At 40.0% G+C, this 288,358-nt stretch overlaps 1 protein-coding gene across 7 annotated transcripts; it reads left to right on the forward strand.

The window, feature by feature from the left end:
- Positions 1–18,235: 18,235 nt before the first annotated feature.
- On the forward strand, positions 18,236–218,274 carry ctbp1 (C-terminal binding protein 1). 7 transcript variants are annotated; one of them, XM_059965601.1, is made up of 10 exons: positions 18,236–18,408; positions 94,230–94,288; positions 186,254–186,408; positions 201,032–201,176; positions 201,836–202,042; positions 202,358–202,572; positions 203,663–203,793; positions 211,787–211,914; positions 214,829–214,946; positions 217,235–218,274. In XM_059965601.1, exons 1-10 carry the CDS (start codon positions 18,251–18,253, stop codon positions 217,416–217,418), a joined length of 1,500 nt encoding a protein of 499 aa, XP_059821584.1. In that variant the 5' UTR covers positions 18,236–18,250; the 3' UTR covers positions 217,419–218,274. The 7 variants fall into 7 exon arrangements, with proteins under 7 accessions (XP_059821584.1, XP_059821590.1, XP_059821586.1 ...); XM_059965603.1 differs by having other exon boundaries at positions 18,373–18,394; XM_059965605.1 differs by lacking the exon at positions 94,230–94,288 and adding an exon at positions 164,219–164,300 and having other exon boundaries at positions 18,389–18,408.
- Positions 218,275–288,358: the final 70,084 nt, after the last annotated feature.

Consider the following 288,358-nt stretch of genomic DNA (forward strand, 5'->3'; position numbering starts at 1 on the left):
GCTTCTCTCCATAACTCAGTCCCTCGAGTCCTGGCAACATTCTCATAAAAGGTATCTTATCAGCTATTGATGACAGTAAAAGTACTGTAAGTGAGTATTCTCTCAAAAGTCAGAGAACTAGGACAGATTTCATCCCTCAGGTTTTTACTATGGGGTTGTTAATAGAATCCTGTTCAGCTGGTATGCTGGTTCCAATGAATATCAGTAGATTTGCAGCAAAAAAAATACTTCTGGGGAGGGAAAAACAAGTATTTAAAAAATGGACATTAGATGTAGAGATTAACCCTACAAAAGTTGCTAAACAATCTTCAGAGCTAAAAATATGAATTGCATTATGTGCATTCATTTTAAGACCTAAGATGGGCTTTCATCAGAATCAAACAGCAGTTCAAATCAAGGTACTCATTAGAATTAGAAACAGATTGAAAACTGTATCAAAGTTAGTCCCATGCTTCTACCCATTTTGTTCTGCCCCATAGCATCATTTTCCTTGTGCTGTATTTGAACGGAAACATACAGTGCCTTTTAGGAATGACTGCTAGCCAGAGCTATCACAGGGAATTTATAAAAATTTAGATATTGCAAGCTGATAGATATGTTCTAGATATTGATGTATCTGATCAGTCAAAACTCTTAGGGGAAAAGATAGCATAAAATGCTGGTATGAGAACAGAAAATGGCAACATCCAGAAAGAGACACTGGTGAGAAGGGGGGAGGGGGGAAGGGGAGGGATAGGGGAGAGGAATCTTCAACATTGGTCATGTGTTTCTTCAATTCATTGGCTGATTCAGTCATTCTCATTGCGTAGGACAAGGGATGAGGTCATAAGCAGCTTTGTCAATTATAAATATAGGACATAATCGCCTGAATCTTGTTTTAAAGGAATTAGGGCTTTGTAAGAGTATGTTCCCAGTAAATCTTAAGTTTTGGTGTAAGTAAACTATGATCATGAATTGGCAAGAGGTACATAGTAAGTATATTTTTCCGAAGTTACCTTGCTAGTACAGCTTTCCAGAATTTCCAGATGTCTGTCATGGAGGTGTTAGTTGACGATAAGCAGGAGAGTCTGGATTGCCCAGTGCCCCTGGAGGAGTTGAACTGGCCCCATCCATTTCCTAAGCACGAACAAAAGTACTGGAAAGGATGGCTGACCAAGAGTTGTACTGGATGGACCCCGGCCTGCCACTCGTGTCCAAGACCATGCTTCTGGTTGGCGGGATGTCAGAGTCCATGAGGATGGAGATCATTACCCTCATCGATAGATATCTAAGACCCACCTCAAAAGAACAGATATCTGAGGATCAAAAGCTCTTCTTGCAATCATTCAAATGAATGAACAAAGAGCATCTGAGTTGAAAGGTGCAGCAACTTAATAAAATGACATACCATTTGATGCCTTCACCAGAAGACTGCAGCTTATAAATAATAAACAAAAAATGGTTGCAGAAATCATAGGTTCATGTTTCCTGAACCTACTGTGGCGGGGATTTGGTCCATGATGACAGACAAGAGAAGCTTGGATAGCTCAGCTGCTGGTTTTATTATGACAGGCACAATAACAGACTGAGCACTGTGACCGGGGAGAGATCCCACTCAGTCACATACAGATGAGGGAGGTGATTATTCCACAGCCCGGTTACAGTCAGGGTGACCTACTAATAGACAAGCGAATAATTGCATAACCCAAGCTAAATTGCAGCAATAAATAAACTTGAACATCCCAGCATAATCCCATGAAAGCATTTTAAAACAGCGTTATTAAATAGCCTTAGTCACTGGGAATGCTGGGGTAGGCTGTCGACCACCACCTCCGAAAGCTACTTTGCCCCCACCTGAGGGGTCAGTCATTCCTGGCAATTCCTTCCTTCAACCTCATTGAGTTGGTGGTGACCGAGGGCCAATACAGTGCTGGCCAGTCTCGATGCAAATGTGACTACTTGGCAACCACACCCGAATACCACATTAGAGTTGCAGTCAAGCACCTCTCTTGATGCCTTACAAAAGCTTCCAAGCTTGAGGGGTAGTCCCTTCTTGTGGATGGGGCAGTAGACCCATACTGGAGCCCCCACCAGGTACTGCTGCATTGGTGCATTAGACTGGTGACCTGGCCTCTTCTAGGACGTGCGAACATTACAACAGTACTGTACACGAACAGTTCCACATCTTGCCTGTACTCAGGCCAATAGAAGCATTCACACAGCTTGCCCAATGTCTTTGCGACTCTGAAATGGCCAGTCCACACCAGCCTTTGCACCGACTGCAGCATTGTGGCACGGAGCCCCTGGGGGATCACCAGCTGCAGATGTCTGTCACAGTTAGAAAAATGCCATCACTGGAACAGCAGCCTTTCACACGTCTTCAGCATGCCCCACTGAGAGTATAGAGCTTTGGTTTCTGGATCCAGGGTGGAGACCTCTGCCCACTTTGACCACTGTCCCACGCTCAGCCCTCCCTTCACCCAGACCTGCACGGGATCACTCATCCACTTGCTGTTGGTCAATAGTGGGGAGGTCAGCTACTGGAAATGCTGCTACCGCTGCTTGCCCCGCTCTGCTGTGTTGTGTTTGTGCCGCTGTGGTTTGTGCTGCATTGTCACGGGCCACTGTAAGATTGGTGGAGGTTGTTGCTGCCTCTGCTGGAACCTCCTTCTGGAGCTGCCTTGATGGAAAGCCATGACTTCAGTCCTGAGGTAGAGTGTTGCTCCTAGCACATCTACACAGCTGCCCAGTTCTTCCCTCATTGCTTCTTCCAATGGCCTCTACCTGAAATGCCACTCCAGCGGCATTAGGTTGAGGAGGGCTCTCAGGGCATTCCCCTGCCAACATCAGGGCAAGTTTGAATTGCACTAGGTAAGGCTCCAGGTGACTAGTACCACTGTATCTGGGGAGCTTCTGGCAAATCTTGAGCTGTTAATTGCTGAGACCAGTTGGTCTTCCTCCTGATCCAGTAGCGTCAGCGGTGCCTACCATGTGGCCTGTCTTCCCTTGCCTGCAGAGTCTGGTGATCCTTTGGTGCAGGCCAGGAAGGAGGTGGATGATGCGCTTCGCAATGTCCCCTGGGTTGGGGGGCCTGGATATTCTCGCCCCATCATTGTTCTCTGGGGAGGCACAATGCTCAGTTCCCAAGGTTCTCCTTCTGGGTCGGTATCCGATCTTCGGGAGCCCAGCCCGAAGGTGCGGGGGAGGCATACTGCTCGGTTCCTTGACTTCTTCCCCAGCTTTTAAGGCACTCCATCCAATGTCATAGCTCTTCAATCTCGCTGTCAATTTCTATTTCACTTCAACGTGGTGAGCATTTAGTTCATGATGACAGATGAGAGAAGCTCGTTCAGCTTAACTGTTCATTTTATTGTGACAAACAAATAACAGATTGGGTACCACTCAGTCACATACAGATGGGGGAGTAGGGGAGGTGGTGATCACACTCCCCGGTTCCAGTCAGGGTGACCAGAAACACACGTAAATAACTGTATAGCACAATCTAAAATGTAACAATACATGAATTTGAACATTGAAGGCATTTTCAAACAAGAGCAATAAATAGTGCTGGCTACTAGGAATGCTGGGGTGGACTGACCATCCTGCCCCCCCACCCCTACCACCTGCCTCTTGGAGTGCCATGCTACCTTCTAATTTGATGAGGTGGTGAATATGGTCCTGCAAGCAATGACAAGACCTAACGCAGTAATAAGCCCTCATGATGGAATTGGATAATGTGGATCAGCCCAGAGTAAGTTTTTGCCACAATGATCCTCTCTAAACCTTTAAAAGTTAGCAAACCCCGTTACCAGATTTGCTGTCTGTACAAGTTGTGAGGGTTTGCCAGTTTTTCTGAATGGCTCTGGACATTCAGACACATTGAGCAATTGTTAAAATCCAACAAAATAAAAAAGTGAACTCAACTAAAATTGCAGATAAATCAAAACATTGAACCAAAAAGATTTTATCTTAACTTTTAATCTTTCTTATTTGTAGTATCACTTAAATCAATGGGCTCTTTGATACAGCACAAATTCCAAACCTGGCACAGCATCCCAGAGCAGAACCTTCAATCCAGCAAATTCAGTGTCCACCGCTGTGGAGTTTAGTGGTGGAACACACCAAGGAAATCTCTGGTGGAGTGGGGGAAATTCACATCTTCTGCATTCATAAGGGATTCCTGAAACTTACTGGCATTTAGATCAAGAAATGCCAGCAGTTGTATGAGACACTGCAAGTAAAAAAAAACCTGGTAAAATCTGGGTTGTTGTGATGAAAGGAAAGCCAAAAGCTTGATTGCTCTGAGTTTGAAAGTGCACAGTTAAATGGTCTTATTTGATATTGCTAGCTGTTTTGGTATATTCAAGTTTTCTAAATGATTCTATATTTTCAGTTCTTAGTTTGGGCATTTCTGGATGCAATCTTTGACATTTGGTTAATTAGAATTAATAAAAAAATAAACAGTGAGACTAATTTATGTAGCTGAGTAGCTGAAATCACTGTGCCTCTCGATGGAATAAGTGAAGCAAAGCAATATCTTTTCTCAGGCCTGTAATCTAAGCTTTTAAGTCCCTAATTAGCTCTGTTCACATGTCCAACATGAGACTCTTGAAACAGACACTCTGTTCCAAGATTTATCATGAGAAGAGATCACCAAGATTATTGAAGAAGATTCAAGGGTGTGCTCCATGTCCATTTGTTAAAAAAAAAGCACCATCCTCGCTGACTGCTAAGAATCCCTGACAGATGATTGCTCAAAGCAGAGAAAAAGAACTTAGGATGGTATTGAGAACCTAAGTGCATGCATTGAGAGCACAAACAATCCTCATGTTAACAGTGAAAGGATCTACATTGTCAGGCACTTTTTGTCCCATCTATGGAAGAATTTGCAATTCCCACATGAACCTCATCAGCTACTTCTACATCCACAGAAATGGAATGGAAGTAGGTGTCCCACAGTTCTGAGGGATTGAGAAGATTCTGTAATGAGCATCTCCATTCCTGATTCTCCAAAACATATAAACCACCTAAATGACATAAGTTAAGAGTGTGATGGAACCTCTTCCATCTGTCTGGAGGATTTGCATATCACTCACATCATTAAGCTCTCTATCAACAAAATAAGAACAACTTGATTGCAATGCCAACATCAGTAAATACTGTATTAAATACCTTCACTTCAGGTGGATTGTTACTACAGAATATCACACACAAATTAGACCACCACTGTTTAGCAAAGCTTCTTCCACTGGATTTCTCAAATCAATGAACAGTTCCTTCTAGTCAAGATGGTGCCTATGTACAACACTTCTATGGTCAGCATCTTCTGGATGGATCATGAAACCATATATTTCACTTTTATGTCTTTCACCTTTGTTTTTCATCTTGAATGTGTTCTGGAACTGTTGGAGCCTGTGATTTGCAGTTTGAAGATTGTTTGTGAGTTTCAGAGCTCTGCAGGCTCTGAGGGGATTCCAGGAGACACAGGCAGCGTGTGTGAACCTTGTGGCGAGAAGGCTGCGGTACAGGGTGCGAGCCGATGTTTGACTCCATTTCGTCAATTAAAGCAATGAGGGAGATTGAAACATCAGACCGTTGTACTTTTCTTTCTTGGTTTTGTGGCTATCTGGAGAAGAAGAGTTGTTTACTTTGATAATAAATGAACCTTTGATCCTTTAATAAATGTACTTTTGAACCACCAACCAGGAAAAAAAAGGGCAGCAGAGCATCACCTATAAGGTCCTCTTCAGGCCATAATGAGAGTTTAAAATGAATTACTACTCCTTCATCATTACTGGATTAAAACCTTATAACATACATCCAACACCTCTGTGGAAATATATTGGTCTTAAAGAAAGACATTTGCTGCCATCACTTTCTCAAGAGCAGTTAGCAATACACACATCCCATGAATGAATGCAAAGTCATTTTATGTTCCTGTCGTTTGACTGGGAGTCAGTAATTTACAAACACCTGCTAATCTTTTTTCAGCAAAGGCAATTAAACTGTGATCGTGCAGGCAATCTGTTATTTATTTCAATTATTCTGAGTGGCCTTTAATGGACTACTATGATTTAATATCGATGCACCTCAGCAACAGAATAAAGTTCTGACATCCTCCGATTACAAACAGTAGTGCCACAGGAAATCAAAATAAATATGTTGCATTCAGTACTGCTTCAGAGAAGAATATATTGATCATCAAGCAGTGCAATACAGATTCATCACCAGCTGCCAATGCCTTATTTGAGCCAATGGTATATAGATAACAAAAGCATTATTATGTAAATTAGTAAACAGCACAATAAAAAAACAGCTAAAGTCGCAAAATTGAGATTAAGGGCTGGTTGCAAATGATTGAAAAATGAAACGGGTTCAAGGGATTAAACAGTTTCATCTAATGTTCTTACTCCATTGTGTAGACCAGTAGAACTCCAGATTTCCTAGCCCACAGGGTATTTTAATTAATAGCATAGCATATTTTTAATTCACTGTTTTAGATAATATTTAGAGGTGTAATAGATGTTAAGGAGAGCACAGGAAGCAGGGAGATTGGCCAGTTTAGAGAGTCTTGCAGTTTGTCAGCAATGTAGTTTAAATATTGTAGTTTAACCCTAGATGAACTCTTAATATACACTCCAATTTGATGCAGTGTCTTGTCCAAAATGTCAACCATCCTTTTGTTTCCACAGGTGCTGTTTATCTCACCAAGTTCTTCCCGCTCCATTTGCTTCATGTTCTATCATCTTGATCATCTATATCCACCAATTTCCCTGTCTAACTCAGAGAAGTACACAATTCCCTATCACAACCTACACTCAGTGGCCACTTTATTAAGTATACCTGAACAGCTGCTCATTAATGCAAATATCTAATCAGCCAATCATGTAAATCAGCAAATCAATGTAAAAAAGCATGCAGACTTGGTCAAAGGTTCAGTTATTAATATGCATGATACTGGCATTTTGTAGGGTGTGCACTTATCAAGAATTGGTGCAACATTCTGTATATTGTTAGAGTGCAGTTCCTATGAAGTGCAAAGGAAACATCTAATTACTAAATTGAGATCTTTGGGATGGACAGAATTTAATATGGAAAGAAAGCTTGTTAGGCTGTCACTGCCATCTTAGTATATATATGTAAGTGTATATTTGACTTCTGATATTATTTGAGTATATTTTGGGAGGGGGGATTTACTGGGTCTACTTCCTTTCTCTTTGTTCCACACTCCAACTCAGTAGGTGGCGGTAATGCACCTTATGTTGGCCTGCCAACTGTTATTACACTACAAGACAAGAGGTTCAGTTGTTGTTCAGACCAAACATCAGAATGGGGAAGAAGAAATGTGATCTAAGTGACTTTGATTGTGGGATGATTGTTGGTGAAAGATGGGTTGGTCTAATTATCTCAGAAACTGCTGATCTCCTGGGATTTTCACAAACAACTGTCTTTAGAGTTTGTAGAGAATGGTGTGAAAAACAAAAAAGCATCTGTTGAGTGGCAGTTCTATGGGCAAAAACGCTTTGTTAATGAGAGAGGTCAGAGAATGGGGCAGACTGGTTCAAGCTGACAGGAAGGTGATAGTAACTCAAATAACCACACATTACAACAGCAGTTGGCAGAAGAGCATCTCTAACCACACATGTCGAACCTTGAAGTGGATGGGCTACAGCAGCTGTAGACCTCAAATATACACTCAGTGGCCACTGAGTACAATCTGAATGGTTGAAGTGAGATTTTAAAACTCTGTATAATTCTGGATTGCTGCATAAAACAGTCCTTATTACTTGGACAAGGACTAATATTATCTGATATGCTACAACCTGTAATGATGTCCTTTGCAAACGGAATACTAGCTATTACTCCTTTCTTTTACTCTCTCTAGGCTGTCACAAAGCTATAAGTCAAAGGAGATACCACTCACTTAAATTTTCTGTCGAAGTTTTAAAGAGAATTTCTGTATTCTGAAGTCAAATTGTCACATTAGTTCAATAGTAGGCATTACTTTGCAGTGTCAGTGATGGAGCTGCATTTCTTTGGACAGTAGCAAAAATGTATGTAAGAATATCAATAGGTAATTGTGCTCACTGACCTTAAACATTAACTCAGTTTCTCTATCCAAAATGCTGCCTGATATAAAGTCTGATGTCAGACTTTAATTATTTGTTGTATCATTATATCTGCTTTATATCAGAAGCGGGTTTGTTATCACTGATATATGTCCTGATATTTGTTGTTGTCAACAGTGTTCCATGGGTGACTTTGAAAGACTGGAAAACCATTCTGCATTTTACATTCTTCACCTTGATCTACAGTAAAGTGTTTGAAAAACAGTCCAGCAAATCAGTCTCCTGTGCCTATCCAGTTTCCACCTTTTCCATTCTGTTTAACTTCAATTAAATGTTACGATGATCTCCATTCCACAAAAGTAGAATCTGGACATTACAGTGACAGTAATATTCTTTGCAGGGATTCTCTATTGCAAATAAAAGCAAGATATTATACAATCTGGAAAAGTGTAATTTAAAACAATGCATTTTGCTAAGTGGATCTTAGCTGATTAGGTATTATTATGAGGAGAGGAAGATAACATAGGCATTCTAAGATGCTGTGTCCATTCATCCCATGAACTGGTTTGGGTGAGCACTCACAGGACCTTGTATGTGAGCTTTATCACAGACACGATATTATTTATTCTTCCAAAATTTATACTTTTGATTCTTCACGAGTTATTCCTAATGCTGAACATTAAAATCCACCTGATGACAGATATAATTTTTGTTAAGATGTTTAGATAAATCAAACTGAACATTAAATGAATATAACTTGGCTGGAAAAAGGTGTCAATATTTAGTAAATCCAAGGACTGAAAGTGTCTGTTACAGTTCATTTCCATTTTTTCTATCACTTAAGCTAGTAAAATAAAAATGTCAACCAATTAATGTAAAATCTATGTTCTCTCTGCTTTTTCTGAGCATTATTAATATTTTTCCCTTTTTCATTCAGAACAAATTTAAATAATCTAAAAACAACATTTACATTTATGAATGGAATGGTAGTACAGCAGTTAGTGTTGCTGCCTTGCTCCGACTTCACAGATTCAATCCAAATCTTGAATTCTACCTTCGTGAGGTTTAGATGTTATCTGCTCCAGCTGCCTCTCACATAACAAAGATGTCTTGGTGAGTTACTTTTCTTCTATGAATTACCCTTCGTAGATGACAAACAAATCAAAAATGGAGTTGGTGGGTAGGTGAGAGGGAATAAGGTTACAGGGAAATAAATATGTGGAATGGAAGTGAAGGGATTGTTTTGCTTAGTAATGGACCAAATGGTCTCATTCTGTGTCATGATACATAAGTGATTTATTTTAGCAGCGACTGCTCTTCATTGGCTATATAAAGCCAGGGATAGCCCAAAAAGTAGGGCTTTTTTTGTCAAGACGAACCACAGAGAGAAAAAAAAATTAGAATTCTGTCTTCAATTGGCATGGACAAGAAGTCAATCGGCATTTTGAAGTCTGAAGTTGACAGATTTTTACATAGGCAGGTAATCAAGAACAGGTTACTGCAATTGGGGCACACATAATGCAGTAAAATTATAAAATCCACTCAAATGACTGAATGGTTACTACTGTTAATAAACTCCAGGGTAAGATTTCAAGTTGTAATTCAATGTTAAAAATGACAAGGAAATGTGGTTTCTGATGTCTTCTGAGTCGCAGAATCTACCAAGCAATCAATCCAAGTGTTCAATATTCACTGTGTTCAATGGATGACAGGACTGACGCAGAAGTAGAGGTTCAAATTGGAAATCTTAGTGAACAGAGTAATTTAGATTAAATAGAAGGCAATTCCATTCAGTGGGCTGAAATACTCCTCATAATACATACATAAAGCATTAATGATGATGACTGTCAAATTTTCAAATGTACAATTCATACAGTGTTTCTTCATATTTGCTTCAAGCAACAAAAATGCTAAGATACTGAGTGAAATTACATTCCCTAAGAGGACATAAGGAATCCTGACATACTCCTCCACATCAGGGGTACAGAAATTCTTGCCAGATGACTTTTGAGCTACTGTTTCGACCTCTTTTTCACAAAATAATATCACCTGTACTTCAGAATGGAAGCTGCTGTGGAAAGTTGATGGGGTGAGGTGTGGGTGGGTGGCGGTTGGTTAAGGTAGTTTCAACCAGGGGTGGGAATTCCCCTTCTTACCCCTGTTGTATATAGGATCTTGCAGTGCTTACATGTATTATGGATTTTTTATTTCAAAGATAGACTTCATTCATGGTTAAAGATCTTTACAAAGGAAAGAACAGTGAAAAGGTCTTGCACATTCATGGCTGATACGTTCAGTAATGTATTTTTTTAAATAATAAGAAAAAACACAAACATAGCACCATGCCACTTGTGTAGCCCCTGAGGTGACACACCCTTGTATTGTTCAACTCCACCCCTCCATGTGCAGTAGCATAAGAAGCCTAGACTGTGGTCCTTTCCCACAGAGCCTTGGCATTGGCTGCACTGAACGAGAGTGCATCCCTCAGCACATCTTCCTACAGCCTGAACTTTGCCTTGCAGATGTTTTGCAGTCCTGAGAAACACCAGGTTTTGGACAGACCAAAGGGTGTCTTTCATCTCAGTTGATAACCATCCAGCAGTATTTGTTGTTTGTCTCCATGTGTGTCTCTATTAACGACCTGTTGATCAGAGAGTCCTATTGTGCTGCTGCTGGAGATGAACTAGGACATAGACCCTTGCATCCATCCCCTCTCAGCAAATCCACAGTCCGCAATGAGATGGATAACCATCTTTTATCTCGTGGGCAGTGTACATCGCAAGTAATATGTCATCTGTATAGAGCATCACACACAAAATGCTGGAGGAACTCTGTAGACCAGGTGGCATTAATATTCCCTCTGAGCTGCAAGGGTGTGTGGCCACGCAGTAACTGAAATGCTTCCACACACATAGCCTTTGTTGCCGTGCAGCTGGAAATTTCTTTTATATAATGTTAACATAATTGTGAAATATCCTGTATTTAATTGTGTTAATGAATATAATTCATAAATTTTCTAAGTAAACATACCACAACCTTTACTTTGAAGCATTTTAGAGCTTCATTGTATTTACATTGTCAGTATTTCAATTAACAATACTGTTGCAAATAGTAACAATAAACAGAATGAAAGTCGGTAGGTCATTTTTAATAAACCGCCAGCCTGCTGAACGTCGATGCAGTCTAGTCAAAACTTTTCCATTGTGCCTTTCAGTTGTTTGACCGCCTCGTATTGTTTACCTGTGTTGTGAGTTGTGGTTTGTGTTTGACGTGCATATTACAAAAGCAAACATTGAAAGTGCCAAGCTATGTGAAGACTTTCTGCTCAGAGCAATGGTTGGTCTGTGCCACTATAAAAAATGTTGGAAATAAATAAACAGTCAACATTTTAGGCCAAGATCCTTCAACTGGACTGGAAAAGAAGGGGTGAGACACTAGAATAAAAAGATGAGGGGAGGGGAAAGGAGTACAAGGTGATAGTTGAAGCCAGGTGTGTGGTATAGGTAACGGGTTGGAGAAGAAGGAATCTGATAGGGGAAGAGAGTGGCCATGGGAGAAATGTATGGGCACCAGGTGACGATGATCGGCAGGTGAGAAGAGGGAAGAGGCCAAAGGGCAGAATAGAAGAAGAGGGAAGGAGGAGCTGTCATTTGTACAGGAAGGCTCTGACTAGAGGGTCCCTCTCACCACCAGCCAAATGAAGCCTTATCACTTGATGTTCAGATCTGGTAATAGCGCATTCTTTGAGATGCTTTAAACCATTTGCTCAGCGAACACACACACACTAAATCCATAGTGCTGCTGTCCCACAGTGTTTGCACTATTTTCCACACTGACCACTACCTGATGGACTTGGGGTCAAAGGTGTTTACAAAGGACAGCTAGTGTACTAACATCCATTTCATTGGGACGTTGTGCAATAAAGGGACTAGGCCTATCTTCTGCAACCTCAGTATGTAATGACACTTGGGGCCTTTTTACAGTAAGCACATGAAGGTATAGCTACACGAAGGTGGTCATTAGGATGAGGGTAAAGTTTGGTATACTTTTGCCCCACTCTCTGGGGGCAGGACTTGTGCTTCATAACCCATCAGATACTCTCCATGTTGGACCCTCAGATAAACTAGAAGATGTCCTGAGTAATTATTGAGACAGATGGGCAGGGGTTAGGCTAGAAGTACAGCAGCCCTGGCAGCTTATTGTACCTGATGACCAAGTTCTTCCTGGTTATTGATGGACAGTGTTGTTTCATGGACCCATTTTTTTTTACCTTCCCAATCTTCTCCAGCCAATCCTTGTTGTGCCTCAGCTCTTCTAAACCTTCAGGTAGCCAAACCTGGCAATGAAGGGAACATTGGAATGGTTGGGCTAATTACTGATGAGAATGGCCTCACTCTCTACGGTTAAGAATGGCAAGTTGACAAAGGCTCTGAGGAGAAGATAGAGACATCGTCCATGTACAGGGAAGTTTTGACTTGTGTGCCTGATAATGTCACCCCTCATATGCTACCATCTTCCTGATAGATTCAACAAAGGGTTCCATTCAACAGACAGCCAAGACAGGAGAGAGTCGATAATGCAGGGGAAGCTATCTATTTCCCACCCATTCATTTGGAATGCACTACAGGAAGTTGTGTGGAGCAGTTGGCTCCAATTGATTCCCTTCCCAAAAATTTGGAGGGTGCACCTATCATCTACATGTGTGATGTCTTGTCGAAGGCCTGCTGTTGATCCAATCTGACCAGGCAGGCTTCCATCACTCTGTACTGTACTTAGGCAATGGTATCCCTGAGAAGCACAAGGATGTCAAAAGATTGTCTAGCCAGGCACAGCACAGGTTTGGTCTGGGTGGATGACCTTTTGCAAAGCAGACTTGACCCAGTTGGCAATGGCCTTGGACAAGATCCTATAATCCACATCCAAAAGTGAAATGGGTCTGCCTCCCTCTTCTACTTACTAATGAGGATACTAGATCTACGACAGTTGACCACAATAAATTTCTGTTTGTGGCCTCCAAACAAAGTTTATGTATTAAATCCATCAATGACAATGTTCAGATGATTTTGTTGGTTAAGGAGCACTTCAGATGTAGAGCACTTTGTAACAACAGGACATTTCTTTGATCTGGACTAAGTATTATTAGGAAGATGACAATTATGAGGGTTTACAAGAGAATTCACATACATTTGAGAGGCCATTTGGCCTGTTTTAGTTCATGAATGTTTGCAGCATCCTTGTAGTGTATTTAATATTTCCATAATATTTCAGTAATATTGTTGGAGGAGGGGCATTAACGGAAGTTATTGAAATCAGTGTTCATGCCATCAGGTTGGAGGCTACCCAGACAGAATATAAGGTGTTGTTCCTCCAACCTGAGTATGGCTTCATCTTGACTGTAGAGGAGGCCATGGATAGACATATCAGAATTGGAATGGGACGTGGAATTAAAATGTGTGGCCAATGGGAGATCCTGTTTTTCCTGGCGGACAGAGCGTAGGTGTTCAGCAAAACAATATACTACGTCCGATGCTCCCGGAGTGGCCTTTTATATATTGGTGAGACCCGACGCAGACTGGGAGACCGTTTCACTGAACACCTCCACAGACAGTCCTTCCAGGTGAGGTGATGCTTCACCCGTGAGTCGGCTGGTGTGGTATACTGCGTCTGGTGCTCCTGGTACGGCCTTTTATATGTTGGCGAGACCCGACGCAGACTGGGAGACCGTCTTGCTGAACACCTACTCTCTGTCCGCCAGAGAAAGCAGGATCTCCCAGTGGCCACACATTTTAATTCCACGTCCCATTCCCATTTTGATATGTCTATCCATGGCCTCCTCTACGGTCAAGATGAAGCCACGCTCAGGTTGGAGGAACAACACCTTATATATCGGCTGGGTAGCTTCCAACCTGATGGCATGAAGATTGATTTCCGTTAATGCCCCTCCTCCCCTTCTTACTCCATCCCTGATATATTTAGCTTTTTTCCCCACTCCTTTTTGTTTCTCTTTCTGCCCATCACTCTGCCTGTTCTCCATCTCCCTCTGGTGCTCCCCTCCCCCTTCCTTTCTCCCCAGGCCTCCCGTCCCATGATCCTTTCACTTCTCTAGCTCTGTATCCCTTTTGCCAATCACCTTTCTGGCTCTCAGCTTCACCCCACCCCCTCTGGTCTTCTCCTATCATTTCACATTTTCCCCTCCTACTTTCAAATCTCTTACTATCTTTCCTTTCAGTTAGTCCTGACGAAGGATCTCGGCCCAAAACGTTGACAGCATTTCTCCCTATAGATGCTGCCTGGCCTGCTGTGTTCCACCAGCATTTTGCATGAAAATGCAACAACGTAGGACACATACAAGGTGCATGTCGGACAGACAAAAATAAACGGACTGCACAGGGAAATGAAAAACATAACAAGTCAAGTTGCAGTTTCAGAAAGAGCACTAATCTGCATGTTGCTGAAGAAAAATCTGATGATGAGTGACACAGGACAGAGTAGCCTAATATTTACTATGTGAAAACTAATAGGAGACAAGCAAAAACAAGAGAAAACCTGCACATGCTGGAAATCCAAGCAACACACACAAAATGCTGATGCCAGGCAGCATCTATGGAAAAAAAGTACAGTCGACGTTTTAGGGCGAGACCATTCAGCAGGACAAGCAATATGCTTACACCAGAAGTGAACAGCAAATTAATTATAATGGAATTGGACATTAGTTCAGCTGTTTCAGTCATTCCACAAAATAAGTTTGAACAGCATTTCAAAGACACTCAACTGAAGCCTGCACATGGCCAACTGAGAACATATATCGTGGGAATGGCATTCGTAACTCTAAAATAAAACCAAGAGGCCACATTGGGCTTGTATGTGAAAAAACATGAGACCCAACATTGTGGGGCCATGAGTGGCTGAGACAACTACTACTTGATTGGAGATCCATCCACCATTTGTATGCCACATCCGTGCAATCATCAACTGAAAGCAAATTATGAAAGGTACTAGATGTTGCCACAGTAGTGTAAAATGATAGTGTTGGAAAACATATTAAGTGTAAAATAATGTTAAATAAAAATTCCACACCCAAATTTTTGAAAGCCCATCCGGTTCCTTATACCGTTCGTGTTAAAACAGTCAGTGAGCTAGATCATGTGGAGGCTGAAGGAATCCTTTCTATGGTTGAGTGGAGCCCATGGGTAACGTTAGTGGTCCCAGTAGCTAAGAAGGATGGGTCTGTCAGGATCTGTGGTGATTTTAAGTCACCATTAACCCAGTACTGAAAGTAGATCAATACTCTCTTCCCAGGATAGATGATATCTTTGCAAAACTTTCTGGAGATAAAGACTTAAGCAAAGTGAACCACTGAGATCTACCTAGAGATGGAGGTGGATGAAGAGTCCAAAGTGTTTCTCCCATAAACACTCAGAAAGGGCTTCATCGCTATAATAGGCTTATTTTTGGAATAGTGTCTGCACCTGCAGAAAGATATGGACCAGGTGCTGAAAGACTGTCCAGGCATTTACCTGCATAACATCAGTATTACCTGCACGACATCATTGTTACTAGTGAAGATGACAAGGAACATCTCCAAAATCTCAAGACAGTGTTAAAAAGATTTTTAGATTATGGGCTCAGAGCACAACGCAACAAGTGTGACTTCTTTAAACCAAGCCTCACTTATTGTGGTCATAACATTTATGCACATTGTGCTGTGCAAATGGTTGATGTTCTAAGCCCAAAGGATGTGTCAGAGTTGTGGTCCTTTTTAGGATTTGTCAACTGCTATAACAGGTTCCTGCCAAACCTAGCTAATGTGCTCCACCTCTTGAATTCATTACTACAGATCAAGGAAGGAAAAAACAGAGTGAAGTGGGTTACTGAAAGGCAAAATAAATGGTGCTTTCAGACACTGTACTCGCACATTATAATTCATATTGTCCAATGAAGCTTTTAGTGATTTCTCGCCTTATGGTATAGGTGTGGTCATGTCTCCTGTTATGAGTGACGTAAGTGTATGCCCCACAGCCTTTGCATCACATTCCCTGTCCACTGCAGAGAAAAATTATGCAGAGATTCACAGAGAGGTCTTGAGTCTGGTTTTCAACCGGTACTTGTATAGGAGAGAGTTTATCTTCATTACTGATCATCAACCAGTGGTGTTCATTTTCAACCCACAGGAGGTTGTCCCATAACTGCAGCAGCATGAATGGCTTCGTTTCTTGGAGGACACAATTACAAGATCAAAAACAAGTGGACTACTAATCATGGAAATGCTGATGGAATGCCCCATTTACTCTTGGAAAAGGAAAAAATTACAAAAGAGGACAATCCTCTTGACGTATTCTCCCTAATGCAAATCAAAAGTCAGAGATGATCCAAAGGGAAAAACCCCACTCTGTCTCAGGTCTACATGGCAACCCAAAATGGCTGGAATGTGCAAGAAAAATTCCAGTTCCCCCATTTTTACCAGCACTGGGATGAACTTGCCCTTGACGGGGATTGAGAGTTGTTGTATCATCCAAGCTGAGAGCTGAAGCGTTGGAGGAGATACTTGCTGGACATCTAGGCACGGTCAAAATGAAAGTGTTGCCTTGAAGCCTTGTCTGGTGGCCCGGGATAAATCAGCAGATTATGCAGCTTGCCATGCACTGCTTGGGATGCCAACACATCCAGAAGATGCCAAGAGCAATGCCACTCTATCCCTGGGAATGGCCTGCATTTCCCTGGTAGAGTCAATTGTTAGAAAAGGAAGGTATCCAGAGCTGTCAGAACCACCTTCTACAGTCTCAAAGTCAACTCCTACAATCACCCCAGAGGAGGCCCTGGAACCTGAAATAGTTTCACAGCCGCGGTTCTCACCTGCCAAACAGATTGACCTCCCCTTGTCAGGAAGGACATTATCCCGCAAGAGTAAGAAATCCTTCATAGAGATTAAATCTTTAGTTCTGTTACATATTTGTGTTGAAATGCATTCTATATTGATCGGAGTTTGTAGCTACACAGGGAGGAATAGAAATGTAATGTGTTTGCTATTTTTGTAATAAATATTGTTTATTGTAATAAATATATTGTTTGATTAAGCATTCTTTGTTTACATAACTCATTATATAATAAGTATGTGAATGGCATATGGCATTACGCCACCATGTCATATGTGAGCACCTTACTAAAGAAAAGTTGTAGACCCGTATCCCAGCTTCTGTGTTTTTCTTACGAAATGTTTCGAAGTTACAAAACTTAATGATCCCTGTGCATGATCCAATACTTTCTGAAAAAGAAAGAAATACAGAAAATATTGAGGACCTTGAATAATGTGATGATTACTTATTTGTCCCACCACTCTTATATTCAAGTTTATTCTACACATGGGCTATAATTATTTTTGGAAGTATGGAAGAAATGCATGGTAGAATATTTCACATCATTTTTTGGGAAAAAGACTATCTGATTTATATTAATACCAATACTAGTGAGTTTCAATGTATTTAGTCATCTCATTATTTGAAAGTTTTACAAAAAGGTGCCTAAAAGACCTTACAGCCTTCCAAATTACATTGTCAATACTGTGAAACAATAATTTTTAAAAATTCCAGATAATTTTGTTATCAACACTTAAAAAGTCAGCTTTGATAATTATCCAGAATCAAGTGGAGTTTGATTGATATATTTGAGTGTAAATGCTGATAACTAATATTTCAGTCATGTTTGTTTTCTGATATACTGTAATTCAGAATGATTAAATAGAAAATAAATTCGACGTTTGGGTAAAATTTTCTTGTTATAAATACAGAGTCGTGAATATTAAAAGAGTTGCCAAACGCTTGTAAACATGAAATGAAATTTACAGGTGTAAAACTTAACGAGTCTTATGTTGATATAAAACAACGTAAACATGACACTTTGATGGGAGCCTGGAGTACCTGACTGCAATTTCACGGAGCTGTGTATTTTGATCGGCGCTGCGGCACAGACACATTTTGCACTGCAAGGGTTAATATTTTCTTTGCAGCTGTTTCTGATCTGCTGCATTGATAAGTAGCCCTTCGGCGTTATTTGGACGGCCGGTTTTCCCTGGCTTGCGGGCACCCGTTGCTGGGTCCGATTTCGAGCCCTGCAGCCGGCTCTGGAGGCGTTATCTCCGTGTATTTTGTCCTTCCCCTCCCCCAGCCTCTCCCTGAGCCGGCAGTTGTCTGACTGAGTAATGAGCTATGATATGGTTGGCCGGTCTCCAACCACAGCTCCTCCTGATTGGTCCCTCTCAAGCTATCGTATACATTGATTGGGTTCGGGGCCTGTTTTTTTTCGCAGCATATTTTTTTACAAGCTCAAGCAAATTCTGGTACAAAGTGAAGGTGGGGGATGCAAGGTTTGGCTCTTCATTTCATTTCTTTTATCCTCGGGTCAAGGTAGTCGCCAAGGACCGGCAGCTTTTGAGGGGGCTGGGTGGGTGGGGTGGGGGGTGAGGTTATTGCGGGGTGGAGAATGGAGCTGTTTGCGCACTGATTTGCAGATGGGTGGATTTATTTAATTCTTTGGCAAGGTTTGGGTGGGGTTGCTCCTGATCGCTTAGTGTGTGGTTCTGCAGTGTATCAAATAAGAGGGTGAAGGGGCTGGGTTGTATTTTTAATAAACACATGCCAGGAAACTTGTGTATTTCTGGAGGGGTGTGGGGGTAGGGAATCTGTAAGTTCAAGCACATAAGCGTATTGTAATCAGACTGCCTGACTTTTATTTCCTCGTGGATGAATACTGCCCCTTCTCGTAGTTTCATCTGTTGAGATGTATTTTGTGCCTGGAGGTCTGGGGATGCTGTAACTGAGTGCTTCCCTGTGTATAACTTGGCTGACTTCGATGCAGTACAAAGTCTTGTTCAGTACAAGTTTATTACAGATTTTTTTTACGTCAGACAGCCTCTTGCTGAAATACGTCAATTCCAACCTTTTGGGGGATATTTTAACATTGAAAAATCAAAGCTTTATTTCTATGCAATCTGCTGGATTTTTGATGTGTATTTCCAGTTTTTCAAATACTGAAGACGACCTTCAAGATATTTTTTCAAATTAAGTTAAACTATTGTAGTTTCTATATTTTGGTTAACTGCCTATAAAGCATTTTAATCCTTTCTGAGATTTCCTTGAATGAAAATTTGCCTGATGTCTGTTAAATAAACGATCCTCCATGACGAGCAGAAGCAGAGCAACTAAAGGGTTTCAAAATAAATATTTACTTATCTTGAGCAATATATGGAACGCTGTTATGGTTCTGTGTACACATTTAGATTAATTCATCGTGCATTTATGTTAATTCGTGGTGGATTTGGATTTTTTTTTTGATACTTTGATTAGGCTTTTCCGTGGGGTTGCAGGGTAGAATTTATGTGTACATTTATATTTCTGATTAGATTTGTGTATGTGATTTTCCAGATACAATCGAAATCATAGCCTGCTTGTGCATCATTCTTTCATGCATCTAACTTAACACTTTGTAATAAAGGTTTAGTTATTGTTCAACACCAGTTCTTCTGTTTCTGTCCATTGTCCATCAGCTTAGTCTCAAGTTTCCTCTGATCTATGCAAAACCATTTTAAAAAAAATCCTCTGTAAAAAAAAAAATTATTGTCAGATCATGTCAGTGATGTGTAGTCTTTTGATAGTTGTAACAAGATTGTTGGTCTTTCTGACAACAGAACTTGTTCTGGTTTTTGTTTTACATGGTAGAAAGGGAATAGTTGAAATATTGTTGCTAAGCACCTTAGTAGTTGGTGTAATAAACTGAGTATTTCGTTCCAACTTTGAACTTGCATATTCTTGAACTTGCTAGACATGTTTTTATGTGACTGACTAGGAAATTGGTGTACCTTAGAATATCGTAACATCCTTCAAGAGGCTTCTGAATTAAATACTTATGAATATATCTGAGTCAAACTTGATATATTGCAGAATGTGGGGCAGAGTGGGGAAATGGAAGGATTGCCTTACATGTTTTTGAAACTGAAGGTGGTTTTTACTTGAGAGTGAAATCTTGTGTTTTTTTTCCAGTTTGGTTGTGGTGACCATTGATAATGTATGTGTGTAAAAAATTTTTTTTTATATAGGAATCATTATCTCATGAGATTTGTGTACAGTGTTTGTTACTTGATATACTGTAAATTGAAAAGAAACATACTGGAAGTGGATCAGGCAACATTTGAACAATGAAACATTTAAAGTTTTGTGATGAAATTTATCCAGAACTGGGAAAAGTTAGAAAGAAGCCACATCGAGTGGAAAACAAAGTGGGAGGGGAGATGAAACAAAAGAGGAGATCTTTTATTTCAGAGGATGAGTGGTAGTAATTGATTAAAAAAATGTGGTGAAGTCTGCTGTAAAAGTGTAGTAGATCTATTTGATGAATAACAAGATCAGTTTGGAAGAGGTCTTAAATTGCCACCAGTAAGTACAAGAGGATGACTGGTTTTATTTTGAATCATCTGCTGGGAGTGTGCAGTGTATGGCTGCAAATTTTTAATTACTATAAGTTGTTAGCAGAACATAAGAAGTAGTAGGTGTCAAGCCTGCTCCACCATTCAATAAAATCATGGCTGATCTGGCCATGGACTGTTATCCACCTACCTGCCTTTTACTACGGTAGCTTCTGCTGTTTCATTTGGCAGAGAATTCTATACATGCACCACCCTCTGCGAAAAGCAGTTCCTTCTCATCGCTGTCCCAAATCTACTCCCCTGAATGCTCCTCGGCATCTGTGGAGAAGAATAAAGAGTTGACATTTGGGGTTGAGACTTTTCATCAGAACTGGAAAGGAAGATGAGTTGGGGGGGGGGGAGAGTAAGTTGGTGGATGGGAGGTTGAAGTCATAGACATTGTTTTTATGAAAAAGTGGTGTTTGAGCTTCTACAGATGAGGAAATAATAGGATTGGTACAACATCTGTCAATATCTGGACAGGACCCACACTGGGTAAATTAGTTGCAGAATAAAAATTGAGTGATAAATTGCAAAATATTTCTGAACAAGGCACCAGTGTTAAGAGAAGCATTTTGGTTTACCAGTTTATCTGAGCTGAAGAACTTTTTGTGGTTGTAGTTATTAAGAAAAGTGCAGTTTTGAAAATTTATTTTTGAATAACAGTGGAGAATTGGAAGGCTATTGTAATTGCTAACATCAAATGCTTAGAATTTGATTTGTTTGTGTCTTTATTTTTAAAAGAATAAAATGCAGAAATTCACTTCAGTGCAATTTCAAAATTGAGGTTGACATTGGAACAAAGTCTCTGTTTTAATTTTGATTATGGAAAGACAACATTTATGCTACTTCTGATAATAGTAACAGAATTGGGTATTCCTTAATGTGCAATTTTCCTATAATTTTGCAAAGGCAAAGTATAAAATTTAAGGACTATCTGAAGTCTTATTAAATGAGAAATTAATTTTTACAATCAATGCAGAACACAATTAAAGCAACCAATATAACATTAATACATTGCTGAAATAATTGAATATTGTTTGGTAAACAATATGACATGAGATAATATTGCAGCTCTACAAAACTTGAGTTGAACCTTGGTTAGACCATACTTGGAATATTGTGCTCAGTTCCGGTTGTCTCATTATAGGAAAGATGTGGAAGCTTTAGAGAGGGTACATAAGAAATTTACCAGGATTCTATTTGAATTAGCATGTCTTGTGAGGACGGGTAGAGTGAATTGGGTCTTTCTCTTTGGACCAAAGGAAGATGAGAACTAACTTGAAAGATGTGTATAAGAGGCATAGCCAGTGACTTCACTCCCAGTGATGGAAATGGCTAATATGAGGGGTTATAATTTTATAGTGATTGGATGTAAGAATAGGATGTCAGGAATGTTTTTTTTGTGTTGCGTATGTTGGAATGCTCTACCAGGGTGTTGTTGGAGGTAGATATATTGGGAACATTCAAGAAAATGGAATAGCATTCCATTTTTCTATCAATCATGTACCTATGTAGGAGGGAAGGGTTAGTTTGATCTTGGAGTAGGTTAAAAGGTGAGCACAACATCGTAGGTAGAAGGGTCTGACCTATTCTATGTACAAGTCAGGAGCAGCTGCATCACTGCCTGGTTTGGAAATTGCGCCATCTCGGATCGCAAGACCCTGCAGTGGATAAGTGAGGTCAGCTGAGTAGATCATTGGGGTCTCTCTTCCTGCCATTACAGACATTTATACCTCATGCTGCATCTGCAAAGTAAACAGCATTATGAAGGACCCTACACACCCCTAATACAAACTCTTCTCCCTCCCGCCATTTGGGAAAAGGCACTGAAGCATTCGGGCTCTTGCAACCAGACGATGTAACAGTTTTTTCCCCTAAGCCATCAGAATCTTCAATACCCAGAGCCTGGACTGACACCAACTTACTGCCCTCTACTGTACCTATTGTTTATTATTTATTGTAATGCCTGCATGTACACTTCATGCAATCCTGGGTGGATCTGTAGTCTGGTGTAGTTTGTGTTGTTTTACATAGTTTAGTGTAGTTTTTGTATTGTTTCATGTAGCACCATGGTCCTGAAAAAAGTTGTTTGGTTTTTACTGTGTACTATACCAGCAATTGTGGTTGAAATGACAATGAAAAGTGACTTGACTTCAAGTCGTCATGCTGAGACTTGACTTCATGTTTAGTTATCAGACCATAATAAATTTTTAACTTGGAGGATCAGCAAGTCTTATCTTGGACTGAAATGTGGGAGTAATTGAGGTATCAAGCAAAGTGGGAATAAGAGGCCAACCGGGTATGTGGATAGGAAGAGTCACACTGAAATGTCTTTGTCTTAATTAAATTGATTTGGAATTGGATACAGAGGTGACCATTGATTTCCAGAAAGATTTGGGATCACATTGAACAGTGATAAATGTGATGTTGAGATTTGCCTACAAGGCTGTCTGTCAGCATTTTGCACTTATCACCACAGTATAAACTGCAGTTGATCTAGCGATAGGTCTGATTGAATGCTGATAAGATGAGGTAGTATGACATGATTATTCACTGGAATTAAGGTGGTTCCTCTGTAGATGATTCAAAAGTAAAAGGGATAGAGATTGTTCTGGGAAGTAGCATGACCCCAATGTGCCGAACAGGTCAGAAGCAGCTTGGAGGAAGAAACAAGAAGTCCATGAGCCAGTCCTCCTCAGAGATGGAGAGAGGCAGTAGCTTTAAACTTACCAGTGTTATTATTTTGGAGGACCTGCCCTAAGCCCAGCATGCTAGTGTAATTACGCAGAAAGCACAGCAATGCCTCTACTTCTTTAGGAGATGGCTAAGATTCGACATGACATCTAAAACTTTGACAAGCAGCCTGGTATGGAAACACCAAAGGAAAATCAGACAAAAAGACCAACATGGGTAAAGCCCTCCCCACCATTGGGCACATCCACATGGAGTATCGTCACAGGAAAGTAGCATCCATCATTGGGGACCCGCGCCACCCAGGACATGCTCTCTTGCTGCTGTCATCAGGAAGGTGGTACAAGAGCATCAGGATTCACCATCAGCTTCAGGAACAGTTATTACTTCTGCACTATCTGACTCTTGGACCAAAGAGGATGACTTCACTCAACTTCACTTGCCCCATCATTGAAATGTCCCCACAAGCTATGGGATCACTTCAAGTACTCTTCATCTCATGTTCTCAATATTTATTGCTTATTTTTTGTATTCGTAGTTTGTTATTTGTACACTGATTGAACACCCAAGTTAGTGTGCTTCATTGATTGTTATAGATTTATTAAGTACATCTGCAAGAAAATGAATGTCAAGGTTGTATATGCTGACATATATTTACTTTGAACTTTGTTTTGATGTTTCTAGCATTCAGTGCCCATTTACTCAATAATACATCTTTTATTTACTGCACTGTTTCTGCTTGGCTTCCAGCTGAAATTTCTTCCTGGTACAAGATTGTTCTGGAAAGCTATTTCTGTAATCTGGTCGGCTTAATGAAGTTTTGCATTCTGATAACTTCATGAATTGCAATCAGAATGGTTGTCTTTATCCCAAAAAAAAATTGGATTTGTTAATTTGTAAAAGTGCTTTTGGAAATGCAACGGCTTGTCAAGCCACTTTGTACTACTATTCTGTCTGAAGTTATCCTTTGCCTAAGTACTGTGGGATTTGGTTCCTTTTATTTTTGTTAGCTGTGCAGAGTTTAAGCTGGTTGCATTTGCACTGCACGTGATTGCCTGCCTGTGATGACGCTCCTGGCAAAGATCATATTCTTTCACGTCAAGTCCCTCTAGCAAGCACTTCGAAGTAAGTCAATTTTTGGCTTGTTTGCACTTATCAGTCCATTCATTTGGGCTGCTTAAAAAATGTTCCTGTTTCTTTATGCTTGAAGAAAGTGCTCATTTTCACAGTCCTGTCATTGGCATGTCTTCATCTGAACTATTTCAACATTGCCTTGCCTAAATCCTCGTGTTGGCTTCTATTAGACCATTTTGAAGAAAATGGCACCACTTAGTTTAAGTAACAAATTGTTTGTTAATTTCATATTGTACTTGTTTTTATAGAGAGGCATTTTCTAGCCTTGCAAATGCTCCAACTATTTCTTCAGAGGCTTGCGTTGTGACTCTCAAGGTCAACATCAAAGTTGAATTCCTTGTTAGACACACATGTACACATATGCACAGGTGCCATAGGGAAAACTTGCAGCAGCATCACAGACACATAGCATTGAAAGTAGCAAGAATTAGCAACAGAAACCTAAATTAAAATTGCACGTTCAATTTTTATAAGAAGCATAATCAGAGTACCCTTTTTAGTGCAAGCTGGTCAAGGTATTGCTTAGCTGTACTAAATTTGTACTAACGTGTTTTAGGTATTAGGAGGCATTTAAGTCTATTCAAAACTTAGTTTAAAAAAAACACCTGCCATGAAAGATTTTAAAAATAATTCTCAAAAATTTTCTAATCTGGAGGCCAGCAACCAGCCCCTTTTGAGTATATTTTTATTCTCCCAATTTTCCATTGTGTCTTGCCTCCATTTCTCTATTCTTCCCCCCCCCCCCCACCATACAGGAAATCCCAGCAAGACTGGACATTGCCATTAGATCCCATATGAAACTGTATGACAGATGTGGCACCATCTGTCACTCACTAAGTCTTGGACTTGTAGTGAGTTGGTGTTAAATCTATGGTTTGTTATTTTTTGAGTGTTTGCTGGTGGTTTGCTCCAATTCTCAGTCATGCAACTAGCAGTTTTAATTGGGAATACTTTGGTTGCAGATGTATATTTTAAAAAATGTTCATACTGAAAAACTACATTTTGCTCTTTATGTATGCAGGAAAAAAATTGGAGGGAGATCAGAGTCTACAGATTTGTTATCAAGAAATACAAATGATTATGTTTAACACCAGATCATCCTGAAGAAGTTGCGTAAATCAGTTGGCTCTTTTCACAGGCTATGTAGTGTACCCTATGAATTTTGCTTTTAGGATATTGCTCATTTATTTCAGTCTGCTTTTTTGTGCTTTTTTGGCACTGCTGGAAATATTTTTTACACTCCACACTTCTGTTTGCTTTAATTTTAATTTGGTCTGTTTATTGGGCAGATACTGGCTGTACCCTGAATTGCATCAAGCATGGGTCATGAAATAGGAATTCTGAAACATCTATTATTATCAATGCAACTCAATTTCAGAAGAGAGAAAAAAGCCCTTAACTCTGGATGGAGTCATCAGGATGCCGTTGTGACGGCATTTTTTTTAAGCAGGCTTTCTTATTTTTATGAGATCGAATTGCTAGCTCGACGCTCAACCCTGCACAGGTGGAAAGCGTGCAAGGGAGCCAGCTGGATTTGAACCAGGGAGCCTTTGCTGAAGTCTGGTGCTGATGCCATTACGCTGGCACAATTTCAGACACTGTGCATTGCTGCAACTGTGTTGCATTGTAGTTTTGGGGACAAATTTCTACCACCTTAAATATTTCACATGGAAAAGAATGAGAGTGAGAACATCATTAAGACCAAGGAATTGATTGTAAACTTCAGGAAAGGGAAGTTGAGGAAATGCAAACCGGTCCTCGCTGAGGGATCAAAAGTAGAAAAGGTGAGCAGTTTCAAATTCCTGGTTATCAGCATCTCTGAGGCACTATCCTGGGTTTATTGACTTTAATTTGCTCAATAGTTCCATTTAATAGTTCAGTTTAGTATCAGAGAATCTATACAATAGACAACTTGAAATTCTTTTCCTTCACAGACAATCACAAAAACAGTGCCCCAAAGAATGAGTGACAGTAAAGACATTAAAACCCCAAAGCCCCCTTCTCCCTCATGCTGCAAGTAGCAGCAGAGCAGCGACCTGACCGTCACCTCACATTTCACCAAAAAAGCATGAGCACCCTCTACCCACCAAGCAAACAGTTGCAAAGTTCCCACGAAAGACCATGATCTGAAATACAAGAACTAATCATTCAGCTGATAATTTGACGCACCACAGGTGCTGTTTCTCTTTGTCTCTAATAAAGAGACAGAGGTATCACTCAGCAAGAGGAGAGACATAAAAAACATATTCCTCATAGATGTAGACTGCCCCTTCTCATAGCTTCATCTGTTGAGGAGACATGACAGCAGCTATATTTCTTAGGAGTTTGAGGAGAATTGGTATGTCACCAAAGACAACCACAAATTTCTACAGATGTACTGTGGAAAGCATTCAAATTGGTCGCATCATGTCTGGTATGGAGCGGTCATTGCACAAGGTCGGAGCCAGCTCTATCATGGTCACCAGCCTTCCCCAGCATCCAGGATGCCTTCAAAGGTGATGCTTCAAAAAGGAGGCATTCATCATTAAGTGGCTTAATCACCCATCACCTGTTGCCCTCCTATTTGCTGCTATCAAAGAGGAGGTTACATTTATTGTTTCAGAAACAGCTTTTTATTCCTGCTGCATTACCACAGTAGTGTAGCAATCCGCGCAACTCCAATACAGCCCAGGTGTTCTGGAGTTCAGAGTTCAATTCTGGCACCATTCTGTAAGGAATCCTTCCCCATGGAATGTGTGGATTTTCTCCATTTGCTTTGGTGTCCTCCCGCAGTCCGATTTAATATTTTCCCATGATTAGGCTGGGGTTAATCAGGTTTGTCAGGGGTTGTGTGGTGTGGCTTGAAGGGATGCTGTATGGAATAGGCCCTAAATTAAATAAACTTTCCCTCCATCAGATTTCTGAACCCATGTACAATTCCTCAGTACTTTTCCATCACTTTTTGCACTCCTTATTTAAATTTTTTAATATATAATTGTTGTAATTTATAGTTTTATTTATGGTGCTGCTGCAAAACAAAGAATTCATAATTTCTGCTGGTGATAATAACCTGATTCTGAAGTAGTTGAATAATTTAACATTCAGATTTTATTTATTACAAATACAAGAAAACATACAGTGAAATGCCTTGTTTTAACACTTGATGATGTACTGGGGCAGTCGATAAGTGTCCCCATACATTGCAGTCCCAACATCGGCCCGCTATGTCAAGTAGAACAACACAGACTACAATAAAACAAACTTTTTACCTGCGTGCAAACATTCACACACCTCCAACTTCAGGACCGGCCCCCAGTCATTTAACCCTAGACTCTCAGACCTGCAATCTTTTCATTTTTAGAATCTTTTTATTAATACATGTTCTTCTACAACTATAGAATAATACAAAACTTCAACAAATTAATATGTATACAATTCATAGAGCTGAAGAAGAAAAACTAATCGTAATATGTAAAAAAATTTATATGTAGAAAAAAGAAGGGGGGAATAAAAAGCAAACACGAAGAAATCTGCAGATGCTGGAAATTCAAACAACAACACACACAAAATGCTGGTGGAACGCAGCAGGCCAGGCAGCATCTATAGGGAGAAGCGCTGTCGACATTTCAGGCCGAGACCTTCGTCAACGCTTCTCTCTATAGATGCTGCCTGGCCTGCTGTGTTCTACCAGCATTTTGTGTGTGTTGTTTAGAAAAAAAAAGAACCCCATCTAACTAAGGAAAAAAAAACATTAACTAGACCCGCAGTTATCAGGCCTCCAACTTTGTAGATTGTCCCGCGATGTGCTAATAATGGCTTTGACTTTTGGCCTAAACACTTTGACTTGATCACGAGCTTGACTTTTGGGCTTTGACTTGTGGGTTTGCACAAACCACTGACCCCTGTGACCTGAAGGCCCTCATGACTCCCTGCTACACCTGAGACTTGCCCATTAGTATGAATTGATATAAATGGGCATCCCTCAGCTATAATACATGTTTAGTTTTTCCAATTGAGGCCAAATATAATTTCCCTACTAAAATAGCCATAAGAGCCAAGGAATAACATTAAGAGACAAAAAAGTAATTAGCAACAGGAAAAATTTGCAGATGCTGGAAATTCAAGTCAACACACAAAATGCTGGAGGAACTCAGCAGGCCAGGTAGCATCTATGGAAAAGAGTGCAGTTGATGTTTTGGGCTGAGGATGTTGATGGAGGATCTCGGCTCGAATGCCGACAACATTCTTTTCCACAGATGCTGCCTGGCCTGCTGAGTTTGTCCAGCATTTTGTGTATAGTGATTAGAATTTTCTCTTGTATTCAGAAAGGCAAAATAAACTGGAGGAGCAAGTTCTTAAATCAGTGACAGTTTGAGTGCTGAGTTGTTGTTGCATAAATGTAAACTTTGATCTGTGGCTGTCTTCAAAATCACTTAAATAATATCTTGCCCAAAAAGTTGGGCCCCCACTGCAATTCTGGGAGGAAGTCCATGGTGCTTGCATTGCCTTGTCAACTACATCAGAACTCTCAAAACTCAAATAGAAGCAAGTTGTCCTCAATCATGAGAGATTCTTTACGAAATGGAAGAAGTCTTGTGGGTCCATGATGGCTGCTGTGAACCTTCCCACAGAAATTATATAACTCTGAAGATCATAGAAGGCATTAAACAAGATAATGCATAAATATTTTCTAAGTTAGACTACAGACGTGTGTGTATGGTGGGGGTAAAATACTTCAGGTATCAGAGAAGCTGCAGTTTATTTTTTTTTAATGAAACTCAGTGGCACATCTGTCATGATCAAGATAATTTGGATTTGAAGCTGCTTGAGGCTGGATTTAAAATTGATATTTTGTGGACAGCTTCTTAAAAGCCAGAATGCTTAGCAGTGATACATTCCATGTAACATTTAAATAGAAGGTGCAGCATTAATTTGAGTAAACTGATCGTATGCATGGTGTAGTTGTCATTTGTATTCTGGGGCATATTAACATACGGTATATTGGTGCTAGTTAGGAAAGCTAATTTCTTTTTAAATAACAGAATCCTAAAGAAAAATGGTTTGTGTGGGAATATTGCAGTAGCTAACAATGGGCCAGATCAAGTACAGTCTAACCCAATAAAATAGATTAAGTGTGTTTGATACCAAGCACCTTTAAGTTGAAAGTTGATTGCCATGCCTTTTATTCTTTGCAGTTAGTTGAGTGCATGTCTTAGCTTGGTATATTGCATTCCTTTAGATGTCAAAATTGTAATGTCAGTTGTATTTTTAGTAAGGGGCAAATTGTAAATTAGGTAGATACAAGTTGTATTATATACTGTACAAGTTAAACAAAATGTTATTTTGGTCTGTTTTACCTTTCACCTCGACTCTTCAGTGGGAGTTCTGAGCTTTCATTTATATAATAATTTCCCAGATTTCAGAATATTCCAGAGCCGTTCAAAAAAAATTATAACAATTTTTAAGGTATGGTCATTGCTGTAATTTTAGGTATACGAGAATGGCAAAAGTCAGCCAAATGTTATGACTTGCTCAAATCATGTCAGTTAAAGTTTGATATAAAAGTGATTACAAATGCTGGAAATAGTCATAGGACACTACAGAACAGAAATGGGCTATAGACCCATATAGTCCATGTTGATTTGTTCCGCCTAGTCCCAGCGACCCACAAACAGACTATCGCCCTCCATGCCCATCCCATATACTTATCAAAAACGTCTCTGAAATGCTGTGATCAAACCCACATCCACCGTTTCTGCTGCAGCTTATTTCATACTCTCACCAGTCTGAGTGAAGAAGTTCCCCTGAATATTTCACCTTACACCCTTAACCTATGACCTCTAGTTCTGGTCTCACCCAACCAGTGGAGGAAAAGCCTGCTTGCATTTGCCCTGTCTATACCCTTTATAATTTTGTATACTTTTGTCAAATCTACCCTCATTCACCTACATTCCAGGGAATAAAATCCTAACCTATTTGTCTTTTGCCATAACTCGGGTCCTCAAGTTGTGGCACATCCTTGTAAATTTTCTCCGCACTCTATAGGTGAGCGAAACTGCAGACGGTACTCTAAATTAGGGCTTACCAACATTTTTGACATTTTCAGCATAACATCCCAAATGTTGGACTCAATACTTTAATCTATGAAGCTCAAGGCACCAAAAGCTCTCTTTATCACTATCTGCATATGATACCACTTTCAAGTAATTATAGCTCAGTGTTCCCAGGTTCCTCTGTTCTACTGCACTCCTCAGTGCCCTATCAATCACTAAGTCTAACCTGGTTTATTCTCCCAAAGTACAATGCCTCACACTTGTCTGCATTAAATTCCATCTGCCATTTTTTCAGCCCATTTTTTCCAGCTCGTCCAAATCTCTTCCTCACTGTCCACTTTGCCTCCAATCATGATGTCATCTGCTAATTTGATGATCCAGTTTATCACATTATCATCTAAGTCATTAATATATATGAGAAACAATTGGAGTCAGTACCAATCACTGAGGCACATCACTTGTCACAGGCCTCCAGTCAGAGGCAACTATCTACTACTGCCCTCAGGCTTCTCCTGTGAAACAACGTTGAATCCAATTTACTACTTCATCCTGAATGCCAAGCAACTTCATCTTTTGGACCAGCCTCCCAAGTGGACCTTGTCAAAAGCTTGCTGAAGTCCATGCAAACAACTTCCTCTGCCTTTCCTTCATCAACTTTCCTGGTAATCTCTTTCTGACATGACCTACCATGCATCAAACCATGTTTACTATCCTTAATTAGGCTCAACTATCCAAATGCTTGTATATCCTGACCCTTTTGAATACGATCCAATAATTTACTCGCTACTGAGATCAGGGTAACTGGCCTATAATTTCTGTACTTATTCTTAGAACCTTTTCTTGAACAACATTAGCTATCCTTCAGTCCTGCAGTGCCTCACCCAGAGTAAAGAATGTTTTTTTTTAATGCATCTGCCAGGGCACCTGCACTTTCTGCACTAGCCTTCCAAAATGTCTGAGATCCTGGGGTCTGACCACTCTAATTTTCCTCAAGACGGCAAACACCTCCTCTGTAATTTGTAGGTGGGCCACAATTGTTTTGCCTCAGATCTATAGATCTCTCGATCTGAGTCTGTCTTCTGAGTAAGTGCAAATGAACAAATCTATTTACGATCTCTACCCCCCCACCATCTCTTTTTGGCTAAATGTATAGATGACCACGCCGATCTTCAAGTAGACCAATTTTGTCCCTTTGCTCTTAATATATCTGCAGAAACCCTTGGGATTCTCCTTAACCTTGACTGTCAGAGCAACCTTATGCCTTCTGATTTTCCTCTTGTATTCCCTTACTTTTTTTTATACTTCCCTAGTACCTCATTTATTCCTTGCACCTCTTTCTTCTTAACCAGGACTTTAGTACCTCTCAAGCTAAGGTTCCCTAAACCTGTTAACTCTCCCAACATTTTACTTTCGAATGACTTCCACTTGAAGCATTCCTTTGCCAGAAAACACCTTATCTCAATCCACATATGCCAGATCCTTCTGATATCATCAAAATACCTTTTCTGAAGCAGCATAGAAATTGATAGGGAACTTGATGGGTTAGGCGGTCCATGGTGAGAACTAGACTGTCAATATAGATAACAACACACACAAAATCCTGGTGGAACATAGCAGGCCAGGCAGCATCTATAAGGAGAAGCACATTTGCCGTTTTGGGCTGAGACCCTTTGTCAGTGTAGATAGTCTCCATTGATGCTGCTTAACTCAGTGAGTTCCTCCAGCATCTTGGGTTGTTCATTTAGGCTTCAATAGCTTTAGATTGTGTCAGCCCAAGTCTTCTTGTCATCACTTTACTTGTAAAAACTGGGTGTAGTCCAAGTGTCTGTTAGGAGAAAAGTTTGGAGAGAATTGGCTGTGAAGCAGTCTGTTGATTCTCAACTGTTGAGATGTGCCTTGAGGGAGGAAATGTTAACCACCATTTTGGAAGAAAACTACTAATATTCACCAAGCGATACAGGGTATTTTAGATTCATCTGGGAAGGAATGATATCATGTCTTAGTCTAAGGCAATCTTTCTCCCGCCAGAGTTGAGGGGTAGGGGGGCAGGGTGTATACCCCTCAACAAGTGTATGTAAATATGAAGTAACATAGTGCCACCTGGGGGGCAGAAGTGTGGAAATGTAAAGACCGTAATGGAAACACCTGTAAAGGACTGAGAGTCATTGAATGGTTTATTGTATATAATTTTATTTTTGAATAAAGTATATTTTGTTTTTAAAAAAAAATGTTTGTGCTGACAGGAAAAGGGGCAAAGGCGGGTTATTAAAACTTTTAAAGCCTTAAAACTGGTCGCTTTGGGCTGATGTGACTCATTAGCAGTGGTTAGCAGCTCCTCTATGAAAAGAAAAACTCTGATCGCAAACCTTTGCTGCCTTGGGGCTATACCAATTCATAGGGAAGTCTTATGGAGTAAACCCAGTAGAAAAATCCAGAGCCGGAGTCACGAAGGCAGGCCTATGTTGAATTCAGCGCTGACTAGGACCTTCTGCAATGCTGCTGGTGCTACAACTGTATCAGTCTCTTGTCTTCATCAACTGCTTGAAGAGGGTGAGCCTGCTGCATGGGTTACTGTTTCCTTTTCATATTGTACTGCGCTAGCTTCCAAAGGTAGTTAGGACACGACATCCATGGTTGACCTCCAATCAACAGAGCCGATTCTAAGGATGTAGATTATTTGGTTGGATGTCTCTCTGCAATTCTTTATTGACAGTATTTTGCGTGTGTGTGTGTGCGTTCGCGCGTGCTTTTTTTCTATTTAAATTTACTATTTCTCCCCTTTGTGCCTTCTTTGACCTTGTGTTCTCCATAGGACTGATCTCTTGTACGGCAATATTATTCTGATTAAACTACCTGTTTCTCAAATGGTTCCAAGTTGACTGAGCGTAGACTTTTCTCTCTAAGAATCTTCAGTCAAGTTCCCCTGTTCTTCTCACTCCCCCTCCCCACCCCTTCACCTAGGTTTTCTAAATTTACTTTCATTATCACTGCTCATAAAAAGAAAAAAAGCACAACTTTCACTTTGCCAGCTGTCCCTTCTCCTACCTCTTGGATCTCAGGTCCTTGAATTAGTTGACCAACCTACTCCCAATCTTGGTCATCATTTGAATCCTTCCCAATATATGTTAACCAATTTCCATTGTACAAAAACAGTTATTTTCAGAATTGCACAGTAAGATTGTAAGCAATCCCTCTGTCCTCAGCAATAGCCAGGATATGGTCTACAAATTATAGTGGGAGATAGAAAAAGCATGTCAAAAATGCAATGTTATGTTAGTCATGGGGGATTTCAGCGTGCAGGTTAGGGAAAATCCAGCTGATGCTGGATCCCAAGAGAATTTGTGGAATGTCTTGGAGACAGCTTTTTGGAGCATCATGTGGCCAAGCCCACGAGGGATCAGCAATGCTGGATTGGATGATGTGTAATGAACCAGATATGATTAAGAAGCTTAAGGTAATGATACCCTTAGGAAACAGTGATAATATGATAAAATACACCCTGCAATTTGACAGGGAGGAGATGAAATCAGGTATATCTGTATTATAGTGGTGCAAAGGGAACTGGAGGCATGAGAGAGGGGATAGCAAAAGTTTAATAGAAAAGCACACTAACACAGATGATGGCTGAGCAGCAATGGCTGGAGTTTCTGGGAGCAATTCAGAAGGCACAAGGTAGATGCGTCGCAAAGAAGTAATATTCTAAAGGCAGGATGATGCAACTGTGGAAGTCAAAGGCAGTGTAAAAGCAAAAGAATGGGCATATAATAGAAGATAAGTTAGTGGGAAGTTAGAGGATTGGGAATTTAAAAAAAACAAGGCAACAAAAAGGGGGGGGGGGAGATGAAATATGAAAGTAAGTTAGCCAATAATGATGCCAAAATATGTTTTCAGATATATATAAAAAAAGAGTTGAGAATAGATATTGAATAGCTAGAAAATAATGCTGGAGAGATAGTAATGAAGGACAAGGAAATGGTAGATGAACTGAACAAGTATTTTGCATCAGTCTTCACTATGGAAGCCAGTACCAGTGTGCTGGAAGTTCGAGTGTGTTGGGAGCAGATGTGAGTATGGTTGCTTGTAGTTGCTTTTACTAGGGAGATGGTGCTTCTGAACCTGAGAGGTTGTTAAGTCACCTGGACCTGTTGGACCACACCTAGAGTTCTGAAAGAGGTTTCTAAAGAGATTGTGGAGGAATTAAGAATGATCTTTCAAAATTCACTTGATTCTGGCTTGGTCCCAGAGAAATGGAAAATTGCAAATGTCACCACTCTTCACGAAGGGAGGCAAAAGAAAGGAAATTATAGGCCAGCTAGCCTGACCTCAGTGGTTGGGAAGATGTTGCAGTTCATGATTAAGGATGAGTTTTCAGGGTACTTGGAGGCACATAATAAAATAGACCAAAGTCAGCATGGTTTTTAAGGGAAAAATTATTGCCGAACAAATTTGTTGGAATTCCTTGAGGGAATGACAAGTATGATAGACAAAGGAGAATCAGTGGATGTTGTGTACTTGGATTTTCAGAAGGCCTTTGACAAGGTGCCACACGTGAAGCTACTAAACAAGATAAGAGCTTGAACAGGAAAGATATTAACATGGCTAGATGATTTGCTGATTGGCAGGAGGAAGAGTGGAAATGGAGACCTTTTATGATTGGCTGCTGGTTACTAGTAGTGTTCCATAGGGGTCAGTGATGGAACCACTTTTTATGTTTGCAGACAATACGAAGATAGGTGAAGATTCAAAAGGACAGATTAAAAAAATGAGCAGAGAGGTGATTAATGGAATATGGTGCTGGGAAGTGTATGGTCATGCAGTTTGGCAGAAGGAATAAAAGTGAGCTATTTACTAAATGACGAGAAAATTTTAATATCTGAGACGCAGAAGGATTTGGGAATCCTTGTGCAGGATTTCCTGAAGGTTAATTTGTAGGTTGAATTGGTGGTGAGAAGGTGAATACAATATAAGCATTCATTTTAAGAGGACTAGAATATAAAAGTAAGAATGTATTGCTAAGGCTGTATAAGGCACTGATGTATGGTGCCCTGTTTTAGGCTCCTTATTTAAGAAAGGATGTGCTAACATTAGAGAGCTTTCAGAGGAGGCTTGCGAGAATGATTCCAGAAATGAGTGTTACCATATGAGCAGAGATTGAAGGCGCTGGGTCTGTGCTCACTAGCATTTAGAAGAATGAAGGGGGAACCTCATTAAAATATATTGAAAGGTGTGGATAGAGTGGATGTGAAGAGGATGTTCCCTTTGGTGGTAGACTCTAGGAGCAGAGGGTACAGTCTCAAAATGTAGGGATATCCATTTAGAACAGAGATATGGAATTTCTTTAACCAGAAGCAAGATAATCTGCAAAATTCTTTGGCACTAGTGGCTGTGAAGCCTGGTCACTGGGTGCATTTAAGGCAGAGGTTGGTGGGTCAAGGTGTGAAAGGATATGGGGTGAAGGCAAGAGATTGGGGTTGAGTGGGAAATGGATCAGCCATGATGAAATGGTGGAGCAGACTCAGTGGGTTAAATACATAATTCTGCTCCTATGTCTAATGGTCTAATTTGGTAACCATAGAAAAGGCCCTAGGTTGTCATCCTGAACCACGTCCTCTACACTCTTGTCCACGAGGCTTGGTCTGCACTTGTCTGGTTCCATGGCTTATCCAAATCACAAAACCATCAGCACTTGCTTTGTAGAGAATCTATCCTTTGCACCTACCAGTTTCTCATATTAATACTTTTTCTAGGCAGCAAAACAAAATATCAGTTTCCCTATGCATGCTGATGATATCCATCAATACTTTATCCTAATCTCTGTTGATTCCTTTTCCTAATGATGAAGTTCATCCCCATCAGTGGCATCTTTCTAAAACTGAAGCAGACTGATTGCAGGCTTGGTTTTGTTTGTATCTTGCATTAAGGTTTGGGCAAAATATGTATGCCACCGTTAGAATGGTTATGATTCATTCCACTTCTGTCTCAGCTTATTGCCTGTTACACATCTCAACTATGTTTTAAGTTTTAGACCCCCAAGGACCCTTAACTGGCCTTGCTGCTTCTGTTCTTCAAAAACAAAATCACCTCACCCAAAACTGTTATATCTTGGACCAAACTGTAATCAACTGTTGTGTGAGTTTGCTGACTTTGGTCTGTAGTTAAACATCTAAATTTCTTATTCTTTCAAATCACCAGCATCTTGTAGTTTCCCAGTAGAGTCATCTTAAACTCAATCTGAAAGACCTGATCTAAAGAGTATATGGGTCATGCCCAGCTATTACTGTTCAGCTATTGGTAATTGTGTAGTTACCAAGTCCTAACACTGTGGCTTCCTCTCAGAATTTCCGGTTTCATTACCTCGGTTTTCTTTCAAGTTGCTATTTTAAGTTTTCTTCAGCCAAGCCTTTGCTTAACTGCCCTAATATTTCCTTTGTACAATGTTAACAGTTAATCTTTAGACTTGGGTTTTTAATGGTCAGATGTTGAATAACTGGCCTGGAAAATTGTTTTTATTCATGTAGATTTGCATAAAGTTTCTGTATTTCTTCAGAAGCAAAGTTTTTAAGATCTATGGATTTTATTTGTCAGTTTTTTCCTCAAATTTGTGGCAGCCTTTATTTGATTTTTCAAATGTTGCTTCCTGGTTTGCTGTCTGAGGGTGTTCTTCATTGTCATTGGCTTCTTAGGCAGGTTTATGACATTACTGTGGTTAAACCCTACAGATTTTGTGCAGAACATAATTTGCTTCAGGGGAAATCCATGAAACTCTTCTGATATGTCATCGGGTTTCTTTTTAGCTTAGTGGTAACTGGCGGACAGAATTGTTGGAAGTAATTAGACTATTAAGTTGTAGGAGAAACTTCTGGTTCTTGATTCCAACAATCACTTGGAACAGTGTGGTCTGATGCACTGTAGAGAGTTTGTATCCAGAGTAAAGGTCTTTCAAAGATCCTTTTCAAAATCAATTCGGTTGTTCTGAATCCTTGTCCTTCTTAGTACACGTTATTCCTCGCATTGATGCATTCCATTGAATTGCATGAAATGGTAGGCAAGGCCTTTCACTAATTAAAACTGGGTGCAAATGTGAATTTGTATTCCATATAGGGTACTAGGTGACCTTGGATGTACCTAAGCTGCAATAAATTGGAAATGGTGCTTGTTGGACTTGCTGAATGCTGGTTTCTAGCTGCAGAGACCGTATTTCAGGCTCACGTCCAGCTGCTAAAGCTGATAAAACTGTCCAGGCTTTGAAAACAAATAATGGAGCCAATATTGGAGTAATGAATCCTGTCACTGCCATTATTCCTGAGTGTAAATGGCAATAGCATGAAAACTAGCATTTAATCTTGGACCACTGCGCTTGTCTTTGATTTTATTTAACAGGGGTAGAGCTGCTTTTGTTTAGTGAAGGAATGTTCCGGAAGTCCCTAGTAAATGTGGCATTTACTAAGTTGTTTGCTCAGTAGCAAATAGAATTGTAACATGTGCTGCTTTCTGGACAGAGGAGATTTGTTGTTTGACTACCTTTTCAAAGAAAAAAGATGAACATTCTATGTTAAAATTCAACAAATGTACCCAAACATTTTGAGATTATATGCTTCAATGTTGAAATCAACCAGTTGTGCTGTAAGATACGGCACTAACTTTAAAAACAAAAGCATGTTTGATCATTATTGCAGCTGTCAGTTTCAATAAGTGGTTTGCATACTTAAATACAATCCAAACAGATCCAAATCTTTGTAAGGTGGGAGTTACTATTTGATATCAATTTGTGATATTCCACCTTTAAGTAATGTTAGCAGTTATGATAGTGCTATGTCACAAAGTTAGAGTAACAGTGGATTTCTTGCTGTGATAATGTATTTACTGATTGCTTAAAATGTTCAGCTTGATATTTTTCGTTGGAGCAGCAGAAACATGAGAGGTTATTCTTCAAGTTGGGTGTTAATAATGGTAATACTTCATTGCTGCAGTATTGTGGAATGAAAACCATAGTTTCTGAGATGTTAAGTACAGCTTGATATTAAGTATTAAAGCTGCTACATAATCACAACTTGAAGGGACTTCTGTGTAATTAGCATTTGTTGCTTTGTAGTCTTAGCTGTTCTCTTTAGTACTAATTAATCTGCATATTTGTGTAGTGAGATAGTTCAATATGAGGACTGCGGTATAATTTGAACATTAAAATGATAAGCAGCTTGATTAGTTCTTGCAGTCATCATGGGTTCAGGATACTCAATCAGCCTTTAAAAATATTGTGGGCTCACTATGCTTGTCTGTTTATTCTTCTCCATAAATGCTGCTTGACCTGTTGAATTCCGTGTGTGTGTGGTCTTTTTGTTGTGTGCAGCTGTGAAAATTGGGAACAAACTTAGTTGTGCATTGCAACCAGTTGGACCTTTCCAAAGGTTTCAAAGATACATTTAATGTCAGAGGAATGTACAGAATATACATCCTGAAATGCTTTTTCTTTGCAACCACCCACAAAAACAGAAGAGTGCCCCAAAGAATGGACAGTTAAATGTTAGACCCCAAAGTCCCCCCCCCCCCAGTCTCCCTTCCCTCGAGTAAGTGGCAGTAAGCAACCATCCCCCTCCAGCAAAAAAAAACATTGGCACCTGCCACTGAACACTAAATGTGAGCAAAGCAACAGCAAAGACACAGACTTGCAGTTACCCGAAAGACTTTGCATTTCACCTGGTATTCGACATGCCACAGGCTCTCTCTCCCTGGTAAGGGAGAAAGAGGTGCCTCTGTTTTCACAGTGAGTGGGGAGACATAACACACAACTGGCTGGTTTATGATGTTAAAAAGTCTGATTACTTTGCTTTTTTTCAAGCTCTGTGCCCTCTGACTCTCAATACAAGAGCCCCTCAGGGCTGTATACAGAGTCTCCTCCTTTACTCCCGGTACACCCATGATTGTGTCACCACCCACAGGTCCAATCTGCTAATTAAATTTGCCGACAGCACTACATTGATTGGCCTTATCTCAAACAATAACGAGGTGGCCTACCGGAAAGAAGTCATCTCTCTTACACAGTGGTGTCAAGAAAACAACCTCTCTCTATGTTGCAAAAACAAAGGAGCTGGTTGTGGATTACAGGAGGAATGGAGACAGGCTAACCCTTATTAACATCAATAGATCTGAGGTTGAGAAGGTAAACAGTTTCTTGGCATCCATATCATTTGAGGACCTCACATGGTCTGTACACATCAGCTGTGTGGTGAAAAAGGCACAACAGTGCCTCTTTAACCTCAGACATTTCAGGAAGTTTGGTATGGGCCCCCAAATACTAAGAACTTTTTACAGGGGCACAACTGAGAGCATCCTGACTGGCTGCATCATTGCCTGGTTTGGGAACTGTACCTCCCTTAATCGCAGCACTCTGCGGAGAGTAATGCGGACAGCCCAGTGCCTCTGTAGTTGTGAACTTCCCATGATTCGGGATACTTACAAGGACAGGTGTGTAAAAAGGGCCCGTAGAATCATTGGGGACTCAAGCCATCCCAACCACAATCTATTTCTAGCTGCTACCATCAGGTAAATGGTACCACAGTGTAAAAGCCAGGACCAACAGGCTCTGGGACAGCTTCTTCCACCAGGCCATCAGACCGATTAACTCAGGCTGGTTTGAGTGTATTTCTATGTTACATTGACTGTTCTATTTATTGTAAATTACTATGATTGCACATTTAGATGAAGACATAATGTAAAGATTTTTACACCTCATGTATGTGAAGGATGTAAGAAATAAAGTCAATTCAATTCAAATATCTAGGCACACAGCCGCAGATATTCTGACACCCACCGACGACACATGGGTCTCCTGCTATGAGACCAACCTTCGATCCACCTGTCTCAGGGCCCCAAGGTCCAATGCCTTCAAAGCCAAGCCGGACTCTCAGGCTGAGCCCTTGGCATGCTGAACAACAGCGGCCAGTTCTGAAACCCCGAGAGTAGGTTCCATTCCCGCAAAGAACCATGGTCTACAGAGGTCTAGCCGGTGAGGTTTTAACTAAGGCCAATGAGTATCAATGTGGCCATTACTGAGAAGATGAGCATTCTGTCATAGAAACCTAATTTGGAATTGCACAGTTTTAAAATGACCTACTTTTCAAATAACAACAAGTGTTGTAGTTTAGTTTTTATATAACTAAGCTGGCTGTGACTCGAAGCTGAAATAAGGTGATGGAATGTGGTTGTATGGTGTTTGAGCTCCTGGTCTGGTATAAACCTAATTTGGAATAGAGCTTTGGTCCATTCATTCTGAGTCGTGAGTTGGAATCCTCCTGTAACAGCTGTGGAATTGAAATTTACATAATTAGTTCTGTAATGTAAAATGAATGGTATTCCTCAGTGGCTGTGGCTAGTAGTTCACTACTGATATGGGGAAGGAAACCTATCTTTGCAACTCTGGCTGATGCGCAACTCCAATCCACTTAGATTGGCGGGGGAGGGTGGGGACAAGTAAGGATCATCAATAAATTCTGGAATCACTACAGTAAGCAGATATACAAGACTAATGAATCAGAATATTGATTTGGGAAAATGGCAGCAGTGACCTCTAGTAGCTTGAAACTTATCAGGCAAGGAAGTAGGAAATAGCTGGTTAGAATATTAAGCATTAAAATATGTATAATGGTGACCAGGATCGATCCATTTCCATGTTTCTCCTCTGTGGAAGCATTTCTGATTGTATTATTCACACTTTCATTATTTTCCTTCCAACCTAATTTCTATTTGGGGAAACTGCTGTGAATACTTAGTTGACCAGGAAGCATCGTGAAGTCAGGATTTTGGGTCAATAACTATTTGCTAGAACTGCAAATGTACTGAGGAAGATGCGTAGCTTAAAATGCAGAGAGAGGGTTATGGGGTGGGGAAGGGGAACAAAAATATACAATAGTACAGAACAGGATCTTCAGCCCATGATGTGGTGCCAGCCTTTTAACTTGATCAGTCTGACACTTCCCTCCCTCATAACTTCTGGATAAGAAGAGAAAGCAAATGAAGTTATGAACCAATGGGATGAGAAGTAAAAAGCTTCACTGAAGGCAGTGAAAATAAAAGCACCATTCTTATCAAAACAATTAGTTTTGATCATTATAAATTTTCTGTTTCTTAAAACTTGTGTTGAATCTTCTTGGAATAACAGTACGCAGAAGGCTGAGGGGGCATTGGGTGTAGGGTTTCAGTGAATAATGATTAGAAGCTTGATGGTTTTGAAGTCTGAGTAGAGGTGCTAAAGAATGTTGCCTTCTACCTGATAGAAGTAAAACTGAGGGGCATCAACACTGGATAGTTGGTCTCATTCCTCTAGTGGGCAGGCCAAATAGGAGAAGGTATTTGTGCTGAGAGTGGGAAGTTCAAACAAGAGTCGAGACAGTTTTGTTTTACATGGTGATTGGTGTCTTGGACATGCTGCCAGCTATTGGAGGTGGTGGAAGCAGAGATATTTAGACAGACAGAGGAGTAGTTTGAATTGGCATCATTGTTTGAACAGTCACTGGGTTGAAGGGGCCTGTTCCAGTTCCAGATTGTGTTTGATCACATTTAATGCATTAAATGAAGCACATCAAGTTGAAAAATGTGTAATTAATTTGCTGATTAACACAGGGAAAGATCTAGATACTAAAAAGGCCAAAGTTGCAGTGCAGATTTTTGCACAGCTCTTACCAGTTATGACACCTAAATTTCATCTTAGTTTTCACAACTTTAGCCTTGGATGCTGCCTTTATGATTTGTAAATCAGTTGCTTGTCATTCACATTAATGAAAGTTGGACAGAATTACTGAAAAATAAAGTCTAGAATTTGAATTTAACTATATAGTCAGCCCTCCTTATCCGCGAGTTCCTCATGCGCGAATTCAACCAACTGTGAATCAAGGAAACCCGGAAGTGCTCTTCCAGCACTTGTTGTTTGAGCATGTACAGACTTTTTTTTCTTGTCATTATTCCCTAAACAATGCAGTATAACAACTATTTTATATAGCATTTACATTGTATTAGGTGTTATAAGTAATCTAGAGATGATTTAAAGTATACAGGAGGATGTACGTAGGTTACTGTGGATCGGGATTGAAAAAAAATCGGAAGTTCTCTTACTAAGTAAGTCGGGACAGGTACATCCGGTATTATTTAGCGTCAGTCAAATGTTTGTCTTAGTATATAGTATATATTTTACCTTTCTATGCATATAAAACACTTAAGAACATATGTTTCAGTGCTGGGCTCGGGAACGGAAGTTTCCGAATTTGATCCAGTGACAGACCACTTCTGAGCGTGCTCTCCATCCGTGCCTGGTTGATGTGGAGGATCAAAAACCCAAAACCCAATAATTAAACCACTGCATTGCTTAGTAATAATTGCAGCTTTCATTGGGGCAGGGCCTTTCTCACTTTATCCTTTAAAATTGTTCCAATTGTTGACCGACTGTAGCCTAATGTTTTTCCAATGACCGATGGCATTTCACCTCTTTCTGATCGCTTTATTATTTCCACTTTCAATCATGATTATTTTTGTGAACAGAAACACTGCAGATTCAGAGCTCGGCTGCCAGGTTCTAATGTCCACCGCAATGAGATGGGTTAAATAAGATCTGGATTTCCACTGGGTCCTAAGGTCCACAGTTTTGAGATAGGTTGAATAAGGGACTTGAGCATCTGCGTTTTTTGGTATCTGTGAGGGGTCCAGGAACCAATCCCTCGCAGATAAGGAGGGCCCACTGTATAGAGAACATGAAATAGGCAAAGAAACACTATTAGTTTCTCAATGAAAAAGATCAGAGTCCAGCTTTCTTCTCCAGGAATGCAAGAATTGCTTCAAGACCTCTCAAAGATAGGTTACATTATTCTCTAATGTAGGGAGTTGCTTAAGGAAAGAATAATTTATCTTTGGTCCAAAACTATTTGACAAAATGTAGCTCATGAAAATCTTAGGAAAAGAGCTCTTGTATGTAATTCAGGTAGTTTGTTTAATTCCAACCATTCACTTTGCCTCCTATTGAAGGGAAGTTTGGTAACATGAAGAATTTGCAAAAAAATATAGTAGTCCTTCTTTTAAATTACAGCAGTTTTCTGTACACTACTGGCCAGATTGACTTTGGCTGGAATACAGGAGCGAGCTATGTAATGGGGCTGGGAAGATCTGGAGTCTACATGTATGATTTTTGAGTAGCTGGTACATACCCTGCATAGTAAACTGGTGCTTAGTCAGAGTAATACAGCATGGAAGTTCAAACAGAAATTTTGCTCTTGTTATGAACCCCGTAAATGGGTTACTTACCAGCAAAGATAGAGGTTCCGTTGGAGTCTGGTGATACTATTTTTAACAGTATTTATTAGCAAAAATACACAAAAATAATGTCAATGCACATATACAGATAATATATGTCATCAATACTAAACCTAAAAGTGTGGGTATAATAATAATCAATAAGAAATAAGCTCTATCGTTGTCTAGGGGATAATGAATTGTCCGATGGAAATATAAAGTTTGTTTCAGTTCACACAGGCTGCCGTAGTGTGTTGCTGTGTTGCAATTGTTGGAGAGAGAGAGAGAGAGAGATAGGAGAATGGGAACAGTTACTGCTAAGTGTTTTGCCAACCTTCCTTTATGATTTCGATCTGTCGGTGTCTCGTTGTTGTGGCCGTTCAAGTATGACCTCTCCTTTAGCTAAACCGTTCTTCCATGATGAGCCCACCACCCAGGCAAGGGAGGACACACACGAGCTCCCACCAGCTTTCGCTATAAAACGCTGTCACTGGATTTCTAGCGTTTCTCCTGATGTGTTTAAGGGGTGTTCCCCAGACCTGTCTTTTATCCTCACTCACAGGGTCTCAGATGTCATTCAGGTTGGGATGATGCAATCCCTCAACCAGACCACTCTGGTTGTCCCCGAGGGGTTTCAATGAATAGTACAGTACTCAATACACATTTCCTTCTCCAAGAGACAATAGTAGTAATCAGTGGTTCAGTTCCGCTTCTGTCAGGAGACATGCCACCTGGTATTCTCATTCTCATTCTCATTCCCTCGCCCTCGCCCATATTTCCTGACATGCTGTGTATCTCTCTCATCGCCTGGGTCTCGTACCCAAAATACTAGCGATCTTGCGATTCTCAAAAAGGAGGGGGCGACTTTCACCCTTTGGCCCCTCAGAGTTGCTCCACATTCGTAACACTCTATAGAACAGTCATCCCTCCTACATTACTGTATAGATCTGAATTGTGGACCACCTGCAGTAACCAACTGAAAACCCTGGAACAATACCAGCAAATATCCTTGAAAGAATATGAGGGTCCGATAGAAGGACACACTTTACAGATGTGCTGGAGGACACCAGCATGAACCACATCTCCACCACAAAACAACACCAACTTGGAAAGATTGGTCATGTTATCTGGATGACTAACTCTAATCTTTCCAAACAGATGCTTTATTCCCCATTGATAGCTCGCCCCTGGTAAGCAACGGAAACTCTTCAGAGATCACAAAATCAACCTGAAGAAATTCACCATCATATCTAAATGTTGGAAAGACTCAATAGCTACACATGGAGGAAATCTACGCAAGAGGGCACTGCTCTACATTTGAGCAACCTCCGCCGTGTAGCAGAGAACAGGCAGCAGCTGTGGAAGGAAATGCTGAACAGGCAAAAGACCCAACCACTAACCATAGTCAAGACTTGCTCTTGTCCACATTGCACCAGAATATGTGGATGGACCCTTGATCCACCTGTGCACTAACCAATAGATAACTCCTCAGGAGAACATTATACGATTCAAGTGATTGTACTACTACTGCTACAACAACAGTGCAGCTTATCCATAGCAGCCAAGGTGCCCACCCAAGTTCATCCTATTTTGATAATGTTTGATGGACATTTCCTATCCACATAACTGTTGTGTAATTTTCCATTTAGTTGTACTGTTGCATTACCTTTTCTTGTCAAAGCCATTTGGCAAAATGAGTTCAGAAACAAGCACCAAGACCTTGTTTGGGTTGATGGTGAGAGGGGAACAAATGTTTCACATACTTCCTGAGATAGCTGCAAGAAACTTTTTGGCCTTCGTACAAGGAGAAGCCTGGAAGTGGGTGCTGTGGAATGTCACTTGTTGCAGGAGTACATACTGAGAGATGCACTGAAGCTCATCTATGGTGTGAAGGACAACAGTCTAGTCTCCTGCCAGCATTGGACACCAAATTGCTGGGACTTCTATACGAACCTCTCAAATGGACTTATTTGCATAGGTTTGATCTTCATGCACTTGTTTCCTGAATTTGGAAAATACTCTGAGTATATGCAGGTGTTGAGCAGTTAATAGTACAGCATGGTCAGTGAAATCCTGAGGTAAAGCTTTCCTGAAGCACTCTTCTGAAATTTACAGAGGAACTGAAATTCATGGTGTTTGAGGACATTAAAGGTTGGGAATGTATGGTTCTGCTGCATTTGAGGACGGAACTTAATTTCTCTGGATTCTCTTTCCTGCCTAGTGATCTGTTAAATTAACAGGTGAAACTGACTTTCTCTGGCAGCTGGCAGTGTTGGTGGCAATAGATGGCAGTTAGGGAAGATCTCTGGCAATCAAATTTTCACACTGTCATATTGATGAGCACATCAATTAAAAAGTAAGTGACCAGGAGAGGATGCATACTTGTGGCAAGTTGAGCAGTGGTGATAATGGGAGTGGGGAGGGAAGAGAAATGTCTGTTGGATCTTGCTGTTCTTCGTATTGAATTGCCAGGTTTCTGGAGTTGTGAACACAGCCTTGTATATCATTGACTCTTGCTACACTTTCTGTTGCCTTGGGAAAGCAGCCAATATAATCAGACTTCCACCTCCTCTCCCCTTCCATTGTTCAGAAGATACAAAGCCTGAACACCTATCAGCAGATTCGAGGACAGCTTCTGTCTCACTGTTGGAATTCACTGGAATGAACCTCTTGTATGATAAAGATGAACTCTTGATCTCTAAGCCCAACTCTTCATGGCTTTGTATCTTTTATTGTTTACCTGCACTAATTTTTTTTCTAACAGTAGTAATATAGTCTACATTGCCTTTTGAAAAAGGATCTAATGTTTTCCCGGTATATTTGACAAACTCTTCACTGGCTTCCAGCTGGGTACAAGTATGGATTTTAACAGATTTGTTGACTATCTGTGCTATCTTGGTCAAGGATCCCAGATGAAGATGGCAGTTTGTCAGCAAAATGTCAGTTAAAATCGATACCTGTACCCAGCGGGAAGCTGGAGAATAGTTTATTCATGCATTGTGGTGCTGTACCTTAATGTATTTTGTATGATCTAGATGGCATGGCTTTTCACTGTATCTCAGTACATGTGAGAATACCAGTTATCTTAAGCTTCCCTGCTAGTTAGTGATTAGGTCAAAATATTGTAATAATCTGAGGGGAGGAATGGCACCTCTTCAACTGGTTCACAGGATGCAAGGTTGTATTAACATCACCTAATGCTGACTCCATCTTTTTTTTTTGTCCTCTGGTCCTGATGAAGGATCTCAGTCTGAAGCGTTGACTATACTCTTCCATAGATGCTGCCTGGCCTTGCTGAGTTCCTCCAGCATTTTGCAGGTGTTGATTGAAATGCCCTCCTTTGTTTCTGTTAACTCGTGGTACAAATGCAATGATATGTTAGAAATTATTTTTAAGTTAATTTGTTGAATTAAAAATATTCAGAATTGGGTTTATTATCACTAAATGGGCTGTGAAATTTGTTGTTCTGTGGCAGCAGTACAGGCAAGGCAAGTTGAAATCAAAAATGAATAACATGTTAGTGTTCATGAGTTCATGGACTGTTCAGAAATCCGCTGGCAGAAGGGAAGAAACTGTTCCTGAAAGGTCAAGTGTGGGTCTTGCGGTTCCTGTACTCCATTTTGATCTTTGAGTGCAGTAATTTAATGGAGAATAAGATGCATTTTGTGACCAATTCATGGCTTTAAATTAGGATATTTTTATTAAGTATTTGTATTTCCAGAAAAGTGAACAATTTGAATTTTCAGGCAAGTTATGGGTGCTTTATTTCCCCATTGCTTCATAACCATTTGTAGTGACAGAAAATTTAAAACAAACCATATTTGAGGTCCCACAGGGTCTCAGGCTGAAATGTCAACTGTACTCTTTTTTTTTCCCATTGATGCTGCTCGGTTTGCTGAGTTTCTCCAGCATTTTGAGTGTTGCTTGGATTTCCAGCATCTGCAGATTTTCTCTTGTTTGTGTTTAGTATTTGAGCTTTTTGTGCCATTTCCTTTATCTACTTCACCCAAAATGAGGTGGTAATGGGTTAGAGTTTATTTATTATATCAGCTCCTTGTTGAGGCCTTGATGATGAGCTTGAAGAAGGGAAAGGAAAGTAGAAAATTGAAAACGAGCCTGGTTTTGATGAGCTCATCAGCTAAGTAATTGATCAATGGAGCAGATAAACAAGCACTTTGCTGGAAGATTGCTGAAGTGATTTTTTTTTTGCTGCAATTGTTAGATGAAGTGTCTTAACTACTGTTGGCATCTGGAGAAATTGGGCCATTCCATCATATCTGATTTATTATCCCTCTCAGCCCCATTTTTTTTCCCCCCTAACATTTGATGCCCTTACTTATCAACCTTTGCTTTAAATATACTCAGTGATTTGGCCTCCACAGCTGTCTATGGCAATGAATTTCACAGATTCACCAGCCTTTGCCTAAAGAACATTCATTTGTTCTAAAGAGATGTCCTTGTATTGAGGCTCAGCCTGCGCCCTTTGGTCCTAGACCGCACCAGCACCACCCCCCCCCACTATAGGAAACATCCATTCTAGGCCTTTTAAAATTCAGTGGGTTCCAATGAGATCCTCCTCCATTCTTCTAAACTCCACCAAGTACAGGCCCAAAGAAATCATACTTCTCGTACATTAATCCTTTCATTATCAGAATCATTCTCATGAACCTCCTGAGGATTGTCTCCAATGCCAGCACCTCTATTCTTAGATAAGTGGCCCAGAACTGCTCTCGCTTATAAAGCTTCAGCATCACATCCTTATTTTTGTATTCTAGTCCTGTCAATGAAAGCTAACATTGCATTTGCTTTCCTTATTACTGACTGAAAGTTGACCTGCATGAAGACTCCAAAGTCTCTCTGCACCTCTGATTATTGAATTTTCTCCATTTAGAAAATAGTTTACACATTTTATTCCTTCTACCCAAGTACGTGACCATGCACTTCCCAACACTATATTCCATCTGCCATACCCTGTTCTCCCAATCCAAGTCCTTCTGCAAAATTACTTACTGCTCCACCTATCTTGGTAACATCCACAAACTAGGCCATCCATTCTGTTAACTAAATCATAGACCTATATAATGTGAAAATAAGTCATCTCAATACCAATCCCTGTGGAACCCCACTAGTCACCAGCAGCCAACCAGAAGGGTCCCCCTTTATTTCAGCTCTTTGCCTCCTGCCACTCAGCCAATCTTCTATCCATGCTGGTATCATTCCTGCAATACCATGTGGTCTCATGTGTGGCACTTTGTCGAAGACCTTCTGAAAATCCAAGTAAGCCATGCCCACTGATTCTCCTTTGTCTATCCTGTTTGCTATTTCTTCAAAGAATTCCAATAGATTTGTTGGGTGTGATTTTCCTGTTAAGGGGACCATGTTGACTTTGACCTATTTTATCATGTGTCTCCAAGTACCTTGAAACTTCATCCTTAACATCCTTAACATCTTTCCAACCACTAAGGTCAGACTAACTAGATTATAACCATCCTGATGAAGGGTCTCGGCCTAAAACGTCAACTGTACTCTTTTTTTTCTATTGATGCTGCCTGACACGCTGAGTTCCTCAAGCATTTTGAGTCTTATGCTTGCATTTCCAACATCTGCAGATTTTCTCTTCTTTGTGATTAGCTGTAATTTCCTTTCTTTCACCCTCCCTTGAAGGGTGGAGTGACAATTGCAATTTCTCCATCCTCTGGAACTATGCTGAAATCTAGTGATTCTTGAAAGATCACTTTCACAATCTCTTCAGCTACCTCTTTCAGCACCCTATGGTGTAGTTCATCTGGTCCAGGTGACTGAACTACTTTCGGATGCTTCAGCTTCCCAAGCATCTTGTTAATAGCAACTACACTCTCACTTCTGCCCTCCGACACAAACACGTTTCTGGTTTGCTTCTTGTCTTCCACAATGAAGACTGACACAAAATACTTACTCAGTTTGTCTGCCTTTTTCTTTGTCTTCCATTAGCATCCCTCCAGTGTCATTTTCCAGTTCACTCTCAACCCTCTTTTACTCAGTAGGTATCTGATTTATAGGCAAATTCCATCTCCTGGGATCCAGCACCAACCTAGTTTGCCCAGTCTAACTGCATATTAAAATCACCATGTCTATCATAACATTGTACTTATTACATGCCTTTTCTATCTCGCATTGTAATTTGTATCCCACATCCTGGCTACTGTTTAGAAGTCTATGTATAAGGCCCATCAGGATTTTTTTTATCTTTTGCAGCTGCTTAACTCTACCCACAAAGGTTCAACATCTTCAGATCCTATTTCTCCTCTTCTCAGGATTTGATTTATTTTACCAGTAGAGCCACGTCACCCCTTTTGCCCACCTGCCTGCAATATGTATCCTTGGATATTAAACTCCCAACTATGATCTTCTTTCAGCCATGATTCAGTGATGCCTACAATGTCATACTTGCCAATCTCTAACTACAGTACAAGACCATTTATCTTACTCCATATACTGCATGGATTCAAATATAATACACTCATTCCTGTATTCATCACCCTTTTTTTGATTGCAGATGTCACGGTAGTATAGCGGTTAGCATGATGCTATTACAGCTTGGGGTGTCAGAGTTCAATGAATGGAATGCTCGAGGTTACTTAAGTTTCTTCCTACAGTCCAAAGACATACAAATTAGTAGCTTAATTGGTCATTGTAAATTGTCCTGTGATTAGGCTAGTTTTAAATCAGGGGTTGCTGGGCAGTGGGGCTCGAAGGGCCAGAGAGGCCTTTTCTGGGCTGTATCTCTTTTGTAATTCAAATTTTTATTATTATTATTTTACAAAGCAGCACAGTATATCATAGAGCAAATACAGTACAGCATATTTATCTCTAAATAAATTTTGCCTTCTCATCTGCCTGTCCTTCCTCAGTTTCAAGACTCACTTAAATCAATATAAAAAGCCAAAGGTAATCAAATGCCAATGCAAGTTCCAGTAAGATATATTGATCAATAATGCATATACTTTTAAAACTTAATTACAATTTCTAAATTCAGAAATGCAGCTGGATGGCAAACTTAAGTGATATTAACTTATCCGTTAATAAAAGTTAGCTTCTAAATTTCTAGCTGTATCATCTAATGTGAATCTTTGCCATGTTTTAGTTTTGCAGAACAAGATTATTGTGCTGTTACTCAGGTGATGGTTGGTAGATTAGAAAGCTGCAATATGAAGATTGTACTCAACTGGCCAAGTTTCTCAAAGTAATAAATTGGTGGAATTATCATTTCAATTTAATGGCATTAAAACAAATGTATATCAATTTCCTGATTTTAAAAAAACAACCAGCAGTAGCTTTGCATTTCTTGTAACTCCCAGTATTGACCACTATCTATTGCACAGTATTTGCTTTTAGTGAATTCACTTGAATTGTTGAATACTGAAAATAGAGAAGAGCGAAATAACATTTCTACTAAACAGAAATAGATTATGGCAAAAATAGAAAGGTTGAAAGATTTCCAATTCAGTGAATTCTTTACTTGTGGAACTTGGCAAAGAGTGGAGATTTGACCATCTGGCTCTTCGGCTGTGAAGCAGTTCCTGACTTGGAGCAGTGGTGCTTAATAGGGCAGAAGATATTAAAATGATGTGGGAGAGAGAAGGAATTAGCATGAGAAGAGATGAAACAGACTGCAGAGATTTGGCCTTCCAGCTTGAGAGTTGAAAGATCAAGCCCTGATCATACACAATGAGAAGGTTTGTCAGACTTTGATCATCCATAACACATAAAGCAAACAAGGCTTCTGCTGCCCCGGATTCAACCTTTTGTAGATGATAAAAGATAACAAAAATTGCCTGGGGGCAGGCAGATTTTGAGGAAGGAAAAATTATAGAACCACACCTGGAAAAAATGAGAAAGAAATCTCTGGACCGTCCAAAATACTTATCAAATGAAATTCTTCAGGCATCTTGATTTTGTGCAAAATGCAGCTGCCAATTGGCATATCCCTAAAAGCAGTTAAGTAGTTAAAGGTCATTCATGGACAATGAATGAGTTTCAGTTTTACAGATGCTCATGTGCGCTTTATCCATAAGTTAAAAAATAAACAAAATCACATGAAATGACTATCACACTATACACTTCGAGTGTTGTAGTGAATAGTATCAAAATTACAAGATGGGTATTAATAAAAATAGAGAGAGAAAACTAGTTTTGCTGTTAAGAGCAAAAATGTGTATGTATTTAGATGGAACATTTGGATTTAATGATGTAATAGGAGGTGTTCAAATGCATGTGTGTCCATAAGTTTGTAACCCATAGGCACCTTGTATTCTGTTCTAGTTTTGATTTAGAAGCAGTGAATGTAGGTCAAAACACTAGGAGCAATTTCCAGTTTGAAATCCTGACGAGTGAGGGAGCAGTTGTGTTTTAGTTTAAGGTGTAGGATTTCCTTTATCTTGGTTCCCATCTGTATGCAAAGCACTTCATAACCAAAGTCAGCTCTTTATATTTTGAACTGTTTTGGTCTTGTACATAAAATGCCACTCCGAAGCAGAGATAGAAGAAAAATGTAAAAAAAACACTAAAATTTTAGTCCTTAACATGAAAAACTGTAATTAACATTAAAGTGAGATAATTACCTCCATGTGAAAAGAGGGTTTGGCATCCAAGTTTGACATTGCTTGCATGGAAGTCCAAGATCAAATGCTGAAAGCTGTGTGTTCCATTCAGAACATCAACATTTGTCCTCAAGTCCCTTGGTGCCTCCTACAGAGTTTTGTTACTGAACTGGAGTGTAATCCTGATGATGTGCTTGGGTCTCTTGAAGCAAGTCCCACAGCATTCTGAAATTTAAAAATAATTGAGAATACTGGACATCTACAGAAAGTTGAGCAGCATCTGTAGAAAGTATTACAATTTACAGCATGTGTAACAAAAGTTTATAAACCTGAAAGGTTAATTGTTTTTCTCTATGGATGTTGCCTGAGCTCCTATGCATTACAGTATCTTGTATAAGTTTAATTAAAATTTCCAGTATCCAGTTTTTTAAACTTTATCTCAGCTTGTTGAGTTGATAATGCTACCTATAAAGCAGCAATATGTGCAAATATACAGTTCTGTATAGCTCAGAGCTGCACAGTCCCCAAGTGTTGTAAAATATTGCTTGTTCTTTGAATTCCTGGGTGGACCATCTTACTTGGTGCTTCTTGAGGATATTTGTGGGACAGATAACGAGTTTATTTGGAGAATTTAGCATGAAGGTTCTGGCTTCATTACATATAGAGGAAAACTAATTTTGCGGAGTTTCATGGAAGACTTGTTCTCAACGTGACATTTAAAGAAGCACAAGAAAATCTGCAGATGCTGGAAATCCACAGCAACACACAAAATGCTGGAGGAGCTCAGCAGGCCAGGCTGTAATGGGTCTCTGTGAAGAGTAAGCAGATGACATTTCAGGCCGAGACCCATCCTCATGAATGGAAAGGAAGGAGTAAGGAGTCAGACCAGGACCTTCTCAGTCTGACTCCGTACCCCTTCCTTTTCTGTGTTGAAGGGTCTCGGCCCAAAATGTCAACTGCTTATTCCTTCTCTATAGAGCTGCTGGGCATGCTGAGTTTCTCCAGCATTTTGTGTGTGATGATTTAAAGGAACACTTTCATATCTGTAGATGTTACTTGGAGAAGGTGCTGCAAGTTTTTTAAATAATTTTTTAACACATTCTCTCACAATTGATTAATTGTGCAATGGCCTATCTGCTGTCAATAACCACGTGTGGGGTTTTTAGTTTAGTCTTACTTGGCACCAATCATGGTGGGTTCTTGCCAGCTCATAAAGACCTCCAAAAAATTAGAACTAGACAATAAGCAAGGGTACCATCTTTTTATGAAAGGGCTGAAAACTTTGCTTTTATTTGGACTGTAATCTTTCTTTGGTGCTACAGTTGGGAGCTCTCAACAATGTACTTCTGTTTCTTTCTCAAGAATGCCACACCTTTGCAAAACACTTGATTGTCTGACACATCTGGTTTTGAGAAAATTTGGAGTGTTTCAAAGTCCTTTGGTGCATACCATTGGGTTGTGATAGAATAATAACAGGAAGGAAGGGTAACTTTTGGACCACTGATCATCTGAGTGAAATGGTAATCAAGGATTGCTGTTGTAAGTGAAGCTTAATTGTTTCATAGGATTTGACTGTCTTTTAACAGAGTGGGCAGATGGTGATGTTTGGTTTTATTCCAATTCTTAATTAATGGTCTGGTTTAATGTTTGTATTACAGTTGCTGTTCTGCAGATTCCTCATATTTTAGAACATACGAAAGTTGCACATGTAATAATGAAGGATTATTAATTGTTCACTTAAGACATTCACACCTTTATAAAAATTGATTGGGTACATTAAATCAGCCGGTGCAGTTTCGTATTTCACTTTACAAATTTGATTGTTCAGCTGGTACTTTCTAGGATTGCCTTAAAAACAACTGCAAATACTGTACTTTAGTTTTTGTTTGCTTTTAGTTAACTGACCTTCAATTTATTATGTAACGTGAAGAACTGTTTCATTCTGTAGAAATAAGTGTTATTTCATTAAATGACACACTTAGAGCAATTTAGTTACTTCTGATAAATTGCACTTGGATGATTTTGTAGATTCGGCCATCAGTAGATTACAAAATTGTTAGAGAAATAAGCTGACGTTGCTCAAATTTTGATCTTAAATTCCACTCATCAAATGGTCATGAAGTGATAGATGCTGCTTGACTTGCTGAGTTCCTCCAGCAGATTGTTGCTCTAGATTCCCCAGTCTCTTAATGAAACGACTGTTTGTCACTTGCTTCTGTTAATAACTTGGACGTCAATCTAAAAGACTCACAAAAACACTATTGAGCAGTATGAGTTCTGATTAAAAGAGCATGCTTTTGGAGAATGTTTTTTTTTGCAAAGCAGAAATGAAGCCAATTGATAATCTTTGAACTAGAGAATTTAAGTTGAATATTTTAATTCAGGGTTCCTGTTGATAGAGACTGTGTTACCTAGCAACTATCAGCAGGAAATTTGTAACGTTAGTGATAGACCATGCCATTTATCTTTGATAAATGTGGCTGCTTTGGACATCTTGCTGCAACTTGTAGGGCTTTGTTGAGACAGTATCTGGAGTATTGTGCACCTTTTTAGTTTCCTTGCCAAATAAGGGATGATGTATTTGTTACAGAAAGATGCAGAGAGGGTTTGTGTCACAACCTCCACAAATGTTGGGTCTGCCATATGAGCAGTTAAGAAGCATGAGAAGAGTAATCGATGCCTGAACAGACTGGTCACGGAGGCTATTTCTCCAGGTTGAAGAGTCGCGAGCCAGTGTTTACAGATTTGGACTAAAGTGTGGGCATTTTAAGACCAAAACAAAGATAAATTTCATAATCTTTTATCCTGGAAAGGTTTGAAGACATCAATTCTACCCTGAATCTCTTGCCACTCAGCAACTAGGAGTTATTTACAGTGATTAACTTGCCATTCAGCATATCTTTGGGTACAGGAGGAAGCCAATAGTTTATGCCTATGCAAACACCAGGAGAATGGGCAGACTTGACACCTACCAGTGGAGTTGGGATGAAACCTTGGAACAATATGGCTCGTTGAGTTATGTTGAAAATCTGAGCACTATCTATATTTGCTGCAACATGCTGGAAGTCTAATTAAGACTTGGAAAATTCTCACGTAGCTTTTGAGGTGAAATGCACAGAGGATGTCTCCTTACGTTGGAGTTGTGAACTGGAGATCAGTGTCAGATTAAGGGACTAGGATTCAGAGAAAGTGAAACTTCATGAAGTTTGACCATCCTTTGGAATTGTCTATGCTAGGCCATTGAATTCATTCAGAAGTGAGCAAAAGATTTCTGGACATTTAAGGATATACATGTAAGGCAGGATGATGATGCAGATCAGCCAAGCTCAGTCAAAATTTCTTCTGCTCCTGTGTCTTGTGTTCTTAGTAACTCATCCCACTTATTTCAAGCACCATGAGGTTTGCAGAAGCTAATTCTTCTGCTTTGCTTTCAGATAATGGCCCTTTTAGGATTATACCTGTGCCAAAGATGCTACAGGTTCATGTGGTTTTAGGTATACATTGAGACATTGAAAGATGTTGTGTACTTGGGATACTTTGCACCTACCCTGCATCAGCTGATCAGACTGAGGTCCACATAAATTGAAACTACCAAACTACCAGGATTGAGTGATGGAAAAACATAGATTTGAATTGTTAAGTTTCATCTCACTTGCAGATCGGACCAGTACATGTGGTAAAGTATTTAGTAGTGTGCAACTTAATCTTGAAAGACAGAATCTTTCTATGAGGCAGATGGATGAACTTGGTGGTCAGGGAGCATCTATGGTGGAAAATGGACAGTTTACGTTTTAGGTTGAGACCCTCCATTGGGACTTTGCGTGTGTTTCACAATTCGTCATTATCATGCCTGGCCTTTCTCCCAGTGCCATTTTTCCTACATTCCCCATATCCCTCAGGACAGCAGAGTCATGATGAAGGTCTCGATCTTGATGTTGGCTTACCACCTGAGCCCCTCCCAGTTCCTTTGTATGTTGCTCCAGATTTCCAGTATGTGCAGTCTCGTGTGTTTCTTCCTTTGCACAAAGGTATGTTTCTTCCCTGAATTCCAAGCCTGCATGAAAACACAATTCTTAAATCAATGAATGCATAATCCTTTAGTAAAATTCTGCTTCAAAGCTTCAGCTTGATAACCATTCACATTCATTACAATCAAATCTGCAGCTTGATTTTAATAAAGGGCCATCAAGGTCAAACTTTAGTTCTCCCTCTATATGACTGACTTGCTGAGTATTTCTATAGTTTTCTGCTTTATTGGGAATCTGCATTATTGGTTGGATTACAGCAAATTTCAAGTTACTGTAATTCATTAGATGTGGAATTGCTGAGTGATGCTTAGATCATTATAGGTTTGAGCTATGATCTGATGCCAAACAGCTAATTTTAAAGACCAGATGTGCGCCAGATTCAGTGGGTGTTCCTATGGAATTTGGGAGGTGGGAAAGTAAAAAAAAACACTTAATAGGATGTGGTAGACCATCAATCAGAATCAAAATATACTGGGCATTCCAAGGTGAAAGAATATTGACTTTCACATGAGAAATTAATATCAACGCTGGTTTGGTTTTTTAAATAATGGGATAAGAATTTTGAAAAACAAATCATGGACATGTCTTATAATAGCATCAAAGTATCCTTTAGAGTGTTCGGAAGTACAGAACAGCATGGTTATGAGTCTCTTTAAACTGTTTAGCAATAAGTTTTTTTCAGTGATACTGTAATGCTGAAAATACTGCAATAGCTAAATGTAAAGGATGTCAGCAGAGAAAGGACTAGCAATGTGCTACACACAGCGCTGAAATAACGACACGCAGTCAGTAAGTCGTTTCGAGACTAGTTTATTCAAACTTCGTGGCACTGGCATTTAATCCCTAGCGCCCACCCTCTCCGGGTGGAAATGACATCAGAGGTGCATTACCAAAGTCTCCCCCCCCACGCGCTGGTTATTTGTGAGCCGGTTTGCCTGCGCAGAAAGTGGGTCACCACAGGACCATATTATTAACTAATTTTTTGTGCAACTTTAATACACACTCAGTGCCCACTTCATTAGTATATTATATAAAGTTGTACAAAGAATAGTTAATACATCTTGTTTCAGCCAATCGTTGCAGCAACTCAGTGCATAAAAGCATGCAGGTGTAGTCAAGAGGTTCAATTGTTCAGACCAAACATCAAAATGGGGAAGGAATGTAATCCAAGTGACTTTGTGGAATGATTATTGGTGCCAGACTGGGTATCTTGAACATATCAGAATCTGCTCATTTTCTGGGACTTCCACACAGTGTACAGAGAATGGTGCAAAAGCATTAAAAAAAAATCAGTTTCTGTGATTGGAAATGCCTTCTGAATGAGAGAAGGCAGGAGAATGGTCAGACTGATTCACGCTGACAGGCAACTGTAACTTAAATAGCTTACAGCAGTAGTGTGCAGAAAAGCCTTTCAGAGTGCACAACATATCAAACCTTTAAGTGGATGGGCAAAAGCAGAAGACCACGCTGAGTTGTACTCCTATACCTAATAAAGTGGCCACAGTGTATGGGTTAACCATTTACTGTGAGTTGAAGTTTCCATGACCTCATTTTCAGTTATTATATCATGCATCTGTTCCTTCTTTACATTTCTATGGTGGTGTGCCTGGCATGAAGTACAGTAAAGCTTCAGTGAAGTGTGCTTGGGATTTTGCTATTGGTGGATTTTCTGGACTATACGGTGATATTTCTGTGAATGTCCTTAGAGTCTCTTTATTTAGATGTTTACTCAAAGTTCAAAGTAAATTTATTATCAAAGTAAATGTCACCACGTACAACCCTAAAATTCATTTTTTTTTTTTCGGGCAGCTACAATAAAGAACCACAATCGAATCAGTTAAATACCATAACCTGAAATTTTGTAGATGTTGAAAATCAAAGCAACAAATGATATACTGAAGGAACTCAGCAGGTTAGGCAGCACCATTGAAGCAAGCGAACAGTTGATGTTTTGGGTCGAGACTTCAGGACAGGAAAGGAAACATTTTAATTCGACTCCCATTCCAGTTCCAACTTGTTGGTTCTTGTGCTACAATGAAGCCACCCTTGGGTTGGAGGAGCAACACCTTGTATTCCGTCTGGGTAGCCTCCAACCTGATGGCATGAATATCGATTTCTTCTTCCAGCTTAAGAGTAACATCTTCTCCTCCCTCCTTTCTATTCCCCACTCTGGCCTTTTATATCAACTCACTTACCTATCAGCTCACCTTGGGTCCCCCTTCCTTCCTTTTCTCCTATGATCCTGGGATTTTTTTTTATTTTTAAAAGCAGTATATTTTATGCTCCTAGGATGCCAGTTAATTTACCCTCTGCCTGTATAAGAGATATAAAAACACACGACAGTACTGAGAAAGATTAACTGTGATTTAAAAATTCTATCTGTTCTGGAATATTTGTACATTGTGAAGCCTCTTGCTAGTTTTAAAGTGAAGATTGACTAAGATGCCTGTGAAATTAAGAATATATGTGAGAAATTAATTGTGAATTTTTGCTGTTGTGGGCAAATCTAAATGGAATACCCCTAAGTTAGATCATTAATGAGTATCTTCATACAGAATAAAGTAATATATGGAAATAACTACCAGAACAAATGAGGTATATTTCATGGGAGCTTACAAGTAGATATTAGGTCAGAACATGAGGAAATAGTGTGGAGATGTCCGGGAAGTTAAAATGAGAAAAGTAGAATACATAGAGAAATAGAAATATCATTCAGACTAAATTTTGTGCTTATCTACTATACATAAAATTCTGTGAAATATAATAAGATGTTTTGCTATATGGATAAATTGGTCCATATGTAATGTGTAAAGAAAAACAAATGAGTTCATTGTGGTAGTTTGTTCCTTTTGAGAAAAGTGAGCTGCTCTGAGTGGTGTTCGACTATTATCTGATGCAATAGTGATATTGCAGTGACAAAGTACATGCCCCCCTTTTCCCTGAGTTGTGTATTTTATTCAATTGGTGATAATTACAAATTGTGTCCTGAACTTGACCATCTGCATAATGGTTGTAAAATGCACGATTGAACTTTCTCCAGTTTGACTTTAAACAGTTGCTGGGTCATCAGCACTTTAAAATATGTTCTATGAAAAGTCTTGGAAGACAGATAAATTCTCTGGAGGTCGGGGTGGAAGAAAGCTTGTTTTCCTTTTTCTGGTAAATCTAAATTCTGAGAGAGAAGATGCATCCTTAGACTTTATGAACAGGATGTGTTGCTGATGGATGCAAAAGGTGCTCCTAATAGCACATGTATTAAAGTTTCTTATTTAAGATGTTAAGTTTGAATGTTCTAGCAACATATAATCTACCAGTAGCTTTCTAATTGATGACGCAGTAGAATTTCAGGTTGCTGACTATTTAGTTCTGAGGCTAGAAAATGATTTGACTTGAATTAGTGAAGATAGGCTTTTCAGTTGTATCAAAATGGGAACAAAAAAGCAGTGAGATCATCCATCCTTTGTCTCTGGATATAATTTGGGTGATGTAGTTCCTAATCTTTAGCGCTAGGGTGCCTAAGACTTTTGCATAGTATTGTACTAATACTGCAAAAAAAATTCATGCCATGTGAGTGATAAATCTGATTCTGATATGGATCTCTAGTCTGGACTGAGTGGGAAGGGGACAAAGAGAGAGAGAGGGGGAATCATGGTTGGAAAAGAGAAAGGGAGAGGGAGTGGGAAAGCATCAGAGACATTCTGTAATGTTCAATAAACCAAATGTTTGGAGTCAAATGACCTTGCCTAGTGTCTGCACCCATGCCACCCCCTGCCCTAGCACTACCTCTGCCACCTGTCCAACACCCCTCCTGGGGTGCTTCACCCTCACTATTCCCAACATTCTTTGCTCCTACCAGATTTACAAACTTGCTCTCCGTTACACGTAGAAGAAAACAGTACTATGTAAAAGTCTGAAGCGTGTGTGTGTACGTGTACATACGCCTAAGACTTAAACAGTACTGTTGAGAACAGGGGTTTCCCACTCTAGTTTCTAAGGGAAAGAATGTGTTTCTGAAAGTCATCTGGCATGTGTCCTCCTGGTAATGAACAATGGACAAGGAAACATTTTGAACTCTGACCTATTGTTATGAATTGCATTTATTTCATATTGAACAATACGTAAGAAAAGCACTGAGGTTAATAAGGGTACCAAATGGGTTTTTTTTCGGGGCTTCATTGCCCATCAGTCGTCAAGAGCAGCTTGGTAGCCACTTCTGACCAATCTGGTTGAATTCTGAAGGACCAAAAGGAGATGGCTGTTAAACTGTCTTGAGGCCAACTGGCAAGATGGATAATCCTTCATCTCTTATTTTTGACTAGTTTCATTTGTATCTATCCATTTAAACCTCAGAAGATCATTATAAAGCTCTTAAGAAGTCGAAGTTGTGTATTTACAATGAAATCATAAGGGTTTGTTTTGTGGCTCGAGCATTGCATGAGGTTCGATCAAACTTGAAGATCTGTCAGATAATCAAAGGGAAGGGGCTGTAGGGGTGGCTGTGATGTTGTAGAGATTTTTATAAACTTATAGTAGTCAAATTGCACAAATTTAGCCAAATGGTCTGTGTTAAAATCATTCTGTGATTGTACAATTAACATGGATTAGTCAGTCATGCAGCACTGAATGGACCTTTTGGTGGTATTGATTGTATTGCCTACCTGAACTAATCCCATTTACTTTGCCTGCATTAGGCCCATGTTCCTTTCAAGCCATTCCTATTGATCTACCTGTCTAAATGTCTTCCAAACATTTGTAATTTATACCCTTCTCTAACACTAGCAGGTCTCTCCATACACCCAAATTGTAGTTCTGATTCACTTGACTTTCTTCAAGTTATGTCCATCATTTCCATCTGAATGAAAAATATTCAAGTCATGGCTACAGCACTAGTATTCACTCTGTATTCTTTGCTTTGTCTGCTTACTCCTTTGGAATAAGACTTTAAATAAACCTTTTTGGCCTTTCTCAGTTGTAAGGGCAATAGCTTCTGTTTTAGCAACTGCTAAGCAATTCTTATTTTTCATGCAATTTTTTTTTAACAGAAATAAGCATGCATGAATTTCAGCCGCCACCGTGATTATCCTCAACACCAGTGCTTTGCAAGACTGTGTCCTTAGCCCCTTACTATTTTTCCCTATACCCTCATGACTGTGGGGCCAGATTCTGCTCTAACATCATTGACAAGTTTGCAGATGATACCGCCCTAGTGGACAGGGTCTGAAAACAAACATGAGGGAGTATAGTAAGGAGCTAGAGCCTAGTGATAATGGTGTCAAAGCACCAACCCTCCACACTGTCCACAACACTCACAATCTTTGTCATCAGCAAATTTACTAACCCATCCCTCCACTTCCTCATCCAGGTCATTTATAAAAATCAGAAAGAGTAGGGATCCCAGAACAGATCCTTGAGGCACATCACTGGTCACTGGCCTCCATGCAGAAAGTGACCCATCTACAACCACTCTTTGTCTTCTGTGTGCAAGCCAATTCTGGATGCACAAAGCAAGGTCCCCTTGGTTCCCATGCCTCCTTACTTTCTTAATAAACCTTGCATGGGATACCTTGTCAAATGCCTTGTTGAAATCCATGTGCACTGCATCTACTGCTCTACCTTCATCAATGTGTTTAGTCATGTCCTCAAAAAATTCAGTCAGGCTGATAAGGCATGACATGAAGAAATCTGCAGATGCTGGAAATTCAAACACCACACACACAAAATGCTGGTGGATCACAGCAGGTCAGGCAGCATCTATAAGGAGAAGCACCGTTGACATTTCAGGCCGAGACTAGTCCTGATGAAGGGTCTCGGCCCGAAACGTCGACAGCGCTTCTCCCTCTAGATGCTGCCTGGCATGCTGCATTCCACCAGCATTTTGTGTGTGTCATAAGGCATGACCTGCCTTTGACAAAGCCATGCTGGCTATTCTTAATTGTATTATGCCTCTACATATGTTCATAAATCCTGCCTGTCACGATCTTCTCCATCAACTTTCCAACCACTGAAGTAAAACTCACTGGTCTATAATTTCCTGGGCTATCTCTACTCCCTTTCTTGAATAATGGAACAACATCCACAACCCATCCACATGATGGAACACATCCACAATCCTCCAGAACCTTTCCCGTCCCCATTGATGATGCAAAGATCATTGCCCAAGGCTCAGCAGTCTCCTCCCTCACCTCCCACAGTAGCCAGTTATTTAAATGATCAGCTCAACATTGTGAACTGAAAGCCTTGTACCGTGTTTTAATATTCTGTACTCTTAACTTTAGATAGTGGGGCAAAGTACACTCCTTTTCTGTGTCAGTGGTGCAGAGAGGGAGATGGTTGAAAGCCAAGTTCCAGGCCATAAATGTCACTAATGACTTGTCTGGGTCCTGCTACTTGAATATTGTGACCAAGGAAGCACACCACTTAAAAAAAAACGCCCTTTTTATCCCTCAGACAAAATGAAATTTGGCATGTACTGATGATTCTTAACAATGCTATTTTTTAAAATGCACGATAGAAAGTATCCTGTTCAGATATATCACAATTTGGTATGGGGAAATACTCTACCCAATACTGCAAGAAATTGCAGAGTTGTGAATATAGCCCAGCCTTTCCTCCATTGAGTCTTCCTGCTACCTCAGCAGCCAATGCAATCAAGGACCCCTCCCACCCATTCTGTTCTAGAAATTTGTTATTTTTCTTTTTTCCCTATAGATCTCTTCTATTCCCTCCCATTGGGCAGAAGATTAAAAACGATCTTGATCTCCTGTCACTAGGTTCAAGGATGGCTCATGTCCTGCTGCTCTGACTCTTGAATGGTCCTCTTAAACAGTGAATGCTTGATTTCTTGTTAGCCTAAAGAGACTTCTGCTCTATTGTTATTTTATTTTGAGATATAGTGTGGAACAGGGTTTCCTGCCAAAAAAGCTGCACTGACGATTTAACCCACGCCTAATCGGAAGACTATTTACAATGACCAATTCACATATTAACCTGTATGTGTACCTTTGGACTGGGGGAGGAAGCCCACATGTTCACAGGAAGAATGTACACATTTCTTATGGACAGCATCAGAATTGTACTCCACCTTGCTGTAATAATGATGCACTAACCGCCATGCTACCAATGCACTCTTTGTCCACTTGCTCTGCATCTTCTATGTAATTGTAACACCATATTCTGCATTCTATTTTTTTTAACTATCTCAATGTTTACATGATTAGTCTGGATGACATGCAAACTAAAGCTTTTCGTTATATCTCAGTAAATGTGACAACAGTATTCCAATTCTGTGTTCACTTGGAAATCTTCCATCTGCAAGTGTTGCTACAGATCCTTTGTCACACAGAATGTTGCCCATGTATTCATGAATATAGGTTAGTAATAAATATTGGATTCAGTAGCTGATTAGATAAAATATTCATTTTAAGGGTAGCTGTACTCACTTGCACTCGTTTGTTGATTTGTGCTTTCATGAAATCTCCTACAGCGTTAGAGCAGAACCCTATTATTGGGGAGGGGTGCTATATGAATTCGTATGTTTAAAAAAAAACCCTATGGCACTACTTCTGTGCTATCTGCTATATTACTTGGCCACCCACCTGCCCATCTGTTTCCCAGAACTGATTTCATTTAGAAGATCTGTTTTGCTTTCAGAAATTTGATTTACTTTTTCCCCTTTTTGAATTCAAGCAGTTGGTTTCTGAATCATACTGTTGGAGGAACGCAGCAGGTCAAGTGACATCTGTGGAGGTAAAGAAATTGTTAGCTTTTCAGATGCAGGGTCTCAACCTGAAATATGCTGACTTCCTTTCCATCACAAAAGCTATTTGACCTACTTTGTTCCTTTCTTCTGGACCTTGTTGTTTTTCTCCCTCCAGAATCCAATGTGTTCTTTATGAATCCGGCTTTCAAACAAGGCAAGGAAATAACCAAACTTTGGGGCTTCATCTTCCATTTTCAAACTCTATTGGCATTGGGAGCCAACCTTTGTGAAGCCTTAAGGAGCTATGTCTGACTTTTTCTTTCCCCTCTGTTTTTGGTGTAATTGGATAAGGAGAAATACGATGTTATTTGAAAATTGCATATTGTAGGATATGGGTGCTACTCTTCAACTATTTTCCAACTGGCAGCGACGGTTCATGACTAGATGAACTGGAACTACTAGGAAACAGATCCTGGAAAGGTGTAATAATATGTTGTCGTGATGGGAGATTTTAATTTCTCAAATAGTGATTGGCATCTCCCGAGAGCAAGGGGTTTAGATAGGGTGGGGTTTGTTAGATGTGTTCAAGAAGGTTTCTTGACACAATATGCAGATAAGCCGATAAGAGGAGAGACTGTACTTGATTTGGTATTGGGAAATAAACCTGGTCGGTTTCAGATCTCTCAGTGGTAGAGCATTTTGGAGATAGTGATCATAATTCTACCTCCTTTACAATAGCATTGGAGAAGGATAGGAACAGACAAGTTAGAAAAGCATTTAATTGGAGTAAGGGGAATTATGAGGCTATCAGGCAGGAATTTGGAAGCATAAATTGGGAGGTGTTCTCAGGGGAAAGTACAGAAGAAATGTGGCAAATATTTGTGTGGAGCTCTGCATAGGTACATTCCAGTGAGACAGGGAAGTTATGGTAGGGTACAGGAACCCTGGTGTACAAAGGCTGTAATCTAGTCAAGAAAAGAAAAGCTTACAAAAGGTTCAGAGAGCTAGATAATGTTAGAGATCTAGAAGATTATAAGGCTAACAGGAAGGAGCTTAAAAAGGAAATTAGGAGGGCCAGAAGGGGCCATGAGAAGGCCTTGTCGAGCAGGATTAAGGAAATCCCCAAAGCATTCTACAAGTATGTGAAGAGCAAGAGGATAAGACATGAAAGAATAGGACCAATCAAGTGTGACAGTGGGAAAATGTCTATGGAACCAGAGGAAATGGCAGAAGTACTTAATGAATACTTCAGTATTCACTATGGAAAAGGATCTTGGTGATTGTAGTGTTGACTTGCAGCAGACTGAAAAGCTTGAGCATGTAGATATTAAGAAAGAGGGATGTGCTAGAGCTTTTGGAAAGCATCAAGTTGTATAAGTCGCCAGGACCGGATGAGATGTACCCTAAGCTACTGTGGGAGGCGAAGGGGGAGATTGCTGAGCCTCTGGCATTGATCTTTGCATCATCAATGGGGACGGGAGGGGTTCCAGAGGATTGGAGGGTTGCAGATATTGTTCCTTTACTCAAGAAAGGGATTAGAGATAGCCCAGGAAATTAGACCAGTGTGTCTTACTTCAGTGGTTGGTAAGTTGATGGAGAGGCAGGAGTTATGAACATTTGGAGAGGTACAATATGATTAGGAGTAGTCATCATGCCTTTGTCAAGGGCAGGTGTGACTGAAGACATTAATGAAGAAAGAACAGTCGATGTGTATATGGATTTCAGCAAGGTATTTGATAAGGTACTCCATACAACGCTTATTGAGAAAGTAAGGAGGCATGGGATCCAAGGGGACATTGCTTTGTGGATCGAGAACTGGCTTGCCCACAGAGGGCAAAGAGTGGGTGCAGATGGGTCATATTCTGCGTGGAGGTGGGTGACCAGTGGAGTGCCTCAGGGATCTGTTCTGGGACCCTTACTCTTCATGATTTTTATAAATGACCTGAATGAGGAAGTGGTTGGATGGGTTAGTAAATTTGCTGATGACACAAAGATTGGAGGTGTTGTGAATAGTGTGGAGGGCTGTCAGAGGTTACAGTGGGGCATTGATAGGATGCAAAACTGGGCTGAGAATTGGCAGTTGGAGCTCAACCCTGATAAGTGTGAACTGGTACATTTTGGTAGGTCAAATATGATGGTAGAATATAGTATTAATGGTAAGACTCTTGGCAGTGTGGAGGATCAGAGGGATCTTGGGGTCCGAGTCCTTAGGACACTCAAAGCAGCTGCACAGGTTGACTCTGTGGTTAATTAGACATATGGTGGTATTGGGCTTCATTACTCGTGGAATTGAATTTAGGAGCTGAGAAGTAATGTTGCAGCTATTTAGGACCCTGGTCAGACCCCACTTGGAGTACTGTGCTCAGTTCTGGTCACCTCACTACAGGAAAGATGTGGAAACCATAGAGAAGGTGCAGAGGAGATTTACAAGGATGTTGCTTGGATTGGGGAGCATACCTTATGAGAATAGGCTGAGTAAACTCGGCCTTTTCTCCTTGGAGCGACAAGAGGATGAGAGGTGACCTGATGGAGGTGTATAAGATGATGAGAAGCATTGATTGTGTGGATGGTCTGAGGCTTTTTCCCAGGACTGAGATGGTTGCTACAAGAGGGCACATTTTAAGGTGCTGGGGAGTAGGTACAGAGGAGATGTCAGGGGTAAGTTTTTTTTTTAAACTCGGTGGTGAGTGCTTGGAATGGGATGCTGGCAATGGTGGTGGAGCTGGATATGATAGGGTGTTTTAAGAGACTTTTGAATAGGTACATGGAGCTTAGAAAAATAGAGGGCTATAGGTAAACCTAGTAATTTCTAAGGTAGGGACATGTTTGGCAAACTGTGGGCCGAAGGGCCTGTATTGTGCTGTAGGTTTTCTATGTTTCTATGAACTCAATGCCTTCTATTGTTACACCTGTGTCCCCTTCCTTTTTTGAGAATCGCAAGATCGCTATTAAGTTAGGGCAGGAGACCCAGGAAATGAGAGAGAGACGTTTGGAATGTCCTGGCCCTCAGTGATACAAAGCCCCGGAAAAGGTCATGGTCTCTTGGAGACGGAATTGTGTATTGAGTACCTATGCTGCGTGGAAGCCCTCAGGCAAAGTGGGCTGGTTGAGAGATGGCATCATTCCACCCTGAGTGACATCTGAGACCCCGTGAGTGGGGATAAAAGAGGGTCTGGGGAACAGCCCCTTTAGGCGCACCAGAAGAAATGCTACAACTCCTGTAACAGCGTAAAAGCGACAGTCGGTGGAGGGCCCACATGTGTCCTTTCCCGTTGCCCGGGGATTGAGGCCCTACCATGGAAGGCGGCTTAGCCAAGGAAAAGATCACCACCGACGCCATTTCAAAGGATCGACATCATAAAACGGAAACGGGCAAGTGCTAAAAACATCGTCGCTCTCTCCAACCAAAAGCTGCAGCTTGAATGAACTAAAGTGACTTTCATATTTCCATCGGACAATATGATATCCCCTAGACAACGATAGAGCTATTTCTTATTGATTATTATTATACCCGTGCTTTTAGATTTAGTATTGACGACGTATATTATCTGTATGTTTGCACTGATATTATTTTTGTGTATTTTTATCAATAAATACTGTTAAAAATAGTACCATCAGACTTCAACGGACCTCTCTAAACCTGATTCTGATTCTAATTATTTATTTAAAAAAACACAGTATAATCACAGCACCAGAAGGAAGCTGTTAGGCCTCTGAACCTCTGCCAACTCTTTCAAGAACAATCCAATCAGTTTTATACCCGTTGTCTTTCTAACTAGTTCAGTGTGTATTTTACTTTATGAATACTTGGACAATTTCCTTTTTTTTTGTTAAAAAGCCACAGTTGAATTTGGATCTACCACATTTTAAGGCATAACTTCTGGTTCATAGCAACTTCTTTGACTTTTTTCTTCTATCTACCTTGGATATTGTGACAATTACTTGTACATCTGTTTCCTCTGGTTCTTGATCTTGTTATCCTGGGTATTTGCTAAATGTTGTCTCCACTTTCATCGAAGTGGTTCTTATAAAAGCGCAAAAACATTTTACTCTGTCATGATGACTTTTCCTTTGTCACAGTCTCCCCCTTCTGCCCTGTCCCCCTCCCCCCATAAAAAGGTAGAGAGGTGTCACATTGCTGGAGGGGAGACCAACAAAAACAAACGACTTGCTTATTTATGGTGTTAAAGTCTGCCATATCATATTTTTTCTGAGTTCTCAGACTCAAGAATTAGCAGCACACTCAAGTGAGAGAGTAATATTTACAGAGACCTCCGACATCTGTTCTCAATATTCCATTTTCTCTCATGACACTTCAATCAGTGGCACCAGCTTGGAATCGGCTCTCCACAGGGCCGCAAAGCCATGGAATCCCTGGGGCACACTCGTCTTCTAGGTTGCGACCTTGGCATATTGAAAAATGGCTGCTCAGTGAAAACCAAGAGCAGGTCCCGTTGCTGCAAAGAACCACAGTTTGAGTGTAGCTGTAGGTCAAGGGCACTGATAGAACTGGTCCACCTTGACATTAAAGGTAGAAAATAAGCTGCTTCTTTAGATAAGCTGAAAGAAGCTGTTCTCTAGTACCATTGTAGCACTGTTCTCGCTAAATTAGAAATACTAAATTAGAATTAGTAACTGTAATGATTGTTACTTCATGACTACATTCCACTTCAGTGCTCTCTGACTATGGTTTTCTTGCCCGGCATTGTTAAGAGGGTGAAAAAGAGTAGCCTAGGTATTGCAAAAAGATGCCACCGTAGGTGGTGGAGTCTTAAGAGATGACCAAGAGATCAGAGAGAGCGAACACTTCAATATGCTGAATGTGTAAGGAGCGGGGGGGGGGGGGGGGTGTGCAGGAGGAGGGTTGAATAAGTGATGGTGGAACTTGAGGGGCAAGGGTACTCTGTTTTTCAATCCAGAATGAGCAGAGGTGAGAGAAAACGTGGGGGAAGTAGAATCAAGGTGGACTGTATTACTGATGGACAGAAGTCCCAAGATTTGAGAAGGAAAACATTCCCACTATCTGTTCAGAAATGTGTTATTATTATCAGAACAAATGCAACAGAAATAGTGGAACCTAGAGAATGGTGTGACCCTGGTGGAAAATGTTTGGGAGGAGGGAATAATCAAGGTAACTGTTGGATTGTAATGAACACTGGAAGTTCATGTTTCCCTTGAAATCAAGACAAAAATTCAGAAGAGGAAGAACAGCACACGTGGGCCATCTCGGAGGGTAAAAAGAGGGTGGGAATTGGCAACAGAAAAAAATTCAAACTCTGGGTGCAGGAAATGGCAGCATTATGGTTATTCATGTACTGATCAAGAACTGAGGAACGAAAGCAAAGCTTGTTCAATGTATAATGCAAAAAGTAGAGCAGTAGTTTGATCCTATGCAAATACTTCTAGCTTGGGTCTAGAGAAGTTGAAGGAAAAGTTCAATGTGAAGATGAGTTCGTGGAAAATGAATGTCGTTGAGGGAAAACTGATTTAACAGAGGATTCTTCGGCCCTTGTAATGTGGGATAGGAAGTTTAGAGTGAGATTATATGTCCATGATAAAAAAAATCAAGCATCTGGGGCTTGAGGCATGGAAACTATCGAAGTGAATGTGTCCCACTGTTTCTATTAATGTTTAACAACAATTGGAACAAAGAAGCATAATGTTGCTTTCTCTCTCATCCTTTTCTTATTTTCTGTTTCTGAAAACTAACTTGCTTTCTCTTTATCCTAGTTCTGATGACTTGATTTTAAATCTGAAATGTTGACTATTTTTTCCCAGAGAAGTTGTCAAACCTGCTTGAGTGTTTTCAGAATTTAGTTTATTTTTTAAAACCAGATGTGTTGCCCTCAGTTTTATGTATTTTTAAGATAAACTGGGAAATTAAGATTTCTTTTGCAGCAAATTCTATTTGGAGTTGTCTTTGTATTCCGATTTCTATTTGGAGATCTTTCCAACAAAACTTATGGTTAACTCAGCTAATACTTCATTTGATGTTCAAAAGGCAGACCAGAATTGAGAATCAGTCATTCATTAATGCGTGGCTCCCTTTTCATTGTTACATGCTTCCCCTAAGTAACTGTCTGTGAAAAGGTAATAGTAATGGGGCTTCTATGAGGGATTCAGTCTGGTCTTGGTTTTTTAAAAATACAATATAATGTGATTAATATTGGAAGCAGCCAGAAATTGTATTTTTTGCTTTGTCTTACTATTTGCCTAGTCCCACAAGTATCAATTGAATTCTGTAATTTTCGATACCCGTTGTCTCTCAAGCTTCCCCAGGGAGTCATCTATGTATCAGTTATGTTCCCACTAGGAAGTAATAAAATCTTAATGTTCTGTATACTTTTTTTTTAAAGCACCAATTCAGTGCTTGTATAGCTTGTAGGTACAAATTAGATGCAATATATTATTTAAGATTCTCCCTTGAGCCTTTGGTAGAAAATTATTTCCTAAGTTCCTTCATTGTCACCTTGCAGTTCAGATGCCTGAGTAGTTGAAATTTGTTGCTTTTGGATATAGCCAGAAACTTTGTCCAGCTATCGCTATGATTGTTTGTGGAGACTCAGAGTGATCTGGAACTTGTGCTCTGACTGTTCCTGTTGGTAATCTGACTAATTTGCTACTTAAATACCTCCTTGGGGATTGTGATACATTCCTCATAAATGATCGATTTTCTCCACTTTATTTTCCTTGGTTCTAAAGAACCTCCTCATAGGTCTTTCATCAAGAGACCCTTTTATGGCAAATTTGTTTCTTAAACTGTAACAATTGTAGTGTAATTTGATTCTTGAAGCTGTTTACTAAAGTTCTATCATCTCAGGATAGGGTAGCAAAGTCTTTACTAGTCATGCAGTCAGTTTCCTGTTGGATCCAAAGACATGAGTTTGAATCCACCAAGTCAGCTGGGGAAGTTGTAATTAAGTAACTACAGCTGGAATTAATATGCATCTTAGTGACCATGAAATTTGGATTGTTGCCAAAAATCTGTTGGTTTTACTAATATCCTTGATGAAAATTGTCATCCTTTTCTGGTCTTTGAGACTCTGATAGCACCTATGATGCTATCATCTATCATTTGTTGATTTTAATAACTCCCCCTCAATTCTGGGTGAATTAATTGTGGACAAAAATTCTGGTATTTTCTTGTGATAGCCACACCTCATGAGTAGCTTTTAAAAAGATGCTTTAATTACTTGACATCTCTTTAGGGTTATCTTTTCAACTCTGGTCTCCAAAATAAAAATTTGCCAATCTCTCTATTTTTCACAATGACTTTGACAAGTAAATTTAGATATCAGCATCTGGTATTTGAACATCTTTTAGTAACCAGAACTAAATATCCTATGCTATGGTCTGTACGAATTTGCTTGTTATCTTTTTACTTGAATTATTCAGTTTTGTAGTTCAACATCCTCTTCCCACGGTATCAATAAAGTATGTCTGTCTGTCTTTGTTACTTTTCTGCTCCACAACATCCATCAAATCCGTTATTGTATTCTACTTCATCCTCAGCTACTTACTAACTGTTGTCTTTCTGAGGTTTAAGTGGGGAGGTTATTTTGAACATGTGTAAAGATACTTGTTGGTATCCTTGGAAGAAAATCACAACTTGAGTGTACCAGGAAGGGAATGTTTCCAGGGTCAAATGATTTCAACAGAATTGGTGGTCTTATCATTGGAAATGCTAGAAATCAAATTTCAAGAACTTACAGGATTGTCTAACTACGGAGAAGCTGTTTCCAATTCTGTTTTTTGAGGACAAAGGCTTGCATGTTTGAAATGACTAGTAAAACTTGCAGAAGGCAATGGTAAAAGAGTGATATGGAACTTGCTACTGCTAGGGATGACGGAAATGGTATCATCCAGGGTTTTCATGGGATGTAATCTGCAGAGCAATTGGGTAAGCAACATGGAAATAAAACCGATGAAGTTGCTTGACGAATGTGGGATCATTGATTGGCTTCAAAGGAAAATTTTATTGAGGATGTTGCCATGATTAAACACATCACTGTCAGGATAAACCAGAAACCATGGTTCGCTGCTAAGGTTCGTGCACAGCTTAGGGATCAGCACACTGCCTTCAGATCAGGGTACAGAACAACTCTTCAGTCAACAAATGCTGTGCTTTCTTGTGTCATCAGATTGGTAAAGCGCGAGTAAATGCAGAAAATTCACATACACTTGTGACATCAGGGACATGTGGCACATGTAGTGAATTAGACAAACCAGAACAGATTTCCAGCTCACCCTGCTTGTCAATGACAGTGACATCTCCCTGAATGTCTTGGAAACATAGAAAAACATACAGCACAATACAAGCCCTTTGGCCCACAAAGCTATGCCAAACATGTCCTTACCTTAGAACTACCTAGGCTTTACCCATAGCCCTTATCTTTCTAAGCTCCATGTAGCCATCCAGGAGTCTTTTAAAAGACCCTATCATTTTCAACTCCACCACTGTCATGGCAGCCCGTTCCACACACGTTTTAAAAAAAACAAACACTTACCCCTGACATGTCCTCTGTACCTACTTCCAAGCACCTTAAAACTATGTCTTCTCATGCCAGCCATTTCAGCCCTGGGGAAAAGCCTCTGACTATCCTCATATCAATGCCTCTCATTATCTTGTACACCTCTATCAAGTCACCTCTCATCCTCCGTTGCCCCAAGGAGAAAAGGCAGAGTTCACTCAACCTATTCTCATAAGGTATGCTCGCCAATCCCAGCAACATCCTTGTAAATCTCCTCTGTACCCTTTCCAATGCTTCCACATCCTTCCTGTGGTGAGGTGACCTGAACTGAGCACAGTACTCCAAGTAGGGTCTGACCAGGGTCCTTTATAGCTGCAACATTACTTCTCGGCTCCTGAATTCAATTCCACAATTGATGAAAGCCACTGCACCATATGCCTTAACCACAGAGTCAACCTGCGCAGCAGCTTTGAGTGTCCTATGGACTCGGACCCCAAGATCCCTCTGATCCTCCACACTGGCCAGGAGTCTTATTCTGCCATCATATTTGACCTACCAAAATGAACCACCTCACACTTCTCTGGGTTGAACTCCATCTGCCACTTCTCAGCCCAGTTTTGCATCCTATCAATGTCCTGCTGTAACCTCTGACAGCCCTCCACACTATCCATAACACCCACAACCTTTGTCTCATCAGCAAATTTACTAACACACCCCTCCACTTCCTCATCCAGGTCATTTATAAAAATCACAAGGAGCAGGGTCTCATTACAGATCCCTGAGGCACACCACTGGTCACTGACCTCCATGCAGGACATTACTGCCAACCAGTCTTCTATGTATGATTTGACCTATTAGATGTGACATTTAAAAAAAAAGGTATTGCCTTTTCATATGGAGAACAGACACCATCTCTAGCCTCAACTGAGGTGAGGAGGTTCCAAGCCAGGGTAAACTTGCGTAAACCTGCAGGGCCAGCCAACATACCTGGTCAGGTGCTGAGGAATTATGCAGCCCAGCTTTCAGCTTTCTTAATGGATATCTTTAATATCTCCATGAAATAGTCCATTATCCCCATCAGCTTTAAGGCAGCCGTCATCATTACGATGCCAAGCAGTGAGTAAATGACCTAAATGATTACTGCTGAGTACCACTGACCTAAATAATGGTCGTGTTCTGAGCAGCTAGTAATGGATTATATAAAATCACACCTTCCAGCTACATTGGACTCTTTCCAGTTTGCCTACTACTCAAATTGGCCCACAGCTGATGCCATAGTCTCAACCCTCCAATCTGTCATGTCCCACCTAGAAAACAGTGCTTCATGCACTAGTATGTTGTTCATCCATTTCAGCTCTGCGTTTCTACAGATGAAGCATGGAGAGCATTCCATCTGGTTGCATCACTGTCACCAGGCCAACAGAGGCTCACTGTACAGGATTGTAGAAAGCTGCAGAACTTAGCCAGCTCCTTCATGGGCAGTAATCTCCCCAATATCTGACCCATCAGAATTTTGGAATGGACCGTGAGCCCATAAACACGACTACTTATCCCTGTCTCTTTTTTTGCACTATGAGAAAGGGCAGATGACAAAACTTTTAGTAGGGGAATACTTTACATCCAGCGACCACAATGCCATTAATTTCAAAGTAAATATGCAAAGAAGTGGGTCTGGTCCGTGGGTTGAGATTCTAAATTGGAGAAAAGCCAGTTCTGATGGTATCAGAAATGATCTGGCAAGTATGGATTGGGACAGGCTGTTTTCTGGCAAAGTTGTACTTGGAAAGTGGGAGGCCTTCAAGAATATAATTTTGACTTACAAAGCTTGTATGTGCCTGTTGGAGTAAAAGGTAAAGATAACAGGTATAGGGAATCTTTGCTTTTCAAGAGCCATTGAGGCCCTGGTTAAGAGAAAGGAGGAGGTGCATAGCAGGTATAGGCAAGTAGGAACAAAGGAGGTACTTGTAGAGAACAAAAAATGTAAGAGAACTCTTGAGAAAGAAGTCAGGAAGGCTAAAAGAAGACATGAAGCTGCCCTAGCAGACAAGGTAAAGGAGAATCCTAAGGGATTCTACAGGTATATTAAGAGCAAAAGGATTGCAAGGGACAAAATAGATCATTTGGAAGACCAGAATAGTAATCCACGTGTGAAGCCAAAACAGATGGGGGAGATCTTAAATGCATTCTTTGCATCTGTATTTATTTGGGAGGTGGATACAGAGTCTATTGAAGTGAGACAAAGTGACATCAACTTCATGAATCCTGTACAGATTAGAGGAGGTGTTTGCTACCCCGAGGCAAATCAAGATTGATAGATCCCAAGGGGCTGACAAGGTTGAAAGAGTGCAGGGAAAAAAAATACAAGGATGTTGCTGAGTCTGGAGATCTTGAGTTATAAGGAAAGATTTTGAATAAGTAAGGACTGTATTCTTTACAACGTAGAAGATTGAGAGGAGATTTGATAGAGGCATACAAAACTAAGAGGTATAAATAGCATAATTGCAAGCAGACTCTTTCCCCAGTGAGCTTGGGTGGGACTACAACCAGAGGTCATGGGATAAGGGTGAAAGGTGAGAAGTTTAAGGCGAACATGAGGGGAAACGTCTTCACTTAGAGGGTTGTGAGAAGTGGAATGAGCTGCTAGCACAAATGGTGCATTCAAACTCAATTTCAGTGTTTTCAGGGAAACTTGGATAGTAGGGCTATGGTATCGGTGCAGGTTCATTAAGAGTAGGCAGTTTAAATGGTTTTGGCATGGACCAGATGTGCCGAAGGGCTTGCTTCTGTGCTGTACTTCTCTATGACTAATTTAATATTTTTAAAATATATCGTGGATTCTAGTTAATTGGGACCAGTACATTTTGGTACAGTTAAATGGCTGCCTCAATTGGCCAAACTTTCATTGGAATATTTGAAAAAGTATTTTTGAGGAAAAAAGGCAAATTACCACTTAATTGAGTAACAATTTATGCGTTTAAATGAAATGCAGAACAAGTTAGAACACCAATTCCTCTACAGTGCGATTTTTAAATTGTGTTAGTTCCTAATGGTTATTGACGGAGGAATTCATCTGCCATGTTCTTTTCATTAACTCTCAAGGAGCAAAATCAGCACAGACAGTGTAGATAATGGACTGCCTTCGTACAATGCTTAAGGCAACTGCATCCTCCAAATCTTCATTTTCATTATGACATTCAAGTAGATTGTTGATAGCTTTGACATTGTCTTATCTTTGCTCTCAGCCATTTCTAGCAACTCTAAGCCTGAATGCTTGAAACTGCAGTGAACAAAACAGTTCTGAATTGTTTTACTACTTATTTCTTGCCAACTATCAATGACAGAAACACTGCTTTTGAACACAAACACATGTGACTGGAGCTATTTAAAAACTGATCGCTCAAAGCACAGCGTAAAGTGATATAATGTTGAATCAAGAGCATGCAACTGACATGAGTTAGAAATTTCAGCAGCAGACTCGTATCCCAATTAAGTGCACACTGTCCCAAATAAAAGGGAATCCCTGCAATGTTTATGATGTGCTTTTATTTATTAAGACTTGTCTCAAATAAACAGCTGTCCTGATTAACCAATGGCCTAATTAACTGGAACCCACTGTACTTATTGAGTTTATTAGTTTTATCATTATATATTGTATGTACTGCTGCCACAACAACAAATTTCACAACATATGCCAACGATACTAAACGATTCTGTGAACATGCTGTTTTAACTACTGACAGGAATATTTATTATTTGTTAGTTCTTGGTTTCAACCAATTTGAACACTTTTTCCAATTTTTATTTCCCTGACTAAGTTTTGTCATGGAAATGTCGAGAATACTGTTCAGGCTTGCAAATCGTTCTGGTTTTCTGTGTTCCAGCATGCTTCCTTTTAAAACTAGTCAGGAAAATTCACTTGCTGTGCTTCCTCTTTTGTGCCTACTGGACATTTTTTAAAGTTTTTTTTAAATTGGTCAACCCATTTAGAATCTTGGTTACTTGCTTTGATTATTTTCATATTTTGTAATGCTTTTATACTGTTGGCTCAATATTAGTGTTCCACCTGACTTCCAGCTACAGTTAAACCAACTTAAATGGATAGCGTTCTCTTCTTTTTAAAGATGTATTCCTATGAAAGTGATATTAGTTCCTTTGGTTAAACATTTCTGACTCCTAAATCATGAGGTGTCTTTAACTATTGATATTGATTCCAAAGATACTGCAACTGCTCTTAGTGCACGTTTTCTGAGTCATTAACAAATACCTGATCATGATGTACATTTCCTCCTGTGGCTTCCTTGACATTTTGGGTTAGGAAGCATTCATGCACAACATATGTCAACTCTCTGCTTAAAACCAAATTAGTTTTCCATTTAAAAAAATATTTTCCTATTTGTGCACATCCTTGTCACTTCCAGAATCTGTGTTTTGTTTTTCCCCTTGGAAACCACATGTTAACTTGGATATACTTTTAATTGATTATAATACATATTGAATTTGGATAAGTTGTAACATTTTCAGTGTGTTGTATTTCAAATGTGGTTCTTTTCTGCTGTTAGGTATTTATTAAGTACAGTGGATTCCGGTTAATTGGGCCATCGGTTGACTGTGGTAGCCACTTATTTGGAACAAATCTTAAAGGACAAAAGCTAATTGAGGAAATAGCCAGGATATCCTTCGCTTATTTGGCACACAATGCTGTTTAAATTTAATTGAGATGAAACTTGTTGAGCAGTTTCTAACTTGCATTGGTGGAGTGCACTTGTGTGACTGTTAGGCAGTACACCATGCTCAGAGTGAACAGTTTTTAGATGACATCATATAATAAATAGTTTCTAAATAATTGTGTGTGTTCAAAAAGCAATGATTTTTGTCTCCGGCAATAACAAATAAGCAACAAAACCATTCAGAACGGTGTTTATCACTGCGTTTTCCAGCATTCGGGCTTGGATATGTGAGAAATGGCTAGTAGAGAAAATGAAATGATTTCACTACTTTAGCAAATTAGAAACTACGAAGAATTTGAAGATACTGACAAATGTCTTGATTGTCATAATGAAAATGAAGATTTGGAAGATGTAACAATTTTTTAATTAGTATCAGTCATGTGCACTTGTCGTGTGCCTTTTGGACGCCGCATCATCCTTGGAGTGAACAGTTTTTAAATAGCATCAATTGCATATGCTTGTGTTATTTATTTGGGGAGAATTTTAAAAGCTGTGATATTTTGACACTACTTCTTGCAAGAAGGCCATGAAGGCAGTCCATTATCTGCACATGGTGTCTGCCCTAGTGTTCATTTGCAGTTAATCAAAAGAACATGGCAGTATACACCATATGTTTTCCTCCATCGATAACTATTAGCTTTTGTAGTAATGCAGTAATGTTGGTAGTGTTCTAATTGGTTTTGCATTTCATTCAAATACGTAATTTGTTACTCAGTTAAATGTAGTTAATTTATTTTAAACCATTTCCATGAAACTTTGGCTAACTGGAATAGCCACTTAATTGGGCCGTAATGTATTGGCCCCGAGATGTCACAATTGATTGGAATCCACTGTATATGCAGAGTTATTTCATTTCCAAATAATACTTCAGATTAAATATTTTATCTGTTTGCATGATTTGTTTTATTCTTTTCTCCTTCTGTGAGCACTGGAGGTTGGTCTTTTTTTAATTGGGTTCTTTTGGGTTCCTTTGTGACTGCCTGATAAGCAAACAAATATCAATGTTGTACAATTTAGATTTGTTGATAATAAATGCACTTTGAATCTTTAAAATATTTTAGATGATGCCATTCAGTCTAAAGTAGTCATTCTTTTCATGTTTTCACCCCACCCCCAATTTTTACATTTTTTTCCCCAATCATTCCAGCCCTCAGGCACCAGCACTGATTGTGTACCTTTCAGCATTTTGTTATCTTTGAATCAAGCTGAAGCAGAGAGGAGTTGGTTTAATGCCTGTGATACTGGAGACAGTGGTGGGAATTGACAGTCTCTTTCCTTTGGGAAGAGGTCTTCATGTTTCTGTTAATGAAACAGCTAAGAACAAAAGCATCCTGCTTTGTAAATTGAAAAAGCCTATTTTTTTCAACTTAATATTTATTTTTTGGATTTTTTTGCGATATAACATTGATTCAAATTAATGTTTTTTTTCTGGGCACATGACTTTGAGTTTCAAGGTGTTCTATTTGCCGGAGTGCTTCAACTAACAAGTCACCTTACCCCAACATTACTGACTTCGAGTTTAACATACATGAGCTACACTTAAAATCAGCTGGAAATACCAATTATCATTGTTACTTTTTTTTTTGCAAAGAAAAATTAAATAGTTTTGCCTGAAACCATTAACGTGTAATATGTATTTTTAAAATTTCTCAGTATGTTATAAAATAGAATAAAAAAGATATTCTCAGTAGTAAGGAGAGCAAATGCGAAGTCAGCATCCATTTCAAAAGGATTAGAATATAAAAGCAAGGGTGTCATGCTGACACTTTACAGGACCACACTTGGAGCATTGTGAGCTGTTTTGGGCCAGTTGTCTAAGAAAAGATGTGGAGATGTTGGAGAGGGTCCAGAGAAGATTCTGGAGATTGATTACGGGAATGGAAGATTCGTGTATAGGGAGAGTTAGATGATTCTAGGCCAATGCTTTCAGGAAGAATGAGGCAGATCCCACTGAAACTTAAGTGCTCCTTAAGAGACATTATCTTGCCTGGCAAATCTGTTGGAATTCTTTGAGAAATAACTGGAGAGTCAATGGATGTTATATACTTGGATTTTCAGAAGCCCTTTGAGAAGGTGCATTACATAAGACTGCTTAACCAGGTCAGAGCCCATGGTATTACAAGAAAGGTACTAGCATGGGTAAAGCATTGGATAACTGGCAGGAGGTAGAGTGGGAATAAAAGGGGACTATTCTAGTTGGCTGTCAATGACTAGTGATGTTTCACAGTGGTTGGTATTGGAGGCCACTTTTTTCACATTGTATATCAACAGTTTAGATGATTGAATTGATGGCTTTGTAGCCAAGTTTGCAGATGATACAAAGATGTATGTAGGGGGCTGGTAATGGTGAGGATGTAGAGAAAATGCAGAAGGTCTTAGATTAGGCAAATGGTCAAGGTGTAGCAAATGGAATACAGTGTCAGGATGTATATGGTCATGCACTTTGGTAGAAAGAATAAAGACATAGAATATATTGTAACTGGAGAGGGAATTCAGAAATCTGAGGTGCGAAGGGAATGCTTGTGCAGGATTCCTTAAAGGTTAACTTGCAGGTTGAGTCAGTGGTGAGGAAGACAAAAATGAAGTTAGCCTTCATTTTAAGAGGTCTAGAGTATAAGAGTAAGGATTTAATGCTGAGGCTTTATAAGATATGGTCAGCCTGCAGTTGGAGTATGTAAGCAGTTTTGGGCCCCTTATCTAAGAAAAGATGTGCTGGCCTTGGACAAGGTTCAGAGGAGGTTCATGAGAACTATTCTGGGAATGAAACAGCATATGAGGAGCTTTTGGCTCTGGGCCTGTACTTGCTGGAGTTTAGAAGAAAGTGGGGGGTGCATTTCATTGAAACCTATTGAATATTAAAAGGTCTAGTTAGAGTGGACGTGAAGAGGATGTTTCCAATAGTGAGTTGCCAAGGATCAGAGGGCACACTCTCAGAATAGAAAGACAATCCTTCAGAACAGAGATGAAGAATTTCTATAGCTAGAGGGTGAATCTATGGAATTCACCGTCACAGATGACTGGAGGTCAAGTCATTCGGTATATTTGAAGCTGAGGTTGATATGTTCTTGATTGGTCATGGCATCAAGAAGGCAGGAGAATGGGGTTGAGGGGCTAATAAATCAGCTATGACTGAATAGTAAATCAGACTTGATGGCTGAAAGGCTTAATTCTGTTCCTATCTCTTATGGTGTAGGTTAGGTATTGTTAGCGCTGCATTAACATTGCCGTGAAATGACAGAGTAAGCTGGTTTTTGCCTCTGTTTTAGGAGGCCATTGCCCTTTCTCTAACCTCTTTATTCTGCAGTATGTTCAGGTCGACCTATCCAAGTTTGAGTCCAATCATGAAACAAGGGTAAGGGAATGCAGCTGCTGAAAGTCTGAAAGAGCAGAAACTGCTGAGGTAACTGTGGGGAGAGAAATACAGTGAATACTTTTCATGAATACTGGAAAAGCTTACTTTAAATTGTAGACAGGAAAGATTGAAAAGAGCTGGGGGGTGTTTGTAATTTGGCAAAGACCCAGGATGTCAGCTAACGTAATATTTGAAACATGGTAGTTAATGTGGTCTGGAGAAATACAAATAGAGAAATCAGTAAGGTCTTTTAAACAGCTAAAGATCAAAAACAACATGCTGAATTGAAATGCCAAGTACACTTGCTGGAAATGTGAAATTAAAGATAATGGTAGTAATACTTAACCACCTGGATGACATCAGTGGTGAGAGAAAGTAGTTGTATTGGAACCGGCAATTCTGGCAAATGATATTTAAGTTCGATTAGTTGAAAGCGTTGCATTCAATATCAGGTTAAGAGGTATGATACAATGAGCTAGAAGGTGAAAATCAAAAACTGAACTGCAAATGCTGGTGTTATGAAGATACCACAGCTCTGAGGGGCCGAAGGAGCGGGAGCAGCCCCCTCCTTCTGGAGAATCGCAAGATCGCTATTAATTCGGGATTCGGAAGTGAGAGACAATGCAACGGTTTTGACCATTTGTTCTTAGAGGCACCTGTGTCACGTGCAAGTCCCGGCTACGTGACAACTACCATGAACCTGAACACCCTCGGGCCATGTGGGGGTGGAGATTGCATCCCCCTACTTTGATGGACAGCTACAACTCTGCAAGTAAAGATAAAAGCGGACTGCAGGAGGCAGTACCCTAGCGATGCACCAGAGGAACTTGCTCGCTCAACGCTCCCGTGAGAGCTGGAAGCCACTCAACACCACATGTGCTCCTAACTCCTTTGCCTGGGGAGCGGGTGGCTGATAATACCGAGAAGGACTTTGAACTAACAACGGGGAAACAACGCTCCCCTGATTTTAACGGAGTGGTCAAAAAGATACGGGCAAGTCTTCTTTTCGTCCTCACCGATCCCTCTAAGACACGTGAAACCCAACAATTCCTCGAAAGACTTCTGAATGACTCTTTAGATTTCCAATGGACAAAAAAATATTATCCCCTAGACAACAGCCGAGATTAATGATGATTATGACTATATCCGGGCTTTAGATTGCGTATTGGTGATGTGCATTATATGAATGTTTGCATTAACCTTACTTTTGTGCCCCTTTATAAATAAAAACGTTTGAAAATAGTGGCATCAGACTTCAACAGACCTCTCTATCTTTGCTGGTAAGTTATCCAGTTACGGGATACGTAACACTGGAAATCTGAAATGTATACTGAAAGTGATGTAAACATTTAGTACAGCAAGCAGCATCTGAAAGAGATGCTTTCAGTTTGGGTATCCTTCATCAGAACCAGTGGCAAAAACAAAGGGAGTACCTCTGGTCAAGCAAGGCCAAATCGATCAATGTGGCATTTCAAGCCTATTTTCACTCCTTTGTCTGTAATAGGCAAGTCCTGTGGCTAATATCAAGGCTATGGGACTTGTCTAGTAGGCCAGACTATGCCAATAGAGAAAGGGGAAATAAAAGTCAAAATAATGACAGTTCAGCTTGTTTTATACTATCAGAATGAATGATTTGCCTAAAGTAGAGGAATTTAATATTGAGTGTGGAATGTGCCAAGACAAATGTAGTTTGTTCTTCAAACCTGCATTAATTGTCATTGTAATAGTGCACAATACCACAGCTACAAAGGTCAGTTAGATTTGGGTGGTGAATTCAACTAGTAGGCCACCAGAAGCTTGTGATTACTCCTCTGAACTCATCATGTGTGCTCTAAAAATCAGTTGTGCAATCTGCATTTGGTTTCTTCAATGTTAACTTTGCAAATACCAAATGCAGTACATGAGAATGGAAGATATGCAAATGAATTACTACTTTGTGTGGAAAGATTGGCTTTCTGGATGGAAGCTGTAATCCTATATTTCAAGAAATAAAGAAAATATCTAAAAATTAAATTTAAAAAAGGGAAAACTTAAAGAAATTGTGTAATATTCTTGGACACCTTTACCAACTACATGAGATTTTCAGGCACGTAAATACCATGTAAATTTAATTTGCTGTAATGCCAAAATAAGCACTTGAGGTGCACATGAAAACTCCAGTCCAGCATTGAACCTCACTGTTATATTATTTTGAACCATCTATGGCTGCTTTTAAAGTTAAGTTCAATTCATTGTTTATGTTAATGAGGAATGTAAGTCCACCTTTGGAATAATTTTGGAAAATTGCACTGTCCTTGGAATAAGCATTGGCCAACTTCCCTGTTAAGTAAATATTTTTTAAAAAGTTTAAACAAAAGATTTCCACTTGGAAGAGCAAGAGGCTTCTTCCTGGTTTTGCAGCATGCCTGCTAGTCATAAATTCATTGTGCTGTCAGGTTCTATCCAGTGTGCCCCTGCTTCAGGGAGAGGTAATGTGGAGCTGTTTCTTTGAGTCAAACATGAGGGAAAAAACTACAGCTCCTGCAAGCAATATTGTGGGAAATCTGTGTACAATTTTTCACTCGGGTTGTAGTCACATTCAAAAAAATTGATACAGAATTGTTTTCACAATGGTTGGAACTGGCAAGGAAATGAGTATATAGTTTATTTTGCTCATGCACCAAATTTCCTTTAAAATTGTTCTTGACAGTGAAAGATGATGTTCAGCTTGGGAGTTCAGGAAGTACAAGTGTTCCTGAAGCATTAGGTACTCTGAGGAATCCTTGGTGAGCCCATGGGGAATTTTTTTTTATTTCAGATGACTGAATAAGGTAGTTGTTTCTTCCAGTCAAAATTACTTTCACATATTAATGCTTTTGGACGTATTTTTTCAAAATTGGGCATCTTTTGTACCTTTTAAGTTAGAATTTAAATGTTCATGCAGGTAGTGACTTGTTCTTTTTCACATTAAATTAAAAAAAACTTTGTTGCAGACTGTAATAATACCAATTGTATTTTCTACATTGGGGCTTCAGACAGTAAACGTTGGATCACAATTAAGATAATTCAGCCCATTGAGTCTGCTCCACCATTTCATCATGGTTGATTTATTATCCCTCAACCCCATTCTCTGTTTTGAACTTTGACGTGTCAAGGAAGTTTTTAACATTGTTTTCAGTTAATTGGGACAGTCAGGATCAGGAACAGAAAATTTTGGTCCAATTAAGCAACTGCTCCAATGAGCCGAATTTTCATGGAAATAGTTAATGTACTTAAAAAAAAAAGATACAACTGTCATTTAATTGAATAATAATGCGTATCCAGACAAATTAGAACACTACCAATACAACTAAGGCACTATAAAACTGTAGTTCCTAATAGTTATCAAGAGGAATTCATCCATACTGTACACGGATGGCCTTTGTTGTTTAACTTTGAACACGTCAATGTGGACACCTTGTGCACATAATAAACTGATTTCATACAATGAGTTTGATTGCATCCTCTAATCTTCATTTTCATTGTAACATTGGAGAATAATTGTCATAGTTTAACATTCTTCATAATTCCCAATTTGCTGGTTATGAAATGGTTTCATTTTCACTCCCAGCCATTTCTCGCATCTCCAATCCTGAATGCTTGAAACCACAGTGAGCAAAACAATTCTAAATTGCTGTTTATTTCTCGCCAACTATCAGTAACAAAAAACACTTTTTTGAACACTAACACATGCAACTGACGCTATTTTTAAAACTGTTCGCTTGAAGCATGATATTGTGTCCAATGGTCGCAAGTGTACACAACTGATGCTAGTTAGAAGTAGTTTGCAATGGTCTCCTATCCCAATTAAGTGGCATGGTGTCTCAAATAAATTAAGGGAATCCTGGCTATTTTCTTGATTAGTTTTGGTTCTTTAAGAATTGTCCCAAATATGTGGCTGCCCCAATTAACCAATAACCTAGTTAAATGGAATCCAGTGTATTTAGAGATCTTTCTTACAAAGCAGAATTCTGAAGGATGCTTAAATGAAAGCTGTAATAAATTTTTCTAATTTTAAAAATAATATACACCATTAATAATAAAAAATACATGTCATTGTTTCTGCAGATTCTCTGTCAGAGCAAGAAATGTTTTCTACTAGCAAATTAAATACTTCCTCATTTCAAGCATTTGATGTCAGCACAGAGTGCTTATGTCAAATACAGTGCAGCCAGCTGCAGAATAGGTACCTCTACATTGGCCCCATGTCTCCAGCTGAAAAGGTTTTGGGTTTTTCTTCCCACACTAGCGGGCCTTGCTAATTGAAGTCAGTCTTTCTCCAAACTGTGTGTAATAAATAAATAGATAGATAGATAGGGAAAGAAAGAAAGAAAGAAAAATGCCCAAGATTACTTTGCATCGTATTTTTTTTAAGACCCTGAAAAATCTTCAGTAGGGTTTGGTATTGTCATTGGGGAAAATTTTCTTGGGATGTGTTAAGTAGAAACAGATCTTTTGTTGGACGAATGTGAATCTAGGCTCCAAAGATGCAAGGAAAGTTTTTTTCAATTCTGCCGTTCAATTGATAGGTGATAATTCCCCATTTATCAAGTCTTTGTCCTTATATTTAAATGTAGTTGGGGCACTGTTTTTATAAACATACAGGGCAATTTCCTGCATGGTTTGTTTATTGTTTTTAACCTTCATTTTTACATTTTCTGGATTATTAAAAATGGCGTAGCAATGTTTCACTAAAGGAACAGATGCTTCAGCAATTAGATCTGTATGAATTTTGGTTTGTGCCTTAAAAATAGTCTAATCAATAAGATGTAGAGTTTTATGACTGGAGAACTGTATATGTGTGCTGCTTAAAAGTATTGATTTGTTTATCTTAGTTTAATTTTCTACTTCATGATCATTATTCAAAAGTAGCTTCCAACTAAGGCTGCATATCATGAGCCAGAGGAAAAAAGATGTGGGTAGCTCTTGTTTATTTTTTTCAAAAAGAGAGCTTAATTTCATAGCAAAAGTTAATCATTAGCATTCTATCCATCAGATGCACTGCCTAGCTGTTCTTGGAAAATTTCCTGATAATTTTTTTTCCTATTCCTGGGCAGGACTATAGAGAAAGATCTTTGTTTCAAACAGATTTGAATCCTTGACAAGATTTTCTGTATGTTCTCCTAATACTGTATTGTGTTTAATAATTTATTATCCTGTACTGAAATTTAATACACTGCCAATTCATGCAAGAGAAAAATTGTACAATTTTATAATTGTATATGCTTTCCCTTTTGGAGAGTAAGGAAAGTTATTCCCAACCACTACAGTCCATTTCCTCAGCTGTTCTTTTGACTTTTTGGAAGTTTCCAACAGAATAAGTTTCTGATCAGTTAATTTTGAATTATTAATATATTTGAAGTATGCTGTCAGTCGTTTTCCCCTCCATCTGCTTTTCCGTCCTTCCTCCCAAAATGCATCACTTTACATTTATCCACCCTATTACTGAATCAGCCAATTTGTTTTGCTTACTTGCTTCACCAATCCACATCCCTCAGCAGACTATTTTGTAACCAACCTCCTGAGGATTAGTTATCCCACTTATCTTTTGTGCTCTTATCAAATTTGGCTGCATTTTCTTGGACCTTTTATCTAATACAGTAATGGAAATTAATAAATAATAGATAAATATAAATGTAAATAGTTGAATAGATACCAATGACACTCCTCTAATAACAACATGTCAATAAGTGCATTTTTAAATCTGCCCAGTTTTCTGGCCAGTTTTCCTTCCATAGTAATATATTGTCCTCAGTGTCACGAGCTACTGCCCTGTGCGTATTCATTTTGCATTGAATGCTTTCTGGTATTCAAAATCCACAACATATGTTAGTTGGGTGAAAGGACAAGTCCACTTTCCATTGTAAAAGAATTACTTAAATTATTTCCCTTCCATAAAATCATACAGGCTTGGGTTGATTACGTTATGGTTTTCTAAATGTAGTACTAGAGCTTTCTTAACAAAAGATTACAGCATTTTTTGTATTTGGTAATGTCAGCTGTCACTCTGAAGACTATACTTTCCTGTAATCTGTTTCCCTACTTGATTAGGAAGTATTTTTTTCATTTGTGGTATTCCAATTTTGTCATCTTGGGAATTGGGGGGAAAAAATGACAATATATCCACTCCATTTACAGCTATTTCCTTTTAAGACAGGGGACCAACAGCCTTTCATCCCATTGTATTTTCAAGTGATTATGGTTGTTTTAGATTGTGTTCTTGTATTTCTTTTTCATGTTTTTGGTGAATTGTATAGTGAAAACAGTCAAAAATTGGTTTAAAGTACTGTCATTTCTCGTTGCTCATTGTTAGTTGCCAATATCATAAACTTAGCAGCTAACCTTACCTACCCTTCTATATTTGGGGAATCGTATACAATTTATTAGTTCTTGATAACACTATCATCAACTTTTCTTAAAGATTCTCTTTATTGGGGTTTTGAATACACTGATCTTCACAACATTGCATTTCTTCTTAATATCTGTTTTTTTCCCCTCCACTCATAACATTAATATTGCAGTTATATTACAGTTCAAATGTTTGTCTATGTCCGCCTTGTATATATTATGGATCTTTGCTTTTGTTAAACTGATTACGTAGAAGAGCAATTGATTATTATTTTAAGTTGCCAGCACAGACATTTTGAACAGAATAGCATTATTCAAATATTTGAGGGTTAGTTCAATAACCAAGGTACTGATCGGTTTGATTAGGGGTCCCCAGTCTTTTTTTTAAATGTCCTGGACCAATACCAGGGCATTAAGTGAAGATTCTGTGTTCCCCAGGTTGGGAACCCTTGATGTAGATAAAGGAATCTGTACATTTTTGTGGCATAATTGCCAAATCCATGCTCTTCCTTGGATCTTTTTGGTGTGTTTTTTTTTTGCAAGGAATGGAAATTCAATCAATATCTCACTTGTTTTGATGATTTCTCCACATTCTCAGGATATAAATAAAGACAATGAAGTTTGTAATGTCTTGTCCCATTTCTTCCCCCTCCTAATTTTCCCACTACTATTCATCTCCAGGTTGCAGGAAGTGTTCCGTTCCTGTGAACTGTTTGTAACCCAGACAGTTCACTTCAGAAATATAGTCATAAATACAGTACATGGGTGGCAGAAGATACCTGCAGCCCCCCAAAAAAACAGCAAATGCATACTGCTGATCTCTTAAACGATCCTATAAGTTGGGAGTTCGTAAGATGGGGAAGACATGTAACCTATACTTCCCACATTCTAATCTATTTCACCACCCACTTATAAAATAGAAATTTGTGCTAACCATTGAGCCTTCCAACCTGCGTATAGTTAGGATCAGGAACGATATCCACATGGTCAGCCAAGTTGTGCAAATTCTAAGCAGATAGCACCCAGAGACAGGATTGAATCTGGGTAGCTGGAATTGAGGCATTGACTCTATTAACTGCGTCACCAATTGCCCTAATCTGTTATCCTAGGTAAAAAATACTGTTTGAATTTTTGACTTGCCCAAACTTCACTGATGCTTGCTTACGCTGTTCATAAAAGTTGATGTAAATGTACTGTTTAGTGTGAGAGTTTAGGAGACTGAATCTCTGATAAACAGTGAACTGCCTCATGAGTCATTCTCTTTGGAAAAACTCCCAGTAGAAAGCAAGTTTCTATTAAATAGAGTTTCTATTCAGCTCCTCTTTTTTTTATACAAAAAGATGGTACATTATGATAAAAAGTAGTTACTGTTCTGTTGAATATTTAATTAGATGTATGCTTATTTATTAAAAACTCCTTGCATTTTACATTTTATTTGTAACACAAAGATTTCACTCTGTTGTCCCTTGTGGTATAAAAGCAATCATTTTAGCTTCCTTTTGAATATTGAAGAAGTTTTTTTATCTTTATGATAAAAAAAATGCAGAAAGTAATAGGTTTTTCCACTGCTGTTTGTTGGGGAGTAATAGACATTCATGATATTTTGAGCGCTGGTGTGTTGCAAAACTTTGGTCGAACTGTTTCCGGCTATTGTAAGCAACTGTTCTGTACTAAGTATACCTCTCTGAAAAAGAACTTATTTTAAAATTGCCTTGTTAACCACAGACTATTGAAAGGGTTCCAACAAAGAATTGTGCTTTCATAACTAGCATATTTTAGGAGGTATAAAATTGTGATACATTAACCAAGGAAGCTCTCATTCCAGCACAAAGTTGTGAATTCTTCGTGTCTGAGAGAGGTGGTAGCTTAGACATTGTACATTTGCTTCTTTCACAAAATAGTGGGGCAATCTAAATACGACTAAAACTCTCATTCTCTGTTTGTGACCTCCAGTTAGCCCAAATGGTGCATTACAGCGGCACTTTTTTTTGACTAAATCGACTTAAAATGCGCTGACTTACAAGAATGCATGCAAAGTTCAAGCTTATATATTCGTATAAATTGCTCACTCGTCGATCAACAGGCCCCACTTTCCACAACCTGAACTGATTCCACCGTAAATGGAAATCGCGACGTGACACCACAACGCATGCGAGCGGCCAGCCTCAGCAGCGCCTCACGATGCTCACAGCAGCAACATCAAGCGGAGCAAAAGGGCAGGGCAGCTCTATTTTGAGTGATACTATTCTGCTAATCACCATCAGCATGTGCAGGATTGAGATAGATCAAACTGCCACCCATCAATTGGAGATAATTAAATGTAATTGTAATGGCATACTTCCATACAACCATCAAACCCTTTGCTGCAGTCAAAGGACAGTGGTGACTATATCACATCCATTTAGGAGAGCGCCAACCATATCATCAAGAAGAATCAGCATCCTGAAGGCTTTGGTGTTACTGGTTCATATCTTCTATACAGCATTAAGGTAAAAAGCTATGGTCAGTCTAATTATGCCACGTAGAAAGAGAAAGGGGACATTATGGTCAAGGGATGACGCCAAACATTGTTGGGAAGCGGCAAGGAGAGGGAGAGAACAAGAATCGGATGAGGCCAGGGCTGCATGACTCCAGGATCGGAGACAAAGAACAAACAGCAGAAGAGATGAAGAGATGGCGAATGAAAGGACTGCACGTCTCCAGAATGACAATGAAAGGCACAAGGGTGGCAGATCAACCAGAAATGTTGCCATCAAAAGTGTCCTTCGTTAAATGAGGAGGATCTATATTTGCCTTGCTATGCTTCTTTCTTTTTTAATGAACTGAGTTTTTCCTCTTTAATTTCCAAAGCATATCACATCAGACTGCACTACCTTTCTCTTAAAGGGTGCCCCAACGGGTCACCCGCTTGTCTAGTAAAATTTATTCTTGTGGCTATTTTCAATTGTACTCTGACCTCTCACAATTGGATCAAGTATGATTCTTAGTACAGCTGAGTTTTGCCTGCAGTACTTGGGTGTTTTATAACATCATGCTGCGTGGTGCTTGTCCTAACAGTTTTTTCCATCAAATTCAGTATTTTTACAGGAATATATAAATTTGGACTGTGGTACCACAGGGGTTTATTTCAGATAGCTGCATAACACAAGTCCTTCATTGTGTTATGTCCTCCTCTCAGGAATGCAGTGAGGCTGTTATCAACAGCTGCTTGAAGATCGTACGTCGATCGACACGAAAACTTGGCCTTTCAGTTCCAGGACCTGTTCACAACCAAATGTTGCTGACTGATGTATTACAAGGTGCATCATTGCATACTTGAGAGATGCATGGAAATGTGCAACTGCTGCGAAGATTCTATGGAGAAAGTCCATAGTGTATGGCTTTCTGAGGGCTGGAACTTATTGCAAAGAAAGAAAAGCACTGGTCATTTAATTAAAAATTGGCATTGTAATATAATGTAAATCTTGTGAGCAAATTTCATGATACCAAGTGCAGTAAAGGTGTCACATACCCATCCTGTGTTATCCATTTGCAAGTGAGTAAAGTGGTTCTGATTTGTTTTTACTCCCTATTTTTATGGACCAGCTCTACGTGGACACCGTTTTTACCAGTTCTTGAGTGTGCAGGATATACATTTGCCCCCTACCCACCCCCCCCCCCATGCCATCATTTCCCATCACATCCAGGGGTAGCTCTACTGTTGTTGCCATGGAGACTTAGTTCACTTTCTTTCTTGCATATGCCCATCAGCTCTCTTATATTGAAGATAAATATTTGCAATTTAAAATGTTTTTGGTGACTGCCCCCCCCCACCCCATATTGTAGTTCAGTGCACCAACAATACTGAAATCTAATTTGTTGTCATAATGATAGGGCAAAATGTTGAAACTTAGTGTCATCTTGCAGTTAATAGAAGATATTGCCTCCAGTTTAAAAATTTGGTGTCACAGACCAACCTTAAATTGGCGCTACTGAAGTTGAATGACAGTGTACTGGTGGTTAATAAGGCAAGAAATATGACTAAATACTTTAATAACGCTCTCTGTGGTAAATTGTGGCAAACTATCACCACAAGCAATGACAAGAGGTAATCTGCAGATGTTGACTGCAAACAGTGAAGAGGCAACAAAGGTGAGGCTAAGTCAAGGTAGTGTGGCATGTTCAAGGGGAAGTGGAGACATGCTTGAGTCGGTGTGAGCGAACTGGAGGCAAGTGGGTGCAGATGAGTTTCAGAGCCAGTCCACCTAAACCTTGAGCGTAGTTGGATCGATATAAGTGCTGGGCTGATTTGGAAAGGTTGAATGGCCATGGGCTGTGCAGTGGGATACTAGCTCAGAGCATATCACTGCTGTGAGGACCAAGTCCTAGTGTAGGGCATGACCCAGTTTGATGAATTTAAATGCTGGCTCAGACAGACTGAAAAGGCAGAGTGTTGGGACTGGAGGTGAGGGTCGGGCTAATTCCACAGCGTTTACTCCTCTCTTCGCGGTACTGCAGCTGTGAGACTTCTTTGGTTGCTCCGTGCTTTGTGTCTGCAAGCTTTGCAGCTGTGTGGTGAACTGAAACCTAAATTATGGGCCAATTCTGGCTGCTCACTTTGGTTTGGAATGCTATCGGTGTGATTTGTGATTTTTCTTCTTTCTCTACGCATTAGGTGGGTTTTTTTTAAAAAGTTAGGTTTTTTTGAGTTTCTTGCTTTGTGCCTGTCTGTAAGCAGACAAATCTCAAGGTTGTATAATTTGTACAATTTTTATAATAAATGTACTTTAAATCTTGTGATTCCTTGATTTAATCTGTTTAAAATTCATGCATTTGATTGATTTGATGTTCAAAGTAAATATGTTGCACTGGTTGTATTTTCATGCCATCATGGTAGAACTTTGGTTAGATAGACCATTGGAAATACTGATGGTTTGACATCTGGCTCATCAGGGCCTCATTCCCATATTTGCTTTTGCTGCACTCGGATCCACTGGGAAAAAATGTATTTAACTACTGTGCAATTTGAAGGTGACCTGGTGTATTAATAGATGTAATTTATAATAGTTTAGTAATTTGCCAGTTGGGCACCACCAATGGGTGTCAGATAACACCATAAGATATAGGAGTAGAATTCGGCCATTTGGCCCATCGAGTCTGCTCCGTCTTTTCATCATGGCTGATCTATTTCCCTCACAGCCCTGATCTCTTGTCTTCTCCCCATATCCCCATATTGGAATTTTACTGTACTTCTGATGTATTTCTCATTAGTGCATTGTACATTTGCAGCAAAATGTGTCTAACTTTAAATCTTCAAGCACAATGAAGAAAGAGCCAATATTACAGTAGCCTTCAAATTCCTGTTCTATTTGTGTGCTAGCTTTCTGCTTCAAGTGGGGGAAAATTCGCACCATGCCCTCATAATTTTAACTGGAGCAAAGTTGTGGCAGAAATAAGTTTTTCAGTTCTTCCTTCCAAAATAATAACTTCACTTCTTTACATCTCTACATCTTTCCCACTGTAGCTTGCTGTAGTTATGCTCACACATCTAATCTCTTAAGTATCTTTCTGTAAACTGTATCCTCATCCCAACTTGCCTTTTCAATAGTCTTTGTTATTCACCTATTTCTACATTTGTTACCAGATTATGAATATGTATTGTAAACAGTTAGAGTGTAAGATGAGTTTCCCATGGGACCCCACTGGTCATATTTTGCCAAATTAACAATGACTGCCATATGCCTACTTTCAGCTTTCTGTCAAGCTCTATCTGTGCCAATATATTACTTGCCACATGTGGGCTTTGTATTTCATCACATAAAGGTCCTGTTACATGCGTGAAATATGGACCTGATGTGAAATACAACCATTGGGGCATTTGAGCTTTAGGAGTTGAAAAGCAGGAGAGAGAGAGAGAGAGAGAGAGAGAGAGAGAGAGAATATATGTATGTGTGTGTGTAGAGACACACACACACACACACACACACACACACACACACACTGTACTTCAGGATCCGATTGCCAATCGTTGTTTTGCATTTCCACCCCAGGCTAAAGAGTAAAGATGACAAAAATCAGTTCAAGCTGCTTGTCTTCAGGTGCTAGATATGTATATGTTGATTATGGGGAAATGAGCCATCTGGTTCATAAATTTTGAGCTTGACTGGTCAAAAGTTGTAAAACAGCAAGAATAATTTGTGAATGGGAAGTTATTCATTAAACCGCTGAAAAGATTACCTGATATTTGAGGATTTGTAATTTAGAATTTATAATTGATTTTGGTATTATCTACAATGTAATCTTGGCTTTTGATTAGTGTCAATTAACCTAAAGCTTTGTTTATTGAATTAAAACTTTTTAATTGTCATTCATTTGAGTGATGTTTAACTTTAAAAGGAAAGGTGTCTGAACTTTCAGTTGCATAATATTTTAGTTTCATGTTTGTAATGTAATGAATCATCCAGGATTGAAATTTTGACTAATTACAGAGATAGATGTAGATATTAGATAGGAGATCTTTCTCTATAGTTTGAATTCTGAGCATTGGGCATACACAGAACCAAACAGCGATTCCTTATTAATGCCATTGGACATCAAAACATTGTATATTTTGTTATTCTATATGCAGTGTTAGGGGGGAAAAGATTCCTTGAACAAAAACTTGTCTGACTTGAATTTGTTTTATCAGTGGAGTGCAACTGTGTAAATTCTAAGTACTAATCACATTAGCTCTTTCAATTTGGGAACGAAACTGATAATTTTATACTTTAAATGCATTCACATGTTGAATCAAGACTGGGAATGCACATCAATCATGATCATCAAGTGCAGACGTTCTTTTTCAGTAACTATATTCATTCTAAAGGAATCTTAAAGTAGTTCCTCCTTTCTGAGCATGTGGCCAATAACACTGGAGCTTGTCTTAAAAATCCATTCATTTACTTTTATCCACATGCAAAGGTTGTCATTTTTCTGTGTAAAATGTAAATAATTGTGGAGATTTGTTTTTTTTTAACTCCATTCACCCATATTTCTGTAATGAATTAAGAGTATAACTTGGGAGAGGGGGAAATTGGGGAAATGCATTTTTTTAAAAACCTAACTCTGTCCTGTTTTTCTGGTAATGTTTAAAGCCATAAACTATAGGTTACTGCAATCACTTAACTGCAGTGCTGTTACTAATATCTGATTTGAAATTGGACTATTTGTTTCCCCCCCAGTAACCTGCTTTTACACCAACCACTTGTTCTCCAGCTTGGAATATATGTTTAGGCTGTTGTGCTGGGAGATGGGGTTTATTGGGCATCTATTTCTCTCCTAAATTTGGTCAAGATATGAAATGAGAGTTTATCACATTTTGTTAGCATTTGTCTTTATTCTTGCTTTGAAATTAGAGTGAAGATGATGGATATGCATCGAGAAACCAAGTGGAGCAGCGGCCTGGAGAGTTTAAGTATGTCACATGAACTAACGCCTTCTTTATTATATGAAAACTTCTGTGGATAAATGTCATCCTTTCTTAAGTTTGTATGTGAGTCAAAAGTGACTGTTGGATAAGTTTAAAGACATTTTAATTTTAGTGGTGAATTAACATTGGTGGTTTTTCAGCAGAGCAATAGGAAAAAAGTACATTAAAACAGAATTTCAATTGTTTTATGCTTTTATCACTAGGGTTAATTGGGCAAAATCTGATTTGTGTTTAAAACAATAATTTTGAAAATGCTAAAATGTCTGTGACAAATTGTACTCTCATATTTGTAATATTCTAACTTTTCATTGCAATGTTGGAAAATAATTGTAATTCCCTTTTATAGCTAAGGAAACATAAAGTCTCATTTAACCTGGCATTTTGAATAGATTGTGAACTTCTCAATTTCTAAGTTAATTCCTTTCACTGGTGTATTTGTGTATTTGGTTTCTGATTTGATAGATCATAATGTTAATAGGAAAATGTTATACCATATAGTAACACTGAAAATATCAGCAAAGGAACTTTCTGGTGATTTTAACTGAATTTGCAATTGGTTTACAAACTGCACATTTCACTTAAATCAAAGCAAAATAAAATTCTGGAAATATAATTATCACACATTTTTACATTGAGTCTTTTTTCATCAGGTATGATGGTCTCAGTAGCTGCAAATGCCATGTAGGAATACAAGAAGTCAGGGCAGACCATGAAGGCAGAAAGGCAGTTGTTTTATAATTTGGTGCAATTTTGTAAAGTCCGTTTGGCTAAACAGCATCATGTTTTAAATTGCCAGGACAGAATTTTTTTTAATGTTTTATTTAAATTGAGGCTAGCAACCACAATTGCACCAATATCATTATTGTGCAACATGTAACCAATTAGTCTGCTCTTAAGTGGTGTTGACTGAATAAAAGTTGTATACTCCACCTTAAACACGAAATGCTACAAATGATCCATGTGCCAAGTGAATTTTTGATGCAGATTTGTATTACAATACATCAGAGCAAAATTTGTTCAATGCACTAAGTTTTGTAGGTTGCCCTCCTGAGCTGAACCCAGTGCTGCTAATTGCCTTTTGACTAAAGTAAAGATTTCAGAATCAGAGTTGGTTTATTATCATTGATGTATGCTGCAAATCTTTCTTTAACAACAGCAGGACTGTGCAAGGCAAAAAAAAACCTGTTACAAAACAGAACAGTACAAGAGAGGAATAGAGAGGTAGTATTCTTCTCTTAGTAGACTATTCAGAAATCTGAAGGTGGAAGGGAAGAAGCTGTTATTAAAATATTGCGTGAGTCTTCAGACTTTAGACTCACTCCCTGACGGTAGTAATGAGAAGAGGGCATGACCCAGTAGGTGGGGGTACTTAATGATGGATGCTACCAACTACTCATGCTGTATTGATTCCATATTTTCTTCCCACATTCTCAGAACCTCCCTCCAGGTTCTACTCAGACACTGTAAGGCTGTGTTACTGTGCTGCCCTAATTTTGTAAAAACACTTCTTGATTTCAAAGTCAAGTTTCAGTTTCTGTCTTGAATTCCTTTGGATGCAGAAAACAGAAGAGTGCCCCAGAGAATGAGTAACTGTTAAAACATTAGAACCCCAAAGCCCCTCACTCTCCCTCCCATGCACAAGCAGCAGCAAAGCAGCAGCCCCCCCCCCCACCTGCAAAAAAGCATTAGCACCCTCCACCCACCATCATGTAATAGCAAAGCCCTTTAAATGATCTACAGTAATTGTTCACTGGACAATTTGACATGCCACAGTTGGAGCATATCTATCAAACCTTATCTGAGGATCTTCTGCAAACCAACTATTTGTATCATCCTCTTCCATTCACATCTTTTAATTTTGGAGAAATTATCTGTATCTGTCTAAACTTCTGTAAGCTGTAATATGACACAAGGCTGAAGTCTCTTTGATCCAGATTGGGATAAGCTCCAGTTTCATCCATTTAATCATTGGGAAATGAAAATTTTTGCTCTACTGCAAACTCAGTGACATTTCACTAATTCTTGCCCAATATCTTGCATACCCAAGCTAAGCTTTTATATCATGCTCTTAACAAAGAACTACTGATTTTACCTCTTAACATCTGCCTGTGTCTTAGATTATTTGCTACAGAAATACTTGAGCGCATACTTGTGATCTCCTAAATCTTAAATTCTGTGGTTTCCTGCCCAAGTTCTGGCCCTTCACTTTCCATAGACTTTAGCACAGTTCTTTAAACCTTTAAACCAGATTATCTAAAAACACAAAATGCTGGCAGAACTCAGCAGGCCAGACAGCATCTATGGGAGGAGGTAGTGAGGACGCTTCAGGCTGAAACCCTTCATCAGGATTCGGCCCGAAGCGTCGTCACTACCTCCTCCCATTGATGCTGTCTGGCCGGCTGAGTTCTGTCAGAATTTTGTGTTTTTATTTATTTCCAGCATCTGCAGATTCACTCATATTGCCAGATTATCTGTTTTTCCCTACACTCCCCCACCACCACCACCCCCAGAATTCAGTTTCTTTGTCTTTGGGCTTGTGCTTTCTGTGCCATGTTTTACTACCACCAGTTGTACTTCCAGAAAACATGCTCTCAATGATGCTTAAAGTACCCTCCAAATCTCCTTCTGCCCATAGCATCCATTTTTTTATATAAATCTTTTTCTGAATTGTTTTGAACCAGTTTTAAAACATTTGCTGTGCTTTATTTACTTCATCATCTTGCCACTTAGCTATGAGAATTGTCAGGTAGATGACATTCCATTGTGCAATTAATTTGGGCAGTTGAAAGTTCTGATGCTGCATTGCAATCCTGGCTTTAATGGTCATGTTCAATATTGTTATTGTACTCAAATCCACAGCCTTCTGACCTCTATTTTAGAGTATAATCTTGCAAGCCCATGAGGTACAACATTTTCTAGACTTTGAAGGAAAATACTTCATGTGAAGCTGACAGGAGTAGGTCCTTTTGAACATTAGGAGACTATGAGAGCAATCCACTAAAATATCACATTTTTTTAAAAAGTGGAAACCAATAATAAGCTTTAAATTGGTTAGAATTGTTTTCTAAGCTGGCTACTAATATTGTGATTGTTTCATACGGTTTGTGAATGGCCACATCTTAGATTATGAGTGAGACAGCTGGTGAAAGGAACAGTTTCATCAATAATCCTCCTGTGATTCGAAGATGCTTGCATATTAGACAATCAGATTAAGATTACAAGTATTTTTATAAAGTCCTCTATGGATGTCACTGCTAAATTACAGTATCTGTTAAAATGCATGTACGATTGTTTATGGTATTTGGATTGCAGTGGTTCTGTAGTGGTGTTTGGTTATGCAGCTGTCAGCTTGTAAATGGAGTATAGCATCAGATCATCCTGATAATATTACTACGGTGGAGTCAGTTTTCCTATTTGTCAAGCCATCTGCTTGTAGGATTCTGCATTTTGTAACTGTCAGCATTGATACCATTGATTAATTTTCCCCCCACAAACATGAAACTTAATGTCATAAATCTCAACAAAGGTTTTATACTTTCATCAGAGGACGAATTTGAGCTTGTCACACTACTTTGCGTGTTGATGGAATATTAACTGAGCTCTCAATGAAATGAACGTATCTTTGCCAAATACCTGTGGACTTTTTTGCTGCTTGGTGGAAAAATGATGCATGAACATTAAAATCTCTCATTGTTTCTCCTAATGTTCATCAGATCCTGCTTTGCTTCCCAACTTTTTATGATCGTGTAGGTTCAACACTCACTTTTAAAAACAATTGCAGATGGTATTCTTTGTCGTCATTATCCATTGATTATAATTTCAATACTCTAAATTGCAAATTCTTTGGTAAAAGCCTAACAACAGGTTAAGATCAGAAGCAAAATAACTTGAGACAACTATTTAGTTTTCCTTCTGAGGCATGCTGTCAAACCTCACATGATTGTTTACTCATTCTGTCTCTTTTGCTTTAGTATTGGCATCCTTTTGCTGCCTGACTTGTGTCAATGAAGTTAGAAATGACGTGGCATCTTTGTGTGCAGTACATTAAGTTGGCAGTGCAATTTCCTTGCAGACAGCTGCTGCAAGTTGAAACCTACTTCAGTGTTTCTTGACTGAGAAGCCGTACTGTAAATTCTTATGATAATGTGTAATCTCAGCAAAACAACATTTAGGTTGGTTTCCACTGGGATATTAAAATTTTGTATGTAGTGAGATGAAGCTAAGACAGCAGGAATATTTTTATAGTGAAGTTTAGAGATGAAACTTAATGCTGTATGTTTATCTTATGACATCTCAAAGTTATTAAGAGAACTTTTATTTGAGCAATGACTGTTTGTCTTGCTGCTTATGAACCAAGTTGTTTCCATAGTAAGGTTATCACCTCAATGGTGCCTTGTCAGTAACATCTGTTTTGTGTTAGAATTCATAGAGGAAAAATATAAAACCTTGTAGAAAGGCAATCTGTTCCAATTAGATTTGTTTCCATGGCATGAACATTGGAGAGTATTAGTTGTGTTTCAGTGTCTTGACTTTTGTACTGCATTCAAAATTTATGCCACTGCTTAAAGTTATTGACAGATTAAAATATTTGAAGTAAATGTATTATTTTACAAGTTTTTAAAAGTGAATGTTTATTGTTGTGACTATTTGTCTGTTCAAGATGTTGTGTCTCCAATCATATACGTCAAGCATCTCAAGTTGTTCTGTATAAAGAGAAGGTTATGTGTGTGGGTGTTTTCATTGGAATATTTGACTGATTTTCCGTGCAGGTACTGTTATTGTACATTTGTTGGATGGTATGCTGAGAACTAAATGGTGTTTGAAAGCTATCTGTAGGAAACTAACATACGAAATTTCTTTCTTGAAAGCTAGTACAAATGATGCATTGAAGCTGTTAATCACAGCTTGCTTGAAAAGTGATTTTCCGGTATAAAGTGTAATGGAATTTATTTGAGCCTTTTCATGTTGAGACCATTTCTACTCTCTCAAGTTGACTCAGGTGTGGGCAATAAATGCTTTTCTTCCCTGCAATGGCCACATTCCATAAATGAATAAAAAGAAATTAGAGATTCAATGGCACTATTTCAAGGCAACACAGTAGAGTTTGCCCTTTGTTCTGATTTTTAAATTATCCTTGTTAGTACTAAATGCTGATTATATGCCTTTCATTACTTACAGTGGATGCTTGCAGTTTGCAATTGAGATACTGAGGTTCCTCTGCTTAAGTGGTCCCAGCACTTTATTTTCCATATTGTTTCTTCTGTACTGTTTGTGGTCTAAAACAATTACACAGCTGGATTACATATTTAAATTAAAGGGCATGGAATTTAAAGTTCAAAGTAAATTTATTATCAAAGTAAATGTGTCTCCATATACAACCCAAAGATTCAGTTTCTTGTGGGCATATACAGTAAATCAAAGAACCATAATAGAATCAATGAAAGACTGCACCCTACAGGACTAAAGACATGTAACATGTAATGTTACATGTGCAAAAGATAAATTCTGCAAATACAAAAAAAAAGGTCAAATTTTGGACATGAGAAGAAGAATCATTGAAAGTGAGTTCATGGGTTGTGTGAACAGTTCAGTGATGGGGTGAGTGAAGTTATCCTCACTAACTCAAGAGCCTGTGAGGCTGCTGTACCACCTTCCTCTGGTAGGTGCGAGAAGAGAGCATAGCGTAGATAGTGGGGGGTCCTTAATGATGGATGCTGATTTCCTATAAGAGTGCTCCATGTAGATGTGCTCAATGGTGGGAAGGGTTTTACCCTTGATAGACTGGGCTGTATCCACTATTTTTTGTAGGATTTTCCATTCAAGGGCATTGGTGTTTCCATACCAAGCCATGAAGCAACCAGTCAATATACTCTCCACTGTGCATCTATGGAAGTTTGTCAAAGTTTTAGATGTCATGCAGAATCTTTGCAGTCTTCTAAGAAAGATGGAGGTGCTGCCATGCTTTTTTTGTAATTGCACTTGCGTGCTAGGCCTAGGACAAGTCCTCTGAAATGATAACACTGAGGAACTTAAAGTTGCTGACCCTCTCTGTTTCTAATCCTTCAATGAGGACTGGCTCATGGACCTCTGGTTCCCCCTTCTGTAGTTAATTAGCTCCTTGATCTTGCTGACATTGGGTGAGAGGTTGTTTCAGTCTACCTTATGCTGATTTGTCACCACCTTTGATTTGGCCAGCAACAGCAAACCTAAGTATGACATTGGAGCTGTGCTTGGCGTTCGGTCGTAAGTACAGAGCGAGTAGGGGCTGAGCACTTGTGCTGATGGAAACTGTGGAGGAGATGTTGCCAATCTATACTGACTGGGATCTGTATGTGATTAGACTAGGAGTTACTTCAGCTATTACCTTGTCGTTATCATGGCGTGAAGAATGTAATTTGTATAACTTTATCTAATTTCACAGCAACTTTATCTGTTCTATCCAGGATAGTATTTTCCATTGTTTTGCATACTTATTAATAGCCTATATTATTTATCAAAAGGAGAGTTCTCCAAGTTGTACAACTTGTTTCACAATTTTATTGCTCTATATTTGTAACTGTCTTTGTTTTTCTCAATGCTAAATTACCAGTCTTGCTGCCTGTTTGGCAAAAGATAGTTATCCTCTCACCACAAAGAGCTCCATAAGCTTCCATAGAGGAGCTGGATGGTTGCACCTGACTTTTATCATTTGTGGTTTAGTTATCATTCGTTGCTCACTTGTCTTTAAAATGTTGTCATTGTACCCTCACTCTGCAGCTTCCTCTGGCAGCTCATTTCATTATGAGCCACACCCTCTGTGTGGAAAATATCTTTAATGCTGTTGGAGTACCTGTCTCCACCATTTATAAATGCATTTATAAATCTCAAACTTATTTTGGGTGGAGAAAAGTTCTCAGATTCCCTCTAAACTTACACCCTCTCTTTATGTGTACCTACACTATTGGGAAAAGTTTCTTATGAGCTACACTATTTAAGTCACTCATAATTTTGTATTTCGCTTTCAAGTCTCACCTCCCCCCATCACACCCATACTCTATTCCCTTAAAGCAAAACCAGTCTCTTTGGTCCTTATAATTGAAATGCTGCTGAATGCAGGCAGTATCCTGGTGAATCTTCTCCAATGCAGTCATATCCTTCCTGGAGTATTACAACCAGAAATGCATATCATTCTCCAGCTATAGCCTGACCATTATTATATAAAGTTGTACAATAAACACTTGCTCTTGAGTTTTGTGCCCCATTGAATGAAGGCAATTAGCTTGTATGTCCCCTTCGCCACCTCTATTTGTGCAGCTCAGTACCTTCAGGGATCCTTGCACTTTTAAACCAAGGTTCCTGTCTTTCTTGATTGTTCCCTGTGTCCTTACCATTGTTATATGTGATCTAATTTTATTTGACCTCACAAAGCTTGGACTCGTCGGGATTAAATTTCGCCTTATTGCTCTGTCGCCTTACCAATTGATCAAAATTGTCCTGAGCTGAATGAATACTGAATCCACTAATTATTGTGAACAAAAAAGAATGCATTTAAAAAAAACTTCTGAACAAGTAAATAAAAATACTGTTCCTGTTTTACAAATACATCCTGTGATGAAGCTTATAAAAAATATCTTCCAAATGTAAAATGTTCAGCTCAGTGGCTCTGAGCTGTTCTCTGCTCATTTCTCTAATCTTACAACTTCCACATCATCTCCAAATCATCTGATTTGAAATCTAACCTAAAACAACTAAATTTGTGCATTTCTGATTGTTATTTTTTTTTGTCCCTCTCCCACCATGCCCTCATTCTGATCCTCTGCTCTGATGCCAAATGCAGATGTACATGTATTCCTCATCTTTTCAGAGCTGGGTAACAAGCTTAAACTGGTATGTCTGACTTTTCAGAAGGAACAAATTGGCACAGTCCCAACAAAATCAGTTGTTCAACTGTATGAAATGCTTTTGTATTGATGCTTCTGCAGGCTCTCATTATTTAAAACAAACCCCACAAAATTGCAAACCTTTTGATTTTTCTCTGCAGCTAAGTGAACAACAGTGGTTTTAAATTTCTTCCAGTTGATCAGAATGCCAAATGCTTGAAGTCCACCAGTCAGTCAACCATTTCTTCTGACTTGCTTCATTGCTGACGTTAATGTTGGCCATTGAGTTCCCTGAATCACAGCTGGACAATCACAGCTTCTATAAAGTTAGCTCTACTTTTTTCTGTGCAAGAGTTTTTTTTTTACTTGGAATTTGATACCTCAGATTCCTGAGGTGACCTATTTCTTTAGCTTGAATCTATTTTATACTAACAAATGACTCAATAATGGCCTTCATCCAATACAGTTTTCATTTAGCACATCTTGATTGTCAGAAGCCACTGGAGTCAACACATTTTAAGCAAGCCATTGAAATACAGTCATAGAACTATTATGGCATTGGGGACCGCATCTTATTCCCAACTGTGCATCCATTTCTGACTAGTTATGTTCTAGAACTTTTGCATTCTCCTGTACATCTCTCTCCTAAAGTTACTTACCATTGTCTTCCTTTCATGTAATAAATGTTACATGGCAGCAAATCAGTTGCAGGACATCTTTTATTAAAGGAACAAAGCCAAGGGAAAACTACTAACATTTGACCAGAAATGTTACAACTTTAAAAAAAAATGACAACAAAATAAGCTGGACATACTGCAGTGAGAGACTCACTGAAGCTTTACTACAGCAGGATTGTTCTGGAATTTTGTTCACTTATGGGGAGAGTATTCCACTTTTGTCCACTTGTGGTCTTCAGTAAGGGCTTAGATAACATTTTCTTAAATGTTTCTATTGTTAGCTTTAATTGTTTGCTTAACTTATAACTTTTTCTTTTGTGCATCGGCTGTTTATTATTATTTTTCTTTAAATTGGGTTCTTTCATGGTTCTTGCTTGTGGCTACATGTGAGCAAGCAAATCTCAAGGTTATATAATTCATACATTCTTTGGTTTTAAATGTACTTTAAATAGAATCTTCTGCATGGCAGGTACTTTTGGAAAGTTGGATCACATGGATTCCAGAGAGAACTAGTCAATCGGATATTCAGCTGCCTTGTTGATAGGAAATCCAGGATGATGGTGGAATTATGTTTTGGACTCTGGGGCCCTTGACTAGCAGTGTGCATTGGAGTTGGTGCCGAGCATATCGTTAGTCAACTAGGATGAGAATGTACACTGCGTGCTAAGTAAGTTTATATTACTTATTAGTTGTATTGAGAGCATCCTGAGCAACCGCATCACTGCCTGGTTCGGAAATTGCACCATCTCGGATCGCAAGACCCTGCAGCGAATAGTGAGGTCAGCTGAGAAGATCATCGGGGTCTCTCTTCCCGCCATCATGGACATTTACACTACACGCTGCATCCGCAAAGGAAACAGCATTAGTAAGGACCCCATGCACCCCTCATACAATCTTCTCCCTCTTGCCATCTGGGAAAAGGCTCTGAAGCAGTCGGGCTCTCACGACCAGTCTATGTAACAGTTTCTTCCCCCAAGCTATCGGACTCCACAATACCCGAAGCCTGGACTGACACCTTGCCCTATTGTCGTGTTTATTATTTATTGTAATGCCTGCACTGTTTTTGTGCACTTTATGCAGTCCAGTGTAGGTCTGTAGTCTAGTGTAGCTTTCTGTGTTGTTTTTTTTTACATAGTTCAGTCTAGTTTTTGTACTGTCATGTAACACCATGGTCCTGAAAACATTGTCTCATTTTTACTATGTACTTACTGTACCAGCAGTTATGGTCGAAATGACAATAAAAGTGACTTGACTTGTTTGTAGATGACACGAAAATAGGTTGCATTGTTGACAGTGAAAATTGTTATTAGGAATTAAAGTGGGATCTTGATCAACTGGGTAAGTGGGCCATGGAACAGCGATTGGAGTTGAATTCAGATAAATGAGGGATATTGCTGTTTAGGAAGATGAATTAGGGTAGGACTTTCACAGTGAATAATAAAGATCTGGGAAGTGTACAACAAAGGGGCCCAGAAGTACAAGTATATGGTTTCCTAAAAGTGATGTCGCAGGTAGGGTGGTGAAGAACGCTTTTGACATGTGCTTTCATCTGTTAAGGCACTGAATATATGTGTTGGTAGGATATATTGCAGTTGCAGTAGTACAATCACTCGAGTTGAGTATGTTTACCTAAGGGGTTGTCCATCGATGAGTCCTCATATGCTTGTAATGACCAACCTGAGATCCACATATTCTGGTGCGGCATGGGTAAGAGTTAAGTGGTGGCTGTGGTTGGCGATTGGGTCTTTTTTTTTCCTGTCTCCTTTTACAACCGCTGCTTGTTCTGTGCGGCCCAGCAAAGGTTGAACTCGTAGCATAGCTCCCTCTTGAACAGATTTCCTCCAGATGTATCATTTGAGTGCAATGTCTTCCCAGTGTTTAGATGTGTTGTTGAATTTCTTCAGCTTGATTTTGATGTTATCCTTGATGTGTTTCCTTTGCTCAGTTCCTGGACTGAGGCAGTCGCACAAGACATTAATGAGGCTGAATTTGGAGCATTATGTGCAGTTTTAGTCACCTGCTAAAAGAATCTTGCTATTACGGTAAGCTGGAAAGGGTGCAGAGGGATTCAGAAGGATGTTGCTGAGACTGTGTTATGGTGATTTTGAATAAATTCTTTGGACTGATTGAGAAAAATAGGTGATCATAAAGGTGCATAAAATCATAAGGGTGTAAATAGGATGCACACAGTCTTTTTTTCTTGGATTGTGGAATCAAGAACAAGAGGGCATGGGCTTAAGGTGAGAGGAGAGCTTTAAGGAGGAATCTGAGAGGTAAGGAAGCAGTTGAGGAAGGGACATTAAGAACAGTCAAAAGATACTTTGGCTGGTACTTGTGTCAGAATCAGGTTTATTATCACCGGCATGTGACATGAAATTTGCTAACTGCAGCAGCAGTTCAATGCAATATATAATCTAGCAGAGAGAAAAATAATAATAATAATAATAAATAAAATAAAACATAATAAATAAACGAGTAATCATTTACATATATTGAATAGACTTACAAATGTGCAAAAACAGAAATATTGTATATTTTAAGAAGTGATGTAGTGTCCAAAGCTTCTAAGTCCATTTAGGAATCTGATGGCAGAGGGGAAGAAGTTGTTCCTGAATTGCTGAGTGTGTGTCTTCAGGCTTCCGTACCTCCTACCTGATGGTAACAGAATGGGTTTAGAGAGAGAGGGGCCGGATATTACAAATGAGACTAGCTTAGATGGTTATCTTGGTTAGCATGCACCAGTTGGGCTGAACCATATACTTCTCTGCTCTGTTTCTTGACTTGAACATCACTTTCCAAGCTTGACATTCCTACTGCTTAGATAAACAAGGGCAGAAGATGCGTGGGAATATCATCATTCTCGGCATGTTTTCCTTCAGCTGCATTTATTTCCAACTTTGAAGTACATTCCACCTTTTATCACCTTCCATCTTTTGCCAAATAGCACTGTATGAATTCCTTCATTGCACAGACTGTAGCAGTTCAAGGAGACATTTCCCCACCAACATCAGGGAACATTTAAAATCCCAGAATCTTACCACACAGAAAGAAGCCATTTGGATCACCATGTCAGTTGATGATCAAAGAACACAATTTTGCCTTATCCACTTGGTCCAAAAGATTGCAGATGTTCATAGATTCATCCAGATAACTTGGGGGAGGGTGTGGAGTGGAAGCTTCAGCATCCTGAAAGGGATTGACCTACAGATCTGTACAATCCTTTTTATGAATATGGAACAGTGCAGGATGTGTGACCCATGATGAAGATCAATTTAACCCTTCCCTTTTACATGGCCTTTTTTTTCTCATCCATATGCCCATCTAAGAATTTCCCTAATGTATCTGCTTCTTGCACCACATTGGGCAAGGTGGCCCATGCACCTACAACTGTTTATAAGAAAATAAATAAAAATAAAATAACTTGCCTGTAACATACCCTCCCCTCCCCCATCATAAGCCTTGGGCACATGTGGAACATATGTAAAGCAAAGATGCTTTAAAAATACTCTAAATAAGAAATTTGCTATGAAGGGAGTTAAACAGTTGGGGGGAAGAAATTAATCAAACCAGTATTTGGCTTGACCACTTTTTGCCTTTAAAACTGCTTCAGTTGGTTTGGGTACATTATCATGCAGTTTTACAAGAAAATTGTCTGGTAGGTTGTTTCGACGCATCTTGGAGAACTTGCCACAGTTTTTCTGCTGACTTTAGATGTCTCGCTTGCTTCTGTCTCTCCAGTTAATCCCAGGAGACCTCTGATACTGAAATCAGGGCTCTGTGAAGACCATCCTATTTGTTGCAGAACTTCTGTTCTTTTTGATGAAGATGGTTCTTTATGACCTTGGCCTTGTGTTTGGGGTCATTGTCGTGCAGAACGAAGTTGGGACTGATCAGCCACCTCCCTGATGGTTTTGCGTGGTGGATAGGAATCTGCTTGAACTGCACAGCATTGAGGATTTCATTAATTCTGACCAGATCACAAACTGCATTTACAGAAATGCAGCTCCAAATACAAGGGAACCTCCACCATGCTTCACTGTTGCCTGCAGACACTCATCCATGTCACATTCTCCAGCTCATCTATGGACAAAAGGCCTTCAGGTTGAGCCATAAATTGCAAATTTTGACTAGTCAGTCCAGAGCACCTGCTGCTATTATTTAGCACCCTTGTGTTTTTTGTGCATGGGCGAGTCTCTGGTTTTGTTTCCACTTTGGAGGAATGGTTTTTTGGCAGCACCTCTTCCATGAAGACCACTTCTGACAAGACTTTTCTGGACTGCAGTGGGGTGTACTTGGGTTCCAGTGGTTTCTGAGAGCTCAGAGCTGATAGCGATCCTGTACTACTTCTGATTTAAAAGGGACTTCAGTTTGATGTATCTCCCGTCTGCGGCATTCAGTTTCCATGGTGAACACTGCATTTCTGGTCCTCACTGTTGCCTGTTTCTTTGTGCTTCTTTGGAAGAGTTTTGGCAGCACATCTTGAAACTCCTGCTTGCCACAAATTTTCTGCTTAGGAGATACCTTACTAATGCAGGATAACCACGTTGTTTTGTTACTTACTCTTGCCATGGTGTAAGAATTGATGATTTGAAGGTTAAACTGTTACACCTTCCACATCCTCGCCTTTTAGTTTAGTTGTCTGTCACCTAGGTTGATTCCTTCCACACTGGTTTTGTTTCAGTTAGTCAGTTTAGTTCATTCAATTCATTACATTGTTGATCTGTTTGGTATCTTTGTTTAATCATGCACTGGGCTACATACCTACAAAGTAATCATATTTTTATTTGAAGTGGTCTATTATTTACTTTTTGTTAGTTTCTTAGACTGAATACAAAAACATTCTCTTCACATTCTAATTTTTTGGAAAATGAATGTTTGGAAATCTAATTTTTTTCTTTTCCACTGATGCACTAATCCAAAAAACAAAAGAAAAAATTATTTTAAAATCTAGGTTGCCTATGACTTTTGCACAGTAATGTATTTTCCTCCAACCACTAAAATTATGCCTCGTATTCACTAATCTTATCCCAGATGCTTAAACTGAACCTTCATTGCTAACCCTTTTTGTTTTATCAATTAGGTCCTGGTACAAAGGTTTAGTATCACTACCATACTGTATGTCGTGAAAGCTTGTTTTTCTGCAGCAGTACATTTCAATACATAGTAAGCAAAATGATGAAATGATGTAAGCTAAGGAGAAAAATGAGAAATATACTGAAGTAGCGTTCATGGGTTTTTTATCCATTCAGAAATCTGATGGCAAATGGGAAGAAGCAGTTCCTGAAACATTGGGTGTGTCTCTTCAGGCTCCTGGACCATGACCTTGATGGTAGTAGTGAGAAGAGGGCATGCTACTTTTTGAGGCATTGCCTTTTGAAGGTCTCCAGGATGCTGGGGAGGCTAGTGCCTATCCATGATGGAGCTGGTTGAGTTTTACACATTTCTGCAGCTTTTTCTGATTCAATACAGGGACTCCTCCATACCAAACCATACTGCAACCATTTAGAATGCTCTGCACAGTACATTTGTGGAAATTTGCAAGTGTCTTTGGTGACGTATCAAATCTCCTAAAACTTCTAATGGAATATAGTTACTGTTGCGTCGTCTTTGTAATTGCATCAATATGTTGGACCCAAGGTAAGTCCTCAGATGCTGATACCCAGGAACTTGAAACTGCTCACCCTTTCCACTGCTGATCCATTGATGAGGACAGGTGTGTGTTCCCTTGACTTCCCTTTCCTGAAGTCAGCAAACAATTCATTGGTCTTACTGAAATTCAGTGCAAGGTTGTTGTCGTGTCATCACTCAACCAGCTGATCTGTCTTGCTGCCTCGTCACCATTTGAAATTCTGCCAGCAGTAGTGCTGTCGGAAAATCTATAGAAGTTGTTTGAGCTGTGCCTGGCTACAGTCGTGGGCGTAGGGAGAGTAAGAGCAGTGGGCTTAAGCGCTCAACCTTGAGATGCATCAGTGTTGATTATCCGCAAGGGGGAGCTGTTATTTCCAATCTCCATAGAATGTGGTCTCCTGATTTTGAAGCAAGGATCCAGTTGCAGAGGCAAGGTACAGAGGTCCAGACTATGGAGCTTGTTGATTTGAACTGAGGGTATGATTTTGTTGATTACTGCTTTGTATTCAATAAAGAACAGTCTCACATAAATATTACTATTGTCCAGTGATCCAGGGCTGAGTAGACAGCCTGTAAGATTACATCTGTGGTAGACATAATGTTGCGACAGGCAAATTGCAGTAGGTCTAGGTCCTTGGGCAGGAGTTAATTCTAGCCTTGACCAACCTCTCCACTGTACTAATTCATGTACTTCCTCAGGAGGCCAAGGAAATTTGACATGTCCCCATTGACTCTTGTCAATCTTTATTTTTGCATCTCAGAAAGCATCCTGTCTGGATATATCATGGCTTGCCAAGGCAACTGCTCTGCATGTGACTACACAAAACTGCAGAGATCTGTGAGCTCTCAGCAGAGCATGCAAACCACCCACCCACCCCTCTGTGGACTCAACTTCTCATTGTCTCAATAAAGCAGCCTGTACAATAAAAAAAACACACCCACCCCAGACATACTATCTCCTCCTTTTCCTGAAAGCACACACCATCAGGTTTAAGGACAGCTTCCATCTGCAGTTATATGACTCCATAGTATAAGATGGACTCTTAGCTTCATAATTTACCTTGCTATGATCTTGTACTGTATTGTTTAACTGCACTGCACTCTCCATAACTTTGCACTTTGTGAACCCTTGTTTTTTACCTTGCACTGCCTCAATGTATTGTGTAATGATTTGATCTATATGAACAGTGTGCACGACAAGGTTTTCATCGTACTTCATTTAATGTGACAATAATAAACTAATTCCAGCTCTAATTTTAATTGCCTCTTGGGGCTTTTTAAAAAATATATGTTCCTAATTAAATCTACATTTGTTCGAGATTGATTTGAAACATATAAGATTATGAAGGGATTGGACATGCTCAAGGCAGGAAGCATGTTCCCACTGATGGGCGAGTCCAGAACTAGAGGCCACAGTTTAAGAATAAGGGGTAGGCCATTTAGAACAGAGATGCGGAAAAACTTTTTTACCCAGAGGGTGGTGGATATGTGGAATGCTCTGCCCCAGAAGGCAGTGGAGGCCGTCTCTGGATGCATTCAAGAGAGAGTTAGATAGAGCTCTTATAGATAAGCGGGGTCAAGGGATATGGGGAGAGGGCAGGAACGGGGTACTGATTGTGTATGATCAGCCATGATCACAGTGAATGGTGGTGCTGGCTAGAAGGGCCGAATGGCCTACTCCTGCACCTACTGTCTATTGTCTATTATTGAGATAAGAAAAGCACTGCTATCCATTCATTTGTTTGTGACAAAAATTTTCCAATCTTGGTGTCAATTTCAGGAATCGTCTCTGCTTTCACATCCTTCCTGTATTCTGATAGGATCTATATTTAGTACTGTAGCCATGCCCTAATTGTGTCCCTTGCAGTTCTGATATGAACTCTTGTTCTAGGCAAGTATTCCTTATTCTTCCTTAAACACCTTGTCTATCAATACACTTGCCTTTATAGTTTTATGAACAGATAGTTCAAGATCCTGTACAGTTTCAGTCGTTCCATTTGCTTTGTATTCCCTAACTGCTTTTAACTTGCTGCTGAACACCAAGGACGAACAAATATTATCCTCCCTGTCTGGCATAACTTCTGATGCCACATCCCTCAGTTAAGCCAAAAATGAGCAGCAGTCTTGTCAGATGTTTATTTAGCCTTATTTCTGCTCTAAGTCTAGATTCCAATCCTTTAGCGATGCACTGTTTTGCATAGCTAAGTATGCAAATAGTGAGGCTAAGCATTTTATTTTTTTTGCCGTATCATTGTCTTGTATATGGGCCATTAAATCACTCAAAGTTGGCTTTAAAGAGCATTGTTAATTTTGAATGATCTTGAGTAAGATCAAAATCCTGACCTGTATGCACAAATTCCAGATAGCTTTTTTTTTGCTGGTACAAGCATAATGGGATTGCAGCACATTACCTTCTGCCAGTTGTTAAAAGAACTGAGCAGCAACCACACTGATAAAGTGTGAATTTGATTCAAAATGCCCAGGCATATAAATACTACATTTTTGATTACAGGTTATTCAATTTCCCTTTAAGCATTTCAATTAATGATACAGCTAATGCTTATTTTTGAATGACTGCAAAAAAAATTTTATAATTAAATTCGGTGTTTAATAAAGTATTTCAAAAGAAGTCCTTCATTCTTATTTATAGTGATATCTCGTTTGTATTTCCTGCATATAATAATTGAATTTAATGTCTTTTTGTCTATATCCAGCTCAGTATCAGTATGTTAAGCATGTCAGGCAAGTGCTTTGTGTAGGTAGAAATTTATGAATCTTAATTGAGATATGAACACATTGCCGCAAGAACAGGTTGGTGATTATTCCAACTATGAAATGAGCAAATGTGACAGGTTATATTGTCCTGATGAAATCCAGTAGGTTTTTCTGGTGTTGGTTTTCTCATCACTGTTGGAAGTCCAGTTTTCAGGACTTTGGCAGCTAAATTAGTGGTGATGTCACCTTATAATGGCTATTACCCATCTCCCATCCTGTGTACATATTTGCTGTGTTGTAACATTGATATGTTATATCCTGACATGTCATAGTCTCCTTTCAGTATCTGGGTATTTTTATTTATCAACATTTTTTTTTGTTGAGGCACCCAGCTGCTTCCCATTGTAACCCAGCTTGTCCCACAGTCCTCAAACTGTGCATTAATTGTTATTTGCCTTTGACTACTTTTCTTTGATCTTCATTGGACCTATACCATGTTCAAAGTTCTCCTTGTTTTCATATTATTTCATAGTTACTCCCATTCCAATTATAATTAATACTTTCTACACTATAGCATCAGCCCTCCGAATTATTTCAATTCTGCCATCTTTCACATCCTTCTGTTAATCAATCTTCTACTGTTCACCACCTTCCCCAGAGCTTTTTAGTTTCCTGAGTCACTCTTTATTTCAGCCTGCTTGTTTTCCAAAAGATGCCTCTTAGAACTGACCTCTAGAGGCAGAGTAATATTGCAAAAATACACACCCTTCAAGCCAAGTTGTCCATGCAGACCATATCCCCATCTAAACGTCCCATTTGCCCCTGTTTGGCCCATATCCATAGTCATAGAAAAGTACAGCACAGAAACAGGTCCTTTTGGCCCATCTAATCTGCACAAGCATTTAAGCTGCCTACTCCCATCAACCTTCACTGAGACCTCAGCCTTCCGTACTTCTACCATCCATGTAGAAACATAGAAAGTAGGTGCAGGAATAGGCTATTCGGACCTTCGAACCTGCACCACCATTCAGTATGATCATGGCTGATCATCCAACTCAGAACCCTGTACCTGCTTTCTCTCCATATCCCCTGATCCCTTTAGCCACAAGGGCCATATCTAACTTCCTCTTAAATATAGTCAATGAACCGGCCTCAATTGTTTCCTGTGGCAGAGAATTCCACAGATTCACCACTCTCTGTGTGAAAAAGTTTTTCCTCATCTCAGTCCGAAAAGGCTTCCCCTTTATTCTTAAACTGTGACCCCTCGTTCTGGACTTCCCCAACATTGGAAACAATCTTCCTGCATCTAGCCTGTCCAATCCCTTTAGAATTTTATATGTTTCAATAAGATCCCCCTGTGTACCTATCCGAAGTTCTCTTAAAGGTTGACATCAAGCTCACATGCACCACTTGTGCTGGCAGCTTGTTCCACGCTCTCACAACCCTCTGAGTGAAAGAATTTCCCCTCTTGTTCAAGGTTCAAAGCTCCAATTAAATGTCAGAGAAATGTATACAATATACATCCTGAAATGCTTTTTCTTCACAAGCATCCAAGAAAACAGAGCAGTGCACCAAAGAATGAACAACTTTGAGAACCCCAAAATTCCCCCAGTTGCTCCCTCCAACAAGTAAGCAGCAGTGAGCGACGATCCTCCTCCCCCACCAGCATTAAAAAGCACATCAATAGTTACCAAGCCCAAGCGTGTGCTAAGCGATAGCAAAGACACTGACCAGAGTTACCCCAAAGGACTCTCATTTGATCCCACATTCGACAAACCGTAAGTTCTCTCACCCTGATAAGGGAGAGTGAGGTGTCCCCCATTTTCGCAGCGAGCGGGAGACATAACAACAACCCGCTGGTTTACTATGTTAAAAATCTGTTCCATCGCTTTTTCCTAGCTCTGCATCCAAAGATCACAAAGACCTCGGGTCTTCGTCCCCAAAGCAAAAGATTTTCCGGCGTCCCCGATGACACACAGGTGTCCTGCAGTGACACTGATCTACGATCCAAACCCCCGAAATCTTAGGCTGCCAAACACAAGCAGGATTCTCGGGCCAAACCCCTGGCATGTCGAATAAGGGCTAGTCGTGAAACCCCGAGAACGGGTCCCACTCTCCCAAAGAACCAAAGCCTACGTGTAACTCCAGGTCAGCGTCTTCAAAAGAACCCTGAAAGGGAAAAATAAAGATATTAAAGATGGAAGTAGAGCTGTTTCCGAAGATGTAAGCAAGGGAGTCGCCACTAGGAGCCATGTCTCTCCTTAACTCCCCTTAAACATTTTACCTTTCACCCTTAAAATTTCCATTTGAAACTTTCTTATCCATGCAGCTGTCCAATTGCTTTTTAAGTTTTGGTTTTGGTATTGTACTTGCCTCAACCACTTCCTCTGAAACATTGGGACTTGTACTCTATAATATGTTGATATGACCAGATGTCACAGACTTTCTTTCTTTAATCTTCCTGTTAAAGGCTTGTGAGACATTTACAATGTTACATCACTATAGTCAAGGTGCTCAGCAACCAAAACCACAATAGCATAGCGTTCCTTTGAACTTCGGAGTAATTTAGCACAGAACCAAGCTCTTTAGCCCACCAAGTTTGCTAACTATGAGGTACCAATCTAATGCTAATCCTATTTTTCCAGCACTTGGCTCATAGCCTTCTATGACTTGGCAATTCAAGTGTATGACTGAATGCTGAAATACTGTGCCTGAGTCTGTGCCTCCACCATCCGTTCAAGCTCTGTGTTTCAGATTACAACCACCCATGGGATGGAAAACCTTTTTTAGCTTCTTTCTATCCCTTGCTTTAAAAACTAAGACTTATAGTTTTGGATATTTCTGTGGAAAAACATTTTTTTTACTATTTACGCTAACTAAGCTTTTCCATAATTTTTTGATTGCCTTCAGGTTTCCATCACTGCTTCCTCTGAGGAAAATCTGTCTTGTGCTATCTCACAGTTGAAATGCTGCATTCTAGGCAACAACTGGATTGATCTCCTCTGTACTCTTTACAGGTGGCCACTGTTTTTCAAACGTTTGCTTTACAATAGCCCGCAGTTACGAAAGGCCTACATTAGTACCTGTTTTCTCTAACCAAAGAGGATTTACGCTTTTACGATAAAAAGACAACAGTTTTATACGTGTGTTTACCCCGAGAAAGACTGCCATGACCGTGAAGCCTCGTGCAGGCAGTTGTGTGCGCATGCATGTACGTGCCCATGCGTATATGTGCCAATTTTTTTCCCTCCAAATCGATTTTGGCTCGCTGTCTTCCTGATTTTGATAAGTGAAACTACACCGTAATACAATATTTCTACTTTATATAGGCTGTTTATTTATCATATAATTCCTGCTTTTACTATATGTTCATGTTATTTTAGGTTTTATGTGTTATTTGGTATGATTTGGAAGGTTTTTTTTGGGTCTGGGAATGCTCAAAAATTTTCCCATATAAATTAATGGTAATTGCTTCCTCGCTTTATGGCATTTCGGCTTACAAATAGCGGGGGAAACCCTGTACTGTGAAACCTTACCCATTGCAAAATGTAGAGACCGGATTTGTACATAGTTTACGAGCTGTAGCCTGGACCGGAACCATAACAGGTTGTACTATAACATCCGGACCAGTGTTTTATGTCCCAGCTAATATAAATATCCCAAAAAATCTCAATCATCTTATCTGCTAGCGCTAGGGTCTTTTAAGGACTCTTCATCTCATGTTCTCAATATATATTTATTATTTATCATTTTTTTTGTATTTGCACACTGATTGTCCACCCTTTTGGTGCAGCCTTTCATTGATTCTATTATGGTTATTGGATTTATTAAGTATGCCTGCAAGAAAATGTTGTATGTAGGGTTGTATGTGATGACATATATGTACTTTGATAATAAATTACCTTGTGCTTTGGACTTGTACATAATGCTCCTTCTGTACCTCAATGCTCTCTTGAGCCCTACTGTTAACTGTATATGTACTAACCTTGTTGGCTCTACTCCTTTACTGGTTATCCTCTTGTTCTTAATGTACTTAATATCTTACGATTTTCCTTACTTCTTTGCTAATGATAGTTGTGTGTTTTTTTTTGCATCCGCTTTCAAAATCCCTTTGGAAGAACTCAGCAAATCAGGCAGTATTTGTGGAGGAAATGATGGTTGACATTTCAGGGTGAGACCCTCCATTAGGACTTATTCCCGAGTTCTAACTTTTTTTTTGCCCCTAGCATTCTCATACTCTGGTCTGACTTCACTCCTTTTCATTTCTCTACCTCTATCTGCTTCCTTTCTCCATTTATCCCTTACTCTTCAGTACCCCTTTGACTTGTTATCCTCCCAAAACATAATGACCTTGAACTCTCATTATTTCAATTTTGAATGATTCCCACTTCTTGGATTTTGACTTGTATACAAGTAACTGTTCCCATTCTACCCATTCAGATTTTGTCTTAACGATATTGAAATTGATCTTTCCCCAACCGAGGACTTTAATTTCCAGTGAAATCTTATTGTTTTCTATAACCACGTTGAAATGTGCAGTTATGGTCACCATCTCCTAGTGCTTTTCCACTGAAACTTCAACTTTATTCTTTTGAGATTTTCTGCTTCTCCTCCATTATTCTGTCTATGCCCTGGTTCATAAAGCCCTCTCAGATATCCTTCATATAAAGGTGATTCCAGTTAATATTGGGCTGGTTGAAGCATGCTGCAATCCTGTTGTTGTTGCAATTTGCCGGCATAACTGTGACTATTATGTAGGTAGCACACTTCCCGCAAAACAACTATCCTTCTGGTTCTAAGTTCTACTCGTACAGCCATATTCACTGTCTTCTAGGATATCATCCCTCATTACTGCAGTATGGAACTCCTAAAATAATATTGCAGTTCATATGGATACCATCTGACTTGTGCCACTGTAACCACTGCCTACTTGATTTGTTTCCTTTTTCTTGGATATTTAACTCTTACTCTGATTTGTGCTCCTGCCAGGTTAGCTTTAACAACCTCCCCACCCATTAGTAAACCCCTCCAAAATATGACCCAATCTATTTTGAGCACAATCTGTCCACCTTGGGGTTGCACATTTCTCGCAATGTTGATGTGTTATAGAAAGCTTAAGCCCTTTTCTTGTACCATTTCTTTATTTGGCCCATTCTCCAGCTCCTTATACTTGCTATTGTGATTTTGAAAATATTCACAAGGACGCTGACTGGACTGGAGGGCTTGACTAATAAGGGGAAGATTGGGTGGTAAAGGGACTGTCTTCCTGGAGCAAAGGAGGCTAAGGTGCTGAAGAGAAGTTATAAAGTTAACACAAGTGTAGATACATAGGGTAGATTGTTGGTCTTTTTCTCAAGGTAGTGGAGTTTAAAGCTACAGGGCGTAGGTTTAAGAGGAAAGATTTAAAAGGGATCTGGGGCAATTTTTCCATATAGAGAGTGGTGTTTTATGGAATGAGCTGCCAAAGGAAGTAGTAGAGGCAGGATTAATTACAACACGATTAAACAAAAAAACTCATTTGGTCAGTATGTGAGTAGGAAAGCTTCAGTGGGATGGGGGCCAAAGGGAGGCTTTGATAGGTATCTAGATTGGCATGGACGTTTGGGCTAATGGACCCATTACTGTGCTATATAATGCTATGAATCATGTAGCATTGCAAGTAATTCAGAGACTTGGATCTGAGAGTTCCTGCTCTTTAATCTACTGTCCAGTGTTTTTAAATTCACATTCCATGACTATCTCCTATTTTCACTACCGTTTTAAATGACTTGCAATCATTCTGTAGCCACAATAAGAGGGGCGATGCATAACCCTGGATTTGCATTGCTGCAGAGTCACTTCTCTATTCCTTTTGGGTGAAACATGAGCCACTTTCATACAATTACAGTGGATCATGGATTTGTGGGACACATCAGGACCAATACATTTTGGCCCAGTTCAGCAACTGCCTCAATTAGCTGAAGTTTCATGGAAATTATTAAAATGTATTGAAGGAAAAAGACAAACTACAGTTTAACTAAATAACAAATGACATATTTAAATGAAGTAAAAACAAATTAGGGCAACAATATTAAAATAGTACTATAAAACTGTTTTAGTTCCTGATAGTTATCAATAGAGTGTATGACGCAGTGTTCTTTTGACTGTAAATGACAAAAATCAGTGCAGACACCTAATGCATATAATAGACTGCCTTCACAAGATGCTTTCCACGATTGCATCTCCAAATCTTAATTTTCATTGTAACTTCAATTTGACTGTCAATACCTTCAAATTTTTTCATAGTTCTTATTGAAGTAATGGCTTAGTTTCTTTTTAACTCTCAGCCATTTCTGGAATCTCCAAGCCTGAATATTTGAAACCACAGTGAGCAAAACAGTTCCAAATTGTCTTGCTGCTTATTTATCGCCAACGATCAGTGGCAAAAGTCACTGTCTTTAGAATGCAAACACATGCAACTGGTGCCATTTTATAAACATGATGTAGTGTCTTAACAGCCACACAAGTGCACATTACTTGTGCTAATTAGAAACTGTTGGGCAACAATTAAACTTGGGGGATCCTGACTGTCTTCTCAATCAGGTTTTGTTTTTTCAGAGTTGTCCCAAATGATGATGGCCCAAATGATCAGAAAATGCTCTTATTATCTTCAGTGTTAATGCAATTATTGTTGTTTTTGAGTCCTTTATTTGAAATTTCAAAACAAGTGGAACACAATACAGTAATTTTTATTTGGTAGTTTTAGCGGCCATCATAATATCCTTCTAGTTAGTGAAGTAAATTTTTTTTAAAGTAGTTACTGTTGGACTATGGGAAACACAGCTTTGAATTTATGCACTTCTAATAATAACAAGTATTTCAATAATTATCAGTTGATCTACTCTCATAATATTAATTGAGTAATAAATGTTGTCCAGGACTCCAGCATAACTTCTTTCCATTTTGAAGTAAATGCTTTGGGATCTCATGTATCCATTGAAGACAACAAATAAAGCTTTGGTTTTGTATCTAAGCTTGACTAGTATGGCATTGTGTCACACAGATTTTAGTGTTCACATCTTCAGTAGTATCAGAACCCACAATCATCTAACTACCTATTTGGCTGCTGCTGTGCACATTTAAACTATTACACCTTTTATTAATTTCTTAATGTTGCTTTTACATCTTGAAATATCCAGCTGTTTATGATGTAGAACTTGCACATGTAGCAAGCTTTAAGAAAATTCCTTTCTCATTTTATCCTGAGACGGATAATAAATTGATGTAATCATAACTTTTGCTTATGAATTTTGTTAACGAATTAAATCAATATACAATTTCATTTAGGTCAACTCAAGTGGAAGTGTCATTCTGATGGTTAATAGTGAATTTATAGTTTTCAGGGGGCTTTTATGTAGTTTTCCATTTATGACAAATGTAGATATATGGCACAGTTACAAAAGCCTCTGGCGTATCCTTACAAAGTTTGTCTGGTCAGTATTGTCAGGTCATTCCACAACAGCATGATGGCCAGAGTCATTGAAAATGACTGCACTTCTGACCCCTTCCCAGTAACTAAAGGTGTCAAGCAGGGTTGTATCCTTGCGCCTACTCTGTTCAGCTTGCTGTTTGCCACTGTGCTGTTCTCTGCTCTCTCGCAGACTGATGAGGGGATAACAATTTGCTATAAGTCTGATGGAAGCTTCTTTGATCTGCAACACCTCAAAACTAAGACTAAAGTGTTGGAAGCAATAGTATAAGATTTCCTCTTTGCAGGTGACTGGTCTTTCAGTGCACAGTGGAACGAACCTGCAGGAGCTCGCTGAGTGCCTCACAGTGCCAGCAGGAAAACTTGGCCTAACCATCACCCTGCAGAAGATGGGAGTTCTACTTCAGCTTGCACCGACCCTGCAGAACCGCGGATTGAGATTGAAGGCACACAGTTCAACAGTGTTGACTCCTTCACCTACCTGGGAAGTTGCCTCACTCCTCCTGCAGTCCAGATTGAAAGGTCTCAAACAGACTTGGAAAAGCTGGGGCATCCTTTGGCAGGCTATGGACGCATGTGTGGGGAGAATGTGGCATCCAGCTGAAGACAAAGATGGGAGTCTACGGAGAAATAGCCCTGTCTTTTCTGCTGTTTGGCTGTGAAACATGAAACCCATACCGCAGGCATATCAAGATGCTTGACCAGTTCCATCTGCAATGCCTTTGTGAGAACAGGGACACCTCGTGGCTAGACAGCCCCCATGACAAAAGTGCTGCAAAGGGTCAAGAGCTCTGGCACAGAAACTCTGATCATGAAGGCTCAATTTCGATGAGTTGGACATGTGGTCCAGGTGGAGGACAGCTGCCATCACCTTCCAAAGATGGTATTCTTTTCCCAGCTGGCACATGGCACCAGAAAGCAGGGAGGCCCCACAAAGTACTATAAAGACTGCGTGAAAGTGTCCTTGAAGGTATGTAATATCCCTGTGACCAGTTGGGAGGCCTTTGCCAAAGACCACAACACCTGGCAGCTGGCAGTCTCCAAAGGCATCAGCACATTCAAAGAGCAGCGGCTGAAAGACCTCAATTATAAGTGCCAGGACCGCAAGTAGAGATGACTCGACCCTTCAATGGCTATAACGTGCCCAACCTGCAGGCGCATCTGCATTTCCCATTTCAGGCTTTGCTCTCATCAGAGACGTCACTGACATCGTCATCATTCCCAATTGACTTCTAAGAAGATGTATGGCACAGAACTGGGCCCTTTAGCCTAATCCATCTTTGTTGACCATAATGCCTAACTTTGTTTCCATTATGCCTGTGTCCCTCTCCTGCTTTGCTATCCTTGTACCTGTTGAAATGTCTTGCATTTTGCAATTGTATCTGCTTCTACCACCACCCCTGTCGGTTCAACTATCTAACCAATATCCTCAATGGAAGAATTTGTCATATCAGCTTTAAATTTCATCCCCCTCCCTTTAAACCTATTCTTCCCAGGTTAGACTCCCCTATTGTATGAGGAAGACTATTCCTTAAGCCTATACATTCCCTTCATTATTTTGAGCGTTTTGTCACATCACTCCTCAGTGATGCATATGAGGCTCTAATTTTGTTAATTTTTATATTTTGTTGAGAAGCAAAAATGTGAGTCATCAGCTGGAGTGGTGTGATTTGTGAAGGTTATGTGCACGTTTCTCTATATGGTTACAAGCTGAATGGTAAACTACAGTTTTGTGCAGTTTTGATTTCAGAATACCTAATGAGCATTCTGGGAATCATGAATTGGATTTATTCCAAATGTTTAATCATCTCTTCGTTTTCCAATCAACAATCCAAAATATCAAACTAGATTTATATCCTCTCATTGCATAAGAACTCTTAGCAGGCTGAAATAGAATTTGCAACCTTATTTCCCAAGAAGGATATTTTTTTTACTCGACGGCCTGATGGAGGGTCTTGGCTGAAGCATCGGCTGTTTATTCCCTTGCATGGATGCTGCCTGACTCGCTGTGTTCCTCCTGCAGTTTTGCATGTATTGCTCTGGATTTCTAGCATCTGCAGAACTTCTTGTGGCTATTTTACTTGTCTCATCATGCTTATGTGTAGAGAGTCAAAAGAATGGATTGGAATGCTTTTGTTCATCTTTAAGTGCTATTTTAATTATGAGAAGATGCTAGTAGATGTGAGATTGTTAACGATGAAAGCAACTTTCCATTCCATCATCAATTGTTTAAGTTATCATAAGAATCATTTGAGCCAGTGATGAGACTGGAACTTCGTGCACTCTGTGCTTAATATTTAAGTAATTTAATAATGCTTTTTGATTGCTCGGATTTATTTCTGTATAGATCTTTTTATCACCTATAGTTAGTCAGTTAAAGGGCTTGTACTATTTTTCTTGTTTTTATGTCTTGAATAAATTAAGATGATCCTGGTCATGATTTTTCCAGGTTAAAATCAAAATGGAACACTTTGAAATATTTCATATTATAATCAATGTTCTTAGGTTTTTAATTTCTAATTATATTTATGTATAGTTAAAATGTGTCATGGACATTTAGATCTTACTAATAAAGAAAGATTTAACTTATTATATGTCATTTCTTATGGAGCAGCTAGAAGAACAATGCATCCCTGCCTACCGAAGCTAGGATTATATGTCACTGCGTCGTGTCAGGAATTCTATGAATATTCAATGAGAATTTTAATGTTCTGTCATCACAAAAGCAATTGGAGTGTAGCTACACTAAACAGACTTTTTTTGGATGAAATATGTTGCTTTGTCCATCAAATGACCTTAGAGTCATTTTCAAGTGATTGGTTGGAGCAATTTCAAAAAAGCTCACGAGTGAATGATGATGTAAACTTGCCTATGGTAGTCTTGTGATCTGCCACTTTTCAGTGGTATAATTTGACATCAGTAAAGGTAATATTTAACAAAGCAAGCTATATCATAGCTTGGTATACTGTGAATAGTGTTTTTCAAAAAGTATAATGAGAATAATCCAGCAGCAGCATAAAAATGTAATGGGGGTAAAGCATGGTAACAGAAATCAAGCTTTCCTTGAATCTTATTCACTTGAAATGATCAGAAAAATAGTTAATTTACATTTCAGTACAAGTGGTGCTTATTGTCAGGTCTAATCAACTTTTCAGGTGCTGGCACAAGGTAGAAAATATAGTAAATCAGCAGGTCAGACTCCCGAAAGGCCAAAGATGTAAAGTATTATCATTTTTCCTCTATCTATGTTGCCTGAGTTTATGGCAATTTCAGCTTTTCTGTTTTCATTACAGGTTTTTGCATTGGCAGAATATTGCTTTGATGTTAGTAACAAAATAATTTGATTCATAAGTTCTATTGTTGATGTGAATAATTTATGGGGCTGGTGATGTTTCAGAATTAGTAATCAAGATTATTCTTTGATTGAAATAACGTGCAACAATCACAGCAAGAAGAAACTGGCATGAAATGGATATAAAATTATAGATGGAGGGCTGTCTGCTATGGTTATTGCATTGTATCCTCCTTTGACTTATATGATTGAAGCTTTTTATAAATACAAGGTTTTCTAACCTAAGGTAGTAAATGCATCAAAATGCTAGATGACTGTTTAAATGGATGAAGTTCAAAGTGTGTAGCATTTTATAAAAGGAACTCGCTAGCTTCTGATAATATTTGATATGCCTGAAAGATCAATTTCACTGAGTTGTGCACCTTCTACTCTACCATATCGTCAACATCACTCCACTAGTGAGCTATAATCCTGAGTGTTTTTATTATTCTCAATGCACTTGTAATGTAATGAACAAAGTGTCTCAGGACTGATCACTGCATCGCCTGTTCAAGAAGTTAGCAGCGGGTATTCTACAAAATAGTTGTAATTCTGAGAACTGAAATACATTTCAACCACCTTGTGTGTAAACCAAATGCTTCTGTTTAAATCGATAGAACTCCTGTCATTCCAACTGTACCCCTCCATTACTTGTCAATGGTTTCTGCTTGCCTGCTTTGCATTCTAAATGAATTCGGAATTAGAAAGCCTAACTATTTAAATTGCAGCTTGCCTAATAGAAGGTCAAAATAATTGTAACAGAATTGGTTTTCTTTATTTATATCAAGGTTATAATGAGGTGTAGGAGCTACTTTATCTCAGCAAAACTGCATCACTAAAAGCTCTGACTCAGTGATTGAGAAATGACTCATGAGGCAGTAATTCTTCTTTGAGGACCAAATACACCTGGCATTTCACCGCAGTTTTGGATCAATCCCAGTATTGTAGGTGTGCTGGAAGATCTTGGTCAGCAATGTAGTCACTCAGGGAAGTCTGTAATTGGTAGTGCAGTGATGCGGCTCACAGAACTGCTGACTTGCAGAGCCAGCGACTAGGGCTCAGTCCTAACCTCTGTAGGGTCTGTTATGACTGTGTGGTCCACTTTCCTCCGTTGTCCCAAAGCATGCAGGTTAGCAGGTCAATTGGCCCCTGTAAATTGCCCATGGTGTGCAGATGACTAGTGGAATCTGGGGGTAGGGAGGGTCAATGAGAATGTGGAAGAATATAAACGGGATCTGTAGAGGACTAGTGTAACTGGTAGATTAATGGTAGATTAAAGAGCCTGCTTCTGTATTCTATCCCACCTTGACCTATGTAATAGACATAGAACAATACAGCACAGTACAGGCCCTTCAGCCCACAATGTTGATGTCTATGACTAGTATGTTGTTAAGACTATCACCTTTCACTTTGTGCATTGTTCTTAGTGGTTTCTTGATATCGTGTAAGCTGCTCTATGGCTTGTGTGGTGATGAATATCCAAAGAATACAAATAAACTCCTCCTGGGCTTCCAGCCGGGTACAGGTATCAATTTTAACCAATGTTTCGATGACTGACTTGTCATCTTCATCAAGGGTGCTTGGCATGTCTAGTCAGGTATTATTTGTACCCCTGTCGTCTGTCTCTCCTGATTTGACTGAGTAGGGATGTAAATGTTTTGACCTGTGGCACTTCAGCTGGCTTTATTAACTCTTGAGAAATGGATGTGCCTGGAGAAACTTCTTCCCATTTATTGTTAAATGAAGTCTTGTTCAGGTTGCAACCCTGCTGATGGGGCCCACACTTACTGCCACTCCTAATTGAAAGCTAGGAAAGGGCTTGAGTTGTACCTATTGCTTAACAAGAGTAGACAAAAAAGTGGAGTTTAGACAGCCTCAACCTTACACATTTGAACAAAGGAGCCTGGCCAAAAGTGCTTTGGAGTAGGTAAGCTTGGGGATAACAAAAAGCATGTCTGACGCTGAGATGGATTTGGGCATTGTTATTAAAGCAAAATAGGTTTGGTGCCTTTCTCATCTCTGTCACCAAGGTTACAGTCTGATTCAATTTCACACAGTTGCTGGTTGATGGCTGGGGAGCAGAATATATGACAGGGCCAGGAAGCCTATGATTAGCAATTATCAGGGAGCTAGTGAGATGAGATTTATGGAAAGAATGTGTCAGTGGTGGTGCAATGGCATGGCTTGTAGAAGTTCCAAACACAAATGTGTGGGTTGAAAGGTTAATTGACCATTGAAAATCCCCTCTTTTTTGCAAGTCAGTAATAAAATGTGGGCAGAATAAGTGGTTGGGGTAGGATTGGGGTAAATTGAGTGCTTGTTAGCAAGGTCCTGTTACTGAACTCTCTCTAACTCTATGGTACCAAATGAATGTGATCCTTTGCTCCTCCATATGATAGAAGTAGTTGGAGGAGTTAATGTAGTCAACTGTGGCATAGAAGATGACTGCGAGTTTGCATGATTATATTTATGAAGGTAATGCCTAAAAATGCATTTTTCGGATCTGTTTATCCTAGAGAAGAGAAGAGAATTACCTGATGGACTTTGCTCTCAAAGCATTGCGACATGTCCAGAAAAAAATGAATAATTTGAAGAATTTTGCATGAAATTAATGAGTGAAAAATGTTCAATGTTTTAAAAGCTGAAGGCAGACAGTACTTTGAAGGAGATATATCCAAAGGATTGTGAATTGTCACAAGTTGCTGGCCAATTTGCAGTGCTTCGGTAGCTTCACAAAAATGGCATTTTGTGTTCAACATCCCCAGTAACATCACCAACAGTGCTTTTGCACATTAGTTGCCCATTAAGTTTGCTGTAAAATGTTAAGTCTACTAATTATCTCTAAGCATCCTTTTAACAATGCATAATTGTTTGCAAAACTGTCAGTTGGTTCTGTTGGAAAAAGATTAAAGAAGATGCAATCCTTCAGTTTGCAAATTACTTTGGCGATTTAAAATAAATTCTGTCTCCTTTTGGGTTAGATACTGAGTTAGCGTACAAAGCACTCTTTGCTCATTGGCTAAGGATACATTAGCAAGATATCAGATGGCCACATTGCTCTCACCATGCTGGTAAATTAAATATTCAGCAACATTAAAATACAGGCAGCCCCCAAGTTACAAACGTCCAACTTACGAACAGCTCATACTTATGAACCAAGGAAGGAGAACACTGTCTGCCATTTTAAGTCGGATCACGACGCTGTCCGCCATTTTCAGTCATTGCCGTTGACACTGTGTTGAGTGTGTAACTTTGTATTTGGCTTATATTTTTCTTAGCAAAATTCACCCTGACCCCATCCCCCACTTTCCAGTCAGCACTGCCCCCACTTGTCCCATTTAACCTGTCTCAGTGCAGTGGACTTTAGGACCCAGCAGAGATCAGGACCCGCCACCCGCAGTGTTTTTGTTCCATTGACAGAAAACGATCACGATTGAAAATAAAGTGGCAGTAGTAAAGCCATCGGTCATTGGAAAAGCACTAGGCTACAGTCAGTTAACGATCAAAACAATTTTATAGGATAAAGTGAGAATAATGGAATGTGCGAAAGGCCCTGCCCCGATGAAAGCTACAATTATTACTAAGCAACGCAATGGTTTAATTATTAAAATACATACGTTTCTTAAGTGTTTTATATGCATAGAAAGGTAAAATATATACTATATACTAAGACAAATGTTTGACTAACTGACGCTAAATAATACCGGATGTACTTGCTCTAACTTATGTACAAATCTGACTTAAAGACAGACTCAGGAACGGAACTTGTTCATAACCGGAATGCCTATCATCATGTTACAACCTGAATACACAGTCCGGCTGAGTGCACAGTCCTCCAATAAAATTGGTTGATTGTCTAATCAATGAAAGCTGATTGATATTCTTTCAGCACATTTATGCTAGCAGAAAAAAAACAAGGTTCAGTGCTTATGTTTCATTCGATATTCAGGTTGCTCTCCAGTTGAAGGAGAGAGCGTGCAATGATGAAAATGCAATAAAACTTGATAAGGTAGTAGCAGAGAGAATTGTAATAACAACAACAATCAGATCTAGCAGTGTAGAGCCAATCTAAAAATAATTGACCTCCCTTGTGATTTTGTATTTCAGACTCAATAGCTTTCTGAGTCATGTTTGTGTTGTCATGGTGATGATCCAGAGTTTGGCTAATGTAATTCAGAAGAATGATGATTGATAATTACAAAAATGAAGTCGAGATAAACTTCCTTGGTTTCCTTCCATATCTCTCTAGGCAGCTGTGCCTAATGGGCAAAATTTGTATTTACCACATTAGCTGGGTGACTTTATTAGAAAAAAATGTAATCCCCCTTTTACCAATTTTCTAGTAACCATAATGTAATATTTTATTTGAGTACATGGCAATATGCTTAAGATTCTTTTTTGTATATAGAATTCCAAATATTGTAAATGATTTTATTCTATTACTCTTTTCTCCGCATTGTGTTGTCAAGCTATATCACTGTAAAGTGAGTTTTCTTTATCTTTCCAATTTAATTTTTTTTTTGCACTTCTAAACATTGAGGTTAATTTTGAAGGGTGAGATGGCCAGTAATTCACCTCCATGCTGTACAGTTTCACTAGTGATAAACTCAGCTGTGTAATACTGCTGCACTTTAATCGTTTTCACTCTGACTTTAGTCAATGAACTGGGATGCAGGATGGAGTCTGTTTTTAAAGGCTTGTTTTATAAGTTGTAGGTCAGTGGAAAAGTCTGTTAACTGATAACTACTAGAAAGGTTCCTTATGATGCCTGGATTACTGGAAAACACCGAGGGAAAATAAATTATTTTCTTTATTCCTATCTATTACCACTTACTCAAAATCTTCAGGGGATTTAAAAACTGATCAGTTCATGTCAAGGGATTATGATTATAAAAATGGAGAAGGAAAACGTGAAACCAAGAATGAACGTTTTTAAACTGAAACTTGCATGATGGATAAGAGCCAAATCTCAATCTTCATTATTGCTTTCACATTTAACTTGAGCAATAAAGTAGCAGAATTGTGGCATTTTCATCCAGGAACGTTTTTCTTGTACACATTGCAAATTCCAAGTCTAGTTTTTGGCAATCGTTTACCATATTATGTACCAAATTTATTTTGCTGTTTTGAAGTTTTATTGAAAGAAGGGATTATCTTTTCTTTATTGATCAACTTTTTTTTCTCTGAATAAAGTTTCCTTTGCATTTGCGAGCCAATCTAATGGTTTAGTGTTAAACTGAACAGAAGTTCAATACAGGTAGTCCCCAGGTTACGTACAAGTTCCGTTCCTGAGTCTGTCTTTAAGTCGGATTTGTACGTAAGTCGGAACAAGTACATACGGTATTATTTAGCATCAGTAAGTCAAACGTTTGTCTTAGTATGTAGTATATATTTTACCTTTCTATGCATATAAAGCACTTAAGAAACGTATGTATTCCAATAATTAAACCACTGCTTTGCTTAATAATAATTGTAGCTTTCATCGAGGCAGGGCCTTTCACGTGCTCCATTATTCTCACTTTATCCGTTATCCTTTAAAATTGTTCCGATCGTTGACCCACTGCAGCCTAATGCTTTTCCAATAACTGATAGCATTTTGCCTTTTTCTAAACGCTTTATTATTTCCACTTTATTTTCAATTGTGATCGCTTCCCATCAATAGAACAGAAACACTGTGGGCGGTGGGTCCTGAGCTGTGCCGGCTCGCAAGTTCTGCTGGGTCCTAAGAACCTCCACATTGAATTCCCCAGGTCCTCACTGAGACAGGCTCAATGGGACAAGTGGGGGCTGTGCTGGGTTTGGGTATTTGATCCTCCACAATATTCCACGTGGGAATCTAAACTGGAGGTGGCAGTGTTTTTTTCATGAGGTCGAGTTTTGAGCTTGATATCAACCCGGCACGAATGGTACGGGAGTCACTGGATCGACATCAACCTGGCACAGGAGCGGTCTGTCACTGGATCGAACTCGAGCCTGGCGCTGATCTCACCACGCCACTGGCCAACCGGTGGGGGGTGGGGGGGTGTCAGGGTGAATCTTACTGAGAAAAATTTAAGCCAAATACAAAGTTAAGCACTCAACACAGTGACAATGGCAATGACTTAAAATGGCGGATGGCGTCGTGATCCGACTTAAAATGGCGGATGGCGTTGCGTTCTGACTTAAAATGGCAGACAGCGTTCTCCTTCCTCAGTTCATAAGTACAAGTTGTCCGTAAGTCAGACGTTCGTAACTCGGGGACTACCTGTACAATCAATTTATGGACTTTGAAAATAGCAAATTATGGATACAAGGGCATTATAAATGTTTAAAATTTAAAATGTTTGCAAATTGAAATATTTAACATTTTATGAAAGAACTACTCCCAAATTGTTGTGGTTAAAATGCCACATTTTCATTTTCTCTAGCTTGCTATTATTGCAATCATTATCAGCCTTGCTGGATGAGATACTAAATAACTAGCACGCAAGCAAAACAATCCCATGCAATAATTTTACTGAAAAGCAAGAAAGTTGACCAATGTTCTGACCTTTAGTCACTATTTAAAAATTTATCATTGTCATGTCGTGAGTGCATGGGAACTGGTTTGTAAATTGGCTGCTATGTTTTCAACTTTATAACCATAACTTAATTTATTGTAAAGTGTTTTGAGGTGTATCAAGACCATGAGCAGTATGTCCTTAACAAGGTTGCTAAGGAATTCTGTATATATATATATTTTAAACATGGAAATAAAATTTCTTAGAGGAATTGACTGACTGGGGAGAGTTGCATGTTTGCTTTGTGTTGCTTTTGTTAAGTCTGTGCAATTTGGAGATGAAACCAATAAATTTTATGGTGTTTCACATTGATTTGAAGAGGCGCTACAATGTCACAAGTTCACTTTCAGTAAAATTCCAGATTCCTTGCAACAGATACAGCCTATTTAAAAATGCCTAAATGCCCAAAAAAGGATGGGTCAAATTTCTAAAAACAACTCTGCTCTTTATTCAGAACACAATTTTGCACAAAATTTCTCTGGAATTTGTATTACATATTCAGTTGTGCTGCAAGCCTATCTAAACAAGTATCTTTGCTCTATATGGTTGAACTAAACATCTGAACCATCAGGCAGTGTTCCATGAGACACTCAACTTGAAGAAGATTACAGCATTTTTTTTCCATAAACCAAGAGAATGATGCAGCTGGAGTTCAAGGAACTGGTGTTGTCTGCTTTTAGCACCAGATTAGCTTGGAAATCTGTTTTTCAGGACAATTATGTTACAGCTTTTCAAAGTAGATAAACCTGGAAAAAGATCCAAAGAAAGAATGAAGTACTGGCTTTCATCGAATTAAGTTGTTCTGTAGGTTTGGAGATTACATACTCCAGAAAACATTATATTGGAGGTGATCACCTTCATGAGATGATATTTTATGGAATTAGCTTTATTTGTCATGTGTACATTCAAACAACAAAACTTTTTTTGTAGGTTAATGGTTTTGTTTCTCAGTTAGATGAGGTTCTTTTTTTTCCTTTTTTCTATATATAATTTTTTTTCATTTTTATATATTATGATTAGTTTTTTTCTTCAGCTCTATTAAATGTATACATATTAATTTGTTGATATTTTGTATTCTATAGTTGTAGAAGATTATGTATTAATAAAAAGATTCTAAAATGAAGCAACAAAACATACAGTAAAATGTGTCATTTGCCTCAGTTCAAATCAGTGAGAATTATGCTTGTATGGCCATGTTTCTGGCACCAATTTAGCATGCCCCACAACTTACTAACCCTAACTGTACATCATTGGAATGTGGGAAGAAACCAGACTACCTGGAGGAAATCAGTGTGATCAGAGGAAGAGTAAGAATGTTCAAAGTCCTTACAGAAGTGACAGGAAATAAATTCCTGTTGGTGCTGTGAAGCAATTGCGCTAACTGTTATGCTACCATGCCATCTCAAACTATTCAGCAATCTTCTATTGTAAAGTGACAATGTTTTGTTGAGAATCTGGGCACATAGTATCAGCTGCAGGTTACATTGCTATTAAAATAGCAAACCTAGTCTGCCTTTGTCAAAAAACAGCTTCCGACCCCTAAACAATCAGCATGTTTTGAAACAATGCATAGAATGCACTGAAGTGAGATATTGCACAGCAGAGGTTCTTGCCAGGTCTAATCCCACAGGTCTGCTCAATTCACTAAGACGTACTGCAATTCCTTCTTGAAAGGAACTTGTGTCATTGCCTGTCCTTATTATACAGATTCAACAGAATCATGGGCTATCTAAATATGTACATTAGTAATTCAAGTGCTATTCTAGATACTATAGCCCTCCATGCCAGTCCCATCCATGTACTTATCCAAAATACTCTTAAAATGTTGAAATTGAACTCGCGTCAACCACTTGCATCAGCAGCTCATTCCACGCTCTCAACGCCCTCAAGTGAAGAAGTTCTCCCTCATTCCCCTTAAACAGTTCACCTTTTACCCTTAACCCATGACCTCTAGTTCCAGTCTGACCTAACCTCAGTGGAAAAAGCTTGATTGCGCTTATCCTATGTATATCCCTCATAATTTTGTATACCTCCTATCAAATCTCCCCTCAATTGTCTACGTTCTAGGGAATAAAGACCTAAACTATTCAACTTTTCCCTGTAACTCGGTTCTTCAAATCCTCTCAACATCCTTGTAAATTTTCTCTGCGATCTTCCAATGTTATTTACATCTTTCCTGTAGGTACAAACGAGGTACTCTGAATTAGGCCTCACCCACATCTTGTCACTCACTGTATTGTAACAATTCCAGCATAACATCCCAACTCCTGTATTCCATACATTGATTTATGAAGGACAATGTGCTAAAAGTTGACTTTACAGCTCTATTGACCTGTGATGCCACTTGTATTAAATTATGGACCTGTACTTCCAGATACCTTTGTTCTACCACTTTCCCTCAGTGTCCTATCATTCACTGTATGAGACCTATCCTGTTTGGCCCTCCCAAAGTGCAACACCTCAGACCTGAATGCATTAAATTCCACCTGTCATACTTAAGCCCACTTTTCCAGCTGGCCTACATTGCACTGCAAGCTTTGGTCTTCCTCACTGCACCCCAGTCTTGGTGTCATGTACAAATTTGTTGACCTAGTTAACCACATTATCTTCCAGGTCATTGATATGAATGACAAACAATAGACCCAGCACCTCTTTCAGAAAGCTTAAACTGTGGAGGATGTTCATCTTTTAGCAGGACAGCAACCCAAGCACACTGCCAGAGCAGTCGTGGAGTGGCTTCAAGTGAAGAAAATAGATGTCTTTGAGTGGCCCAGAGTTCTGTCCTTAACCCGATTGAGCATCTCTTGCAATACCTCAAGATTGCTGTCCACTGCCGCTCCCTAACTAACTTGGCACAGCTCAAACATCTTTCCAATGAGGGATGGGCAAGATTTGTTCCATGACATTGAGCAAAGCTAACGCAGACTTACCCAAAAAGACAACTGGCTGCAACAACTGCAGAGGTGGTTCAACTAAGTACGGAGCAAATGGTGATAAATACTTTTGAACTGCTGCCCCCTCACAATCACTCTGTCTGTTCTCCATCTCCCTCTGATGCTCCCCTCCCCCTTTCTTTCTCCCTAGGCCTCTTGTCCCCGATCCTTTCCCTTCTCCAGCTGTATATCCCTTTTGCTAATCAACTTTCTAGCTCTTAGCTTTATCCCTCCTCCTCCCATTTTCATATCTCTTTACTATCTTTTTTTTTAGAAGGGTCTTGGCTTGAAATGTTGACTGTACTTCCTCCTATAGATCCTGCCTGGCCTACTGCGTTCTACCAGCATTTTGTGTGTGTTGCTTGAATTTCCAGCATCTACAGATTTCCTCGTGTTTGTTGTCACCAGTATAGTTTTCTATCCAATGGTGTGCTGGGGCAATGGCATCAAGGTGGGTGATGCCAGCAGGCTCAATAACCTGATTAGAAAGGTGGACTCTGTCATAGGAGTCAAACTGGACACACTGGAGGCTGTGGTGTAACAAAGGACTTTCTGGAAAATCCTGACAATTCTGGACAATGTTTCTCTCCCTCTGCATTCCACTTTGAACAGAGGAGCATTTTTGTGTAATTGGCTAAGACAACTGTGCTGCTCTAAAGAGTGCAATACAAAGTCATTCTTGCCCTTGGCTTTTAGGTTCTATCATGAGTCAGCCTATAGCCGGGGAAGTGATGACCCCCTCCTCTAAGATCGTTCCACCAACTCTTTTAACTTCATGCATAGGTTACCACTCCAATCTTCCAGAGGACCAATTTAGTCCCTTGCTAACCTTTTGCTCTTACTCTGTACAAGTCCTTAGGATTCTCCTTCCCCTTTTATATATCCTCAGAATTTACAGCACTATGGTAACTCTCCTTAAGATGCTTTTCTCCTGCAACCACTATCTCAGCTATATTTGATAAAGTATGTCAGTTTTCTATTTAGATTATATATGTTGTGACTTAAAGTTCTGGACATATTTGAATCTTCTACCCCCTTGCCTTTCATTCTTGGGTGATCCTGGTTAATATTACACTTGTGTTTCTTTGTGATTTGCCTTCATATATGCTTTTTTTTCTAGTAATTGTTATTAGGTCTGTAGTTAACTCCCAGCAAAGGGTTTAGACAAAATAAATAAAGAGAAGCTATTCCTGTTGGCTTAAAGGTCAAAATCCAGTCAACTTAATTTTAAGGCGATTGCCAAAATAACCTGCGCTGACACGAGGAAAAACTGACTTGCGTACCGAGAATCTGCTGTGTGAAGAAGTGGTGGAGACCATCAAAAACCTCAAAAGGAATTTAGATGAAGACTAGGAAGGAAGTTTGAGATGATGGGAAATGGGATATCATTGACTGGGTTGTCTTTGCCAAGAGCTAGTATAGATAGGCTTGATGGACCAAATGCTTCCCTCCATGTTATAATGGAAGGATATAATAGCAGAACAGAAGAACATTGGAGTTTTTTCTCCACAGCTCCTTAAAGGAAGTAGGCCAGATCAATATCAAGGTGAAATAAACATACAGATATTTTCTGTATTAGGCAAGCGAGGTTAGATTAACTCTGCAGTGAGTATTGTACACACTTCTGGTAACCACATTACAGGACAGATGTGGTTGCACTGCAGTGAGGATTGGGTTAAGCAGAAATATGAGGATGCTGTCAGGGCAAAAAAGTTCTAACAGTGGCTTGGATTGGATTCTTGGAACAGAAAATGTTAAGGGGAGATCCTTCTCTGTTCCAAGAAACAAGAGTTGCATGAAAATAAGGAATATTGATAGAATAGCTAGAAAGACTTGTTTCAAAAGTGTCAGAAATGAGGAAGCATAGATTTACAGTAATATGTCAAAGGATTAAAGGAGTGATTAAGAGAATCAGTTTTACCCAGGTGTTGTAGAGACCTACAATTGAATGCTTGGAAGGTAGTCGAGACAATGTTTTGGTATGTACTGGAGTTACTAATCCATTGTTGAAAGGTGGATTAAACAGAATTGAAACAGGTTTAATATCACTGACCTATCTATGTACTGCAGCAGCAGTACATAATGAAACAACTGTAAATTACAATATGAAATAAATTTTTAAAAATTGAGGTACTGTACATGAGTTTACTGCCTATTCAGGATTTAGTTGGTGGGGGAGAAGAAGCTATTCCTGAAGTATTGTGTGTGTTTTTGACCTCCTGTACCACCACCGTGATAGTAGCAATGCGAAGAGGGCATGACCTGGCTGAAGGAGATCCTTAATCATGGGTGCTGTCTTTCTGAGGCATCACATTTTGAAGATTTTCTCGATGCTCTCCTCCATGATGGAGCTGGCTGAGTTCACAACTTCCTGCAGTTTTTCTCAACTGGCTGTCAGATAATTTTGTTTGAAGTAAACTTCTAATGACGTCTTTGTCACAATGATTATATTATATCATGCCACGTGCATTGCCTGTGATGTTCAAGGTATTTATCATCAAACAATTATTGCGTGAATGCCACTACTTTTTCTTGCTGTTTGGAAAACGTCTCAACAGGAAACATTTTCTGAGAATTCACTCTTGTATTGGTTTTCAATCCTCCAATACGCTCTGATCAAGATTCCACATCCACAGGGGAAGATCTTGAAAGTGTGTAGACATTAAATAGAACTCGTTGCTTTATGCATTCACATACTCAGTATGGCAAATGCCTGTGGGACATAACTTTTTTTAAACAGTGAGATAAACTAGTAGTCAGAAAAGGCACTTTGAACTGAGGGTGGGTATGTGTAGCTGTGCAGATAGATAATGGATATTTCAGTTATTGGCTGAGTTTCAATGCATATCACTTCGTTTTGCTCTAGGCTCATGTTAAACAATGAACTCGTTAAGTGTAAATTGGAATTGCTATTTGCACGACATAAAGAAAATGAAAAATTGCTGAAGAAAGTAAGTTATTTCTTTCATTGTGAGAGAAGTTAAATCATATTTTGATTTCACAATAGAGTGCAGTTGTTTCAAAGGACAATTTTTGGAGAAGGGTTGATGCGAGGGTGGGATTTAGGTTGAAATATTTTAGAGCTCATAAATACTACAGTTTACATTGAAGGTGTGGCAAATAGATGTGGAAATGTGCTGTGAGTTTCAAAGAGTACATCCTTCATTGTATAAAAGACATTAATTGATTTAGATTTTCTTCATAATAAAACATATAGCTACAAGAAAGGCTTGTAGCTTGATGAAAAATTAAATGATTACGATCACAACATGCTGTATAAACATTGCATGGGTGGCTTCCTGAATGTGAAGGAAATATGCAATGTTGTGTAATGCAAAATTGCATGCCTAAGAGTGAGCTGTATGTTGGAGTAGGTGTTGGCAGAACATGGGCCAGCGAGAAGAATATGTCACCTGGTCCAACCAAATCTCTAATTTTGGAAGAATTATGCATAACTCTATCTTCTGTAGACCTGCTTCAATCTGTTTGAGGAGCCACATTGACTTCCCTGCCTGGACTCAAATTTAGATTGGTGTTTGGGTCTGATGGGGTGATTCTTTCAATATTGGCAACAGTACCTGGATGAGCAGTGACTTTAGGGCTTTTGAGCTGTACCATTCTGCAAGGTCTAGGTTCAGTGAAGTAGTTTTGCAGCTAGTACAGGAAGAAGTAAGAACTTCTCAACTTATCACAAATTCTAAAGTTCAATGTAAATTTATGATAAAAGTACATACGTACAATACATGTCACCATATACTCCATTGAGTTTTTCTTGTGGGGAATCACAGAGCAAAGAAATTTAATAGAATTAGTGAAAAACAAATACTGACAAACAAATTTATGAAAATTATTTAAGAGACAGAAGCTTATTTCTTGGCTGCTTGCATTAAACTCACCACAGTAACGCCTGCAATTCGTACTCTGTAACAAATGGAAGTGAATTTTGGAAGCAAAGTAGGCTATGCAGCTGCTCCTACCTTCTGTATTTAGCATAAACAACAGAATAAATAACTGTCCAGAATATTTAATTTTTTTTATCAATTTCATGTCTGCCATTTACGATGAATAAATCTTCTGCTTTGGAAAATATATGGCTATAATGTATGTGAAAATTTGTGCAATTCTTCAAAAAGCAGGCTTCTTTTAAAAAAAAAGAAGGCAATATAGCTATTTGCCAAGCTTAAAGAAAAGCACAAAAGACACAACAAAATTAACCAGATGGCACACTGGGGTAGTTTGGAATTTTGGCAAGAAAGTGTTTTGTAAATAGCTATAATTGCATAGTTGTCATCACTGTATGTAGTTAGTCTTTCAGCAAATGAATTAAAGAATTTAGCACATCTCTACATTTATTTGCACTCCGCCTCCGACTCTTATTCTGTCTTTTCTACCACTTTGATATTTTCATATTTGCAGAATAAATCTATTTTACTCTATGTTGGTAAACCCACAACATTGAAATATCCATTAATCAAATTGGTCTCAGTGAATCAATCTATCTAAAATCAGGAGCTGACGCTGAGATCATGCAACAGCTGTGGCTGGAGGTCCTCTTGCCACAACCAAATAGACATTGTGAATGTGAAAATTCAGCACATGCTAAATATGCCCAATGCCAAAACCACACCCCAAAGATGCACAGCAGATCGCAACATCTTTTCTGCATCCTGTGATGATACAATTAGAGAAATGTCCTGTGTAGTTCCTTTTAGACATAGTCAGTACCCGTCAATTGAAGTATCATGAACATTATGGAACACCGACTTGTAATTTTTGTCCTTTTATGCCTCATGAAATCCCAAGCTCACTCAGTACCTTGCAGTTTAAGGGAGTCTTGTGGTGTAATCTGAAGAAATTTCCAAAGATTGGTATTTGGTTTGTATACCCAGATTACATTGAAAATCTTTGTTTTGTATGCTATCCTGACCAATCAATCCAAAATACATCTAAACATTCAAGTAGTAGAAAGGGAAAAACAATAACAGATGCAGAATATAGTGTTATAGAGAAAGTGGAGGTAGATAAATAAAGAGTAAGGTCATAGCAAGTTAGATTAAAGGATCATTTCATCTTCATCATACAATAAGTGTGTTCAAGAGCCTTGAAACTATTGAAATGGAAACTGTCCTTGAGGCCGGTGGTGGTTTCAAGCTTATGTAGCTTCTGTCCATTGGAACAGTGGAGTCAGAGTGGAGGGAGGGCTGGTTTTCATGATGGACTAAGTTATGTTCACGACATTCTAGTTGCATGGAAACTCGAAGCTCTCAACCTTAGCACCACTGATACATACAAATATGGGTGCTCTGCCCTACTACTTGAAGTCAATGTCCAGTTAATTCGCTTTGCTGACATTGAGAGAAAGAGTAAGGCCAGGCAGCAACTCTGAGACACCATCTCTTACCCCTTCTTATTTTTAAAACTTTTTTTATTAAGTTTTCAGATGATTACAGAAAGAAAAAAAAATACCCTTCCCCCCTCCCCTTAGCTCCTCCCCCCTAACATCCCTATAGAAAAAGGAAAGAAAGAAAGAGTGCCTGGATATCAGAAGATCCCCACATGCTCCACGGAGTTCGTAATAACTTTAGTATATATATTTATTTCTTTCCCCAAATAACCAATTATTTTATCTTCAGAGCACCTATATATTTAATCCTGTCTTTTGTAAATAAGGGCGCCAAATTTTCAAAAATGTTTCATATTTATCTCTTAAATTATAATTTTTTCAAGTGGAATACAGCTGGAAATCTCATTCTTCCAATGATCTATACTTAAATATGCATCTGATTTCCAAGTAACTGCAATAGTCTTTTTGGCTACTGCCAGTGCAATTTTTATGAATTCTTTCTGATATTTATTCAATTTGGGTTTTGATTTTATCCCTTCAATTTCGCCTAATAAAAATAATATTGGATTATGTGGAAGTTGTGTTCCAATAATTTGTTCCAATAAAACACTTAAATTTGTCCAAAAAGGTTGAATTTTAGAACAAGACCATGTAGAATGTAAAAAAGTACCAATTTCGTGGTTACATCGGAAACACTGATCAGATAAATTTGGATTTAATTTATTTATTTTTTGTGGTGTAATATATAATTGATGTAAAAAGTTATATTGCACTTATGATATCTTTTATAAACTTACTGATTCCCATTGCTTTCTTGACTATACTTCTTGCCAGAATGTCTCCTGTGAGAATACTATTCCCTTTTCTCAGATCCTTCGTCTCCGCATCTGTCCTGAGGATGAGGCTTTCCTTTCCAGGACCTCAGAGATGTTGTTACCCTCCTTCAAAAAACAGGGTTTCCCTTCCTCCACTATTGATGCTGCCCTCACCCGTATTGCCTCCTTTACCCAGCCATCTGTGCTCCACATCTTCCTGCTGTTCTTAAACAGAGATAGAGTTCCTCATGTCCTCATCTACCAGCTCATGAGCCTCCACATCATTGTCTGTAACTTCCACCATCTGCAAAGGAGTCCTGCCACCAAATACCTCTTTATTTTTCTCCCCTGCCCTCCACTCTCTTCCTTTTGCAGGGATTGCTCACTCCATGATTCCCTGTCCTTTCATTCCTCCCCACTAATGTCCCTCCCATTCCTTACCTTTGCAAGCAGTCAAAGTGCCACACCTGTCTGTTCACCTCCTCCCTCAACTCTATTCAGGCCCCAGCAATCCTTCCAGGTGAAGCAAGAATTCACCTGCAAGTCTATTAGGGCCATCTATTGTATCTGGCACTCCCTATGTGGCCTCCTGTACGTTGGTGAGAGTCGTCATAAATGAGGGGACCACTTTGTTGAGCACCTCCACTCCGTCCGCCAAAGGCGGAACTAGATAGCATTTTAATTGCATTCTCGTTTCAGTTTGTTGGCCCATGGCCTCCTTGTGCCAAGATGAGGGCATCCTCGGTGGAAGAGCAACATCTCATATTTTGCCTGGGTGGCCTGCAACCTTATTGATTACTCCTTTCGGTAAAAACAATTTTCCATCCCACTTCCCCTTCTATTCCCCACTCTTCCCTCTTCTTAACTGGCTATCACCTCCCCTGGCACCCCTTCTTCACTTTCTCCTATGATTTATTCTCTTCTATCAGATTCCTTCATCTCCAGCTCCTTTACCTATCCTACCTACCTGGCTTCTAGATATAATTCTTCCCTCCTTCCCACCTTTTTTTATTCAGGAGTTCTCTCCCCTTCCTTTCTGATCCTGGAGAAGGTTCTCAGTCTGAAACATTGACTGTTTGTTCATTTCCATGGATGCTGCCTGACCTGCTGATTTCTTCTCACATTTTGTGTGTTTTGCTTTGTGTCTCCACCAAGTGCAGAATTTCTTGTGTTTTTGAGAGAAAGATTGAGACTATGCCACTAGACTCACTATCTCTAATCTGTACGAATTGAGTTCTGGCCTTGAGAGTGGCGTTATCTGCTAACTTGTACACTGAGTTAGAGCAGAATCTGCCTATGTAGTTATGACTGGGGCAGTGGACACTTTCTTGGAGGATACCACTGTTGAGGAGAATTATAGCAGAGATTTTGCTGCCTATCTGGAGTGATTGGGGGCTGTTGATTAGGAAGTCAATAATGCATTTGCAGAGGAAGACGTTGGGCCCTTGGTCTAGTTTGGAAATGGGTTTGTATGGAATTACGGTACAGAGCACAGAGCTATTCTCAACAGGTAAGCATATGATGTAAATGTTATCCAGATGTTCCAGAATTGATAAAAGAGCAGGGACATGGTGTCTGTCATGGACCTGTTTCTGCAGTAGGCAAGCTGTAGTTGGTCATGTTTGTCTGGGTGTCTGGACTACTACATAGTATCAGCTTTACCAGTGGAATATTTCCCTATTAATGCAAGAATTTATAATTTTACCGAAATGAAATTAGTTTCAATCCTTGAGCTACCCAGGTTCTTTCAGTTTATCATTATTGAAATGGTGCTTAACTCTGAGGATTAATATATTGCGGAAAAATCTTGCTGTTGCATTCCACCTTGATGTCTCCCAGATCAAGCAATAATATATGAAGAACTTGCAGGATAGCAGCGAAGAGGGAGACTGGGAGTGTTTCCCAGTTTTACTGGGCGTTTGGAGAAAAGGTGACAAAATGTATCCCATAAAGATCAACTTTATTGTTTAAGTAGTTTTTGCTCACTCTCCCTCTACTTTATATACACTCAGTGGCCAATTTATTAGGCACAGTTCTTCTGTTGTTACCCATCCACTTCAAAGTTTGCTATGTGAATTTAGAGATGCTCTTCTGCACACTGCTGTTGTAATGTGTTGTTATTTATGTTATTGTTGCCTACCTGGCAGTTTAAACCAGTCTGGCCATTCTCCTCTGACCTCTGTCATTAACAAGGCGATATTGCCCACAAAACTGCTGCTAGCTGGATGTAATGTGCTTTTGCGCCATTCCTCATAAACTTTAGAGACTGTTGTGCATGAAAATCCGAGGAAACGAGCAGTTTCTGAAATGGTCAAACCACCCTTTCCAGTATCAAAAATCATTCCACAATCAAAGTCTGATGTTTGGTCTGAAAAACAACTGAATGTCTTGATCGTGTCTGCATGCTTTTATGCATTGAGTTGCTACCACATGATTGGCTGATTAGATATTTGCATTAATGAGCAAGTGTACCTAATAAAGTGGCTACTGTGTGTATGTATAATATACAGCGACAAGTTAATTTTGCATAAAGAATACTTGTGATTGCTTGTCTATAAATTACTTGATGGCATTCTTAAGTGCAATCACACCAACAAATAAAATTTATGAGCAGTTGAAGCATCTGCAGCTGTACGAGAGATTGGAGCGTGAAAGTTTTGATGAACTGTTTTAATTCACATCTGCAGTTAGAAGATTTACTTGGTGCGATGACCACCATCTGTGTATATTTATACTTAATTAACCTTTAACCTGGTTTAGATTGCCAATTGATAATCTTTGTCATTATTTTTACATGTGGCTTAATTATTTTTAAAGGGAGTTCTAAATATGGAGTGTATAGTTTCCTATAATTAGATCATTTTTCCACCTCACTATTGCAGGTTCTGGTGCAACTCTTTTGAGCATATTTACTGATTGTAAATAGACATTAATGCAATGCTTACACTTATTATATCTTTGACTTTAATTCGGGTTGCAACAATGTTTTACTAAATTAAAGTTTTGGATTGTTACGAATTGGAGACTTGAGCTGGAACCCTCAATGATTGCTGAGGCTGCTCTTGCCCCATGTGAACATGAAGCATCATCTGCAACCGCAGAAACTGGGCCATCGGCTAACCACTGGCATGCTGATCTTTCTGCCCACCTGATCAGGGTTGAGGGAATTAACCATTTCTTTTATTCTTTAGACTCAAGCATAGGTGAATGAGGGGAGATTTGAAAGAGGTACATAAATGTAGGCAGGCTTTCTCTACTGAGGTTGGGTGAGACTAAAACTAGAGGTAATGGGTTTTAAGTGTGAAAAGTGAAATGTTTAAGGGAAATATGAGGAGGTACTCCACTTAGGATAGGGTGTGGAACAAGCTGTCGGCGGAAGTGGATGCAAATTCAGTTTAGACATTTAGGAGAAATTTGGATATGTACATATATTGCAGTGGTACAGAGGACTATGGTCTGCATGCAGGACAATGGGACAAGGTATATTGTTCAGCATAGACTAGATGGGCCAAAGGACACATTTCTGTGCTGTAGTATTCTATGATTTTGCAGATGCTGCCTGTTGCAGCTTGTTTTTTTGCTCCAGATAAGCTGAAAAATCACAAAGGATACAGACCTCATGGGATTATTGTAGCTGGGCAAAAAGGTCAGCATGGATATATTGGGCCTTCTGCCTTCTATGACTCAATGCTTAATGACTTTTAAGGAGGTAGAAAAGCATTTACCTGCTGAAGGCCATAATCACTTTCCTTCTGTCTTTAAAAAGATTCACTCTAAATTACTGCCAGAAAAAAACTAACCAAAATTAGAGTTTAAAGCCAGATTAACAACAAGACTAAATTATCATTAAATCTTATGGATTGCCATGTTTAAACAGTTACTAATTTTGATGATGCACTGTAACAGGGTAGTTACTGTGTTGTGTGTTTAGGTAGAGACCACTGTAATTTCCACCAGATATACTTGTGGTTGTGGAACTTTGTGGTGGTGTCTAAGTTCTGGACAGTGATGTGTCAGGAAGGGAGGAAGTAGTGAAGAAGACATGCCCTTGAGATTTACTGCAGGTTTGGTAAGTGGATAAGGATAGTAGGGTCTGGTTTCTCCTAATCATCTCCCAGTCTCTGTCACTATCTGCTTTCTTCACTGTCCAACTGACTACCCACCAGCTACTACTCACCTGAATTAACCTGTCACTGCTGGCTCTTGCCCCACCTCTTCCACTCACTACTTTACAACAGCAATCTCCCTTCTACTCTTTCAATCCAGATGAAGAAACTCAGCCTGAAATGACAAATCACAAACAGGAGAAAACCTGCAGATGCTTGAAATCAAAGCAACACACACAAAGTGCTGAATGAACTCATCAGGCTAGGCAGCGTCTATGGAAAAGACTAAACAGTCATCGTTTCGGGCCAAGACCCTTCATCCTGATGGGTCACTTCAGTGGCTCCTTTTTTTGTTTTGCTGCATTATTGCCAAGTTTGCTCATTCCACAAAGATTGAAGACAGAGCAAGTTTATGAGGTGATTAAAGATTTTAAAAGGGATTGAATTGATTAAACAGAATATGTATAATATGGAGAATGTAAGATGTTATTCATTTTAATGGGAAGAATACAGATAAAAATGTGGTTTAATATGGTTTTAAAAGGTGAAGAAAGACAGAGCACTACTATGCAGAGTGTCCTGTACCATGTTATTAATTATAGAAGTAATATCGATTACTGTAATTAATTGTATTGTGTACTTTATTTCCTTTATAAGGAAGAGATGAAGTCCCAGTAAAACTCTACTTGCTCTTGGTAAAATCATGCCGGAAATGCATATATGCCTGATTGAATTTTTTGAAGATGTGACTAAACACAGTGATGAAGGTAGAGCAGTAGATGTTGTGTATATGGATTTCATCAAGGCATTTGACAAAGTACCCCATGCAAGGCCTGCCCACAGAAGGTAAAGGGTGGTTATAGACAGGTCATATTCTGCACGGAGGTCGGTGACCAGTGGTGTGCCTGGGGGATCTGTTCTGGCACCGTATTCTTTGTGATTTTTATAAATAACCTGGATGAGGAAGTGGAGGGATAGGTAATTAATTTGCTGATGACACAAAGGTTGGGAGTGTTGTGGATAGTGTCGAGGGCTGTCAGAGGTTACAACAGGACATTGATAAGAGGCAAAACTGGGCTGAGAAGTGGTAGATGGAGTTCAACCCAGATAAGTGTGAGGTGGTTCATTTTGGTAGGTCAAATATGATGGCAGAATATAGTAAGACTCTTGGCAGTGTGGAGGATCAGAGGGATCTTGGGGTCAGTCTATAGGATACTCAAAGCTGCTGCGCAGGTTGAGAAAGCATACGGTGCATTGGCCTTCATCAATCGTGGGATTGAGTTTAGTAGCCGAGAAGTAATGTTGCAGCACCCTGGTTAGACCCCACTTGGAGTACTGTGCTCAGTTCTGGGTCATCTCACTACAGGAAGGTTATGGAAACCATAGAAAAGGTGCAGAGGAGATGTACAAGGATGTTGTCTGGATTGGGGAGCATGCCTCATGCGAAGAGGTTGAGTGAACTCAGCCTTTTCTCCTTCGGGGGATGGAGGTTGAGAGGTGACCTGATAGAGGAGTGGTGAGTGCATGGAATGGGCTGCCGGCGGCAGTGGTGGAAGCAGATACGACAGGGTCTTTTAAGAGACTCCTGGACAATTACATGGAGCTCAGAGAAATAGAGGGCTATGGGTAACCCTAGGTAATTTCTAAGGTAAGACATGTTGGGCACAGCTTTGTGGGCTGAAGGACTTGTAACTGTGCTGTGGATTTTCTCTTTCTATGATTCTAAGTTAGGTCAGTACTCATTGGAGTTAAAAATAATGAAAAGTGAACATATTCATAAGTAAGATTGTGATCAGGCTTGACAGGTAGACAATTTCTCCCCTCGAGAATTCTCATACTGCGACGTATTCTGCATATTTTAAATTCTCTTCCCGAGCTATTGTGGAGTCTGGATCAAAAAAAATGTGTTCAAGGCCAAGTTAGGTTTGCTAGCTAGGTACTTATGGGTTGTCATAAGCAAATGGGAAAGTGGAACTGAGGCCAAGATAAGATGAGCCATAATTTATTAAATGGCAGGTAGAGGCCCAAGGGACTGTGTGGCCTCCTCCAACTCTCATTTCCAATGTAGGCCACAAGGAAATTGGGGCATCCAATTCTGGTCACAGTTTTGAAAGGATGTAAAGATATAAAAGGGCCAACTACTAAATGATTTACTAGAAAGGTTCTAGGTATGAGAATATTAATTGTAGCCAAAGCTCTGTAATTGGACATATACCAGAATCAATGGGTGCCAATTAACCCCTATTAGTGCAGGAGCTCTGTATTATGTACACCAGTTCTAGTCAATAACTATGATTGTGGCACAGTCCATTATGCAGTAAAACAGCCTCAGAGTTAATAGAGCATTCTTTAATGGTGAACTTCCTTCCAAGCTCAAAATCAATTTCTTCACCATCCTAGGCACTCCCTCAGTATTATTACAACATTGGCAGTGAAGTGCAGATTACCAAGGTGTGGCGCGTATCCTAACTTTTGGTATACAAGCTTGGACTTGAACAGATAGTTTGTTCTCCTCAAATCATTGAAAGGTGAGAGGAGATTTGACTGAAAATATGCAAGATCACAGTTGATTTGGGTTGGGTAGATAGGTACAGTTATCCTTAGCTAGTGGTTCATAGTGGCACATATTTAAAATGAAGTTATGAAATTATTCTTTAATCAGAGGTTTTCTTTGATGTGCAACTTACTGCCTGCAGGGATAGTGGAAAATGAGTTGGTCAGAATTTTCCAAAGAGAATTTTTTCAGCAGGTGAGGTGAAATGAATTGCAGAACTATAGGGACATGTGAATAAAATTGAATAAATTATAGTGTGAAGTATCTGCCAAGGCTGAGGACCACTGGCCTCCTTATGGTTGATGATTCTGATGTACCTTTGTTTCTCAGTGCTTTAACTTGAAATTGTATTAAACTTCTCTGCATTATACATTCTCAACAATTTGTCACAGGAGCAAAACATAGACCATAGTTGATAATGGCTGATATACCCAGGTCTCGTATCCTCTTCTGTGCCACTTTCCTATAATTCTAAGTTCCTTTCAAATGTTTATCCACCTCCACCTTAACTACATTGACTGATCCACCTTTCACCCTTATGGGCAGAGAATTCCAGAGATTCATCACTCTCAGAAGAAATTTTTCTGACTGACCCCTTATTTTGCAGCTATTTCCCCTTTCTGATGTAAACCTCTAAACATCTGCCCTATCAAGTCTCCTTTGGATCTTGTATGTTTGAATAAGGTCACGCTTCATTTTTCTAACCTCTAAGGAATGCAAATCCAAACTTTTCTAGCCTCTTTCTTGATAGGACACCAGGGTTTCATTTATCTTGTTGGTTGATGTGTCCAGTGTGCTGAATTTCCTGTCCACATTAAATCAATCAAATTTTATTACATGCTTGCCCCATTGACCCAAAACTGTTACACATTTATCAGATGGTTTAGATTAAAATTGAAACAATGCTAATACCATGTCAGGCCTCTTCAATGGGGGGGGGGGGGGTGTGTGTGTGTGTACTTCTTCCCACTGAAGCCAGTAAAACGAGATACTTCCATTTGTTCAATGCAGAAGATCTTACAACTAATTATGTGTATTTTAAAGAACACACCATATTGAATTGCCAGAATGACTTATGCTTACCAAATTCCTACAAGAAGCAGCTACGTATTTCTTGCAATTTGGTCATTTGAAGGATCTTCAAAACAGTGGCTTAGGACCTGATGGAGTATATGAACCTCTAATATGGAGGCATCAGTTCTGACCATCAATATTACAGCAAAGTGTTAGTCATGGTTAACTGGTAGGAATAGATATTGACACCCATCGGGTTCAACAATAGCATGACCTTGACTTGGATATGAAAAAAATATAATTTCAACATGTGTTGTTCACAGCATATGCTGTGCTTTCCTTTTCTGAGGGTTGATAGTTTTTTAGATATGAAAGAAATTGAGAGATAAAGGGAAATGATACTGAGGTAAAATATTTTATTCATTAATGGAGTCGGCATAAAGAGGCTGAATTGAGAAATACCAGGAAAAAAATCGAGTAGGAATAGGAAAGCAACATGTAGTGCTGCCCCTCAATTCCTTAAACACCAGCCATTATAAAAAGATACATAATGATTATCTTTACTGCCAAATGAAGCAGCAAGTAATTTTTTTTTACACTCGTGACTAGTTATTTCCATCTGTCATTTTTCATCCCATTTTCCCAGCTAGTCCAGATTAAGCTTCAGACTTTGATAGCCTTCCTCACTGTCCACTATGCCCCCAATCTTGGTGTCATTCATAAATTTCCTGGTCCAGTTTGCTAATTATCATCTAGATCATTCATATAGATGATGAACAACAATGGACTCGGCACCAATCCCTGAGGCACACGACTAGCCCCAGGCCTCCCTTCAGAGAGACAACTATCTACCACCCCTTTCTGGTATTCCTGCTAAGCCAGTTTTGAATCCAGTTGACTACATCTCGAATAACAAACAAATTAACCTTCTGGACCAGACTCCCATATGGGGTTTGTCAAAGGCCTTGCTAAAGTCCATGCAGACACTATCTACTGCCTTCCTTCATCAACCTTCTCACAAAAAAAACTCAAGGTTGGTTATCCATGACCATCGTTTTATTCATTCTTTTGTCTCAACATAATATTAATCTGGACTACTCATCACTTGTATTGCTAGTGTTATATGCACCAGTAGACTAGCAAGCTCTACCTTGCTTATGGATTTAGTGTAAGGGTCTTGAAACCTTAATTCACTTCCAAGTCACCAAAACAGATGAGGTGCCAGAGGATTGGAGGATAGCTAATGTTTTGCATTCTTCAAGAATAAGCCAGGAAAATTGTAGGCCGATCAGCCTGACAACAGCACTAGGTAAGTTATTGGAAGGTTTTCTAAGGGACCGGATATTTAAATATTTTGGTAGAAAGAGACTGTTTAGGGGTAGTCAACATGGTTTTGTGCATGGTAAGTATTGTCCAAAGTTAGAATTTTTCAACGAAGTTACTAGGAAGATCAATGAAGGCAAAGCAGTGTGTACATGGGTTTTAGTAAGTCCTTTGACAAGGTCCCACATGGGAGGTTGGTCAAGAAGGTTCAGTTGCTTGGCATTCTTGATGAAGTAATAAATTGGATTAAACATTGGCTTTGTGGGAGAAGTTGGAGAGTGGTAGTAGACAGTTACTACTCTCACTGGAGGCCTATGACTAGTGATGTGCAGGGATTGGTGCTAGGTCTGTTGCTCTTTGTCATCTATATAAATGATCTGGATGATAATGTAGTTAACTGGATCAACAAACTTGCACAAGATTGGGGATGTAGTGGACAGTGAGGAAGGCTATCATGGCCTGAAGAGGAATGGTTATCAGCTGGAAAAATAGAATGAAAAATGCAGACAAATGTGAGGTGTGGCATTTCAGTAAGTCCAACCAGGGTTGGTCTTATACAGTGGATGGTAGGGCACTGAGAGTGTGGTAGAACAAATGGATCTGGGAATACAAATCCATAATTCCTTGCAATTATGAATTTCAGGTAGATCGGGTTGTAAACAAAGCTTTTGCCACAATGCCTTTATAAATCAAAGTACAGGATGTTATGTTGAAGTTTTACAAGTTCCACCACAGTAGCTTAGTAGTTGGTGCTTGGACTGTCAAGAGTTTAGAGTTCAGTCCCAGTGTCATCTTTAAGATGTTCCTCCCCATGGAATGAACGTGTTTCATCCAGGTGTTCTTGTTCGTCGAAAGATGTATCAGTTCGTAGGTTAATTGATCCTTGTAAATTGTCTTGTGATTAGGCTAGTGTTAAACTGGTGGTTTGCTGGCGGCAGCTGGAAGGGCATATTCCACGCTGTATCTCAATAAATAAATGTTGGTGAGGCCTAGTTTAGAGTATTGTGTGTAGTTTTGGTCAGCTACCTCCAGGAAAGATGTCATTAAGATTGAAAGTAAGCAGAGGAAATTTAAAGGATATTGCCAGGACCTGAGTTATAGGGAAAGGTTGAATTGATTAGGACTTTATTCGCTGGAGCATAGGAGAATGAGAAGAGTTTTGATAGAGCTATACAACATTATGAAGGAGTATAGATAGGGTAAAGGTAGGCAGGCTTTTTCCACTGAGTTTGGGAGAGACTAGAATTAGAGATCATGGGTTAAGGGTGAAACGTGAAAATTTTAAGGAGAATAATAGGGGGGATAGCTTGACTCAGGATGGCAAGAATGTTATATGAGCTGCTAGCAGAAGTGGTGGAAGTGTGTTTGGTTTCAACATTTAAGAGAAATTTTGATAGATGCGTGGATGGCTATGTCCAGGTGCAGGTCAATGGGATTAGGAAGATTAGTGGTTCCGCATGGGTTAGATAGACCAAAGGGCCTTTTTCTGTGTTGTAGTGTTGTTTGACTCATGATTGTAAATCCACTGCTGCCATAACACCACCTTAACATCATAAACTCACTGGTGTTAATCCAAAACTATCAGTACGTTGTCAACTGACAACAGAGAATAGTTTCATATTTGTAAATGGCATTAAAATTTTCATGATAATAAATGCTTTTTAATCTCATCTCTCCAGTTATTTTATTATTTCAGTATTTTGAATTAGAATAGTATATGCATGCTTATGACTGAATTATCATGCTATCATTTGAACATTTTATGATTTGAACATTTTATTGATTTCTTAGGATCTCATGAAACTGGATTTTTTTACAATTGGGGGATGATAATTTCACTTTAATATTTCTGTTGTTCACAGAATATTTTCCTTATGTGCAACAAATGTTCTCCACTTCGTTCTCTATGAATCCCTGGTTGTACTGTATATGCATTTGATCTTTAGGAATATCAAGATATTCAGCTTCTCTGCAGAAAGTATAAACAATGTTATATATTATTCAATTGTGCTACACTTTTTTGTCTTGATCTCAATGTACAGTGGAAAATTTCCTCCAACACCTTGCAGCTTGAGACATTTTAATATTGAATTTGTGACTTTATTTAGCATGAATGCCTAAATTAAAGCAGTGGTCCAAGGAAGATTGTGTTTCGGCATGCATCAGAATGTGTTGTACATTCACTTTGCACCATGTGGTATTAACTTCAATCATATATAGAGCAATTATTCATGTTTTACCAGTTTGGCAAATTGAATTATTTAAACTGCCTCACTTGAGTTTTTATTAACCTAAGTAAAATCTGAAGTCCAAGAATATGTCTGCACGGGGGAGATGTGCAAATATCACCAATTACTGCAGAAGTACTCCACTTGTTCATAGTCAAAAAGTCCCTGGTGAACTGCAGAATCTTTATTCATTCCATGTTCATGTGTAACATGAGACTACAAAAAAAAAATGGAGATGATTAATGAAAAATGTGCTAGGTACCCATCGTGGGCTAGGCAGCATCTATGGGGGAAAAAAGCATAGTTGATATTTGGGACAGAGACCCTTTGGCAGGACTGGAGAAAAAACACTGAGGAATAGATTTAAGAGCTGGGGGTGGTGAGAGAGAAACACAAGGTGATAGATGGAACCTGAAGGGGGAAGGGAAGGGATGAAGTAAAGAGCTGGAAAGTTGATTGGTGAAAGAGATACAGGGCTAGAGAAGGGGAAGTCTGATAGAAGAGGACAGAAGGCCATGGGAGAAAGAAAAGGAAGGAGCACCAGAAGGAGGTGTTTGTGGGGGGGGGGGCAAGGAAATGAGGTGAGAGAGGGAAAACGGGATGGGAAATGGTGAAGTAGAGTGTGGGGGGGGAGGTATTACCAGAAATGCAAGAAATTAATGTTAATGCTATCAGGTTGGAGGTGTGGCCTCATCACAACAGTGGAGGAGGCCATGGACAGACATATCGGAAAGAGAAGTGGAATTAAAATAGGTGGCCATTGGGAGATCCCACTTATTCCTGAGAAGTTGAGCTTGATTACTTCGGGAGGATGAATGCATTTGGGACATTCAGACTGAATTATAGGGTCTTCAGGAATATTGAGGATAGAGGACCTTGGTTTTCACATTTGAAGATCCCAGAAGGTGACAATGCGGGTAGATAAGATGGTGAAGTAGTTATATTTGCCTTCATTCATTGTCACTTATAATATAAAAGCAGATAGATTATGGTGCATTTATAAAATATTGGTTAGGCCACAGCTGGAGTCCTTTGTACATTTCTATTTGCCATGCAATACAAGGATATGATTGTGCTAAAGAGCATGTGGAGGTGGTTCATAAGGATGTTGCTTAGGATGAAGCATTTCAGTTATGAGGAGAGATTGGATGGCATGTGTTTGTTTTTGTTGAGTGGAGGAGGAAGTGAGGAAATTCTGAGAGTGATAGATAAGGCAGGTGGAAGGAATGCTTTATGTACGTTTAAGGAGTTTTAAACTAGAGGATGTTGGAGGCCTTCAAAGGAAGAGTGTCCCAAGTTCCTTCATATTAAGCGAAGGCGATTTTAAGTTGGTGGGGTATATCAGTTGGTATGAGTTTCAAGGATGCTTTGAGAATGTCCATTATATTCTGTCTATATGGTGATCTCTTGCAGCAAAGATACTATTTTAAGCTGTCAGAGCAAGTCTAGTATTGTGCTTATCAACAATAGTGTGGCCTACTACACAAAGTAAACTGCATGTAATTAGGGCCTTAAAGCTGGGATGTTGACCTGTGAAAGGCCACAGGTCATCTTGCCAGTGGTTTGGAGGATTTTGTAAAGGCAAGGTTGATTATCTTTTTACCTGTGTTTTGAGCGTATTGTTGACCCTCAGGACTAATCTTCCCAGCCTTGATTACTGAGCTTCAGGACATAGCTCAGAGGCCAAACTCTGAAGTCATAATTCAGTTAAGCCTACTCCGGGCTGCTCCAGGGTTCAGATGGAACCAGATGGTGATGTGGGCACAAATTGCATAACTTTGAAGAAAGTTTAAAAAATTTTTTTTGATAATACATGCAATGCAGAAGTGACATTTGAAACTAATGTGTGTAATAATCTTTTATATCAATGTGGCTAGATACACTGATACTTGTTTCTATCCTGAGAGATAGGATTTGTCAAAAACAGCTTGTGGATTAAACATTCAACAGAGTCGCATCTATTTCCTTATGTCATATTCGTACACACACATGTGCACACAGGTTCCAATAAGTTTTAATTTTGAATCTAACAATTGTATACTGAGAAATTTTAAGGACTTATTTTTCAGTGAATCTGTATAAACAATGAATTCATTAGAATTCTTAGTATGAGAGGAAGTGTTGGGCATAAAGCTCTATCTCTCTCACTTGTTCTCTTGCCACTTCTTGCATCATCACTTTGTGTTTTCTGTTGCTTCTCCGGAACAGCATTTCTTGATGCTATATGCCACCTTGGAGCTGCATATTACTTATGCTTTTGAACGGGAATTTTTTCTTGTTTCTTGTGCTTATATGAGCTGTTTCCACAAATTGTGAAATTTTGCCAAATAGTTGGAAAGCAGACCAAACAGTTTTTCTGTAAAATCCTTCTAATCTGTTACTATTTCATATTCCCTCATGTCTTTATCTAGCTTTCTCTTAAGCGCATCTGGTATATCGAAAGCATTGTCTATGGAAAGATGCATTATATTTTTGGAATTTTCCAGTATTTAAAATAATAGAAGTCTGTTTCTTGTGATTTATCTAAAATGTTCTCTTGTCCTCCACACTCCTCTATTTTATCTCTCACGTTATCTTAATCTGCCATCTATCCATTTCTGAATGATTTTGCCCTGTTACTTATTTTGGTCTCAGTCTTTTAGGAACATAAGAAACAGAAGCCGGGATAAGCAATTTAGTCCCTCACATGTAATCTAGCATTCAATAAGAATATGATTGATCTTGTTTCCCATCATCACATTCTTCCAATGCTCCCATATCAATGGATTTCCTTGGTGTCTAAATATCTATGTAGCTTTCTCCTGAATATATTAATGACTAAGCCTTCACAGTCACTCAGTAATGAAGAAATTTCCTCTCCAAAATTTGTTTTGAGACTTGAACCCTTTGTTCAAAACAGATCTTTAGGGAAAGTATCATTCTTGCATTCCCTGTAAAGGAATTTTGTACGTTACAATGAACTAGCCTCCTTTAAATTCAGATTGATGGCCCATTCTACTTGATGTCTCTTGTGTGACAAACCAACCAGAAATTGATTTCCCCGTCACAAGTATATTGGGCTATATATAGAGAGCTGTCTTGTGTAATTTGAGCAACCTGCTCTTTCTCTTAAACGCTTTCCCCAAAAGGACCAACTTATTGTTTGTTGCCTTAATTCTCAAGTTTGTAGGGTATGATCTCTCCAACACAAAGTCAAGCTTTGCTTTTCCAGATCTGCAGTCCTATCCCTTAGATTGTTTTTCAGTAGTAATTTGCCTATCAGTGATGTAAAGCTCATTGACCTATAATAATCCTAGTTTGCTGCCCTTAAGCACAGGTTAAAATACTGGCTGTCCTCTAGTCCTCATAAGTGATCAAAGAGGATGCAAAGATCTGTCAGGCGCCAGCAATCTCCTCTCTTGCTTTTCTTAATAATTTTAGATGGATCATATCAGGCTCTGGGGACTTGCCTACCTAATTGGTAATTGCTTTATTATTGCGACATATACCGAAATCTAATGGAAGTATTTGCTTTGTATGCCACCCAGACTGATCATTTCAAATGTAACTACATTGTAGTACAAAGGGCAAAGCAGTAACAGAATACCAAATATATTGTTATGCAGTTATGTGTCGCTTAACGTCCACGATACATTCTGTGAAATCAGACGTTATGCGATTTGGACATTGTGAGAACACTATTATATACTTTGCCTCTTGCTGCTGCTATCACTAGGAGGGGTTTTGCTGCATTTGGAAGCCATGATGCACTTTACAGTAATATTTTTGAAAGAAAATTAAACACAGAGAATGCTACTACACTCATGAGACGCGCGATACATGAGATTGGTTACATACGTTACATCATGTTCTCCGATCAGGACTATGGATGTATATGCGATCGGATGTTGTCTGAATGGACGTTAAGCAGTGCACACCTAGTAGTTAAAGACTAAGTGTTGTGCAGGTCAAGGAGTGAGGTGTAAGGGCCATGGCAAGGTGGATTAAATGGTCAAATTATTCTTCATTGTTCAAGAGATCCAGTCAGGAGTCTTAAAACAGCAGAATAAAAGCTGTCTTTGAGCCCAGTGGTGTGTGTTTGCCTGATGGAAGAGGGGAGAAAAGAGAATGACTGGGATGGAAAAGGGCTTTGATTATATTGGCTGCTTTCCCAAGGCAGTGGGAAGAGTAGGCAAAGTCGATGGTAGAGAGGCTGTTTTTGTTGTGATAGACTGGGCTCTGAAATTTCATGCTGTCTGGACAGAGCAGTTATCATACACAAACTGTGATGCATCCATACAGAATCCTCTCTATAAAAATTGATGAGTGTTTATATTTTTCAAGAACCAAAATGTTCAAGAGGCACAACACCACCTCCCCTTTGATACCAACCTGACCCAGAATGTTGTTATACCTCTTCCTGGTCTTGCTGCATTCTGTCCTTTTTGCTGGTGAATGCTGAAGTTAACTGCTCATACGACATTGGAGCAGAATTAGGCCATTTGGCCCATCAAGTCTGCTCTGCCATTCCATCATGGCTGATTTATTATCCCTCTCAAACCCATTCTCTAGCCTTCTGTCCGTAACCTCTGACACCCTGAGAACCTATCAACCTCCACTTTAAAGATTTAGTGTGTCATAATTTCCCTCTGTCATTTAGTGGTCCCATCCTTTCTATGCCTTGGGATTCACTTTCATCCTACTCACCAAGGATGTTCCATTGACCACATTTGCCTTTCATTATTCACTGGTAAAGTTCTTTTTCCCCTTCATTTGTATTTTTGAAGGGCCCTGTCAGGTCAGAGTAACAATCAGGTTTAATATGACTGGCATATGTAGCGAAATTTGTTGTTTGGTAGCAGCAGAACATTGAAATACATAACAAGAACAACTAAATTATACCAAGAAATGTCTATAACAATTAAATTAAATAAATAGTGCAAAAAGAGAATAAAAATAGAGGTTGTGTTCATGGGTTCTTTGCCCATTCAGAAATACAATGGCATTGGGGAAGAAGCTGTTCCTGAAATGTTGAGTGAATGTCTTCAGGCTCCTGTACCACCACCTTGATAGTAGTAATGAGAAGAGGACATGTCCTGGGTGATGGGGTCCTTAATGATGGATGCTGCCTTTTTGAGGCATTGGCTTTTGGAGATGTCCTCGATTCTGGGGAGGCTAATTCCCATGAAGGTTGCAACTCTTTGCAGCCTTTTCTGATCCTGTGCAGTGGCCCCAGAAAACCAGATGGTGATGCAACCAGTTAGTATACTGTCCACAGTAAATCAGTAGAAATTTGCAAGAGAAACTCTGGATGCTGGAAATCTAAGCACACATACAAAATGCTGGAGGAATTCAGCAGGTCAGGCAGCATCTATGAGAAAAAAAAGTACAATTGACGTTTCAGGCTGAAATGGTCCTGCCCAAGGGTTTTGGCCCAAAATGCCAACAGTACTTTTTTCCATGGATGCTGCCTGGCCTGCTGAGTTCCTCCAGCATTTTGTGTGCGTTGCTCGAAATTGGCGAGAGACTTTGGTGATATACTAAGTCTCCTCAAACTTCCAATGAAATATAGCCGCTGCCGTTCCTTTTTTTTTGGTTGTAACTGCATCAATATGTTGGGCCCAGATAGTTCTTCAGAGGTGTTGATGACCAGGAATGTGAAACTGCTCACCTGCTTGACTGCTGATCATTTGATAACTGACCATTGTGTGTTCCATTGACTTCTTGAAGTCTACAATCAGTTTCTTGGTTCTAATGATGTTGAGTACAAGGTCGTTATACTGACACCACTTAACCAGTTGATCTGTCTTGCTCTTGTACGCCTCCACGTCACCATCTGAAATTCTGCCAACAATAGTTGTGTCATATTCAGATTTATAGATGGCCTACCCCCACAAATGTGTGTGTAGAGATTTGAATTTTGTCTCCTCTCACCTAAAATGTATGCCGTGCAGTATAAGACATTTCAAACCTGGGGAAAAGTTGCTGTCTGTCTGTTCAATCCATACTTCTCATAACTTATAAACCTCTATCAGATCTTCCCTCAGCTGCTGCCGTTCCTTAGGAAACAGCCCAAGTTTGTCAAACCTCTCCTTATAGCACATGCACAGTGCACAGTACCCTTTTTGCCATCCCTGTCAACAAAAGGTATATCACTTGGGATAATTTGGCTCCAATTTCCTCTCTTCCCTCAAATTTACCTGGTCCATTTCTAGCACCTCCCTCCCCTTTCTCAACATCTCTGTCTCTGAGGACAGCTTATCAACTGATGTCTCTTATCAGCAGAGATTGCACTTTCTGAGGAAACTTAAACAAGCATCACTCCCCACTAACATCTTAACTACATTCTACAGAGGCGTGGTTGAGAGCGTGCTGACCTTTTGCATCACAACCTGGTACTCCAGCTGCAGTGCTGCCGACAAAGAAGCCTTGCAGAGGGTGGTTAGGGGAGCAGAGAAGATTATTGGGGTCTCCCTACCTTCTGTCCAAGACCTCTTTCAGAGTCGATGCCTCCAGAAGACATGGTATATCATTAAAGACCCCTCACACCCTCTCCATAAACTGTTTGTTCTTCTGCCATCAGGCAAATGTTACTGGAGCATCAAGACAAAAACCACAAGGCTACTAAACAGCTTCCTCCCACAGACAGTCAGACTGCTGAATAGCTGCCCGACCTGACTCTGCTTTGGACACTTTTAGCTTGCACTGAACACTTATAACTTGATTTTAACCGACATGTGGCTGTTGTGTTTTACTATTTATTGTTGTGTTTATTGTTGCATTTGTTATGTTATGATTGCACTTGCCCCTGGGAAACGCTGTCTCATTCTGCCCTGCAGAGCTAATGTATAGTTGGAATGACAATAAAGTTTTTGAATCTTGAATCTTATAAACCCACTGGCTCTCGTAGCTACCTGGACTATACCTCTTCCCACCGTTTTACTTGTAAAAATGCCATCCTCTTCTCCCAATTCCTGCACCTCCACTGAATCTGCTCTCAGGGTGAGGCTTTCCATTCTAGAACTAAGGAGTTGTCCTCCTCCTTCAAAGAAAAGGGGCTTCCCTTCCACCACCGTCAATGTTGCCCTCAACCGCATCTTTTTCATTTTGCACACATCTACCCTCACCACATCACCAGGGACAGGGTTCCTCTTGTCCTCACTTACCACCCCACCAGCCTCAGCATCCAGCACGTAATTCTCTGTAAATTCTGTCATCTCCAATGGGATCCCACCACCAAGCACATCTTTCCCTTCCCCCCTCCCACTTTCTGCTTTCCACAGGGATCACTCCCCTACGTGACTCCCTTGTCCATTCATCCCTCCCCACTGATCTCCCTTTTGGCACTTATTCTTGCATGCAGAACAAATGCTACACGTGCCCCTACACCACCTCCCTCACAATCATCCAGAACCCCAGACAGTCCTTCCAGGTGAGGTGACACTTCACCTGTGAGTCTTTTAAGGGTCATCTACTGTATCCGGTGCTGCTGGTGTGGCCTCCTGCATATCAGCGAGCCCCATTATAAATTGGGAGACTGCTTCACTGAGCACCTACGTTCTGGTTGCCAAAAAATTTTTAATTCCATTTCCCACTTCCATTCTGATTTGTCAGTCCATAACATCCTCCATTGTCACAATGAGGCCACGCTCAGGTTGGTCTCTTTCATTACTCCCCATTCCCATCCCCCCCTTATTTTCTTACCTCCCCTTCACCTCCCTTCGGTGCCCCTCCCCTTCCCTTTCTATCACTGCCTTTTGTCCTCTCCTATCATATTCCCCCTTCTCCAGCCCTTAGCTTTTTCACCAATCGACTTTCCAGCTCTTTACTTCACCCCACCCTCTCTACACCTGCTTCACCTGTCACCTACTACCTGGTACTGCTTTCTCCCCTTCCCCCACTGTTTTACTCTGACTTCTAATCTTTTTTTAAATCTCCAATCCTAATGAATGATCTCCACTCGAAACATCCACTGTTTAGTCTTTTCTATAGATGCTGTCTGGCCTGCTGATTTCCTCCAGCATTTTGTTTGTGTTGCTTGGATTTCCAGCATCTGTAAATTTTCTCTTGCTTGAAATATTTTGGATTCTTGGCTATGGCATTGAATTTCTTGCTGATTTCCACAATGTCAAGCTTTGCTGTTTTGCTGCTAACAGTGACTTTGCTGGGTGGAAAAAGGGAAAGTTTGTAGTTTTGAGATCATTTTCATTTTTCTGATTCTGCACTGATACTTGGGTGGATGAAGCTATCCTTTTTTTTTACTATTTACGCTGGTCTTCCTGTGTCCTTTTATTTTAAAAAGAATAAAGATCACCATAAATAATTTTATTCTTAATGTAAGCCAAATTGTGGCCTATTCAGTAAACTGAGATTTGACTGAAGAGATGGGATGTAATTGCATAAAGTTTTGATTTTAAAAATATAAACCCCTCATTTAGGCTGGGTGCTACATTGGGGGCATTTTCTGTGCAGGACTTCAGTCCTACATTAAAAATGTGATAACTTGTCTAATGTGGACTGCAGTAGATATCATATAAAAATGAAATGACACTTTATCAGTCATAGATACTGTTTCCCAACTATTATCTACCAACACCAATGAAAATAATTATCTGATGTGAATAATGCTTTTTGTTTGAAGGAAGTGTGAGTAAGTGCAATGTAAGTACAGTCAATCTGACTACAACTCTATTAATGATACTGTACAGTACTTTTAAACAAAAGATCTGTGGTCGTTTGTAAAATTAATGGCTCATCAGTATTTTTCTATTTGAATGTAAGATCATTTTATCATTTGCTGAAGCATTCATTATTAAACTAGATCTTAAGTATCCAATCACTTAGTCAGCTACTTCATCAGGTCACTGCAAACCTAAAAACATCTAGGTGGTTGTGCAAACAATGACTTATTCAGGATTCTTTACCGTTACTCTGGTTTTTGAACAATATTTTTTAACACTTGACTGCACATACCTGTGCAACAGGATTTCAAATGGCACTTGCATTGTTTTTTTAAATCGCAACCGGGTCAGAAAATTCAGAATTTCTTCATTTGTTGAGAAACGGTGCGGATAAGATCCTTCCAGCCCTTCGAGCTGCAGTGCCCAGCAAGCCCTGATTTAATCCCAGGCTAATCACAGGACAATTTACAATGACCAAATAACCTACCAACTGGTACGTCTTTAGACTATGGGAGGAAACTGGAGCACCCAGAGGAAACTCATGTGGTCAGAGGGGGTACCTACAAACTCCTTAGAGCCAGTGGCAGCATGGTAGCGTAGTGGTTAGCGGAATGCTTTACAGTATTAGCGACCTGGGTTCAATTTCTTCATTCTAACACAGATTTGCACATAAAGCTTAATGTATTAATTCGCTTTTTAAAAATCTGGACAATTTCTAGCTCCTGTGTACACAGTTGCATGTTAGCTTTGGACATCAGACAACGTTCTGATGTACCACAAAATGCTTGAGGAATTCTGCATATCAGGGAGTATTTTGTGTGTGTTACTCCTGATTTCCAGCATCTGCAGAATCTCTTGTGTTTAACATTCTGATGTGAATGGTTGATCCTTGCTTTGACCCCTATTCCTGCAGTCTTGAACTCCTGAACTGCAGACAGTCCATTTTTTATTAGCCTTCCTTGAAATCGACTGAAAGCTGTTAACCTTGTTGTGTACAGTTTTTTTTTAAAAGAAACTGCTGCAGATAAACTGCGGAGAATTAATTGTCATGGTTTCGCGATGCAGCTTTTAAATTAAGCGGGCTGATTATACAAGACTGAACTGTTTGCTTAATGACACAGCAGTCTTTTACCACAGGGAGGAAGAGAAATCTCGTGCTGACGGTGCCAGTTACTGGAATGCACTGAAAATATCTACGTTCGTCTCCTCAAAATTCAAACGCTTCGAAAGCATATTTTCTTGTCAGTATTAAGTCCTGGTTCGTGCAAAATGATGAGGTGCAAAATGCACAGGGCATTGTGATCAAATTATATATCACAGTTGATATGTCCCTTCGGAACTCAGCTGAGTGTGCAGCTCTGAACGTGTCAGGTGACCCTGGCAGCCTATAAGCTTAAGCACGGCGCCTCTCCCACTCTCATAGACAGCAGGACTTGGCTGTGCTTTATTTCTGGGAAAATTGAAGTGGCCGCCATATGCCCAGTATTTTCATATCTCACGTGAAGTGCTCTCTGAAAATGGGAAAATAACGGCTGTATACATGGGGAGCTCTCATCTCCAAAGCAAAGGGTTACGTCTAGGTAATGATTCTTGGCTTTCGTTCGCTGGAAGTGCCTTAAATAAAGGTGTGTGCTGGCAGAGTTAAATTATTATTAGTGTGATCATGCAGCTCGCTCTTTTCCAACTCATTTCCCCACCCCCGCCGCTTACATTTTGCAGGCTGATATTCAAAGTGAGATTGCTCACCGAGGACTTTTACAAATGGTGTCACGCGCTGTCCTCAGCAGTGTATCAGTCACTTTATTTGCTACAAAAACACATGGTTACACACTTCGCTGTGTAAATGGTAATTGCTACTTCTGGCATTTTTGTGACTTTGTTCTTTGTTGTTCCGTTCTGAATTAGTTGTACCCTTTCTGTTTCTCTGTCGAATTAGTGAAACTAAATTTCAAATCATTAAGCTGCAAAGCTACCTTTTTTTTTTGCACAGGAATATTTGCATTTAATTCTCAAATCTGCAACTCTTTCTACCCCCTCCCAAAAAAATCCACATTGGTGGGAGTGGGTGGTCTTTACGACAAAGAAACATCAGCTTTTTGTATTAATATTTTCCCTATGGTCAGCAGTTCTGAAATTGAGTGTGTGGGATTTTGTAAATCCACGTCTCGCAATGCAGTGGACGTGTTGAATGAATCTTCTGTGCTCGGAAAGCAAGGACAGCCCCGACAATTTTTCCTTTAAAAAATCTTGCCTCAATAGTTTGTAACATTATGGAGTAATTTTGTGCAGCTTTGGGAAAAAATAGCGTTACCAAAGGTAGTAATAAAATGTTCGGGTGTGCTTCTTTTGTGTTTACAAACCAGGAAGCCAAGCTAGTGTTTTTATAAAGTTTTTATAAACCCTACCTAAATAGACAAATACAAAGAGTAGTATTAATAACGTGGAATATGAAAATACTGCACGAGTCATTACTTTCTAATAAAAATATGGACTGTAATCAAGATTATTTGGGATTATCTTGGAATATTATTGACAATTTTTAAGTGAATAGTTGCTATTATTAGAGATTATTTAATTACATTTGGCATTTCCACCCCATCTAGGCATTATTATATAAGAGAAAAGTATATCCTTGTTACCTAGCTCATTCCTTATTTTTATTATTTTGAAATAAATTTGAGGCCAGATGTAGATATGAATTCTGCTGTTAGTGGAGTTGCATTTTTTCATGTCTCCTTAAGAATATGTTAGCAATTTGCAAAAAAAATCCCATCATTGCCAAAAAAAAAATTGAAATGTGAAAGAATCAAGTGTACACATTTAGAGATATGTAGGCTGGCTGAGGGAGATTACAGAGAACCAAGGTAAAATATATGCATATAGTGGACTTTATGACACAGTTTATATCCTGCAGGAGGATGAAGCCTGCTTAAAAATTTGTTGCATCTGAATAGAGCAAGTGGGTGGGCTGCAATCAGAAGGTGTTTTTTTTTTAATATAAATTCCTAAATTTATAAATTGATACATTGCAGAAGAAGTGATTTGGTACCTTTCTCCTGGTACTGCATTACAGCACATTATTAAGATGGATGAATGTTTTGTAAACCTTTACTGCTTTGCAGCCATTGAGTGATGCTGATCCATGTGCATTCTTTAAATGAACCAAGACTGATCCTGCTATTGCGAACATTAACGAAGCATACATTAGGGAAATTCTGTCAAGTAATGATGTGATTGTATGTTTTGGCATAATTGTATTGACTAATGTGAGATGGCTTTATAGTTTTAACTGCAATTGTAAAGGCTGAAAGTTATTTGTTTAAAGGAAATTCTTTTTGTCTGCTGGATCCATGTGGAGACTTTCTATTGGGGAAATCTCATTTGTTCGATTGCAATTGAAACCTTGCCCCACTGTGCAGAAGAGTAATTCTATTCAGTGAAGTGGGAGTGAGATTTGTTTAGTCCCTTAACCCTCTGCTCCTGATAAAGCCAAGTTTGCTGCAAATATGTCTTTTCTAGACATTGATATTGCTAGAATAATGTTACTGGAATGGGAAGAGGTTAGCGAAAGCGATTTATTATCTTGAAATTACTAATGATCATACTGGATTTATAAATTATCATAATTCACTATAGATGGATCAAAAAGAACTTCAATCTGGTTCACTATTTAACAACTTAAAACGAGAATGTTGGGGGGGGGAAGGATGTTAATGATGGGCAAATTCTTAGTCCAGTGGTCTCTATTATTGTTGGCAGGTGGAAACTAGAAGAAAGGACTGGTTTCCAAATGGAAACTGCTGTATTTAAAATCTTCTCTGCAAATTTTAAGAAGATCTAAGTATATAAAAATGATTTTTGTCTATAGGGAATAGTCATGCAGACACCAATTTGACAGTTTCTGTGGTGATAATTCTTGACTAATTTGGAAGTTTACAGAATCTTTTGATGATGGTAAAGCAAAATATCCTGAACCTTTAGCAATGACCTTTTGTGGCTGTTTTCTTTAATCAAAATCTTTATATATTAATCTTCAATAAATATATAAAAGTTTGGCAGTTACCTTGGTGGAATTTTTTTTACGCACTTTAGCCTATATCTAATTGGTAATCTACTGCACCAAATCCTCCAGCCAGTGTTTCATATAGATTCATAACTTTTTGACTCTATACCTTTTTACTCTCTCACTGCTCAAGGCAACGAAGATAAAAATCGGATTGATGCCTGAACAACACAAAATGTGGCCTAGTACACCCTTTACTCTAACTCTATTTCCTGTTAGTCAGTCAATATTCTATCCACACTATTTATTTACTACTGTCTTAAACTTTAAATATGTTACCTATGTGATTATTTGAAACACTTTAAAAAGTCTATTCTACTTAATACCATTGACTATCTTATTGATTTATTTCTAAGTTCACAGCAAATTTGTCATTTATAGCTTGCTTTAGCAAAGTTTGCTGGGGCTACCATGGACTAATTGTGCATTTTTGAATTGTTCTTCATACTATAGATAAATTTAGCCTGATGTCTTAGGAGTTTCACTTCAACCAGTAGTACACGGCTTAAGCAACTTTATGCAAAATTTTCAGTTCTGTGCATTTGTGAACATTGCTCAAGATTTCCAGCATCTGCAGAAACTCTGGTTTCAACTTTTCAAGTGCTTGTTAATCAGACTAAAAATTGAATTTAAAATAACACGAGAATTTTAAGTGATTATTAGAAAACATGGTGCTAGAAATAGTTTACATCCATATTGGCACTTTTCTTTAATTCATCAGGACAGTGATAAAACAAATACTATACAGGAAATTCTCCAATAATTGTTTGCATTTCCAAAGAAATGAAATTATAGCTTTGTCATCTGCTGCAGTCTTTTCTGGTCGTCTCACAGGAATTGCCCCAGGAATGAAATGATTAATTATGAGGTGCATTTGATGGCTTTGGGCCTGTACTCACTGGAGTTTAGAAGAATGAGGGAAGATCTCATTTAACCTATCAAATATTGAAAGGTCTAGATAGTGGATGTGGAGAGGTTGTTCCTATAGTGGTAGAGTCTGTGACCAGAGGATATAGCCTCAGAATAGAGGACATCCCTTTAGAACAGAGATGAGGAATGTCTTTTGCCAGAGGATGGTGAACCTATGGAATTCATTACCATAGATGGCTGTATTGGCCAAGTCATCGGGTATGTTGAAAGTGGTATGATTAGTAAGGGAGTCAGTGGTTACAGGGAGGAGGCAGGAGAATGGAGTTGAGGGGTAATATATCAGCCATTATGGAATGAATAAACAGAGTCAATGGACCAATTGACCTAATTCTGCTTCTACAACATGTCTTATAGTCCTATGGTCTTAAAACTTTACTGGGCAAGGAATAACGCAAGTGGCCTGTGTTGTAAGAAAGACTATTAAGTAGAATAATTTTTAAGACTACATGAATCATGGTAATTATTTTGTGGAAGTTTTAGGGGGAACTGTACACAACAGCTTATATTTGAAGTAGCAAGCAACATGTTCCAAATGGTACTTTGTTTTGATGCTGAATCGAGGCCTCCAGCTGAAACAATGTCTTTGCAATATCATGGCCCAGCATGTGGGAATCTTCACTAATTTTCATGCCCTTAGCAAGAATGAGGGTCAGGAGAAGCAAAATTATTAGTGTAAATGACTGGCATTTTAGGTGACTGAAGACTACATGTATATTCATGATCTGTTGTGACATTTTTAGTTGAAGGGTATAATTGTATGAAAATAGCAAGTCTTCACTCTTGACTTTACTATAATCTATTTAGAAGGAGAAAGTAACCTTTTTGTTCTAAGTTTCCATTTTGACAGTTAAGGAATGTCACAAATGTTCTTACTCACAGTTGTGCCTGGATAATACTATGTATGTATTGAATGAGAAATAGGCCTAGGGTTTTCTTGCATGAGAGGCGGTTTTGTGGGTGAAGACAGAAATGGGTCAGTTTTGTCTCTGAACCCCAATCCAATCAGTTTTCTCAACATTTAAAAATAAGATTCTAGATAAGCTCTTCAATTATCAGTGCATAGATAACCACAGACCAAGTATTGGTAAAATTGATTACCAGATAAGAACCTGATGGTTTGCATGGACATGTTGGGTTTAAGGATCTGTTTCTGTGCTGTATTAACCAATGACTCTATGTTCAATATGTGGCATTGTCACTGATCTAGAAGAACTGTACAATTCACACAAACTGAAATTCTTCATAGAAAGGAATTATTTAAGATGCATTTATGCTTCTGGCCATTTGGGCTTTGAATGTAAATGTTATGAAAATGGTCAGGAGTTTTGATTTTTTAAAAATTAATTTTAACTGTAGTATCTTGCCAATTAATTTTGCACAACTGCTGACTTTAGCAACTTTGAAAGGGCAGTATCCAGCTTGAGCATCATTTGAAGATGATGAGCCATTTTTTATTGTATACAATATGACTAGTGACATTGAGAAAGAGGTGTCGTGATTTTTCAGAGACATTTAGATGGGCACATGAAGCTGAAGGAAAATGAAGGATATGGACATTGTGTAGGCAGAATGGATTAGTTTAGTTAGCCACCTGATAACTAAACTGATTCAGCAGAATATTGTAGGCCGAAGCATCTGTTCCTGTGCTGCACTGTTCTATGTTCTATTTAGTGGTACATACTTGTATTAAACATTATTAATAATACATTGTCTATTAATTATGTTTAGAAAAAGCATTATGGCTATCGCTGGGTTCCAACGGATGAAGCAATGAAGATGTTTTAACACAAAAATGACTACAATATGCACAGTGGGTCCTTTTCATTGTTTTTCTGAACTTTCTACCCTGTTGTGCAAAGCCAGCATTGGCAAAGAAAAACTGTAAACATTAATAGTCTCTTAATGAAATTCTTTCTTGTTTTTTTTTTAAAAAGCTCACTGAATATTGATTTTAGCATGTCCAATCAATTTATAGACCAGTTTGTACAAAGCCACATCTGAAGCTACATTGGTTAAGAATTCATTCTAACACTCTAACTCTTCATGCTATCACCACTCAGCATTTTTACTTAAACTCCTTTGAAGTCAGGACAAGAAATCAAACTTGTAAAATGACTACGTGGAAAAATATACCTTTTTCCTGTGCACAAAAATTATAATGATATGTTGGCAGTAGAAAAAGATTTCATTTTTTAATATGGTGCCGCAGACAACAGTCTTCTGCTAGACTCTTGAGAGAAGTATGCCTTTAAGTTTCTGTAATCTACTCCATGAAAAATCTGTGACCCAGAGTCTAGCAGTAAGTGGACAAGTCCACTCATATTATTAATGTTTCTTCTGCATATTACTAAAGATATTTATGTACATGGAAGCACAATAAATAATAATAACCAAGTAAAACAGTGAGGTTATGATTAAATAAATCAGAACGCTGTAATCCTAAAACCTGTCATCAGAGATTTGGGACAAACTCCATTTGAATTCTGAATTTTGTACCTTAGCTGATTTGTGGCATGATGAGAGAGACTGAAGTTCTTTCCAAAAGTTAGTAGAAAACAGTATTATGTTTGTAACTCTTGGGTTACAATGAAAGCAGCATTGCCTTGGATCTGAGTGCAAGTCCTTTCATGTTGCATTGGTCATCGGTCGCTTGTGGTGTTGGGACACTAATGGTGGTGTTAAGAGAATTAAAGAAACAAATTACTTTTAAGTGGGTTGAGGGGTTGGTGATGAAATGTCAACTGCTGCCTGAGAAGCAACTTGGATCCGCTCCAATTTGCCTACCAGCACAACAGGTTCACAGCAGATGGCATTTCATTGGCTCTTCGTGCAATGCTTGAACATCTGGATAGCCAAGATGCATACATCAAGATGCTCTTTGTCGACTGCAGCTCGGTGTTGTTGGATCTCTATTTTCTAATCCTTGTGATTCTTCTTGAAGTCAGAATTCCAAGATTTTTTGAGAGTACAAACAAACATACAAATACTAAGCAAGTTAAATAAAGAGCTGAGAAACTATGCTAAAAGTTGAATAGCTGTGAAGACAAAGGAATAAAGAAGAAGCCATAATGGCACTAATGAAAAATCTATCACTTTTATTATAAGTTAAGGAAAATTCCTTGGATAAGAATGAGTTAGTTAACAGGCTACATAATTAAAACAATTACATCACATGGTTAATGTGCTAATACTGAGACAGTGAGAAAGGTGTTAGTTTAGCTGTTATATGAGTGAGTGAAAAATACATGAGTTTGTTGAAACGTACAAATCTTATAAAAATTATTATTTTAAAAATATGTGGTTTCCAACAATGTTCAATACTATCATCCCTTCAAAACTAATCAATAGGCTTAAAGACTTTGGCCTCAGTACATCCTTGTGCAGTTGGATCCTCAGTTTCCTGACTTGCAGACCCCAGTCAGTTTGGATTGGCAGCATCTCCTCCACAATCTACATCAGAACAGGTGCACCACAAGAATGTGTGCTTAGCCCCCTGCTGTACTTGGTTTACACGTATGACTGTGTGGCTAAGCACAGCTCCAATGCCATATTTAAATTTGTTTATGACACTACTGTCATTGGCCAAATTGAAGGTGCTGATGAATCAGAATATAGGAGGGAGTTTGAAAATCTGGCTGAGTAGAGCCACAACAACAACTTTTTACTCTAATGTCAGAAAGGCCAGGAGCTGATTATTGATTTCAGGAGGAAACCAGAGGTCCACAAGCCAGTCTTCATTGGGGGATCAGAGGTGGAGAAGTCAGCAACTTTAAATTCCCCGGTATTATCATTTCAGAGAATCTATCATTTCAGAGAATCTGTCCTAAACCCAATATATAATTCCCTTTATAAAGAGAGCATGTTAGCACCACTATTTCCTGAGGAGTTTGTGAAGTTTTGACATGGCACCTAAAACTGACACACTTCTATAGATGTGTGGTGAAAGTATATTGACTGGTGGCATCACAGTCTGGTATGGAAACACCAATGCCCTTGAACAGAAAATCTTATAAAAAGTAATGCATATTCCCCAGTCCAACACTGGTAAAGTCCTCCCACCATTTAGCAAGTCTCTAAGGAGTGTTGTTTCAGGAAAGCCACATCCATTATCAGGGATCCCCACCACCCAGGTCATGCTGTGTCCTTGCTGCTGCCATCAGGATGAAGGTACAGGAGCTTCAGGACTCACACCACCAGCTTCAGGAACAGTTGTTACCCCTCAGCTCCATAAAGTAGAGGGGATACCTTCACTCGACTTCACTTGCCCAATCACTGAACTGTTCTCACAACTGACAGGTTCAATGTCAAGAACTCTTCAGCTCAAGTTCTCAATATTTATTGCTTATTTATTATTTTTATCTCATCTTAGTATTTACACATTTTGTTGTGATTTGCACGCTGGTTGTTTGCACTGTTGGTGTGGTCTTTCACTGATTCTGTTAATGGTTATTTGCTTTCTTGAGTATACCTGCAAAAAGAAGAGAATCTTAAGGTTGTATATGGTGACATACATATACTTTGATAATGACTTTACCTATGATCTTTGATTTGCAGATGAATGGATGTTGTAGTTGTTTGTTGTAGTGTGGCAGAGAGACCTCTACATTGTTGAGACAAGGTGGCAACTCTCAGACACCTCCTCTGACCTACCCCTTGAAGATGACCATACTCCGAACCATCAGAAAACTCTCCAACTCTATGACTGACCTCATCAGCTCTGGAGAACTCCCGTCAACTGTAACTAAACTCATATATCCCTTACCCCATATTGCCTGTTTCTACCTCTTACCCAAGATCCACAACCTGACTGTTCAGGTAAGCCCATTGTCTCTTCGTGCTCCTTCCACACTGACCTTGTGTCCTCATATCCTGACTCCATTCTATCCTATTTAGTTCAGTGTCTTCCCACCTACTCCTGACTGCCTCATTTTCACCATGGATATCCTGTCCCATACACTTCTATCCCCCATCTAGAAGACCTTAAAACTCTCCACTTCTTTCTCATTAAAAGAACCAACCAGTTCCCTTCCACCACCACTCTCATCCATCTGACAGACTGGTCAAAGCAAAGTCAAACTTAAATTAGAAAATTAAAGTAACACCAGGTCTGAAAGGCTGCTCCTGCCGTGCTGCTTCACCTCATGGGTCTTCATGCTCAATAATTTTTCCTTTGGCTCCTCTCACTTTCTCCAGAATCGAGAGGGTTAGCCATGGCCACCTGCTGAGCCTGGCTTTTTGTTGGCTGTTTAGAACAGTCCATGTTCCATGCCTTCCTTGGTTATGCTCACCAAATCTTCTTCCGCTACATTGACTACTGTATTGGTGTTACTTCATGCACCCATGCTGAGCTCATCAGTTTCTCCAATTTTGTGTCCTAACTTCCTCCATGCCTTCGAATTTACTTTGTCCATTTCTGATACCTGTCTCCCCTTTCTTGATCCCTTTGTTTCCACCTCTGGGACAACCTGTTGACTGGCATCTTTTATAGCCCCTCCCGTTTTCCATGACTATCTTGACTGTACCTCTTCCCACCTTGTTTCTTGTAAAAATGCTATTCTCTTTTCTCAGTTCCTTTGTCTTTGTTGCCTCTGTTCCCAGGATGAGGCTTTTCTTTCCAAGATATCAGAGATGTCCTTCTTCAAAGACAAGGTGCCCCTTCCTTCACAATTGACGCTGTCTTAACGGTGATAATTCCTTTTATTCTTACCACCTCGTGAGCATCCGCATTCAACACATCATTCTCCACAACTTCTACCATTTCCAAAGGGATCCTACTACCAAGTATATCTTTACCTCCCCCCAGCTTTGTGCTGGGATCACTCATTCAGTGATTCCCCTTGTCCATTCGTCCCTTCCCACTATTCACCCTCCCAGTACTTGCCCTGCAAGTGACCAAAGGCTACACCTGCCAATTCACCTTCTCCCTGAACTCCCTTCAGGGCCCCAAACAGTCCCTCCAGGGAAGGCAATACTTTACCTGCGAATTTGTGAGGGTCGTCTATAGTATCTGGTGTTCCCAATCCAGTGACCTCGATATTGGTGAGACCTGCCGTAATTTGCGGGACTGCTTCGTTGAGCAGCTCTGTTCCAACCAATGAAAAGTGGAACTTCCCAGTGGCCAAACATTTTAATTCCAATTCCTGTTCTGACATGTTGGTTCTTGGCCGTCTTTTGTTTCAAGATGAGGCCACACTCAGGTTGAAGGAGCAAAACTTTGCATTCAATCTGGGCAGTCTGCGTGAATATTGATTTCTCCTTCTGGTTTTAAAAAATGTTTTCCCTCTTCCTCTCTTCCTCTTCTATTCCCCACTCTTGCATCTTAACCTCTTCTCACTTGCCTATCAGCTCCCTCTGGGTTTCCTCCTCCTTTCCTTTCACCTCCCCTATCAAATTTCTTCTCTAGCCCTTTACCTTTCCTACCCACCTGGCTTCACCTATTACATAGTTATCCTCCTTCCCCTGCCCCCACCATTTTATTCAGGCACCTTCCCTCTTCCTTTCCAGTCTGAAGAAGGGTATTGGCCTGAAACCTCAAATGTTTAAACATTTCCATCGATACTGCTTGGCCTACTGAGTTCCTCTAGAATTTGGTGTGTTGCTTTAGATTTCCAGTGACTGCAGAATTTCTCATGTGGATGAATAAATGTTTCATGAACAGAAACAGACTAACAGAAAACATAATTTATCCTTTCGTGAGTGCTTTCTTAGTGTGTGTATGTGACTCTAAATATGATAATTACTGGAAATACTCAGCAGGTCAGATAGCTTCAATGAAGAATCGCAGCTTTGGGTTGATATCATTCTCCTTTTGCATTTCAAGAATATCACATCATTTGTGCAAATTAGTTAGCACACCTTTTGAAACTTGTAATGAGTCAGCTAATCTCAATTTCCAGACATGGGGAAAAAGCCAAATTAAATGTTGAGCACGGATTGGCCTAAAGGGATTCAACCCCCAAAATGTCACATAAGCAAATGTTTTTGAGTGAGATACCAGTATAAATTAATCAGATCAGAGAAGAAACAAGAGGAGGAAGATGGCCCACAGTGAAAAAGACCTGGTAGATAAGTAAGAATCATTGAAGTTTTAGTTACAGTATATTATCTCACTGTGAAAGAGAGAGAGCATATACTGTAAGAGCAGAGGAAGAATTAAAGGATCTTTGAAAATGACTAAATAGCAATTTCAAACTATTAAAAAGGAAGATTTGTGGAGACTTGACAATTTCTAATTCCCCTCTAACTATGGGAGTGATGCCAGAGGACTGCTAACATTGTGTCTTTGTTTACAAATGGAGGAAGGACAAAGCAAATAATTACATGCTAACTGGTTTAAATTCTCTGGGGCACAGATTATTCCAGTAAATGCTGAGGAACAATATAAACCTGCATTTGGAAAGGCACAGATTAGTCAAAGGCAATCAGCATGAATTGGTTCAGGAAAGGTCATCACTATTATAACTGAAGTTTTTAAGGAGGGTTACAGCTATGCATTTGATATAGGCTACTTGGACTTGAGGCTTTTGACAGCATTCTGCATGACATTTATCAAAAGAATAACAACTTGTGTTAAGATGATGAACAGGATCCAAAGTTGTCATGAAGCAAGGGAGAACAATCAATAAGTAAGATGGTTGAAGAGGCAATTGGGGCACTTTGTTAGTTATGACAGAGTAGGAGAGCAAAAGCTTAAGCTGGAAATGTGTACAGAACTAGTTGGACCATGGCTTGTGTATTGGGTACAATTCTGATGACTTTATGGGAAACATGATTCCATTGCGATGCATACAGGTATAGAAAGATGTTACCAAAATTTAGAAATGTTAACAATGTGAAAAGATTAGAAATGGTGATCTTACTTCCTTTGGAGTGGAGGAGGCTAACAGGGAGCTCTGTGTGTAAATGTATGAATGACCAAGATTGAGTCCATAGGAAGGACCTGTTTCCTTAAGTGGAGGATGAATGTGGTAATTAAATTGCATCCTAATAAATGTGTTGTCAAAAGTACTTAGAGTGCTGCACAACCTCTTCAGGTCACCAATTAATTTACTTGGAGAAAGATGTTAACAAAAAATATATCATTAAATTTGAATAGATTTTGGCCAACACTAATTGAAATATTGGTGGGTGACATGATGGCACCACAGTTAACCATATAACCATTACAGCACGGAAACAGGCCACCTCGGCCCTTCTAGTCCGTACCGAACTCTTACTCTCACCTAGTCCCACTGACCGTACTCAGCCCATAACCCTCCATTCCTTTCATATCCATATACCTATCCAATTTTTTTTAAATGACAATATCGAACCTGCCTCTACCACTTCTACTGGAAGCTCATTCCACACAGCAACCACTCACTGAGTAAACAAATTCCCCCTTGTGTTGCCCTGAAACTTTTGCCCCCTCTCTCAACTCATGTCCTCTTGTTTGAATCTCCCCTACTCTCAATGGAAAAAGCCTATCCATGTAAGGTCTATCTATCCCCCTCATAATTTTGAATACCCCACAACCTTCTACGCTGCAAAGAATAAAGACCTAACTTGTTCAATCGTTCCCTGTAACTTAGGTGCTGAAACCCAGATAACATTCTGGTAAATCTTCTCTGTACTCTCTCTATTTTGTTGACATCTTTCCTATAATTCGCTGACCAGAATTGTACACAATACTCCAAATTCGGCCTTACCAATGCCTTGTACAATTTTAACATTACATTCAGAAGTTTTCTGTTGACTCAGCCATAGTTGGATGCATCAGCAAGGGAGATGAGGCTGAGTACAGGGCTACGGTGGGAAACTTTGTCACATGGTGCGAGCAGAATCATCTGCAGCTTAATGTGAAAAAGACTAAGGAGGTGGTGGTGGACCTGAGGAGGGCTAAGGCACCAGTGACCCCTGTTTCCATCCAAGGGGTCAGTGTGGACATGGTGGAGGATTACAAATACCTGGGGATACAAATTGACAATAAACTGGACTGGTCAAAGAACACTGAGGCTGTCTACAAGAAGGGTCAGAGCCGTCTCTATTTCCTGAGGAGACTGAGGTCCTTTAACATCTGCCGGAAGATGCTGAGGATGTTCTACGAGGCTGTGGTGGCCAGTGCTATCATGTTTGCTGTTGTGTGCTGGGGCAGCAGGCTGAGGGTAGCAGACACCAACAGAATCAACAAACTCATTCGTAAGGCCAGTGATGTTGTGGGGGTGGAACTGGACTCTCTGACGGTAGTTTCTGAAAAGAGGATGCTGTCCAAGTTGCATGCCATCTTGGACAATGACTCAGATCCACTCCATAATTTACTGGTTAGGCACAGGAGTACGTTCAGCCAGAGCCTCATTCCACTGAGATGTAACACTGAGCGTCACAGGAAGTCATTTCTACCTGTGGCCATCAAACTTTACAACTCGTCCCTCGGAGTGTCAGACTCCCTGAGCCAATAGGCTGGTCCTGGACTTATTTACACTTGGCATGATTAACATTATTATTTATGGTTTTATATTGCTATATTTCTTCACTATTCTTCGTCGGTGCGGCTGTTACGAAACCCAATTTCCCCTTGGGATCAATAAAGTATGCCTGTCTGTCTGCCCTATATTCAGTGCTCTGATTTATAAAGGCCAACATACAAAAAGCTTTCTTCACCACCCTATACACATTATATTCCACTTTCAGGGAACTATGCACCACTATTCCTAGATCACTCTGTTCTACTGCATTCTTCAATGCCCTACCATTTACCATGTATGTCCTATTTGGATTATTCCTACCAAAATGTAGCACGTCACACTGATCAGCATTAAACTTCATCTGCCATCATTCTGCCCACTCTTCTACCTGGCCTAAATCTCAATGCAAACTTTGAAAACCTGCTTCGTTATCCACAACGCCACCTACCTTAGTATCATCTACATACTTACTAATCCAATTTACCACCCCATCATCCAGATCATTAATGTATATGACAAACAACATTGGACCCAGTACAGATCCCTGAGGCACACCACTAGTCACCGGCCTGCAACCTGACAAATAGTTATCCACCACTACTCTCTAGCATCTCCCATCCAGCCACTGTTGAATCCATTTTACTACTTCAATATTAATACCTAATGATTGAACCTTCTGTGTGGAACCTTGTCAAAGGCCTTACTGAAGTCCATATAGACAACATCCACTGCTTTACCCTTGTCAACTTTCTTCTTAACCTCTTCAAAAAATTCAGTAACATTTGTCAACATGACCTTCCACGCACAAATCTATGTTGACTGTTCCTAATCAGACCCTGTCTATCCAGATAATTATATATACCATTCTCTAAGAATACTTTCCATTAATTTACCCACCACTGATCTCAAACTGACAGGCCTATCATTGCTAGGTTTACTCTTAGAACCCTTTTTAAACAATGGAACCACATGAGCAATATGCCAATCCCCCGGCACCATCCCCGTTTCTAATGACATTTGAAATATTTCTGTCAGAGCCCCTGTTATTTCTATCTCCCTCAAGGTCCTAGGGAATACCCTGCCAGGATCCGGAGATTTATCCACTTTTATTTTCCTTAAAGGCGCCAGTACTTCCTCTTTAATCGTCATAGATTCCATAACTTCCCTGCTCGTTTACCTTACCTTACACAATTCAACATCCTTCTCCTTAGAGAATACCGAAGAAAAGAAATTGTTCAAAATCTCCTCCATCTCTTTCGGTTCCACACGTAGCTGTCCACTCTGATTCTCTACGGGACCAATTTTATCCCTCACTATCCTTTAGCTATTAATATAACTGTAGAAACCCTTCGGATTTATTTTCACCTTACTTGCCAAAGCAAGCTCGTATCTTAGCTTTTCTAATTTCTTTCTTAAGATTCTTCTTATATTCTTTATATTCCTCGAGCACCTCATTTACTCCATGCTGCCTATATTTATTGTAGATATCTCTCTTTTTCCTAACCAAGTTTCCAATATCCCTTGAAAACCATGGCTCTCTCAAACTTTTAACCTTTTCTTTCAACCTAACAGGAACATAAAGATTCTGTACCCTCAAAATTTCACTTTTAAGTGACCACCATTTCTCTATTACATCCTTCCCATAAAACAAATTGTCCCAATCCATTCCTTCTAAATCCTTTTGCATCTCCTCAAAGTTAGCCTTTCTCCAATCAAAAATCTCAACCCTAGGTCCAGTCCTATCCTGCTCTATAGTTATATTGAAACTAATGGCATTGTGATCACTGGACCCAAAGTGCTCCCCAACACATACCTCCGTCACCTGACCTATTTCATTCCCTAACAGAAGATCCAATGCTGCCCCTTCTTTAGTTGGTTCCTTTACGTATTGCTGCAAAAAACTACCCTGCACACATTTTACAAACTCCAAACCATCCAGCCCTTTTACAGTATGGGCTTCCTAGTCTATGTGTGGAAAATTAAAATCCCACACAATCACAACCCTGTGCTTACTACAAATATCTGCTATCTCCTTGCAAATTTGCTCCTCCAATTCTCAGTCCCCATTAGGTGGTCTATAATACACTCCTATAAGTGTTACTACACCTTTCCCATTCCTCAATTCCACCCAAATAGCCTCCCAAGACGAGCCCTCTAATCTATCCTGCCAGAGCACCACTGTAATATTTTCTCTGACGAGCAATGCAACACCTCTCCCTCTTGTCCCTCCGATTCTATCACACCTAAAGCAAAGAAATCCAGGAATATAGTTGCCAATCACACCCCTCTTGCAACCATGTTTCACTAATAGCTACATCATATTTCCATGTATCAATCCATGTTCTAAGCTCATCTTCCTTGCATTAAAATAAATGCTTTTAAGAAATTCTCCACCTCTTCCTCTGTGTTTATCTCTAACAGTACAAAGAACTTTACTGTCTTTTTCTTCCTTCTCCCATACATCTGTTCCTACACTCTGGTTCCCCTCCCCCCTCGTATCTAGTTTAAATCCACTGGAGCCTCTCTAGCAAACCTACCTGCAAGAATATTTGTCCCCCTCCAGTTCAGATGTAAACCGTCCCGCCAGAACAGGTCCCACCTTCCCTGGAAAACTGCCCAATTATCTATAAATCTGAAGCCCTCTCTCCTGCACCATGTCTTCAGCCACATGTTGATCTGCACTATCTTACTATTTCTAAACCCACCTGCACCTGGCATTGGTAGCAATCCTGAGATTGCTATCCTGGAGGTCCTGTCTTTTAACTTGGCACCTAGCTCCCTAAACTCACCTTCCAGGACCTCCTCACTCTTCCTACTCACGTCATTGGTCCCTACATGGACCACGACATCCGGCTGCTCACCCTCCCTCTTTGAGAATACTGAGAACCGATCTGAGATATCATGGACCCTGGCACCAGGGAGGCAACAGACCATCCGTGATTCTCGATCTCTTCCACAGAACCTCCTATCAGTCCCCCTAACTATCGAATCCCCTATCACTACTGCTCTCCTCTTTTCCTTCCTTCCCTTCTGAGCTGAGGGTCCAGTCTTGGTGCCAGAAACGCAACCACTGCAACTTGTCCCTGGTAGGTCGTCCCCACCAACAGTATCCAAAACGGTGTACTTATTATTGATGGGAACGGCCACAGGGGTGCTCTGCTCTTCCTGTCTGTTCCCCTTCCCTCTCCTGACAGTCACCGAACTACCTGTCTCCTGACTCCTAGGGGTGATTATCTCTCTGAAACTCCTGTCTATTTCTGCCTCTGCCTCCTGTATGATCTGAAGTTCATCCAGCTCCAGTTCCCTAATATGGTTTGTTAGGAGCTGCAGCTGGATGCACCTTTTGCAGGTGTAGTCATCAGACAGACAGACATACTTTATTGATCCTGAGGGAAATTGGGTTTTGTTACAGCCGCACCAACCAAGAATAGTGAAGAAATACAGCAACCTAAACCCATAAATAATTAAATAATAAGTTAATCATGCCAAGTGAAAATAAGTCCAGGACCAGCCTATTGGCTCAGGGTGTCTGACACTCCGAGGGAGGAGTTGTAAAGTTTGATGGCTACAGGTAGGAATGTCTTCCTATGCCACTCAGTGTTACATCTCCGTGGAATGAAACTCTGGCTGAATGTACTCCTGTGCCTAACCAGGGACAACAGTGTTCGCCCTGACTTCCCAGATACTGCAAACAGAGCACTCGACTGCCCTAACTGCTGCCTCCATTACCCACTCCTAATTATCCTAATTAATCCTAGTTATCGGTCTGGATTCAATCCTGACCATTAGGGCTGCATACATACATTTTACATGTTCTCCCACTGACCATGTGAACTTCCACATGGGTGCTGCAGGTTTATTGTTTATTTACTTAGCGATGCAGCATGAAGTGGGTTCGTCTGACCGACCCTTCAAGCCACACTGCCCCAGCAACCGCCGACAAACCCAATTCATCCAAGCCTATTCACAGGACAATTTACAACCTACCCCGTATGTGCCGAGCTGTAATAACCTCATGAAATTTGCTGTTTTTGTGGAAGCAGTACAATCCAAGACATAAATTACAATAGGTCACAAAAATAGTGTAAATAATATTTGATCTTATCAGTGTTTTGATATGTTAGTTGGCTTACAACAGTTAGTAGCAAACAGAATTGAGGTGGAATTGAAGGACACAATGAGTAAATGAGTTGCAGGGAAGTTAGGAGAAGGGGAAAGGAGATAATGCGATTGATCTGATGGGAGCTGGTATGGACTGAATTGCTTTCTTCTGTGCCGTACAAAGTAAATAACTTGCATTAATCAATCAATGCATCCAGTCCAATTGCCTATGGTTATTTTTTACTTTTTGTTTAAAAACCATAATTAATCTATGAAAAATTAATTTCAGATTAGAATATTTCTTTAATCATTTTATAAAGCAATCATATTTTTAATTTAATTTACGTTTTTCCAATGGAAGTCTTATCTTTACTTTGTAAACATCTGATGGTTATTTTCCTTTTATTTGCAGTGTTTTCCTTTCAAAGAATAAAATGATATCCCAGTAGTATTACAAGCTTACTGAATGTTTCGATTGTATGTTAAAAGAACTGACTTTTACCGTCTGTACCAATCTCTGTAAATATTACAGCAAGGTTTTTCCAGGTTCACAAAGCTTACTAGCTGGATTAACTTTCCTTTTGAAATGTTGATCCCAGTCCAAACTGTCAAATAAACAGAACTTTTGTATGAACATTTTCAACCGATAAAACAACATTACAGATAAAAGCAAAAGTGAAATGAAATTAATAAAAGTTCAATTCTTAGTGTAGGGATAGATATTAAGGTCCATCAGACTGACAGAGTATAATGTAACTAAACATGACTTTATCAGGAAAAAATGAGTACTTAAAATTGTGTCCACCTTTACTTGTTTTGTCCTTTACCTTTTAAGACCATTAGACAATAGGAGCGGAATTGGCCATTCTAAAATGGCTATTTTATTATTCCTTTCAACTGCTTTCTCCGGCCTTTTCTTCTCTTTACAGTTTCTGTTTCTCTACCAATTTTGTGATTTTTAATTACAATTTTAATTTCCATTAATGTATAATACTTGAATCGGGGCATGCCTCTCTTTCTGGAGTCAGGAACCATCCTTCATCAAAGTATTTAAAAACTGGCTTCAGAGATCACGTTGTTTAAACCAAGTGATGTTAAACATTTTGTGAAGATGTATATAAATTTTGAATTAGTTAGAAGCATGTTAGGTGGGTGTTCCTTTCTAGCATGCCAATTGCCTAAGTGTACATAGATAAGATTAAACACCTTTGAGCTGTTGGTTTTAAGACGTTTGCATTGCAAAATAAGCTTGTAGACTTTTAAGAGTATAATTTTTAGTTTCAAGTCTGAATGTTAAGACATTGTCTTCAATAAGAAATTTCATGCATTTCACTGAAAGATCTTATTTAGATCTGAACAGTGGCAAGATCATTGCATGCGATGAAAGTCTATTTACTGTAATTTCTTCTGTTGCCTAGGAGAACTTTATAGATGTGAGCCTTGACTTATAACAGCAGCAAATAATTTCATTAATTTGAGTTTGCAGATTAATTCTGTGGTAACAGGGTAGAGCTTTGTTGACCTGAAACTGCAGGCCATCTGCCAGTTGCTTGTTTCAGCATGGCCCCAGGCGCGGTTTTCTCTCCCAACACTTCAACGTGGCTGAGAGCAGCATTGGGACTGTCCCTGCACAGACTGACTGCTGTATTCGGCGAATGGTTTTGATAGTAGGTGTGGCTTCTATCCCTAGGCTGTCAAGATTACTTAGAAAGTGTTTGATATTCAGAAATGTCAACCAATATTTGGGACCTATCAAAAAAGTGTTTGAAAACTTAAAAACACATGCATACAAACAACTAAAAACACTGAACCAAACTGTTAAATAAGTTCCATTGATTTTTTTTTCTCCTGGCAACCAGTGGTTCCTATTCTTTTGCTGGAACTCCTGTGCTTATGCCAGATTTAATTGGTCACAAGCTCTGTGGCTAGATTCCCAGCCTAAGAGCTGGGAAGTATTTGAAATTTGCATCAATCTGTGGAACTTTTGGATTTACTTGTGCAGTCCACAGTCAGCAGAGGACAGAACTGAAAGTGTTATCCCTAGCTTGGACCTGTGCCAGTGATGTTAACTGGAATTTGTGTGTGGAATCAAGGATAAATAGGGTAGATGCTTCCATTTAACATGAGAACATCAGCAATAAGAGCAGGAATAGGCCATCTGGCCATGGCCTCGTCTCCACCTAACTGACTTTTCCCCATTACACTTAATTTCCCTATTATGCAAAAATCCATTCAACCTTGTCTTAAATATATTTACTGAGGTAGCCTCCACTGCTTCATTGGACAGAGAATTCCACAGATTCACCACCCTCTGGGAAAAGTAGTTCTTTCTCATCTCCATCTTAAATCTACTGCCCTGAATCTTGAGGCTTTATCCCCTAGTTCCAGTCTCACCTACCAGTAGAAACAACTTTCCTGTCTCTATCTTATCTATCGCTTTCATAATTTTATATGTTTCTATGCGATCTCCTCTCATTCTTCTGAATTCCAGCGAGTACAGACCCAGGCGACTCAATCTCTCCTCGTAGTCTAACCCCCTTCATCTCTGGAATCAACCTGGTGAACTTTCTCTGTACTGCCTCCAAAGCCAATATATCCTTCCTCAAATAAGGTGACCAGAACTGCACACAGTACTCCAGGTGTGGCTTCACCAGTACCCTATACAGGTGCGGCATAACCTCCCTGCTCTTAAATTCCATCCCTTTAGACTTGTGATTTCTGTCATTGATTTAAAATTAGGCCCTTTCAAACATGTCTCAGAGCCTCGGGATTAACACCACCAGGAACAGTTATTATCCCCCAACCATCAGGCTGTTGAACCAGAGTGGATAACCTCACTTAACTTAATTACCGGTAGTTCCATCACTGAACTGTTCCCACAACCTATGAACTCACTTTCAAGGACTCCTGTTCTTGATATTTATTTAGATATTATTTCTTTTTTTTCATTAGTTTTGTATTTGCACAGTTTGCTTGCACATTAGTTGTTTGTCCATCCTGTTGGGTACAATTTTTTATTGATTCTGTTGTGTTTCTTTTATTTATTGTGGTTGCCTGCAAGAAAATGAATCTCGGGGTTGTTTATGGTAATATATACAGTACAGTGCAAAAGTACTGTATAAATATAAATATATTTGGATATAATACTTATTTATATAAGTACCAAATATAAATAGGGTGCTTAAGACTTTTGTACAGTACTGTAGTAATTTTATGTATTGCACTGTACTACTGCTGTAAAAATGCAAATGTCATGATGTATGTGAGTGATGATAAACCTGATTCTGATATGTGTCTATTATGGATTGGGAGTGGGATGGGGTAGGGAGAGGGGAATCATGGTAGGGAAAAGGAGGAGGGAGGGAATGGGAAGCACCGGATACGCATTCTGTATTCAGTAAATCAGTTGTTAGGAATGAAATGACCTTGCCTGATGTCTCAGGGTTGGTTGTGTTTACACCACGTCAACACCCATCCCTGGCATACTTTCTCTGCCACTTGTCCCACTCACTTCCCTTGCTATTCCCAACTTCCTGCCAGGTTTACAGAATCGCTCTCCACTCCATGCTGACAAGTACAGTAACGTGCAAAAGTCTTAGGCACCCTAACTATATATATGTGCCTGAGACCTTTACACATTACTATATATACTTAGATAATAAATTTACTTCGAACTATTTAAGATATGCACTTAATTATATTTTTTTCTCATATCCAACCTCATTGCCAATCTCATGTCTTATTATTGCCAACATGTTCTCTCCATCGTCAGTCACAAGTTGAATGCTAATTATTTGGAGTTTTCAGATTTAACTTTTGAGTGGACCGGATATTCAATATTAATTTTTATTTTATTAAATATGATTAGTTGTGTCAAAATTAGTATGCATCAACTATCTTTAAAGAGTTTCAAAACTGACAATTTAACTTCTTTTCCATGTCCAAGACATGATGAGCATGAAATGCCTCTGAAAGAATATTGGGGAAAATACCATTATTATTTGTTCCTACCACAATCTCCATTCCCTACTCATGAACCATCTTTTCTGAAGCGCAACTAGATTACTTTGTAGCTTCCAACTTTTATTTGAACCCAGGATGAGCTTTTGTATTTTCCTGTAAGCAGTCCATTTCCAACTTGTGTAAAGCATCCAGACTGTCCCTTGAAACCTGGCTAAGCTCATCTACTTTCTCATTCATACTTTTCTTCTTTTCATTTCTAATTCCTTTGTGTTCCACATATTAGCTCCTTTAAAACTTGGTTATGTAACATTCACATCACTGTCCTCCTGTTACCTTCAATTTTTGAAGGGTCATATCCCTTCCTCAATACAACACCCCTGCAGCCAATTATTGCTCAAGCAATCAACACTTTGCCAACTTTGGCATTTTGCACATCTATTGCTCCATTATATCATTCCCCACTAAGGCCAAAAGATGTGAAATTCCTACTGTAAATTTCTGTCCTAACAGACATTTCTTGAAACCCCCTTCTTCTGTTATTTGCCCTAACATTTTCAGTCAGTTTTGACTGGTAATTTGCCTGTGAAGTATCATGAGTTTTTAATTGTGTAACTGAGCTATGTGGAGGGAACAGATTTTTTAGATTAAAAAAAATAACCAGGCGTTCTGATGTGCTACTTTTCCTCTGGATTCCAAATTTATATAGTGTACATGCCAAGTCTAATCTACTAATTAACACAGCAACCAGATCTAAGGCATGCATGGTAAGAGTCTCTGAGAAGGCCATTGGTGTCCTGAGGAGCTGTAGCTTCAATGCTGAGCAGTTAGAAGGAGGAGATAATAGATTTCTGATACTTAAGAAAAAATGCCCATTATTTTGCCCTTAAGTACTTAGGAAATGAGCAGCTTTTATGTAATGTGCTGTTAATTTAAAAACTTTGAGAGAGAAGACTCGTTTTTAAGATTGTCCTTGCAAGTGAAAGCAGATTGACCTTTCATAGTTACAAATGTATTGACTGTTTTCAGATGCTGGTAGTAGAATGAGAATTTCATGATTAAAGTTTGCACTGATTACCAAATCAGCAATGGTTCTGATGATAACAGTTTTAAATGTATCATTTCATAAGCTTTACTCACTTACCAAGTGTGCTACAGTTTGCAATTTCAGACATGTTTATGCTGTTATTCTCCATTCCCTTTTCCCTGATAATTTCACCTCCTTTCCATGACAGATGTATATGGCTGCAGCTCTCTGAAATTCTGCTCCTCCTGAATGATGTTAAGTCTGATCACCAAGTTAATTTATAAAAAGGGAGAAAAGATTAATGAGGATACTATTTTTACACAGGATTTGATGCGGGAAGAATGATTGAAGCAGATTTGATTCTAATTTTCAGAAGGGATTGTATTTGGAAAGTGAAAGTGCACTGAATTATAAGGAAATAGTAGAGATGGGCTACCTCTTGCAGGGCTGCTGCTGACACCTCCCTCTTCTCCATTGAAGCAATTTGTTTGTATTGCATTAGTTATTAATTAAATGGCTGGGAATATCTTCCTCACAAATGGCAGAGTCTGCAGTACTTTGTATGCTGCTTTCAAAGTGTATGATTCTTTCAGTTCCTGGATGTTCTCTGAGAAATGGCTGTTTCAGTGGGGCAAAACACTTGTTGCAATCAAATCTTGCCAGTGATTTCCATGAGAGCTCTACACCTCTAACTGTAACTTTGGCCAAAGTCTACCACAGAGGCCCTTGAGAAAAATGTTCAAGTCATTATCCGAAAGGTTAGTAGCAGTTGTTGCAACCTTAACTTTTATATGATAGATATGACAGTAAGACACAGGAGCAGAGTCGGGCCGTTTGACCCATTGAGAGTGTGTTAAAATAGGGAATTGTGAAAAATGGAGTGAGATCAGTTGCTCAAGCACAATAGGGTGCCAGGTTCCCTCCTGTGCTGAATGATTTCCCTTCAGTTCTCTTCCCTCTGACATTATCCAACTTTCTGCTGTTGATGTCAGAGTGGAAAGGAAAAATTTTTTTACATTGTGGTGTTATGGTGTGGCAGCAGTGACGTTACTTGATTATTAAACTGCAGCGAGAAATGCAAGTGAAATCTCACCACAGCCTCTGTAGAATTTAGAATAAATCATCTGAAATTTTTGAATGCATCTGACTCCACATTACTGTGATTGACACTTAATTGGCTTCTGAAGTAGCCCACAAACTATTCAGTAATGTCAAGCTGTGGTTTTTAAATCGGATTGGAATAAATTTGTGTTCATCATCCAGCATCTGATTCAAATGTGGTAAAGTGGCTCCAAGCCCAGTTGACTTTGCAGATCTTTGCACATAAAACTCTGGGGTCTGGTGTCTGAATTGGGAGAGCTATTCTAGACCCACAGCAATCGATGTACTTGAGCTCACTGTATCATACCTGACAGACAAGATGCTTGACTTTGCATTATAGCTTGGGTTTGCTGTCCCATTTGCAACACAGACACACCTGAGGATAGACATTGGTGAGAAGAACGGTGGGGGGTGTTGTAGAAATTGGTGGAATACTCCTGGAAGCCTTTAACATTAACTCCAGATCAGGAAAAAGGAAACCTGATTACCACTTACTGTTCTCTCTCAGATGATCAATCAGTCCTGAGGAGCAACATTCAATAGAATCAGTGAATGTAGCAAAGGCTTTAAGGCATCGGGGTGATTTGCTGCAGCATGTCCAGTATCTGGCCTCGGAAATTATGTGGCTTGTCCAAACATTGACAATAGAGAAATACAAAGATAATTATCCAATTAAATATGGAGGGTAGGTTGTAAGGCTCTCCTGTTAAAGCCAGTCATGGCCTGATGTATGTGCTTTTTTTAAAACTGGGTGTTGAATCAACCAATCTTGGTAAAATTAGCTTGGAACTATTCTTTGAATGAAGGAATAAATATCTGTTTTTCAGTTTTCCAACGCGAAGGTACCTCGGGAGGTATTCATGTGAGCAATGTCAACACCGATCACCTTCAGCTGTTTTATCAATGACATCCTTCAACCATCAGGCTAGAAGTAGAGAAGTTCACTGTGCAGTGTTCAGTTTCATTTGAAATTCCTCAATGTTGAAAGAGGCCTTGCCTATGTTCACCAAGCCCAGACGACATTAGGGCATGGTCTGATAAAGGACATGTCACTTTCCTGTTGTGTACATATCAGGCAATGATGTGCTTTAATTGGAGAGAGCTGTACTACCCACCCTCCATGATCAATTGAATTTATCTATTGTCAGTGCTTGGATAAACCACATAAATTGAGGCCTATGGATAGATATCTTGTAGTGAATCATTTCCTGATGTCTCAAAGCTTTCCACTATAATGTACGTTTGAAGTGTGTTGGAAGTTCTGTCTTTGTCTGGTGAGTAACTCCAAGACATCTAAAGCTGTTTTCAGGACAAATTCAATCTACTTGAGATTGATGCTCCATCTATCCATAATATTCATTAACCCCACCAGCAATTCACCATGTCTTTGGTATGTGTCATCTAAAACTACACTTACTTACTCAGGGGCTGTTCCGACAGCACCTCTGATATCCACGGCCTCAATTACCAAGAAGGATAAAGTTAGCATGCAAATGGGGACACCATTTTATTGCATCCTTTGCTGCATTTCACACATTGTTCTGATCTGGAAGTTTATTTCTTTGTTGTTGAGTCTAAACTCCAGAGCACTGAGGGCATTCAGGGATGCTCTCCACGGAGTGTTGGGTTAGGCAGTACATGCCAGCTTTACCAGCAATGCCCCTATTCTGAAAAACAAATGTAAAACCACAAGTTCCTGAGCAGTTTTGTGCTTTCTTTTTATTTGTGTTTTTCTCCACTGTATTTTCACATATTAGCAATTTTCCTTTGTTTCTTTTTTATCATAAATTAATTATATTGATTGATTGGATGGAAGGACCATACCCCCTCTTTTTAATTCCAACATAGCCAAACCATAACTCACTGAGTTGATCCAGTTTCAAAAGTGTATGTTAAAATGTTCAGAATTTTTCATTCTGAAGTAGAATGAAAGTACACTAAATTTATTCACTTTTATTATGTTTCTTTTTTAAAACAAAAGACAATGACTGCTTTGAGAATGTTTTTATAAAGTGCTACAGTAAGTGAGTAGACCTACTCCACAGGGTGGAGCAGCTCTGCAGATTTTCCCTCCCTCTGTGCGAATGATTTTGTTCTTCTCGTTCTGCGACTTCTTTCCCCCTCCTCCCTTTCACAGTCTGAACCCAAAATGTTGACTGTTTATTCATTTCCATAGATGCTGTCTGACCTGCTGAGTTCCTCCAGCATTTTGTGTGTGTTACTGTAGACACAGTGCAGTTTGTCCCTCATCTATTCTGTGGCAATGTTGTACTCTTAAATAGTGTCATCAGTGTTGCCTGACTCAGAGCTGAGGCAACTAATAATTAGCATTTCATAACTCAGACTGCAACTGTTAATTTTAATTGCTTTTGCTCATTGTTTTCTGACACTCCACCTCAATATTGATTAATAACCGTATTAATGGACTAAGTGTCCCTTAGTCTGGTTTGGGCAGTTAACTTTATACATATACTGTGCTATCATTTGGATTATAGTAATGCAGATACATTCATAAATGTATTTGAATTCCTGAGAGAGCTGTTATAATGTACGTTTGTTTCAAGCCTTGTATTTCAAAAAGCATTCTGTCAAGAAAGGTCAATTTGGAGTGTGCCAAGGCAACAGATTACAGTCAGCCCTCCGTATCTGCGGATTCAACCAACTGCGGATTGAAAATATTCAAAATAAAATTCCAGGAAGTTCCAAAAAGCAAAACTTGAATTTGCCGCGTGCCGAGCACTAAGCTTAATCCATGTGAATTAAGTGATGTGTAGACATATCCTGCTGTAGCCTCCCGCCATTTCACAGACCCTCAGTCTGTCTCTACCACTTGTTTGAGCATTGTTCACCTTGCGTCTTGTTCGTTAGCTACTTGTGTTGTGTGCACCCTTTGTTTCTGTGAAAAAATTGCTCCTAAAAAGCAATTAAGTGGTCAAAGCAGTTCCTCAAAGGCTAAGGTGTTATCTCTTGCCGAGAAAATAAATCTTAGATCTTTTGAAAAGCGGCATGTCGCTTGCTGAAGTGGGCCGTGAGGTTGGTAAGAACGAATTGAGCATTTGCACAATATAGCAGAAAGAAGCTGAAATTCATGGAAGTATTAGTGCTACCCCTACAACGGCAAAAGTTGTCTCTCTGGTTCGTGGTAATGTGCTTGCAAAGACTGAGAAAGCATTAAATGTGTGGCTAGAGGACATGTCACAGAAGCATATCCCTGTTGATGGCAAAATTATGCGTGAAAAAGCACTTCGCCCCTATTAGCACTACTGTGAGGGGGCTGAGGAGATCAAGAGGAAGGAGTTTAAGGCTAGTAAGGGATGGCTGGCTAGCTATGTAAAGCGCTACAGCCTCAAGCACGTAAAGGTCCCGGGAGAATCAGCATCGGCTGATGCCGAGGCAGCATCAGCGATCTAAGAGGAGTTTAAGAAACTCATAGAAGAGAAAGGCTACCTTCCAGAGCAAGTCTTCAATTGTAATGCAACGGGCTTGTCCTGGAATAAGATGCCCAATTGTATCTACGTCCATAAGAGCGCCAAGCAGGATTTAGAGGAAGCAGAGCCATCAATTTGGACACTTGGAAAAACTTGCAGCAGTTTTTCAACAGGCGGAACTGTTAAATGATATGATCCTCGAGTACGATCCTTTGATGGAATGAAGCCTCCGTGTCACCTGAGGGATAACAACATGCCTACAACCACTGCAAGATTTGTTTGATGATGCAAAGTAAAAGAAGAAACAGCTTCCTAAAACAATGTTTCTAACAAAAAGCATCTGCAATTGTGAAGCCTCGACCTTCAATGCTTGAATATCCTCAGCCCTAACCTCCACAGATCCTGACATTAGTATTATTGAGCCTCTTCCAAAGCATCATTATTCCCCAAACAATACAGTATAACAACTATTTACATAGCATTTACATTGCATTAAGTATTATAAGTAATCTAGATGTGATTTAAAGTATACGGGAAGATGTGTGTAGGTTATACACCATTTTATACAAGAGACTTGAGCATCCGCGGATTTTGGTATCCACGGGGTGGTCCCAGAACCAATCCCCCGCAGATACCGAAGGATGACTGTGCGTACTGGTATCAGTAAAGCGTAACTAACATTTGTGTTTGCTTTTGACTCTAGGCATTCGTCCTCCTATTATGAATGGCCCCATGCATCCACGCCCCCTGGTGGCACTGCTGGACGGCCGGGATTGCACCGTAGAAATGCCTATTCTGAAAGATGTAGCAACTGTGGCTTTCTGTGATGCACAGTCCACACAGGAGATTCATGAAAAGGTGAGTACAATAATATTTGGATTAAATAATCTCTGAACGTGTGACAATATGAAATGATTATATTTTAAAATTAAATGTAGCATCAGTTTCATCTTCACCATCTCTAATTTTGTTTGCACATTGTCTACCATTGATAACTCTGCTATAACCCTGAAAGGTTTGTAGAGCCTTAAAATGGAAGATACTGTATTACTCAGCCAGACAGGCACTATCTGAGGGACGGGAAACAGTTGATGTTTCTCTTCCCACAGATGTGCTCTGACCTACTGTTTCCAGCTTTTTATTTTGTTGATCTTTCTCAACCCTGGTAGCTGTATCCGGAGATACCGGCCACGTGACAGATGCACTGCCACCTGGCTGGTTGGAGGACACACCATGTGCCAATCAACATTTGGTCCCTCCCAACTAATCAATGCACACCTAAATTATTGGTCACCTTAATTGGATTATCTTGCCCAGCCCCATGCTATAAAAGGTGAGACTTGTCCCTGGCTCGCTCTCTCTTACAGACCACCTCAATGAAGGTAAGTGCATTGATTTATGTTTGGGAAGGTCTATTGTTTGTCCTGGTAAGGGAGTCGCAGCTATTGACTCCATCCCTTTCTCTGACAACTTCCTAAAAGTCAATCAGATTCTGTATAATCTTGGTGTCATAGAGTATTTAAGTGGGTTCATGAAGGAGGAAAGTTGCATGTTCTCCAATTTGAAAAGAAATTAAGTGGCATAGTGGTTAAATTACATCCACATCCCAAAGGTGTGTGGGTTGATAACCCTACCATGAAGGTGAATCATAGAATCTGGGTTAGTTGAATAGAAAATGGGACAATTTTTTAATATAGGATTAATGTAAAATGGCTGGCTGATCGTTAGTGTGGACGCAGAGTAATACAGTACAGAAATAGATCCTTCAGACTACTATGACCCTGTAATCAACCAAGACGGGCTTTGGATCACATGTAAAAGTGGTTCATTTTTTCTTCCTTACACTATTGAAGCCTTATCCGGCTTTTGTTACCTTCCAAACCTGAATAGTCCAGTGTACTTTGAGCTGCCATCCCTCATTCCAGTCTCCATAGAGTTCATAGAACCATAGAAATGAACAGCATGTAATGGATCCTTACAACTCACTTTGCCCATGCGAATTGTGATGTCATCTGCTCACATTAGGTCTATATGTTTCCACTACTTTCTTATCCAAGTATGTACCCAAACACATTTTAAACATTATAATTGTATCTGCTTCCACTGTTTCTTCTGGCAGCTCATTCCAAATTTTCATCTCATACGCCTCAGATCTCCTTTAAATTTCTAAGATTTTGACTGTATTTTTTTCTGGCCTCTCAGTTTTATAAACCTTAAAAATCACATTTCAACCTCATTTCAATAACACATGTATGTGAGGTGTTGCATTTTGATGAGATAAAATCAGATCAGGAAATTCATAGTGAATGGTGGACAAAAATTTCAATTACATAATTCCTTGAAAATCGTGTCCAGTGTAGTCAAGCTGGTGAAAAAGATGTTTGACATGCTGGCCTTAATCGTGTCAAATGTAGTCAGGCTAGTGAAAAAGGTGTTTGGAATGCTGACCTTCAGTTAGGGAATTCAGTATAGCAGTTGGGAGGTCAGGTAACAGTTGTACAAGATATTGGTGAGGCCATATTTGGAGTATTGTGTTCAGTTTTGTTTACTCTGCTGTAGGATGCACACCGTTCGGATGGATAGAGCATGGAGATTTATAACATGTTGCTAGAAGAATTTGAAGGACTGAGTTACGAAGAGAGATTGAGCAGGATAATGAGGGGGGGTGATATTAAAGAATGTAAAATCATGAGGGGCACAGATAAGGTGAAAGTGCCGTCTTTTTCCCAATCTTGGGAAATCAGGAACTAGCAGATAGAGGTTTAAGGTGAGAAGGGAGGGACATTTTTCCCTCAGAGGTCAGTACATATATGTAATGAACTTGATGAACTGCTAGAGGAAGTGATTGAGGCACGTACTTTAGCAACTTCTAAAAGACACCTGGACAGGTAGATGGATAGGAAATGTGTGGAGGAATATAAGCAAAATGTGGGCAAAAGAGACCAGTTTAGATGGGAATCTTGGTTGGCATGGACAAGTTGGACCAAAAGGCCTGTTTCCATGCTGTCTAACTCAGACTCTTAATATTTAGAACACCTTCCACAAAGGACTTTCTTTAATATTGATCATGTAAACTACTTTGATGCCTTAAGGGCATTATATGATGTAGGAGGGTTGTTTATGAGACTGGAGTCTCATTATTAATAATCCATTTCGTAGTTTGTTTTTGTAACATCATGCGGATCTCTGCAGTGAATTGAAAGTTTCTCAAACAGAAAAACACTAAATATAGCATTATTTTTTCTGTATCTCTCTGTGTCATTAATGACTTTTAATATAATGCAACAAAGATTAAAATTAAGGGCTCTCCTGAATTCATACAGTAATGTTTTGATAATTAAAATGCAAGATGGATAAAGACTGCATAATTCAAAGCTCAACCTTCAGTGTTGAATCTTCACGTGAAGAAAATCCACAATTGCACTTATCACTGAGAAAATCTAAAATTGGTTGATTTGAAAAGAGACGTGTGACTGTCGGCGAGTTATGGGTGAAATGCAAGGTGTGCATAGCAATGTTATGCATGTGAGGAATGTTAGATGAGAGTAGTCATCTGCAAAAACAAATCTCCTCCCCTGATTTTCACTAAACAAATTTTAATATCAGACAGGAACAACATATTTAAAGCACTTTTTTTATAAAGTGCAAATGTTTTTGCAAATGATTAATTGCTTTGTAATATCTTCGTATTTTAAAAGTCCATGTGGATTCAATACTGTGATCCTCTGCGACAGGGTATTGTTACTGCAGTAATGGCTCATAAGTTTTGTTCTCTCTGTTACATATTACAAATTGAAGTGCAGATGGTAAGAAAGCAACAATTGCATGAATGGCTTCTATTGTGTGTGACTCCACATTGCTCATTGAACCATCTCAGCTGGAGAAGTCTAAATAGAACAATGGTGGAATCATTGTTCACTTCGCTGCCAACTTCACAGAAAGCATGTTAGCAAAAATTGATCCCAACTTTATTTAAAATATAGAAAACACAAGGAGGCAAATAGCAGGGGTAGATTCAAACTGTCTGTGTGAAGCATGTAAATGCAAAACATATTTTGGAAGGAAAACAAGTTTTTGCCTTGTATTTGTGATGATGAATGGATGAGACAGACTCTGTTCTTCTCACAGACAGACTCATGAAAGAAAGCAAAGAATGATTGTGGTTCATTTTTATCATAATTAGCATCTACAGTGTCCAAGCAATTTCTGACAAAAGATCCCAAGCTGTATCTATAAGTCTGAGCAGATTGCTTGCAAAGTAGTTTGCCCACAGTGGCAAGTTTAGTCCTCAGAAGAGGGAGAAGGGCAACTTTTTTTTAGTTCATTTTAAAGTATATTTTTGGTGGAGGCTTCTGCAAAGCTAGCAGTTGACGTCAAGTGTCCTGAACTTGGAGTTCGGCTTCAGACATTTATTATTAGGACTAATGGAATAGTGCCTATATCCTAGCACAGACTGTGTACAGGCCATCACTACCCTCATGATGTACAATTTACAGCCAGAAGAGGTGTGGTGCATTTCCAACTCCTATGCTGCCATAGAAACCGAAACCATTCTGCACTTGATCCGGAGATCCAAAGAGGATCTCCACAGACTTGTTATGTATCAATCTCTAAAGAACGTGGGGAAATGTACCTAATGTTGCTTTCATTGTGCGACCTAAGTGGAAGAGCATAATCTGTGTGGATTGGAAATAGCATCTGTACCTCGCTGACACCTAATACTGGCACACTCCAAGCAAGTGTGCTCAGCCCACTGCTCTACTCTCTCTACACTCATGACTGCGTGGCTAGGCATAGCTAAAGTGCCATCTATAAATTTGCTGACGATACAGCTATTGTTGGCAGAATTTCAGATCGTGTCAAGAGGGCATACCGCAGTGAAATATATCAGTTAGTTGAGTGTTGTTACAGCAACAACCTTGTACTCAACATCAGTAAGACTAAAGAATTGATGGTAGACTTCAGAAAGGATAAGACGAGGGAACACACACCAGTCCTCACAGAGGGATCAGAAGTGGTAAGAGTGAGCAATTTCCAGTTCCTGTGTGTCAATATCTCTGAGGATCTATCGATGCAGCTACAAAAAAGCCATGGCAGTGGCTATAATCCATTAGGAGTTTTAGGAGATTTGGTATGTCACCAAAGACACTAGCACATTTCTACAGATGTATCATGGAGAGCATTCTAACTGGCTGCATCACTGTCTGTTATACGGGGTTTACTGCACTGGATTGAAATAAGCAGCAGAGAGTTGTGAACTTTTAGCTCTGTCATGGGCACCAGCCTCCAGGACATGTTTAAGGAGCAATGCCTCAAAAAGGTGGCATCTGTCATTAACGTGCCCCCCCCCCCCCCCATCACTCAGGTTCACATTGGTACCATCAGGAAGGAGGTACAGAAACCTGAAGACAATCTCAACAATTCGGAAACAGCTTCTTCCCCTCTGCCATCCAATTTATGAATGGACATTGAACCCATGAAAACTGCCTCATCATCTTTTTATTTCTATTTTTGCATTACTTATAAAACAATATAAAAGACAACACCATTCACATCATTTGCCAGTGATATTAAACCTAATTCAGATTTTTGTTTGTGGCTGTGTTCTCGATAGTGGTATTGGAGAGGGGATGTTATCCATTTCCTTCAGGAATATGTTTGTCAGGAAAGTCTGGTGAGAGACAGTGTGATTGGTTGATATTGGTGTTACTTGTAATACTGTTTACAGAAACTCCCCGAGGCAGGCATCAACAGTTGCTGGAAGGTCATCAGTTGGTCTGCCTGACTTCCATGGAAGGAGCTGCCTAAAATCAAATAGAGTCATAATAGAGCATTGCAGCCCAAACAGGACTTTCGGCCCATTATCTGTATAGCTTGGAGGCAGTTCGTTTAACACAACTCATTCATTCTGACTCTGTTGCCTAACTGAGCGAGAGTACAGTGGACTGGTTCATTTCCAGAGAACTGCTGAAGCCTGGTTCAAAGACCATTAGGTATAGGAATAGAATTACACCATTTGCGGTGGTCAGAGTGAAGAGTTTGATAGTGTTCCCCCACTCTCCATCAGGACTCAGATGTAGAGGAAGCACACATCAGTTCCAGATTCAAAAGATTAACCAGACAGACTTGCAGGTGACATGTTGTCTCACCTGGAAGTACTGCTTAGGCACCCTGCATGGCAGTGCTTACTGGAGTACACGGAGGGAGATCAGTGGAAAGGGATAAGTGGACAAAGGGAGTCGTGTAGAGAGTGATCCCTATGGAAAGCAGGGTGGGGGAAAAAGGAAAGATGTGTTTAGTAGTAGGATCCCATTGGAGATGACAGAAGTTCAGGAAAATTATGTATTGGATACAGAGGCTTGTTGAATGGTAGATAACTCAAGGACACTTAAAGCTACTGTGCAGGTTGACTCTATGATTAAGAAATCATATGGTGCATTGTCCTTCATCAATTGTGGGATTGAGTTTAGAAGCCAAAAGGTAATGTTGCAGCTATATAGGACCTTGGTCAGATCCCACTTGGAGTACTGTGCTCATTTCTGGTCGCCTCACTACAGGAAGGATGTGGAAACTATAGAAACTGTGCAGAGGAGATTTACAAGGACATTGACTAGATCAGGGAGCATGCCCATGAGAATAGGTTGCGTGAACTTGGCCTTTTTACCTTGGAGTGATGGAGAATGAGAGGTGACTTGATAGAGGTGTATAAGATGATGAGAGGCATTGATCGTATGGATAGTCAAAGGCCATCTTCCCAGAGCTGAAATGGCTAGCACGAGAGGGCACAGTTTTATAAGGTGCTTAGAAGTAGGTACAGAAGAGGTGTCGGGGTAAGTTTTTTATGCAGAGAGTGGTGAGTGCATGGGATGGGCTGTCGGCGATGGTGGTGGAGACGGATATGATAGGACCTTTTAAGAGACTCCTGGAGAGGTACATGGAGCTCAGAGAAATAAAGGGCTATGGGTAACCCCAGGTAATTTCTAAGGCAAGGACATGTTCAGCACAGCTTTGTGTGCCAAAGGGCCTGTATAGTGATGTAGGTTTTCTAAGTTTCTATGAGACCCTGTGCTTTTTATGGCAATTGGTGGACGGGTCGAGGGTAGATATGTGGGAACGGAAGATGTGGGTGAGGACAGCATTGATGGTGGAAGGGAAATCTGAAACTGACTGTTTATTCCTCACCATAGATGCTGCCTAACCTGCTGAGTTCCTCTAGCGTTTTATGTTTGTTGCTCAAGATTTCCAGCATCTGCAGAATTTCTTGTGTTTAAGAAGTTTAGAATGATCAACCTTTCTGTTTTCTTCAGTTAAATGACAAGTGACATGATATTTGTCATGTCAGGAACCGAATTATAACAGTAGTGTAACTTGCCTACAGTATTGTTTTCCATTTAACATTCGCAGCTCTCTTCATCTGTTGAAGTTAAGCATTCACCAATTGAACACTATAGACTACTTTAAGTGGGCACCCATCTCCTTTGCAGAAATGTAATCCATCAATAAGAATTGTAAATATATTTATAAACTGAAATAGATTTTATACATTTTATCTGTCTAGCACTTACAGCTGTAAGGCACTTAATGGTGAAAGATCTTTTACCATTAATATTCAGATCACAAAATGGTGTAACGTGTTCTGTAGAAGACAATTAACTTTGAGCCATCGGCTTTGCCTATTGGTATAATTTCCTGATCCATGGTAAAGCATCTATTAAACATAAATCAGGCTTCAATTTGCAATGTGTGCTCCCATTTTGTGTAAGTTAATAAATTGTTCTGCTCTGCCTCATGATAGATAACTTGCATGTCTTAAGCACAAGAGATTCTGTAGATACTAGAAATCCAGAGCCACACACACAACGTGCTAGAGGAATTCAGAAGGTCAGGCAACAACTGTGGAGGGGAATAAACAATCAACAGTTTGGGCCGAGGCCCTTCACCAGGATTGGAAAGGAAGGGGGGAAGGAGCCAGCATAAGAAGGTGAGGAGAGGGGAAGGAATACAAACTGGCAAGTGATCGGTGAAGCCAGGTGATGGAATAAAGTGGGTGGGTGAGGGAGGGTAGTGAACTAAAATGCTGGGAAGTGATAACTGAAAGAGGTAAGCAGCTGAAGAAGGAATCTCTTATGAGAGAGGGGTGCACCATGGGAGAAAGGGACACCAAAAAGAGGTAATAGACAGCTGAAGAAAAGAGGAAGGGTAAGAGGGGAGCTGGAATTGGAAATGGGAAAAGCTAGAAGGAGGTTGGGAGAGGGGGAAATTACGGGAAGTTAGGAAACCAATGCTCTCTCTATCAGGTTGGAGGCTACCTAGATGTCATATGAGGTGTTGCTCCTCCAACCTGAGATTGGCCTCATTATGGCAGTAGAGGAGGCTATGGGGCTACATGTCTGAATGGGAACTAGAATTAAAATGTGTGCCCATGAGGAATACCTGCCTTTTGTGGTGGTTGGAGCAAAGGTGCTCGATGAAATTATCCCCAGTCTTTGTCAGGTCCCAATGCAGAGGAGCCAGATTACAGTAGAATAACCTAACAGACATCCTTAAACTCGTATTTTTAAAAAGGTGAATGAATGCAGTTTTCTGTTGGACTCCCCTGTGGATCAAGTATGAGGGGCAATGTTTTGATAATTATTGAGCACCCTGTATAACACAACAAACAGGAAGTCTGTTTGTTGGATAACAGAATTATTGAGAATTGTTTTTCTTTATTAAATTGGTATCTGATTCATTCATTTCTGTATAATTTGCAGTTGCTCTTGGGGCTTATCATTCTCATTATCATCTCTAGTGAAAGCAGCTTCAATTGGCACTTTGTGTCTTCCTGCTAACTGTTCCTGAATTAAGTAGTTGCTTGCTTGCTGACGTACAGTAGTTTTATAATTTAATATTTCAGATCAGATGGTGTTTCTAAATTATTGTATTTAAATGTAATTTATGACTTTATGTCATGAAACAAAAGGCAAGTGCTTAAAGGATTCTGAAATTAACACATTCTCTGCACTTGTTAGTTTTGGAGACTGATGGTGAGACTGGTAATTTAGCTGGACAGTAAGTGGGTTGATTTAGAACCTCCTGTAGTATCTATAATGAGGGCTGATATGGATCAAATGTTAAAATAATTTCATAAAAACAATGTGGAGGAAAATAGGATAGTTGACTTTTCATCAAAACTGAATAAAGTTAGAAAGCAAACATACTTTTAAGAGACAAAGGAGGAGTAGAATGAACAATATTTGTAAGGTAGGGACCAAGGTTGTGCAAGTGACAAGATGCTCCATTTGTGTTCTTTCTGTGTGGAAGAAATCAAAATCTGATTGGGTAACTTCTGCCTGTTCAACCAGGAAAGGTGGCCATGAGCTTCCATTTGCCTGCTTGACACAAGTGGTAAAGACTGAGAAAAGAGAATGGAGGTTTCTTGACGGCTGCTAATTTGCTAGTGGAGACGCAAATAGAAAAGAGAGGGTGATGGACATTTCTAAAATTGAGGTGCAAAATGCTGCTGTTTTTAAGAATCAGAAATAATAGGAAACGCAGGAAAACTCCAGCAAGCCAGGCAGTTTCTATGGAGAGATAAAAATGGAGGTAACTGAGATACCTCAGAAATCCATCTTGGTCGGCATGGATGAGTTGCACTAAAGGGTCTTTTTCTAACTTTACAAGTTGTTCATCTCTATCAGGACTGCTGCTCTTCCAGTTTAGTATATTGCGGGTTGGGTAATCACTTTGCAGAGCACTTCTGTTCAGCTGGCAAAGATGACCCTGAAAGTTGCTTAAAAGTTTAAAATCTCCCACCCACTGTCAATCTCTAACTTTGACCTATATCGTTCAATCAAAGTCTGGCTTCTTCTCTTACATGGGACTCAACATTGAATCCAACTATTCCAGATAAGCAGTCTTAACAGTTTATGCTAGTCCTGAATATCGTCAACCTATAACCTTAACTCAGTTCTTTTTCTGCCTCCCCAGATGATGCTTTTTTCATTCCATTTTGTTTCAGATTCCTGGCAACTGCTGTGTTTATCTGTGTTTGAGTGGTTTCTCTTCTTCCTCTTTCCTCTGAACTTCTGTTTACTCCTCTCTGATAGATTACTCCTGTAAACGAACCTTCATACTCTTCTCAGACACCAGTCTATCTTAAGCACTGTCTCTTGGTCTCCACAATATTAAAATATTCCCTTGTTCTCTTCACCTCATCCTCTTCTGCAGTTTAAAACATGCCTGACTGCTAATTTTTCTCAGATCTATCTAAGGACAAGTATTTAAAGTTAATTGTTTCTTGGTTGACAGTTTCCATCTGACCTTCAGAGTATTTACAGCAGAATTCTTTTACTTTTCAAACACTTTTCTGATATCAAACATCTGTTGTACCTTTGACTTGTATATCAGAATTGCCGAACAGACTCAGAATGGAAGTGTATGTTTTAAAGATGGTGTATTCCAGTTAATTGGGACGCATTAGAACCAATACCTTTTGACCTAATAAAGTGGCTGCCCCAGTTAGCTGATGTAGCTGGAAATAGCTACAGTATGAAAAAGACAACTATCATTTGATTAATAGTTTATGTACTATATTTAAACAAAATACAAAACAAATTAGAACACTACTAATAACTCTGCAGTACTATAAAACTATATTAGTTCCTAATAATTATCGATGGAGGAATTCATTTGTCGTGTCCTTTTGATTGTATATAAACAAAATCAGTGCAGGCACCATGTACAGATCATGAACTGCCTTCATACAATGTTTTTAGACAATTGCTTCTTCAATCTTCATTGTAGTGTTATTGATATTTTCAAATTGTTCATAATTTTTAACTTGTTTAGTGAAATAATTTCATTTTTAATCCCAGCCATTTCTGGCATCTTCAGCCTGAATGCTTGGCACTGCGGTGAAAAAAACAGTGAAGAATTTCCAGTTAAGAATTGTCTTGCTGTTTATTTCTTGCCAACAATCAGTGACAAAAATCACTGCTTTTTGAACATAAACACATGCAAATGACACTATTTAAAATCTGATTGCTGTTGGTATTGTCTAAAAGCCACACAAGTGCACGTGACTGACTCTTGTTAGAAACTTTTTGCCACCAGTCTGCAGCCCCAATTAAACAGCATAGTATCCCAAATAAACAAAGAATCCCAGCTATTTTCTCAATTTTAGTTTTTATTCTTTAAGAGTTGTCCCAAATAAGTGTCTCTCCCATTAACAGATGGCCTAATTAACTAGAATATGTGTTAATTTAAAAACAAGATCAAAGGATGGCTTCATTCTCCCAATACTTGCAAACTTCCTAAGTGTTTTGAAGTTGTTTAGAGCTATCAGTACTTCCCTTTTCCTTTTCAATACTCTTCAAAGATTGAATCAATGTACTTCAGAGTGCTCTTGGATGGTACCACCTCCTCACTCTTCCCCACTCTCCCTGGACGGTTACATGTGCTGTCATTGAATAAAATTAATAGGATTTTTTCCCCAATAATGAATATATGCTTTTGCATTCTTAAGTCCTTTCAAAGCCTCTGAAAATAAGTTTGAATTCGGGTTTTTTTTGGGAACTAATGCAGCAATCAAAAGGATAGATTGATAGCACCGGAGAGCATGCAGAGGTGAGCTATGAGGAAGTTGGTTGAGATGGAGTATTTTGGTTATGTTGAGAGGCTGACTTTTTCATAGATTTTTCAATGGAGAGTAATTGGTTAAAATGAGATATAATTGAGGTATATAAATTCATGAGGGGTTTAGATGAGTGCTGGAGGGAACTAGAGGACCTTGATTTAAGGTAAGAGAGTTGAAGGAGATCTGAGGGGGATTTTTATCACCCAGGGAGCAGTCAGTTCTTGGAATACACTGCCAGAGAATGTGGTGGAAACAAATTGTAAAAGTGTTTAGGAAGGATTGGGCTAAGAACTTGGATTGCATAGGTAAGGAAGGCAACAGGCCAAGTGCTGGAAGATAGGATTTTAGAGCATAGGATAGTAAATACAAGATGGAAACTGGCTATTTGGCCCACAGTGTCTGTGTCAAACACTATAACAAATTAAAGTAATCACTTCTGCATAATCCATATCTTAAAGCTTCCTAAACATCACTACAACATGTGCTCCCACCACTACTACTGCAGCCCATTCCAGACACTCTGTGGGCGGGGGGATGGGGGTGGGGAAGAGTGGTGTGAAAGAAACCATAATTCCTTTAAACTTTTCTCTTCTCACCTTAAACACATGCTCTTTGGTATTTCACATGTTTAACCATGAGGCTCCATGGCCAATCATCACAGCACAATTGTACTCAACACAATTTCTCCCATCCTAGTACTCCTCCGCCCCCCCCCCCCCCCCACACACACACACACACAGTCAGCATCAAACTGGGGGATCAATGCTAGTTCAATGAAGAGTACAGGAGGACATATACTGGGAGCAGACTCAGACATGCCTCAGAATAAGGGATCAGTCTGGTGAGGATACAAGGTAGGACTGCTTGCTTGCTGATCAGCATTGACAGTATGCAGTATTCAGAGCTAACCAAGCAAATCTGGAGTTCTGCCACTCCAGTCTTGAACGGTGTGGGCAATTAAATATCTCACTGCCAAATTGGTTCAATTATTTTCATATGCACCAAGGTACAGCATGTGTCTTGCATGCTGTCCATACAAATGATTTCATTCCATCACAGCATTGAGGCAGTAGAAGGGAATGCAATAACTGATTGCAGAATCAGGTGCATTGTACTTTCTTTATTACTGTACTACCAGGCTTATCTTTAATCTTCCTGAAGGGAGGGAGGAAGAAGAGAGAATGTCGGGATGGGTGGGATCTTTGATTATGCTGACTGTATTACTGAGGCACCAAGAAGTATAGACAGAGTCCGTGGATGGAAGGCTGGTGTCAGTAATGTGCTGAGTAGCAGCAGTTTGAACCAACAGAAACAAGAGAAAATCTGCAGATGCTGGAAATCCAAGCAACACACATAAGATGCTGGAGGAACTCAGTCCTGATGAAGGGTCTTAGCCCTAAACATCAACTATTCACTCTTTTCTATAGGTGCTGCCTGACCTGCTGAGTTCTTCCAGCATCTTGTGTGTGATGCACAGCAGAAACTCACCAAGACTCCATAGAAAGCTTATTCCAATCCCATCTCCTCTACCAGCAAGAAGAACAAGGATGGCAAAAACATGGGAACTCCATCACCTGGAAGTTGCCCTCCAAGTCACCTACCAGTCTGACTTGGAAATGCTATTCCTTCACTGCCACTAAGTCAAATTCCTGGAACTCTCTCCCGAATACCATTGTGGGTATACCCACACTTGAAGCAGTTCTTGAAGGCAGCTCAACACCACCTTTTCAAGAAAATTGAATGCTGACTCAGCCTGCCTCATCCACAAGTGTAGACAAATTGAGTCAGTTACAGGAGTCTATAATTTGAACTCCTTATTTGATTTCTTGGTGAACTTATTTCTCAGTGCAATTTAAAACATTTTATCAAAACCTCCGTCTCAACGTCCTTTTTGTCTTACTGCTCTCTGAAATAGATTTAGACATTTTTTCTGTGTGGAAAGTATTATGCAAGTGCAATTTTGAATTGCAGAATCTTTAATGTTAAAGGTGATTGATTTTTCAATACAAGCTTGATGGCACTTTGTGCACACAGTATGACTTCTTGCTCTTTGTCAGTAGTATCAATGATCTTTTTACATATGGTACAACAAAGACTTTACTATTGAATCTTTGAGGGAAGGGGATTCACTTAGTGATTGGGGTAATTCTACAAAATTGCTCACATAATCTACATGATAATGAGAAAGAAGTGTTTATCAGTCATTCCTACTGCCTTAAGAATGAAATAGTGTAACTTTCAACCTTTGCCATCTATATGATACATAATGATACTGATGTTAATGAATGCTGAAATGCCATGCAACATCCAATATTATTGAATAATTTCTGATGAAGATATAGGAGTGAAACACTGCAGCAGATACTGTATATGGGAAGACAGGAGATTGTCATGACAAGTGCAATTAATCTCTAGCTTCTCATAACAAAAGAAATCAAATAGATTAAGGGAATACTAAGAAACCAAAATCAGGCCAAGGACCATTGACCCACTAGAAATAATTACAAATCATAATGCAATATTACTTTTCATACAAAGCAAATGTGCAGGATATTGTTTGACTTTGACATGCCAAATGTAGCAAGGATCAGTGCTTCTTTTCATTACCTTTGGAACTGCACTGTTGTTTGTTACAAGGAATGTTTGACCCTTTCAACAAAAATCTTTGCACGCAAATATTTTCTGTAATCCAGCCATCTGTACTATAGATGACCCACCTTTTGGTACGTCATATAATTTCCATAATATAAAACTTGCTTGTACAGCAAACAGTAGTGCCTTTCTATATTTGAAATTTGTAGACAATAGTATCTGTTTAAAGTTTGGGAAAAGTGACCCTGAACTGTTCATTTGGGAAAGGATTGTATAAATTAGTATTTTGTTACTGCTGTCATATAACACACTTCACGACATATATCAGTGTTATTAAATCTGATCCTGATTCCTTTCAGTTTTGCACTTCCTTTAAAGCCAACCCACACACCCATTGGTGTTGGTGTGCCCCTCTCCCCCCACCCTCATCCCTGCTACCACTATCAGCTGATTGTTGCCTTTAGCTTAATCACACATCTATCTTTCTTATTTGATAGTTTGACTTTAAAGGGTTCATTTATCAAAGTATACAACTCTGAAGCTTTTCAATTCTCCTGGTAGTCATGAAACCAAGAAAGAAAAGAAAGGCAGCATAAGCATCGGCCTCCAAATCCTGCCTCCCTGCAAACAAAAATGGAATGGGCACATTGACTGATCCTTATTACAGCCCTACTGATGACCCCGTTCCCAACCTTCTCCCTGCCTTAATGCTGCTAAAGGCTCCTCCCTTTCAGAGCTACCTGACCAGTTCTCATTCCGGTTCTGCTGGAATTCCTATCATAGCACTGTCATTGCTTCCCACCTGGTACTGCTGCTGCTCGAAGTGATGAAACTCTTCATATGTTGTCAACAGGAATTCCTAATCCAAGGAAGTCCCCCACAGCAGGGTGCAATCACCCGGAACTGATTGCAATCCTGAGAATTTAGTAGATAACCCTTGCAGCTCATCCTGCCACCAACATGTACATAACTTCACAGACTTGCAGTTGCACAGTTCTTCTGGAGAGTTCTCTACAGGAGGAAAATGTTATTTATAAAGTTTATTCAGCTTCTTTCTTCTCAAAGAAAGTAACCAATGAATGTGAGATAGCAGTCTGATGATATTGTCAAGTGTGTTGTTAAATTTTTAGTGCAACATTTGAAATGTCTAACAATTTCACTAAGTTAATTCTGTCTAGTTTATACTGTCACTAACTATTTCAAAGGCCTATAAGGTATATGTGACTTAAGTCAGATGCGAAAACTGCTGAAATATTTGCTGCTTTTCCCCAGGTACTAAATGAAGCAGTGGGTGCGCTGATGTATCACACGATCACTTTAACGAGAGAAGATCTGGAAAAATTCAAAGCACTTCGAATAATTGTCAGAATTGGCAGTGGTTTTGATAACATTGACATAAAATCAGCTGGAGATTTAGGTATGAATAACTTGTAATGATCAGCCTTGTTCTTGGAATGGATATAATTTTGGGTAAATATGGATACCATTAAATTCTGTCTGTGATTTTATTTTCTCCCAAGAAAGCTATCGGACCATCAGCCCAGTACTTTTTGAGACCCTTTATAGCTGTTGGGATTAAATTTGCATTCAGTTTCACTTATTCAATTGTAGTTTGTGTGACATTCTTGACAGGGCTGTGTCATTTTCTGTTTTGAAGATTTCTGACAAATATCAATTTAAATCCCTACCACATCCTGGGAGTCGACCTGAATCTGCCTGGTAAATTCACCATACAGAATGAGTGTGCTCCTTCTCCCCTGATACAGTTGAAAAAAATACTGCTGTCGCTATTGTAGAAATCCACTATATTCTTTGACAGCTCTAATAGCGGCTTTAGTTTCCTTCATATGAAATCAACTCTGTCATTTCTCTTGCAGACTGTAATTTTTTTGTCTGTAAAATGTACTATGTGAGGATTCATGGTAATATACTTGGGATATTATATGGTTTTACTAAAGGAGGCAAAGATTACAATTTTCTGTGTGTGTTTATGGCAGTAATTCTTCACAGCATATTCATTCTGCATTTAATTTATAAGACAATTGACCTGTCGGTGAAATTCTGTGTTGATTTTAGGTATAGCTGTATGTAACGTCCCAGCAGCCTCAGTAGAGGAGACGGCAGACTCCACAATGTGTCATATTTTGAACCTGTACAGACGGACTACCTGGCTTCACCAAGCTCTGAGGGAAGGCACAAGGGTTCAGAGTGTTGAACAAATACGAGACATAGCTTCAGGAGCTGCCAGGATTCGAGGAGAAACCCTTGGAATTATTGGGCTTGGTGAGGCTTCTGTTAAAGTGAAGCAGAAAGTAACTGCATATTGGTGGAGCAAAACTAATAATTATTTTGTTTTGCTTTAACTTAATGGGTGTTGCTTTAAATATACAATAAAAATAATTGTGGGAAATGTTTTACAGGGAAAAATTTGTTTTGTACAGTCATTCCATATAAATGTTTATCTTCTAAACTCAATGTTAAGTGGTGTTGGTGGGCTCTGTTCGTTTGATGGTGGGACTTAAGAATTCTTTCAATGGCAGCAGCCTCTGTTTCTGTGCTGCCGTGTGACTCAATGGCTTCTTTTTCTTCACCCTTTAGGTCGTGTGGGTCAAGCATTAGCATTGAGAGCAAAAGCCTTTGGTTTTAACGTAATTTTCTATGACCCATACCTATCAGATGGTATTGAACGTGCATTGGGTCTCCAGCGAGTAAATACTTTACAGGATCTCTTATTTCACAGTGACTGTGTGTCCCTCCATTGTAGCCTGAATGAACACAACCACCATCTTATCAATGATTTCACTATCAAACAGGTATGCTTGTGTTTATCACTAATTTTCAAGATTGTTTAATGTCATTTCCAGCATGGAAACATTAAGGAAAATGAAGCGATTGTTACTCCAGATACAATGCAGCACAAAAAACACAATAAAATAAAGAAAACAATAATACGAAAGTGCAATATAGATATACATTGAATGTATGTACAGTATGTTATCAGTTTTCTTACTATGGTCCCAGCAGACATGTAGTCAAACTGGTGAAATAACTATTCATACAACCATCCACAGTTCCTAAATGTTTCCTAAATGCTCACCATCTCATCTAACTAAATAAATACTTTCAAAACCTTGTATAATAGAATAAAAATTGACAGGAGAAATTTTCTGTTTAATTTCAAGCATGTATTAATTAATTTTAAGTGCAATAAATTTTAATGGTTCTTAAAGATGCCCTTAACCTGTTTAACTGGGTAATGGTAGCTGCTTCTGTTTTCAGTTGTCAGATTTTGTTATCTGCTTTCTTCATTTAGATGAAATAAACATCTTGTACAATATATGAAAGAGTTCCCTTTTGATCATGCTGAAAGATTTCTAATTTTTATTTTGTTATTTATGGCTGTCTAAGTTCCTCCTTTCCCAGTCTTGTAAATATGAACAACAAGTTTTATTGGCATTCTCCAATAAAGGAAACTGCATAACTAGCTCAAAGGATATAGTTCACATATTTATTCACCCAATGTCAGCAAATTATTGACCGAACTTTGCTCTTAAAAATAATAACAAACATAGAAAATGTAAGGGGAGAAACAGATATGATATCATTAGATTTCTACATTCCCCAGTGATACAGAACTGTTATTTCCTTTTGCAATGTTTGATAATAGCAGTTTGCTGTAACACTAAAGAGATCTGAACACAGCTTCATTTGTGAACAATAAGACATTTTTATCCTGGCTCTTTTTGCTCAGTGTCAATGTGTAAATTATATTAACTAAAATGATAGATAATGAAACATTATATTCTAGCTTTATTTTAGAGATGTTTCTACTTGTAATATTTGAAAGATATCCATTGTAAGTGCAGGCTTTCTCTTTTTTTTTCCCCACCCTCCCCCCGGAAGATGAGGCAGGGAGCGTTTCTGGTGAATGCTGCCCGGGGCGGGCTTGTCGATGAGAAAGCGCTGGCTCAGGCTTTAAAAGAAGGAAGAATACGAGGAGCCGCACTGGATGTACATGAATCAGAGCCATTTAGGTACAGTCAAATAGGAAAGATTTTGTTTCTCTCTTCTATTGGGTGAACGTAAAGGATGAGGTTGTAAAGAAAGCCATAAAAATTACTAATATGAACAATCCCTGTGTTATAGGGAGGGAAGGGGGTTATGCTCCTAGGAAACTACCTATCTTGTAGCTTTCAAAGCTGCATCATCTACATGTCTTTAAAGAAACATAAATTGAAAGAAAACTTTTTTCCCCACACAAATTCCATAAGAATAAATTTTATTCCATACCTCAAATTTTTGAATATTGATTTGTAAATTCTGTAAGGGCAAATTTTCATTACCTGAATGTTAGCAATGTGGGGGGGGGGGGGGGGGTCACCTTTACTGAAGACAAAGACAACAGTTACAATAATTCTTCAATCTCTGGAATGGATTTCAACCTTTTTATTCCATGGACCAATACCATTAAGCAAGGGGTCTATGGACCCTAAGCCCTGCTTTAGAACACAGAATGGTACAGCATAGGAATAGACCTTCGGCCCATAACACGATGCCAAATTAAATTAAAGCCCATGTGCCTGTCCATTATTCATATTCCTCTGTTCCCTGCATGTGACTAACAGCCTCTTAAATGGCGTGATTGTATCTGCTTCCACCACAACCCCAGTAGCCTGTTCCAAGCACTCCCCAGTCTATTTATAAAGAAACTTGCCCCATACTTCTTTAAAAATTTTCCCTTCTCACCTAAACTGCATGTCCTCTAGTGTTTGATATTTCTACCTTTACTTTTTTATCTTCTATATTTATATCAGAAAGTCCATTCATCTATTTCCATGATATCTTTGTTAACTAAAATCAGAAAATGATACAAATACTCAAGTCGGGCTCAGATTACCATTCTGCATTGCAACGCTTCATGAAGTTCAGCTGGAAGCCTGTTGCACAAGTTTAAAGCTTGTGACCTAAACATAAAGGCATTCTATATAGATAGCAAAGAAGTGATAGATTGATGTAATATTTGCTATTCTGCTGCTTTGAATCACCTGGAATTAGAAACCAAGAATGTTGAAGTTGACACAAAATACCAAATTTGTTTCGGATAAGCCTGGGGAATGAATTTTCATCTGTTAAGGAACTGCAGCACAAGTTGGCCAGAACTTTGCTGGTTCGGTGAGTTGAAGATGTTTCACAGTGGAATAAGAAAATTAACTAAGTGAATGGACCCAACTGAAGGAGAGGCTAAAACAGATGACATTCAGTTATTATGGGCAGGTCACAAAGTAGTTGATGACCAAAATCAGTGGAGCACAGAGCTGAATTTCCCTGGTGTCACATGCAGGGAAAGGCAATTACTTCTATACAGGACAGAAATCATACTGTTTCCAGTCCATGTGCACAATTTATAAATTAATATTCCTACAGATATAGCTGGTTGGTGCAATCATTGTACAGGTCGACCTTCTATAATCCGGCACCATTGGGACCTGAGGAGTGCCGGATTAGTGAAAATGCTGAATTACAGAAGGATCACATTAAGCAATACCTAACCGCCTCATCATACCTTTAAAATCTCATATAAATTAGTACAAGTTAGATAATAATGAAACAGAAATATTAAATGAGTAGCAAGTGAAATTTTAATAAAGTAATATACTGTACAGGCACATAAAATAAAGGGTACAGGTAATTGTGCAGGAATTAACTTGTACAGAACAGTTGAGCACTTCTGCTTTTAAAGTGAGACGCTTAATATACCTTCAGGCAAAGTTTCATGTCTGCAAGTGTGTCAAGATCATCAACATCTTCATCTTGAAAAATGAGTGAAGCATCGGGAACTGGTGCTGAAACTGGCTCAGCAGTTTCTTCAAAAGCTGTTGATGTTGGTGGCAGCACATCTGGGTGAGCAGAAGCAGAAGTCGGAAAAAGGTCTTCTATACACCACGTTTCATGTGACCGCCAAGCAGCTGGCAATTCAGCGCTGGGCTTTTCCCTCTTCACTTGCGGTTACTGAGGGAATCCTCGTTAGTTTCTTTTTCTCCACTTAGTAATATGCTTAAATTCAGTGGGTCGCCACATCTGATCTGAGGTTGTAGGCAGAAGAGAACTGAGTGCCGGCTAGGTGATGCCGGAAGGCAGTGCGTGACTGCCGGCAGGCGGGCAAGAGGGCGGACCGACCCAGCACGTGCCAGCTCCCCCACTGCTGGCAGGTGAGATGGGTAGGTGCTAGGTGGCCGTGCCTCACACAAATGATATTAATAAATGCAGGAAAACAAGCAGCAATTTCCTGTCTGTGCTTACAAGAGCGCGCCAACACATGAATAGATCTAGCACAACCAAAACAGTGCGCAGCAGATTGGTACGGTGGCCCAGGAAATTTGAAATCAGTGCTGAATTATCGAAGGATCTGGATTACAGGTAGTCAAGTTAGTGAAGGTCGACTGTAGTAAGGTATTAAGAAAGAGAATCCGCCCTGTGCTCTGCCTTTCACCTTATAAGGGGAGTGCACAGTTAGTAACTGCACAACCTCACACACAATCCGAGAAGAGGTGACTAACAAATGCTGAAGGTCTTCTCATTCCTGACTTTAGACCTGGCTTCAGGGCAGGCAAGCAATTCCCACTTTTACGAGCTTCTTAAGCCTCTACCAGCAATAAAACCCTTTCTTTATGCAATCCCATAAAAGCACACATGACCAGTGAAGGTCATCTTTAAAAGTAACAAAATAGTTAAGTTAAAGGGTAGGAACCGGATGAATTGTAAAATCAACACCAGAGGAAGATGGAGAACAGGCAAGGAGCGGCTTGATAGCATAGTGAGTACTGTTACACAAGGAAATCTGCAGATGCTGGAAATTCAAGCAACACACACAAAATGCTGGTGGAACGCAGCAGGCCAGGCAGCATCTATAGGAAGAAATACAGTCAGCTTTTCGGGCTCTTAAGAGATTTGAAAGGGGGAAGGGGAGATCTGAAATGATAGAAGAAGACAGGAGGGGGAGGGATGAAGCTAAGAGCTGGAAAGTTGATTGGCAAAAGGGATACAGAGCTGGAGAAGGGAGAGGATCATGGGATGGGAGACCTAGGGAGAAAGAAAGTGGGAGGGGAGCACTAGAGGAAGATGGAGAGCAGGCAGGGAGTGCGTCCCCTTCTTACCCCGTCCCTTATTTATTCCCCCCCTCTTTTTCTCTCTCTGCCTCTCTCACAGTCACTCTTTGCCTGTTCTCCATCTCCCTCTGGTGCTCCCCTTCCCCTTTCTTTCTCCCTAGGCCTCCCATGATCCTTTCCCTTCTCCAGCTCTGTATCCCTTTTGCCAATCACTTTTCTAGCTCCTAGCTTCACCGCTTAACCCCCTTCACCCTTCCCCCTCCTGTCTTCTCCTTTCATTTCAGATTCCCCCCCTCCCCCTTCAAATCTCTTATTATCTCTTCTTTCAGTTAGTCCTGACGGAGGGTCTCGGCCCGAAACGTTGCCTGTATTTCTTTCTATAGTTGCCGCCTGGCCTGCTGCATTCCACTAGCATTTTGTGTGTGTGGTAGTGAATACTGTTGCTGCCTCACAGCTCCAGGAACCCAGATTGGTTTCTTTCTGAGCAGTGATTCTCAGTCACTGTTCATTCATATTAAAATTTCATACTAGCCATCTGTTTAAACCTGGCTGAAATTTTCAATTTCTTCTGGGACCCATGTTTTGTAAGAACTGCATTGAGACTGATGCCACTTATTTCAATAAGAGCATAAGATATCAAAAATGGGTATGGAATACTTTCATCTCTGTCATGTCTTATTTTGACAAAGTGACTGATGCTTTTATATGCCTGGCCAGGGTAAATCTCCGTCGCTGCCATGTAAAACTCAGTTGTTTCAATGAGATCGCCTTTCACAGTTGTAAACTTGGACAATCTAGATAAAATGTATATATTTTTTTAAATTGCCCCTGGTTTTAAATTTTGTCATATCTCAGCTTCAAGATATTTGTACCTAAGCAATTTTTTCTTCTATGATAGTCCTGTTTTGACTCAATGGTAGGATAACTACCTCAGGATTTTAAAAAAGAGCCTTGTACACAGACCTCACTGCAACGTGGTCAGACTGACGTCAGTACAATATTAAGGACCATGTCCCTCACCATCTGGGATGTGCCTTCTTCTCATTCGGAAGGCTCAACATTCTAGGGACCCATTTTTCCCTTCTGTCACCAGATTTTTGAATGGTCAATGAACACTAACTCACTACTGTTTTATGTCTGTCTTAAATTGTAACTTAAAGTAATTTTTTTTATGTCTTGCACAACAAATTTCACAACATGTCAGTGATAACAAACTCTATTCCGATTCAGTGCAGTGTTTTGTTTGGAGCATTGAACTCTGGCATGGTGGATGTAAAAATAAATTCCCACAGTACTGCCTGAGAAGCAGGTACATTCCAGATTTAGTGCATGGTCCAGGTAAATGCAGCCAAATTGTTTGCTTATTGTAAACACAAGAGATTCTGCAGATGCTAGAAATTCTGAGTAAAACATGTAAAAAAAAACACACACACACACACACACAAAATGGAAAGGAATGTTTTGGCTTTGTAGATTTATTCCATGGGTAAATGGCCTTGCTGTTGTGCAAGTTGAGAGGCTGGATCAAAATGACAAGCCAGCACAGTGGCATAGTAAACAGTACTGCTGTCTCACAGGTTCCCAGCTTTAATTCTGCATGTCACAGAATTGTAGAGTTGTTCAGCACAGGATGAAGCCATTTGGACCAACTCATCCACGCTAACCAGTGGGCACCCTTCTGTATTAATCCCACTTTTTCGTGCTTGGTCCCAAAGCTTCTATATCTATGCTATTCCAATGGTCACCGCGACAGTTATTAAAGGCAGTAAGTGACCCAGCTTTAACCACGCTCTCTAGCAGTGCATTCCAGGTACTTACCACTCTGCATACAAAACATCTCTGGTTCCCTGTGACTGCTTTACCCACATCTAAATACTGTGCTGATAGGTTAATTGACTACTGTAAGTTACTCCTTAATAAAGTGTAACGTCAAAAGAATCAAAGGGGAATTGGTAGGTACTGTATGTGTAAGAGAGAATTTGAAGGTGTACAGAGGATAAAAAGGAATGGTACTGGGACTAATGGGATCAATGGGCAAAATGGCCTCCTGTCTGACATAATATAAAGATATAGGAGTCTTCTGAAATAAATACGGTTTTCTCTTCTATGCTGTGGGCTTTGTTTATACCTTTTGCACATTTTTATTGTCTACCATTTATCACTTTCCTTCATGTCTCTCTTCCTGTCTTTGTATTTCTGTCACTATGTCATTGCGTGTAAAGTACTTGTACTCAGTTCTCATATTGTCCCTGTTATGTGCTCCTGTGATTCTCTCTTGAGTCTCGGCCATGGAAGGCAGTGAGGAAGAGGCTGATGTGAAGAAAGTGAATGGCAGTCTCTACTGATCAGAAACCAGTGGTGAGATGGAGCTGCGGTTAGAGTTTCACTGCAAGCCTTTGAAGGAGAGCCCTTAAGATATGCATGTCTTCATCCTTAAGGGGACATGTGCTTCCCATTGAGCCTTTTAGACGTTAAGCTTGAGTTAAAACAACTGGAGTCAAAGACATGCTTTTGCTTAGGGAATGGAAAAAATAAAATCGTAATTTCTCGTGGAAAGCTATGAAGTTCAATTTGTGAGTTATTGCATTTTTAATTTAGGAGGAACTCAGTAATGTATTGATTACTTCTTCAGTAGTGGTTTATATTTAATCCAGTCTGTTAGAATGAAAATGTCCATCTTCTTCTTGATAGGGTTCCATGTGAATCGAGTTTAGAAGAAACTTAAGCATGTAACACATTTTTATTTGATAACACTTATAAGAATCCTTTAATAACTTTTTATGATAAAAGCAATGCACAAATGCAATATAACAAATGGTAATTAATTGATGTTAACCCCTTCATGAAGTCAGTGCTATGACCACTTTGTCTTTTAATATATTATGTATACTGTTAAATATTGTACAGTACTGTGCAGAAGTCTTAGGCACTTGTATATAACTAGAGTGCCTAAGACTTTTCCACAGTACTGCAGTAATTTTATGTATTACACTTTATTGCTGTAAAACAAAGCATCTCATGACATATGGTAAACCTGATACTGATACGGTTTTTTATTGTGGATTGAGTGGAAAGGGGGCAAGGAGAGGGGAATCATGGTTGAGGAAGGAGGGGAGGGAAGAATGGAGGAAATGGGAAGCGCCAGAAAGATATTCTATAATGACCAATGAACTAATTGTTTGGAATTAAATTACTTTGCCTGATGTCTCAGGACTGGATGTGTCTGCACCCATGCCATCCTCTGCCCCTGCCCCCCCCCCCCCCGCACCTCCTGTTCCACACTCTTCCTGTGGCATTCCACCCTCACCATTCCCAACATCCTTTGTTTCCTCCAGATCTCCAAACTTGCTCTCCTCCCCACGTTGACAAATACAGTACTGTGCAAAAGGTTTGAGGCACCCTAGCTATATATATATATATATATCTCTCTCTAAGACTTTTGTGTAGTACTGTATATAATATTTATTTATATTAATGACATGGATGAGTGTGTTCGAAAAGATTTTAAACTGTGAAGATGATACAAATACAAATCTCGGAAATGTGATTCATAGGTTGGATAAGTGAAAAAGCTAATGCAAAAAGTTTGAAGTGATAAAGGGTTAATGGGAATGACCACAATTGTATCTATTAACTAAATATGGAAGTACGTAATTGTTTTGTATTCAGATTCAATGATTAAAATTAGACCATGTGTTAATATATTGTTTCAGCAAAGGTAATTTAAAAGGTTTTTCATATGTAATATGCATATTGCATGCAGCCTGTAGGAATGTGGTCTAAATGGCAGTTCTAAAAAAAAATCCACAGGAGTAGGGGAAGTTAATGCACAAAAATCATGGAAAATTGCGGGCATGTTCAACTGGTGGTTAGTAAAATATATGCGTTACAGGACTTCATAAATTAGTGCAGAGTCCTGAAATGGGGCCATTTTGTTGGACTTGTAGCAAGTACTAGATAAGCCACAATGCTCTCTGCACTGTGGAAAGTATATGAAGGTCCTAGAGAGGGCACAGAAAAGGTGGTTTGAATTATTCGGAGAATGGACAATTTTTTTTTAGCAACAAAATTAAAGGAAATGAAGTTGTTCTGGAAGTAAAATGTGTTCAGAGGAAATTTTGATTAAGGGTCAAAGGGGATTTGAAACATAAAATAAAAAAGTGTTTCCATGGTTCAAGAACAACTGGACACAAATTTAAAGTGATTGGCAAAGGGTGAGGAATGTGAGGGGGAGAATCTTTGTTTTGCAGAGATATCAATCTGGAATCACTGTTCATAAAACTTTTGGAAACAAATTCCCTCAGTACTTTCAAATGGGAATTGGATAGCAGCATGAAGAAATAATTTACAAGCCTGCTTAAAAAAAAGACTGCCCTCCAAAGTGAATGAAGAACAAGTCACATTGAACCCAAAAAGAACAAGAAAATGGAACTATCAGCTACAACAGGGACCTCTAGTGACCAAACCTTATCAGTATTAGGCCGGGTTTTGATGAGACTTAGGACTCAGACTAGCCTCAGACTTTAAAATTTGAATTGCCTGTACATTCTTCTATCTCTTTGCAACCTAAATCTATAGAAGATTAAATTAAGGATGGGGATGGGGAGGAGTTAATTTTGTGTCAACATTGTGTTGAGGGTTGGGAGCTTTGGTTGCTGGGAAGAATCTGCTGTGTTACGTTGCTAGTATCAACCATTTATTTAAAAAAGACACCCAACTTCAATTGCGTAATACTTCATTCATTGTTACTTATACACTTGATGTATTGTTAGAAGACTATTAGTAGTCTAAACCAAAACTGGTAATTATATACACAAAGAAAGGGTTATTAGGAATAATGTATAGTAATGTACATGTAAAGTAAATGTGTAAGTGTAATTATATTTGGACAGAATGATTAAAAATGTATGTTTATGTGCAGTTTTAGCCAAGGTCCTTTAAAAGATGCTCCAAACCTAATCTGCACACCACACGCTGCCTGGTACAGTGAACAGGCCTCAATTGAGATGAGAGAAGAAGCAGCCCGAGAAATCCGGCGAGCTATAACAGGTAGGTTGTTGCAAGCTGGACCTGAGTTTGACTTAATTCAAAAACTCTTGACTTTGTGTGATGGTATAAAGGGGAGATAGCGGGTCAGCAGGTTTCATTTTGCATATTTCTGATTTTGCGTATATTGTTTTTCATTGACTTCAATAGTAGCTGTTCCCTAATTAGCTTCTGAAAACTTGTACTTTGAGTATCCCTTAACTTTTCATTATAGTTAAGAGGTAAACTTTTAGAAACAAAGAAAACCTACAGCACAATACAGGCCCTTCGGCCCACAAAGCTGTGCCAAACATGTCCTTACCTTAGAAATTACCTGGGGTTACCCATAGCCCTCTTTTTCTTAGCTCCATGTACCTGCCCAGGAGTCTCTTAAAAGACCCTATCATTTCCAGCTCCACCCTCGTCGCCAGCAGCCCATTCCACGCTCTCACCACTCTGCATAAAAAAACTTGCCCCTGACATCTCCTCTGTACCTATTTCCAACTGTGCCCACTCATGCTAGCCATTTCAGCCCTGGGAAAAAGCCTGACTACTCACATGATCAATGCCTCTCATCATGTTGTACACCTCGTGTCAGGTCATCTCTCATTCTCCATCACTCCAAGGAAAAAAGGTCGAGTTCACTCAACCTATTCTCATAAGGCAAGCTCCCCAAACCAGGCAACGTCCTTGTAAATCTCCTCTGCACCCTTTCTATGGTTTCCACAACCTTTCTGTGGTGAGGTGGCCAGAACTTAGCACAGTACTCCCAAGCGGGGTCTGACCAGGGTCCAATATAGCTGCAACATTACTTCTCGGCTCTTAAATTCAGTCCCATGATTGATGAAGGCCAATGCACCGTATGCTTTCTTAACCACAGAGTCAACCTGCGCAGCAGCTTTTAGTGTCCTATGGACTCAAACCCCAAGATTCCTCTGATCCTCCACACTGCCAAGGGTCTTACCATTAATATTATATTCCGCCATCAACTTTTGATAGTCTTTTCCCAATGAGAGATTCTAATCTGTATTTATTTAATAAATCTGTATCTGTAGTTATTTAATCTCAAGTTCTTTGCAGAGCATTACTTTTTGTCCTTTTGTGAAGAGTACTGACAACCAGTGTAATAAAGCGAACATTTATTTTTACTTGATTCTTCAATTGTTTAGACACCTTTTGGCACTTCTTCCCCACCACTTTCCATAATTGGTGGTTGTAGATAATCTATTCTATCCCCTTTAATATTTTAATTTTCTTCCCATCTTCCTTCTAAAATGCATCACTTTATATTTCTATGCATTAAATCTCACATCACTTCTACTGGTCTTGTCTACTAAGCAAACTGTATTCCTAATGTTAAAACAGAAAATGCTGGAACATAGGATCTTTAGCATAACTGAATATAGTGTCTGAAGACTCCTTTATCCCTCTCCACCTTTTCAGTTATGGACCTGATTCTGAGGAGTCTTTGCTGCATACTCTGATGTTGTGCGATCTATATTCAAATTCAGGTGTTAGCATTCTTACGCATTTATGCTATTAGGTTTTTATCTCACAACTTTTGACAGCTTTTATAATGGGAAATGTCAGTGTGTGAAGATTTCACTATGAAATTCTACTTGTATGTCAGTGATGAGTCTGAATCTGTGTCGCCAAATTCTATATTATGTACTGTAGAGTAGCTTTGCAAGCTGTCAATATGTTCCGATTAACCATCGATAGTAATATCAAATAAACTAATAGAAAAATAAGGACACTACTTTATAAAGAAAACTGGTTTATGACTGTGTGCCTCATTATAATTAAGTCCAACAACTTGCCCTGCAACAGCTGAAGACCCTGTTTGCTTTCCTTGTATTTTGACCTTATGATTTATAAACTATATGATTGTACATTGTAGATCACTGATCCAAGTTGTAACTCTGCGTAATGTAGTACCTTCTGGTTACTGCTATTTCATTAGCCTGCAGTCCTGGCTGCCTTCTGATAACTTGCCATTTTTATTAATGTCGCCTTTGTTCCTTTTTAAAATCCCAGTACTGTTCAAACAGAATTTAACAGTTCTGAAGAGGCTAATCTAGAAGAAAAAGAAATGTGGTTTTAAAATATTGCTTCCGTTTTATTTCCAGAGCCCTGACAGCCAAATAAATATTATCTAGGGTAATATCTACTAATCTGGCCTGCACCAGCCTTGAGGGCAGAGACTTCCCAGAGATTTACTACCTCCTGAGAAGAGATTTCGATGTACCTCAATTTCAAATGACAGGCCCCTCCTCACCCAGGACGTGCCCTCTTCTCATCGTTACCATCAGGAAGGAGGTACAGGAGCCTGTAGGCCCACATTCAATACTTCAAGAAGTGCTTCTTCCCCTCTGCCATTTGATGCCTAACTGGACATTGAACCCATGAACACGATCTCACTTTTATTATTTCTATTTTTTCACGACATATGCCTGTACTGATCATTCCATAGTTGTCACCTTCCTCATAACTCTCCCACTAGTTAAATCCCGCTGAACACCCTACAGTCATGCTGGTGATGCTGTACACCTCAGTGTCAGCCTAGATTTCCACTCTAACTCTGCTATGAGAGTGCTTTCAGCAAAGCCACAGATATACCACTCTGAGATGTTCAGCACACTCTCTTTACACTTTTTCGTATGTCCTTCCGCACTACTCAATATACAGCACTGGTAATAATCCTAGTTTGTCACTCTTGAGTCTACATAAGAGTGGTGAGAATAAAGTGAAGCAGGAAAGAAGTATTACAGTGAAAGAGTGGGCAAAAGCTTGCATGGTAATTAGTTAGAACATATGATGCCAAATTTGAAAACCTTGCTCCTTCCTGTGTATTCTTATGTCTGAGGTAAAATTCACCACATGCTGATACTTGTTGGATGAGCTGATTAATGAAAGAGATCTTCCGTATTTCCTTTAGGACGCATACCAGACAGCCTGAAAAATTGTATTAATAAGGATTACTTAACTGCAGCTACTCACTGGGCTGGAATGGATCCTGCAGTCGTTCACCCAGAACTAAATGGTGCTGCTTACAGGTAAAGATTATGTAGAGAGTAGATTATTTAAAAGATGATATTTACCTTCAAAAATTGGTGCAGGGGCCTTGGTACTTGGTTCACTTCCCCTCATGGCACAGTTTGAAATTGAAATCAATAAAGTTCTTAGTCTGCTTGCTGGGTATGAGAAAAAGTAACAAGAGGTTCATAAAACCTCAAATAAGTGAGGGGAAGTCGGTGTGAGGATTGGTGGTAGACCAGAACACTGCAAAGTTTTAGAATCAGCAAAAGTTCGAGGGGTGATTGATAAGTTTGTGGCCTAAGTAGAAGGAGATGAGTTATACAGCTCTCGTTACATGCTTAGGCCACAAACTTATCAATCACCCCTCGTAATTTGCAGAGAAATTACATTAGTCAGAGGGTGGTAAATCTGTGGAAATTGTTACCATGAGTGGCTGTGGAAGCCAAGTCATTGAGTGCATTTGAGGTTCTTGATTAGCCAGGGCATCAAGGAGTATGAGGAGAAGGCAGGGGAGTGGGGATGACTGGAAGAATTGGATCAGCCCATGATTGAATGGCGGAGCAGACTTAATGGGCCGAATGGCCTACTTCTGCTCCTATATTTTATGGTCTTACGTCAAAAGCTCAAGAGAAGGGAGAAAATTGATTTTGCAAGAACTTGCATGTGACATTAAAACAAACTGTAGGCATTCCTGTGGATGTATAACTAGGAAGAAGGTGGCAAAGGCAGGTATGCGACCTCAAGCGAATTAATAACAGGAATGAAAGAAATGTTAGATATGAAAAATATTCTCCTTCTGCATTCACTGTGGAGAATACTAAATATCTATAAGATAACAGAGGTTAGTTTCAAATAATTGGAAGGAATTTATAAAAATCTCAGCCACAGGGGATTGATATTAGTGAAGATTAGTCAAATCATTAGCGCCTGATAGTCCACACCCAATAGTTTTAAGGGAGGTGTTACAGATATTGGTGCACCCATTGGTTAAACTTGATCAAAAGGGAGGCAGCCAGATGGCCACGACCATTTAGTTTAACAACTATTGTTAGCAAGTTGTGAGAGTCAATAATCAAAGAGGAAATAACTAGTCATTACGAAAAGCTGAATGTATGTCAAAGATGGTCAGCATAGATCTATGAAATATATATCATGGTTGACAAATTTGTTTAGACTCTTTGAGAATGTAACAAGAAATTATGGAAATAAAACTGCCTCCTTGTTTCAAATACACTCAGAATGCTGGAAGAACTCAGCGGGTCAGAAACCATCAATGGAAATGAGTAAACAGTCAAAACTTCAGGACTGCCTCCAGCATTTTGTGTGTGTTACTCTGGGTTCCCAGCATCTTAAGAATCTCTTGTGTTTCGAAAAATGATTCAAGTAAATTTTTAAGGTCTAGCTGGAATAAGTAGACGAAAGGAACTTTCTAAGGCTTAATCCTGAAAATCTTTTAACAGTACAGCTTGTGTTGGTTTTGTATGTCAATGTCAAAGTAAATCCTAATGCTGGTATGAGTGTAAGTTTAACTTTATAATCTAGGGAAATTGTTTGCGAAGTGAGTAGGTGAGAAGGAAGTGAAAAAGAAGTTTGCCCTTTTCATGGCTCAGTCATCCTATTCTGTTTCTCAACCAAAATAATACTTTGGACATGTACCCACTGATGCAGTTTAGGACAGAGAATGCATTGAACTGTGGAGGCAAAGATCAGAGGAAAGGATATTAGGAAAGATGTACCATTGGCAGTTTGGAAATGATTGCACAGTGGAGGAACTGATAGAGCTAAACCATCAACAGTGAAAATCCAAGGCAAGAGGGTAAGTATGGCCAGCAGGATATGTGGAAATAAGGGATACAGAACGTTTGGTGTTACTGGTAAAATAACTGAGGAAATACTAGGAAATCTGCAGATGCTGGAAATTCAAGCAGCACACTCAAAATGCTGGTGGAACGCAGCAGACCAGGCAGCAGTCCTGACAAATGGTCTCGGCCCGAAATGTTGACAGTGCTTCTTCCTATAGATGCTGCCTGGCCTACTGTATTCCACCAGCATTTTGTGTGTGTTGAGGGAATACTGTAAAGATTGCAATGTTGGAGACAAATAAGGAAGGCTTGCTAGTTTTTGCTTTTCCTACACATCAGTTTGCCAGAACCTGAATATATCAGAAAATGTTTGATCTGTGTACTGCTATAAAGTTCATCTCCATCTTTAACCAAAAATTAGAAAAGGGTGCATTTCAGAGTGTAATTACAAGGGGTGCTAACTATCACACACTAGGCATGCTTTTTGTATCTTTTCCCATCAGGTATCCACCGGGAGTTGTCGGAGTGGCTCCCACTGGACTGGCACCACCGGTAGAAGGAATAGCGCCCAGTGCTGTGCAATTATCGCACAGCCTCTCCACAGTCACCCACCCACCACATGCCCCTTCCCCAGGGCAAACAGTCAAACCAGAGGCTGACAGAGATCACACGGGTGACCAATTGTAGCCAGGTGGACCGCATTCCTGACCCAAGATCTTCACCATAAGAGAAGTTCATAAAATACCTGCTATGGTGAACAATGGACTATGGAAATAACCAAGCTTAGAAACTGGTCCAACTTCAAATAAAGATGTGGGAGAGAAGAAGAAATTTGGTTAATTTGTTCCTCCGTTAAATTGTAGCTTGTCCCTGTCCATTGGACTGATTAACTGTTTCTATGTCATATGGATTCCCTGTGAGCAAGAAAAGTTCTAGTAGTTAATTCTATCATGAATGTACTATGTCTGTGTACAGTTTTAGAACTTAAGGGTTTGTTCGCTTAGCTGTGAAACAGAAACCAAGAGAGATATTCAGTAAAACTGATTTTTTGAAAAAAAAACAATCTTTCTTTTATACATTAAATTCACGCCCAAAAAGAGGCAGTTTTCAGACGTCTCAGGAAATTAAGGTAAATTCCCACTTATTTTGTGTTATACGCCATGCAGTGCATTGTTTTGTAACTGCTTATCTTTTTTTAGTATCAACTAATAAAGTCGACACTCTTAAATTCATTTTCTTTTTGGCATGAATTCCCATCACTTTCCTGGGGGCTGAGGAAAATGTTGCAAAGAGATTTTTTTAAAGAAATTTCATACAAAGCAGCACCATGCTTACTGTCACCAGTTTAAATGTATATCATTGGTGGTATGCGTACAGGCACTAGACTACTGGAAAGTAGCAGCATTTCTTTGCCTACATCGATTCTTGTTAATGTGGTAGGCTAGCAATATTTTGGTTGAAATAATCATGTTTTGTGACTGTAACCATTTGTATGAATTATTTTAAAGAAATAAAGCAAAAAGACAAAACGTCTGTTACTTATCATTTGACTTCTCCAATTTTAATATCTAAATATCTAGAATGAGTTTTGTGTCTTGGTTTACATTAAGGTAGAATTTTGTCTGAATAATTATGGCATATAAATAATAACTTGAAATTGTATAGTGCTTTTAGACTGAACAATTTCACATTGTGATTGAAGGAAGGGGAAGGAGAAAATGGCTGACAAAAAAGGCTGAGTTTAAAAGCTTTCATTAAAATGTTTTTAAGTTGGGTCTGAAGGAGGAAAAAGGGTTGGCGAGATTTGGGGACCAATTTGTATGGAATGTTGGAAGGTATCAAAGGCACACCCATTAAAGTTGAGGGTAAGTAGATTGCCAGAGGAAGAGGAGCAGAATATTTGTTGCTGTTTTAATAATGCTGGAGGGTTGGAGGAAGGAAAGGCAAAGGGCAGATGTAAATCTGAGATGTTTCAGAAATGGGACTGGTGATTAGTAAAGATAGGCACTTGATGATGGACTGAATGGACTATTTTAGTGCCATATGACTGACTCCATGAACCAAAGAAATTCAAGGTAGGAACAGGATTATAATTAAATGGGTGTGAGGGATGATACCAGGCAGCTGAATGTTTAGTGGGTGGAGAATGGGAATCCTTTGGGAAAACAATTACAATCAAAATGGAAAATAGCTCAGTGGGTGGGGTTGGCATCTCTTGAAACAATGTGTCAAATTGGTGAGTAACTGAACAAAACTTAGAAGAACAAGTTTTCATTGAGGATATTGGGAGAAGAGAGATGAGAACAAAAGTGAAATTCTGAGGTGGTGGTCAAATGTTAGCAGAAGGGAATAATAAAATAATAATTTGATGCTCAGAATAGATGAATACAAAATTACAAAAAGGACTGAATGTAGGCTTAAGTGGAAGTGACAGAGCTGGGGGAAAATACTAAATAAGGATCTATAGAGGGAAACTGAAGTGTGGAGGATCAACAGGCTCTTGTGGTCCATGTCCATAGGACACTCAAAGCTGCCACGCAGATTGACACTGTTGGTAAGAATGCGTATGGTGTGTTGGCCTTCATCAACCATTGGATTGAGTTCAAGAGCCATGAAGTGATGTTACAGCTATATAGGACCTTAGTTAGACCCGATCTTGGAGTACTGTGTTCAGCTTTGGTCACCTCATTATAGGAAGGATGTGGATACTATAGAGAAAGTGCAGAGGAGATTTACAAGGCTGTTGCCTGGATTGGAGAGAGTGCCTTATGAGAATAGGTTGAGTGAACTTAGCTTTTTCTCCTGGCAGCAACAGAGGATGAGATGTGACCTGATAGAGCTGTGTAAGATGATGAGAAGCATTGATCGTGTGGATAGCCAGAGGCTTTTTCCCACGGCTGAAATGGCTAATATGAGGGAGAATAGTTTTAAGTTGCTTGGAAGTAGGTACAAGGGGGATGTCCAAGGTAAGATTTTTCATGGTGGTGGATGCATGGATTGCACTGTCAGCATAGGTGGTAGAGGCAGATACAATAGGGTGTTTTAGGGGAGACTGGGATAGGTACATGGAGCTTAGAAAAATAGAGGGCTATGTGGTAGAGAAATTCTAGGCAGTTTCTAGAGTAGGTTATATGGTCAGCACGACATTGTGGGCCGAAGGGCCTGTAATAAGCTGTTTAAAAAAAATAGAATAAATACTGAACTTTCTAGTTCAGCTTCAGACAGGCGAGGGAGGGTGATGAGATTCTGGAGAGATCGTTTTGGAACTAAATCTCTCCTATCCAGATGCGTATTCTAAAGCCAATTATTATTCCTGTTGTTTGATGCTTCACAACAGCTTGCTCTCCATGTTGTACTGCCATGGCTTTTGTCTCACATAAATAGCTAGGACATAATATCCATGGTCAACCCCGACCAATGGAGGGCTTCATTGGTACCTCATTGCTGCTAAAAAGATGAGATCAATGCTGCTGCAAGTTGTTGTAAGACTGCCCTAGGGTGAAATGGGGAGATTACAACACATTTTAGAAAGTGTGTATTTGGGATTAGCCAGAAGAGTGCTCCAAGTGATATAAAATTGTCTTCATTTTGCTGTTGAAAAGTATTCAGGACTCGAAGCACTCAGCTGAGGTAAATACAGCGTATGTCACTTGATTATCACATGAGAAGCAAAATTATATCAAAAAAAAAAGATTAAATCCCCCAGTGCTGAACAAACTCAAGTTGGCAATACTAATTCTAGTGTAGCCTTGAAGCACTGACTTTTGAACAAGGCTTTAAAATGAGAGTATTCAGCTGGTTGTAAACAATTTGAGAAGCTCCTTGCATGTGATGTTCTGAAAACATGAAGACTTTGCTGAAGGGTTTTATTCATCCACAACTATCTAAGGTGATATACTGTATATATTTGTGTTCCTAACTCCAGCAAGTATCAGGAATTTCAAATAATTGGTAAGCGCATTGTGATTTCTGTTGAAGGTGTTAACCAGATTGGATTTGTGATCGGTACATGCCTGGGTAATTTGTCAAATTGTTGGTTAGATGCCATGTTGCAGTGGACTGGAATAAGAGTTTCAACACTGAATGCTTGTCATTCACTGGTCTTTGCTGTACTCAATATTCTCAATCAGGCAACTGTAATCAGTAATTACAGTTTATCTTGCCCATTCCAAAAGATGGTTCTTGTTCAGTCTTCAGTTTTAGCACCCAAAGCATCAGGCAAGTTTGAAGTGGTGGTAAGAGGATCACAAACACTGTCACTGTGCAAGAACAGCTTGATGTATGCTCCAGTGCACTTCAGCATTCAGGTGGGGTGGAATATCAGCAGACCTGCTGGAGAAGATTTGTATCCTTGAGTGTCCTGAGGAGCAGGATTACAGATGCCTGAGCATCTACAAAGCTCTTTCTGTGCCGTGGTGGAGCTAGGCTTGGCAAATGGATACTGTGCAGTGCTAAGGTCCAGCAGAGTTAAATAGAGCTGACTGCTCTTTCCAAGCTCTGCACAAGTCCATGCACATCATTCATCTCCTTGAGGCTTCTAGACAGACCTGTCACTGCCCCAGTTATCACAGAGTAGCAGAATCAAGTTTATTATCACTAAAAAATCGGTTGTGAAATTGTTTGTTTTAGTGGGAGCAGTGCAGTGCAATGCATAAAATTACTATAAAAATGTACAAAAATAAACAGTGCAAAATATTGAGGTAGTATCTATGGGTTTAAGGACCATTCAGAAATCTGATGGCAGTGGGGAAGAAGCTGTTTCTAAAATGTTGAGTGTGCATCCTCAGATTCTCCCTGATGCTAGTAATGAGAAGGGGACATGTCCTGGATGGTGGGGGCCATTCATAATCAATGCTGCTTCCTTGAGTACATGTCCACCAACCTGCACTTCTTGACTGCTACTCCAAAACCTCGCCCATTCCTCTGCAGTATAATCCATTCTCTGGGGAGCTTGGATGTGAACCTTTCTTACACTCCTGCTTGTCTGCAGAAGACTAATGTTGACCTGCCCCATTTAAACCATTCTCTCCCTGTGCTCAAACTGGTGGCAGCAAGGATTTGGATCAATTTTGTTTACTGTGCAACCAGTCAGGCAGAAACGTAGTGAAGCGCAGGTGCATAGAGAGGGATGAGGCATGGTTTAACTACCTGAGTCCTAATACTCTGCAGGGATCAAGGGATGTGAGAAGATGGATGAGTTCAAGTTTATTGTGGTAGGCATACACAGGGTGTAAATGGCATGAAAATGAGCTTTTTGGAACAGCAGTACAAGAACTAACACATTAACATAATTTGTACGATTTACAAGAGTGCAAAAGAATCAGCAAGATTAATGCAAGATTGAAAGCAAAGAAAACAAGAGTCCAAGGCGGTGTTAAGTTTTTCCAAATTGGTTCCAGAAGCTGATGGCAGGATGACACACAATCCTTGCATGAGATTCCTACAGCAGCTAGCATTAACTTTGATACATTCCCCAATCATTCTAAAACTTATTATAATTGAAACATTGTAGCTATCAGTGTAAACACAAACTCAACCTACTGGGTCTGTATGGTGATCCTACTTACTGAGCACACACGTGCATGGATCCAATAAATTGAACTTATTTATCCTTTTTCTGGAGTGCCTCGCCTTGCCAAGCTCCACCTTCCCTCCCCCCACCCTTGCACATGAGCCTGGCTGTAGGACTATTACAAGTTTAATTACGACATGCAAAATACTGGAGGAATAGTTTCTTCCCCTCCATCATCAGACTTGCGAATAGACAATGAACCAACCCATGAACATTATCTCACTATTTTTGCTCCCTATCTGCACTACTTGTATATAATATATTGATATATATATTGCAATATTTTTGCAGTTTATAGTTATTTTTATGTATTACACTGTATATCACAACATATGTCAGTGATATTAAACCTGACCTGAATCTTATTCTGATTTACAGGTCAGGCAGCATCTATGGAGGGAATAAATGTTGATGTTTATTCCCCTCTGTAGATCTGCCCGACCTGTTGAGTTCCTCCAGCATCTTATTTGTTTTGCCCTGGATTTCCAGTGTTTGCAGAATCTCTTGTGTTTAAAACATACAAGTTTTATTATGAAAGCCATGTCCTAGGACTCAACTCAGCTAAATTTATAATAAATTGCAGTTCTGGTTTTGATTGGTTATAAAACAATCTCCATTGATTTTCCAACTTTTGCGAAAACTCAAGTTTTGATGGTGGTGGAACTTTAATTGATAGCAAAACCTGTTGAATAGCTAGAGCATCGAGAGAAATTTCAATGAAGTAGGGTACAGTAGGTTGAAGAAGCACCTATTTCTGCACCTACAAACAGAAAGGATTGAGGAACAAAATGAAAATAGGCTGATAAACAACAGAAACAGCAATGAGTTACATAGCATTGAAGCAGATCCTTCAGTGTATTATGTCTGTACCAGCCATGATTCCCATCTTAATTAGCCCCATTGGCCTGCATTCAGCTTGTACCCCTTTAAACCTTTCCTATCAATAGCATATGCTGTTTCTCATTGTACCGTAGAGAGCATTCTGACAGGCTACATCACAGCCTGGTATAGGGGTGGAGGCAGAGGGCTACTGCACCGGACCGAAAGAATCTGCAGAGGGTCATAAATTTAGTTGGCTCTGTCTTGGGTACTAACCTACAAAGTACCCAGGAAGTCTTCAAGGAGTGGTGTCTCAGAAAGGAAGCGTCCATTATTAAGGACCCCCAGCCCCTAGGGCATGCTCTTTTCTCACTGTTACTATCAGGTAGGAGGTACAGAAGCCTCAAGGCACACACTCAGCGATTCAGGAACAACTTCTTCCCCTCTGCCATCCGATTCCTAAATGGACACTGAACCCATGAACACTACCTCACTTTTTTTAACATTATTTCTGTTTTTGCACAATTTTTAATCTATTCAGTATACATATACTGTAATCGATTAATTCATTTATTTATTGTTATTTTTCCTTTTATGCTATGTATTGCATTTAACTGCTGCTGCTAAGTTAACAAATTTCAGGATACATGCCAGTGATGATAAACCTGATACTGATTCTGATTTTATTTGTGGTTCCTAAAGTCTTATCTGTCCTTGCTTTCCCTGTATTAAATTAAACTGGTTATTCAGAAATAATTACTAAAGACAACACTCAAATACTGCTTTTCTTAATATATATCAATAACTTGAATGAGAAGCAGAATGAGGTTTATTATCGCTGATAAATGCAACAGCAGTACAGTGAAATGCATAATATATACAATAAGAAATATATATTTATAAATTAAATATAATCTATATATTTAAATTGTATTATGATACATATTTATGTATAAATGTAAATGTATATATTGATCTGGAATCCATCCTTCTCCTCACGCCCTATTTCCCTCTTCTCACACGATCCCAGCTGAGTCTCAGGAGTCGGGCAGTTAAATGTACCTCATCACTCTCCATGCCATTAATCTTTTGTCTTACCTTATATACAGCAAAATACATATAATTACAGTAAAGACATATAAAAATAATTAAACGCAAACACGAGGAAGTCTGCAGACGCTGGAAATTCAAGCAACACACACAAAATGCTGGTGGAATGCAGCAGGCCAGGCAGCACCTATAGGGAGAAGCACCGACTGACCCAGTCCTGATGAAGGATCTCGGCCCAAAACGTCAACAGTGCTTCTTCCTATAGATGTTGTGTTCCACCAGCATTTTGTGTGTGTGTTGCTTAAAAGTAATTAAGTTGTGGAAAAATAGTGAAGTAGTGTTCATGGATTCATGGACCGTCCAGAAAACTGGTAGTGGAGGGGAAGAAGCTTTTTTAAGAACATTGCATGTAGGTCTTCAGGGTCCTGTACCTCCTCCCTGAGGACAGTAATGAAAAGAGTGCATGTCCTGCATGACCTGAACTCTGATGCACTGAGCACAATATTCAAATATGTAGATGACACAGATTTTGGAAAGTTACTGAGTTGAAAGTGGAACGGAAATAAATTTCAAGATGATATTGATCTTTTAGTGGCATGGGTGGACTTGTAGCAGATGCAATTTAATGCAGAGAAATGGAAGTGCAAGGAGAGGTGGTATAAAGCAGAGCATGTAAATGCTAAGCTACTTGAAAAGGAACAAAGATTTTATCAGTCAATAGTTTTTTTTCTAAATTCACTTGTATTTATTTTCCTGCAATGCCCGCAAGAACACGAATCTCAAGCTATACATGGTAACATGTATGCTCTTTGATAATAAACTTGATTTTGACTTTAGTCAACATCATCATTACATGCTGCGTCGTATGATGTGGACGATCGTGGTCAATGTCCATGATTGTTCCTGGTGAATTTTTCTACAGAAGTGGTTTGCCATTGCCAACTTCTGGGCAGTATCTTTACAAGACAGGTGACCCTAGCCATTGTCAATACTCTTCAGCGATTGCCTGCTGGGCGTCAGAGGTCGCATAACCAGGATTTGTGATATGCTCCTATGACCATCCACCTGCTCCCATGCCTTCCCGTGACCCCAATTGGGGGGGCTAAGGAGGTGCTACACCTTGGATAAGGGTAACCTGCAGCCTAGCAGAGGGTAGAAGCCTCTTTTGGTAGAGACTTACCCTCACCCCTCTACCCATTGATTCAGTGAGAGATTGATAAATTGGTTAGGACTAAAAATTAGGCAGAGATGATAAGACTAAACATGTTGTGTTGAATCCTTTACAAAACCACTGGTATGCTCATGGCTGAATGTTTTGCGTCTTGTTGCAGGCACCATGCTTAAGGATGCATGTGGCTTTAAAGAGAATGCAGAGGTATTTACTGGAGTTATTCCAGGTATAAGAATTGTTCTCCTTATAAATAAGTGATTGAGAGGAAATCTGACAGGTCAATAAGTTTGTAGTCACCTCCCCTTCTGGGAGGTTGAAGGAGCAAGAAAGGAGAGCATGAGACAGACATAATGCCAGAAGAGGCTTGCACTGGAAATAAAATTTCACAAAGCAAAGTCTGGAAAGCTCTTGCTGAATTGATGATTAATCCTAACTGAATTGGGTAAATAATTGAAAGGGGAAAAGCACAACAGGACTGTGGAGGAGGAGTGGATGGGCCAAGTGATCAGCTTCCACGCTGGAACTATGCAATGATTTGCAGCACCCAGTGCAGGGAGCTGGAAACAATGCCTGTGTATTTAGTTAATTATTTTTACTATTTTGAATGTGTAGATTCTGGTGCGGAGAAGTAGCAGATTTAAGATCCTTTATCAGATTGGATCATTCACTGTGGTGCCTCTCAGATAATCACATGGTGCTTATAGAGCTCCGGCCTTCAGCTGAACACTGCCTTGTCCTTGTTAGTGATTTACCGGAGTCCAACCAAACAGGGTCATTCTCACACATAAAACTTTGTGTCAAGGCAGCTTCAAGGGTATTGTCAATGCAAGTTTAAACCATCAAGGAAGAAGCAAAGTTTTTTTCTTTAGTTACAGAGGGATTCTGTGGTATGATAAGTTGTGTTATGCCTTTTACCACTTCAAGATGTCTCAAAGCATTTACAGCCAAAGAAGTGGGCTGCCACAGACATGGGCAGTACCTACAGCCAAGCTAGCACAGAACACTTCAAGCTATGGCCCTTAATAACTCACTATTGTTGTGATTCAGACACAAATGTGGACCTGTATCCCAGCATAATCAATCAATCAGCAGTTTCACTTACAACCTCTCATCACCCAATCATTCTTCAGAAGTTCATAGTCTTGCCTGATGCTTTTTTCGTGTTTAACCTTAAGATTGATTATGTCTGACTGCAGCAGATTTATTTTTCACTTTACACATTAATATGTTGCTCAATTGTGGACACAGCAGGAACAGTTTTCACATTGTTACGACTTGAAGTGCTTAGTGTTCACGTGTTCAGACTCAAATCCGAGCGATACACTCGCCATAGAAGATGGTCAGTTCAGATTTCACTTGAAAAACTTGCACATAAAACTGATAGCTTAGGGCAGCACTATCCAAGAAGTTGCATTTGGTTCAAGCATTATAATACAGTTCTGTGGGCTCTCCAAGCTGAATGTAAAAGATACCCTGTCAGGGGACGTGCCCAGGTGCTAGACTCAATAGTTATCCGTCAAATAGTATGACAAATAAAGCCATTGTAAATTGTCCTAAGATTAGGCCGGGGTTAAATTGGGGGTTGCTGGTGGCATGGCTCAAAGGCTGATACTGCGCTGTATCTTAAAGATAAATTCTCTACCAAGGAGTTTAAGTCATCATTTTAAGAACTCCCAATGAATTCCCCTTGACTGTAGCTGGAGGTGAGACTGCCTCTAAAATACTCTCTTCCCTCAGGATTGGAATGTGGCACAATGGGCATGGGAGGAAATAAAAATATTGAAAATAAAAGTTAGGTGATGTTGAGTTCAAATAATGCAAAGCAAAACTGCGAAAGAGTAGACTGAATAGAGAATGAGTACAAAGAGGATGCGTGAATGTGTGGGTAAAATAGTGGGTCCTTGACGTGATTAAAAATAGAAGTTATATATTCCCAGTTTTGATTTATTGCCTTTTGATATATTGACACCATCTGAGCCTCTCTCCAGCCCACAGGAATAACTCCAGACCCCAGGGAGCTGTTAAAAATTGAGAACATAACATCAGGTGAAACATCCAGGGATCCGAATGATGGCTTTGGAAAGTTTTATAATCGACTACTACCCTGGCTGAAGAAATTTAACATCAATGTGGTCTACTGATCACACACACACACTCTCTTACTTGCTGTCTAGGCCTTTTGTTTTGAAGCTTAAGGGACAAAGGCACAGCAAGGATACAGGGTTAGCTTAGGGATAGAAAATATGGCAAGTAGCTGTCCTGACAGCAGTGAGGTACACTCCAACCTTCGCCTGCAATCAATCCAGCATCCTGCTGTTTTTGGTTAACAATGAACGCAGGGCAGAATTTCAGAAATTGTAGATTATACAGTACTTGTCAGTGCAGTAAACAGGAAAGGAGCTAATAATAGATTTCAAAAGGACACAAACAGAATGTGCAGACACACTGCAGGTGAAGTTCATTGCAGTATAGGAGGAGCTGATGTATTTTGGTAGGAGGAATGAAGAGAAATCGTACAAGTTAAATTATACATTTTGAGTGGGAGCATTTTTAGGAAGGTTTGACAAAAAATTTAAGAAAGTTCTTGAACCACAACGAACAGACAGAGCTCAGACTCCAATAGCTGCTTCCATTCTTCCTTTCCTGACCACAACCAGTTTACCTCTGGCAATAATTTCTCTTCCTGCCCCCCTCGCTATTAACTTTTGAGCTTCCCTAAGGATCTACCCTTGCCCTGAACTCTTACTCATTCAATTCCTGCCTCTTGCCAATGTTAATTATAGACATCCAGGGTGGGTTACATGTAACATCCCCAGGGTGGAAACATCTAGTATTATAGGGCATAGGTCTAAGGTGAGAGGGGAAAAGTTTAAGAGTTTTGCGAGGCAAGTTGTTTGCATAGAGAGTAATAGGTGCCTGGAATGCACTGCCATGGGAGCTGCTGGAAGCAGATATGGCAGCAACACACAAGGGACATTTACACAAGCACATGAACAGGCAGAAAATAGAAAAATATACACATTGTGCAGGCAACTGCCCTGATGAAGGGTCTTGGTCCAAAACATTGACTGTTTATTCCCCTCCATTAATGCTGCCCGACTTGTCCTCCGAACACAACACATAACGAACAAGCTCTTGTATGTGGCGTTAGTTAGACTGGTATCAAAGTCAGAACAGTCACGGGAGGCTGAAGGGTCAGCTTCTCTGTGTGCTGTTACATTCTCTCACCTGTCCCCCTTCCGCCAACAGACTGCTTGCCTGATATCCAAAGGTGGCCCGATTTTCACCATCCAGTGACTGGGGAGGACAAAACTCTCACGAGCAAACTCCATGACATTTGCTTCGGCTCCATCCATTCCCCAACCAATGCCTCAAGCTGAAAAGGACTGTGTGCCTGCTGTAACCTTACAGCCTCCCTTTGGATCACCCTTGTTCTGCTACTGCCGAGATACTCAGAACCATTCCAAATGCCCCTTGAGCATCGCTCCACCTTGCTTGTTCATGAATTTTAACCATCCAAAACTTTGCTGTCTGTCCATTCGGCACTCTGCCGCCTCTGATCTAATTAGTTCCCTCTCCTTCAGTTGCCTCAGATTAAAAATTCTTAATCTTGTGCTTAACTGTCCTCCCTGCCCGTTTCTGCAACCACTTTTAGCAATCTCTCCACTGCATGGCTTTTGGATCATCTGGTGCTGCCTGACTGTCCAACTCCCTCACCATCCTCGCAGCAGTGTTGGCCCTGTCTTCAGCTGCCTTGGCCACAGGGTCTGGAGTCTACTCCCTCTTTTATAATACCCTTCAAAGTCCTGCATTTACACTCAATGGCCACTTTATCGAGTACCTGGTAAAGTGGCCACTGAGTGTATGTTTGTGGTCTACTGCTGCTGTAGCCCATCCACTTCTAGGTTTGACATGTTGCACATTTAGAAACGCTCTTTGCACACCACTGTTGTAACGTCTGGTTATTTGAGTTATTATCACCTTCCTGTCAGCTTGAGCTAGTCTGCCCATTCCCCTCAGACCTCTCTCGTTAACAAGGCATTTTCACCCCAGAACTGCCGCTCAATTGATGCTCTTTTTTGTTTCTCAAACCGTTCTCTGTGAACTCAAGCGATTTGTTGTATACAAAGATCCCAGCAGATCGGCAGTTTCTGTAATACTCAAACCACCTCATCCAGCATCAAAATACATTCCACAATCTACATCACATTTCTTCCCCATTCTGATGTTTGCTCTGAACAACAATTGAAGCTCTTGATAACATCTACATGATTTCATGCATTGGGTTGCTGCTGCATGATTGGCTGATTAGATATTTGCATTAACGAGCAGGTGTACAGGTGTACCTAATAAAGTGGCCTCAGGGTGTTGTCCCAGCAGTGAGCAGTTATATATTTCCAAATCAAGAGTGTGTGACTTGGAGGATAACCTTCAAAGATGGTTTGTGGGGACGTCCTTGCCCTATTTGCTGGCCTAAGCCATGGGTTTGGGAGATACAGTCAACAGAGCTTAAGCAAATAATTGCAGTACATTGTGTATAGTGTACACACCGTAAATCACAGTCACTAAATAGGACTTACTCCTGCAGCAGTAACCTCCACATGACCCTATCCCATTGATTTAAAACAAGTTCAAATATATTTTCTAAAAATGGTTTCTCTTTATTCGTTTAAAAGACAAACAACTAATGCAACCTGTTTGCCCCTCTGTATTTCAAAGCCTTAAGACTCTTCCTTTGGAATATTATGTCCTGACATTGCAATGAGCTTTAAGTTTAGAAGGAGAGAGCATTCCATCTGTGTTCAGTTCAGCTGCCTTCAAACTCCTTTATGCCTCACAAGCTTGTTTATTCATCAATATACTACATAGACCCCATAAAGAAATACAAATTTATTTATGGTCTTTGGTGCTCACAAACTGTAAATTTCTCATGAATAGATCTCTGAGGTGCCAGCCCTAATCAGCAAGAGTATGCTCTTTTTCTCAATGTTTTTGTAGTGTTGGATACTAGTATTCTGTCTTTTTGCTTGCTGGTCAGACCAGGGCATCGATTCAATCTCTCACCCAGACAGACAGACAGACAGACATACTTTATTGATCCCGAGGGAAATTGGATTTTGTTACAGCCACACCAGCCAAGAATAGTGAAGAAATATAGCAATATAAAACCATAAATAATTAAATAATAATAAGTTAATCATGCCAAGTGGAAATAAGTCCAGGACCAGCCTATTGGCTCAGGGTGTCTGACACTCCAAGGGAGGAGTTGTAAAGTTTGATGGCCACAGGCAGGAATGACTTCCTATGACGCTCAGTGTTACATCTCGGTGGAATGAGTCTCTGGCTGAATGTACTCCTGTGCCTAACCAGGGACAACAGTGTTCGCCCTGACTTCCCAGATACTGCAAACAGAGCACTCGACTGCCCTAACTGCTGCCTCCATTACCCACTCCTAATTACCTTTGCTCCCTTCCCCCACCACTTGCTCTGCACTTACTCAGCGTTTCAGACAGCATCTGTAGAAAGAGAGTCAGAGTTAATGCTTTCCGTCAATGGCCTTTATCAGATGAAATGTTACCATCGTGATCAAATTCCCAAGCACCTTTATACCTGCCTTTATTATTAAGCTATCATTCATAATAGCAATATCTTTTCTACATTGAAATGTCTTTGGTCTGAAATATTAAATCTGTTTCTCTCTTCACAGTCTGAGCTATAAATTTGACATAAGTTTGTTTTTATCTGGAATACTTTCTTTGATTTCTTAGATTTAAACTATATTTGGTTAACAGCAATATGTCTTCCACCACACTTAGCACATTTTCCAAATACTATCTTCTTTAAGCAACATTTTTTAATCTAGCGATACAGGAATAAGTCCTTCCAGCCCATCGAGTTGAGCCACCCCCCCCCCCCCCCCAGCAATCCCCGATGACCCCAATTTAGCCCTTACATAATCACGGGAACAATTTACAATGACCAATTAACCTACTGATCGGTAGGTCTTTGGGCTGTGGGAGTAAACAGGAGCACCTGAAGAAATCCACGCATTCCACGGGGGAGCGACCTGAGACTCCTTGCTGGGATTAAACTCCAAACTCCAACACACTGAGCTGTAATAGCATCGCGCTAAATGCTAAACTATCACAATATCCAGTGGAAAAGCTGTTTATTTTAAACAGCACCAAGATGGAAGAATCTAATTTTCTTCTCGTCCTTAAGATATCATGGAACTCTTCCTCTTTATTAGAAGTTTTATGCAAATGTAAGTTGCTATTTTTTTTGTTTCGTTCACTGTTTTTTTTTGTCTTCTTGTACCTGTATAATAAATGTCTCAGGAATAAATTGACTTGAACTGTTCTAAAGATACACCTCTAGGTGGCAGAACTGTCACATCTTGACACTCGTATGTATAGAGTACGAGTGCTGGTTACAGTGTTAACATTTCACCATTCCCTCAGCTCTGTGTGTATGTGTGTGTGAATGCAAAACCAAAATAGTGTAATGAATAAATATAATTTATGATTTAATGTCACGTGTCATATCACGTTTCTGCACCCAAAAAACCTGAATTAAATTGTCAGTTACCTCCGGCAGATTTTGTTATTAATTAAGCAATAGTAATGGTAGCATCCAAAGGAAAATCTGTTTATGTTAAATAGCACAAAGATAAAAGAAATCTAATTTTCTAAAGGAAATTTCTTTCACACCTTTGGTTAATGAATGTTGAAATAATTAATTGCATAGAATTCATTAGCCAGATAGAAAGAGGGTCACTGCATGATATCAAGACTATTTGGTTATTTTGAATGTGCTTTGAATCATAAATGTCTTGTCATTATTTACCTAAAGGAAGACAGCGTATAGATGAGACCAGATTACGATTTGCTAATCTAATCCATGGAGTTCAGCAAAAAGGTTTTCAGAGTGGATTTGTAGCTCTCTTAATTTCTAATTTTATTTCTGATCTATCAATGTTCATTTAATACACTTTATCAGCTGGAAAAGCTCTGAGGGTGATCGGGGGTTAGGCTTACCACACAGAAATCCATGGTGGTCTGGAAGAACCCGACAGAGGAGGTGGTTGTGCTGGATATTATTACAACATTTGGAAGGACAGGTTCTCTGATAGGAAAGATGTTAAGAATTTTTTAAAAAATTGGATAGGTATATGGACAGGAAAGGAATGGAGGGTTATGGGCTGAGTGCAGGTAGGTGGGACTAGTTGAGAGTAAGTGTTCGGCATGGACTAGAAGGGCCTAGATGGCCTGTTTTCGTGCTGTAATTGTTATATGGTTATATAACTCAGGTCCAAATAGGATTAGTGTAGTGACTGTAAGCATCATGGTCAGCACAAACAAGATAAGTGGAAAGGGCACATTTCTGTGTTGTGTGGTTCAATTCTGTGGTAGAGTGAATTGAAAATCTGCTTGGTCATAAAAGACACAGAGGTGTTACTCTGTCTGGAGGCCCACACCAGTTGTGTTTTCTAAGGATCAGTGCTGGGATGGCTGTTGTTTCAAATGTAATATTGATTTGGGTGAAAGCAAATCAATGGGTTTTTCAGCAGGTCTGCAGGTGATACAAAAATTAATCGTGTTCTGGATAGGATTCAGTAAAATATAGACCAACTGGAAATGAGGACTGAGTAAAAACAGATGGAGCTTAATCCCGGCAAGTGTGAGGAGTTGCATTGGGAATGTCAGCTGTAAGGAGAAAGCATTCTGTACATAGCAGGATTCCTCAGAGCTTTGAAGTATGCGAGATCTTGGGCTGCAAGTCCATAGCTTCTTCAAAGTGGCAGCAGAAGTAGATAGGGTGGTGTGGAAGGCACAAATCCTGTTGATGGGACTTGGCTGGAAATGGTAACTGTTCATTCTCCTTCATAAATGTGGCCTAACTTGTTGAGTTTCCCTGGCATATTGTGTGTGTTGCTCAAGATTTTCAGCATCTGAGAGTTCCTTGTGTTTACAAATCTATAAATCCTTTCTTTTTACTGTGTCAGGGGTACTTAATGTACATAAAATGGTTATTGTGTGTTCTTCATGCCGAATGTTGGAGTCTTGGGAGACCCAGAGTCTCCCAGGGAACTATATCTGTGTGAACTGCATTCAGCTGCAGCTCCCTGAAGACCGTGTTAGGGATCTGGATCAACAGCTGGATGACCTTCGACTTGTACAGGAGAGTGAGGAGATCATTGAACAGAGTTACAGGGAAGTAGTCACCCCTAAGTTGTAGGAGGCAGTTAGCTGGGTGACTGTCAGGAGAAGAAATGGGAAGGTGAATACGTAGTTAGTGTCATCAGCAAATTTACTAACCCATCCCTCCACTGCCTCATTCAGGTCATTTATAAAAATCACGAAGAAAAGGGGTCCCAGAAGAGATCCCTGAGACACACCACTGGTCACCAACCTCCCTGCGGAATATGACCCGTCTACAACCACTCTTTGCCTTCTGTGGGTAAGCCAGTTCTGGATCCACAAAGCAATGTCCCCTTGGATCCCATGCCTCCTTACTTTCTCAATAAGCCTTACATGGGGTACCTTATCAAATGCCTTGAAGGTGAGTTTCAAATAAAACAGTGACATAGAACAGCCAGGTTAAAAATAATGAGAAATGTAATTCCTTCACTGACTGCTTCTGTCTGTGATTGCTTCAACATACTTACTTGTTGGGATTTAAAAGAATGAGGGGGATCACATTGAAACTAACAAAATATTGAAAGGCCTAGATGCAGTAGATGGAGAGAGGATGTTTCCTATAGTGGGTGAGTCTAGAATCAGAGAGTACAGCATCAGAATAGAGAGAGACATCCATTTAAGAACAGAGATGAGCAGGAATTTCTTTAGCCAATCGGTGGTGAATCTGTGGAATGAATTGCCACGGACAGCTGTGAAAGCCAAATCATTGCATATATTTAAAGCAGAGGTTGATAGGTTCTTGATTAGTTAGAATGTGAAAAGTATGGGGAGAAGGCAGAAGAATGGTGTTGAGAGGGATAATAAATCAGCCATGATGGAACAGTGGAGTATACACAACGGCTGAGTAGCCTAATTCTGCTCCGATGTCTTACAGGTCCTATGGTGACCTCTTGACACTTATACTGAACACATCTCCCAATGAAGTACAGGCCTAGAGCCATCAATGTTCCTCATATAATAACCCTTTCATTCCAGGAATCATCTTTGTAAACCTCTTCTGAACCCTCTCCAATGCCAGCATATCTTTTCTTAGTTGAGGAGCCCAAAATTGCTCACAATACTCAAGGTGAGGCCTCACCAGTGCATTATAAGTCCTCAGCATCTTGAAATGACCTCTTGAAATGAATGCTAATTTTGTATTTGCCTTCCTTGCCACTGACTCTACCTGCAAGTTAACCTTTAAGGTGTTCTGCACGAGGACTCACTTTGCATCTCAGACTTTTGGATTTTCTCCCTGTTTAGAAAATAATCTACACATTTATTTCTTCCACCAAAGTGCATGACCATGCATTTTACAATATTGTATTTCATTTGCCACTCTCTTGCTCATTCTGCCAATCTGTCTAAGTCCTTCTGCAGTCTATTTGTTTTTTCAACACTACCTGCCCCTCACCAATCTTCGTGTCATCCTCAAACTTGGCAACAAAACCATCTATTCCATCATCTAAAACATTGATATATAGCATTAAGAAAAAGTGGTTCCTACACAGACCAAAGCGGAAGATCAGTAGTCACTGGCAACCAACCAGAAATGGATCCTTTTATTCCCACTCGCTGTCTCCTACCAATCAGCCAATACTCTAACCATGTTAGTAACTTTCCTGTAATACCATGAACTCTTAACTTGGTAAGTAGGTTCATGTGTGGTACCTTGTCAAAGGCCATCTGAAAGTCCAAATATATGACATCCACTAAATCCCCTTTATCTATCCTACTTGTAATCTCCTCAAAGAATTCCAATAGGTTCATCAGGCAAGATTTTCCCTGAAGGAAACCATGCTGACTTTGTCCTATCTTGTCCTGTGTCACCAAGTACTCCATCACTTCATCCTTAACTATTGACTCCAACATCTTACACACCACTGAGGTCAGGGTAACTGGTCTATAATTTCCTTTCTGCTGCCTCCTTCCTTTCTTACAGAGTGGAGTGACATTTGCAATTTTCGAGTCCTCTGGAACCATGCCAGAGTCCAATGATTTTTGAAACATCATCACTAATGCCTCCATAATTTCTACTGTTACCTCTTTCAGAACCCTAGGGTGCAGTTCATCTGGTCCAGGTGACTTATGTACCTTTAGGTCTTTCAGCTTTTTAAGTACCTTCTCCCTTGTAATAGTAACTGCACCCTCTTCTTCCTTCACACACTACAACATCTGGCACACTGCTAGTGTCTTCCACAGTGAAGACTGATGCTAAATACTCATTTAGTTCACATACCACCTCCTTGTCCCCCATTATTATTTCTCCTGCCTCATTTTCTAGCAGTCCTATCTCCACTCTCATTTCTCTTTCACTTTTTATATACTTGATAAAGCTTTTTCTACCCACCTTGATATTGTTTGTTGGCTTGCTTTCATATTTCACCTTTTCCCTCCCAATGTTTATTTTAGTTCCTTTCTGTATGTTTTTAAAAGCTTCCCGATCTTCTGTCTTCCTATCTAGCTTTGTTATATGCCCTCTCTTTTGCTTTTACATTAGCTTTGATTTCCCTTGTCAGCTACGGTAGTACATTTTTCCATTTGTGTATTTGTTTTGTTTTATCTATCCTGCACCTTCCTCAATTTTCTGAGAAACTCATGCTGCTCTGCTGTCATCTCTGCCAGCATCTCCTTCCAATTTACTTTGGCCAACTCCTCTCTCATACCACTGCAATTACCTTTAATCCACTGAAATACTGCTATATCAGACTTTACTTTCTCCCCATCAAATTTCAAGTTGAACTCCATCATACTGTGATCACTGGTTCCCAAGGGTTTGTTTACCTTAAGCTCCCTAATCGTCTCCAGTTCATTACATAACACCCAGTCCAGTACAGCGGATCCCCTGGTAGGCTCAACGACAAACTGCTCTAAAAAGCCATCTCATTGGCATTCAACCAATTCACTCTCCTGAGATCATTTCCAACCTGATTTTCCCAATCTACCTGCATAATAAAACCTCTTACAATTAACCTAACATTGGACTTTTGACACATCTTTTTTTATTTCAAACTGTAGTCTGTAGTCCACATCCTAGCTACTGTTTGGAAGCTTATATATAACTGCCATCAGGGTCCTTTTACCCTTGAACTGTCTGAACTCAACCCACAAGGATTCAACATCTTCCGCTCCTGTGTCACATCTTTCTAATGATTTGATTCCATTTTTTTAGCAATAGGGCCATGCCACCCCATCTGCCTACCTTCCTATCCTTCCACTACAATGTGTAACCTTGGACATTCAGCTCCCAACTACAGCCATCCTTCAGCCACAATTACATCATGGCCACAGCATCATACCTGACAATCCTATACTCCGTGCATTGAGGTATAACTTTTTGAAAAAAATACTTTTTGAAGCCTTCTGGTCCTAATTGTCTATAACAGCTCTCTAACAGAGCATCTTGCTAGTTCCACCCCCAGCCTTTCTCTGTAGCCTTGCAAGTTTTTCCTCTTCATATATTTAATGAATTCCTTTCTGAAGGCTGCAGTGGAACTTGCCTGCACCACAACTATAGACAATGCATTCCAAATCCCCAATCAGCACATTAAATAGTTTGTCCTCACGTCATTATTAATCTCCTTCTGCTTTAATAACTGTGGCCTTCAGTTCTTGAACCCATCACTAACAGGAATAGTCTAACTCTCTCCAGAACCCTAGTCATTTATAAGGTTCTGTCAGATCTCCCCTTCTCCTAAGAAAACAAACCCATTCACCCTAGTCAATTCTTATACCTGTGGTCTCTTATCTCAAGGATCATTCTCAGAAATCTCCTCTAAACCTTCTCACATCTTTCCTGTAATGAGATGACAAGAACAGAATACAATGCTCCAGCTGAGGTAGAATAATATTTTATAAAGCTTCAAATGGCTTTTCTGTTTTACACTCTGTGTTTCAACTGATAAATTCCAGAATGGTGTAGAACTTAACAGTTTTCTGAACTTCTCTGTTACCTTCAATTACATGTACCCATTCCTATCTCTCATTGCACCCCTTTTAGAACAGTATACTTCATTCTAAACATTTTGCCTTTTCTCATACTTACATTCTCTCCATAAAACTTCATCTGCCCCACATGTGCCCGATCTACCACTCTGCTTATATCAAACAATTGATCACCATTCTCTTCAGAGTTCAAGAGCACACTACGGAACACAAGGAAATAAGAAATGGGGACAGTGTTGAACCATATGATTCTTAGCCACGTATGAGAGGATAGATGAGTCCTTACCACTTCTCACCCTTCTAGTCTTGACCATTGTACATCAGTCACTATCTGCATTTGCCTGCAACCAGGGGTTCCCAACCTTTATTATGCTGTGGACTCCTACCATTAACTGAGTGATCTGTGGACCCAGGTTGGAACTTATGGACTATATTTGCTGCTTCTATTCTCATCTTCCCATCCTAGCCTAATCGTCTAATGGCTTCTTTTCCTCTGACTGTTCCATAGAACCCGACTTTGCCTTCTCATTATTTCTTATCCCTGTTCAGTCCCTTAGGCAGTGCCATCCTCAAACATAGTGTCAGTTTCAAAGTCAAAACTGAGTTCATTGCTGCTACTGAAGGACATGCACGCATGGGTGCAATGAAAACCTTACTTGCACTGGTGTCACAGGCGTATAGCATTGGAGACACAACACTCAAAGGAAAACTTAAATTATACAAGTGCAGCCCCCTCAACTTGGCTCGTTGCCAGCCTGCTAACAGCCATGGGACTCAGCACCGAGACAGCCACATTTCATAAACCATAGGCATCTAGGGTCAGTATGATTTGGGGTTCAACCTAACAGGAATGTCTTGCTGTTCCGATTAAAGAAACCTTGATTTGAGCAAATTCTGTGTAAATACTGCCATACACAGTTGTCGGTTGGCAAGAAGTAACAGATTGTACACTGCATAAAATAATAAAGAAAATATATTTACCAGTTTCAGCTTTATCAAACAGTTAGAAGGGAAAAGAGGGAGAAAAATAACAAGGCCCATTGCAGTTAAACCAGTCTAAATGTGCACATTGTTGGAATTCTTCTTGATGTTGTCTTTTTACTCGCGTGCTGGGCCCATGGTCTGTGTGAAGCACACACCACATTCTGAACTTCGCTTGAAATCCATCTCGAACATACAGGCTCTCTCTCAGGAGTATTGGCCCTTCCTCCTTGGAGACATTGATCTGCACAAATCACCTTGTGCAACAGGGATTCTCATTCCCATAGCATCCTCAGTCATCTTCCCTCCTTTCCTCTCCCTAGCTCCTGCTAAAAGGACCATAAACCCCATCAGTGTCCGTCATAATCTTTCTCTGCCCAGCTCTCTCCAGACCTTCACCCAATTCCACCAACCTGCTGGCTGACACAACGTTCTTAATTTGAACATTATAGACCCTTAATTTTAGCTGAAACCCAAACATGCTATCAACAGGACACATTGCTTCTACAGAAAGCTACTAAATGAAATACCCTACAGTATTAGCAGTAAAAATCTTAACCAGGGTATAACACAATTAGACCATGTAAAACCAAAGTCCATTATCATGGAAAGTTGTCATGGTGTTGCTATACTCAGGGAGCGATGAGTGTTGTGCAGAATCAGATGTTAGAAGGGAGTTCAATGTTCTTGAACCTGATGGTGTGGGACTTCATATTTCTGTATCTCCTGCCCAGTGGTTGCTGTGAGAAGATGGCATGTCCTAGATGGCGGGGATTCTTGATGATGGATATTGCCTTCTTGGGGCAGCACCTCCTGTAGATACCACCAGTGTAGGGAGGAATGTGCCCGATGATGCGCTTCTCTGTCTGACTCTCACCTCAATGACTTTGAAATCCTTAGACAACTATTCTCACGTCCAGTGCCAGATAAGCTGAACTGTCTTCCAGTTGAATACTTCAGCTCAACACATACTGTTCCCCAAATGACCAGCCCCAGCTCTCTCCACAGCACCTGTCTGAAGAAAACCACAGCCCTATACCATGGTGCAAAATCTGATCCCAAAATGAACCTCAAACCACTTCTATGCTATCACTACGTCCACCACCACAAATTACACATCTCAACCCTTCTGACAGTTCATTGGCTGCCTGGAATCTATGTCCTTGCTTCTGTTATCTCCTGGACCCCTTTCTCAACATGCTTCCTCATTTTGCCTGTGACAATTTATTATTTATTTCTATTTAGAGATACAGCATGGTAACAGGCCCTTTCAGCCCAACGACCATGTGCCGCCCTGTTACTGATGCACCATCAATAACTCACACTGAGACGTAGGCGAGATATCGGCTTTTATTGACTGGAAGAAGGAACCAGGAGTGAGTGTCTATCATACAAGGTCCTGGAGACTGAGGCCGATCTTCAGGCCGCAGGTCTCCTTTATACAGGGGCCTGTGGGAGGAGCCACAGGAGCAGTCAGCAGGGGCGTGTCCCGACAGGCACATAGTTCACCACAGTTACACCCAGTGACCAATTGTCTCTGGAATGTTGGGAGGAAAGTAGAACACTCAGAGGAAATCCATGCAGTCTCATCCTTACAGACTGTGGTGTAATTGAACCCAGGTATGTGGCACCATTATGTGTTAGCATTACGCTAACCGCTAGGCTACTGCGCCAGGCCTTGAGGACATCCCAAACTCTATGCACCCTAACTCTCACTTATTCCTGTTCACCCTTCAACCATGCGCCTGCTCAGACATACACACAAAATGCCCGAGGAACTCAGCAGAACCCCTCCAACCTTCTCCGTGCGCTTCTCAAGATTTCTCTTGTTCCTGCCTCAGACACGTCGGCACCTGGTTGGATAATGTTTCACTTTTAAAGGTCTGGCATCTGATTTTAAGTCCTTCCATGTTTATGTGTCTTCCTGCCTCTTATTTTCTCCTCCTGATCTGTAATTCTACGACTCCTCAATTTCTCCTGAGTTTACTCTCATACACAGGAGTATGATCAGGAATAGGGATAACAAAAGTCTTGCTTGCAGCAGTATCACAGGCACATGGATTCGGATAACTCACAGAACAGAAGTTATACACAATTCATACATACTTGCATCTCTGCTTCATTCATGTTCTGCACTCTGCTATTGTTTTACCTTGTACTACCTCAACGCACTGTGTAATAATTTGATCTGTATGAACAGTATGCAAGACAGGACTGCGAAACAGTTAACAATAAACCACTTCCAAGACTTTGAAGGAAGAAAAGACTGCACAAAGCAAGAAGTCTCTGATTCCTTTCTGACTACAGATAACAACTCCTACAGAGGGTAAGGCCCTGAACTACCTTGGAAGTGGCATCACAGGTAGGTAGAACCTCTTGACATATCGGCCCTCATCAGTCAAAGTACTGAGTATAGGATTGAACTGTTATGTTGAACTTTATGTTTGAAAGAGTTCAGAGAAAATTTACAAGTATGTTGCTGGGGCTTAGGGACTTATGTGGAAAGGCTGAATAGGTTAGGACTTTATTCCTTGGAGTTCAGTAGTATGAGGGGAGACCTTAGATGTATACAAAATCATGAAGGGTTTAGATTGGCTGAATGCATGCAGGCTTTTTCTACTAAGGTGGGATTGGTCTAGAACTATAGTTCATAGGTTAAGGGTGAAAGGTAAAATATTCAAGAGGAATCTGAGGTAAACTTCATCAGACAGAGGGTAATGCAACTGTGGAACGAGCTACCCGCGGAAGTGGTAGAGCAGGTTCAATTGTAACATTTAAAAGAAGTCTGGATAGGTACATGGATGATAGGAGCTTGGAAGAATATGGTCTGGGTGGTGGCAGATGGAACAAGACAGAAGATCAGGTTGGCTTGGACTAGATAGGTCTTAGGTCCTATTTCTGTGCTGTAATACTCTGTAACTGAGCTCTAGAGCTCCTTCCCAAGACCATCTCCATTTCCGCAATGTATTTCTTCCACTGTGACCCTCTTTAATAGCTCTGGTTACCTCAGTATCTGCTATTACCTTTGATTTAAACTTTTGTTTGTTAGTATATGAAATGTGTGATTAGTGTAAAATGGGTGATTGATGGTCAGGTTGACTAAGCAGGTTGAAGGGCCTGTTTCCAATGCTGAAGGACTCTATAATACTCTTGTGACATTTTGCCACATTAAAGGTAAGATGTGAATACAGTTTATTGCTTATTGGGAAGCCTCCATTTAAGTGTGCTCCAAGTCATCATCTATATCACAAATAAAACAAATACCACGCAAAATGCTTTCTGATGCTCTTGCACAGACCTTTATTGCATCATAAATCCACCAACATTATTCCTCTGACCAGCATTCTATATTTTCTCTTTTATTAATAGTATAAAATTAGGCAATTTGTTTTGAATGAAGTATTGTCTTGTGTCTTGCAGCAAAGAAACCTTGTGGCATCTCAAATGATAAATGCCATATTCAGCTGATACTAAATTAAGTGATGCGTATCCTCAATAAATAGTTCCAGTTATGGATAGGAAGCAGAGTATACAATTAAACAGCTCATATCATACGTTTTGCTGACCTAGGTAAATTTTGAATCTGCCAAGCCAAGTAGAAGAAATATAAATGACTGTACTAAATCTCCCCACAGCTGCATTTTAAACTGACAATTGCTGCAGTCTGTGGCTTCAGGGATTGCAAAAAAATATAAACACTGGTTTTGCAAATATCTGACGGAGTACGTAACGTTGGATTGTTCAGTAACATCGACTAAAATGTAATAAGAGTCAGCAACATTTCAGCAACAAAATGTATAAACCCTTAAAATGACCGTGAAGTGTGAGGGCTATAATAGCATCAAATGTTGAAGCAGGAACTTACTGAGCTGCAAAATTAAAAGAAATAACCTTCATCGTCATTCAGCAGGCTTCTGATGTCACCCCAGAGCAGCACTTGATTTTTAATGTTGAAACTTCCTTCTGTAAACTGATAAACATTGTGACCCAAGTATGCAATAAGCACAACACATCAGGAATGAAATGAACATTTGAAAAGATTGTTCTCCACATGGCACTCTCCTACTCTTAGGATGCTCCCTGTTACTATCAGCTTCCCAATTTTGATTCTCATCCCCCAAGTGCAGATCCTGTTCATGACGCTGCTCCCAAAGGCATTGTCCTGTTGACCTGTTCTCTGCCACGCCTTTTTATGACTCCCACTTTCCCAAGGCAGCTTCCTTTCTTGGTACATTGAAGCTCATGACCCAAGGCAAGCTGGAACAACAGGTCCAAAGCTGGTTTGGTGAAAAGGTGATGGTGGAGTGTTGCTTTTCTGGTGTTCTACTAGAACTGGTGCAGGGACTCTTCATGTTTGTGACATACAGTACATGCCTTAGATGTGAATATGGAAACGTATGATCCATTACTCTGCATATGAAGTGAACATTTGTGGTCAAAGAATCACAGAACACTACAGCACAGAAACAGGCCCTTCAGCCCATCTAGTCTATGCTGAACTAGTAATCTGCCTAGTCCCATTGACCTCCACCTGGACCATAGCCACCCATACCCCTATGATCCATGCACCTATCCAAATTTCTCTTAAATGCTGAAATGAAATCTGCATCCACGACATCTGCTTGCAGCTCGTTCCACACTCCCACCACCTTCTGAGTGAAGAAGTTTCTCCTTATTTTCCTCTTATATTTCATCTTCACCCTTAACCCATGATCTCTAGTTTGAGTCTCAGCCAACCTCAGTGGAAAAAGCCTGCTTACATTTACCCTATCTATACCCCTCATAATTTTGCATACTTTTTGCATCAAAACTCTCCTCGTACTCGTAGACTCTAAGGAATAAAGTCTTAACTTATTCAACCTTTCCTCAATGACCTTTCAGGTTCTCAAGTCCTGGCAACATCCTTGTAAGTTTTCTTTGCACATTTGCAATCTTATTGATATCGTTCCTAGAGGGAGGTGACCAGAACTGCACACTGTACTTCACATTAAGCCTAACCAACATTTTACATGACTTCAACATAACATCCCAGCTCCTGTGCTAATTGCTTTGATTTATGAAAGACAATGTGCTAAAAGATCTCTTTATGACCCAATCAATTTATGATGCAGCTTTCAAGCATTTATGGATCTGTATTCCCAGATCCCTCTGTTCTACTGCATTCCTCAGTGGCACCACTCACCATGTAAGTCCTACCATGGTTTATCCTCCCAAGTGCAGCACTTACTCTTGTTGAAGTTCAAATTTCAAAATAAGTTTATTATCAAAGTACCTATATGTCACCATATACTACCCTGAGGTTTATTTTCTCGCGGACGTTCATAGTAGATACAAGGAAACACAATGGAATCAATGAAAAACTATGCACAAATGCAGTCAAACAACCAATGTGCAAAAGGCAACCATTTGTGGAAATGCAAAAAAATCCAAAATAGTAATAATAAATAAATAAGCAATATTGAGAACATGAGTCGTCGAGTCATTGAAAATGAGTCCATAAGTTGTGGAATCAGTTCAGTGTTGGGGTGAGTGAAGTTATCCATTCTGGTTCAGGAACCTGCTTGTTGAGGGGTAATAATGTTCCTGAGCCTGGTGGTGTGAGATCTAAGGCTCTCGTACCTCCTTCCTAATGGCAGCAGTGAGAAGATAGCATGGCCTGGAAAGTGTGGATCCTTGAAGATGCTTGCTGCTTTCCTATAACAGAACTCCTTATCGATGCGCTCAGTGATGGAGCGTTTTCACATGTGATGGATTGGGCCATATCCACTACTTCTCATAGGGTTTTCTGTTCAAGGGCGTTGGTGTTTCCATACAGGCCATAATGCAAACAACTAGTATGCATATATAGAAGTTTTAGATGACATCTTGAATCTTCACAAACTTCTAAGAAAATAGGGGGGCTTCCATGCCTTCTTATGTTCTGGGATCAGGACAGATCCTTTGAAATGATAATGCTGATGAATTTAAAGTCACTGACCCTTTCCACCTCTGATCCCCTGATGAGGACTGGCTCAGGGAACTCCAGTTTCTATCTGCCATTTTTATACTACCTGCATTAAATTCCACCTGCAATTTTTCAGCTCATTTTCCCAGCTGGTCTAGAACACACTACAAGCTTTGACAGGCATCCTCACTGCCCACTATGCCCCTAATCTTGGTGTCATCTGCAAATCTGCTGAGCCAGTTAACCACACTGCCATCCAGATCATTGATCCAGACAAACAACAATGCACCCAGCAATGTCTAGGCTCTTATCTTCAGCAGAAGAAGCATTTTGCTACTACCTTCTTTATACAGAAAGGGTGAATTTAACAGTCCCAAAGTTTATTCCATCCAACACATTCTTATCCAATCATTTTTAATCCGTACATTTCTCCTTGCAGCTTCAGTGTGCTTTTATGAAAATTTCTTTTCCCACTTAGCAGACTTGGGAATGTGGTCCCCTCTCATTCTCATTGGTCCACGTGGGTTGAGATAAGATTTGCTTTATTTGTCGCGTGTACTCTACATGGAAACAGCGAAACATACAGGGAAATACGTCGTTGTCGTTTCATGGTTTTTGCGAGGTGCTGGGGACAGCTTGCAAGTGCCACCATGCTTCCAGTGGTGGCAATATAACGTGCCCATAACTCATTAACCTTAAATGTACATCTCTGGAATGGAGGAGGAAAGCAAAGTGCAGGGAGAAAGCCCCATTGCCACAGGGAGGACATGCAAACTCCTTACTCCCAGTCAATGTTTGAAAAGTGATTGTGCTAACCACTACACTACCATGCTACAAAGTTAGACTTTGCCAGCCCAGATAATGTTTTGCCTTCCTGGTCAGTGTCTCATCTGTTTCTCATCTTCTGTGCATCGACTTGATTTGTCAATGAGTCGGAGCATTTTCAAGACCACGACTCAGTGTCAGTTTGGAGCAGACATTGTGGCGGTGCTCTACAAACCAACAGGATCTGCTTATTTCATATTGTGTACAGAATGCAAACCTGAACACAACAAAGTTCAGGTATTATTAAAGAAACACTCTTTTGTTATTAACGACACAAGAAACATTTCCCAATTTAAAGTTAGGTGCCTGACATGAAATGCATGCAGGTAATTTTGTTTACAGTTCTATCAGGTTGTAAAATCTGATTTATACTTTAATGTGTATAATCTAATTACACATAGAACTCTGCTCCTCTTGTAGAAGGAGGTACAAATTCTACAACTCTGTACAAATGCTTCCCAGCAGCTGATGCTATGAATCAAATCAGTGTTACCTTGAGTGAAGATTTCCAACTCTAGGATTTAATTAAAGCTGTAATTCATCCCATCAAAGTTCGGGAAAGTGTTTCATATGGTTTGTAATTTGCTAGGATCTCTTCAGCTGTGCTATCCATCTTGGAAGTTTAGCACTTTGTTTGCAAGGAAGTGAACCTATCTCGTTAACAGCCTATCTTTTAGTTAGTCACACAAAGATTAATCGCTTCTGGAATCACAGATAAAGCCTTGCATCCATTTACAAATGAAATTAGCTGCCGTGGCCATGTACACCTATGTCAAAACATAGTAAATAATTCTCTGAGAAAATCTAATCCAGGTTTGGAATCAGAAATATGCTTTTGCAGCGTTACAGCCTTCCCATTTTGTTCTTTAGCAAGTTGCTTGGCATCCAATTTAATCTTCGTTCGAATGCGAATCAACCTGGTGGTATCGTGCTCCAGGGAGCAGAGAGCCTGAAAGTGCCACCAATTGCAGTTCAATTACATTGTATGATGTTTGTATTGAGTTCTATATCATGTCAAACTCATGAAGCTATATTAATGAGGAATTTAGGATTTCCAGCATCTGCAGTTTTTGTTGATTTTCATTGGCAAAGAGCTTTCTTATCGATAGTAGAAAGAAGCTGCCAGTATTGAGCATGAGATTTGACTCAATACAGGAGCGTTGGCTCCCACAGTATTATACCATTTTGACTAAAGTTAGCATGAACTTGCATGATTATACTTTCAGTAGCTACTTTATTAGGTACACCTGTGCAGTAATGCAAACATCTGATCAGTCAATCGTATGAAAGCAACTCAATGCATAAAAGCGTGCGGATATCTATTATTTATTTATCTATCTATTATATAGAAATACAGTACGGAACAGGCTCTTTCAGCCCAATGAGCCATACTGCCCAGCTACTCGCCTATTTAACATTAGCCTAATTACAGGACAATTTCTTCTTACTGCCTGTTATGCCACTGGCATTTAGGGCAGCAATGAAGTTCCTCCAGTCTGGCAGTGTTTGGGGCGTCCTTCATCGTGTCAGTAGCTTCCTCTTGGTTTTCACTACCGTTAGTCATGCAAGTACTGGGTGGAGACTCAGGAATACCACAACTCTCAGATGAAGGAGGATTCTTCATTGCTGTTTCCATAACTATTTTGTTATTAGGGTCGTTAGCTCTGAGCTGAACCCTTGAACCTGGGGGACTGGTGGACCACTCTGAGTCTATCCTCTACCCTTTGACCTATTTGGCATGGGTGACCCTACCGAGAGCCAAAGCATAAAGCCTTGACTCCAGCCAACATAGCTCTCCAGGTCAGTGAGGCACACGTGTCCAAATCATGACAAGGTTGTGGTCCTTTTAGAAGATAGAGCAATTTACAATGACTAATTAACCTATTAGCCGGTATGTCTTTGGTCTGTGGGAGGAAACACACTCCAGACTCTGAGCTCCAATGTCCCAAGCTGGAATATCATCGTGCTCACCGCTACACTACCTTGGCTCATGTGGTCAAGAGGGTCAGTTGTTGTTCAGACCGAACATCAGAATGGGGAAGAAATGTGATAAAAGTGACTTTGTGATATAAGTGAATGATTGCCTAAGAGATATTGAAATTGACATTAAAATTTGTCCAAATAAGGGGAGTAGAGTGTTAATGGGGGAGAGTGGACTCAGTACAGGTGGGTATAGATGATGCTGCAATTAATAGAAAGGAGGTGCCAGACCCATTCACTAACTATGTCAATTTTCACATCGAAGGGTAATAACAAGAGCAAATGTAGATCACTCAGCCTTCAGGTTTATTCAGTCATTCAATAAAGTCATCTTCCCAGCATCCAGAAGTCCATTAATCTTGAATAGGTGAATTACCTGAATGAGTTACAAAATGCAGAAACTCCCCCTCATCTCTGTACTAACTGGTTGACCCCTTACTATGAGGATTTTGACTCATTACTCAGTGTAAATATCATCCTAGCAATGACAATGTAAAGTTTCTTTAGAATTTTTGATTCAATACATTCACCGCTCACTCCACAAAAGACAGGCATGTATAAACTCTTTTGGGCGAAGAGAGCAAATCTGTGCAGATGTGGATGTTGTAAGAGCACAAAAGCACAATGAATAGAAGCTGAAGTGGACTATCCGGCTCCTCATGGCTGCTGCACCACTCAATAAGTTCATGGTTTTGTCAAAGTGCTATATAATTGCAGTGAGATCTTCCAATGCTTCTCCTGCAGTCTCTTTGCAATAGTGTAAGTGGTAAAGCAATTGGTGGGGATAAGTTATAAAAATGTTCACGTTGAAGGTGGTAGGGTCTGTAACCCAAAGGCAGGAAAAAACTTATCAGATAGGTGGGTCTCACTGATATACAAGAGGCTACACTGGGAGCACCAGATACAGTAGCTAAGCAGGTGCTGCACCTTGCCCAGGCTAGCAGAGAGAAGGCATGCCTTACACCTCCTTTGGTAGAGACATATCTCTGCCCTGCAACCCAAGATCTGCTAACCAGCACTTATTCAAGCAAATCATTTAGCCCATGTCCATTAGCTAATTTTTACTAAAGTGGTTCTTGTGTGTCATCCATTCAGAAGTGTTAAGAAAATATGAAAGGCCGCACAGACTGGTTGTTGTTATTTGCCTGCTGGGTACTAGAGTGATGTATCTTTTTGGGATCTGAATGCTATTCATTACTCAGCATACTAGCTATAAAAAGACCCTTTCCTTGAGCATTGTAATCCTTATATCAATAGTAGGTGTCCTGTTATATTAAGTGGTGATTTCAGGGAAACTGACCCAGTAACGATGAAAGATTGACGATATGGATCCAAATCAGAATGTTGTGCAGCTTGCCGGGGAACATGAATGCAATTGTGTTCCCACAACCTTGTTATTCATTCTTCTGAGTGGCGAAGGTCACAGGGAGGGAGATGCCATTGAACGAACCACGACAAGTTGCAGTAATATATCCTGCAGATTGTTCTTAAGAGCACACTGAGTAAGGGTGATGAATCTGTCCATGATAATAGTTAAACTGCATTTAAAATCCTGAGAGTCGTTTTCTTTTTGGTTTCCTGATGACACTGAAGGCATAGGTACATCTGAGTCACCATATTAAACGAGAAATGGGAAGCAGTTGTATAAAGGGAGGTCTTATATTGCGATCATTTTCAATGGAGCTCAACAAGCAATAAGGAATTTTACTTAAATGATATTGACTCATCCATTGAACAATTGTGTAAAGTTCTGGAAGGTTTTTGTTGGTCATTTTTAAAGTTCTTCTGTGGGACATGAGTGTCAGCTAGCAAGCTCAGCCTTAATTGCCGATGAGAAGAATGTGGTGAGCTGCATTTTTGAACAGACGCAGTCTGTTCCAGGGTTGTGGTGCCACAGCGAGGGGACGTGCAGGCGTATTGCAAGGTCAGGATGTGTATGTCTCAGAGGTGGACTTGGAGTTGCGTATGTCCTTCTGAGTTTGGTCATCAGGAAGTACGGCAACGGAGTCTGCGAGGCTGTTTTGAAAAAAGCCTTTGTGAAGTTACTGAGTACAGCTTGCAGATGGAGCACATGCTGTGCTGGAGAAGTTGAAGCTGTGGAGAGTGGATGCTTATTGAATACTTATGGAAATCTACTGGATACTGGAAGACCTGGATAATGTGATCAAGCAGAGGATATTTCCATTAGCAGGAGAGTCCAGGATCCAAGGCACAACCTTGAAATAAACTGATATCTCTCCATCATTGAGTTGTGGAATTCATTGCCACAGAATTTGTGAAAGCCAAGTCTTTAGGTGCATTTAAAGCAGGAATTGATAGCTTCTTGGTTGCTAAAGGGGATAAAGATTACAAGGAGGTGAAAAAATTCAGGCATAGTTGTTTGATAGAGCCATCTTGATGGGCTGAATGGTCTAATTCTGCTCTAATATCATAACTTTATGGTCTTACGTTTCTTTTTTGTAGACACAAGTGATTGTGTAGATACTGGAAATCCTGGGAAACTTACACAAAATGCAGGAGGAATTCAGCAGGTCAGGCTGCATCCTGGTTATGGTTAGGCTTCTTTAGTCTATATGAGCTGCTCTCTTTCAAGCAGTTTCTGGGCATTCTCTCACACTTCCGGACTTACGCTTTGCCGATGACGACAAAGCTTTAGGGAAATCAAGTGTCTAACTTGACACGGGATACATCATCTCTGACTTACTCTGGTAGCCATGTTGCTCAAAGTTCAGAGTTCAGAGTAAATTTAATATCAAGGTATGTATGACTGGGCGGGCAGGCTGGTCTCATCAGCCTAGGAGAAGGACAACTCTGATACTCAACCTATAGCCTAGCGGTTGCTGCAATCATTGCAGCTCACTGTGCCATTGTAGAATGTCCCCTGGCCTAGAGAGTGGAATCGGTCCGTGTGCACTGATCCTCACCATAAACCTACATGGTGCAGGCAAGAAGAGTCCTACAGTGATGGAGATATTGGCCCTTGATCTTTGTACCAGCCATCACTTCACATTTATGCTGCCAAATACTACTCTGAGTTTCATTTCCTTGCAGGCATTCACAGTAGAACAAAGAAGTACAAAAGAATCGAAAAACTGCACACAAGCAAAATCTGACAAACTGCAAATATAAACAGAAACAAGTAATAACAACAAATAAATATAATATTGAGAACACAAAGTGTAGAGTCCTTGAAAGTGGTTGCGTTCAGTGATCAGTTCAGTGTTGTGGTGAGTGAAGATGTCCATGGTGGTTCAGGTGCCTGATGGCTGAGGGGTAATGACAGTTTCTGGACCCGGTGGTGTGGGACCTAAGGCCTCTGTACTTTCTTCCTGATGGTAGCCCTGAGAAGAGAGCAATGAGCATCCGTGATGATGGATGCTGCTTTCTTGTAGCAGCACTCTTTGTAGATCTGGTCGATGGTGGGGAGGACTTTTCCTGTGATCAATTGGCCTGTACCATCACTCTTTGTAGGCTTTGCTGTTCTTTTGTGGGCTTTTCCTGGTGCTTCCATTCCAGACCATGACTTAATTAATCAGGATCCTCTCCACTGTGGCTGGTCCAGTTAAGCATGCAATGGTGATTGGTGATGAGGCTTGGCAATGTTGATATAATAGAATGTCAGGGAAATCTAACTAGACCGACTCCTTTATTGGAAGTGTTCGCTACGCATATTGCAAATTTAATTTGCTATTATTAGTCTGAGCCTGACCAATCAGAGCAGTGAATGATTGGCAGGAGGCAGTGAGTGGGAATGAAAAGATCCATTTCTTGCTGGCTGTCAGTGACTAACAGTGTTCCACAGCGATCGGTGTTGGGACACTTCTTTTTATGCTGTATATCAATGATTTAGATAATGGAATAGCTGGCTTTGTTGCCAAGTTTGCAGATAATACAAAGATTGGTGGAGGGGCAGGCAGTGTTGAGGAAACAGGTAGGCTGCAGAAGGACTTACACAGGTAAGGAGAATGGGCAAGGAAGTGGTAAGTGAAATATAATGTTGGAAAACGCATGGTCACCCACTGTGCCAGAGGAAATAAATGAGCAGACTATTTTCTAAATGGGGAGAAAATCCAAAAACCTAAGGTGCAAAGGGACTTGGGAGTCCTTGTGCAGGACACCCTAAAGGTTAACTCACAGGTTGAGTCAGTGGTGAGGAAGGCAAATGCAATATTAACATTCATTTCAAGTGGTCTAGAATACAAGAACAGGGATGTAAGATGCTGAGGCTTTATAAGGAACTGCTGAGGCCTGACCTTGAGTATTGTGAACAGTTTTGGGCTCCTCATCTAATAAAAGATGTGCTGGCATTGGAGAGGGTCCAGAAGAGGTTCACAAGATGATTCCAGAAATTACAGGGTTATCATATGAGGAACATTTGATGGCTCTGGGTCAGTACTCACTGGAGTTTAGAAAGGTGCAGGGGGATCTGTTGTGATGGAAATAACTGGTTCTTTGAGTCTCAACAGTAGAGGCCTGGACACACACAGTTTTAAAAATAAGGAATTTATTATTAAAGGGGAAGTCGGGTCAACACAAGCAACTACAATATACAGGAAGCAGTGTGTGGACAGGGTACAGTTACACATACAAAGAACAAGGGAAAAGCACTACAACAGCTATTCCCCTTGACCTTGGATAGCCACAGCTCCCTTACCAGGACAAACAATAGACCTTCCCAAACATTAATCAATGCACTTACCTTCAATGAGGTGGTCTGTAAGAGAGGGTGAGCCAAGCCCAAGTCTCACCTTTTATAGCATGGGGCTGGGCGAGATAATCCAATTAAGGTGACCAATAACTTAGGTGTGCATTGATTAGTTGGGAGGGACCAAATGTTGATTGGCACGAGGTGTGTCCTCCGGCCAGCCAGGTGGCAGTGCATCTGTAATGTGGCCGGTATCTCCGGATACAGGATCTCATAGAAGCCTTTCGAATGTTAAAAGGCCTAGTCAGAGTAGATGTGGGAAGGACGTTTCCCATGGTGGGGGAGTCTAGGACAAGAGGGCACTGCCTCAGGATAGAAGGACATCCTTTTAAAACAGAGATGCAGAGAATTTTCTTTAACCAGAGAGTGGTGAATTAGTGGAATTTTGTTATCACAGGCAGCTGTGGAGGACAGGTTGTTGGGTGTATTTATGGCAGAGATTGCTAGGTTCTTGATTGGATGTGACATCAAACATTATGGGGAGAAGGTCGGTGAATGGAGGTGAGAAAAGGAATAGCCATGATTGAATGGTGGAACAGACTCGATGGGCCAAATGGCCTAATTCTGCTCCTATGTCTTATGGTCTTACAGTCTTATTTATAAAGTATGCAGGTACAGCATGCTTCGTTATCTAAGGATTTGCAAACAGAACTCAACATAACAATCATTAGCAAAGTTCAAAGTTAAAAGTAAAATTTATTATCCCAGTGCATACAACCACATACAAACTTTTGCCTGCAGGCATATTCAGCATATTATTAGAACAATAACTGCAAACAGGATCAATGAACAACAAACTGTGCAAATGCAAATATAAATAATGAGCATGAAATAACAAGATAAAGAGTCCTTGAAGTGTTTGTTTGAACTTCAAACTTTGAATTTTCAACCTTGAGAAACTGCAGAGATGGACAACAACTAATGGATAAAAGACAACAAACTATGCAAATACAAAAGAGAAAATAACATTAATAATAAATAAATAACAATAACTATTGAGAACATGAGATGAAGAGTCCTTGAAAGTGAGTCTATTGGTTGTGGGATCAGTTCAATGTTGGGGTGAGTGAAGTTACCCCTCTTGTTCAGGAGCCAGATGGTTGAGGGGTAATAACTGTTCCTGAACCTGATGGTGTGAGTCCTGTGGCTTCTGTACCTTCTTCCTGATGGCAGAGGTGAGAAGGAAGCATGATGTGGGTGGTGGGGGTCCCTGATGATAGATGCTGCTTCCTTGCAACACTGCTCCGTGGTGGAGGGATCACCCGTAATGGACTGGACCATATCCTCTACTTTTTGTAGGCTTTTCCTTTCAATGGCATTGGTGTTTCCATAGCAGGCCATGATGCAACCAGCCAGTATATTCTCCACTGTACATCTATAAAAGTTTTAGATGACATGCCAAATCTCCATAGAGTTCTAAGAAGGTAAAGGCTCTGCCACGCCTTCTTTGTAATGGCACTTACACACTTACAGTATATGATGGACCAGGGGACAGAGGAAGCATTGCAACTCACGGAATACTCAGAGCATAGTTGGAGTACGTTCGGCCCATCATGTCAGTGCTAGGTCTCTCCCAGAGCAATTAATTCCCCAGGTTCTTTCTCTGTAGACTTGTATATATTTCATCACCACATTTTTATTGGTTTGGCATTTGTATTGGTTTACTATTGCCACATGTGCCAATAACCAGTGAAAAGCTTGTCTTGCCTACTGTTTGTACAGATCAAATGACTGTACACAGTGTACTGAGGTAGAACAAGGTATAACAATGCAGAATAAGCTGTGAACGTTACTGGAAGAGTAAACATAAGAGGTTCTACAGATGCCAGACATCTTGAGCTTCACCCACAAATACTGGAGGAACTCAGCAAAAAAGTCATCCAGCCTATATGGAGGGATATGCCACAACTCTGCAGTGTCTTGCAGTCATGTGCAGATCTGTTGCCATACCAAGCTGTCATTCATCCAAACAAAATGAGTCCTATGCTGCATCGATGACTATTGGTAAGTTTCGAAGGGGAAATGCTGAATTTCTTTAACCTCCTGATGAAGTATGAACATGTCAGCTCCCTCTTGAAAAAACCTGACTCCAATATAGCTGCAGCAATACATTCCAATTTCCAACATCATGCTGTGTTAAAAAAATGGTGTTTCTTCAATTCAATTCTTTTTGCTTTAATTTTGTGTCTCAAGACCTCCACCAAAGTGTATTTCCTCCTATTAACCGGTCTGTACTCCTCTTCTTCTATACGTTTACTAAATCTGCCCAGTAAGCTCCAAAGAAAACAACCTCTACATCCTCAGTCTATTCATATAACTGTAGCCCCTCATCCCAGGCACCACTGTTGTAAATCTTTTCTAGTCCCTTTCCTTTCCCTTACCTCTTCCATTCTGCTGCATATTGATTGTTAAAATCCATAAATAACCCTTTCTACCTAGTAGTAAATATAGTCCCCAGCTGTCTCTCCTCAATATATCTTCAGGCTGTAATTGTAGCTAAAATCACGGAGGGAAGATTTCATTGTCACTAGAAAGGTAACCAACACGCACTGACTTTCATCTTTGCTGTCAGTTCCTGTATCAGACAGATTGGGGGTCAGAGAGTCGCTGTCACCGTGAGTTTTGTCACCTTTCTTAACAATCCAAATGTAATCAGAAAGTCACCTGTAGTGAAACTTGCTGGTGGCTGCAATGTTACTTCTGAAGAGATTGAACCTCGCAGAGCAGCCCTTACCCACTAGCACCCTTCTTCTTCAGCTCCCTGTAAGATCCAAAACACAGGGCTCCATGTACGATACCTAGCTTTTCACCTCCATTTCTCTGAGTTATCGCATCACTTCTTCAACTCCATACTCAATGAAGTGGAATGGAGGCAGGCTAGCCCCTATTGATATCAATAGGACTGTAGTCGAGAGGCTGACTAGTTTCAAGTTCCACGGTATACACATCACCAAAGATCTCACGTGGTCTGTACACACTGGCTCCGTGGTGAAAAAAGCACAACAGCACCTCCTTCACCTCAGATGGCTGAAGAGATTTGGCTTGAGTTCTGACTGGCTGTGTTATTGCCTGGTACGGGAACAGTACTACCTTCATTCATAGTACTCTGCAGAGAGTGGCGTGGGCAGCCCAGCGCATCTGTGGGTGTGAACTTTCCTTTGTTCAGGACATTTACGTAAAAAGGGCCCAGAGGATCATCAGGGACTCCAGCCATGCCGACCACAAACCGTTGCAGCTGCTTCCGGCTGGGAACTGGCAGCATGAAGGTGAGGACCAACAGGCTCCGGGACAGTTTCATTCAGCAGGTCATCAGATTTATCAATAACATTGATCTGATTGCATATCTGTCTGTACATGCACGTATACAAAACAATTATGCATACAGTCAGTGTTTGAGCAATATCCTCCCACATTTACCCTCTTTATTGCTTGTACATAGCAACGGAGACACAACATAAACATTTTTACTCCCTCGTGTTGTGAGATGGATGTAAGAAATAAAATTCTAATTCTAATTTTAATGAACTTCATCAGGTAAATTGAATTAGACATTGGCTCTGTGGGAGAGGCCGGGCAGTGGTAGTAGATGGTCATCCCTCTGACTGGGGGCCTGTGACTAGTGGTATGCCACAGGACTCAGTGTTTGTTCTGTTGTTGTTTGCCATCTACATCAACAATCTGGATGATAATGTGGTAAACTGGATCAGCAGATTTGTGGATGACACCAAGACTAGTGAAGAAGGCTATCGAAGCTAGCAGCTGGAAAAAAATGAGCTGAAGAATGGCAGATGGAATTTAATGCAGTCAAGTGTGTGGTTTTGCACTTTGGGAGGACAAGCTGGGTAGGACTTGCATGGTGACTTACTGCAGTAGGCCACTGAGGAGTGAGGTAGAAAAGAGGGATCTTGGAATGCACATTCATAATTCCTTGCATTTGGCATCACAGGTAGATAGGGTTATAACAAGAGCTTTTGGCACATTGACCTTCATATGTCAAAGTATTGGGTTCAGAATTGGAATATTACATTGAAATTGTACAAAACATTGATGGGGCCTAATTTGGAGTATTATGTGCAGTTCTGGTCACCCACCTACAGGAAAAATACCAGGATCTGAGTTACACCGAAAGGTTGCATAGGTTGGGACTTTATTCCCTAGAGTGCAGGAGAATGAGGGGAGATATGGTGAAGGTATACAAAATTGTGAGGGCATAGATAGGGTACGTGCAAGCAGGCTTTTTGCACTGAAGTTGGGTGAGACTAGGATTAGAGATCATGGGTTAAGGGTGAAAGGTGAAATGTTTAAGAGGAAGACATGGGGAACTTATTTACTCAGAGGCTGGTGAGAGTGTGGAATGAGCTGCCACTGGAAGTGGTAGATACAGGTTCAACTTCAACACTTAAGAGCAATTTGGATAAGTATAGGGATGGGAGGGTTATGGAGGACAATAGTCTGGGTGGGTCAATGGTACTAGGCAGATTAATGGTTTGGCATGAACTAGGTGGGCCAAAGTGCCTGTTTTTGTGCTGTAGCTGTCTATGACTCTATGATACCATGTTTCTTAATTACTAGGTGATTGGTGGTCAGCACAGACATGGTGGGGCAAAGGATCTTTTTCTGTGCTCCATGAAAAGTCTCTGCCCTCAAATTCTGTTCATGGACTTCATGCTTCTGAGGAAAGGTTTACTAGAAATTCTTGGTGCAGATAGACATAAATCATATAGAATCATATACCGTCCATACCACCTTAAAAGTGCTCAAACTTCTTTCTCAATTTCCAGCTACATCTCTGTGCTGATGCTTTTCCCAGCATAGCTCAGGAACACACACTTTCCCCAAACACGTTCTGCAGGGTGCCTTGATATCCATCAACTCTGTGGATTACCTCATTTATCCTAGGAGTTAGACATCTATTAAATTCGACATTGACTTAATTAAATCAGTAAATAATGTATTATATAGATAAATGCTCACTTCAGATTAATGTTAGATCGAGGTTCAGATGGTAAAGATTATGAGTCCAGGATCGTTAAACAATTATGGTAGAGAGCTACAATAAATAAAAATGTTCACACTGGAATGGCTGCCCATACCATCCAATAACAAAGGTATTATTTGTTCTGCGCTATCAGGCTATTTATCTAAATGCAATGGGTCAAGTAGAGCCTTGAAGCCCAGGAGGTGATATGCCACTCAGGCTTCTGGTATCTTTGCATATTCTAGCAGTGCTAACATTGTGCAGGAAAGTTTGACTCAATTCTCAGACTCAACACAGCAGAAGAGTTAACAGTCAGTGTTAGCTCGTCTAACTCTGCCACACTCGCTCCCAAGCCTGTCCGCAAAAGGAGGAGGGTTGGGCATGGGGCGAGCAACCCCATCCTGAAAAAAAACCCAGTGCTACAGAAGTGGCAGCAGAATCTCCAAAGACCTCATCCCTGGGAGAGAAAGGATCTTTGATGGCCTACACCTGGGGACAACTTCAAAGACTGGCCCAGGACAGAAGACTCTGGCGATCAACTGCCGGAGGCCCATGCCCCTGTAGGGTGATGGGCTTAAGTTAGTTAACTTTTCTGCAGAGTCCCTTCTGTAAAGTTTGTTAAGTTCCTTTCTGTAAACATTATTTACCCAATGACCTCTCAGGTCTCGACCTGAAACATTGACTGTTCATTTCCCTCTGTAGAGGCTGCCTGACCCGTTGAGTTTCTCCAGTGTTTATCGTGTGGACTTGGCTTTTTAATTTTGTCACAACTTACAACAATGTAGGAGGCAGGAGAGTAAGTTTGTGGATGATATGAAGATCAGCGGTGCTTTGGAAAGTGAAGACGGTTATCTAAGATTACAGGAGAGTGGGATGTAGCATTGGCTGATGGAATTTAATTGCAATAAGTACAAGGCAAAGCATGTTAAGAAATTAAGTAAGGATAGGACATTCATAATACTTACGGATTGTTGATGATCAAGGAAACCTTGAAGCACAAACTTGACTTCGCTCCTGATGAAGGAGTGACGGCCCGAAACGTCGTCACTACCTCCTCCCATAGATGCTGTCTGGCCTGCTGAGTTCTGCCAGCATTTTGTGTTTTTATTTATTTCCAGCATCTGCAGATTCACTTGTGTTGCTTTTATAAAGCTGTTTACATTGTAAACACATGCTGGTATTTATGTATTTATGCACAGTTTATTCCATTTCCATCCTTTCCCTTCTGTCTTTTTTTATATAACTCTTTATTCTTTATAATTGTTGTATATTTTTGTTTCGTGCTGCACCCTGACAGCAAATTCCTAATTTATGGTCAACAAAGTTGATACTTGATCCTTGATAGGGTGATAAAGAAAGAAAATGCTTTCGTCAGATAGAATAAAGAAGTTGGGGTGGCAAAGCACTGGTTAAGCTGCATTTGCGATATGCCATATGAAAAATGGTATTGTACAGAAGAGGTTCTCCAGGATGTTGCCCAGACTTGAGGGCTTTAGTCGGAAGGAGAGATTGGATAGGCTCTGTTTTCTCTGAAGTGAAAAAGGCAGACCTGTTAGCAGCAGAACATAGACCATGGAACACACCAGCACAGAATAGGCTCTTTAACCTATTTCAAGATCAGCTTCACCCTTTCTTCCCATGGAGCCCTCCATTTTTCCTTCATGCATGTGCCTAACCAAGAGTCTCTTATAGTTAGATAAAATTAATTGAGGCATGGAAAGCGTAAATAGTCCGAATTAGTCATGAAGAGCTATCGTCCAGGTGCAGGTTGATGGAACTAGGCAGAATAGTTCAGTACAGACTAGATGGGCCAAAAGGCCTGTTTTTGTGCTGTAATGCTCTATGACTCTATGATACTAATTATTTTGCCATGTTGGGGCGTGTCAAAAACAAGAGGGCATAGGTTTATGGTGGGATGGAAGAAGTTCAGAGGAGAAGGGTTTTCACACAGCTAGTGGATGAGATCTGGAACACCCTGCCTTTTGAGGGAGTGGAATTAAGAGTTAAGGGACATCTACCTAGACACTACTCCAAGAGGACCACAACCTCGTCATTGGGTTTGGAGGCTTGCGTGCATCAGTGAACCAGAGAGATATGTTGGCTAGACTCAGGGCTTTATGCTTTAACTCTTGGTAGGGTCACCCATGCGAAATAGGTCAAAGGGGAGAGGCCAAACTAAGAGTGGTCCACCAGTTCTCCAGGTTTGGAGATTCAGCTCAGGGCTAGCACCTCTGACTGGTAAAACAAAATTGTTCCAGAAACAGCAATGGCCAATTCTTTTACTTCTGAGTGTGATGGTATTCCTGAGCATCCATTCGGGACTTGCTTGCCTGACAGCAGTGAAAACCAAGAGAAAGCTACTGACATGACGAAGGAAGCCCTGAACTCGGCCAGAGATAGAGGACTTTCATTACTGTCCTAAACGCCATTGGGTAATGGGCAGTAAGTAAGTCTGTACTCAGACACAAATAGGCAAGGCATAGATCTAGCGTGGGCAAATGGAATTAGTGTAGATGTGGTGCAATGCTCAGTAGATGTGGTGTACTGAGGAACATGCTTTTCTGCTGTATGACTCCAATCATGGGACCAGATGGTTTCAGCATCAGCAGATTTTCTCCTGTTTTCAGTAAACTTGAGAGGATTTTGCTGAGGGAACTCTGGGGCATTCTGTTGACATTTAACCTTACGGGCATTGCTGACAGCTCAGTGAGTAAATGTGGTCCAGAGGGAAGAGGAAAGCGGCAGAATTGTCCTGATGTGGAACAGCTGCTTCCCCGGTTGGGAGCTCCTATATCGTATATCAAGGGCACCACCAAGTGGTTCACTGCGATAGGCAACCTGCTCACTTCTACAAACACTTAACTTGCTGTTATTCTAATTGCAAATTACTCCTGACTGAATTACCCACAGCCTTTTAGTCGTCAATGTAATATTATGACACCCTTGCCCAACCTGTCAGATTCTATTGATCCAAGTAGCTGACAACAGACCAAACTGCGTGGCTAGATTCTTTGAGGCACATGAACAGTTTCATGTTGATTCCATCCAATTTAATTACACTCGCACTCATTATGTCGTTATGTATTATTAAAGTGAGTTTCTAGTGGAGTCTGCTTTCTTTCCTGCAATGTCATTATATGAAGCCAATGTGTTTGTTTTGGTACAGCCTACCATTGGATGTAAGGTTGGTGGAAAAGGCTGTTCCTTAAACTTACGAACACACAAAATGTACGTTCCAATAATTATGTCAGTGAATACAATTGCTGAAAATTCACCCTTCCATGATTTCATTTTTCTTCAGGAAATGTGATTTTCTGCTTTACAACTTCTTTCCATGGGTTAGTTCCAAATCTGCACTAAACAATCCCTAATTCATCCCAACGGAGAATGTTACCACAGATATTGAAATCTAAAAATGCTGGTAATACTCAGCAGAGCAGACAGCATCTATGAAGAGAGAAGTGATTAACGTTCCAGGTCAATATCTTTAATCCTAATTGCAATGACAGTCCTTTGGCATGAAAGGTTTACTCTCTTCCTGCCCACACAAATGTTAACGAGTCCAGGAGAGATTCAGCACGGGGACAGGTCCTTTGGTCCACCTGCACTAATCCTGCATGAATTTGGTATTACATTCTCCCCATGTTCTCATCAGCTCTCCCAGATTCTACGACTCACCTACATCTTTGTGGTAATTTTCAGCGGATGCTTCACCTACTAATGTGTATCATTGTAGAGAACAAAAATAGTTTTGTTTTACATTTTGGGCTTGAATTTTTGGCTTTAACTGATTAAATAGAGAAACTGAAGGCCACCTGGATGATAGTTTTGATTTTTGTCTACCAACAAAATCTATACCCGTGCCATGGTTTGAGAGAAATTATTGCTCCACTGCCATCAGGCCTTCTGTATCAGCTTCATTCACCTCAGTGCTGAGTTGGGTCTGCAGACTTTGGACTCACTTTTGCAGACTCTGCAGTTCCTTTTCTCAGTATTATATGCTTACTTTCTAAAAGTTAATTGCACAATTTGTTCCTTTTCACAAACCAGGTGCTTGTCAATCTTGTGTGGTTTTTCGTGGATTCTATTGTGTATCTTTGCTTTGTGGGTGCCTGTTGGAAGATGAATCTCAAGGTTGTATATGGTATATAGTACAGTGCAAAAGCTTTAGGCACATATATATAGTTCGTGTGCCAAGACTTTTGTGCAGTCATCATCATCGTCATCAGGTGCCGTGGCTGTTTGAGCTTTGACTGCCATGGCCCCCACACTCCTGTTTCGGGTCAAGTGGGTCAATTCATTGGTATTCATTTCCAGTTCTCTGGCTGCTGTCTCCATCATCATTTGTCTTTGCCTTCCTCTTGCTTTCTTCCCTTCAATCTTTCCCATAAACACCGTGAATTCTAACTCCTCTTTCCTAATCACATGTCCAATGAAGTTACGTTGCCTTTTCTTGATCTCATACATTATTTCTCTTTTTATGCTTGCTCTGTTCATGACATCCTCATTAGATATTTGTTTCATCCATGATATTCTTGGCATCCTCCTCAAAAACCACATCTCTGCTGCTTCAATTCGTTTCCTCATGTACTAAATATTGTCCAACATTCTGATCCACATAACATAACTGGATAAACGTAGCATTTCAGTTCTCTGAGGCGGGTTGTCATGCCTAGTTTTGTGTTGCTCAGTATATTCTTCATTCTCGTAAAGGTGTCTTTTACCATCCCTATTCTTCTTTTGATGTCCATGTCACACCTGCCATCTGATGTCACTCAGCTTCCTAAGTAGCAAAAGTTCTGTACTTGTTTTCTGTCTTCCCCATTTATTCTTAGCCTGCAGATAGGATTCTCCTTCTTTTTGGATATCACCATACATTCTGTCTTTTTGCAATTGATCGATAGACCCATTTTTGCACTTTCTTCAACAACTGTATCAATTAAGTTTTGTAGTTCTTCCTCCGTACTTGCAACTAACACAGTGTCATCTGCATATCTGAAATTATTGATGTTTTCACCGCCAACTTTGATTCCCAAGATGTCTCTTATTTTTTTGTAATGTTGTTTCACTGTACATATTAAACAAATCAGGGGAGAAAACATACTCTTGTCTAATGCCTCCCTTGATTTTCATAAGCTGACTCACTTCTCCATCTATTCTTACAGCGGAAGTTTGTTCCCAGTACAGATTTCTGATTAGGTGGAGGTCTTTCGAATCTAGATCGAGTTTCCTGTAATATTTCAAATAACTTATTGTGCTTCACTTTACAAGAAATGCGATATTGATGTGAAGGATACTATCAGAATGAGCTATTCAAGTGCAAAAAGGTTTGTTTGTTTTTGTGCAGTACTGCAGTAATTTTATGTATTGCACTGTACTGCTGTTGCAGAAAAAAACCAGATTTCATGACGTGTGTGATGATAAACCTGATTCTGATATGAGTCTCTGTTGTGGACAGAGAGGCAGGGAGAGGAAGTGGGGAAGGGAGAGAGGAGGGATTGGGAAGTGTCAGAGATACATTCTGTAATAATCAATAAACCAATTGTTTGGAATCAAATGACCTTGCTTCACGTCTCAGGGCTGGGAGTGCCCTTACCTGCACTGCTCCCACCCCTGGCTCTCCTTCTCTGCCAGCCGTCACACACCTCTATAGTGGCACTCCACCCTTGCCATTCCCAACATCCTTTGCTCCCGCTAGAATTTCAAACTTGCTCTCTGCTCCAAGTCGATAAATACAGTACCGTACAAAAGTCTTGGCTACCCTAATATCATCCAGAAAATCTGCTAGTTTGGTTCTATCTATAGAAGGATAAGGGCCCAATACAGGCAAGCATGGATACATTTAGCTGAAAGGTCTGTTTCTGTGCCTCCAAGCCTTGAGCATGCCAGCCTAAAGAAGTTTTAGTTTATTTTTAACTTTAAAAAAAAATCTTTAATTTTTAAACTTTAAAACTAGCTGCCTTGCCCATAAATCAAACCAAAATTAAAACAAAATGTTCTGGTCTTGGTTACATTAAATAAACACAAATACCTGCAGCAAGTTCACAGTCTTTTATGGAAGAAACAATTGCATCTCCTGTTAGCAAACAAAATTATGTATAAACATTTTGCTCATGATTTATATTCATAGTTTTCCTCTTACTCTAGTTGACAATAGGTTGTTCCCTAATTAATGGCATCTTATTCAGACTTAACATTTTGCTACATTTATGTTCTGCCACATGTTTGCACTTAATGCTTTAAATTAGGGGAAGGTGTTTTAATTCCTCATAATTCAGAAAGGGCAGAGTTCAATTTCTTCCTGTGACCTCATCCCCTTGTTGTGGCACGGCAGCATAACAGTTAGTACAATCGGTAGCCAGGGTTTGATACCCATCATTGTCTGGAAGCAGTTTGTACATTCTCTCCATGACCACATGGGTTTCTTCCAGGTGCTCTGGTTTCCTCCCACATTCCAAAGAGGTACGGTTAGGGTTAGCTGGGCCTACGCCATGTACCAATGACCGGTTTAGCTTTATAGTCATGAGGACTAAGAGGCTCTAATGGAGAAAGAGTCAATGTTATACATCTCACCTCATTCATTTATCTTATGACTTTTACCACTGGCAGAGGACTGAAGACTCACATTTTAGACCATCTTTTTGGAACAACACAAGTTGTTGACATTGAAGCTAACAGTTCAAAATTTAAAGGGTCTTCAAAACAAAGAAACATAGAAAACCTGCAGCACAATACAGGTCCTTCGGCCCAAAAAGCTGTGCGGAACATGTACTTACATTAGAAATTACCTAGGTTTACCCATAGCCCTCTATTTTTCAAAGCTCCATGTACTTATCCAGGAGTCTCTTAAAAGACTATTGTATCCATCTCCACCACCATCACCGGCAGCCCATTCCATGCACTCACTACTCTTTGCGTAAAAAAACTTACCCGTGACATCTCCTCTGTACCTACTTCCAAGCACCTTAAAACTATACCATCTTTTGTTAGCCATTTCAGCCCTGGGAAAAAGCCTCTGTTCAATACCTCTCATCATCTTATACACTTCTGTCAGGTCACCTCTCATCCTCCATCGCTCCAAGGAGAAAGGGCAAGTTCACTCAACCTATTCTCATAAGGCATGTTCCCCAGTCCTTGTAAACATCCTTGTAAATCTCCTCTGCACCCTTTCTATAGTTTCCACATCCTTCCTGTAGTGAAGCGACCAGAATTGAGCACAGTACTCCAAGTGGGGTCTGACCAGGGTCCTATATGGTTGTAACATTACCTCTCAGCTCTTGAACTCAATCCTACAGTTGATGAAGGCCAACACACCATACGCCTTCTTAACCACACAGCCAACCTGCGCAGCTGCATTGAGTGTCCTATGGACTTAGACCCCAAGATCCCTCTGATCCTTAACACTCCCTAGAGTCTTACCATTAATACTATATTCTGTCATCATATTTGACCTACCAAGATGAACCACCTCACATTTACTTGGGTTGAACTCTATCTACTACTTGTCAGCCCCCAGATTTACATCCTGTCAGTGTCCTGCTGTAACCTCTGACAGCTCTCCACACTATCCACAGCATCCCCAACCTTTGTGTCATCAGCAAATTTATTAACCCATTCCTCCACTTCCTCATCCAGGTCATTTGTAAAAATCACAAAGAGAAGGGGTCCCAGAACAGATTTCTGAAGCACAACACTGGTCACCGACCTCCATACAGAATATGACCCATCTACAACCACTCTTTGCCTTCCGTGGGCAAGCCATTTCTGGATCCACAAAGCAATGTCCCCTTGGATCCCATGCCTCCTTACTTCCTCAATTAGCCTTGCATGGGGTACCTTGTCAAATGCCTTGAAGGTGAGATTTGAATTAAACAGTAACATAGAACAGCCAGGTTAAAGGTACTGAGAAATGTAATTCCTTCACTGGGCACACTCTGACTGCTTCTGCCTGTGATTGCTTCAACATACTTACTCTGTAGTTGCAATGCAACTGTTAGAAGTCATGCTTTTATAATTAATGAATGGGGTCACACCGGCGGAGCAGTAAGGATTGTGTCCATTCTCACAAGGTGCATCTTTTGCTTAAAACCTCTAAACAAATTCAGAAAATTACTGATGAGTCAAATGTGATATGCCAGTTATTGAAGTGATAGCATAGTTTTCTCTTTGGAAAGAGAAACCGTTTATATTTTAGTTGAAGATCAAGAGTTTTCAAGCTGAAAGGTCAGCTGCTTCTCTTTTCAAAGTTGCTGATTGATATGCTGAGTTCTTGCATCATTTTATTTTGTTTCCATTTCCAGCACCTCCAGATTACTTTTAAAATTTCAATTATGACTTTGTCTTCCAATATTGGGTAAAAACTCAGGCCAAGACATTGAACTTTGCCCTTTGTCAATTATTAGGAATACTTTTCACTATTTTAAAAGAGCAAATGTGTATCAAATCTATCAAAATGGTATATCTGAGTGAGATAATACCTAATGGTATTGATTAGTGAGACCTATTGTCAATTCAAACAAGAGAAATACAGTGAATATAAATGATGAGCGTAGTGTTTAAACTCAATTTTGTCATCAGCTTGTTTCATTCACGTGTGTTTGTGGTACAACTGATAACTTCACATAAATTAGAAACCTGGTAAAGTGGTTCATTATTGTCACGTGTACTAACGTTCGGTGAAAATTTTTGATTTACATGCCAGCCATGCAGATCATTTCATTACAATAGTGTATTGAGGTAGTACAAAGGAAAACAATAACTGAATTCAGAATAAAATGTTACAGTTACAAAGAAAGTGCAGTGAAGATAGATGATAAGATGTAAGGCTATAGAGAGGTGGACTGGGAGGTCAAGACTAGTCCATCTTATCATAATAGGGGACTATTCAACAATCTTATAAGAGTGGGATAGGAGCTCTATTTGAGGATGGTGTTAAGTAATTGCAAGTTTTTTTAAAAAAATTCTGCCTGATGGGAGGGGGATGAAGAGAGTAGGGGTCTTTGACTGTGCTGGCTGTTTTACTGAGGCAAGAAGAAGTGTAGGTAGAGTCCATGGAGGGATGGTTGGTTTACCTGCTGAACTTTCTGCAGTCTCAGACAGAGCAGTTCTCATACCAAGCCATGATTTATCCAGACAGGATCCTCTCTATAGAGCATTGATAAAATAGATGGGGGTGAAAGGAGGCAGGGCAAATTTTCCAATGTACTGACAATGTAGAGGCATTGGTGAGCTTTCTTTTTTTTAAAACTTTTTTTATTACATTTTTAAATGGTTACAAAGTATGAAAAAACAATGTATATAACCCTTACTTTCTTTCTTTGAATTGGCACAACATAGAAAACCTACAGCACAATACAGGCCTTTCGGCTCACAAAGCTGTGCCGAACACGTCCCTACCTTGGAACTACCTAGGCTTTACCCATAGCCCTCTATTCTTCTGAGCTCCATGTAGCCATCCAGAAGTCTCTTAAAAGACCCTATCGTTTCCGCCTCCACCACCATTGCCAGCAGCCCATTCCATGCATTCACCACTCTCTGCGTAAAAAACTTACCCCTGACATCTCCTCTGTACCTACTTCCAATCACCTTAAAACCATGCTCTCTCATGCTAACTATTTTAGCCCTGGGGAAAAGCCTCTGACTATCCTCACAATCAATACCTCTCACTATCTTGTAGACCTCTATCAAGTCACCTCTCATCCCCCATCACTCCAAGGAGAAAAGGCCAAGGTCACTCAACCTATTCTCATAAGGTATGCTCCCCAATCCAAGCAACATCCTTGTAAATCTCCTCTGTACCCTTTCTATAGTTTCCACATCCTTCCTGTAGTGAGGCGACCAGAACTGAGCGCAGTACTCCAAATGGGGTCTGACCAGGGTCCTATATAGCTGTAACAATACCTCTCAGCTCTTAAACTCAGTCCCACAATTGATGAAGGCCAGTGTACCATATGCCTTCTTAACCACAGAGTCAACCTGAATAGCAGCATTTAGTGTCCTATGGACTCGGACCCCAAGATCCCTCTGAACCTTCACTCTGCCAAGGATCAGAGGGACCTTGGGGTCTGAGTCCATCTACGTAGTTGAAATAGGACAGGTTATTGGTGATGTTCACTTCCTAGGAACATAAAGCTCTCGACCCTCTGGACCTCAGATCCATTTATGTAAACAGGAGTATGTGCACCATTCCCTTCCTGAAGTCAATGACCAGCTCTTTTGCTTTGTTGATATAGGCTGAGAGATTGCTGTCATGACTCCATGCCACTAGGCTCTCCATCTTTTTCTTGTACTTTCACTCATTGTTGTTTGGCACTTGGTCCACTACAGTTGTGTCATCTGCAAACTTGTAGATGGAGTTGGAGCAGTATCTGGGCCGTACATTTGGAGGTGTACAGGGAGTAGCGTAGAAGGGTGAGGGCACTGTCTTCTGAAGCGCCAGTTCTGAGGATAACCATAGTGGAGGTGTTGCCGCCTGTTCTTACTGACTGCAGCCTGTTGGTCAGAAAGTCAAAGACCGACTTGTAAAGGAACATGTTGAGTGACCTGCCTAGGTGTTTGGAGATGAGTTTGCTTGGAGTTATAGACCTGAAGGCAGAGCTTAGTAAATAGAGAAATAAAAAATGCAGGTGGCTTTATTGCCCAGAAACTTCAGAAATGAGTGTAAGGTCATGGAGGTAACATCTGCCATTGAGCGGTTTCAGTGTTAGTCAACTTGCATTGGGTCATGGTTGTCTGAGAGGCTGTAAATAGTGTACCATGACCAGCCTCTCAAAGCTCATATTAATGCTGGATGTCAAAGTTTCTGGACTGTAGTCATTAAGCCATTTTACCTTATTTTTCATATGCTCTAGGAAGATCTAGGGATCTAAGTATATGGCTGTGGACTCCATCCAGGCAATATGTTTTCCATGAGTTCACTCCCCAGAATATTGATCTAACCTCTGCAAAAGTGAGCGTAGGTGCAGGCACACCATACATTGAAAACTGTTGGGTCAGCTGGTAACATTTCATTCCCTGTCTGTTCAAAATATGCATAGAATACATTAAGCTCATCAGGAAAGGATTTGCTGTTGTCGGCAATGCTGTTGTTTTGTGGTCTGTTATACCATGAAAGCCCTGCCACAGATGAGCCCAGATCCAATAAATGCTCCTCATATGTTAACCCTTTCATTCTCTATATCATTCATTCTCATGAACTTCCTCTAGACCCTCTCAATGCCAGCACATCTTTTCTTGGATAAGTCTCAAAACTGCTCATAATTCTCCATGTGCAGTCTGAACAATTTCTTAGAAAGCTTCTGCATTATATCCTTGTTTTTACAGTTCTCTCAAAATGAATTCTAACATTCCTTATTAATGACTGAACTTGCAAGTTAACCTTTAGGTAATCCTGTACTAGGACTCCTAAGTCCATTTGCAGCTCTGATATCTGAATATGCTCCTCACTTAGAAAATAAGCTATGCCTTTTCCATCTGCCACTTCTTTTCCCATCCTACTAATCTGTTCTAGTCCTTCTGCAGACTCCCTGCTTCAACATTACCTACCCCTTTACCTATCTTACCTACCCCTTTACCTATCAACCACAAACTTGGCCACAAAGCCATCAATTCTGTTAATCAAATTATTGACATATAACGTGAAAAGAACTGATCACAATACCAACTCTTACCCACCACTCTCTGCCTTCTGTTGGTCAGCCAATCTTTTATCAATGCTAGTATCTGTCCTGTAATAACATGGGCTCTTATCGTGTTTAGCAGCCTCTTTTGTGGTACCTTGTTGAAGGTTTTCTGTAAACCCCAGCAAACAACAGCTCCTTTGAAATGGAAGCCATCAAACACAGGAGGCGGTCAGGAATGGAGAATAAGGACTGACATTGCCACAGAGCCCATATCCAATTGACAAATGAAACTAAATGACTATCTTCTTCGACAGATGGTCTTGTTTTTGAGGTGGCTAATGAGGGAAATGCAGACCATTCTGCAGGTGGGGTAGGAAGTGGCTGAAATTGGGAATGGGCATGCTGTAACAAGTGATCCCACGTCCTAGTTCTAGTCCTTGCCACAACCAAGGCAACACAGCTCCCCCAGTGTCAGACTTGCCAAGAACCAGTGAACTGACTTGTAGTATTCTATGTTGCCAATGTCCAACAGGGTCTTGCAATCACAATGAAAACACCCAAGATCATCACTCTGTCTGTTTGTTGGACTGTACACCGTCTCAGCACAATGGAACCCAACAATTCCTGGCGACAACACAACAATGGTACACAATAAGTCCAGTTCTAGCGCTGCCGAGAAACTTGCTGATAGGATAGATCTACAGTACTTGATGTTCTTGGTATCCAGCAGTGACTTACAATCATAAAAAAGGCTTCAAGATGAATGGATGCACCTTTGATTGGATCTGGAGTGGCTGCTGTGTCTGAACGCACCACCATCTTAACCTCTGGAATTTAGAGACTTTTCTCAATTGACCAAAGAGGTGCATTGAAGGTTATGGTTAATTTTATCATCGATGCCAAGATCTGAACTTGAGATATAGGAAGTGGTCTATGTTTTCCTGGTCCCATTGTGAACCGTTAGAGTTAGAGGGCAGAGTGCTGCAGCAGGGGCAAGCTGGGAGAGGACCTTGGTCTTGTGCCTGTTTGATACAAAGCTTAAGCTCTGAAGGAAAGATTTGACAATACCGTGCAGCTCAGCTTCTAAGTGTGTGCAACAAAAACCATCTTTTGCATGCTGCAACTCTTCCACCTTCTTTCAGATGACAACAATTCTAGAACAAAGTTGAATCATTTTCAGTATCTCTGGAAAAATGCTCCACTTCCATGGAAGTTTGTTGGAGCAAAGATGAAACTTTGTAGCCAGAAAAACTGAGGTATGGTCTAGGAGCAGAACTGAAGCCTTGTTTGCCACTGGTCTTCACTGAGGATGGTTCTGCTGTTGACCCATTGACCAGCATCATGGCTTCTGTGCTATCGTGTTTAACAACTGAAAGTTGGAGAAAAAGTTTTTTGGGGTTGGCTGAATTTGAGGAGCGGGTTTCACATCTCTCACAACTGATAGAGGGACTGTGGAACAACTCAACAAAATAATTGCTGAAGGCAGCACCTGCCATGTGTGGCCTTTTTTTGTGTGTAGGGATACATGACAGTAATGGGCCCTTCCTGGCCAAAGAGCCCTGTTGCCCAATTACACCCATTAACCTATTACTCCTTTGGAATATAGGAGGGAACTGGAGTACCCAGGGGAACAAACACAGTCACAGATAGAACGCACAAACTCTTCATGGGCAGCAGCAGCAGAATTGAACCCATGTTGTGTTGTTATGCAAACCGCTATACTACCACACCACTCTGTGAACTTCACCTAAGTCTTTCTAGGATCAATATTACCCAAGTGGTTCAGAGACCAAATATACTGAATGTGCAGTTGTCCATATGTGATCTCATAAAAAAAAAAACTTACACCAGTGCACTGGCACTTCCACAGTCCTGAAGTTTAACCACAGCAGTTAAACAACATATGTACTTTCATATTTGCTTGCTGCATTTGCCCCCTAACTATTGACCTTTGAGAAGGATTTAATATTTACTAGTTACTTACCCTTCAATCCTTTTTTTTTTGGAAATCTGTGTTGAACTTGGAGCGCAGTCTCAGGGTAAGGATTTGATCAGTTTGAGGAGAAATGTTTTTCCTCAGGACGTAATAAATCTCCAGACATCTTTCTCGCAGAGAGCTGTGGATCATCAGCGGAGGAAGAGTTCCAAGGGTGGGAAATGGTACTTCAGGAGAAGCTCACTAAGACTTTTTTGAACCATTGAGCGGGTGCAAAGAACAAGTGATCCACTCTGCTCTTGTTTGTACCCATCAAACTATTTACTTACATAATACCCTTTGTCAAAGTTTTGTCTCAAATACTTGTTCCAGTTTTTCCCTCTATGATAATTACATCAATGGCTTTGTCCTTCAGTTAGTTTTCTAATAATGCAGTCATATGTCAAATGTGAAATTCTTTTTGTTTGTATCTGAAATTCAAAGGCATTGAACAGCATAAAACAGTGGCTTCAATAAAAATGTGAACAAAGAGCCAAGATTAGGAGAGATGAATGAGAAATACAGTCATCAAACTATGATGATATAGAATGCATTAACTTTAAGATTGGCAGATAGAGGCTCTGTAGTCCCAGACTTTCAGAAGGGAACTGATTTAAACTGATATATGGAGCAGAACTAAATGGACTATTGATCACAAACACAAGGAAATCTGCAGATGCTGAAAATACAAAGCAATACACACAAAATGCTGGAGGAACTCAGCAGGTCAGGCAACATCTACGGAAAAAGAGTAAGCTGTTGATGTTTCGGGCAGAGACGTTCTTCAGGGCTGAGATGGAAGGAACCAGATGCCTGAATTAAAAGGTGGGGGCGGAGGGAAGAAGCCAGTTGGAAGGTGATGGGTGATGTCAGATGGGTGGGAAAGGTCAAGGGCTGGAGAAGAAAGAATCTGATAGGAGAGGAGAGTGGACCATAGGAGAAAGGGAAGGAGGAGATGATGTAGGGGGAAGCAATAGGCAGGTGAGGAGAAGTATAAGGTTAGAGTGGGGAATAGAGGAAGGGGGTGGGGTGGTAATTTTGTTCACTGGTAAAGAGAAATTGATATTCGTACAATCAGGTTGGAGGATACCCAGACAGAATACAAGGTATTGATGGAATGCAACTATTAATTAATCAAAACAGTACAACCAGGATAGACTGACTGGCTCCCTCATATAATTTCTGATTCCACACTTCCTGTTAAATTATCTGAACTTCTAAAACAAATGGAAATGCTAGCCTCCCTCTAGCAATGAGAGAGGCAGAAGCAAATGTGTCAGAAAGCCCCTTAAGGTCACAAATGGAGCTGAACCCCGGTAAAGTGGGAAGTGTTTTCACACCCAATGTTTGAGGTAATATTCAGAGCCAGCAGAGATATCAACCGATGCAGTGTGATGCCAGAACTGCCACCTCTGTGGTCGTCATTCCAGATGACACCTTTGCTTGATTTTTTAAAATTACAAAACTGCAAATGTTTATTCACTCACAAAATATGCACAATGATCAGGATTTACAAAAGCTATTTATAGTTTCAAATTGAAATATGGTTACTATTATCTACAAAGCACAGAGTTCCCTGAGGTGTCCACTGTGCCCTCAGAGAGAACATGCTCCCTCTCCAAGGACAACTGGGCACGAATGTAACCCCAAAAGAGGGGCAGGCAGTCAAGTCAGGCAGAGCCATTGACTGTCCACAGCCTGGACTCATGAATGGCCATCTTGGCTGGGACCAGGAGACCCCCTGAGCAGCTGAGCACCAGCCTGACACTCAGTAGGCCCAGGCAGAACCTACGCCGCGCCCGGAACCAGTGACAATGATCAGTTTATTTTCTGTTTATTTGTTCTGGCATTTGCTGCAAGTCAACACATTTTACGTCCTTTCTACATTTTATGTGCCTTCCATAGCTGATTAAAGCCCCGATTGCCAAGATGTCTGGGGATGTTTGGGGTGACTGAGTTTGTGGATAGATCATGAATCAGAACCAGGTGTATTATCCCTGACACATGATGTGAAATTAATTGTCTGCGGCAGCACTTAAGAAATTATTGTAAGTTACAACAAGAAATATGGTAAATAAATAAGTAGTGAAAAGGGAGAACAAACGGATAGTGTTCATGGGTCCAAAGGCCATTCAGAAATCTGATGGCGTTGGGGAAGAAGCCATTCCTGAAATGCTGAGTGTGTGCCTTCCGGTTCTGGTACATCCTCTCTGATGGTAGAAGTGAGAAGAAGGCATCTCCGGTATGTGAGTGTCCTTAAATGATAGATGGCACCTTCTTGAGTCATTACATTTCAAATGGGAGTGAGTCCACCATCCACTTGGCTTGGAGCATGATCAGGAGAGCAGATGCCTCTCTGAGTTCTCAGGGCAAATGGGTAAGAATGCACCACTGCAGATCAGCTTCTGCTACATCTTGGAGATCTGCGGCAGTTATTGCTTTTCCTCTGTGCTCACTGTGGCATGGTTTCACCTGACAGAAAATTATAAACTCACGAGAGCCATAGGTAAGTTAGACAGTCAGAATTTTTCTCCCAGGGTGGCAGTGTCAGAGGACTTGCACTTAAGGCGAGTGAGAGAAAGATTAAAGGAGATTTTCTGCAAATTGGAAGAGCCAAATCTCATATTTTTCCTTTTCCAGCATCTGCAGATTTCCTTGTGTTTGCTCATATTTTTCCTTGGTAGCTTGGTCTGAACACAAAAGTTTTCAATGTCAGATCATCCACACTCACAATATTCATCTACCCTTGGCTCAGCTTGCCAATCATTGCTTCCACCTCTGCTTTCAGTGATCACCCACCAGCCTCTGTCTCACCCTTCCCTCTCACTTCTGTACATTGGCAACCCTGCCACTTCCCTTGCTGTACCAATAGAGTTTCTCAATCCAAAATGTCGACAGACACTGATTTTCTCCGCAGATGCTGCTTGATCCTCTGAGTTCTTCCAGTATTCTGTTTGTGCTCAAGATTTTAACATCTGCACTCTCTTCTGCTTTCAGTATGGTTCCTGTTGTTCCTTGTCATATGTGAGCCCAGGCTACCATTGTTGGTAGGAAGATCTGCTGACAAATCTTCCAGGAGGGTTGGCTGGATACCAGTCCAGAGCACAAATCCCAGTGAATTGTTTCCTCTTCCTAGTTTTGGGAAGTCTGGCCATCCAATTAATGGCCCTGCTGAAGATAATCACATCTAGGATGGACAAAAACTGGCCCAGATCACAGTCACGACCAGTAACTGCACTTAACTTCAGTGTTGTGCAGAGTGCCCACGATCCACAAGCCTCAGTAATTTCAGAGAAGATTTGATTCTTCATAATGGCTTCATCATGAAAGACGAGAAGAGAGAAAGTGGGCTTACTCAGTGAGAAATGCTGATTTGCGCAGGGTAAAGTAGCTAACAGGAAGATAATATTCCTATTACTAAGTTTGTTTTGACAACAATTGGTAAATTGGATTGCTTAAAAATGAAGACATTTGTCATGGTTGCTTGCATGATGCTGACAGGGGAAATTAGAATTTCAGATTTCATTTCAGTGAGAATCACAATTGTCCTTGACAACTGGAATTGAAAGAGAAATCAGACCGACACTTACTAATACTTTACGTCAGAGTGAACATTATGGGAAGTGTTGCCATGGTAATAGAAAATTAGCCGCAGGACAATATTTGGTTCTCCATCTGGGAAACTCTGAAGGGAGTATTGTGAAGAAATTACTTAATTATGTTTCTGGTGTGAAGAAGAAAAGGCAGGAAGATAACCTGGAATCCTAAATTTATTTAAAATATTTTAAATCTCATCATTCAGTCACAAGATGACAGGCTTTCATTTCTCTCAACGTACAAACAAACTGTGTGAGCTGAATTCTGACCTGCTCTGGAACAAAGAAGACATTTTACAATCAGGGAGGTGTTTTTAGATCTATTTGAAATGCTTTGTGAGACTAGTCTTATTGATGGTGATGATAATGCGAGGAGGATTCTAATTATATAAAAATAACAAATCAGTATGGCATAGTTGTGATTGACAGGCAACCTGGAGATACCTGAAGTGATTCATGTCTGTTGAATTTTAAGTATGATTCCATGCATATTTATTCCATAATGTCTCAACTCTTGTGCTCAATGTCCTGATGAAGGCCCGCATGCTAAATGCACTTTTCACCACTCTGTCCACCTGTGATGCCATATTCTACAAATATGCACCGTACTCCTGGATCCCTCGATTCCATTACACTTACCATTCATAGCATAAGCCCCATGTTCCAAGAACTCATAAGCTTGTTTAAGATTGCTTTGAAGGACTAGAGGAACAAAAAGCAGAACCATGAGGGTACACCGAGTAAAGGAGAGACAAAAAGGTCACTTCTCTATTAAGAAATGAATGCCAAAGGTGAGCTAACAAAATGACTGAAAGTATTGTTAATGGATATAAAGGGAATGTTTCACTTTTGGGAGGGAAGGACATGATTCAAGGCAATTGATATTTGATATGACATCTAAAATATTATGTACGGTTCTGGTTGCCCCACTACAGTAAAGAAGTGATAGCAATTGAGAGCGTGCAGATGATATTCACCAAGATGTTGCCTGAAATGGAGAGATTTAGTTGGAAAAAGAGACTGAATAGACCGCCTACTCTTACCGAAATGTGGAAAGGTGGGGGGGGGGGGGAGGTGTACAGAAGTTTACAGAATTATGAAGAGCATAAATAGTCAGAACCTTGTCCCCAGGGTGGGGTGGTGGGGGGGGGGTCTAAAACTAGAGTACACAGACGTAAGGTGAGAGGGAAGAAATTGAAAGGAGATCTGAGGGGCAAAATTTTCACAGAGAGGGTGTTACAGGCCTAAAGTGGGCAAATAGGATTAAAGTAGCAAGGCTTAGACATGGTAGGACATATGGGCCCAACTCTGTGCTGTATGTTTATATAATGCTATATATTATTAATAATAAATCTGATAGGAAATTCAGAAGAGACTAGGGAGTGCAGATAATGGAGCACAGAGAGAGGTGAAGGTATAGTTAAGAGAAGCCGGGACACATACTTGATGGAGAATGGAACAGAGAAATATAAGCATTGAATAGGAAAGACAGGAGGAGGTACAAATAGAATGTAGATGCTGGCTTCAACAGGTTGGGCTGAATGGTCCTTCACTGCAGTATACAGCTGTTGTAATCCTATGTGATCTCAGGTGTGAAATTGATAACTTTGTGGCAAAGTTTGCAGATGATACGGAGATTGGTGGAAGGGCAGGTAGTGTTGAGGAAACAGGTAGGATGCAGATGGACTTAGACAGATTGGGAGAATGGGCAAGAAGATGGCAAATGAAATACAATGTTGGAAAATGCATGGTCATGCACTTTGGTAGTAGAAATACATGTGCAGATTATTTACTAAACAGGGAGAAAATCAATGAATCTGAGATGCAAAGAGACTTGGGAGTCCTTGTGCAGAACACCCTAAAGGCTAACTTGCAGGTTGAGTTGATGACAAGGAAGGAAAATGCAATGTTAGCATTCATTTCAAGAGGTCTAGAATACAAGAGCAAGGATGTGATGCTGAGGCTTTATAAGACACTGGTGAGGCCTCACCTTGAGTATTGTGAACAGCTTTGGGCCCCTCACCTAAGAAAAGATGTGCTGGCATTGGAGAGGGTCCAGAGGAGGTTCACAAGAATGATTCCAGAAATGAAAGGGTTATCATACGAGGAACGTTTGATGGCTCTGGGTCTGTATTCGCTGGAATTCAGGAGGATGAGGGGGGATCTCATTGAAACCTTTCAAATGTTGAAAGGACTAGACAGAGTAGATGTGGTAAGGATGTTTCCCTTGGAGGGACAGCCTAGGACAGGGGTCAGCAACCTTTACCACTGAAAGAGCTATTTGGACCTGTTTCCCACAGAAAAGAAAACACTGGGAGCCACAAAACCCATTTGACATTTAAAATGAAATAACACTGCATGTAACCTTTTTTTGCCTTTATGCTATGTATAAACCAACTATAATGTGTTGCATTTATGAAATCGATGAACTCCTGCAGAGAAAACGAAATTACATTTCTGCATGCAACAAAAACATTTTGAACTCCGAAAAAAAGACATTGGGTTGAAGGTTACTTTTAAGTAAAATACTCAAGCTATTTGAGTCCTTCGTGTATTTATGAAAAACGTCAAACTTAAATTGTCCGCCAGCAGCAAACCAAAAATAATGTCAGCCAGCTGTCAACCTGAAAAATAAAAGGACTATTTCACTGAACAATGAAAAAATATGAATATACTTAAAATAATAGGCAATTAAAATATTTATCATACTTGGTTAATGGGATTTCTGCTCCTGGACCTCAGCGCACAGCATCTGCACATCAGGGCTGTATGACGTCACCTTCATCTTTACACAGGATCACAAGCTGTCATCTGTGAGGCGTGCCCGATGTTTGTTTTTAATAAAGTTCATGTTGGAGAACACCTGCTCACATACATATGTGGATCCAAAGATCGACAGGACTCCAAGCGCATACCTTTTAATGTTTACATAAATGTCGGGGATAGCATTCCATGTTTCGAACACAAGTTTGTCCGGTCTGGGAGGTTTTCAATATCACTCCATTTGTGATTCTGAGCAAGAACGGCCTTCTGACGGGCAACATCTTCAAGGTCTGCTGTCAAGCATCTAAACTTGGACATCCATATGTCTTTGTCAGCTATATCAGCCAGTTCCATCTCAAGATCAGGTTGACTCACACCTGCCAATGCAGTCGTACTCAGTAGGGATGGATCGATGCTTAGGTGAGTGACCGGGAAGAATAATGTGTTTTTTCCTCCCTGAACTCACAGAAGCATTTCCCAAATGATATTTGCACTGCGATGATTGCAGAATGTAAATACTCCGAATATCATGTTGTGAGCTTGTTTGAACTCTCTCAAATTGGGGAAGTGAGACAATGTGCCTTTCTGTAAATCTCTGGCAAGCACTGTCAACTTGCACTGGAATGCCAAAACATCCTTCAACATGTGCAGGGCTGTGCGTCCTTTCCCCGAAGAGCTGTGTTCAGCGTGTTCATGTGCGCTGTCATGTCTACCATGAAGTGTAGCTTTCCAGCCACTCCGGCTGTTCCTGCTCAGGAAAGGTGAGCCCTTTGCTTCCCAGGAATGTTTTCACTTCTTCCAGACACGTGACAAAGCATTTCAGCACCTCCCCTCTTGACAGCCACCAGACTTTGTTGTGTAGCAGGATATCAGAATATGCGCTTTCCAGCTCGTCCAGTAACAAACGGAATTGACGGTGATTTAAACTTTTTGCCATTATTTTATTGACAATCTGAATGACAACATCCATTACTTCTGTGCATTCTGGATGAAATGTTTGAGCGCACAGTGCCTCTTGCTGCAAGATGCAGTGAAAAGTCAGCAGCTTTCTGTCCAGCAACTTCTGCAGTAAAGCCACAAATCCCTTGTGCGCTCCTCTCATACTTGGTGCCCCATCAGTAGCTACTGACACCAGCTGGGTGGTCTTTATTCCTTTGGCTCTTAAACAATTCAAGACAGCCTCACAGATGTCCTCCCCCCCGTGTTTGGCCTTTTAGAGGTATCAACTCAATCATTTCTTCCTGTGGCCCAGCAGAGTTTACATACTGGCGGAACAGCGCTATTTGTTCAATATCACCTTTGTCTTTAGACTCGTCACAGGCAATCGAGTAGGCCACAGCTGAATTGATGTCTTTAATTTGCTGTCTTGTGCTGACTTCTGCCATTTTTATGGTTTTGTCTTTGACAGTCTTTGCAGAGAGGGGCATATCCCTGATTTTCTGCACAATTTCACTCTTGTTTTTAAAGTCCGTGAAAAGATGTTCTGAAATCTTAATGAAAGATTCTTTTATATATTTACCATCTGTAAACTGCTTCCCGTGCCTGACAATTTCCTGAGCGGCAACAAAACTAGCATATGTAGTTGATTTTCCAGACTTCATCCACTTCTTGAAATGATTTTTGCTCAGATCAACCTTCCGCATCAGTTCCGAAACGGCTTTTTTTCTCTCATCTCCTTCCGGATATTTTTGAGCAAAGGCTGCATGTTTATTCTGGAAATGTCTTGTGACTTTTGACTTTTTGTTGTTTGCTAGTTTCTCATTGCATATTAAGCATACCGGTAAACCAGTCTCGTCAGCAGTGAAAGCAAATGAATCTGCCCACGTATCATTAAACGTTCTGTTTTCTTCAGACACTTTTCTTTTTTTAGAATTCTCCATAGTTAGCCGACCTTGGATCGAAAAATTAAAGAAATCATGCACTGGCGGGTGTCAGGCATTGGCAGTGGTGACGTATATTAATAGCGACAAAAAACACGTGTTATTTAGATTGTACAAGATCACCATAATCTTCAAATTTAGAATTACATTTCAAAAACTAACAAACTAACATAAAATACATTTTAATTAAATACTCATCATTTATTTTCAAAAGCCACAGGGAGCCGCAGCACAGAGATGAAAGAGCCGCATGTGGCTCCGGAGCCGAGGGTTGCCGACCCCTGGCCTAGGACAAGAGGACACAGCCTCAGGATAGAGGGGCCCCCTTTCAAAACAGAGATGCAGAGAAATTTCTTTAGCCAAAGGGTGGTGAATTTGTGGAATTTGTTGCCACATGCAACTGTGGAGTCAGGTCGTTGGGTGTATTTAAGGCAGAGATTGATAGGTTCTTGATTGGACATGGCATCAAAGTTTACAGGGAGAAAGCCGGGAATGGAGGTTGAAGAGGAGATTAAAAAAAAGGATCAGAAAGGATTGAATGACGGAGCAGACTCAATGGGCCAGATTGCCTAACGCTGCTCCTACGTCTTATGGTCTTAAGGTCTAAATCAATCAAAACTACAGAGTAACATAAATAATAAATTTCCTACCTGTAAGTACTTTATCATTCTTTGACAATCCCATTCAAATGAATGAGGTGGTCTTACATACGCCAACAATGTCTGGCAAAAGGTTGAAAACCCAGATGGAAAATCTTGATTAACAAGCCAATAAATACCTCCATAGATTCAGCATATCCTTCCTCACATAAATATGAGCTTTGTACCCTGTTCCAGAGTTGTCAGCCTTCTGATTCTGTACCCTTTGTTCCTCATCTGTTTCTCCCTGTGATCCAGCTCATCTCCCCCTTTCCCACATGGTCCCATCTGCCTAGCATTTGCCATTTTAACTGCTTCCACCTATCCCCTACCAGCCCAGTCTCACCTCTTTGTACTGGTTCTCTTCTCCTGCACTCAGTCCTGATTCAGGGTCCTGACCCAAAAACAATCAGCCACCCTTTCCCACCACGGATGTTGCTGAGTTCCTCCAGCACGTTTCATATTGCATTAGATTCCAGCATCTACAGCCTCTGGCATCCTTATTTTATCTGAATCGTGCTATTCCCCGTAATGTTTCCCTACACCCTACCGAATTTATCTCCACTGTTAGATTAAAGATCAACTTTATTAGTCACATTTACACTGAAGCTTCGAAACATACAGTGAAATGTGTCATGTGCATCAAATCAAATCAGTGAGGACAGTGCTGGGCAGCCTGCAATTGTGACCACACTTCTATGGCCAACATAGCATGTCCCAACTCGCTAACCCTATCTATATGTCTTTTTAATGTGGGAGGAACTCCATGTGGTCATGGGGAGAATGTACAATCTCCTTATGAGCAGTAGCGGGAAGAAAACTCTGATTGCTGACTGGTGGCCGGCACTGTGATGTGATGTGCTAATCGCTACATTACGATACTGCCCTGTACTGTAAGTTATGTGTGATACCAGCCCCAGAGGCAGCTTATTGGTTGCAGGGCATGTGTACTGTAAGGCAGCAAGGGCATGCAAGTCCAACTGGTGAAGATGTACAGTACCGTGCAAAAGTCTTAGGCACACATATATAGCTAGGGTGCCTAAGACTTTTGCACAGTACTGCATTTGTCAATGTGTAGCAGAGAGCAAGTTTGTAAACCTGGTGGGAACAAAAGGATGTTGGGAATGGCGAGGGTGGAGCGATGCGGGAGGAGTGTGGGACAGGTGGAAGAGGAGGAGTGCTAGAAGCGGGAGGTGGCGCAGGTGCAGACACACCCAACCCTGAGACACCAGGCAAGGTAATTTGATTCCGAACAATTCATTTATTAATCATTACAGAACGTCTTTCTGGTGCTTCTCGCTCCCTCCCCTCTCCCGTCCCCTTTTCCCAACCATGATTCCTCTCTCCCTGCCATATCAGCAGAGAGCCATATCAGAATCAAGTTTATCATCACTCACGTACGTCATGAAATATAATTTTTGTTTTGCAGCAGCAGAACAGAGCAATACCTAAAGTTACTACAGTGCTCTGCAAAAGTCTAAGGTACCCTCGCTATGTTTATGCATCTAAGACTTTTGCACAGTACCTTACATTGAAGATGGAAGGCACAGGGAATTACTTTGGATCTCAGGGGAGATTCCTCTTTTATTGGCATTTCCTCACAGAAGCACACTCATGTTACTTTAATGATAAATGCAAGTAGCTACATATTCATTTCATAATACTAATTAATTATGCATCCATGCAATTTCCTGACACTTTTTCAATTATGCAGAAAGTCACATGTACAGTTATTCTTCACATGACAATTTATCTTGTTGGAATATATATTGGCTTTCAGAAGACTCTAAAAAGTTGCAAAAATTCCATTTCTTTTTAAGCAACTACCAGAATCGATTTCCCCAAGAAAACCTTCTTTGTTAAAATATTGTTGCATCCAAGGAACACACACAAAATGCTGGAGGAACTGAGAAGGCGAGGCAGCATCTATGGAAAAGAGTATAGCCCACGTTTCGGGCTGAGACCCTTCGGCAGGACTTACCCTGCCTCCTGTCGTTCTGCTACATAAGTTATCAACGGAGAAAGAAGAAATGGCAAAGAATGACTCAATTGGTGTTGGAACACAGATGTATTAATGTGGGCCTCAGGTGGCCCCTGTAATTCAACTGGAGACAGGACAGAGCTTAGCTAAGACATTACCAAATAGTTTCTGCAGCACAATGATTAATGGCAGTGCTTCAAGATGTGGAGGTAACCTGCTGCTTCACTCTCTCCAAGTGATGTATGGCCAAACCTGTAGGGAAACCTGTAACCTATCTTGAACACCTGACAGAGTTTTCACACGTACAGCCTTCTTTAATCAGCCTGAATATAATTTGACATTACTTGTGGAACCAGCAAGTAATCACACCTCTTTCCAATTCCATTATTTTGGATGCAGCTCGACATACAGAATATCTGTAACAGAAAATTGATGATTTATGTTAGAGATGAAGGGACAGATGTTATAATCTTTCCTTAGTTTTATTGTGCAGTAAATCCCTACTGCATTCAGGAGAAAATACACTTGTGTTTTCAATCTTGGATAGGCTTTATTTTGAGCTCATTGTTCCAAGTACGAACATTCTGTAAAGTGACAAAATGCCGTCCATTTTGTAATCCCATCAACTCTACTTTTATGTTTGAAGATCTGCTCAGTTGCATACAACATAAGGAGAGAGATTGCCCTGAAGGATTGTCTAACATATTACCAAACTCTGCACAATCTAACTCACAGGGAACAAATGGTCAGAAAGGTTTTATGGAGCCTTTCAAAGGGAAATTTGACTTAACTCACAAGTTTCTCCATTGTGTAATAAGCCTCAAGCATTCAATCTTACGGACTAGAAATTGTAAAACAATGGAATTGTCATTGCTTTGGGAATTTGCTCCATTTTTGATCAAAGTTCCCCAACGAGATATCCTGGGGATGGGAAACCTTTACCGGAGGAAGGCAGGTGCCTCTGGCTATTTGGTATTGGACCTGCTGGCACTTTGTCTTTCATGGACAATCTTGATGAAACACTAAAATTAGCCCGAGGAAGAGCTGGAGCAGAAGTCTATATTCGTGCCAACAGTGAGAGAGCTCCCAGCCATGTTTAGTTTCAGGCTGTGGTAATATTCAATGGTATTACCAAACAAACTATCCAATAGATGTTAGAATTTCCAGGATTTTACTTTTTTAACCATGACCTTGAGCAGAGTAAAACATTACAAGGATCAATACAGGAAGGTTATGCAACAAAACATTGGAACTGAATTATATCGGGTGATGATAAGGTAGTTGACTAAAAGCTTGTCACAGTGGCATAGCTGATAGAGCCACTGGCTCACAGAGACCTGGGTTGGATTCTGATCTTGGGTGCTGTCCTTGTGGAGTCTGCAGGTCCTTCCTGTGACAGAATGGGTTTACTCCAGGTCCTTCAGTTTCATTACACATTCTAAAAACGCCCAGGTTGGGAGGTTATCTGGCCACCGTAAACCGCCTACGAGTGGTTGAATCTGTGGGCGCCGAAAGAGTGTAAGAATAGAAAAGTGGGAATAATGTAGATGTGGGGTTGATGGTAAGCATTACTGGAGTAGTATGATTAAAACTTTTTAGTCAATCATGTCAGTAATGGTACACAGTGTGGGAGCTACAAACCAGGCCTGCCAAGACAAAAGACATGCGCACTCGAAAGGCTGAGCTCAAAGGAGAAGGACCTCCAGGTGCATAGGAGGCTCAATCGATTCAGCACACATCAAAAGACCACATGTGCGCTTGTCACATTCTCACAATTGATCTGATACAGTACAGGCTGACTGGCCTCTTTCCGTGCTGTATCACTCTGTGACAACACTTACTCATTCCATCGAAGAGGCAGATGTTAGAAGTGATTGCTAGGCACTGCAAAGAGTGGTAAGGACAGCATCTGTGGATGTGAACTTCCCTCCACTGAGGACATTCGCAGCAGCAGGTGCGTAAAGAAGGTCTAGAAGATCATTGGGGACACTGGTCACCCCAACCTGTGGTAAACTATATATGTCTGTCTGGACACGCCCCTCTGCTGACTGCTTCTGCGGCTCCTCCCGCAGACCCCTGTATAAAGGTGATTGTGTCTCTGCTCCTCCCACAGTCATCCAGCATGGACGTGCTCCGTTTTACTGCTAATAAAAGCCTACCAGTATTTACTCTACTTCCAATCTTTTGGAGTTATTGATAGTGCATCACAACCATAAACTGTTCCAGCTGCTTTCACCTGGCAAACACAACCGCAGCTTTAAAGCCGGGACCAACAGGCTAGGGGACAGCTTCTTTCTACAAGCCATTAGACTTTTAAATTCACGTGTCTGTGCATTGCAAATGAGCCATAACACAAAGAGTTTTTACCCCCTCATGTTGCAGGAGAGATGTAAGATTTAAATAAATTCAAGTTCAAATTTAAATTAGTAAAAGCTGATGAAGTTGCTCAGAGTGGAGTCCAGAGTTTAATAAACTTGGCAGCTGGAAGCATAACCATCAAATCCGGAGTGATTACATGCAGCAGTGTTCAAGAGGGCAGATTTCCAAGGATATAGGCATCTCTTGGAAGGTTATGAGGCTGGAAAAGATTCCAGAAATAGGGTGGGGGCACATTGTGGAAGAAGGAAAATTTAAAAACCGGAATAAGAATTTTAAAATCAGGATTTTGCTTAATGGCAGACAAGAGTGATTCTATTATGGTTATTATTCTATTTTGGATTTATTGAGTATGCCCACAAGAAATTGAACTCCAAGGTTGTATATGTACTTCAATCATAAATTTTATTTTGAACTTTGGAGTGCGAGCCAGCAAACACTGGGATTATGGGTTAATGCGGGTATTAGAAATTAGGCAGCAGAAATTTGAATGACCTGAACTTGATGGAGAGTGAGATGGAAATGCAACTAGGAAGGTAAGATTTACTGGCCAAAGGTTGAGATAACAAGGGCTTAGATGAGTTTTCATTCATGGTACGTTACAGAGTGGGTAGCACACAGAATGGTACCAAAATGGAATAAATAACTAGACTGGTAATGGCACTGGCATGAAACACAAAAATCAGTTTTCCTAAGTAAAACATGACAATAGTCAGATTGTGTTTCAGATTGTCACCAGGGAGATGAATGGAATTGGTGGCTCAGGAAGAGAGGAAATTGAGAGAACTCTGCCAGACTGCTTGGCAGATCACAGGGGCAGCTTAAAGATAACAGAGGACTGGGCGAGCTTGAGGTGGCGTCTTTGAATCTGACATGAACACAAAGATCAGGAAACTCTCAGCAAGTCAGGCAGTCTCAGTGGAAAGAGAATTAAGAATAACTTTTGGTTGAAGATCCCAGCATTAGAAATGGTAGAGAATTCTTTATTGAAATGTCTTTGGCTATGAATAGATTCTTAGGAATGATAAGGGAAAAATGGTCAATGATGTTTTGAGAAGGATGGTTTAAGTCACTTGGACAGGTACATGGATTGCAAAGGGTTAGAGGTGGTATTCACAACCTGGGATCCACGGACTCCTTGGTTAATGGTAGGGGTCCATGTAATAAGAAAGGTTGGGAACTCATGGGTTAGAGGGATATAGGCCAAATGCTGGAAAACAGGACTAGCGTAGGTAGGCATCTTGCTTATCATGGACTAGTTGGGCTGAAAGGCCTGTTTCAATACTGCAAAACCCTCTGACTCTATCAGTCTATGATATGTGTCAAAGACAACAAACAGAATGATTACAACTCAGAAGCCATCTGAGTTGCTGGGTCCATACCTGGTTTACGTAGGAGCAACTCAGTAAATGTGGCTCCCTGCCCCATTCCCATAGCCCTGCAAATTATTTTTCAGCAGGCACCCACTGAACACTGCAATTGCATTTGCCTTCACTACAGTTTCTGGTTTTGCATGTCAAACCTGAGCCACTTTAGCTCTTGCATTTTTACATCCCAGTCCAGAAAATTGAGAAATGATTGATTGATTACATTTAGCAGGAATCCACTCATCACAAATGAACTTGATCAGACCTATTTTGGTTCTGTAGCCAGGTCGGAGCATGAAGATGGCAGTGAATTTGGGAGGCAACAGGGACTGTGGGAAGCACACCTGACCTCTGCATTGCACAACCCTGTTGAGATTGAGAGATTAGGAAATGTTGCATTTGGTGTGAGACTGGACCACTGATTAGTTTGCTAATGCTGTACCTGTGTTAACGCTCAGTGCTTCTGATAGCCAAAGCACAGGCATGAATTGATATTATGTCCCTCTAAGCTTTACCTATCCATGTACCTGTCCTTGTCAAAACATCACTGACTATTTTCCTCTTATCATTCATAACAATCCAGTCATGGTCAAAGACTTTTCAATAAAGAATTCTCTACCATTTTCAATGGAGGGATACATTCTCAGTTCTCTTCCCACAGATGCTGCCTGAACTGCTGAATGTTTCTGACATCTTTGTTTTTCATGTCAGATTCAAGGACCCTGCTATACCCCAGCAGTAACTCCCACAGATGAAAGCTTAGAGACCTGTACATTGCTGTGGAGACTACATTTTATATCCCAGCACTACAGCTATGGTGGTGAGTTCACTTGAATAAATCTAGAATACTAAGCAAGCTTCAGCTACAATAGCCCCGATGAAGGGTCTTGGCCCAAACCATTGACTGTTTACCCTTTTCCATAGATGTTGCCTGGCCTGCTGGGATATAATTTGTGTGTATTGCTTCAGCATTAACAGCCCTAAAACTAGATGAATTTTGCAAAAACGTAATAGATTCATTAACATTCAAATGGGAAAGAAATATGCCTTCTTCTTCTCGGAAAGTTTAATGGCAGTTGGCAGACCAACATAAGGTGCATTATCAACACGTACTGAGTTGGAATGTGAGCAAAGAGACAGGAAGAATACTCACTATCTTTCAGCCTCGCCCCAAAAAATTCAAATAATATCAAAAAGTCCCAATTTCAAAAACTCAAATGTCAAATATATACTTACAGTATATACACTACAATGGCAGTGATATCCGAACAAACTTTCCATGTTAAACTGTGTCTGTCCCAAAGATCTCAATTTGACAATTCAAAGTTTCCTTTGCATCACTTAGGAACTACATTCAACGAATATATGCTGCACCTTTTCTTGACAAGTTCAGTCTACAAATGCCCACATCATGCATATGAATCCAGAGCAAGGAATTATTCAACTTAGGATGTCCAATAAATAAATGTTTAAGAAAAAAAAAACACAAAATGCTGGCAGAATTCAGCAGGCCAAACAGCATCTATGGGAGGAGGTAGTGATGACGTTTTGGGCCAAAACTCTTCATCAGGAGTGAAGTAACATGGGATGGTCGAGGGGGGATAAGAAGTTGGGGGAGGGATGAAGTAGAGAGCTGGGAAGTGATAGGCTGGAGGGAAATGGGCTAGGGGGAAGGTGGAGAATTATGGGAAATAAAAGAGAAAGAAAGGTAGGGCTGGGGGGAGATTATAGTGAGGGGGGAAAGAGAGATAAGGAGAACCAGACTAAAATTATAGATAGGGATGGGGTAAGGGGGGACAGGGGTATCAATGGAGGTCTGTGAGTTGGATGTTCATGCTGGCAGGTAGGAGGCTACCTAGGCGGGAGATAAGGTATTGCTCCATCGACCTGCGTGTGGCCTCATCTTGACGGTAGAGGAGGCCGTGGAGAGACATGTCGGAGTGGGAGTGGTCTGTAGAATTGAAGTGTGTGGCCACAGGGAGATCCTGCCACTGCTGGAGGACTGAGAGCTGGTGTTCGGCGAAACGGTCTCCCAGTCTGTGGCAGGTCTCCCCAATGTATAAATGGCCACATCGGGAGCACCGGATACAGTATATCACCCCAGTTGGCTCGCAGGTGAAGTTGTGCCCCTCACCCGAAAGGACTGTCTGGGGCCTAGGATGGTGGTGAGGAAAGAAGTGTGGGGGCAGGTGTAGCACTTCTTCCGTTTACAGGGATAAGTATCTGGAGGGAGGTTGGTGGGGAGGGATGGGGGGGGGGTGGGATGAACGGACAAGGGAGTTGCGAAGGGAGTGATCCCTGCGGAAAGCCGAGATTGGGGGGGGGGGGGGAGAGAGATGTGTCTGGTGGTGGGATCCCGTAGGAGGTGGCAGAAGTTACGGAGGATTATACATTGGATCTGTAGGCTGGTAGGGTGATAGATGAGGACCAGGGGGACTCTATCTCTGGTGGGCTGGCGGGGGGATGGGGTGAGGGCAAAGGTGCGTGAAATATGGGAGACGCGATGGAGAGCAAAGTTGATAGTGGACAAAGGGAAGCCCCTTTCTTTAAAAAAGGGAGACATCTCCTTTGTCCTAGAATGAAAGGCCTCATCCTGAGAGCAGATGCGGAGGAATTGAGAGAAAGGGATAGCATTTTTGCAGGAGACAGGGTGGGAGGAGGAATAGTCTAGGTAGCTGTGGGAGTCTGTAGGTTTGTAGCAGACATCGGTGGATAGGATGTTTCCAGAGACAGAAACAGAAAGATCTAGAAAGGGGAGGGAGGTGTCGGAAATGGACCAGGTAAATTTGAGGGCGGGGTGAAAGTTGGAGGCGAAGTTAATGAAATCGATGAGCTCAGCATGTGTGCAGGAAGCAGCGCCGATGCAGTCGTCGATATAACGTAAGAAAAGAGGAGGACAGATACAGGTGTAGGCTTGGAACAATAACTTCTACCCTCCTTTTACTCCCATCTTACAGCTGAGTTCCCACCACCCTCTGAATTTTATATAAATGCCATCCATTCTTCTCCTTATCCCAAGTTTACTGCCGGAACAATCAAATAGCCTTTAATTATGGTTTTCACGTCCCCTTTATACAAAGACTGCATTTATACTGCATTTATATTCTTAATTTTAAGTGATTGCTTGGCTAGAATGTCTCCCACCTCATTTCCTTCAATCCTAACATGGACAGGGACCCATAAGAACTGGATACACTAGCCAGCTTCAACAGATGTTACCCAATCTCAAGAAGAATGTCTGGCTTACAATTTGATATAATTGTTTTAAGAAATGTCAAAA

The sequence above is a fragment of the Hypanus sabinus genome, chromosome 3 (genome assembly GCF_030144855.1).
Source record: "Hypanus sabinus isolate sHypSab1 chromosome 3, sHypSab1.hap1, whole genome shotgun sequence".
Lineage (NCBI taxonomy): Eukaryota > Metazoa > Chordata > Chondrichthyes > Myliobatiformes > Dasyatidae > Hypanus > Hypanus sabinus.

Bases quoted from the DNA above. Each gene is read 5' to 3' on its own strand.
- ctbp1 (XM_059965601.1), top strand. From the start codon at position 18,251: ATGATATGGTTGGCCGGTCTCCAACCACAGCTCCTCCTGATTGGTCCC. The intron at 186,409-201,031 runs GTGAGTACAATA...GCTTTTCCCCAG, and splicing joins CACAGGAGATTCATGAAAAG to GTACTAAATGAAGCAGTGGG. The intron at 211,915-214,828 runs GTAGGTTGTTGC...TATTTCCTTTAG, and splicing joins AATCCGGCGAGCTATAACAG to GACGCATACCAGACAGCCTG.